Consider the following 281,671-nt stretch of genomic DNA (forward strand, 5'->3'; position numbering starts at 1 on the left):
ATTCAGTCATTCTCTTTGGGTTTAGACGATTTCTGTAGATCTATGTTGAGGTGAGGTATCTAGCGTGCACCTCTGAAGAAGATCCATGTTAATCCACACAGAAGAAAACACTTTAAAACTTGTATTAATAACATTTACAAACATTTTAAATTGTATACAAATGTCTTAAATTGGAATTAAACTTTGATAAATTTAACTGTTGTTATATAGGGTAATAAAATCTCTAATGAAGTGTCAGACATAAAAAAAAAATCCTGGTCACATTTGACCATGATGTGGTGGTATGATGGTATGTATTTTATATATTTCAATTTCAACTGTTAACGTTACTCTTGATATAAAATCTAATATTAAATATAAAAGTACATAATGCACAAGATATCAAAAAACAAACACTGTCAGGGTAAATTTTAAATCCTCAACTGTCACAGTATATGATTTCTAAGATCATTAATAGATTTATGTGTGTTAATAATGTTTTAACAACTGATTTTCAACAACATTCAGTTCTGAGACGGTGTCTGCAAAGCTACTAATTAAAACACCTGACTACTGTAGATATACTGTAAAATATTGTGAAAATGAAATATAATAAAATATCATGAAACTTTAAACTTAGATAACTCACACCATGGTTAATTTCAGACTTTCCATAAGGGTAGGGTTTATTTTGAATTACTGTATAATTAATTTCATGACAGTGTATTTTCTATTATCTCATATTCAAGGAAGTGAAGAAATCTTTTCCTCAGTGGGAACTTCTAAAGCAAGACCAAATAAATATTCTGCTCAACCTGCCTGTGGACCAAGTGCAGCTGTAAGTTTACTAAAAAATAGTTTCTTTACAATTTGTTCATCACATGCATTGCAGTTATTTTGAGCAACAACAGTATCATTAGTTGTCAGCTACTCTCATTATTAAATAATTCACATCTTGTTTGTATCTAATTTACATATATTATATTTTACATGTGACTTTTATGATATATTGTATGTCTTGCATTTTAAGACAGTTTGAGGATATACTGAATATCGAAAACCACCAAACATGTGTGAAAGAAGCTGCACTGTTGGAGTATTTTGTCAATGGATTTTGGTGGGCCAAAGAGATGAACTTCAATTCTCAGCAAATCTCATTTATCATGGACCTTTTACAGCAACTACTTGACAACATAAAAAGTAAGTGGTGTTCTCTGAAATCAAGTTTTGTTTAGTTGGAAAGTTTACCATGGTTGCTACTTTAGGTCTAGTGTGTTTTAGAAATCCATTTAACCTCACACTAATTGAGAATCTGGTATGAATTCACAAAGCATAGTACAGTTCCCTATCTGTCGTCACTTCGAGTTATGTCAAATGGCATATGAGGTCTCACTTGCGAGTCCAATCATCTCTGAGTTTAAGAGAAAACGGCAATGAAAATTGGCTAGTTGATTTTTCATTCTGAGCCACTTCCCATGCCTACGGGTATATAAGGGGACAGCGTGCATCCACTCATTCAGATTTGTGCTTCGGAGCCTAGTATCATAGATAGAGTATATATTCGCTACAAAGCCATTCATCTTTGTGTTCGTGAAGAGCTGTTCCTGGTTGGTGTGACAGCACAGTACAGTGTCCCTGCAGCATTGATTCCCCTGGGCACTTCAGCTGAAAGAGCAGTTTTTTCTAAAAGAGCAAATCACGGACGATTCTCGTCTTTTTCAAGATGCAGTTTCGTCCATGTCCTTCGGGCTCTCCCTGTCCCCCCCTGTCTTCACGAAGGGCACGGAGGGCACCTTGACCCAAGTGGGCATCAGGATCTTGATGACTGGCTCTTCTTGGCCCGGTCACAAGAGGAGTTGGGTGATCACAGGGACTTCGACAGAGAATGTCTTATCTAGGTATGGAGTTAGACTCGGTGTGTATGATGGCACGTCTCACCAGGGAAGTGTGCTCAGTCAGTTCTGAACTGAGTTCCTTCAGAGGCAGGACAGTGGTACCCCTAAAAATTTTCAGAAGCTCCTGGGGCATATGGCATCCGCTGCCGCAGTCACGCCACTCGGAGTGTTTCATATGAGACCACTTCAGCACTGGTTACACTCCAAAGTCCCGAGATGGGCATGGCGCCTTGGTAAACTTCGTGTCATCATCACACCGATGTGTCACCGCCTATTCAGCCCCTGGTAAGACCTTGCTTTTCTATGGGCCGGGGTGGCCTTAGAACAAGTGTCCCGGCATGTTGTTGACAGAAGCCTCCAAAATGGGCTGAGGGGTGTCATGCAATGGGCAGGTAGCTTTGGGGTCCTGGACAGGACCTCGACTGCTTTGGCACATCAACTGTATGGAGTTGCTGGCAGTGCATTTAGCTTTGCTGCGGTTTCGGCAGGCTGCTGCTGCCGCATGGACAACACTGTGTTTTTTTTCGTACTTCAACAGACGGTCTACGATCATATCACATGTCTCAATTCACCCGCCATCTCCTCCTCTGGAGTCAGACGCAGCTCAAGTCGCTGCGCGATCTCAACAATCCGGGGGAGTTCAATAGTGCAGCTGACGCGCTCTCACAACAGCTAATTTTCCCCGGGAAATGGGGACTCCATCCACAGATGGTCCAGCTGATCTGGAGTTGATTCGGGGAAGCCCAGGTGGACCTGTTTGCTTCCCACGAGTCCTCCCAGTGCCAGCTGTACTATTCCCTGACCCCCTGGGCACGGATGCACTGGCACACAGCTGGCCTCGGGCTTTACACAAGTATGAGTTTCCCCCAGTGAGCCTGATCCCACAGACACTGTGTAAGGTCAGGGAGGACGAGGAACAGGTCCTGTTGGTTGCACCTTACTGGCCAACCCGGACCTGGTTTTCAGATCTCAGGTGCTCCTCGTGACAGCCAACCTCCTCTCTCAGTCTGGGCATCATATGGCACCCACGTCCAGATCTTTGGAACCTCCACGTGTGGCTTCTGGACAGGACATGGCAAACCAATGTTATTTGCCACCAGCGGTGGTAGACACTATCACTCAGGTTAGAGCTCCCTCTATGAGGCAGGCCTATGCTTTGAAGTGGAGTCTGTTCACAAATTGGTGTTCTTCTCACCGAGAAGACCCCCGGAGATGCTTGGTCAGAGTTGTGCTTTATTTTCTGTAAGAAAGGTTGGAGCGTAGGCTGTCAACCTCCACCTTTAAAGAGTATGCAGTGGATGGCCGGTCCCTGGGAATGCATGACTTGATCGTTAAGATCCTGAGGGGTGCCAGGAGGTTAAATCCTCCTAGGACACCCCGATACCCTCCTGGGACCTCTCTATTGTCCTAGTTAGACTTCAGAGGAGACCCTTTGAGATGCTTGATTCAGTTGACCTGAAGTTCCAGTCTCTCAAGACAGTGCTCCTGATCTCGCTCACTTCCATCAAGAGGGTCAGGGACCTCCAAGCATTTTTCGGTAAGTGAAGAGTGCCTTGTGTTCAGGCTGGCCTACTCTCAGATTGTCCTGAGACCCGGCCTGGATACACGCCCAAGGTTCCCACCACTCCCTTCCGAGACCAGGTGGTGAACCTGCAAGCACTGCCCCAGGAGGAGGCAGATCCAGCCTTGTAGTTGCTGTGTCCCGTAAGAGTGTTTTGCATATACGTGGACCGTACCCAGAGCTTCAGAAGCTCTGAGCAGCTCCTGGTTTACTTTGGAGGTCAGCAGAAAGGGAAGGCTGTCTGGCCCACTGGATATTGGATGCCATCGCTTGGCATACCATACCCAAGGCAAGCCGTGCCCCATAGGGGTGAGGGGTCACTCTGCACAGAGTGTTGCCTCCTCCTATGCGCTGCCGCACGGCGCCTCTCTGGCAGACATCTGTCGAGCTGCGAGGTGGGTGACACCTAACAACTTTGCAAGGTTTTACAACCATCATGTAGAGCCTGTTTCTTCCCGTGTGTTGGGTAATTGGCGGGAAGAACTAGCATCCTCCAGCACGCTCGGTAGTCAGACTTGGCATAGCAGTCTGACGCCAGGCCCAGTGTTAGCATGCCCAGAGTCCTGGTCAGCCCCAGTACTGGGCTAGGTGTCCATATGGCTTGATTCCCTACAGGTAATCCCATAGGTAGGATTATGCGCTGGGGCTTTAGGAAGGTTACGACCTTAGCATAGCTTTTGTGACACACCACGGTTTGTCGACAATTGCAGTGCCACAGGGTTGTGATGGGGTTCAGGTTGGGGCATTTTCCATGGACCTCATATGTCTTTCGACACATCTTGTAGTGACCTACAGATAGGGAACGTCTCGGTTACGTACGTAATTTAGTTCCCTGATGGAGGGAATGGAGATGTTATGTCCCCATGCCACAGCCTTAAACTATTGGCTGTTGCCGGGACAGGATCTCTGCACCTCAGCAAAAACCTTGAAGGAGTAGATGCACGCTGTCGCCTTATATACCCGTAGGCACGGTTAGTGGCTCAGCATGCAAAATCCACTAGCCAATTTTCATTGGTCTTTTCTCTTAAACTCAGAGATGATTGGCCTCCCAAGTGAGACCCCATATGTCATTCGACATAATGTCTCTGTTACTTCCATCACGGAACGAGGGTTACGTATATAACCGAGATGATCCTTTGCCTGATTTACATAATTGTTTACAATACCTGTTGCATTTTATTTCAGACAAACAGTCATCATTTGCTGATAATTTCAAGACATTTATCCAAACAGTACTAGCCAGTAAAGCCAGTTTTTTATTCACCACCACCGATCAAATCAAAGCCATCACAAATTACTTCAAGACCAGGTATGTCTCACGATGTCACACCCGACCTTTAATTACATTCCTCCTAAATACATATGATTTTGCTCAAGTGCAGTGTTTAATTGTTGAACATGGATAAGGTCATTTTAAACCCGTCGCACAATAATAATTGATGCAAGATGCTGCTTTGCTATTAGACAGCCGGCAACAAGCAAACTAGAATTATTTTATGGCCTTCATAATTAATGTTATGCATAATTCATACAGCAACGGATTGTGAAGCATGCAGACTACAATGGCGCATAATAAGCTGCATGGAAATCATCAATTTTTAAAAAAGCAAAACGAAAAAACACTGATGCACAGTGTTGAAAAATGACACACAGTATGGGTATCATAGCTGAGCATGATTGATTTCTCTGCTTACCTAAAAAGCCTCAGTAATGCACCCTTCATCAGACCAGTTGTCAGGGACATTAAACGTCATTAAAACAAATAATTCATTGACTCATTAGTCTGCTAACTCAAACTTGAAAGGACTTTTTTTTTAATAAAAACTAAAAGTTTGGAAGCTTAATGGTGACATGTAATTTGTGTAATTGTGTAACATGTGTAATTTGTTCATAGCCTAAGAAAAATAAAAAATTCTAAATTGTCAACAACTGTGACAGTATTACAGGTTCTCATGTATTCTTCATGTGTATAAACAGTCTTTTCCAGCACTACGGACTATATGAATTACTGTTCAAACATAGAAGAGAGGAGCAACTCCTGAATATAGAGGTAAGATTCAGATTTATCTTTTTTTCAGAAGAAAGAAAATTATACATGTTTGAAACAATATAAGTATAAATAAATGTATGTAAATATATATATACACACACACACACACACACACACTCACTGGCCACTTTATTAGGTACACCTTGCTAGTACTGGGTTGGACCCCCTTTTGCCTTCAGAACTGCCTTAATTCTTTGTGTTGTAAACATTCCTCTGAGATTTTGGTCCATATTGACATGATAGCATCACACAGTTGCTGCAGATTTGTCAGGTGTGCTTCCGTGATGCTAATCTCCCGTTCCACCATATCCCAAAGCTGGTGTATTAGATTGAGATCTGGTGACTGTGGAGGCCTTTTAGAGTAAAGTGAGCTAATTTTCATGTTCAGGAAACCAGTCTGAGATGATTTGAGCTTTGTGACATGGTGCATTATCCTGCTGGAAGTAGCCATCAGAAGATAGGTACACTGTAGTCATAAAGGGATGGACATGGTCAGCAACAATACTCAAGCAGGCTGTGGCATTTAAACGATGCTCAGTTGGTATTAAAGGTCCCAAAGTGTGCCAAGAAAATATCCTCCACACCATTACACCACCACCACCAGCCTGAACCATTGAGACAAGGCAGGATGGATCCATGCTTTATGTTCTTTACGCCAAATTCTGACCCTGCCATCTGAATGTTCGAGACTCATCAGACCAGGTAACGTCTTTCCAATCTTTTATTGCCCAATTTTGGTGAGTCTGTGCGAATTGTAGCCTCCGTTTCCTGTTCTTAGCTGACAGGAGAGGCACCCGATGTGGTCTTCTGCTGCTGTAGCCCATCTGCTTCAGGGTTCGATGTGTTGTGTGTATTCAGAGATGGCATTCTGCATAGCTTGGTTGTAACGAGTGGTTATTAGAGTTACTGTTGCCTTTCTATCATCTCTAACCAGTCTGCCCATTCTCTTCTGACCTCTGACATCAACAAGGCATTTCCGTCCACACAACCGCCGCTCACTGGATATTTTCTATTTTTGGGACCATTCTCTGTAAAACCTAGAGATGGTTGAGCATGAAAATCCAGGTAGATCAGCAGTTTTTGAAATACTCAGACCAGCCCGTCAGGCACCAACAACCATTCCACGTTCAAAGTCACTTAAATCCCCTTTCTTCCCCATTCTGATGCTCGATCTTCGCCACATCTAGATGCCTAATTGCATTGACTTGCTGCCATGTGATTGGCTGATTATCAGATTTTGTTACCCAGCCACTGAACAGGTGTACCTAATAAAGTGGCTGGTGGCAGTGTATGTGTGATATATATATATATATACACACACACACACACACACACACACATACATGCATGCATGCATGCATATATTCATCTGTTTTATTTATTTATTTATTTTCTCACTTTTGGGTGAAATATTATTGCTCATTGCCTAAAAGTTACATTAAGACAATGGTGATGTGAAATCAGCATATCTGAGTGCGTTGTTTAGTTTAAATCACAAGTTCAGTCATGTTATCCAGAGCTTGGCAGACTGTTTTTACATTCCACAGTATAAATGTTGCATTCATTATCGGTCACCTGTGCACTTTTCTTCAACTCCAAAACAAAAAAATTGTGTTTTAAGATGAGATAAATAAATGAGATTAAAAAAAACTGAATTAGTTTAAATACTGTACTTATTTTTCAATCTGATTCTGAATTGTTAAATGACTTTCAGTTTTATGACAGTGAATCATTGTTCTCAAATTACATAAATGAAGAATAACCTACATGAAAAACAAAACAAAAAAAGTACTCTGATTTCTGTTCTTCGACTTAAAGTCCATTCAACCAAAACTCCAAAGGCATTGTAAAAGTCATTCATGTGGCTTCAAAGGTTTCATTCCAATGTTACGAAATGATGAATGCTTTGTGTTTTTCTTGTGTTTTTCTATATGATACTTCAATTTCCCCATGATTTCCTCACAGCACTGTTCATGTCCATTCATGTCGCCTACATACTGTTATCCTCCATTGCGGGAAACATTTATTATTCACGTTCTTTCTGAATTTCAGCTTGAGTGGAAAATCTGCCTCCCATCAGATTTGCTCATCCATAATTAACATGTAATGATTGTGATCTGAGTTGAAATGTCAAACCAGAGGAATATAACCAATCACTTCATTCCACTTACATCAATATTTCTGCATACAGGGTACATCTGTACATCTAAGATCTGTAAAATTGGAAGTCTTGATTACATCAAATATCAAGGCACAGATTTGGCATCTGAATGGTGCTTTATACTGTAGCATACAAATAATGAGAGCTTCATTTGAGCATCTTACAGTGAACAGAGATCAAAAACAAAATCTAGGTCACTGATACAATGGCACCTCACACCATGTAACAGAACAATTTTGAATTTGTTTTGAAAGAGACTTCAAAGCACATTTTGAATATAAATGTACTTGTTTTTTGCTCATAAATTGGAACCAGTTTATTGATTCAAGATGTTTTATGAATTACACAAAAGCAAAACAGCACAATGAATGAATTGAATTGCAGCAGACGTTCTATTTTTACTCCTATTAAAATGATACTTTTGACATTAATTTGTTTATTGCTTGAGATGGAACAAGCACAAATCATGTCATTGGGAATAATGGGAAACAATGTAGTAATGAAAGAGCATTGTTCTACTCCCCGCTTCAATTTGGCATTGTAATTATGTTTGGTATACCAACCACAAGACTCTTTGTTTTTGTTAGTGCACTAGTTTTGGGTTCTGGGTGAAGGGCCTCCTGCCAAATGAAGAGTAAAATGTTCCAGCCAGAGAAAATTTAACTCAACTGTTTATGCATAGGGTGACCATATGAGCCATTTTCCCAGGACGCGTCCTTGCCAGGATTTCTATATTGCCTAAATCATCCAAAGTAGTTTGAACAATAACATGCAGGTATGGTACATAATCAACCAATCGTGGCATGTGAGAAGGTGAGATCTACAGAGAACGATCAAAGCATTGCAAATACACGTACAGTCGTAGCCAAAAGTTTTGAGAATTACATAAATATTAGTTTTCAAAAAGTTTGCTGCTAAACTGCTTTTAGATCTTTGTTTCAGTTGTTTCTGTGATGTACTGAAATATAATTACAAGCACTTCATACGTTTCAAAGGCTTTTAACGACAATTACATGATATTTATGCAAAGAGTCAGTATTTTCAGTGTTGGCCCTTCTTTTTCAGGACCTCTGCAATTCGACTGGGCATGCTCTCAATCAACTTCTGGGCCAAATCCTGACTGATAGCAACCCATTCTTTCATTATCAGTTCTTGGAGTTTGTCAGAATTAGTTGGTTTTTGTTTGTCCACCCGCCTCTTGAGGATTGACCACAAGTTCTCAATGGGATTAAGATCTGGGGAGTTTCCAGGCCATGGACCCAAAATTTCAACATTCTGGTCCCCGAGCCATTTAGTTATCACTTTTGCCTTATGGCACGGTGCTCCATCGTGCTGGAAAATGCATTGTTCTTCACCAAACTGTTGTTGGATTGTTAGAAGAAGTTGCTGTTGGAGGGTGTTTTGGTACCATTCTTTATTCATGGCTGTGTTTTTGGGCAGAATTGTGAGTGAGCCCACTCCCTTGGATGAGAAGCAACCCCACACATGAATGGTGTCAGGATGCTTTACTGTTAGCATGACACAGGACTGATGGTAGCGCTCACCTTTTCTTCTCCGGACAAGCCTTTTTCCAGATGCCCGAAACAATCGGAAAGGGGCTTCATCAGAGAATATGACTTTGCCCCAGTCCTCAGCAGTCCATTCACTGTACTTTCTGCAGAAGATCAATCTGTCCCTGATGTTTTTTTTGGAGAGAAGTGGCTTCTTTGCTGCCCTTCTTGACACCAGGCCATCTTCCAAAAGTCTTTGCCTCACTGTGCGTGCAGATGCGCTCACACCTGCCTGCTGCCATTCCTGAGCAAGCTCTGCACTGGTGGCACTCCGATCCCGCAGCTGAATCCTCTTTAGGAGACCATCCTGGCGCTTGCTGGACTTTCTTGGACGCCCCAAAGCCTTCTTTACAAGAATTGAACCTCTTTCCTTGAAGTTCTTGATGATCCTATAAATTGTTGATTTAGGTGCAATCTTAGTAGCCACAATATCCTTGCCTGTGAAGCCATTTTTATGCAACGCAATGATGGCTGCACGCGTTTCTTTGCAGGTCACCATGGTTAACAATGGAAGAACAATGATTTCAAGCATCACCCTCTTTTTAACATGTCAAGTCTGCCATTCTAACCCAATCAGCCTGACATAATGATCTCCAGCCTTGTGCTCGTCAACATTCTCACCTGAGTTAACAAGACGATTACTGAAATGATCTCAGCAGGTCCTTTAATGACAGCAATGAAATGCAGTGGAAAGGTTTTTTTGGGATTAAGTTAATTTTCATGGCAAAGAAGGACTATGCAATTCATCTGATCACTCTTCATAACATTCTGGAGTATATGCAAATTGCTATTATAAAAACTTAAGCTGCAACTTTTCCAATTTCCAATATTTATGTAATTCTCAAAACTTTTGGCCACGACTTTACATATTAGGTGTTTGTTCGTTCATTCAACTTGAAGCGTCGCTGCGCACAGATCAATGTATGACACCAAAGTACCAAGAGAGTGATTTTAATGCATTAGAAGCCGTCTGCTCTGCTCTCTATAGCTCTTATGAATATCACACAATGATCGATCTGCACAGCACAAACAGCCAAAATCTGAATATTTTAGGCAATATAAAAATCATGTCATGGGAAAATGGCTCATATGGTCACCCTATTAATGCAGGCCTAAAAATGTTTAGATAGACTTCACAAAATTAAGACAAAAATTGCATTTTTTACAGAATAACCACCAAACTGTACACTATGCAACCATTACAAGACTCATCACCAAATAAATGAATAAGTAAAATATTGATTAAAGTTTTTTACATTTTACCTAGATATTACATTGGCTCTAAAAATAGTTTTAATATTTATTTTGTATAGTCGACCAATCATCTTAAAATAAGCTGCAACAAGAACACCCTGCTTTAGGGCTGCAACCCTAATGCATTACCAAGTAATTAATTACTGTAATTTAATTTATTGTAAAAGTAAACTATGAGAATACTTTTTATTTTTTCTGTAACTTAATTGAAGAAACTTTTGATGTAATTGCATTAAATACTGTACAGACCTTATAATTAAAAATGCATGTTTTTAAATGTAAACTTCTCCCTTTAAATACGACCATCAGAAGAATAGTTAATACAATTTTATATTATTTTTATTTTATTTTTTTAATTAAAAGAGCAGTTTCATGTCTATCATTGTATTGTTCAACTGCTTGAGTTTGACATGGGATATAGAAATGAATTAGTAACAAGTAATGCAATACTTTTTGGAGAAGATACAGTACAGTAATCTAATTAATTAATTAGTAACTAGCTGCATCTAACAGTTATTTTTTATAATAAGTTAATCTGATGGTTAATTATTCAAGAAAAAACTTAATTAGGAAAAAAACTGAAATCCCTGAAAAAACTAATTAATAAGAAATTATCGTTTTGGTTAAAAATGTATTAATTATAACTTGCTAAATTGTTATTCTACATCCTGCCCAGTGTTGTCTCACAAACAATGTGCAGTTTGATGTCAATGCAAACAAACATTGTGAATGTATCTGTGCAAATAATCAATATGTGCAAAAAGGGGTTGAAATTTAAACTGATTGCTTACCATTATAAAGTTAAATGCACTAATTTAGAAAAATGATAATAAGGAAAAAAACTCAGATTAAATGTTAACTGGTATGAGGTAGGAACACATTCCCTCATGTGAACATATTACATTTATACTATATTACGTTAGTCTCTTAACTGTTACTGCTTTTCTAAAAATCAAATTACTTGTGTTACACAGAGAATTTTAAACTTACATTTAATTCTGTTGGGCTTCATCTGTTTGATATAAATAATTCTTTTAAAAATTGCTTAGGACAACTTTGGTGATGAACTACTATAACCACTCACTATAAAGAAGTGATGTGACAGATGAATATTTCTGATATTGTGATTATCATGATTAATTGATAATCAAATTCTTTATTCACATTATAGATTTTAGCATTATAGTTGTCTGCTTATTGTCAGGCCCCTGTTGGCTTTATTTTGAAATAATGAGCCGTCAACATCCTACTGTACTTAATGTTGCAGGAAATAATCTTCAGTGAGATTTTTAATGAATTTTAAAGGGTTGGTTCTTTTGTTTCAGAAATGCATTGAGGTGATCAACCCTGCTGAGTTTGCTGCCCCGCTAGAAGAAGGCATGCCCACTGATCTGTACTTCCATTACATGGCTCCCCCATGTGTCCAAACGCCTGAGCAGGTAAAAGGTTTCCTTTCCCGTCCAGCCCAGTCCTTGCTGTAATAATGGTTGAACTATCCAAAAGCATTCTAAAGTGTTTGGCTTGCAGTAAACTGTTGTATTCATTTTGTGGTTTAGACTTTGCTTGGAATTACCCCATTCAGAGAAGATGCGTTTCACATGTTTCTCATTTTCAGAGGAAACACAAATCTGCTTCCAAGTATGACTAACACTTTTCCTTAACAGACAGCTGGAGAACATAGGCTGTACAGAGCAGAGGGAATCGTATATTATAACAGAAGGATTACATCACAGCACAATTACTATCTTTATGGGGGGGGGTTTCAGTCCCTTAGAGAATTTTCTTTTTCAAGTATTTCTGTATTAATGGATTCTTAATAATTTAATGAGTACAGAAAAAAAAATGTACGTAGTATAGATACTGTATATAAAAATGTCCACACACTTCACCTTTAAGGAGATGTATCTATTCAAATTTCCCACACATTTACCCAAATCTGGGAACTGGGAAAAAAACAATTATGTCAAAATACATTTATCTGGTTTCGCAGCATTAAGGTCAAAATATCATCAAAAACCCTGTTGTGCACAGTTCATTAGTGCATATTATTGCAAAGGAAAAAAAAAACATCCCCCAAACATGCCCATTATTAATGATTCAGTCAATTCCTGATTTTAAAATCATGTTCCATCCAACGTGTTATCTTGTTAAATATCCAGTTTTAATTGGACATATGACAGATTGCTGCAGTTAATCGGTTTCAAATTCTGTATTGCATATTTTAGAATATTTTAAGCTAGACTTACTTTTTTCATGTGCAATCTATATAAAATGATTTTTTTAAGCCATAACCTTGGAAAATAAATGAAGATGCATTGGTCAAAAGGCGTGGGAACCCTGTCTGCTGCAGAATCTCATTAGAATGCACAGGGTGCCGTATCCAGGAAGTGCGTGCTGTTCTGAAAAAGGCCACATGTAGGCGCTGTGCCACTGCTTATGATTTTATGAATGACACAAGATACTCAGTGTTTGTTTGTGAAGTGTATGTTTTCTCACACGAGATACTCAGTTCTGCCTTCCCACACGAATGCTCAGGAAATTTCCCCATTAGTTCTCTGATGCAATGTTACATTAAAAGAAAAATTAATCACATCAGAGCAAATCTTGCTTTCAATGTGAATAACTAATAGGTGTTTTATTTAATCATGGTTTAATGTTTTAAAAATAAGGCCAAAACCTATACTCCAAAAAAAAGGTTTTACATATTTTGATTTTGCATTACACATTAATTTCGCCTTTTCATTCAGAAATTCCCATTTGACAAATAATTGCTAAGAAATGGCAAGCAACAGATTGAACTAAATGTGATTTTTTTTAAGTAGATATATAAATATATATATATTTTCCCCCAGTTTTTCTAAATATATATATATATATATATATTTATTATTATTTATTAATTATTATATTTATTTATTATTTATTATTTACACAAACAACCAAAACTAAAAAGTAATTACATTTTTCTTTACCCTCAAAAGGAAAATATTAAGATTCTGTATATGGCTCTTTTCCATACAATTATGCCACTATGAAAAAAAAATAAAATAAATAAAACTGTGTATATTATTTTTTTTCTGTTATAAGAAGGTAAATAAATACTGACAGAATTTGTACTTTTTTCTGACCTTTTTCTGTTAATTGACCCTAGACCATTCAGGAATCTCACGAGGAAAATGTGGAAGAACCTGGAAAAGCTGAACTGGAAGAAAGTGCTGGGAATCAAGTCGGCTTCAGTGTGGAAGATGTTCGAGAGGCGCTGGGGGAAATGACCCAGGAGATGTTAGCAAAACTACAGGTATACACCCTTGAGCAAATAACAAGCCTTCTCAGTTGCCTTATATAACCACGGCCTGTTTATAAGAAACAACATGCTGATCACTACCAACAGAGAGAACCAAAGAGAAAAAAAACCTTTTTATTAGCTTGAGCCAGTTTCCATGAGAATAACATTCAAGGCTCTGGGGCAGGAATATCGCAGATAGCATTAATAAATCATCTTAAAAAACAAAGAAATGATTAACAGACTATTTATCAGAACAGTGTTTCTGAAAATATCACAGTTCCGCTCATAGTCTCCCACAAACCTCCACCCACGGTGTGATTATAGCAAGAAAAAAAATCCAATATTAAAACCTGAATAATGCTCTCCTGCTTAATGTCGCGGGTATTCTCTACATAACGTAAAATACATTAGACAGCTGCCTGCAGATATCCTGATTAATTTTACGCTAGACTTAAGAAGGAATTGAATTACAGTGACTGCCACGATTGCACAAAACAACCAGGCGGATTGCTAAATTGTCACAAGTTTTTACACGCCAAATGTTTTGGAGGTTTCAGACGGCAAAGGTTGCTGTAGGCTGTGCCGACAAGACCTGAATAGAGGAGGCTAGAAAGACATAAGTCATTTTTCACTTTGATGGGATTAATGATTATGGGGGTCATTCAATTCTCCTGCCATGTTCCATGAAGACCTTCGTTTCAAGCCATGATTGAGCCTTTATTTTAAATGACAGATGTTCTGTAATATGAGAGCCATGTGTGTGCATCTTATATGTGAGTGATACGCTGAAGAGCTGCTATTTCCATCAATTCTCCTGGGCTTTTCCTTTCTTTCATTGTCAGAGGAAGGTCAGTTACATATATCACTTTGCTAAATATAACCTCATGCAAAATGTTTGGTAGAACTCTTGCTGGTTCTATTGAGTTGTTGTTGTTTTTCTATGCTAATTGTAACCCTGTCTGGCTGATGGGAGCGTATGAAGTCACTGTGAAGCATGTTTAATATCACAGTCATCCATGTTCAGTTTGAAGTGTTTGCTACATTCATATTTATTCTTTTCTGTTGCCTTTTTTCATTGAATACTATCCTAGTTTCACAAAGTTCCCAGGAATGCCATAACTCTGTGGATCTCATCATACCTAATATGGTAGAAACAGTGAAAATTACAAATGCTGGAATTACCGAGAATGACTTCCTTACCAATAACATTACCATTCCAGATGTGGACCAGAGGCATTCAGTATGCCTTTGTGCTGTGCAGGGAACTTCTCTGCACACAATGGGTTGTGTATTTTCATGTAAACCTGGAACATTGTGTACAAATCAAAGATTCAGGACAAAATCAACAAGGGAAAATAAGTGGACTTTGGCATAAAGACAATCAACTTTATTTAAAAAAAAATTTTCAAAAGAGAATTTTTCATTTTTATTTTTAAACATTGTGACACTATGTATTTTAATTTTTCGTTAACATTTTTGGTCATTTTATTCATAAGGGTTTATTTATTTATATTGTAATTCCCATTATTCTCAAAAGTGAATCTCATTACCGTAATACAATATAAATCTTTATTTATATAATAATACTATAAAACAGTCTTAATACTTTTGTGTAATCAGTATAGCCTTTTTGTAGGATAATTATGCCTTTTTAGTAAAAAATTGTTTTATATATACTTTTTTTTTTTTTTTGTATTCTCATTTCCGAAATGTTTTCTGTGAGTTTTATTCACAAAGGTTTGTTTGTTTGTTTGTTTATTTATTTAGTAATTCCCATTATTCTCAAAGGTGAATCTCAGTACTGTAATGCAATAATTTATATTTATACAATACTATAACACTAGTAATGTATCCGTGTGTGTGTGTGTGTGTGTGTGTGTGTGTGTGTGTGTGTGTGTGTGTGTGTGTGTGTGTGAAATCAGTAGACTATTTTTAGGACAATCATAGAGTTTATTATTATTACTATTATTATTATTTACATTTTTACATTGGAACACTATATATTGTCATTTCTGTAATGTTTTTTGGGCATTTTTTTACATGAGGACTCATGGGTTTATTTAGTAATTCATTCCCAAGGTGAATCTCATTATTGTTAAACAGTATAAATCTGTATTTATACAATACTATAACAATAAAATTCTATGTAGACTCTAGAGTCTCTATACTAGAGTGAAACTAGTATCAATTAAAGGCAAAAAAAATGAAATACTAACAATCCAGCCCGAGATTCACTCATCTAACTGCAATTTCCACCCTGGTTCGGTTTGATATTTTTATGAATGTACAAATTCTTGTGTGTTCAACAGGCCGACTTCACAGAGAAACTGCGAGTTCATGAGGAGACCTACATCTCGAGGTTAGAACGACTTCAAAAAGGCTCTTCCAAATAGCACTGATGAGATGCCAGGAGGATTTCCCACCAGTATTTACTAATTCAATCAGAACAAGTCTGAAAATAACACCGAATATGGCACTGGTGGTTTAAACAGCCAAATACTCTTAATTTACTGTACATTTCATTCACCTCGGTTGTACTTATGTCAAGCAAAACTGCTTCATCAGTTTGTTCGATACTGATAATAGATGAAATAAATGACTTTCTGGCATGCTTGATTTATTGAGCAGGATAAAATGATGCAGATGAAATTCGGGATCATATTCATGGACGTCAAGGAGGGAACAGAATATCTAATTAAGTTGTTTGTATAAGGTTTTTGTGGCATCTTTCCCACAAGTCATTAGCTGTCTGAAAGTAGCCCAGCGCTATGGCAACACTGTGTTACTCAGCCTAAATAGCTGAGTTGCCATATAAAGAGATGTATTATTAAAGCTGAATAGTGACTTTTTCCTCTGCATTTGAGAAAGCCCACATAAAACTATAAATATCCCCTGCAGTACATATGAGAGAATGCTGATCATCTCAGCTCTTATTTTCCATTTTCGCAGCGCAATTATTTCACAGCACAAGGCACACTCTGCATACGGAAGATTATTGTTGTTATTATAAAGATGAATTATTAATTCATCTCATGTCAGTCCTATTATTTAAGGACTCAAACTCTCAGTTCAGATTTAATATTTAACCAGTTTAGGATTGATGGGTAAAACGGGTCCATTTAATCAGTGCGATATCAAATTACAGCAATATTCCTCTATGCCTTTTTTTTTTTTTACAGCCTGTTGATTTAGCTCTTCATTAGCCTCTCCATCCTTGTGTTGACAGAGAAGTTAGAACATGTTCAAACATTCTTTTTGTTCTCGGACAAATTGATAGAGTGATTCCCGAGCCAAGAGCTGGATGACCTTTCAGCTCATACACAACAACAGTCCCGCTACTGGCCAATAGAGTTTATTAAAGAATGACTTCTTACTGGAGTGCTGTGGCTAGGTTTTAAAGAGCCCACGGTGGCTTTTAGATCATGTTTATAAAATCATCTGTATGCTAGTGTACACCTAAAGGTAAAAAGTAATTTGTCATTATAATACACATTTGTCTCCAATCAAATGCTCTTTTGAATGAGATTGTCCTGCTGAGATGATTAGAAATTCATAGTAGCAGATCAAGGTTATGATGTAAACTAAACATGACTGTCTGAATTTAAAACAAAAATCAATCATTCCTTGATTATATTCTATATTATAAACAAGAACATTCCCGCAGATTCACATGGAGGCTTGTTTCTGCCATAGGATAAAAAAGAAAAAAAGAAAGAAATGTAATTTTGACTTTTTATCTCACACTTCTGCCTTTTTGTGCAATTACATGAAGTTATTTTAATTACATGTGCAATTACAAAAGTTGGAACTGTGGGATACATTTCATTTCATTTTATTTTCATCCTGTGCCAGGAACTTGTTTCTATCGTTTAAAGAGGTCTTTAACAAATAAATTGCTTTAGAAACTTGATTTACTCTGATTATTTACTCATTTACTGTAATATTTTATTAGTATATTACATTTTTGGGAATTGTGAGTTACCTTTTTTATTTTTTATTTCAGAATTGCAACAGAATTGCGAGATATAAACTCATAATTATGAAATGTAAACTTGGAAAAACAAAGTCAGAAGTTTAAGAGTTTATAACGCGCAATTCTAAAGTCTGTAAGATATAAACTAAAATTTGCAAGAATAAAAAGTCATAATTACCCTTGTATTTTTTTTAAATCTGTGTTAGAACCATAATTTTACACTAATAATTGGCTTTAAAAACATTATTTACCAGTTTACTATATTTAATTATTTTTTTACATTAATTTAGAATTTATTATCTAATTAGTAATAAATATGAATATAATAAATTATTATATGTTATTTACTGATGACTTAAAAAATAATGTTAATTATTGTTACACTTTTACAGTCATTAATAAAGCATTTCAGAACTTTCCTAATGAGACATGCATGGCTGCACTCATTGGTCCACTTAATATTGGGGATGATGTCACTTTAAATAAGAATAAATAATGAATATGTCTGTGTTACAAGATTTTTTACTCTTTTAAATGTAGCATTTTTTCTTCAGCGGATGCCGGCAACAATCATGTTTTCATTTGCAATCTTCGCAAGATCGAAATAGATTAAAACCTTTCTTTGTACAAAATCAAGCTAATTAGAAGTGAGGATACAGTTGCTGCCAAACGATTGTGTATCTTTGCTGAGTGATTAAAAACATTTTTGAACATTTGATGATGTGATAATTTATAGCTTTAATCATCCCCATAATAGCTGGAAGGAGTCTGATTTGCTGGCAGCAGATTTTTTTCCATGGTACTTATTTCATAACAACCCCACTTTGAGAATAAGAAAGCTTTACTGTTGACACATCGTAACACAGCCCATGATGCTTTGCTTTTTATTAAGTTAAGCAGAACATAAATGGAGGACAATAACAAGAGCAGATGGGATCATCTTGTTTTGTCTCACTATTGAATTTGTTGTGCTGTAGCAGAACCAAAATCACTTTTCCTACATCTGCCGAAATCCAGATTTCCCCCTCTCTTTTGAGAGTGCTATTAATTGAAATCAAATGCTTTTCCGAACACTCTTTGCACATGGTTGCATAACTGTGGTGCCCTGTGAAACCTAATCGGCCGGTTCCTCAAGCGCTCAGACCTGACGCAGTCAGAATGACAGGCTCAGGTTTGCCTACAGAATGAGGCGTCGTAAAGAAATGGCCGTATCTTGTGCCACATGTTAAAGCCCAGCACTGATACTATCTTCTGAGAAAGAGAATTTAATAAAGTGTAAAGGATAAGAGGCACTTAGAGTGGAAATGAATGAGGACAGTTTTGTAAGAAAGCAGAATGTTAGGCTTATCATTTTATAAAAGCGCTAACAGTCAACATTAACCTTCTTTTAATTGAGTCATCAAGGTTTTAAGCATTACATTGTCATGGCAACAACATTTCAAAATTCACTTACATTGTAACCCAGAGTTTTTACTAAATTAATTAGTTGGTAATTATGCCACAAGTACTAGGAATAGTTCATGCATCAAACATTTTCTCACCATCAGGCCATCCAAGTGTGTTTATTAATCAGAACAGATTTGGAGAAATTAGCATTACATCACTTGCTCACCAGTGAATCTTTTGCAGTGAATGGGTGCCATCAGAATAAGAGTATCTAAACAGCTGATAAAAACATCACAAGTAATCGACACAACTCCAGTCTATCACTTAATATCTTGTGAAGTGAAAAAAAGCATGCATGTTTGTAATACAAATCCATCAAGATGTTTTTTTTACTTGCTTCCCCCTTATGGGGGAAGTCGTGGCCTAATGGTTAGAGAGTTTGCCTCCTAATACTAAGGTTGTGGGTTTGAGTCTCGTGCTGGCAATACCACGATGGTCCCCTTGAGCAAGGCACCGAACCCCCAACTGCTCCCCGGGCGCCGCAGCATAAATGGCTGCCCACTGCTCCTGGGTGTGTGTTCACAGTGTGTGTGTGTGTGTGTTCACTGCTGTGTGTGTGCACTTTGGATGAGTTAAATGCAGAGCACAAATTCTGAGTATGGGTCACCATACTTGGCTGTATGTCACTTTTCACTTTCCAGATAAAATACCTCTATTCATAATATTCCTTTCTCCAGTAAAAAAAGTCATCTTGTCTGAATCAGGAGAGAAATATGCACAGATCAAGCACTGTTTACAAGCAAAAACAGTACAAAAACAATTTTAAATAAATGTGTCTGTGGATTTTGATGCGAGAGGACAAAAGGCTTTTTCACTGTGGAAAGCATCATTATGGATTATGGACTAACATTTTGGTCAGAAGCCATTAGTTGCCATTAGTAGCCATTAGTCAACTAAGACATTAGTTGATCGGCTGGATTGGTTGGGATTGTTTGTGGATTATTGTGATGTTTTTATCAGCTGTTTGGACTCTCATTCTGATGGCACCCATTCACTGCAGAGGATCCACTGCTAAGCAAATGATGTAATGGTAAATTACAATATCTTGGATGGCCTGAGGGTGACTAAATTACATTTTTTGGGTGATCAATTCTTTTAAAGAAATGAAAATGAATGTAAGCATGTTTCAAACCAAAATTTTTAAGAATCTTCTTGCACCACTTTTCCATATAGCAGTTTATAATTCATCAAAGCACTATATAAATACCATTTAAGTAGTCGATATGACTTGAGCTCTATATTCAAAGTCATATGACAGTTTAAAGTCACTTTTCTGTCTGTTCAGTCAGGTTTGGTTACGTCACATTGATGCCATGACATTGTTGAAAGTGATGGGAAAAAAATCTGATTACAGGTGTGACATGATAGTGAGTAAATAGGGACAATTCTGGGTAAACATTTCCTTTCACAGAAAGGAAGTATCTTAAAAGAGGTGGAGATATAGTTTTTTAGATGAGTTCAATTATCTGTCAACTTCAATATAATACAGCCCTGAGAAAACTAAATTGAATTTTTTCCCTTTCCTTTGCCACAGAAATTATATGAGATGTGAAGAAAGCGAAGCTGTGTGTTGAAGGCAGCTGTCATTATCCTTTTTTGCTCTGCTGTCAGGGCTGGCTAGTTTTGGCATAAAACTCTTCAGGCGATGTAATATACGTAGCAATTTTGCTGCATTACAGAGAAAAGAGACAAAGTAAACCATTTTTACAAGTTAAAAGGATAAATTAGGATGGAAATGATTTAAGAGCCAGCATTTGTCTTAGTCCTGGGACCAGATGTTAGATTTTCCTGCATTGGAAGAAAGTTATGGGGGTTATCCAGAATTCTTGACTGGTAGCCTCTTGGCTTTCCACACATTCCTAAATTGCCATGTAATTTAAGACCTTGTTTTCATTGCAAAATAGCGCGGCATGTTCAATTCGGTGCGGTTACAGTCGTGTTACAGAACACAAAAATAATGTTTGCATTGTTCGAGGAAACCAGGAGCAATTGCTGTTCTGCACTGGTAATAAATGTGGCGGACTGTGCAGTAAAACTCTTTTCAAGTGAACAGGCTAGATTGACTAGATTGTTTTGCCAGCTCTATACCCATGCAAATGTTTAAGAGCGCCCGGCCTTGTTTGCATTAAACTCATGACATTTCAACCGCTTTTCCCCATATCATTTACATAAGAATAGTTCCACTTAAGAAACCTGAGACTTAAACATGAACAATATGGTTCCTCTCTGTTTCAACAGAACTCAATAATAACAGCCCATTATCTTCAAGAGTAGTTTATATTCATTTGGAGTCCTGGTGGGCACCATTAATGTTGCTTACATAATGAAATACATCGAATCTTTTGGGCTCATTGTATAAATCATTAATTTCCCACTGCAGTGCAAGAAAAAGTAAATCAACCCCACCCTGTTGTTTCATTTTGAAAAGAATCATTTTGTTGCTTTAGATTCATCTTATCTGGAGCGATACTGTGTGTTTGCCTGCACTAGTTTCAAGTGAAATAAGAAAAAGAAAGAGAATAGTTGCAAAGGTCAGGTTTTATTGACAGAACTATCACAGGAATGCACCGTGTCAGACACGGTGCGAAATGCACCGGTGGTGCACATATAAAATGTCATATCCCGTAGTTCCTGGCTGTTGTTCTGAAATTTCTGCTGTGTGAATTGTTTGATTTGATTGAACTTATTCTGTGCATATCAAATGGAAGGTCAGGATCTTGCGAGCAGCACTTAGTCTCACAGATAAGATAAACTAAGCCCATTGTGTTTGAATCTGTCCAATAGATGTGATACATTATCTTCATCTTAGGCCAGCTTGTACACTTAACACTTTATGTTTGCTGTCAATAAAGCCAAGACCTATAAAAAAAGGTCGCTGTACCACAATTCTGGTGCTTTATGAGAGCAGCGTCACGGCCACAGTGCTGTGTAACACATCATTCGTATTATGACTGCAAACAAGTACAGCCATGCATGCTGCTATCGATGTCAGACAGACAGTTTATATACAAAAGACAAACCATATAAATGACGAGGAAAGCTGTCAGAGTGAAAAGCCTTGTTGTCAAAAAGTAAACAATACAATTATGAAACAGAAATTCAAATACATGCACACATATAAAATAGTATATGGTAGTAATAATAATAATGTTTGAAATGTTCAAAAATGAAAATTTTTTGATAATTATTACAGGAATAGTATTTAATAATAATACATTTCTATTATTATTATAAAATAAAAATAATCTATATAATATTAATTTATTATAATAATTATTATTATTATAAAATAAAAAGAATTAACATATGATATACATAATATTATGTTAATTACATAATACAATAATTATAAGAAATAAGAAAATGCAAATAAAATAATTATTATTGCAGTAATTGTATTATGTTAATTACATTATGCAATTACTACAAAATAAGAAAATGCTAATAAAATAATTATAATTGCAGTAATTATAAATGTCATTATATAATAGTTTGTATTACTCTTATTAAGATTATATGTATATGTAATTATATGTTTGTGTGTATGACAAAAACTAAAACCATTTTTTAAAAACTCAGTATTTTCATGTTTTAAATAAAATAATCCATAACAAAAAAAAAAATTATATATATATATACATATATATATATATAAACATTTAAAAAATTATAATATATATATATATATATATATATATATATATATATATATATATATATATATATATATATATATATATATATATATATATATATATATATATATATGAAAGTCATGACATTTGCCAAGTATGGTAACCCATACTCGGAATTGGTGCTCTGCATTTAACCCATCCAAGTGCACACAGCAGTGAGGAGTGAACACACCATGACACACACCTGGAGCAGTGGGCAGCTATAGATCCAGCAACTGGGGGTTCAGTGCCTTGCTTAAGGGCACTTCAGTCATGGATATTGAGGGGTGGAAGATTTTTTTCATTCACTCCCTCCACCTACAACTCCTGCCAGCAACGAGACTCGAACCGGTGTCACAGGCCACAGCTGCCCCATATATATAAAATAATCTTTGAAACCAGCATGCAAAATCACAGCTAGAGAATAAAACATATTTGTGAAATTAGACTTTTGATTCAAAACCTGATAGCTGTAGAGATACAGGCCATAAGCCAACTAGCCCTGGCCTGTATTCATGTGTTGCAAATGTACTTCTCATGTTCTAATCAGCATTATGAACAGTCCCAGAATGACACCGTCGGCTTTCTGCAGTCTTTTCATGTGTGTTGCAACCATTGACTATGCATGTGAGTGGGTGTTTGTTCATGTCACAACCAGCGACGGTAATGAGAAATATTTGCCTTTTTCCAAAGTGGTGCAGTATTAGCAGCACCTCAAACGGACAAGGATAGACTGACATGAAACACGATAAGTACGTGCAGTATTATTGAATGTGAAATTTTATACCGCCTTCTATAGCAAGTCCCAGCACTGCTGGTTCCTCTGCCGTTTCAAGGCTCCAACATTTTGTTTAATCCATTCTGGGTGTGATAATGTTAAGGTTCATATAATGCAAAGCAGCGTTTTGCCTCAGTGACAGATGAAACGTGTTGTATAACAGGCTGAATAATGTATTTTTAATATCACTCCTTAAAGCATAGGAGCCCCATTGTAAGGAGTGTGAATTATGCAGAACCTTCAGTATTATTTGAACTGTATGGTAATGGCTGTATCCAGTGGCTTCGACATTAGCGTATTCACCTCGTGCTCAGAACATGATAGTGCTCGATCATTCGCAGCCATATCTTAAAAAATAAAACAACGTCTCCAATTAGTTGCCTTTCAAAGCCTGGGCCTTTTTGCAGTAATGCAGTAAAAGCCATTATGTGGCTGGATGATAGAAAGCAAGTGCTACTAGTGGAACAGACATGGATATTGATCTAATATTATCAGCCCAGTGTCATATTCCCCAATGCACAAATTGATGCTTGCCAGCAAACAGATTTTTTTTTTCAGACTCGTTCTGTAAACTGTGTTGAATTAAGTGGGCAAGTATTTTAGAATTATTTCTTTTTTGCTCGATTGCTCTTAAAGAAACAGTTCACCCAAAATAAAGGTCATGCTCTCATGTCAAACCAAACCTTTATGACGGATTCATACAGGATGTCATTATATCTCTCAAATCTCATGAAGTCTCAAGAAACTTCACACTGATTTTGACAACATTGGTTCTTACACGTCTTGCGACTGATCGTGAATTGGTGATGTTTTGAATTGAACGTAAGCCTGCATAAATTTGAGAGCTCTTTAGGTATACAAGGAGTGAATGTGTGCATATTTTAAAATAAAATATTATTTCCAAATAGTTCTAATTGATTACCGTAAAATGGTAACATCTAAAAAAATACAGTCCAAAATATCCTTTAACATCACTCAATCAGTCTAAAGGTCTAATAAACCTTCTGCAAAAACAATGGTCCCTGTTTGTGTGAGGAAATATTCTCACTCATTCTTACGGATTTTGCCAGTGAAAATTTGCTGAACAAAGGTAGTTCTTTTTTATTTTGTAAGTAAGTAAGTAAACATTTATTTATATTGCGCCTTTCAAAACAAAGTTACAAAGTGCTTTACAATTAAAAGATCAGTACAGTAACGAAATGCAAAAAATACCATAAAAATTCTGAAAAAGGGATACTACGCCCCAAAAAGAAAATTTTGTCATTAATCACTTACCCCCATGTTATTCCAAACCCCTAAAAGCTATGTTCGTCTTCGGAACACAATTTAAAAACTTTTGGAAGGAAGAAAGTTACACTGTCAAAGTCCAGAAAAGTATGAATTCTCAGAATATTCCATCTGCCATCAGTGGTTCAACCGTAAAATTATGAAGCTACGAGAATACTTTTTGTACGTGAATAAAACAAAAATAATGACTTCATTCAACAATTTTTTTCCTCTGTGTCTCTCTACATAAGCGTAGCGCCATTTTGGAGAATATGGGCTGGCCGAAGGCAGCTTATGCTCTTCTGTGTCAGCCGCACCACAAGGATGCGCTGTTTCCCTTTCAAATCACAGCGTAAATACACATAGAAAACGTATCCTTGTGGAGCGGCTTTTCTGGACCTTGACAGTGTAACTTACTTGGCAGTAGTGGTGGGCGATACTGGAAAATTTGGTAGGGATCCGATACCAAATACATATAGGGTCAGTATTGCCGATACTGATACCAATACGATACTTTTTACTTAAAAAAAAAACTTTTGTGTAGGGGAGTGCAGTAGCTCTATGTCATTATTTCTGAGGTGAATGAATGATCAATTATTTAGGCAATATTTTTTATTAATGTATTGAAGTCCACAAAATTATTAGTTATTAGGCACTGTAGAATTAATTCTTTACAGCCTTTTAAAATAAAATAAAAAATAAAAATAAAAAAAATAGAATAAAAAAAAATTTAATAAAAAAAATCTCTCCCTTTTTTCTGGTTTTAAAAGCAAATGAAATAAAGTGCACACAATTATTACTGAAGAACAAACAAAGAACAAATATACCTGTGCAATTACATTCCCTGAGCCCCACTTCTGAATGTGCTATCAGCTTCGCTGTGACGTGACGACACAACAACGAATCACAGCAGCAGCAGGAGCAGGAGGGCAAGAAGTAGCAAAGTGGGCCAAGATGTGAAAGCAACGTTTGTTCAGGATTGTAGAGGTAGAAGACACGAGCAAAGTATAATGAACGTAGATGAGAGATATTTAAATTAAAATATCGATTCAATAACAATTGTATCGATCCAATACCAATACCAGTGTTGGCATCGATACTATCGATATTTAGATCGATCCGCCCACCCCTACTTGGCAGTATATGGGACAGTCACAAGCCTCCCGGTTTTCTTCCAAAATATGTTAAATTGTGTTCCGAAGATTACAAAGCTTTTACGGGTTTGGAACAATATCGTGATTAAAGACAAAATTTTCATTTTGGGGTGGAGTATCCCTTTAAGAAGAGACTTAAAAGAGGATACAGTAGGAGTCTGCCTAATATCTCCAGGCAGGGAGTTCCATAGCTTAGGTGCATGGATAGCAAAAGCGCGGTTACATTTGGTAAAAAGTCGAGATTTATAGGGTCTTATTGGAGGATCTCAAGCAGCGATTAAGCGCATAAAATCATATTAATGTGGTCACTTTTTTTAGTACATGTGTAAAGGCCTAGAAGCAGCATTTTGAATCGGCTGCAATCTTTGGAGATTTATCTTGCTAATACCAGAATAAAGTGCATTACAGTAATCAAGTATGGAAGAAATAAAAGCATAAATAAGCTTTACCAAATATGCCAAAGAAAGGAATGACTTTAATATTCATTAGTTGCCACAATTGTGCAAAACAAGACTGCACCATTTTAGTACAGGCCATAAGTCACCTAAACATCAAAAGACATTTCTGAGTCAAAAACTACACCTAAGTTGCGAGCCTCTTTTCAAACATTATTAGATAAGGCACCCAGACCAGAGGAGAGATTATTAATACTAGCACTACTGGGGATGGTCATTATAAGCACTTATGACTTGGAGACATTCAACTGCAGAAAATGTTTCAACATTTTTGATTTCGATTAAGTATGATATTAATATGGGATGTATCAATAATACCAGGCTTTACTGGGACATACAATTGCGTATCATCTGCATAGCAGTGGAACTCAATGTCATACAACTGTGCATAATTTGACCCATGGGTAACATGTAGATAGTAAACAGAAGGGGACCCAACATAGATCCCTATGGGACCCCACAAAATAAAAGGAGCATGAGAAGAGGAGGCATCTCAAAGCACTATGGAAAAAGACCTATTTGACAAATAAGAAATAAACCAATCCAGAGCTACATCTCTGATAACTACATAAGTACATAAGCACAAACATTCTTCGAAATCTCTCCTTTTGTGCTCAACACAAAATTAAAATAAAATAAAAAATTAACAAGTCATATACAGGTTTGTAACATCATGGGGATAACTAAATTATATTTATTTTTGGTTCCAAATAAACTCTTTAAATTTATTTGGTTCCAAATAAACTCAAGTAATTACCCCTCATTGTTTCCCAAATAATTATAGCTTGCTAATATTGGTGCAATTAAACAACAGTGCATTGCATTGCAATATTTCCAAGCAAGACCTGGAAGGTGAATCCTCAAGAGCATATCTATGTGTTGTCGTGATTGTGATTGGTTGCCCCCATGCCTTTATGCTGCTCTTGCGCAATTCCCATTTTCCCACTTCAATGATTAAATGACTCATATAGTCACTGTTTTAATTTGTCGTCATGGTGAAATTCTCTTTAGACCACTACATACAATACCAAAGGCATCATACGAAAGTGGAAAAGGATTTGGCAATGTCACCATTCAAATAACAGACATAAACATCTAAGAAATGAAAAGCCCACAGAGTTTTTCTGAGAATCCCCCTTGTTGTTCTGCAAATTAAAGCCATTCATTCTCATGTTAATGATATCCCTCTGTCAAGCTGAGCTGATGACTATTAGTTTCCACAGCCTTTGCGCCATTAACAAGAAGATATTTATGTATATTTGGATTTGCCAGTTGGGTTCACACATTGCTCTCCAACAAAGGTGCTCTTCACAAGCACGAGTAACCAGCGATGGTTTCTGAGAAACATGCAAATCAAATTATTTTTGAGCGCAGAAAGAATCAGTGTTTGTGACATCCTATGGGAGATATTGCTTTGTTTTTCTGACAAAAGAAACAGTGTAAAGGGGGCATGTGTTTTCTATTTTTACTGTATAAAGCTATAGTGTGTTTTCTTCTAGCGAAGCATGATACACAATCCATCAAAAGCTCATCTTGTGATGTATCATGTGAATTTAGGCAAGGGTTTCATGTGCTGAAACAATGCAGTTTTACTTAAAGGTGAAGAGTAAGGTTTTTTTTCTGGTAAAATACCTCTGAAGAGACAGATATAAGTTGAGCTCCACAGCAACCATCAGATTGGTTCAACCATTGGCATAACTTTGGGGTGGGGCTTTTTCTTTGTTTCTCCAATGGCAGAGTGTTGGGAAACCTGTCTGAAAACACTAATTTTTGTATTTGCGTTAAGTGACTTAAGTGGTACTAAATGACACATTCTACCTTTAACAAGTAATACATGGATTTAAAAAACATAATTAAAGGAATAGTTCAACCCAAAATGAATAAAAGTTACCCTCAGGCCATCCAATATATAGATGAGTTTGTTTCTACATCAGAACAGATTTGTAGAAATTTAAAATTTACATCACATATCAATGGATCCTCTGCAGTGAATAGTTCAGATGATATGACTTTTTCACTGGAAAAAGCAATAATAGGGATTGTGGCCAGAAGTGACGGTTTAAAATTAAAATTCCTTGATGATGGATTTGTTTAAATAGTTGCGAGATGTGTTGGAAGAATGCAGCAGTATTTGCTATTTTTAGGTGGGAACTAATATGTTGCTTTGTCTGGCTGGTGTCATCATCTCTGCCAGTTTCATATATCATTATATTTACTGCTCTGTGTCTATGCATCTGAACAAGAGAGAGCTGATGGACATGTAAAAATGATTGATAAACATTCCCTTTACCTGAAAATTGGTGCAATGAGATATTAAAGATATTCAGAATAAATATACAGCATGTATTTAGGTAATCTATCATGGCAAAAGATGTTTGTAAATGTCTTTCTTTTATTTATTTTATTACATTTTAACATGAAAAGATTTGCTGCATTGCATTATTTGGAAATAACATAAAAGTAGACAATGTAGAAAAACTCTTGCACTTTTAAAATGTCACCTTTATTACCATTAATTAATTGTGAAATGTAGTAAAGGAAGATTGGACAAGAAACCCTCCACCATTATTTTCTGTATAACTGTAGATGGCACTTCATCTTACCTCAACATATTTATTGAATTGCTTTGCTCATCTAAATTTTGATATTTCATCTGACCCATTAACATGTATGATTATTATATTTATATATATAAATACTATATACTATGTGTTTTATTTTATTTTCATTATAAAAATATTTTATTATAAAACTACTGTGTGTATATATATATGGGTAAAAATGATAAATTTTTCTTTTATGCCAAAAATCATTAGGATATTAAGTAAAGATGGACTAAACATGCTATATTGTCAATCCTTACCCACCTATTTGTATTTTTTTGTATTTTTTATTCCTTATTGTGTTTTTTGTTTTGTCGCTGTTATGTTGCACTGCGGAGCTCTGTCACGAAAACAAATTCCTCGTATGTGTGAACATACCTGGCAATAAAGCTCATTCTGATTCTGAAGATCGTGTTCCATGAAAATATTTTGTAAATTTCCTACCGTAAATATATGAAAACTTAATTTTTGATTAGTAATATGCATTGCTAAGAACTTCATTTGGACAACTTCATTTGGACAACTTCAAAGGCAATTTTCTCATTTTGTTGCTTTTTTTTTTTTTGCACCCTCAGATTCCAGATTTTCAAATAATTGTTTCTCTGCCAAATATTGTCCGATCCTAATAAACCATACCATAAACCATGGAAAGCTTATTTATTCATATACTTATTTATTAATAATAATAATTTTTATTATAATTTTGTATCTACATATACACACACACACATATATATAATGTACAATTTTATTTACATTTAATATATAGTACATATGATTAATATTTAACGTAATGTACTGTAATTTTTACATTATGTTTCAATTGTTAATTATTAATTGTTTATAGTTTGTATTTTATTTTCAATTTAGTAATACTATATATATATATATATATATATATATATATATATATATATATATATATATATGATTCATTTTTATTTAAAATGTTATGCTATCTAGACTGTATATAGTATACTGCATATGATTAGGGTTTTACATTTTTAATTCTAAATAATTTCAGATTACAGACATTAGTCTGTGAAAATCAGATGACATCTGGCATTTCAAATGATGCATCATAATTCTGTACATGCTAAACTATATACTTGTTATATTTTATTCAGTAAATGCACAATATCTCTATTTATTTATTTATGAGATAAGCTCAATGTGTGTCTGCTCTGCTCTTTTCGGGAAGCGATTGCAATGTAGTCTTGAGTTTGTAGCAATTTGTCATTCATTTTTTAAGTTATCTCTAAAGGGTGAGAAAAAAGTGCTGATGCTGTTTTTGCTGCCCACACTGCAAATTACTGACAGTAAGGTGAACAGCATTTCAATGCCTTAGAGCGGTCCTCGGAAATCACTCAGCTTAATTCAAAACAGGTTCTGAAACCAAAGAGGATAATATATAATTATAGGCAATTTACTCAGAAGAACACTGGTGCATTCCGGATTGAGTGAATGGCAAGGTATCTAACTTGTCAGTTGTACTCAAATGTACCTCAGAAGAACTGAAAATGAAGTACATTTTGTGTCGTATTGCTCTGAAAACAAATATGGGGATTAATGGAGTGCTGAAGAGCAAAAATCCATTGACAGGCAAAGCAGCACATTGAGTCTCCCGGTGAGAAAGAGAGAGAGAGAGAGAAAGAGAGAGAGAGAGAGAGAGAGAGAGAGAGAGAGAGAGAGAGAGAGAGAGAGAGAGAGAGAGAGAGAGAGAGAGAATTCAATTCTTCCACAAGCTTTCAAACTGAAAATGTTCCTTACTGCTCCGAGAGAAAGATTAGGCTATCAATCTGCTCTAGTCATACTGTCAGCAAGCACGAGAAATCTATGCTGCAAAGCAGATACTGAAACACACACTGCAAGGCAAATTATTCTTAACATTGTCATCATCATTTATTACTGCTGGAGCAATCAAGAAAGAGAACAGTATTTTAAAATAGCTTATATAGATGAAAAGTGAAATTACTATCCAAGATGGTAAACAGCCAAGAAAAGCAGAGACTGGACTAAAATAACAAATAGGACAAGGACACATACAGGCAATATATATACACACACACACACACACACACACACACACACACACACACACACACACACACACACACACACATATATATATATATATATATATATATATATATATATATATATATATATATATATATATGTATATATTAATCCATCTAAAAAAAATCCTGTATTAAGAATGTTGCCTGTTATGGCTCTTATACATGTTCATTTATCTGATTGGAATCTGTGTTTGTACAGAGGCTGACTTTGCCTCTCATGTCAATGTGTGTCACAGTGCAGTGGGATGATTGATAATGTGCTTGAATGCACTTGCTATTACCGCTCACTGTCTCAAATAAAGGAGTTTAATCATAGGCTGACATGAGGTTTACAGCTCCGCCCTCCTCCAATCACAAGGACAGTCACATACTATCACACTGCTGCAATAAAATCTGCAGAAAGGAATGACTTAAATGCTGGCTGACGACCATATCTTACTCATCCTAATCTACAAAATGTAAGATGTTGATAACATTTAAAATAACCTTAATTACGAAAATGCACAAATATATAATGATTAACAGATCACGGAGTAATTGTCACAAAATTTTGATTCATGCTTAAGATTACAATAAGATTACTATAACATATACGCATTAATATTCAGCAACCAAATATAATTAAATTACATAATGTTTAACAGATCAAATTTGAATGTATAATATTGCAGATGCAGATGTATTTATTATCCACTTATTATATAAGCTTTATAATAATTTTCATGAATAAAATTTCATTACACAATACCTAATAGATCATTATTTCAAGTTTATATAACACATTTACATATACATTTATGATATTTGCATTATAATATCTATATCTATCTATTTAAATTATTAGAAAGCTTATATAATGTGCAAGAAAATAAGACATATATATATATATGTGTGTGTGTGTGTGTGTGTGTGTGTGTGTGTAAATATTGTTGGTTTTATGCACACACACATACAGTACATGCATGCAATGTGTTAATGAATTATTAATGTTTATTTATTTACAATTAATTATTAATTGTTATTATTATTAATGTATTTTAATATTAGTTATTGCTATTAATAATAATCATTATTATTATTTAGATTTCATTAGCATACAAAAATTATCAGCTATCTGTGTTGCCATACATACATACCTACCTATATATATATGTGTGTGTGTGTATATATATATATATATATATATATATATATGTATGTATGTATGTATGTGTGTGTGTGTGTGTATATACATATATATATATATATATATATATATATATATATATATATATATATATATATATATATATATATATATATATATATTCTTGGCACCTATATATTCTATTAATAGTTTTCACCAAGTTCTTCTGTCTTATGATTCAAATGTACCAAATCACTTTAAAGTATGCTCACTTCATTTGGGTTAAGCTGTTATATGAAGCATCACATCCATAATCACCAGCTGCCCCTCGTGACTGGAGATAAAACATTGCATAAGACATAAAAATAGCTGACGTAAATGTAACATCCTGTAATTTAGGCCATATGCTACAACTTTAAGGGCACAGCCATACATTACGAAATACGGCAAATAACTATATGAGCAAAACCTCACTGGCATCGATAAATGCGTAAAATACACAGCACACAAATTAATGTTTATAAATATTTATCAGGTTATTTGTGTGACAGATCTAGTTTACATTCGTATTCACTGTGTGAAAGCTCGATAGCAATATTAAATCGTTCCTTAAAATCGGCCCCGCGACTTTAATTTTAATAACATTAGCGCGGACTAAGCTCTCCATCAAGAGTCTGATCGCTTTGTAAGACGTTTGATTTCTCTCAGCAAACAAACGCATTTCTTACCATGACAGTTATTCGCCTAAAGCACACGACAGGGGCGTCTTATTGTTTTTTAGCACTACCAAGGACCGTGATCAAATCACAGCGGCCATAATGGCAACAATTCAAAGGACGATATTACAATGTTTCCATTAGTCGCGTTTACACGCGCTTGATACATTTCAACAGCGTTTGCGATCATAAAGACGCTTCTGGGTTGTAACAATCCCGATCACATCCCGCCATATCCAGCCTCCTTCACGCGCGTTAATATGACTGCATTAGTATAACGATTATATTAAATGATTATACTGTAAATGCATTCAAGAAATAAAAGGAAGAATCTCTGCAGGAAATGTTTCGGTACGCTCATACAAACCTCCTTTACACGGGTCCTGACAGACACATGTAAACATAAATACGCATATTTTCAAATACAGCCGTTTGTTTTATGTCTAAAAATCGGCTAATATATAATCCATGTTTACAGTTTGAGCTTTTTCATTATCATTATCGGGTTTTGTCGAAAGAGGAGGTGGGATTTTGTAAAACGACTTCGAGGGGCTGACAGACCGCATTTGAGCGAGGCTCGATTCGCGAATGCGAATTTAATATGAATATGCAGTGGTCTAAAATGTAGCAAAATGAGCGTAAATGAAATATTATAGGTTGAAAAAATATTAGACATCAATCGCGGACATTTTAAGTGAGTTGATTTCGCACCGCGTCGGTTTCATATTGGAGGTCGTCGCGTTGACGAGCGCGTTGATATTTTGCTCTTCCAGGACCTGCGGTGATCCATTCAAGCCAACAAGTTTGGAGAGAATGTTTGAGTTTAATCAATTCAGAGCGACGAGATGGAGCCCAACTCACTCCTGGTAATATCAGCCACTCCGCTTTCATTTCTGCCTCTAATGAATTTATCGCGCGCGGGCATCTAGTCATATGATACCATAAGACATCAACGGAAGAAACTTTACTGCAAAAGTTAATATTTTATTATTCATATTTTTATCTAATGTGATTTATCATGTGATCAGCTGGAACGCGTTGGTCGCGTCTGTTATATAAAATGTGTCTGTGTGCTGCTGAATATAAATATGGCATGTTTATTTGTGTTTCCGCAGTGGGTAGGCTCACCTTGTGGTTTGCACGGACCTTACATTTTCTACAAGGCGTTTAGATTTCACCTTGAAGGCAAAGCGAGGATTCTGTCCCTGGGTGATTTTTTCTTGGTCAGATGTAAAGAAGGGGAACCCGTCTGCATAGCAGAGCTACAGCTCTTATGGGAGGAAAGGACAACCAAGCAACTTCTATCCAGCTCCAAACTTTATTTTCTCCCAGAAGATACCCCCCAGGGCAGAAGTGTCACTCACGGAGAGGTAATTTCTCGTTTTCCTGCTTTCCATGTCACTCCGCGATGTGTTTATTGTGGTATGGATGAAATATGAGCCGCGCGTGGCTTTGCATCGCATCTATTCCGCGCGCTGTCTGATCACAAGACATCTAATGCATCGCGTTTAATTATAGAAATGCAGTCATAGTGGACCCTTGTGTTAATTTCACCTCGGCTCATTTGCATACGAGCGTTTAGCGCTTGCAGTTCAAACAGCGTACGACGATGAGAATGATGCCATTGTGTGAAGTTGTCACATCAGTGTTTTGCTTGTTTCATCTGATACACAATAGTGCGGAAACCGAGAACGACTGAAGCGCCTCGTTGCGGCGTCGCGATCTGCTGATTGCTGATAAAATAGTGTTGCTTCTGATGAGCTGTTGCTGAGCGGCGCTAATGATATATGGCTTATGTTGGCGAATATGGAGGGCAGACGTTTGAAGAGCGCGATGCGAACTAATATCAATGGGAATTGATTAATAACAAATAACGGCGCGCTGATCAAGCAGCTGCTGTGCCTTAAAGGGAGCGATTGACATTTATGAAGGTTATCATGTCAAAGTGCTGCAGCCTCATTTCACATTCCACATAAGCTGAGATGTGTTTGCCCGACAGAAAAACAAATGTTGTTTCTGGGGATTTAACCCTTTGATGTACTGACACATTGTTCCTTTACAGTGTTTGTTTATGCTGCTGTGCATTGTGTAAGTAAGGTTTAAAGGATATTAATAACACCTATATCGTGTAAAGTTGTTGTAGAACTGATTATTTTGCAATTAATTATTATATTAAAAGTGATATATTATTAAAATAGTATATAATAGTATTTACCTTATCCGAGCATTAAAGTCATAAATATTGCAGATTAATTTTTGCTAATTTTTTATATGATAACTAAACCATTATTATGCTACATCTCTAAAATGTTTTTAATGTAATAATTATAACCAATAATTTCTCATTATTATACATATATAGACACATATATCAAGCAAACTATAAATGTCATGCATTGGAAATGTCATGCAAATAATTTATACAAACAACACAATAAAATATTCAAATGAACATAGTTCATGACCAGTCGTTTTCTGTTAAATACAGAGCGTTTTTAGTTTTTCAGCTGCTGTCTTACATGGGTAATGTAACAAGGTCTGTACCTGTTTTATCTTGCACTGCTCATGTAATTACCGATCCCAAATATAAAAAGACAATCTGTTGTGTGTGAACCTCCACTGTTCTACTGTCCTTCCCCCGTGGAGTGGAGGATCAAATAGCCTTTTCAAAATAATCAACAGGTTCTGTTTGAAGCCCTGCTGAAATGCCAAGGTTACTTTGCTGAATTATTATCAATATTTGGTGGAAACATACACGGTTGCCAGCATCAACCTTGAAAACATGGTGTTTACACAATGTAACGAGATGTTATTGAGGAAAAGCATTTGTTTTAATGCACTGTTTGTTCAGTTGATCAGAGCCATGTCCTCTTTCCAACTTGCCACCGGCCTCCCTCCCTTCCCCCACTCAGCAGCAATGCCAATTATTTGCTTTTCAAATTTATTACGCATTCATGACTGCTGATCTTGAAACGGCCTGGGAGATAGGATAACTATCCAAGAAAAATGCTCCGCTCTTAGGTACACTTTACAGTTTTGAGAATATGGGGCATTTTGTTAGCTATTAGTCATTTTTGGGAGTAATAACATATAACATACTAACAGTACTAATCAGGGACAGTTGATCCAAAACTGAAAACTCTATTGAATACTATGGAAGTCAATGGCTACCGTCAACTGTCTGGTTATCAACATTCTTTAAAATATTAAATTTTGTGTTCAACAGAAGAAAGAATCTCATGCAGGTTTGCAAAATAAGATATTTTGAAGGATGCTTGTAACCAAATAATTGATGGGTAGCTATTGACTTCCACAGTGTGGAAAAAATACTATGGAAGTCAATGGCTACCTTCAGCTTTTTGGTTGTAGCATTCTTCAAAATATCTTAATCTGTGTTCAGCAGAAGAATAAAACTCATACAGGTTTGTAAAATAAGATATTTTGAAGAATGTTGGTAACTCACATTTCTGGCAGCCATTGACATCCATAGTATGGAGGGAAAAAAATGACTGTGGTATTCAGTGGCTGCCAGTAGCTGTTTGGTTACAAACATTCTTTAAAACAGAAGAAGAAGGAGATGAATAAATCTTTTAATTTGAGGATGCATGCGTGAAGACAAAATTTTCATTTTTTTCAGAACTATCCCTTTAAACTGTCTTATTGGCTGACTAACAGAAGCATGTTAGTTCCAAAATAAATCCAGCTTTGTTAGAGAATAGGGTTGCAAAATGAGTTAATGTTGTGTAAAAGTGTTCATTTAAACACTATGCAGTAATATTGAGTATGGAGTGTACTTGTTTTACACATGTCCTTACAAATATTGTGCAAAAAGTGAAGAATGTTTGCCATCCTTTTGTGCATTCCCAGTGTAGTTGCTAAACGAGACATGGTGAATTTAAATAACAATGTGATTAAGTGTCAGCCAAAGCACCTGCAGTAATGTGAGCTTCACGACTTCGCAGCCTCAGATGCACTCAGCAGATTGTCCAATTAAATTACATTTGCATTTGCAGTGAATAACCCCAGTGACCACTGATAAAGGTAATCAACTATCAAAGAAATTGCCAAACATTTGTAGAGGTTGCACTTTGCTTTGTTAATGGTACAATAGTAGACATGTTTTCTATTTACGAGAAGAGTCGACATCAGTGGTCCTCAGTTGATGGGTCATGACCCAGAAATGGTTCACAGTTCTGTTCACAAAGTGTGTAAAAACGTTATAAATGCAAATAATAAAATGTAACGTAGCATTTCATTGAGTGAAATTAGTGTAGAAAATTAAATCAGATGATCAACTTTTAAAATGTCAGAGAAAATGCTTCACATATTATTTTTTTTCATGCAAATTCTGTCACCTATGAAGCAAGCCAAATTAGACAGATGCCAAGGTTGCATCTGGGAAAGCTACAAAAAGAAAATACGATCCGGACTACACTGGTGTGCGCTGTTATTATTGGTTTGTTTGATGTTCAAGTATTAATATGTAAATATTTTATATTGTTTATTTTTTTAAATTGTAAATATTTTATATTGTTAAATTTAGAAAACACACACAGTAAATAAAATAAAAATAATTTATGTACAAATATTTTGGTTGTTTAATTTGTATATTTATAAACAATAAAAAGACTTGCCTCTGACTACATTGGTGTGTGCAGTTATTATTGGTTAGTTTTTACCGAATTGTATACTATTAATTAAAATTATTTAATTCTAAATTAAGAATATGAAAAATTATATTTATCTAATTTATATTTTTCATTTTTGTTATATACTATATAATAGTATAATAAAAATATATACAAATAATTATTTATGCATATTTATTATTATTTTATTATTAATAATTAAACTTTTATTATATTCATAAATAAATACTTCAGTCTGACATTGTTTATGCTAAACGGTTTTGGTCTTGTTGTGCTGCCGCGTGATGTTTATTTTTAAATCTCGAAGCAAAACCATTGGAGATCCACTGATCTGACAAGTCTTGAATCTAAACCGTTTGAACTTTAGATCAACATTCAGTCTTATTTGAATGCTCAACAAAGACTTTTACATAACACGACTGGCAATGTGCTAATGTTTAGCGAGCGTGTGTATGCAAACAGGAAGGTATGCGAGTATTCTTGTGTGATAAAACAGGGCCACTCTGCAGTTGCCTTTTTGTTTCTACACCCAGGTGATGTAATTTCCCCTCTGGCTGAGGTTAGTCATTCATTAGAAGGATAGCAGTGGCTGAAACAGCAACAGGCCTGCAGTGATCTCTTTCTGGCAGCCAGCCCATAGAATTTAACACTTAGAGTTTGTGCCTAGAGAGGGCAACATAACACTCCTGTGAAAGCATGCAATTTTTGCTTTTTTGAATCGACTTTTTTTTGCCCTTCTGGGCCAACAAATTCTTGGACGTACAGTCTTACTGTATCCTGTAGCACTGTCGTTCGGCTCGGCTTCACGTGGATCTGTTTTTTCCTAATTATATTTCCTCTTGTCTTTTATCTCATTTAATCTGTCCTAGAGCAGAAAAGGTTTTTTTTCCCTTCCCAGAAATAAAGATACAGAATACTCCCTACCATAGCCAATATTTCATTTGTGATTGTATTTCACAGAAAATATGTGTCATTTTTTTAGGGAGGAATTCTTTTGGCAAGAGCTCAGCACAGTTCTCACAGTTTTTCAGTCTTTAATTGGACCCAGTTGCTCTAGAGTCCCTTAGCTCGTAATATCATTGTTGTAGTGTGTGTGTGTGAGAGAGAGTGAGGTTTTAATGCTGTATGAATACTCTTGAATAGCATTTATGTGACATAAGAGCAGAACTAAATGGGTTGGTGCTTTATAAATAGATTGCATATCAGATTCCAGCAAGCACTATACACTTTGTCTAACAGTTTGCATATCCATACGAAGTACTGTGCATTCATTAACCATGCAAGTAAAGATAATAGCAGTGTGTGCAAATGTTCTTGCAAATGTCCTTTTTTTTGAGTGCCAGGAGCTTGAAAGGATCCAGGGAAGGATGCTAATGTCTTATTAGTTGCTTCTTTCAGCTGTTATTTGAATTACAAACCTGAAGATTCAGAGTTGCGCAGGAAGCGTGTGGCAGCGATCCAGACACATCTCTGCTGCCTGGCATCAGTCCATGTTTGTGTTTGAATCCCTAAGACATATTCATAGTTCAAATTAAATCAGCACTCCTCTTGTAGGTAACATACCGGAACATGTTGTTTAGCCATCACAGGAATAAAGTTAAAAAAATGTTAATAATATTTTAATAAGTATTTTAATTGAATTTTTGATCAAAAAAATGCAGCCTTGATTAGCATAAGTGTTTCAGAATCTTTTAAAACCATCGTAATTATCACTAACTTTTGGCCAGTAATGCAAAAGGAGATATTTAGCAGAATGTTTAGAAGAAAAAAAAAAGCCAGTCACATTTTACGTTGTTCTGCAGATTTCAACAGGAATCTATACAATCTGCACGAGAGGATGAAAGATTTTCCCATATGGATTTCGCAACTGGTTTAAATTGGAAATGCCGATTCGCTGTGTTTACCAATAGAAAGCTGGTTAGTTTAAAAGTGACTTGTGTCTGAGCTGTGCTTCATATATGCGCTACTTACAATAGACTGTTTTATTTTAACTGGCAAAACTTTGCCGAAGTTTCACTGGCCGCACCTTACAGTGAAAGTGGATCTTCACCTTAAACCTTTTATCGCTCTAAAGCAGGGGTGTCACACACAATTCCTGGAGCGCTTGAGCCCTGTAGAGTTTAGATTCAACTCGAATTAAACACACCTGATGCAACTAATAAAGTCCTTCAGGCTTATTTGAAAGCTACATGGTATGTGTGTTGGAGCAGCGTTGGAACTAAACTCTGCAGGGCCCTGTCCCTCCAGGAATTGAGTTTGACACACCTGCTCTAAACTAGCACACACACAAAAAAAACTTTGGGTTATGCAGCTTATTCTGCATAACCCAAACATTAACTGCTCACAGTGGGTTATTTTCAATGGTCTTGAAATATATTGTACGGTGCAGGGCCGTAGCTAGGGTTTGCGAGGCCCCGGTGAAGGTTGTACCAATGGGCCCTGTTTGAAATTGTTTAATTTGTATGTTCATTCATTTTTTTTATTTGTGCTATTTAAACAATGTTTACGTTTTTTTTTTCAAGTTTGGTCAAGTAGGTGTCCAGGTACGGAAACCGAATAATTAAATGTAAAATAGCACTGGATAGTCTTCAATGTAAAATGAAATATACAATCAAACCAAATTTTATTCAGACACCTTCAACATTTCTCAAATTATCACAGTTTTATTTGCTATTGCTTCTAAAATGGTTATAAAAATATGACAAGAACTGTGTCAGACTGTGTCAGAATTTGTCTTGATAATGTCATAACTTTGATAGGAATGTATTTAATGCATTACAATCAGCCAAAACTACAGACAACTGTTTTTATGACAATATTTACACAACTATCAATATACTTTGTTGACCAATTAACAAGCAATGCTTCATTTTGTTCAGACTGTGGTGTGAGGTTGCATTAGCAATTCAGAAAAAAATACACATAAGCAATACATGGTGCTTTATAAGGTGCTGTTTTTAAGGTATAATTTTTGGTCCCAATTTTATATATATATATATAACATTTTTATCAATTTCATTAGTAGTAACTATATGAAGATTCTTTGGGTATAATGTGTCACAGTTCGCTTAATTTTGCTATAGTCTACTCGCTTACATAAATGTATTATAGTGTCCTGTACCTACTAGTAATATATATATATATATATATAAATTATATCTGGTGTCTGAATAATTTTTGGTTTGACTGTGCATAAATTCTTCTTAAAACTACAAAGTAATTCAGTCAAGAGCAGTGATTGATTTTCTTTCATTTTATTGGATTAACATCCAACATACAGCAGCTATTAGCTAAATTAGGCGCGGTCACTTTAAGAGACGATGAACGCATCCAAAAAAATTTTTTTCCTCAACTGTTTACTTTCACTTAAGAAATAACTGACAGTTTTTTCGAGCATACTTTCCAAGTCGGGAATTTTGACATTTTGTATATATTTGTTGGCACAAGAGCAAAAAGAAGCAAATTAGGTGTTCAAGCGCTTTGAGACGTCTTTCTCTGTGTGAGCCCTGAACACCAGAACACCGCGAGTACTGAATTGGGCTCTTTCACATCTTTTTGTTTGTTCAAACTGTGATTTTTGTATTTGTTCGTTCAGGTGCAGGAGGGACTTCGAGGAGAACTTCGCAGAAGAGAGCTCGGTTCAGTGTCGCTGTCCGTGAGACGCGGCTCTCTCTCTCGTGCGCACCGAACACAGCGCGCGAGTAACCAGCTTCTCTGTTCAGCTTTTCCGCGTCTTGTGTTTGGATGCTTTAATGTTTAAATCGACAAGCGGTAAGGGTTAAAAACACATGAAAACATAAGCTTTCGTGACGATGTGCAGCAGTGGCCCATCAATTGTCCTGAGAATCTTTTTAGGCTGGCCCCAGCCAGGCGGTAGAGATCTTTGGGGGCCCCCCTCAGCCGTGGGCCCCTATAATCGTCACCACCTTTCACCCCACTAGCGACGGCCCTGGTACGGTGGATTTGTATACAAGAATAATTTTGTCAGTTATGGAAACTGATGGTGAATTTACGGACACAACTTCTTGGAGACTTCACCGTGATGGCCGTATAACGCCGTGATAAAGCACAACATAGTTCACAACGCCTCTTTTCATCTCTAAATAAATCCTTTTCAAAGAACTGCTGCCAAAAATATTAAATCGGACAAAATTCCAGCTAAAATAGTCATCCTTGGTTTGTTAAAACATGATTATTAGAAATTTTTAACCCCATTGTGTGGTTGACATTGATATTTCATGTTTTTCTTTAACCTTCATCTGAGCATAACGAACAGACATTTGTATTGTCTCTCAAAGCTCTCGCGTTTCATGACAAATGGGTTTAATTTTGCAAAGCGGTGTCATATTTCAGAGCGGCCCATCCTGAAGCAGTGCTGCACTTCCACGTCCAATCGGAGCGCCGCTCGACTCACTCAAACAAACGGCTGGTGTTGGCTTGTTGTAAAAGGAACTGAATTAGATTCAGGAGAGATTTCAGTTACACATCTGCAAGTTATTTCTGAATCAGTTCATGCATCTTTGACAGCGACTGCTAATTGCAGCAGGATGCAGCCACAGGGCTCGTCTTCAATGTGAATCTCCAAATCAGACGTTTAATGCAACACTGGAGTTTTGAGATGAGAAAATAAACGGTGACAATTTATGTTTAAACTGGGGAACTTGTGACATCAATGACGTTAAGGTCAAGCTTAACTTCTGTTAAAGTTTACCTAAAGAGAGCAATCAAATGAATTCAAGTGATCTTTTGTACTAGCTGGCTGATGCTAATGCTAGTACAGTCTAGTTTATTCATTCTAAAAATAAACAAAATAATCAATTGATATAAAGTTTTTATTTCACTAGATTATCTAATAAAATTTTTAGTGTTTAATTTATAAATAATTTGTATTGATTTTACAGAGAAATTGGCTTTATTGTGATTATATTCTATTACCATGATATAACAAAATTAATTAATAATTAATAAAGGCTGTAAGATTGCGTTCGTACCATTACCATCGTACCACGTATTTTTCACAATGATTCTGATGTTGATAATTTATTTGATTATTATTATGTTTTCTAAAGAGTGTGCCATTAGTTTGTGAGTATGAAAGAATATAGACAAGGATATTTCAATATCTCCCATTTTAGAACAGAATTTTAGTTGTTTAAGGTTTGATTAATTTCAATCTTAAATTTCAAACTTAACACATTGACCGATTTGCCTCATGCCATTTTTCTTGTATTAAAATGTTGTGCCAAAAATACGTAAGTAAATATTGATGTTTATACTGTGTATTAATACCCATATAAATATAAATAATTCAGAATTCAACATTTTTTATAAGTTGTATCACCCAGTCCTAGTTTCTAGTTTGAGCTCAGAGTGAGTCAGTTATTCAAGCTGAGTTCTTGATTTAACTTATAACTAGACTTCATAAGAATCTGCAAGTCCCTTTATTCACATTAGTTGGTCAATAATTAAATCGACATGCAAGCAGGTGTACAAATCTGCGGTGACCTGGGGAATTCTTGAGCTGACCCCTGAATCATCGGAGTGAGACGAGCTCAGCATGACTTCGCTGTCTGCAACCCTTCATTCTGCTTCTGAAAGACCTTTAAAGTGTAATAAAAAGAAGGCGAGTGCAAATCCAAACTTTAATGCAAGGAAATCTGTAAAAGCCTTTGATTGATCTTTCTCATAACATCACCTAATAATAGAAGAGAAATGCAGTCTGTTCAGTTTTTTTTTTTTTTTCATTTGTTTCCTCCTAAATGAATTTACACAATGAAGCAATATTTCAGTCAAAGCAGTGAGGCGCAGTCAGAGCTTCAAAACGGTGGAGCAGGGCACATGATTTCATAGTAAAGTTTGCGGTGTCGCCATCAGGTTTAACAGTGATTGACCCACTTAGTTTTATGTGTGAAAACAGATGCCTCTGTGCTCAGATGGTCATTATGGAGAGGCTAGATTCATTTTTCTGCTGAAAACATTTTGAGGCGTGCAGCCGTTTTCTATTTAAACCCGTTGTGGATGAAAAAAGGTCATTTAAATTAGTGGTTCTCAAATAGATCTGCTTCAGGAACCAGTTTTTAAATTATAGTTGACATTTAAAACTAAAATTGAAATGTCAAAAGTACCAAATTAAAAGTAAACAAAAGTCAGATGGAGTGTTTAATTAGAATTTATTTTATTTACATATTTAATTTTTTTTATTGTATTATTTTTAATTCCATTTTATTGTAATTGAATTTGTTTTTTATTCTATTTTTATTTTTTATAATTATATTATTGTATTTATATTGTTGTATTTTTTGTCTTTTTGAACTGGTGTTTTTTATCTATTTTTATTTTTTACATTTATTTTAAATTTTTCATTTTATTTTATTTATATCTTTCTTTTTAAACACATTTATTTATTTGTTTATTATTTCATTTATTTAAATTTTTATTTGAATTAAATGTATTTTTTTTGAGTGTGTGTGTTATTTAATTTAATTTTGCTAACCCAACTATGCACTGTAGTTAAATCAGCTATATCATGGTGCATAGTTAGGATAGCAGAATAACATAAAATATTATTGTTTGCATTTTTTTTTTAACTTTCTTTTTATGCTTCTTGCTCTTCCATTTGTAGGCCGTGACCCACCAGTTGAGTTTCCACTGGTTTCACTTGCAGTATTCTACATTGCAGTGGAATGCTATGCAAACATAGAGGAATGCATACATGCCCCGTTGCAAGGAAATCATAGATAATGCGTTCATATCCTTTCATTTGTGGCTTTTATTAAGGCCAAAGCCCCTTGACTTTGTACCTCTTGGTAATTTCATAAACCTTTTCATATGGTGCAGTTAAGTACACTGAAGTAAAGTTCCATTTTTGTCCCCTTACTCTGTCTGTGCGAGACATAAATTGTTTGCTTGACAGTGTGACAATGGGACCTATTCTATGGAACCAGGAAAAAAAATCTGAAACCTAAAAAGAAACAGCCCTACTTAAAGAGGACGTAATTAGACATGGCCTGTTCAGCAGAAAGTTGGTGCTGCCTGTAGATCTGGCAGAATGTAGCACTGAACAGAGAAGAAACAAAGAAATGAACTATATTCTAGTGTTGCAGGTATTCCCTCTGATCTGTGCTTGCTGTTATTGGGTCAAACTTGGGAAACTTAGCCAAATAATGTGGAGGAAGCATTCAGTGAATTTTCTCAGCATGCTGAACGGTGCAGTGGAGTTTGTCAAAAGTGCCTGATCCAGTGCTTTGCCAAATATGAACGCATCTGTTCCCCAGATTCCCTGTATAACTGGACCGTTGTGTTATTGTGTGCCAGGTGACAAGAAAAGCTCTTTCTTAACTTTTTTAAATATATAAAGCAAGCAAGACTGCTTGGCGAAGTCATTGTAATGCCTTAGTGCCTTGATGCATTCAAATGGAATTGCACTCCAAATTACAACATTTTGAATTACAACCTGTATAAAATATATGTTCGAAAGAAGAAATGCCTCTCTGGTTGGGGCTGTGCTTTTTGTCTTTTGCCTTGAACCCAATACTGGTTTGTTTTTCAAATCCGATCTTTATGGTTTGTTTGTGTGGATTAAAATATTTTATAATGGGTCATTACGTTAAAGAAAAAGGATTTTTTTTATGAACCTAGTTTAAAACTCATGTGACAAGAAATGTGCACTTTGTATTCATGATGGTTAAGAAAAAAAAATAGTAAATTTTTCAAGAAAAGTTCTAGTTTAATAACCCTAAAGATTTTGTGTGGTGTAACCATCAAGCAAAAAGTAATAGCATTTTAGTAACACTTTACAACAAGTTTCCAGTAGTTAATGTTAGTTAACGTATGAACATTAAACAACACATTTATTAGAATATTTATTAATCTTTGTTAATGTTAATTAATGAAAATACGGTTGTTCATTGTTAGTTCATGTTAATTCACAGTGCATTAACTAAGATTGATAAATGTTGCAGACATATTGTTCATTCTTAATTAATGTTAACAAAAGTATGTTAGCTAAAGAACCTTATTGTAATGTGTTACCAACATTTTTCTCTTAATCATTATTTTCCTAATTAAGTTTTAAAATATGCAATAATGGTCAAAAGTTAGAAAAAAATAATAATGTTTTTAAAATAAGGCTGCATTTATTTCATATCATGAAGTATTACAATTTAAAATGTAATTTATTCCTGTGATGCAAAGCTGAATTTTCAGCATCATTACTCCAGTCTTCAGTGTCACATGATCCTTCAGAAATAATTTTAATATGCTGATTATACAAATATATATATATAAATTACATATATATAATTTTATACATAAATTATATATATAAATTGACAAATATACAAATATATATATATATATAAATTATTATTAGGGCACAATTATTAATTGTTCTTATTATCAGAGTTGAAAACCGTTTTTGCTGCTTAATATTGTGGTGAAAAACAAAATAACAGCATTTATTTTTGAATGTTTGAAGTTTGAAGTAGAAATCATTTGTAACATTATAAATCTCTTCACTGTTAATTTTAATGCATCCTTGAATAAAAAAAAATGTAAAATCTTATTTACCCCAAACTTTCGGATTGTATAAGAGACGTTTTTTCAAAAACAAAAAAATTAAAACAAAAAAAACACCTTGAAGGGTTAGCTCACCCAAAAATGAAAAATCTGTCATTAATTACTCACCCTCATGTCGTTCCAAATTTGTAAGACCTTTGTTCATCTTCGGAACACAAATTAAGATATTTTTGTTGGAATCTGAGAGCTCTCTGACCCTCCATAGACAACAATGATATTACCACGATCAATGCACAGAAACGTAACAAGGGCTACGTTCACACTGCAGGCTGAAATGACCCAATTCCGATTTTTTTTGCCCCTATGCGACCTGTATCTGATCTTTTCATGACAGTCTGAACGACACAGATCCGATCTTTTCAAATGCGACCCAGGCCACTTGGGTATGTGGTCCTAAATCCGATACGTATCCGATCTTTTGAAATGCGACTTCCGTCTGAACCGCCAGGTCACATGTATCCGACCCGTACGTCATTGATACGCTACAAACGTCATAATTCTGCGTTGAAGTAGGCGGGAATGAGAAGATAAACAACAACCATGGCGGACGATGCTGCTTAAATAACTTTAATATTGCTAAACGAGCTCCGCTGTTGACTACACTGTTGTTATGACATCCATGTTTAGCTACTTCCGCAAACAACGAGTGACGTCGTTGGCCGTTGAGTACTCTTCTGCGCATGCGGATCACTTCTGGGTCATTTCACGTTCACACAGGAGATCACAAAAGGTCGCATTTAATTGGAAATGTGAACGGCCTTGCAAAAAAATCAAATTTAAAAAAAAAATCAGAATTGAGCATTAAGCCCTGCAGTGTGAACGTAGCCAAGGACATTGGTAAAACAGTCTGTGTGACATCAGCGGTTCAACCATAATTTTCAGAAGCTACGAGAATACTTTTTGTGTGCAAAGAAAACAATAGTAACGTTATTTAGTCAGCAATTCTTCTCCCCAAGTAACCGTCTTCCGCCATTTTGGAGAGTACCACAGAACGTAATCAACGTTATGAGCATTATTCATGTTTAGCATGCACGTGTTTTCGTTGAACGTAATCAGCGTTGTTTATGTTCCGTAGACTGCATGCTGAATATAAACAACACTCATTACACTGGGTACTCTCCAAAATGATTGAGAAGAACTGCTGAATAAATTATTATTATTATTATTCTTTGCGCTAAAAAAAGCATTCTCGCAGCTTCAGAAAATTATGGTTAAACCCCTGATGTCAAATGGACTATTTTGCTGATGTCCTTACTATGTTTCTGTGCGTTTATCGTGGTAATATCATTGCTGTCTATGGAGGGTCAGTGTGCCCTCAGATTGCATCAGTTGGCGTTCCAAAGATGAACGAAGGTCTTATGAGTTATGAACGATATGAGTAATTAATGACAGAATTTTCATTTTTGGGTGAACTATCCCTTTAATTGTGTATTTTATAAGCTAAAACCATATCATAAATATCGCAAATATCATAAATTACTGATTAATAAACATCATTACCATTTTTGGGAGACGACAAGTTCAAATTATCTGATATTTTAAGAGCCTTATTGCCCTTATTAAACATTTGTTTGGAGCACACAGAGAGGGCTGAGAAATATGGTCAATGTTTTCATTAAATTAGGAATGTAAGAGTATTCTGCCTGGTTTTGCCACTATACCTCTACCCTTCCTCACTTTGCATATCTCTCTGGACAGGATGAAGTTATCGCCGTCTCTGAGAAAGTCATAGTGAAGTTGGAGGATCTGGTGAAATGGATGGTGGCGGATGTGTCGAGTTGGAACAAGGGTCTGCAGGCCACACCCCTGAAACCCACCGTGCTGAAGGAGCTCGGCAAGAACGGCCAGACAGAAGCGCTCCACAAATACAGAGAGTCCACGCTCAACAGCGGCCTCAACTTCAAGGACGTCCTCAAAGAGAAGGCTGAACTCGGTATACAGCGTGATTTCTCATTCCTCACAGTACCTGTTTGGCACATGACACCGTTTACATGATCCGTAAGACTAAGTAATGATTTGATTATGGCAGTATCCTTTATTGCAGTTATTTCCTCTGTAAAGAACATGAGGGAAAACACTCGGCATATATTGAAAGCATGTAATTGCACAAATCACATTAAGGCACTTCACGTATGTGTTCAAGTGACATTCGAGAAAATAACATAACTAACTGCCTGCAGTCCTTGATAATAACAAAGCTCGAATGTTTTTCTTTATGAGCGTCAAACTTATATTTTTCGGTAAGTAGAAACTTAAGTGATTGTACAAGACACAACAAGAGAGTATTTGAGTTTGACACTTGTTTAAACAGGCAGGGTGTCGCCCCTGCATTCATCTCCCTCTGCACTTTTTCCTTCTTTGGTTGTTTGTGTCTCTCATTAACTGGGAACAATATGGTGTGTAAATGCTCATTAATGTGCAGACGGATCACAACCAGTGTGATCGCTCAGTAAGGATCTGATTTATCAAAGCATTGCATGTTTAGTTTTTAGCTTGGGCGAAACATTTGCTCATACTTAGTATATTTTGTGTATTCTAAACAGAAATACCTATGTGCTGGATAACTAAACGAAAAGGGGTCTAGCTCTATTTCGTGTTTTCAAGGAGATAAATAGCATATGTTTCTTTTATTAGCCGTTAACACATCTTAAGAGTGATATCACTTGAGTTGTTATATTGGCAACCTTTGTAATCCAAGAGTTCTTTACCAGTGTGTGAGTATATAGAGCACTGAGTGCATTTACAACCTTATAAATGTGTCATTTTGGCTGCGTTCCTGTTTTGCAAATATCTGCCGGCTTGGACTGGGTCATAACGAACATACTCACAATCATTTTGCTGGTGGTTTAAGATTAAGCACAACTGTGAATATTGCAGATTTTAATATGCTTTTTATGAAGTGTATTTAGGCTAATTTAGCTTTCTTTCTTATTGCTTGAGGTACACAGGGTTTTTTTATGTTGTTTTTTCATGGTGAAACAGGAAATTTGGGCAGGACATATTTAAGGACTTGGTCAATTTTTAAATAGCCAATAGGCTTTAGTTGATCAAATCAAGTTGTAAACATGATGTTACTTGGTAATGCTTTTTAGTCACAGGATGAATCATCAATATTTCGGTCTGTTTTCCCAGAAGAGAGAAATCATAAATGCCTATGAAATCATAGAATGTTTTCATAAGTTTCAAAATTTAAAAAAGCCATTGAAGGGCTAAATATACATATCACCCCATTCAATTTGGTGAATATAATAATTATGCAGCACTAGTGGATAGATCTGTTTGCTATGCCAGTTACTGGAATTTGCATACTGCTTTGTCTAGAAGTGTTGAGGTGAACATGCTCTCAAGTGGCCTGATGTATGAGGTTCCAATGAGATAGAAGAATCAATAATGGAATGCTTTGTCACTGTATCTTATGTACAGGCTACAGCTGCGAATGACAATCAATAGCTGAACAAAAAGATCTGTGATTTATTTGCTGTCAGTCCTGCAACCTTATTATTTTTTTTTGTATTGTGATAATATAATAATATTCTGGCACAGAACCATTCTGTCTATTTGGATTATACAGAAGGGCAGTTATTCGAATATCAGACTTAGTTTGTTCATTAAAAATATAGCATTAAGGGGGGGAGGGGGGACTATATTTTCATAATTTACTCACTCTAATATTATTCCAAACCCATATGACTTTCTTTCCTCCATGAAGTACAAAATGAAAAATTTTGAAGACTGTATAAGCCACTCTTTTCCATGAAGTCACAATGAATAGGACAATGGGCAAGCTTAAAAAGGACACAAAAGCACCTTAAAATTAGTCCATGCAATGTGTACGCAATATGTCTCTTAAATGGATTCCAAAAAATGCACCCTCATGTTGTTCCAAAGCTGTAAGAGATTCTTTCTTCTGTTGAGCACAAAAAGTTGATGGTAGCCATTGACTTCCTTAGTATTTTCTTTCCATACTATGGAAGTCAGTAGCTACCATCAACTTTTTGGTTACCAACATAGTTCCTAAGGAAACTCATACAAGTTTGGAACAACATGAGGGTGAGTAAATGATGACAGAATTTTCCATTTTGGGTGAACTACAGCTTTAAATCATATGATAGCTTTGTTTGCCGAGCAGGCCAAAAATGAAGTCATTATTCACTGATAATAACGGCTGTGACTGAATTATTGAGTTTAACTCAATAACTGAATCAGTCCAATGTTACAAAGCTTTATTCATTTCAATTTAATGGAAAAGTGCAAATAGTAGATTCTTGGAAATTTCACCTTTTGTGTTCTAGAACATACAATACAGGTTTGGAATGAACTAGTAAACTATCTCTTTAACTGAAACCTTTTTTGAATTGACCACTTAGTGTTCACATCTGACCTTTGTACGTCAGTTTATTATAATTAATACATTATCATAAATTACTGGGTCACAGAGTAAACTTGTGACGAGGTGGTTATGAATTTGGGCTGAAGAGAATGATTCACTAACATGTTTTGTTTTTAATTTTTGACCTGGAGCATTTTAACGCACCCTTTCTCGGGTTACCCTTACCAAAAATTTGTATACTTATATGTATACAAGTTTATTTCTTAAGTAAAGTTCAAGTATATTTTAAGTATACTTTACGTAGTATGCAAATATCAGTGTACTAACAGTATACTTGTAAGTGTACTATTTCAGTACTCATTGGGACTAAATTGGCCCACTTTCTAGTATATAAAGGTATACTTTTAAGTATAACAGTAGTAAACTTTGAGAACACTATCTATGTTTTTAGTTTGTACTGCTGTATTAACTAACTATACTAAAAGTGAACTTGTAAGTATACAGATAGTTTACTAATTAAATACTTGTAGCATTTTAGTACACTTGGAAGTATAGTCTTCGTAAACTACTAGTTTAGTAGTTTTATACTGCAAGTATACTTGTAAGTTTTCTTTAAGTGAACTTTACATCATACTTTAAAGGGGTCATATGATGCAATTTAATATTTTCCTTTCTCTTTGGAGTGTTCTTGGTGAATAAAGAAGATCTGTGAAGTTGCAACGACTAAAGTCTTAAATCCAAAGAGATATTCTTTATGAAAGTTAACACTTATCCACGCCCCCCTGAAACGGCTCATTCTAACACAGCACCACATATCTACATAATATTTCCTCCACATGCTTGAGGCATTCGGCCAATCACAATGCACTGGATAGCTGGCCAATCACAACACACCTCGCTTTTCAGAGAGATTAGCTTTGTGAAAATTGTCGCGTTTCAAAAGGCGGGGCATAGAGGAAAATAATGTTTTGTTTTTTTTACCTTAAACCGCATAAACACATTTCATTACACCAAATACACAAAAAAATATATACATTTTAGCAACATCATATGACCCCTTTATGTATACTACTATGTCCCTATTTAGGTATTAATTTGTATATATTTTGTTATATGACTATCTGGACATACAAACATACAATTTTATTCCAGCTTTAAGCATTCTTTTTTATAAACACTTGAATGTGGGTAAGTTTTATAAATAAAAAAAAAAAAAAAATAAGCAACATTTTGAACAAAAAGACTATTAATTGGATTCAGAATGATAATCAAAACGTCGATGAAGTCAGTCAACACCCTGGAGCTTGACAGTCTTTATTTCCTCTTCATTGGTCGACATTTAATTCCATAACGTTACACCGTTTTGATGCTGTTTCATGTCTGATGATCATGTTAGAATACATGTGGAAGCATCTGTTGTTTCGGTTTCTTCTTCACTTGTGTTTATTTTGAAAATTCTGTACAGAAGATGTGTAATAGCACCCCCTACAGTATAACAATGAAAACACGGATTCTCAGAGCATAAACATAGCTCAAATATATTTACACTTAAAGCCCATGTCACACTTGAATAAACTTTTTTCATAAGGGTAAGAAGGAAGGCTGTCTGCCGGTGAAATGAAAATGAAGTCGTTTTTGAAACAGTACTGTGCTCGCGTTGATGTAAAATAAAAAGGCATTTGGCAAAAATTGATGCTGAATAAAAACTGATTGCTCACCTGCACAAATAGGGAGTGCATTAATAATTAAAACTGTTTTTTCACCGTCTGGATGACAGCCAGCGAAGAACTGCCAAGAAAATTGTGAGGGAATGTAAAAAATACAGTTTGTAATCAGTTGAAACATTGTTTATCACCTCTATTGCAATATATTTTGCCATCAGGGAAGAGCTTAGTGTCTACAAATCTGACATAAACTTTATACTCTGATTTGTGAAGTCTGCAATAATTAGATTTTAAAAGCTCCTGCTTTTGATAGAGGGACTGCAATAATTTTAGCCATTTCTCAAGGGAAACAAGATGATGGTTATAAAGATTCTGCCGTATTCGGCTCCTGTCAGAGCGCTCTGGGAAGCTGCATAATAATAATGCAGATCTTTGGACTGCCCTTGAAAGTGCTGTAGATTTAATGATGTTCCGTTTCGGTTCCACCCTCTCCAGCTAAATGCACAATCAAAAATATAACATTCACTGCAGTTACACATTTCAAGAGTATGCAAGGATCACGGCACTATTGTAGTTAAAAGGGAATCATTTTTTTGGAATATGTTTGCAGATACACCCAATATCAGCACCTAATATATCAGTCTTGTAGCAAGTGTAAGTTGCTAAACAAGTGTTGAGTGACAGCAATTAGATTTTAAGTCACATTCCATTTCACCAGTAACACACTAAAGCTAATTTTTTTTCTCATATTCAGCTGCCAAGTCAGTGTCTTAGATGAAGGAAAAAAGCTTTAATGGCTCTCACTGAAGCTTAACCGAGAAAAAAAAATAAAAGGTAAAGAAAAACCACTTGAAATCGACTTGATGCATTCTTAATCTCGTAATTAACATATATCCCCTCTGGCATTGTTACACAGTTTGATGAAGTTTGGGATATATTGCTCAAATTAATTATTGTGATGGTAGCGATACGTAAACATCTAATTTCTGCTTTGGCTGCCGACATCAAAACCATTCAGGTCACAGGAAGCATGGTTCTGTCTATCTGTCTGTTTACTTGTCTGTAAGCCTGCACTTTTGTTACTGGGTTCAGTTTAGGTTCTCCAACTAATATGATATATATGATACATAAGAAGACCGCTGAAGAGCTGTTGTCTTTGAACAATGGCTGGGTGTTATCAGATTCACCGTGTGATCAGAACCCCACCCTGCTGTGCTATCTGTGTATGATATGGAGCATAATGAGCATACAGTAATTTAACGCCGGATGGCGACTCTTTAAGATGATCAGGTGTTGATTTGCACGGAGCGTGAGAAGTGGAAATGTCTCGTGTTGTCAGTGCCGTTTGAGAGATCGTTTGCGCTGCACCTGGAGGGTAGTGATATAATCACAAGTGGCTTCTCTTTCATGGCGGATGTGATATACCTGCTCAATTATAGCCGCTGTAAAATGAATAATAGAGCCTAACAACACTCCTGACGGAAAGTATTCACTATGAAACAGATTTGTTTATCTCTATCTGTCTGTCTGTCTGTATGTATGTCTGTCTGTCTATCCGTCCGTCTGTCCGTCATTTAATTTTATTCTGTTCTGTCTGTCTGTCTGTCTGTCTATTTATCTATCTTAGTTTTACTATCTGTCTATCTGTCTTTCTGTCATTACATTTGATTATCTATTGTCTGTCAGTCTAATGTATCTGAATCTGTCTAAATATTTTATTATATTTATTTGACTATGAATAAATGTTATAAATCTTTGTGACTATCCAGCTATTCCCATATCTCTCTATTCGATTCCTTCCTACTATCATGGAGTAGTAAAAGTGGGATTTTTTATTGTCTGTTGAGACTGTATATGTATGTGGAGCCTCTTTCTGGGTTCTTTGTTTGAGACAGATTTTGGCTCATTGCATTCTGGGGATATTGGCTAGAGTCTGTCTGCTAGATGACATGTCAAAAAAATTAATGCTGCAATTTGTGACCTGAATCTATGTGAATTTCAGTTTCATGTCCTGATAAAGGCAATCCACGTTGTGCTGACACTGGCAGGGAGAGCAAGGCTAATGCAAAGGAGAGTAAAACAGATGACATGTTATCTTTAACAGTCATGGTAATATATTCTTGGCTAAATACTTTGATATTGCTAGCATGGAGATTCTGGGCAAGAATTGAGGCGCAAATAACAAAATGCATTATTATGTATAGAGTGTATGCACATTGTTGTAACATTTTAGATGGAGTGCTGAAAAAAACATGCTTATTTCAGCATTTGCTTTACATTTTGCAGAATTTATAAAAAGACATCACCATCCTGCCGAAGTAAATGAAAAGGCGTATTGATATTTGAATAATCCATGCTACAGAAACAAATGTTCACTCTCTTTATACTGATTTAGATTGCTCTGTTTGTTCTGCTCTCAATCCAGCCGATTATTTAATGTTTTCTAACAATCATGTTTTTCTTATTGGCAAGCCTGCTGGAAGTTTACAAGGCTTATTGTCTATTAGAGCTCTCTGATCTTCTTATATCGCTGCTCTCTGACTGAATCCAGACACCAAAGCCAGCGTTTCCAAAACTGTGGAGTGGGAATTGAAATGGAAAAAGCCTGTTGGTTCACTAATAATGGCAAAGTCATTTTTTAAACACAAAACATGGAAAGAAGCCGTAATCATCTGCCAAACTTATTTTTTGCTACTTTTTTCCTCATATCCACAAGGCAAGACTCCCTGAGCTGAAGTATGTGAGGTGAGATAGCATCCGTGCCAGCAGACAGTCCAACAATGTGCACGTTTTCCAGGCATGACCTTTGAAGAAATTAATAGTTTTATTGTCTGTCCATTACAGAGCATGAGACAACAGTCAAGTAGTTAATGTTACTTCTCCTATAAATGCAACCCCCCCCCCCCCCCCAACCCAACCCAATAACCTGAAGCTGAACGGAAAGAGGAAAACCATAGCAAGAGTTACCAACAACAGATGGAAAATAAGTGTTCATTTGTCTTTTAAGAGCATTGCATTATATGTTCTCAGACAGCTGCATTTGTCCCTGCAAAGGAAATTCAAATAAATCTTTTCTGAAGTTCGTCACCCCCTCCGGGCAGCTATTGTGGAATCTTATATTTTAAAGCGAGGGGACTGGCTGTGTTTGTCAGGAAGCACAATGTGGCTTATTGTGGTATCTGGTGCCAAGCCCCAGTCACTCACGATGACTAATCTGTTATTATCGTCAGCCGATCATTTCATGTCTAATAAGCTTTCGGGGAGTTGCGAAATTCAAAAAGGCCTTCTTTTAAATATTAAACGTCTCAGACTTTGTGCCGTTTACATTTCTTAGGCAAATGAATGCCCTATTTGCTTGCACTGTCCTCTTGCTAATTCATTTTGCTTAGTCATATGGCTCTGAATATTGTGTGCATGAGGGGTTTATTTATTTGCTAATCAAATTTATTCCACTCAAGAGTTTTATCTTAACAAAGCCTACTGTCATATTTGACATACATATTTAAGGCCTCTAAATTATCAACATGATCAAAACTTTGCTGAAAAACCTAAATCTAAATGTGCCTTGTGTTGTCTGCTTGATAGATTATACTTTTTTTTACGATTTATACTTTATACTAATAAAATATTATATATATATATTATTTTTTGTAAAAGGCCTTTCAGTGTAGCTAATGCTCGTGGCTCACATGTCATTTTGCTCTGAACTTTTTACCGATTTTTATAAAGTAAGGGTAAAAATAGCTTTTATATTGTTAGTAATACAAACCCAAATTCCAAAAAAGTTGTGACTGTACAAATTGCGAGTAAAAAAGGAATGGAATTATTTTTCAAATCTCAAACTTATATTTTATTCACAATAGAATATAGATGACATATCAAATGTTGAAAGTGAGACATTTTGAAATTTCATGCCAAATATTGGCTCATGTTGAATTTTATGAGCGCTACACATTCCAAAAAAGTTGGGACAGGTAGCAATAAGAGGCTGGAGAAGTTAAATGTACATATAAGGAACAATTGAAGGACCAATTTGTAACTTATTAGGTCAATTGGCAACATGATTGAATATAAAAAGAGCCTCTCAGAGTGGCAGTGTCTCTCAGAAGTCAAGATGGGCAGAGGATCACCAATTCCCCCAATGCTGCGGCGAAAAATATTGGAGCAATATCAGAAAGGAGTTTCTCAGAGAAAAATTGGAACATCTCTGGAACAATCTCTGTGCGTAATGGTCAAGGCCGGAAAACCATACTGGATGCCCGTGATCTTCGGTCCCGTAGACGGCACTGCATCACATACAGGAATGCTACTGTAATGGAAATCACAACATGGACTCAGGAATACTTTCAGAAAACATTTTCGGTGAACACAATCCACCGTTCCATTCGCCGTTGCTGGCTAAAACTCTATAGGTCAAAAAAGAAGCCATATCTAAACATAATTCAGAAGCGCAGGCGTTTTCTCTGGGCCAAGGCTCATTTAAAATGGACTGTGGCAAAGTGGAAAATTGTTCTGTGGTCAGACGAATCAAAATTTGAAGTTCTTTTTGTTAAACTGGGACGCCATGTCATCCGGACTAAAGATGACAAGGACAACCCAAGTTGTTACCAGCGCTCAGTTCAGAAGCCTGCATCTCTGATGGTATGGGGTTGCATGAGAGCGTGTGGCATGGGCAGCTTACACACCTGGAAAGGCACCATCAATGCTGAATATATCCAAGTTCTAGAACAACATATGCTCCCATCCAGATGTTGTCTCTTTCAGGGAAGACCTTGCATTTTCCAACATGACAATTACCCGACCACATACTGCATCAATTACAACATCATGGCTGTGTAGAAGAAGGATCCGGGTACTGAAATGGCTAGCCTGCAGTCCAGATCTTTCACCCATAGAAAACATTTGGCACGTCATAAAGGGGAAGATGTGACAAAGAAGACCTAAGACAGTTGAGCAACTAGAAGCCTGTATTAGACAAGAATGGGACAACATTCCTATTCCTAAACTTGAGCAATTTGTCTCCTCAGTCCCCAGACGTTTGCAGACTGTTATAAAAAGAAGAGGGGATACCACACATTGGTAAACATGGCCTTGTCCCAACTTTTTTGATGTGTTGATGTCATGAAATTTAAAATCAACTTATTTTTCCCTTAAAAGGGTAAAATGTTCTCAGTTTAAACATTTGATATGTCATCTATGTTGTATTCTGAATTAAATTTTGAAATTTGAAACTTCCACATCATTGCATTCTATTTTTATTCACAATTTATACAGTGTCCCAGCTTTTTTGGAATCGGGTTTGTATTTTAAGATTGAATACTTACTGGACTGAAGAAACTTAGGTTTACTTCGGTTTCATCTCTCAATCATCATTGTATTGCAATTCTGTGATTATAAAATTTATATACATATCTTAATAAGATATATTGGGATATATAAAGTTACAACTGATTTTTATATGCATTTTATGTAAGTATTACTGACTGTTATACTGTCATTGTCATCCCATTGATTTAAATTACAATTTTTCAGAATTACATCTTACCTTTTGGCCATAAAAATAGCATATTTTGCACCAAATTGCATATTTTCGTTCAGTTAAAGCAAAATGTAGGTCTTTCTTTCTTTCTTTATGCACTCCATACTCTTATCATATTACTGTATATGAGCCAGAAAAACCTCATACTCAACAAAAGCCATATGCAAATTATTTATACACATTTTGTCTACAGGTACATTTTGTACTGTATGTCAGGCTTTATAGGGTTAATATCCAAAAAATTGTCCAGGTTTCATTATATACTCGACTACATTTAAAATAGTAGTTTTACAAAAAAAACCATGTCATTAATTATCCCCCCTTCATGTTCTTGTTTTTCTTCTGTGGAACACAAAAGGAGAACTTAAATTTGTCTCTGTTCCTCACACAAAGCTGTCAGATGACCTCAGAACACTTGAAATATATGTACACATCAAATAGGCTTCTTTTATGGTGCTTTTGTCATTTTTGCAACTTGACAGATATGATTATATATACGTTTGTGTTCCATGAAAAAAAAAATGTATGCATCTGACACTATGGTTTGAGTACATGATGACAGAGTTTTGGGTAAACTATTCTTTTAAGTTGGTTTCTTTCTTTGCATTGTTAAATTTAACCTCATTGATGTTTTTTTCTTTTTTTTTTTTTTTTAGAGGATGTGGTATTGCTCTCGGGGGGGCTGATCTGAAACCCCCAGGTGATTTGCACAAGTTTGCAGAAAAGGAAGACAGCTGCATGCCTTCAAAGCGGAGAGAAACTTTGTTACTGTCAGCATATATTTCAGTGGCTGGAAAACTCTCTTGGACTGATTTATCAAGTTAGCTGTTAGCCCTTTGAGACAGTAAAACAAAGATAAGGGCATAACTAAATAAATGAATAAAATGGCAGTTAGATGTATTTTTCCTAGTTGTTCTTCCTGTTTTTGATTAAATAAATTCTTTACAGTTTCATGGTGGGTAAAACATAAAATATAAAATAAAAAGAGAGAAAAAAAAAAATCGAAATTAAATGTGCACAACTAGCATCACCAAAGAGAAATATATAAAAAAAGATTGTATGTGTACTTATTTATTTATTTTTACTAATTTGCCCCAGTCCCTACCCCAATCTGTCATTGGTCAGATGAAAGAATAGCCCCTCCCCAAACTTATTCCATTGGTTGAGCAATTGCTGCTGTATTCTGCTAGTTAAGATGTTCAAATGTTCAAAAAAAAAAGTTCAGATAATAATTGATTGTGCCTCTGAGGGGCCATTTACACAAACGTTCAGCCAAAAACTGAAAACTTTTTATGCGTTTTACCTGTTCGTTTACACGACAATGACGTTTTGGGGACTCAAAGTGCATGTTCTTGAAAATGGCACCATTATCGTTTCCGTGTAAACACCCAATACGGGAATCTTTGAAAACGGTTATGTCATGCGCATGCGTAGTACATGTTAGGTATGTCAACATGTGCAGTACATGTCGATTTTAAAGGCAAGTGCGAACAAACATACACAGCAATGGCGGAGTACATGGTACTGTTGTTGCTGTTTAAGAGTTTGCCAATGCTTCTTCAGCAAAGTGTGGATTTACTTCACCAATATTACAACCAACAGCCAAGACGCATCATATACAACATATAATCATCACTTCCCTACAGGTGCTGTTTACTAACAAGGTGACATCAACTACTGGCCTGGCATACGTAATACAGCATTTGTGGCTGTTTTCGCAGATATGTGTAATCGTGAACCGTTTTGAAAACATTGTTGTGTATACGTTAAACTTTTTAAAAACACAAGGGAAAAAACGTTTCAGTTTTTGATTACACTGTTGTCGTGTAAACGTAACCTTGAATTTTTTTTTTATATAAAAAACTAGAAATAAATGAGAGCTACTGCATGATTAAATGCTAAAATATGGTTGTGTTTTTTTCTTCCATAGCGCAGAACCCCACGGTTCAAGATGGACAGTGATCCTTTAATAAGCACGCTCTTTGTGGCAGCTCTTAGAATTATGAATGATTAATTCTTTGGACTGCAGATGAAGAAATTAGCACAATAGTGCATTGATAGTATACTATCATCTTATCCTCTGTCATCTAATCCCTCCTTTTGTGTCACACTCAAAATGCTTTTAAATTAGTTTCATTGGGTAATGCGCTTCTTTCCCTCTGTCTGTGGCTATTGTCATCATGTTGAGTCACATGAGTGTCGCCATTGTCTCCAGGCTTCCCAGAATGCACTTGCCATTTCCTGTGAACATCGCAAGTTAATCGCTTTGACATACATGTCTTTTGTCGCCAGTGTTTGACTGCTGTATATTGAAATTTGTTGTTAAAATAAATAAACGACAAATATGTTGTGTTGAGGATGTTATGGTAGTTACATGCATTCGCTGTTTAAATTTGTGTTTTAATCAGAAAGAGAAGCATAAGCGTGTCAATTATTTAATGACTTTAGGTTTATGTAACAAAATAACACATGGAATTAAATACTTTTACTTTTTACTTTTTCATTAAAATTTGAAATGCTCAGCTGTTTTTCTGGTTGCATCAAAGCCTGGCAATGTGTTAATCTGTCCCTGTCATTCTTATAGATTTCAGAGATGAAAGCTCCTTTATTTTCATTGTTTCGGACTCGACTGGAGATAAATTCTGGGGTGCTGCTCAAAGGGCCAGATCTGATCTTTTGTAATACGTACGAGAGATGTTCCATGATATCAGGTCTTGAGCGGTTCATGAGAATTTTGCAGTACACATTAAATTCCCACGACTCAAGCTCCCAACTCTGTGAACCGCTCACTCTGTCATTCTGCTGTATGTTGCGCACAAATATGCTTATGTTGCATGAAATATTTATTTCTAGAAAGCAAATTACTGAAAGCAAATATGTTCGATGCACACTAGAAAGATTTAGCTGTGATTTTGTTTTTGTTTTTGTGTGTAATAATATCATAAGTTTGTAATCTTGGTAACTAAACCGCTGCAGAAATAAACTGTTTCATCAGCTTACATCAGCCAGTGTATTAGCACTTACAAAGGGAGCCATTTATTTTGAGCCATATAATGCTGCTATGTTAATGATTTTGGTATACACTTATTAAACATATAATTAGTCTGTAATATTTATATCATATATTTATATATTACAAAATTATACAAAACAAAACAATTTTTTTTAAAACCGTTACAATGTGAAATATTATATTTAAACAAAATATATTTTCAAAATTTTTGGGAATCAGCCAGTGTATTAGCACAATTGTTCAGTATCCATCACTCCAGTCTTCAGTGTCACATGATTCTTCATAAATCGTTAATTATTATAATTTGTAATAATTATGATTATATATATATATATGTATGTATGTGTGTGTGTGTGTGTTGCTTAATTTGATAATGCTTGCAAAGTAATCACAGATATATGGGGAATATTCTTTTATATTGTTAGAAATCTATATTTCCTTTTCTTGAGCACATAATGAGAAGTGATCTTTCTTTCCCTGAAAAAATATCTGTATCTTTGTATGTGGCTGCACCTTGTTATTCAGGTTTCTATATAGAGGCATCATTAGAATAATAGGCTCAACATGTCTCTCTTCTTGTCTCTTCAGAAAGTAGAACATTTTGACATAACCAAATTAGTTTTACCCCGTCATGTTTTACAAAAGCCATTAAATGCAAAGTTTGCTGTGTTGTAATCAATAATACAGACAGTTATATTTGGAACTGGTCCCTCTGTAGGAATATTAGTGCTTTGGCTTGTTGCTAGGGAGCAACACGAATTGTGGAGGAACTATAGCGGACGAATGCCCACTGCTGTTAAATATCGACAGGTGCCATAAATCATCAACAAATGGTTTGGACATCAGAGGATATACTGGAAAAATGAGCCCAGGGTAATTTAAGCTCAGACAAGCTGGAATCAAAGAAAAAGAAATATTAGAGTATTATGGGTAGAGTTGTGCCACGTTGTGCCGTCCACTTCTGTATCACAATATACTGGGTTTATTTATCAAGTGATTCCTGTGGCACGCAAACAGCAATCATACATCCTCGCCAAAGAAACCGTTTCAGTAACTGAGTGCAGGAACGCTGTGTTTTTCCAAAGCGCCCACTCGCTCAATTCAGTGTTTCCTCTCAGTTTGGTGAAAATATCACACCGTGTCCATCATGGAGTCAATGAATGGTTTGTTTGAAGGGTAATAGTTGAATGCTTCTCGGGCTTTTAAGACACACAAGTCCTTGGAGAAGAAGTACAGGAACTGGTGGAGGACGTATTAGGGACATCTGAATATGAAAAGCTTTAAATATTTATGTGAAATTGTGGCAGGTGATCGGTTATCTGGGGAATCGGTTTATATTATCTCGTTGACGACCCTGTACCATGAGGAGAAAGAAAAATAGCTTGAATTACTAAAGTACTGCTGTTTACGGTGCTGTTTTGCTGTCTAACAGAGAACAAAGTAATTGAAAATATCAACCTAGAAGGTTCTTGAAATTGTCTTTTAAATGCTAAATTGTTTACAGTTTCAATACCATCAAATATATGTATATATTTATAAAAATTGAAACTAATCAGCTAAATGTAAAAAGGTAGTGCTGTCAAACGATTAATCACGATTAATCGCATGCAAAATAAAAGTTTTTGTTTACATACTGTTATATATGTGTGTGTGTACTGTGTATTTATGTATATATAAATACAAACACATGACCGTATATATTTAAGAAAAATATTGTATGTTTATATGTAAAATATATTTATCTATAATATAATAATATAAATGTATATACATATAAATATTTTCTAAATATATACTGTATGTGTGTGTATTATGTAAACAAAATTTTTTATTTTGGACACGATTAATCGTTTGACAGCACTAGACTTAAACTTAAATTCAGTTTAATATAAGTAATAAAATAATATAATATATAACAATAATATAATATTAGAATAATGTAATTTATAATATATCTAATATATATATATATATATATATATATATATATATATATATATATATATATATAATATAATTTATTAGAATAAAGTTTGAGTTTTCAAAAACAAAAAATAAACTGAATGAACAGTGGATTGAGTTTAAGTGGACTAAAAAGAGATTTGAATTCACTTCTAAATGAATGTTTAACTATGTTGATATTAATTAATTGAATAATAATAATGATATGTTTTATTTATATAGCGCCTTTCAAGAACCCAAGGTCCCTTTACAAAAAGTTGATAGATAACATGAACAACAGATATGCAGTCAAATAATCCAAGACATTAGATGTAGCTTCATTATATAATGAGAGAATCTCACCAGGACAAGAGAGATTAACAGAGAGAGACAAAGCATTAGAGAATTATTCATTGCTTACATTTTTCATGTTTCGGAAGGATGTTGTAGATTTAATTTTAGATTTCGCAAGAGGAAGATAAAAACTAAAGTTAGTGGGTTTATGGTCAGATGTGTCAACTTCGAGACCCTTGACACAAACACTGTCAATGCCAGCAGAGCAGATTAAGTCAAGGGTATAAGAATGAAAGTGTGTAGGAAAATCAATATGCTGAGATAAACCAAAGTAATCCAGTATAGCCAGCATTAGCAGAAATACAGTCTGAATCAACATGAATGTTAAAATCACCAAGCATTATAATATTGTTATATAGAGCAGATGCAATAGTGAGTGAAAAACACTCTCTGTCGTAACCAAGTGTCAAAGTGAAGCGAGTGACCCAGGAATGCCATGAGAAAATACCAGTCCAGACATCCTAAAGACTAAAATTTAGAAAGACTAAAATTTAGAAAGAGCTTGCAAGCAATTAGCAGATAAACAACAAAACGACGAAAATGGTAATGAGCAGTGTTGGGGAGTAACTAGTTACATGTAACGGCGTTACGTAATTTAATTACAAAATTATTGTAACTGTAATTAGTTACAGTTACTAAGAAAAAATGAGTAATTAAATTACAGTTACTTATGAAAATTTTTACGATTACAAAGGGGATTACATTTGAATATTTACACACATCCACATACAGATTTAACTGATTTCTTTCCCAAATTGCACTGACTTTTCTGAGACATACCGCGCTAATAATTTCCGGGATGCGGAAATACAGTCTAGTTCGTAGAATCCAGTCATAAAAACGGAATGCCTAACGCGGACGGAATATGCCACATTTTGGATGACTAAATCAAAAGTAGGTCAGTACACTTGAATCAAAACATGACATGGACTAGTGTCTGTGAATATAAAGCCCCAAAAATGCAATATATGACTTGCACATTCTGCGTGTCTGTGGAAATCAGGCGCGGACTTGACACCGGGAGAACCAGGACAATTCCCGCGGTGGCCTGGCAGCCGATTTTGCCCCACTATTTAATATCATTATTGTATAATTGCCTGCCGAGTGTACTAAAGCGATCATTTGCGAATCCGTCATTTGATAATTAAATCTCTAATAAGTCATGAAGTGTTAGTTGTGACTCGCGCGCTCTCCGCGCCTCCGCCAAACGGTTTGGATCAGAGGTAGCCCCTAATCAATGCGAGAGAGAGAGAGAGAGAGAGAGAGAGAGAGAGAGAGAGAGAGAGAGAGAATAAAGTGGACTGCTGGAGCAGAGAAGCAGAACTCCTGTTCAGGGTTTCAGGTCAGTTTCATCTGTAAAGATGTTTTTTTGTCTTTGTTTTTTTATTTATTTAATCAAGCAGCAGCACGTTGCTCATCAGTCATCACTCAAAATACTATATAAAGGACATCATTATTATCTGTTGTAATGTTACAGTAGTAATTCAGCTGAAAAAAAATCAAATTTTTTTTTATAGGTTTAGGGGGAGCTACGACAGTCAACAACACAACCCTTACGAAAATTAACATTTTAATATTTAACTATAAATCCAGAGAAAATGGTTACTATTGTTTAAATGTGATAACCAAAAATGTAAAATTATTTTACAAATGTATTTATTTAAAAATAAATACAAATCCATTTGCAAAAAAACAAAAACAAAACAAGGTTATTTTACTTTTATATAGGCTAATAAAAGCATGGTAATTTTTTGTAAGGGAAAAACATGACTCGTGTACAGTATTAGGATTTTTCTATAAAGATATTGTAGTATTGTAGAGTATTGTATTGTAAAGTATAGTTTTGTTCAATCTTGAGTATTAAAGTCATGAGAGAGATGGATAACAGGGCAAAATAAAGAGACTGAAGAGAAAAATGGAAGTGAAGGTGCAGTTCAGGAGAGAACTTATAATTATTTTGCATGTCCCCAAATTAAAGATTTAAACCTTTTTTATGTCAGGTCCATACAAAAAATAGTTTTGTCCATGAATTTGTTTGTATGAGTTTGAATTTTCCAGTCTGAATTTTTTTCCCAGTCCGCCCCTCCTGTAAATTAATGGCAAAGACATGGTTTCATTTACTACACATAGGCCTACTGAAGCTCGCAGTGTTTTCAACCTCTGCCGCCTCAATATAGGAGTACACGAGCACATAAACATAATTTCTAGAACTGCTCTGTGTCACTTCATGTGCATTTTACTTATTTTGAGAAAACTATCATCATATACAGAGACAGCAGTTCAAAAAATACCAATGTTTCAGGAGTTTATTACACAGAATACGTCACATGCTTATTAGATAACTGTATTTAAGTTGATGTATATGCTTTTATTTATTATTCTTTAATTTTCACAAATTTAGAAAAGTAATCAAAAAGTACTCAAAAGTAATTAGTTACATTACTTTAATAAAGTAATTGAAAAAGTTACACTACTATTACTTTTTAAACAGGGTAACTTGTAATCTGTAACCTATTACATTTCCAAAGTAACCTTCCCAACACTGGTAATGAGTAGATGCAAACAACTTACAAATGAGAAATACAACAAGTAATTCATAATAAAGAGGAAATTAAAACCTATAATACAAGTGTCTGTAATACAAGTGTTTCACACATTGTTTATTATTTCTGTAAAAAGTATTTGTGCTTAAATGTACTTCTGTGTTCTTACGGCCTTACATGTCTGATTTTAAAATCATTTTTCTTAATGGCTTATTTTTATGAAAATGTTATTATGTGTCAGTGTTGTTATTATGAACTATAAAACTAAAAATGAAACTTTTTTTTATTATTGAAAATTAAGCTGAAATAAAATAAAACATTAGTGAAAAAACTTCAAATTAGATGTGTTGCATTGGCAGGTAATGTGATGTATTAAAATCACTAAACCTAAAACAGAAATAAAATATATATTAAAAGCTAAACTGAAATGTTTAAAAAAAAATAACAAATGCACATACAAAAAAAAAACTTCATTAATCAATACTATAATAACATAAATAATACTAAAATAACACTGCAATTTGAATGCAGTGAGAGCTGGATTCTTTTCCCATTTGAGTTTACTAATACTAATAGTTTACTGAGTTTGATTCCTTAAAAAGAATAACTTAAGTGTGAAAACTTAAAAAGTGATGCATTTTATTTTGAGTGTGAAAATGTTCATATATTGATTTTCCAGAAAATTATAAAAATTCAAATCTTTGCTCATGTGTTTGTTTTAGCATAATATCAACACAACAAGATTGCTTCAGCCAATAGCATTATTGTTTGTTGACCAATGGCAGGTGAGGAAAGTGATTGGGGGGGATTAATTAAAAATTATTATTTTTCATTGTCACTTTTTTTTTTGCAGTTCTATTTGTTGATACTAGTGAATTACAAACGCCACCTTTAAAAAATCTTTCTATTGGCAGGAAGACATTATTTAATATATAACCCTCTTTTACAGTGACTTTTATTCTTTTGAGTATCTAAACCGCAGCAATATGAGCTGTTAAATCAGATTGATTTTCAAATCAAACTAATCACAATATGATTGTTCTGTCCCTTCTTCTGTTCAGATAGTTCTGTAAATTGTTATTCTGTATTTACAACATGACGATCGATATTATTCGGGTAGTGTATGTTGTAATCTGTTGTGGCACTCACATCAGGCATATTGAAGTATCAGAACCAATTTAATGACCCAACAGGGGCACAGAATCTCAGCAGCCCGCAACATTAATAGATAGATGTTGTTTGACTCATTAGAGGTCATGGCTGTGAATAATAATTAGGGCAAGACTGATTATGCTGAACTCAACTCTAATAAGAAATGCATTTAAAATTTCTCTACAATCTCTGGAAGGACGCATGCGCTCATCACTTCAACGTGAAGCACACACACACACACACACAGGAAATTGATTTGAGGGTTTATGACTGAAGTACAATTTTGTTAACTATTATTGATGGGGAGTCTTGCAAATAAAACAGTTGCCTTGGCGTTGATGACACATTTTCCTTTCATTATTGTGTTCTGAGGCGTAGAGAGCACTAATAATAACTCACACCAATGACTTTAGCATCAACACACGCTTATTTTAATACAGAAACCAGGACAACTAACAAGAAGCTGCTGTCAGGATTCCAGGAATCTTTTTTTTTTTTCTTTTTTTCTTCTGTCTTCATCCACACGCTCGAATTGATATTTTAACCTTCATATTTTAAAGAGACAGGTAGCTATTACTGCGTGTTTGTTGAAGCTGACTCATTGACAGGGAGAACATGTTGGGTAAGGGTTGTTTTGGAGGGTGGAGATGTACAGGAATGTATCTCAAGGCCTGTGTTTGACTTTCTGGGAATTCACCGGCCCATCTGGCGAAACTTTTGAAGTTGATGTGTAATGTGTATTAGCAGCAGTTGTTTTTATTGAGACTAAGTCAGTGTACCTTGGTGTCTGCAGTGTTGTTTTAATATCTTTGAGGTTCTATTATAGCATTTTTAGTAATATTTTGAATAGTTTTTATTTCTATTTTTTCCATTTTAATTTTAGTTACAGTTTAAGAATTGTTTTGATTTTGTCGTTTGTAGTATGTTTAGTAAGGAGCATGTTTAGTTTTTTGTTGTTGTTGTTGTTATATATGTCTATATAGTTTATCCATTTTTATTTCAGTTTTAGTTGTTTTAGTACAAGTTCAAATTAAAACTAGGGTTGTAGCTGAAACATTTTTTTATATTTTATTTCAGTTACTGTTTATGTTATTTCAATGTATAGTCTGTATAACCTTGTATTTAAATGTTTTAATTTTCAGTTTTACTTTTAGTTAACAATAATAATCCTCCTGCACTGTAAAAAAGTCAATAAATAAATAACTGTATTGGTTGTTTTCTGCTAGGACATTATTCATTCATTTCACAGACATTTCCATTAACCCTGAAACAATGCAATGCAGTGCAAAAATTCATAATACAGGAAAAACACCTGTAAAAATCAATATGGAAGATTTCTTTATATTAATATAGTACATTGTGCCCTACTTTTTATGGATTTTTTTTTGTCTGCAGTAGTATTATTTTTTTATATCATTAATATGATATTATAGTTTTTGTAAATATTTTGAATAAGACTATTTTTGTATTCGCTGTTTTAATTTAGAAAAATTGGTAATTTTGTTGTTTTGTAATTTGTATTAGTGTTTTATGTTTATAGTTTTAGTTAAGTTCTTTAAAAAAAAGAGAGAAATATTGACTTGTCAGCTAACTGGTTTATATATATATTTATCTATAGCTAAGAAATACTTTTTTATGTCAAGGTTTTGTTTTATTTCAAGAAACAACCAAACAAACTTGTTTTTGTGGTTAAGCTTTAGTTAACAGTAATAACCGTGGTCTGCAGGAGATGTTTGACTGATAATAAACAATGTTAGGCTATACTGAGAGCTCAGGTGTTTTTTATTACAATCAAAGGGGCTTTTATATGTCATAATCTTGGGTTATGGCCTTATTTGTAATTGTTGATTGGCAAAGAAGCTCACAGAAGACCTGCTGACAAGTAATTTGGATAAATTGCCCTGTAAACTCCCATCACAAGCTCAGGCACGTTCAAGAGTGAACTTTAAACAAACATTATGAGATGTTTATCTCAATTTTTTTGTCAAGTTACATGTCATAATTGCAATATAAAGTACACTGCCATTTGTATTTTGGACTGTATGGTGTTTTTTTTTATATACTGTTCTCTCTCTATCTGTCTCCTTGAGCTTTTTGTTCTGTCTTGTAACTTGTCATTCTGTCCTTTTTTGAAATAATGAAAAAGTCAAGCCAGAATTTCATTTCATCTAATCAAAATAAAAGGTTTTGTTAAAAAATAGCTTCATTCGTTCTGTTTGATGTCACAGATCCTCAAACCAAGTTTTATAGAACAAAAATATCGTGAATTGTTAAAACTCAAGGACGTTTTACCACATACGCCTGTGTTTTATGTTTAATTGGTCCTCTTTGGCACCGGCAAGCGGTGGAGAGGTGTTATGTAAATATATTCCAAAAGAGGCCCATTTGACATTTGTGGAGCATTTGAGCAGTATACGGCAAGCAAACTGACATAGGTAAAAGGTCCATTCGTCCTGATCTGATGAGACATGTTAGGATTACTCATGCAGATTTCAGTCTGTTGATTTCGGTGCCCCTTCCTCATCACAAAGGCTTTTTGTCAAAGTGTTTTACTGGAAAATTGCATAATGTGATTTTCAGTGCTGTCTAATCATAGTGTAGTGCTAGCCAATTACATTGCTAAACATAAGAAATCCTTTCTTTAGAAAAGGTTAGGTGTTATTATCAGTGTGGCTGTCGAGCTCTTTCTGACCTCTTCTGCAGCCCAAAGCCAAATCTAATCAAGAAACTGTACACTGGTTCTCTGTGTGATTAGCATGGGCCTGTTAAAGACAGATATTTTGAGACCAACTTCTGTAGTGTTGCTAATGGCAAGTAAAAGAGGAGAATACTGTGGGTCTTAAATGGGTCTTGAAACTGTTAACAAATTAAGTCCAGTTGTTTTTCTTTTCAACATACTGTTAATGAGGTGCTTATCCTTCCCACTCAGGAGGTCAGACTAAATATTACATTTATTTTTTTAATAAAATAGGGTTTTAAAAAAGGCTGTTACAAAAACTGGGATGTCTAAATAGAGGTTAAAACCCTGATTTGTGAAATTTGTGAAATGAAAATTAGTGTATAACTTTAAAAAGTAAATACTTTTAAAAAGATTACAAACATTATATATATTTAAAAAAAAACACAACAATGCATATGAAAACAAATATAAACAATTTCGTTTGAATGTTGATAGTACCTTTTAAAAATAAATCAGTACTTTTATTTAGTTAAGACGCATTAAATTAAAAGTGACAGTAAAATATTTATAATATATCTATTCATCAAATAATCAAAAACGTCAAAAATATAAAGCAGCACAACAGTTTTCAACATCGATAGTAATATCGATAGTAGAATGATTTATGCAGGATCATGATATGAATGATATTTTAATCATTTGATCTGAGTGTGTTACCAATGGCAGATGGGGCAATGTTTGGGAAACCTGTCTGATATCAGTCAATATGCTCTGTTTGTTCTGTTTGGCGATTACTAGTGGTGCAGAAATTAAATGTTAAAAAATTGTTATGGCTCTCAGCAGCAGAATGTTTGCGGTCGTTGTGTGTGAATAAAGCTAGTTCTCTCCAAGGACGCCATCATTTTGAGGTTTGCGTCTCGCATGTCATACTTCGAGAGCTTATATTCCAAATTGTCAGGTTTTTGAGGTCGAGAGATGCGATGATACTTTGATTCAGTTGTGAGGTTTTTTTTTTGTTGAGTTCTGATGGGAAGACTAACAGGCGAATGCTATTGCTCAGATCTCTGATCTCCAAGAACTGAATGACGTGGCTTCCTGCCCGGAATCTTTTATATTGCCAATCCTAACAGAGAGCTGTCATGTTTAACCAGCAGCTCAGGCTGTAGTAAAACATAATAGCCCACAAATCTATATCCGAACCCCTGGGAGCCGCTCTCCTCCATGATACTCCGTTATAGAATAAGATTAGCTATATGAAGTCACAGCGCTTCGATTTGGATTGAATTATTATAACTGCGAAGCTAATTTTAGAGATAGTAGAATTCATCAATGGTCTATTTGTAATGCACACCATTGTGTAGCATTCTGACTCATCAAATGATGTCAAACATTGTCAATTAATTATTACATTTATTACATTCATACAATGAAATAAACTAGTTGGATTGTGTTGATGTCATGAAATGATGGTGTGAGAGAACCATAACCATAACCACCGTTTTAATATTATGGAATCAATGGTGTAAATAATACTATACACCTGTTAAACACATTGAAATGCTAAAGTAGAAAGACTTTTTTTTTTCTCGAAGATGTAAATATATTATTGGAGTATGTTTTACAAGAAAATACTATTTCAGTCTTTATATTTCAGAATTTTATGTTTAATTCAGTGTTGCTTTCAGGCCCGCAACCACCTTAGACAATAAGGGGGACAAATACCAACCAATTATTAGAAATGGCTAAATTGTTAGGTTTCTCAAATTTTTACAAGTTAATTTTAGGTCGGTCTGCCTCAGTGGTCTAACAGGACCTTTCAATGACAAAATGATTGAGATGGCCAATCAAAATCATAGTAGGCGGGGTTTACTGTTTACTGTTCACTGAAGCAGTGTGAAGCATCGGTTTTAACACTGAAAGAGCACAATGGTACTAGAAAAATATTTATTATTTGAAAATGTTGTTTTACAGTAGAAATGTCAATTGACCAACAAACCACTCAACTTTTTCCCAAATATGGCCATATGGAATTTTAAACGTGTTATGATTTCTGATTCAAGTAATTCCTTACTGAATGTGAGGAGACAAGAGGCATACAAGTAAAAGGGCATGTGTGCGGATTTCAAAATATTATTTGTAAATAGTTGAAAATGATTATTTTCCAACTAGAATTAGACTTTTAATTTCCTTCACTGTTGTATTTCTTTATTCTTTATAAAAAAATAAAAAAATAAATTGGTCCCCCACAATGGTTACAGCCTTGGTTATTTGTGAAATGAGTGAAAATTGCTTCACAGTTGCTTCCATTTTTATTGTGTGTGTGTGTGTGTGGCAAAAGCTAATAAAACCTTATTTTGAGTTCCTTTTTGTGTGACTGAAATGTCAATGTTCACTTAAAAAAAATAATAATTCTACTTTCTTGTGTTTAGGTGAAGATGTGGAGGAGAAGAAGGTTCTGGTACTGAGTTACCCCCAGTACTGCCGGTACCGTTCCATCATTGCACGGCTTCGTGAGCGGCCCACTTCCTTCCTGACAGACCATGTGGTGCTGGCCCTGGGGGGAATCGCCTCCCTCACCAACAACACCCAGATCCTGTACTGCAGGGACACCTTCGAGCACCCCACGCTGGTGGAGAATGAGAGTGTATGTGATGAGTTCGGTAAGTAGATTTGATATAAACTGTGTGGTCTTGGGTCTGAAACAAACTCTACGCAAGATTATCAACGCAAGCACTTCATGTCATTTTGTTCTTTCATGTAAGAATAATATATAGAAATTAATACTTGTATTGATTATTTGAATGTTTACAGTAATTGTCTGATAACCAACATGCAGAAGTAATTTTTACTACAACAACTACAACAAAAAACATAATATAAAAAAGAATTATTATATGATTACTGTTGTGATTTTATCGGTATATTTATGCAAAGTTGTCTTGTGATCTAAATGGTAGATTTGTTTCCATTTTTGTTTTAGACTGACAGATTTTAAGTTGAAAAGTGTGGAAATCTTTACAAATATTGTGTAAATGAATTAGTTTAAAGGTAACTTTGAAGTTTGTTACTACATATTTGCAATGCATTGCCCAAACATTTGCATTTGCGTTTGCATTCTTGAGCAAAGTATGTTTCTGACCTTACTGTTTAGAGGCTGATTGCTGCTTATTAGTTCATATAAAGATTCATTGCATGGGTATAATTGGGTGAAGAAAGAATGAATGAATGGAGGACTGACGGCACATGATCAAATCAGCAAAACAAGAGCCTTATCTTCATTACCTGACCGACGATGGGCTGCTGTATGAGCGCAGACAGCTTTATCACTGTTGGTGTACAAACAGGAATGAGTTACTTGAGCTGGTGATTGAAACAGACACTTGTGGCTTTTAGCCTGTCGAGTTGAGAGCTTGTTGTATGAGAGTAGAACTCTCAGATAACCTGAAAGCATGTTTTTACACTGAGGTCCGTCACAGTCTGTTAGCTTGTGTCGGTAACTTATTTTTTCAAATGGACTGCTTTGATATCAAAAACAGCGGTTCATCACACTTTTGGCTAATGGTTAGAAAACCTCAACTGTGCATATAATTACTGGCTGTAAATGGCGGTCTTTCTCCGATCTGTGCATGATTATGGCTTGTGTTTGCAGTGTACAGTGATGGTATTTCTATGTAACTAACAGTTTTTGTTTTTGTGTTCTGTGTTGTATTGTGTTTAGACTTGTGTCTTAAAATAGGGATGTGCATGACTTCACATTTTCAAAATTGACTAGGTTTTAAGGAAGCACTGTGTATATATGCTGATTTTGCATCATGTTTGTCAGATCACAATCAGAAATGTTTCTTAAGGGGCCGTTTACAGAATAACTAATTCCTGTAAAAACAGCTAGAAGGAGTGGTTTTGAGACAATTTTTTTTGTTATTTTTAGAATTTGAGAATAATTAAACTATTTTACACGCTGTTCTAAAAATATGATGCACATAGCGCAAGATGGCAAAAAAAAAAAAAAAAAAAACCTGTTGTGTGTTTGTGTGTGTATAGACCAACTAGTAAAAAAAAATATTTAAAATATTGAAAAGGAAATTGACAGATCATAGTAACAACTCATTAATTGGTTATTCATTTATGGTAATAGAACGCGTCGTCTTAAAGAGACTGTTCACCCAAAAGTGACAATTCTGTCATTATTTATTCACCCTCATGTCATTTCAAATCTGTATCGGAGTTTCTTTCTTCTGTTGCGCAAAAAAGAAGAGATTTTGAAGGTGTTGGTAACCAAACAGTTGCTGGTAGCTATTGACTTGAATAGTTGTTTATTCCATACTATGTAGAGCCAATGGCTACCATCAACCATTTGGTTACCAGAATTGTTCAAAAAATCCTCTTGTGTGTGTGCAACAGAACAAAGAAACTCATACAGATTTGGGACAATGTGAGGGTGAGTAAATGATGACAGAATTTTCACTTGTGGGTGAACAATCCCTTTAAAGCAGGTCCAAACAAAATGTAAATTTTCTGTATGAAAATGCAATTTTCTGTATTTTCTGCACTGGTTTTTGTGATAAATCAGTGAGATTGGATTTAAATATATTAAAATATGTTGAATGGAGCTGCACTGAGAATATGGTATTTGTTCCGGTAACTGAAACAAGAAATCAAATTATCCATAATGTATAGTAAACAAACACACACACAGACATGCAGTTTGTAAGCCTTAAGGCTCTTGTACAATGTCTTTAGTTTCTATAGAACTATGACTTCAGTGCCATTACTGTATGTGAAATGAAACTCAATAGTATTCTATTCACGAACATACCAAGACCTTAACTTCAGTGCTTTTATTACAGTACATGCTTGACAAAACAACAACACAGTGGGTTTGTGTGCAGTTTGCTTTTCCATAGATGCTGCCAGTGAAAAAGAGAGGCGCCAGTTTACATGCTCGAATTCCTTTTTTGGAAAAATGCTGGGTTATTGAATGCTACTTTGTAAAAGACGGTAGAGCTGTTTAGATAGTAGCATTTGACAAGATGGGCGAACAAACTGACAGTGAGTAATACAATTGAGTAAATGGCTCCCTTTGACTTTAATGGATGTCCTTGAGTTTCTTTGATTGCTTGAAAACAGTTTTCTGCTCAAAAACCACATTGTTGTCTTTGAAAGTTTAACATAAGGGGTTCTGCTTGAATCGGATGGCCTGCAGGGATTTGAATACCCTGATTAAAATGTCTTTGTTCTCACCAGGGCTTTAAACACAACCACGGCACGCTGTATTGAATCCCAAAGAAGTCATTCTGTTAAACTTTGTAGGGTGTGTTATTTATTAAGGCTTTAGTTCAACATATGAAGTCATTGTTCATTTAAAGGCACCCATACACTGGGTTTGTTTCAGAGGGGGAGATCTGATGTTGGCCGAGAAAATCTGAGAGTGAGTGAGGGAAAAGGACTTCTAGTGCTTTTTATGCTCGAAGTGACGGCCACTTGGCGGAAAATCTTCTGCGTTTAGCCTTGTCATTAACTTTTTGAAGCGAATAACAGTGCTTCCAAGGGCTTGGCGTTCTACTGAGAGAGTTCCAGTGCTTTATAGAAGAAAGATGAAAATGGAAAGCAGTGCTATTTAAGGGAAATACAGCTGGAATGGTGCAGATGTGATATTTAAGATTTTTAGTGATTTGTTCCTCTGCTAATGGAAATAACTGCAGGGTTTGGCTCGCTCGCTTGCCTCTTTGGTCACATATTAGGAGACAACAGGATGTTAAATTGACTCAAGTCTTATCCTCACTTGAATGGACTTTTAAGAGGGTGGTCGGGTATATTGAGAATATGGAATACAATAAGTGATAGTGGGGATTTTTGTTTAGGCATCAGCTGCTTTGGACCCCTGCTTGTCACATGGTTATGATAACATTCTCTCTAACATTGGATTTCAGCACAATGCTGTTAACATTTCTGCTTTCTTTCCTGTCGTCTTGTAACTGGACATTTTGATATGAGGAGAGGCATTTGCATTGATTGGACAAACATTTTTTATTACTTTTGTATTTTTGCTTTTATTATATATAATGTTTCTTTTATTATTATTTTATTATTAGGCTAAAGGATGGTAGAGAGTTTTACAGAAACACTGTTATTTTCAAATACTATAGTTTTTTTTCTAATAGTTTTCAATTGAAAGTTTTAGTAATTAGTCGTGTTGTGTTTCTTTGTTTTTTAAATATATCTATATAGTTTTTAGTTTTAATACTTAAAATTAAACTAAATGGAAAAGGGTAATATTGCCTTCATCTATTGATTTTTTTTATGTTTTCTTTTATTTCAGTGAATGTTTATTTAGTAGTAAATTATATATTTTTATGGTTTTAGTTTTAGTTTGACAAAAATTTATTTTAAAACTAATCATAATATTAGTCTTCATGTTCATTTTTTTGTGAGAATTTTATTTCACCCTCTATTCTTGATTCTTGATTCTATTCTAGTCTTCACCACATTGTACTCGTACCACTAGTTCTTCAGCTGTTTAGGAACAAAAGTATCTGTCCTACTTCCTCCTTATAACCTTAACACCAAATTATTGTGGTTGGTTAGTAAGTGTGTGAGGTCATGTTTACATTTCCACCTAACAACAGGAAGTTCAGAGTTCTCTTACGAGAGCTCTCTCGTACTGCGTCTTACTACTCGCAGGTGTACGAGTTCCACTGTGGCCGAGCTCTCACCCAAGCGCGCCGCTGTTTCAGTTCCAGGAATTGTGACTGTCTCAGCGTTTTCTGCAATGCGCAAGCCTGCACAGTTGCCCGCTTGCCTGCACACAAAAGCCGTTATCACAACAGCTTCAGCAACGCAGCTCGAGACCCCCGTTCTCGCTCTACCGGCCGTCGCCCCGTGCCGCGGGGACCGCGGCAGAGAATTACGGTGAGGCCGGGAGCCCCGAAGCCATCCTAGGAAAGCCATCTATGCATGCTGCATGACGCTGCGTCGGCACTACACACGATGGCTGCTTCATCGAAGCGCCGGTGTACGAGTTCCGCTGTGGCCGGGCTCTCACCTAAGCGCGCCGCTGTTTCAGTTCCAGAGATTGTGACTGTTTCAGCGTTTTTTGCAATGCGCAAGCCTGTACGGTTGCCCGCTTGCCTGCACACAAAAACCGTTATCACGGCTACCCAGATATTTCCCGAAAAAGGTGTAATTTCTGGTGTCCCGGCCACAGCCCATGGTGCTATAAATGTAGTGACGATGCCCACTGCTCAGTGCCCATCTCCACATATAAGCACAGCCCTTCACACAGGGCTCGCGCCCATAAAAGCGACTCAAGTCGATCACGCGCACTACATAGTAGACGTGCCCACTCCTCAGTGCCCACAATCACTATGTCACACGCGTCATGTGGTTTCTGTAAAAACAAAACCCGTGCACGCTCGTCCGGCCACGGCCGATGGTGCTACAAATGCAGTGACGATGCCCACTCCTCAGTGCCCATCTCCACATGTAAGCACAGCCCTGCACACAGGGCTCGCGCACATAAGATCGACACAGATCGGTCGAGCGTGCCGCATAGTAAACGTGCCCACTCCCCAGTGCCCACATACACTATGTCACATACGGCGCGTGGCTTCTGTAAAAACGAGGCCCGTGCACGTACGAGTTGAAAGACAGCGAGTTGAAAGTGGTAAATGTGCACATATGCAGCCCACAGTTACTCGCAGACATATCGAGTCCCACGGGACCTGCTCAGCCTTCCCCCAGTCGGTTAAGCGCCGGGACGGGGTCGAGGAGGAGCAATCTGCCCGCTGTGATCAGCGCGCTCCCCGCCTCAAATGCGCAGCACACCCGAGCGCCGCCGTTGCCAGGTCAACAGAGCGCGCTTCGCATCCAGCCCTTAGCCATTCATGCAGATGCATGGTCAGCGCTTCCAGGGGTTTCGGATTGGGTGCTAGGCATTATAAAGAGAGGCTACTCGCTACAGTTTTTTCGACGCCCTCCGCTTTTCAGCGCGCGTCGAAACTACGGTCAAAACAGAAGTAGCACACATGCTTCGGGCCGAAATATCAAAACTGTTGAGCAAAGGGGCTGTAGAGCCTGTGTCTCAAGCTCAAAGCGAGGGGGGGCTGTACAGCAGATACTTTCTGGTGCCCAAGAGAGACGGGGGTCTCAGGCCCATACTGGATCTAAGACAGCTGAACAAGGCATTGATGAAACGCAGTTTCAAAATGCTTACGACCAGAAAAACTCAGAGGGGACTGGTTCATGTCAATAGATCTGAGGGACGCGTATTTTCGAATACAGATAGCGTCAAACCACAGGCGATATTTGAGATTCACCTTCGAGGGCCAGGCATACCAGTTTACAGTCCTCCGTGGCTCCTCGTACGTTTACAAGGTGCATGGATGCAGCGCTCGCTCCTCTCAGACTCAGAGACATGCGAGTGCTGGATTATTTGGACGACTGGCTGGTTCTGGCCCGATCACGAGCGGAGCTCGTGGACCACAGGGCCGTTTTACTCGATCACCTCGAGAAGCTCGGCCTCAGTGTCAATTGGGCGAAGAGTTCGCTGAACCCCAGTCAGACGATTCTGTTTCTGGGTATAGTTCTGAACTCGTGTTCCATGACGGCGCGGCTGTCACCACAGCGCGTGATGGGCATTCAGCGCGCAGCGAGTTCTTTCCGCTGCGGCGCGACCGTGTCGCTCAAACACTGTCAGAAGATGCTGGGCCTCATGGCCTCAGCATCTCCGGCTCTGCAGCTGGGCCTGCTCCGCATGCGCCCCCTGCAGTTCTGGCTGAAGACGCGGGTGCCGCGCAGCGCGTGGGCATCTGGCCGGCTGCATCTCAAGGTCAATCAGAGCTGTGTCACAGCTCTGGCACCTTGGACAGCGAACGGTTAGTACCGATCAGGTTTAAGCCTGGGGACTTCCCCGAATGTGAAGATGGTGTCGACGGACGCCTCCACTTCGGGATGGGGAGCGCTGCTCGAGGGCAGACCGTCCTCCAGGAAAAGCTCCATCATATCAACTGTCTGGAAATGCTGGCAGTGGAGAACGCGCTGATGCGCTTTTGTCCCCAAATCAAGGATCACCACGTCTTAGTCCGTTCGGGCAACATGTCTGTGGTATCCTACATAAATTGCCAGGGCGGTCTCGGGTCCTGAAACCTGTACAGCCTAGCGGAACGCCTCCTGGTTTGGGCTCAGCGCGACATGCGTTCGCTGAGGGCAGTGCATGTGCCTGGGCTACAGAATCTGGGTCCAGACAGGCTGTCCAGAGGCAATGTTCCTACAGGCGAATGGTCTCTACACCCGCAAACAGTCCGGCTGTTGTGGGAGAGATTTGGCAGGGCGGAGGTGGACCTCTTCGCATCCCACGAAAACGCTCACTGCCCTGCGTTCTTTTCCAAGAACGAAAGTGCGCTGTCACGGGAATGGCCGTGCTGCCCGCTTTATGCTTTCCCTCCCGTCTCCCTCCTTCCGCAGGTGATAGAACGGGTGAGAGAAACGAGATGTTCAATACTGCTTGTAGCACCTCTTTTGAGGAACCAACCATGGTTCCCAGATTTGATGCAGTTAGCAGATGTCGCCCCGTGACCAGTACCGTTGAGGAGGGACCTCCTCTCGCAGGCCAGGGGCTCGATTTGGCACCCTCAACCGGAGTTGTGGTCCCTCCATGTGTGGGCGCTCAACGGTTACCCGCTGATCTCGCAGTGGGAGTGCTGAATACCATCACTCAGGCTAGAGCTCCGTCGACATGACGTCTGTATGCCTCGAAGTGGTCAGTGTTCTCCAGCTGGTGCACAGCTCGAGGATATTCACCCCTTTGTTGTGAGGTGACTGAGGTTCTCTCCTTCCTACAGGAGCTGTTGGATAAGGGCAGAGCCCCATCCACGCTCAAAGTTTATGTGGCGGCCATCGCAGCGTTTTCTGAAACAGCGCTCGGTCAGTCAATAGGAAGGAATGATTTGGTCATCCGGTTCCTCAGAGGAGCTAGGAGGCTGAATCCTCCCAGACCTCCGTCAGTCCCTATGTGGTACCTCGCGGCGGTTTTGGAGGCCATGAAGGGTCCCCCTTTTTGAGCCTATCCAATCGGTTAGCCTTAAGCATCTGTCGTTCAAGACAGTATTCTTGTTGGCTCTCGCTTCGGTGAAGCGTGTGGGTGATTTGCACGCGCTCTCGGTGAGCCAGTTGTGCTTGGAGTTTGGGCCTAATGACTCAAGGGTCATACTCAAACCTAGGCACGGTTATGTGCCGAAATCCCTCAACACGCCGTTTCGGGCTCAGGTTATTGCCGTCAGCCCTGCCGGTGTCAGGAGAGGATAGAGACTCGAGTCTTCTTTGCCCTGTCAGGGTTTTAAGAGCTTATGTGTCTCGCTCTGCTGCCTTTCGGCAGACGGAGCAGCTGTTTGTCTCGTTCGGTGGACGTTCCAAGGGAATGGCTGTTTCGAGACAGACTCTATCCAGATGGATAGTTGATGCCATAGCGTTAGCTTATGCTTCCAGGGGCCATCAGTGCCCGTTGGGCGTCAGAGCACACTCCACAAGAGGCGTCGCCTCGTCGTGGGCGTGGTCTACTGGGATCTCCTTGCAGGATATATGTATGGCGGCAGGTTGGGCCTCGCCATCTACATTTATCAGGTTCTATAACCTGGAGGTTCCCGCCTTGCAAGCAAGGCTGCTGTCGGTATAGTCGAATCAGGGCCCTGAGGGGAATTCTGAGTTCATGAGCGCTATGCGCTGCCGACTGTTATATGGGCAGTATTGCGTAAGACCCGCATTGCCACATTGGTCAGGCTTGCCTCGGCTGTGTGATGTCATATTGCCGCATCTACGGATGCTGCTAGATATGGGACGGAGGGCTTTGCCCCTTTTCTGTCCTGGACTCTCTGTGAGTCCCTCAGGTGACTGTGCACTGTAAATCCTGGGCTTTAATTCAGGTTTATTGGTGTGTGATCCCTGCGCGCTCGGCGTTTTGCATTGGGTTCCCGTAGCGTCTTAGCTAAGACGCAGTACGAGAGAGCTCTCGTAAGAGAACGTACTCGGTTACTAAACGTAACCTCGGTTCTCTCTAGAAGAGCGAACGAGTACTGCGTTCTCTGCCGTGCGCACGATTCACTCTGGTTCGCTTCGGCGATGAAATAAATCAGGTGAGTCAGCCTTTTCGAGCTCCTTTTATAGGTTGGGCCACACCCGTTTCGGCGGGAAGTGGCAAGAAGGGCGCGAATCGCCCTTATATGTCTGATGTTGCATCAGCCCGCGCTCGATAGGCTGTGCAGTTGCCGCAGAACAAGCCAATGAGCGAACGAGCCGTCTCGCCTATGGCTGTGTACTGCTGCAAATGCGCTTTACAAAAATACAAAATTAAGGATAATTTTTTGCTTCAGTATTTCGTGAAAAGAGACTTTTCCCGTAGCGTCTTAGCTAAGATGCAGTACTCGTTCGCTCTTCTAGAGAGAACCGAGGTTACGTTTAGTAACCGAGTACGTTTCAGAACAAGACATTTTTTGCAGTTCAGTTTCAGTAGATGCTCTTTTTTGGGCTAGAGGTGTTTTGAGTTCTGAAAGTTACTGTATGTTTTTATAGTCTAATTAACTTTATCTCAACAGATCAAGCAAAACTAAATTACGCATGATATGACCTTTTATTAGCAAGACACTGTCAAACCCTCCCATTCAAAACAAGGGAGAAGAAATGCCAGAGCGAAAAAAAGCGGGAAATAGTTTTATCTGGATGTAAAGGGGTTTGGAGAGGGTGACAGATTGGAAGATGCAGGGAATGTTTAGACGGACGTTGTTAATGTCACAGTGGGGGGTGAAGGGGAGTTGTACTGGTGAATTAATGAAGAGAGTTTGTAGGTTGATGCCAAGCAATGGCCACACTATTATTCCTCTCTCGATTCATTTCCTGCCTCTCTTGAGGTTATTTTTAGGAGCTCAGTGTTAATATGTGAGCATATACTTATGAATTTACTTTATAATAGTTGCATGATGGAATGTGTTACACTCATTTTCTGTGGTGCTTCAGTGAAACTTCAGCTAATGTTCTCATGTTGCTCTCATCATTGTGACATGCTCTGTGGCAAGTGATCTCATCTCTTTGTTCCTCACAGGGGTTTATTGCTCCTCCATGCAGCATCGGGATTAGTGATGGGAATCGACAGGAAAGTAATTATTTGTTTCTGATTCCACTTAATGATTTCATTAACTGGTTTTAGTACTTTTGTGGAAATATCTTTTATATATATATATATATATATATATATATATATATATATATATATATATATATATATATATATATATTCACAGCAGTGAATACACACAGCAGTGAACACACACACTCAGTGAACAACCATTTATGCTGCGGCATCCGGGGAGCAGTTGGGGGTTCGGTGCCTTGCTCAGGGGGCACCTCAGTCGTGGTATTGCCAGCCCGAGACTCGAACCCACAACCTTAGGGTTAGGAGTCAAACTCTCTAACCATTAGGCCATGACTTATAGTAAACACTTTAGATTAAGTTTTTATTATTTAAATAATATTTATTATAATTTATGCATTTAGAAGACGCTTTTATCCAAAGTGACTTACAGTGCAGTCAGACTATATATTTTTATTACCAGTACATGTGTTCCCTGGGAATTGAACCCACAACCTTTTGCGCTGCTAACACAATCCGTCTTGTAATAATAATTTTAAAAAGTTGTAATTCCGACCTTTTATCTCAAAGTCAGAATTGTGAGATATTGTGAAAAAAAAAAAATTTGACTGTTTTTCTCAATATTCCATGTTTACATATTGTAATTCTGAGTTCATTTCTCGCAATTGTGACTTTTTTTCTCAGAATTTCTAGTTAAGAGTTTTTAAGGGCCCGCTGCGATTTCAGGCTGTGATTTCATTGAATAAATACGAGCTGTACGTTTCAAAGTCAAAACACGGGGCAGCTATTTTTATATGAATGTATCTCTGAAGGGAAAATTCAGAGAATTTTTGATTCATTTCATCTTTCCAATAATACATGATAAAACAGCGTTTATAAGCACAATGCTACTTTGTGTACAGCCGTTACCGGGGAAACCGTATTCCTGCAGTTTCAAAACGCCTACCTAGAGGCAGAAAAAGAATTTGCATCACTGATCATACAGATCAAAAGTTTGCATTTTTAATAAGCCTGTCTGTTGTTTGTTTTTTCAGACCAAAGCGAAAATCGACCCATATTTCTACACCGCAAACCTGCCGAGTTGTAAATGTGAAAGAAGCTAATGTGCCTTCTCAAATCTAAACTATTAAGACACTAAGAAATATATATACACAGTACAGACCAAAGGTTTGGACACACCTTCTCATTCAAAGAGTTTTCTTTATTTTCATGACTATGAAAATTGTAGATTCACACTGAAGGCATCAAAACTATGAATTAACACATGTGGAATTATATATGGAATTATATACATAACAAAAAAGTGTGAAACAACTGAAAATATGTCATATTCTAGGTTCTTCAAAGTAGCCATCTTTTGCTTTGATTACTGCTTTGCACACTCTTGGCATTCTCTTGATGAGCTTCAAGAGGTAGTCACCTGAAATGGTCTTCCAACAGTCTTGAAGGAGTTCCCAGAGATGCTTAGCACTTGTTGGCCCTTTTGCCTTCTGTCTGCGGTCCCGCTCACCCCTAAACCATCTCGATTGGGTTCAGGTCCGGTGACTGTGGAGGCCAGGTCATCTGGCGCAGCACCCCATCACTCTCCTTCTTGGTCAAATAGCCCTTGATGCCTTCAGTGTGACTCTACAATTTTCATAGTCATGAAAATAAAGAAAACTCTTTGAATGAGAAGGTGTGTCCAATCTTTTGGTCTGTACTGTATAATTTTTTTTTTAATTTATATAATAATGTATACATTTGGCTCATCTCTTTTCTTAATGGTTTAAAGTCTGAATTGTGGGCTGCCAAAATCTGAAGAGTGCCTGCCCAAAGGGCTGCCTGAGATTTAGAATTTTTGCAAGCCCTGTGTATTATTTTGCGGCAACAGGTTAATCCAGAATATAAGAATAAGAACCGGTTCCCAGTTCCCACGTAGGACAGATTCCCTCATCTGTTTAAGGATATGCAAAAACATAGTTTAAGAACAGCCCACTTCTGTATTAGCCTGGCATGGCTTTGATGGGCAGACAAAGTGGATGCTGGGCAATCCAACAGGGGCTGAGCTATGTGATGGGAATGCTGTTTGTATGATTACAGAGTGATTGATGCCCACTGCTGGGGGATTATTAATGATAGCATGTTGTTTAACGAGAAGATGGACCCATTTATATTTCTCATCAAGACGCCAGTCAGTTTCAACTATTCAATCGATAGTAATAATTTGCTCCTAAAATGGATTACATGCAGTGATGTTTTTTTCTCCTTTATTGTGGTTTTGAATTGCAGAGGGCATTTGGTAAAATGAGTCCCGTTTTTGTCTGCTCCATCATTTAGATGCCATGTTTACCACATACACTGCAATAAAAATGGGTCATTTATTTTTTTTCTTTCCCTGCAGATCTCAGCAGTGCTATCGATGCGGCCTGCTGCGGCACTAGGAGAAATCTTAAACAGGCCGACAGAAATGCAAGACCTCTTTATAAACTTTTGAAGTATTTTATGAGGATTGTGGAGTAGTGTTGGGGGATTTATGAAGGGTTGAGTTAATATTAGTATTTTGCAGTCAGTGGGAAGAGTGTGTTCCTGAACAGGAGGTTCTTGATCAGTGTTTTTTTAACTTGTGGGTTATGACCCAAAAACAAGTCACAGGTCTGTTCTGAAATGTTCACAGACAGCAGGGAAAACATTTCTAAATAGAAATGGCATTGCCCAAAATATAAAACCATCAAAATTTAGCGGACACTTAGTTGTTTGTATTTGGGTCAATGATATGAAATTTATTTATTTATTTGTCTAATAGTCATTTATTTAAAACTACATCAGACATTTAAGTCACACATATATTGACCTCTATTATGAGCTTGTTTATGAGTTATTTCTGTATTATTATATGTCTTAATATTGTATTATTTTACATTTTATTGAGGGTGCTATAACTGTCCCGATATTATAATGAAGAAAAAGTCCTCATTAAAGTAACCCTTGGAAATAAAGCACTTAAATAGTTTGGCATAATCTTTTATTATTATTTCAATTAAATAAATAAATAAATATTTGAAAAACTTTTGTCCAGCAATTCTAAATCATGTAGCACAACCAACATGCTGAAAAAAAGGAAAATATATCATAGAAAAAAAAACCTGCAGACTCTCATGACTGTGTGTTGAGGTCCATAAATCCCTTAAAAGGTCAGATAAAATGACCTTTTTATGACAAGGCAAGGTTAGCTCAGGGTGTAAAATGTCAAATGGAGCCAAGTTGTATTTACAACACTGTTCCACAACAATTCAACCCAAATATTCAGATGTGTACAGCCCATTTTACGGAGGGCTGTTTCCTGAGAGTAGCCTACAATGCTTCTGTGCACAAAGGCTGTTTCTACAAAGTGGAGCAATTTCTAATTTTGCAAGGACAGTCTGGCTCTTCTGACGTCTGTAAGTACGTTTACACATTTAAAGAATTTGCCACTGACGATTCATACATTTTGATTTAGTGTAGAGTAGCGTTTGTTGTTTATCATTTCTCCGATAACAAATGCAGACATGGTTATATGTTTTCGTGGTGTAATGCGAAAAGCAACACGTAAAAAAAAACAATATAAGTCATAATTATGTTATATAAGTTATAATCCATAATTATATCCCCACTGAATGCAACAGATTCCTTGTTTGTAATAGGTTTTATTGGTTTTGTTTGGTTGCACCAGGACACAAAGCATCATAGTATGGCAAGGAGCGTAACATTTCCATCACACGCTTCAGGTATTCAGCCAATCACAACTCACTGGATAGCTTGCCAATCAGAGCACACCTCATTTTCAGACCAATGAGCTTTGAAAAAATCGACATGTTTAGAAAGGCAGGGCATAGAGGAGCAACAATAATGTACAGTATGGGGAAAATGTGTTTTTTTTTTTTACTTAAACAGCATAAACACGTTGCATTACACTAAATACACAAAATAATGTTCCTTTTAGCAAAGTCATATGACCCCTTTAAACTACTTCAATAAATTTAAACTTTTCATGAAAATGGTATAACCATTTTTACAAAACTACATGAAACCACAAATACAAATGCTCTTTTCTTTTTCATTGACAACATTAATACATTTTAATGCTTCCTGTCCAATTTTAAACCTGGATCCTCAAGCAGAAGCTCTCTGGGAGGGAACGGGCGATGGTTTTTGGTTAGTACATGTGGCTTTTGGAAGCTTTGAATTATTGGATGCTGGGAAAGGATTCATCATTGTGTGAGCACGGAAGTGACTTTTTCGTAAATCGAGAAACATCAGGCACTCCCTTTTTCTCACCCATAAGGAAGAAAAAACATGGTACTGGAGGCAGAATTACCTATTACCCCGTTCATGTTGCAATCATAGCCTGTCCTCAGGCATACTACTTGAGTAAACAAAGCTGCCTCCAAATTGATCCAGCATTTAAAGACTTTCCTGTGAATTCACTGCACTTCTCTTGTATGTATGGCCACCATTTCTTGTTTAACAAGTTAGGATATAAGCCGCTCTGAACATTACAACTGGATATTTGTTGCTTTGTGTTCTTGACAGCATGTGTTTTGTGTTCACCAAAGCATAAACCTTCGCTAATATGAGAACATATCTCACATTCTTTTCTCATATCTACCCGCACTAGATTTAATGCTAGTTACAGTATTAATACGGTCCAGATGTAGTTTTAGCACTGGAGTGTAAGGATTGACAGGCCAGGACAAGATTTTTCTGCCGTGATCAGTTTATACAGTAAAAGAAGTTTAAGTCAACAAAATGTTTATGATGACTGATTTACATTATTCACATAATAATTAACCCCCCCCCCCAACACACACACTAAAAAAGCTACTCTCTTTTGTGGAGCAGAAAAGGTGACATTTTGAGGAATGTTGTGGCTGCTCTTTTTCAAATAGCGAAAGTGAATGGAAACGGGGCTGTCAAGCTAGTCATTATTTACTGTACATTAAACAAAGGCTTTTTTCTTCTAAAAATTGTGCAACAGATACAGTTGTTTTGATATGTATGAGATCATACTGTAAATTCTGAAAAAAAAATTTCCCCTTGGTTTTATTTTAATTCCATTTATTTATTTATTTCCACTTTGTTTCACAATCTGGTTTGGATTGCTAAAGGTCATGCATTTTTAAAAGCCCATATGCCTCATCCATGTCTCTTATTAAGAATTCAAGGAGAAACCAAAGGGCTGATTCCTTTTTTTTTCTTCTTCCACATTTTCAATTTAGAGTCATGTTTCCATATACCATTCTAATTCTTACTCCCCTGGCAAAAAACAACCTCTTAAAATCATAAAGTGTTTTACCCTTGAGTAGAATTTACATAATTGTCTGGTGAGGTATGATACTCCCCCCATTTCATAATGAACAGCATACACACTGTCTAGATGCAGATTTAAGCCTTAAGAAATATCATTTATTGGGTAATTATTGCTGGCTGTGTGGGAGTGGACACATGTCATTTGCAGCTTACGTCGCTGTGACTGCAGGGTCACTATTAGGGCTGCACGATTATGAAAAAAATATTAATTGTCGATTATTCCTTTGAAATTGTAACTACGATTATTAATTATGATTATCACAATTTACACTGAATGATGTTTATACCATTTTTAGATGCAACTGCATGCCGTATTTTTATATGAAAATAAAAAAGCTGAAAGCACTAACTGAAAAACATTTAGTGCTTTTCTATAGTATTAAGCCTCAAATGTCAAATATACATCAGAGGGCGATATATCGAACGATATGATCATGCGCATCTAGTCAGTAAATCTGATTCTGTGATTACATCACCATCACCTGCTTTCAAATGGACCGCCATTTAATAAACAGAGCCGTAGATCACTGACAAGCTACGCAATATTGTGTTCATTATCGCAGATGAATTGCCTTCGATAATGAACGCGATATTGTGTAGCTTGTCAGTGAACTACAGCTCTATTAAATGCCGCTCCATCTAAAAGCAGGTAATGGCGATTTACCGCTAATTTAGTGAACCGGCTTTACTGACGAAATGCATGCGATATATCACCCAGCCCTATATCAAATTGTTTTCTTTAAATTATATATATATAAAAAAAGGTATTATAATGTTATACTAAAACTAAAACAATGGAAAAAAAACCTTAAGATAACATGTAGAAAGAAAAAAACATATCTTAAAGGTGCAGATTAACATAAGTGGACTTTGAATTATTAATTATCGCTGTAAACGATTATGTAATTGTAGTATCCATAATTGTAATCGTGATTAGAAATTTGATTAATTGTGCAGCCCTAGCTCAAATGAATTCTACAAGAGCTTGCTTAGATTTCCCACATGCTAGATCAGTGAAGGATATTTGGATGTACCTCCAGAAAACCACAGTTGCCAATGGAGATGTTTTGTGAAGTTTCTTGTTGCTTCTTGTTGGACATTTTGAGGACATTCCACCCCTGCTGCAATGAGCATTAGACCAGAATCATACTCAAATTGCAATGCATGACCAATGCAAAGCAAAAGTGGAGTGCTGTTGTACACACAGTTTATTGCACCAAACATTTAAAAATTGTAATCACCAAAAATGTAAAAATATGCACTATAATATTTCTTTTAAGAAAATTATTTTATTCAATAAGGATGCATTAAACTGAATACAAAAAACTGTCAATACATTTATAATGTTACAAAAGATTGATATTTCAAATAAATGCTGTTCTTTTGAGCTTTTTATTTATTAAAAAATCCTGAAAAAAATTATCTATAGTTTTTGCAGAAATATTAAGCAGCAAAAGTGTTTTCAACATTGATAATATTAAGAATACGTATATTAAAACCTGCATATTAGAATGATTTCTGAAGGATCATGTTACACTGAAGACTGGAGTAATGACTGCTTTGCCATTTTAGGAATAAATAGCATTTTGAAATGTGTTAAAATTTAAAAAAAAAGAAAGAAAGAAAGAAAGAAAGAAAGCTGTAATAATATTTCACAATAATACTGTTTATTTGTTTATTTTTATTAAATAAATGCAGCTCTGGTCAGTGTAATGGAAACAGGTCAATTTAGCTCAAAGGGAATCATTTAAGATTTTAAAGGGAATTTGAACAGAATCACTGTTTCACGGCTGATCACTGAGACGCCCTGCGATTCACTGAACGAGCCGTTTAACATCAAATCTGCGCTGGATATTAATATCCAAAGTATAGTGAAAACACTATCAATTAGCACAGTAACAAGATCGGCAGTTTAAGACATTAACTTATAAGCACAAAACACAAGATACTTCTCCTTTCAATATGAATAAGGCTTTATTAGATAAATCTAAGACATATAAACTAATCTAACACATAAACGCACGCACGCACACATTCACACAAGTTGCAGGAAGATAGAAATTTAGGGAAGAATGAGTTTAAGAGAATGGAAATGTGGAATCCCAAGTTTACAGCAATACGTGAAATTGCATAGACATGAACAACCATCAATCACTTAATTAACCCTCGCATTGACTTCCTCAATGAGGTTAAAATTATATTAGATACACCAGTAAAGGTCACAGTCTGGAGGTACATTGCCTGTGTAAAGTTGTCGTTGAAAGGGGGTTTCCCGATGTCGCTGATTGGCTGGAAGTTCAGTAGTCGTTGAAGTTGAACAGGCACTCGAGGTCAGACACAGCGTTACAAAACTTAACTCAGAACACGAAACTCTCAAAGGGAAAAGAAAAGAAGTAAAGTTTGACGAGACTAGGTGGTGTTTCTTCTCATCGTGGCTAAGTAGCAGCAGGCGTGCAGGCCGAAGCACGCTGGAACCATGCTCAAAGAACAGTGATGAATAACAGCATGGCTAAAAGCTAAAGCTAAGAAGCAAAGCTAAAAGCAGGCATGACTAATAGCAGAAGCTAAACGCAAGCTAAAACTAAAAGCAGAATTTTATGGTGTCCTGAGTATTTAAACTGGCCTGTTGGCCACACCTCAAATGTTGTCTTGACCAATCAGATATTGTCTTGGCTCGGGGTATCATAAATCATATGTTATCTTATCAAGCACATGGTCCGAATTTTCCCGCTCTTGCAGGGTATAATTTTGGACATGATTCCTATAACAAGAATATGAATATGATTTCAAGCAAGCAGATTCAAGCACATACATATGAAACATGAATATGTATCCTTAAGCTATCCAATAGTTATTAAAAGACATACACAATAAGTGATTATAACATGATAGTCAAATGTGTGGGTTACATATAAATGAAAATGGAGTGAAGCGATGGACTGATATTCATTTATAAGTCTTTTTGAGTTCATTTTCGTCCATATATATATATATATATATATGTAGAAAAGACAGTTTTCTGTGCCATTATCTGACAAAGATTTCTGTGGAGACCAGAAGTTAAAAGGCCCCATTAGGAATTTCAGTCTGGTTCTGCTGGGTGGGGGAAGTCAAAGGATCTTGTGTAGTACTCTCATTGGTTTACACGTGATTTCCGGCGTTGCCTATCAATTACGAACAACAAATTTGACAATCTCTTCTCCGAATTGAAATTGTCAATAATTGTTCTAGTGGTGTTAATGTTGAAAGCTGTTCTGTGAAAGAGTTGGTTGGTTGGTTGGTTATCTTGCTTGGGACTTGTGGCACAGAATGTTTTATGACTTCCTGTTGCCTTTCTGAGGAATTCGGCTCGTGTTTCAACCACAGTCCTAATCGACTCTTTAATTTGTTTGATTCGAGTCAGATCCGCTACATCAGCATAAGAGTTCTTCAGTTTAAAAAAAATCAAGCTTTTGAACGAGAGTGTTAACACATTATATCCTCAAATTAATGTAATATCAACATACAGAAAGTACTGTAACATCATTTCATTAATCATTTAATATGTAAAAAAGACGAGAAAGAGTGACATGAAGGGTGATGATTAGAATGAGGGAATAATGCTATAAAAAAGAATATGTGTTGGTGGGAATGAGTGCTGCATTAATAGTCTTTTTTTTCAGTGTTAAGCAGTCCACACTAATCATAGAAATTAAAGCAAGAAAAAAAACTTTTAACAGGGATCAGTGTTGGCTCATTCATCAAAGTCTCTCAGGTGTCAACGTCATGTTTGGACCACCGTGCCAGTCCACTTTGGCTTTTTCATGAAAGGGTTTTCAAATGAGTACCTTAGTTCATGCATTTTCCTGGGTTTGAGAACAGCAGATGTCCTGTGTTCTTTTATGCATCATAAAATGTGTCTGGACAGTATCCCTGAGCAATGAGAACTTCTCAAAGAGGAAAAGAGAGCGAGAGAGAGGTTCATAGTCTCCCACATGATTTTCCAGAAAGTGTTTTGTAACGCATCGCATCAAATTAAAACCAAATTGCCACTATTTCCACCTAATGTTCCCACGGGGCGTTGGAGGTTTGTCATTTTGACAGCTGAGAGCACAACAGACTACTTCATTTAAGTGCTGAGCGCCTACACCTTGCCACCATATTCACATCCCACTATAAGACTGCATGATATATCGAAATAAAATTAATATTGCAATATTGCTTAGTTCTTTTGTCAAATCATGCAGACTGCAATTTAATGTATTGTTTACTAGTGTTAAGCGTGTCATTTACTCAAGTGTAGAACAGGTTTGTTCATTTGCTGTGAATCAAGCTGTTTGGAGGCACTGATATCATGGGCTTCATGCATATAAATGAAAACACAGAGCCGAGATTCATTCTCAAACCAACAGAGGAAGAAATGTTGGCATGATTATTAGTATCATATTGTATTTTTACAATATTATTATAATATATTTCTTATTTTGTTTCATTATTTGTTTTCATAACTTCACAATAATCTTAATATTGTAATAAATAATCATTTATTATTTTTAATTATTTTATTGTCATTGAATTGGCAGTATTATTAGCTATTTCTTATTTTGTTTATTTTTTTATATCACAATAATCTCAATATTACAATCACAATAAAATCGTGACAATTAGTAACATAAGTATTATTGTATTATAAAACAGTATTATTACAGTATATTTCTTGTTTTATTTACAATTTTTTCATAATATCACAATAATCCCCTTATTATAATCGGTAGTCACAATAAAAATACTTACATTTTGTTGCTCTTTTGTTAGTTTTGATTGCTTCTATTGTCCTCATTTGTAAGTCCCTTTGGATAAAAGCGTCCGCTAAATGATTAAATGTTAATGTAAAAATTATCAAAATGTTTCTTATTTTATAGTCATATTGGATTGCCAGTGTTATTACAATATATTTCTCATTTTTCATATTATTTTTCGCAATGTCACAATCTCAATATTATAATCAATAATCACAATAAAATCATAAGTTATTATTTTATTGTAATATTGAATTGTCAGTATTATTACAAAATATTTCTTAGTCTGTTTACTATTTTTATTTCAAAATATCACAATATTATAATTAATAACCACAGTAAAATCCTAAAAAATATTATTTTATAGTCATTAAATTTTCAAAAAATTTTGTTTTATACATTTCTTATTTTGTTTAATATTTTTTTCCGTAATATCACAGTAATCTCAGTATTATGATGAATAATCACAATGATGTCATGAAATTGTTTATTTTATGGTTGTAATGGATTGGCAGTATTATTACAATATTATTTCACTCTCAAAAAATATGTTCAGATTAAAAGGTCATTTTTCAAAGTATTTTTTTAATTATTATTATTTGTATTTTCTATGGGGATGCACTCCCCAACAAAATCAACCCATGCATTCACTCTAGAATGCTCCGTTCTTTCTAAATATGACTACTGTATTTTCCGGACTATAAGTCGCACTTTTTTTCATAGGTTGGCTGGTCCTGTGACTTATAGTCAGGTGCGACTTATTTATCAAAATTAATTTGACATGAACCGAGAGGGCGCTCTCTTGGTTCTTGGTTCTAAACAAATGCGACTTATAGTCCAGTGCGACTTATATATGTTTTTTCCCTCGTCATGACGTATTTTTGGACTGATGCGACTTATACTCAGGTGCGACTTATAGTCCGAAAAATACGGTAATCAAGTCATCTGGTGAAAATTCCTGTAAAAGCCAAATATCGCAATGTCATTTTTTTTCCCAGTATCGTGCAGCCATATGTCTCACCCATCCTACAATCCTTCCTTTGTGTGATTAAACTCACAATTAAAATGATGTAATCAGCATAACCCAACAATTGTTTGTCATAGACCCATCAGAGCATCACATAGCCCCCTAAAAGCCAGCGGGATTAATTGATTCGGACGTAAATGGTTAAATCCCTTATGCAGATTATTTTTTCCCCACCCCTATTCTTTGAGGACACTTTGAACATTGTGTCACTAAATTATTTTTTTCCAGCAAATCCTAGAAGACTAATCCAGGTTTTGGTCATAGGACTGTCAGAGTTAACATTTGAGGTTGCGTACATATTTTTAGTGTCTTCTGCTCTGATTTGGACTAATTGCTCCGCTGACTCCCTTTAATTTTAAAAGCTCATTCTCTGCAATAAATTCTCAGGAGAAGCGTTGACGTTTCTTGCTCAAATGAATCAACCCACCCCACCACCCCTTCTGCGTTCTGGAAAAGTAGTCTGCGTGTCAACACTTGAATAGCTCATGGTGTGTTGTAAAGTAACTGGAGAAACACAGCCATGACGTGCATTGATTCGGAATGCTGTGCTGAGGAAGTAAATATTGAGCTTGATTTTTAGTTGCGTGTATCCCCACTAGACTACTTACAGGCAAGTTTAATAATTCATGCCAAAAAATGGAGCTCAACCTTTTGGGGACCAAGAATGATTTTTACTTGCATGCTGGCAGGAAATCTGCTTTTTAGACAGGTGAATTTTCACTCGAAGGCAGATTCTGGGTTTAATTCACATTTTTCACATTGTGGCCTGGTTTTCCGAACAGTGTTTAGATGGAGCTTTTTACGCATGCTATGATTTATTGCCATGCTGACATACTCGCAGCATTTCCCCTATAAACATTTAATGAGACTGAATACATGGACGTGAAAGAAATGCGCATGAAATCTGTCTGAAAATAGCTTAAAGTAAATAATGCTCAAGGAATATGTTGCAAGAGCATCAGGAAAAATTACATCCTAGTTTGTGTTTTATGTATCTCTCCCTCTCTAGCTATTATTTGAGAGGCATATAATGGATGTAATTTATAATACAATAACATAAGGTTTTTCAAGGCCCCTTGACTATGCTTTATCTATCTTGAATAAATAGTTTTCTTGTGGAATGCTCAGTTTTTTCTTCTTTCAGTATTTTTTTCTGTTGCATTTTTGCAGTAAGTAATCCAAGTGACGTGACATTCAGCCAAGTATGGTGACCCATACTCAGAATTCATGCTCTGCATTTAACCCATCCGAAGTGCACACACTCAGAGCAGTGAACACACACACACTGTGAACACACAGCAGAGCAGTGGGCAGCCATGCTGCGGCACCCGGGGAGCATTTGGGGGTTCGATGCCTTGCTCAAGGGCACCTAAGTCGTGGTATTGAGGGTGGAGAGAGCACTGTACATGCACTCCCCTCACCCACAATTCCTGCCGGCCCGAGACTCGAACTCACAACCCTTTGATTGCGAGTCCGACTCTCTAACCATTAGGCCACGACTTCCCCGTGATGTCCCTCCTATAATTTTTAGCTTGGCAATTAAAGGCCACAGCTGTTAAATAATTCTTGCTGTGGATGTGGATGTGGATGAAAGCAACAGCAAATGCTGTTTCTCTGATATGGGCATTTGACAATGTTTAAAGCAGGTTTTTCTGTTTATATTCCCTTTATGGAATAGCAAAATGGAAGGCACGCTTTGTAAACTAGTACTTGTTAATCACTGTAAACTAGATTTCAGCTGCTAACTTTAATAGTAAATTACAGCAAAGCTCTTTTTTTGTTTGTCCACTTTAATTTTCTGTAAAATACATTATGAACGCTTGAAATATTTTTTATTGCAGGTTATGTAATGTTCCTAAATGCCAGACAGAGCTTTCTATTTGAAGCGCTTGAGCTTTTTACATCAAATTAATCCATAAAAGGCTTTTCCCCCTGTCTAAACAATGACCAATAAACACGGCAACCACGGCTAAGCAGCTCAGAGAGGAACTTAAATAACATGCTCATTACTCAGATGGATATTTATAGTCACATACTGCTCTGTTCTCTTTCAGCCAGTGGTCTCGATTTCTTGCCTGAATGTTATTATCACAGGAAGTAGGGCACTAACTGTTCTTCACATATTAAACTTTAATCAGATCCTAGTTTTTAGCATAGCCGTTAGCAGTTGACATATTATAGATTCAGACTTGTCCTTTGCCATCTGTGCTCTTTTTCTGATTTGCGCTAATCAGAATCTGGGATGAGCAACAGACATGCTGTAGAACTGATCCATTCACACACCAGGCTTAATAAGCAGCATAAGCTTTAAGTGTGAATGGGAAAAACATATTCTGTAAGTCACCCAGGGTGATTGGTTTAGGGAATGATGGGACCATGAGGTGGTATTAGAGGTGTGGGTTCAAATTAAATCTCTGATAATGGCCTCTCGGAATATAATGTCCTGTAATGAACAGTGAGGAAATTGATTTCTCAGTTCCTCACACACTAACACATTGAGTTGTACCTGCTGATTTTGTTGCCTCTACTGGTCCACGCCTGTTTAGTTATATGTTTAAAAAGTATTAACTTTTATCAAATAGGTAATTAACTGGAACTGCCAATCATCCAGCTCCTCTGCCTGGAGCAGGAAGATTGCTACCTTGAGCACCACACAAGTGACTTTATCTATCTGGCTAATCTGACCACCTTCTCGGACTTCTCGCTTTGTATTTTTAACAATGCGAGCAGTTCCGTGTAAGCCTGCCCATGGATAGTCCTTGTGTGAGTTTCGCTGCATTTGTGGATTGGGTGCTGGAGAAAAATTTATCCGTCTGCCAAGCGGATGACATCTCCAACCCCACACTGATCCACACCATCACCATTTCGCTTTATGGAGCATTTGCCTGAGCCCACCACAGATGGAGAGCCAGAGCCCGCCGAGATCAACGAACCAAAACAAACACAAGTGACCAAGCAGATCCTTGCCCCGGAGCCAGAGCCTCACAACATGTCTGACCAGGTGCATGAGCCGGTGGAGATCAAGGGAATGGATTGTGACCCAGCCCACACTCCCACGGCTGATGGTAAACTGCAACTGGCCTCTAGAAATTAATATGAGGAACTTGAAGACATTTTTAATGTGGATTTAATAGACTAGTTTGGGGAGAATATACCCCATTGTCCTGAGGCTCCGTTGGTTCTACCTAGCCCTGAATCTCCTGCTTCTTCATTGGTTCTGTCCAGCCCTGAATCTCCTGTGTCTCCGCTGGTTCTACCTAGCTCCTGTTCTCCTGTGTTCTCTCCAAGCCTCCCTCTGCCACCTCCTCTTCTAAATCCAGCCAGTTCTTCAGCCCTGTCTCCACTGGTTCCTGTCAGTCCCTCAGCTCACCCTCAGTCAGCGCCATCCAGTTTGTTTGATTCACCTAGAGTCTGTCAGTCTCTAGCTCTGCCATGGTGTAAGTATCCCCAGCCTTCAAGTTCTGGACTTCATCTCGACCCTTCAAACCTTCGTCTCTGCCTTGACACTTAGCTCCCTCATCTCCTCCATGGCCCATCATCCCACTGGCTCCACTGGACTTCCTCGTACCTTCAGCTTTGCCTCATCCCTCTGGCTCCATAAGATTTAGGTTCCCCCCTTCCTCTGGCTCCACTGTGGTCCTCTATTGCTTTGTCTCCACCATGGTTTTCTGGATCCTCGCCTCCTTCACATGAGCTGTCTGTTCCACCTTGGCCATCGGGACCTTGGTGTCACCCTGGATTTGCCTCTCTCAGTCTCCACCTTGGGCTCATTTTTCTCATCTCCATCACCCCCTGGTATCACCAGCCCTACCTACACTATGGCTCCTCCCTCTGGTGACTCCACCATGGGCCGCTGTCCACTGTCTGGATCTGGCACCTTCTACTCCTAGCCCCTCCCACCGTCTATTCCACCCTGGCTCTATGGACTGTGTCCTTTCCCTTTTGCCTGCCCCTCGTCCCCCTCCTTACTCCCCACCCTCCCTCCCTCCTCGGTAGGACTAATCATTGGCGTGAGGCAGTATTGAGGACTTGAGACTTGGACTCGGTCTTGAACTCGGTCTCGAGACCATATTTTAATGGTCTTGGTCTTGTCATGGACTTGTGTGCATTTTGCCTGGGTATTGACTCAGACTCTTAACATATTAGGAATCGGACTTATTCCCGAGTCTACTCGAGTCCCAATCAAAATATTTCATGATTATTACTGTATGTTAATATTTCATTAAATTGATGTATGATTGACATGTTCAATGATTGGTGATTTTCTTGTGACGTGAGATGTTAGCGTAACGTTAGTGCAGAGGCAGCAGGACTCAGGTCAGGATGTTTCATAAACTTAACATTCACTTTTTAAAATGTCTGTTACATCATCTATTATTCAGTTTGCATATAAGAGCCACAAAGAATTTGTGTGCAGTAAGACTCTAAAAAAGAAACATTCTGTAATATGTGGCCTTTTTACCCTTAACTGATAATATTTTTTAAACCTATATCAAGTAAATAAAATACAGTGTACATGCCATGTTATACTGTATTTGATCTACTGTTTGAGTATGGTGCCAATTTTATTGTTTCCACCAAACATTTTACATACTCTTGAAGATTTATTTAGGTCTTGTCTCAGACCCAATCTCTCTGGTCACGGTCTTGACTCAGACTCAACCCTTTCTGAACTCGATCTTGACTCTGACTCAAATGAGCTGGTCTCGACTACAACACTGGCATGAGGATGCACCTCACTGGAGGGGGAGTAATGTCATGTGTAGATTTGTTTTGTTTCCTTTGTCATAGTTTTCCCTCCACTAGTTTGTTTCCTTATATATCAGTTGCTCCACGCCTGTTTCAGTTCTTCTTGGTTACCTTACTCATGTATTTAAACCCTGTGTCTTCCTCAGTTCAGGGTCTGTTATTGTTTTGGGCCCATGTGGTATTCTCCATGTGGATTTATTACAATTACTTTCATGGACTCTCCTCTTTCATTGTGCGCTTTATACTGGATAGGCTGTGACAGTGTATAAATATTCATAAAGTTACAATATTATTAATGTGAATAATACAATTTTATGAATCATAATATTACAGTATTACTATTTTTATTATTATTTATAGATTAGATTAGATTAGATTCAACTTTGTCACTGCACAAGGTACAAGGCAACGAAATGCAGTTAGCATCTAACCAGAAGTGCAATAAGCAGTAAGTACAGAATATACAAGGTCTATAATATGTACAATAACTACACAGATAAGTATTATGGACATAATTTACAGATTTTAAATACTATAAGCATGATATACAGGTAGGTGTGCTATGAACATACTATACAGATGGATTATGTAAAGTGTATGTACACTATAGGCAGAACTATGAACATATGAACATAATTTACACTAGTGCAATGGACAGTACAGTGCATAGAAAATATTTCAGTGTGCAACTGGATTACTCAGTGTTTCTGGATGAACAGACAGTAGTACAAGTAATAACAAGTTTACTGTTTTTTGCTTGTTGTAAATAAATAAATAAAACAGTCAGATGCAGTGGTGAAGTGGGGGAGGAGTCTGTGTGTGTGGTGTGGGGTGGTGTCAGAGGGCAGAGTTCAGCAAGGAGACAGCTGTGGGGAAAAAGCTGTTCCTGAATCTGCTGGTCCTTGTCCAGAGGCTCCTGAAGCGTCTCCCGGAGGGCAGGAGGTTAAACAGTCTATGGTCAGGTTGAGAGGAGTCCTTAAGAATGCTGCGAGCTCGACGTAGACAGCGTTTTCTGTGGATGTCCTCAATAGCAGGAAGTGGTGTCCCTGTGATGCGCTGGGCAGTTTTCACCACCCTCTGCATTGCTTTTCGGTCAGCCACTGAGCAGTTCTATAGGCTATATGCAGTACATTGTAAAATCAATCCAGTAAAGTTTTCTTGTATATTACATTACATTTATTGCTTACATTGTGGGTCAGGACTATTGTACTGCATTACAGTGACTTATAACCAGATCCTGCAAACATACAGCATGTGATTGATTATGTCTCTGAGAGGCTGACATGAAGTTTTGTAGGACTCTGGATTTTCCTTTATGACCTCTTGTGGACAAATGGATAGGGCTGTGTATTGCCAAGAATCTGGCGATACGATACGTATCACAATACAGGGGTTGAAATACAATTTATTACGATACACTGCGATACTGTAAGCAAGGCGATATATTGGGATATTTGTTATTTTAGGAATAGTATGTATTGTAAGGAAAGCTGTCATTAAAAACACCAACATATGCAAACCTTAGCATTAATAAATAAAAAAATGTTTAACCATATATAATCAGTCCCTCTAACATTCAATGTTATTGAACCACTTTTTGTTCAGTATGAGTAAAGGGGGATAAATTAAAGTGCTTGCAGGATACTTTAATAAAATAAAACAATATAAAGACTATAAAAGCATAATCTGAAAAACCAAGCCTTGTGCATTATAAAGAATAATATTCTGAATATAATACAGTTGGTTTAGTTTGGATACCTTTATCTCAAACGGTGTCAGTTTAATTAATTTAAGTGGGTACAGTATATAAAACAGTTGAAAAATATGGATTCACTACCGTATATAAAAACAATAAAGGCATAATCTGAAAAACTATATCTTGTGCATTATACTGAATAATATTCTGTATATTTTACAGTTGGTTTGATACCTTTAGATTAAATGGTGTTGTCTTTTAATGGATCTATATTATTGCATACATTAAAAGTTGTAAAATTATTATAAAACACAAAACGGTAATCGAAAAAAATTTAATTTTGTGCAATAACAGATGTTTTTCTGAACATTTTACTACTGGTTTTATATTATAATGTCACGTAGTTAAATCCCCCCCCCCCCCCAGAAATTAAACCTTGTGCAATGTAAAGGGCATAGATTTATGACTGAGTTAGTTTGGGCTCAAAACATAACAGCCACAAAGAGTTTAATTAGCAAAAAAAAACTAAAAACTTGACCGCCGTTGAAAACCGCGACGTGAGCACTGCACCAACTGCATAAAACGCCCCTAAAATGAGAGAAACTGCAGCCTTGGTTCTGCCGCTTACTGCGACCCATGTGAAGAGGCCCGCACGGGGCTCAGCCATAGGCGAGAGGGGACTGCCCTGCGTGAGCCTCTTCATACGGGTCGCGGGAAGCGGTGGAACATGCGGAACCGAGGCGGCGCCAGCGCAACAGTCCCACAGTGGATGTTACCACAAAAGCCTAAATGACGGCTTTGTACACCGAAACATGAACTGGGACAAATCTTTCACCCTCCATTACTAGCAGCTAACTATATTAACGCTAACATTTGTGGTGTGCTCTAATAGTAATACTAGTATTTCCTGTCACTCAGGATTTGTACAGAAATAAAGACTGCCATCTAGCGGTCGGGAAATAAACTCGAAACGAAACAACTGCCATGAATAAAAAAAAATTGTTTGAAATATCGATATTACATTTTTGAGAATCGATACAGTATTGCCAAACAAAATATCACGATATTCACATGTATCAATATTTTCTTACACCCCTACAAATGAAGTTAATTGATATCACTGAGTGACTGATGATGCATGAGCACTCAAGAGCGTGATCTGACTGGCTGAAGATGATCACGTCACCCGTCTGTTCCTTATTCAGCTGACCTGAGCTGATTTGTATCAGATACAGTATATTTGACTGACTTGGCATTCGGTGCTCTTCAGATGCATTCAGAAAAGCATAAAACCATTAGTTTTTAATCTAATGGCTGCTTCTCGACAGTTGTGCATGAATAATACCCTGCTTGCTTATGCATAGACAAATACACGTTTAATTGCATTACATTTTTCAATTGCATGTCCTGCATGGCCCCGGCCATGCTGAAAGTGAATCCCCTGCTGTGAACAGTTCCAAGTAAAGAGCCAGATTCCCTGCAGGTGTTCTCTGAGCACATATCCATCCATATTAATTTCTGCTACATGCAGAGGACGTCTCTGTTTCCATACTTTTTATCTTTCATTTGACTTTTTCAATTTAATTAGATGTAAGAGCTCCAAACATCAATGAAATCTCAGATGAGAGGCTACCCATCAATTCATATCTCTGTGAGGGGCACATTTGGCCACATCATAACTATTTTGAGTAATGCATGATCTTTGTTCATACTTAGCTATAAATAAACTGTCAGATAAAGACAGATTTAACAGTAATGGTAATATTTTTCTATAATTTTTTTCTTTAAGTTTTTGTGTGTATCTAATTATTGTATGAAATTAAATGCTTGTGAAATACTAAAATGCTTGACTGCTCCACTCATTCACACGAATGTCAAATTTTTCTATTTAGTCTTTTTTAAGGTTTAATATTCACAAACACTAGTTCACATTGTGAATTAAGTGTGCATCCCTACTTTTGATTTATTATTCCAGATTCCACATTATACAGTAAATTCAATTTTTATCACAGGATTCCATCTGTGTTTGCCACATTGCAGAAATCATAGGGCCCTACAAATAGCAAATTAATTTCACAGTATGCAATTTAATTAGAATTTTAATTAAATTATACAACTGTAAAAATAACTATATAATTTGACAGCTAATAGGCTGAAATATACTGGAAATTCTTTTCAGTGCAAAAAATCTTTGGGTCTCCCTGAGGTGATTTGTTTTTGAATTCCATGTGGCAGCAATGGAAGCAAATAAACACATTTGCGCATAAGCAATGATACCTTTTTGTCACGCCTGTACGCACATCAGCTACAATTCTCAAGTTATGTGAGGAAACAATAACCCAGCCATGAGGTGTCTCAGCTGCTTTTAAACTTTGAAGCAAAGATATGCTTGTCAGAGTTCTATGTCTCTGTTCCCCCTGGGGCTTCAGGACACAAATGCGCTTTGCTTTGCATACCACACTGACATATCAATTACCCAAGGGACAAATTTGCCCCGCATTGTATTTCACTGTAATTAACTGTCATTATATTGAAAAAAAAAAATATTATAAATGTGTGTGTGGGGGGGGGGGGGGGGGGTTGTTACGAATAAACAAGATTATAACCGCTGTGTTTGTTCTCAAAGTGTTTTCTGTTTATTTAATCATATACAGAGAGTATTATATACAGAGAGGAGCATTAACATTGACAGAGCGAATGGCTAGGGCCCCAGTTGGGTTTGCATAGCGCAGTAGCATTCATGCAGAAATAATGGAGTACCATTGTGAAGAGCTTCTTTAATAGCCCTCCGCTATGCTTAAACAATTAGTTAGCGCATTGCGCCTCCCCTGCCATTTAGAGCACAGAATCACTAGGCAAATCATACATAATTTCTAGGATTTAAACGTGAAGGGTGAACATGCTGTTTCAACAAGGTCATTGGGAAGCATATGAGGAATAATTACAACACAAAAAAGCTCTTGTGAAAGAAAAAAAAAAAGAAAGAAAAACAGCCCGTGGCCTAAATTGGATGGTGTTGATATGAGGGTCGTTGTTTTTGTTTGATCTGCATCCTTTCCTCATTTTTTTAGTTTTATTACATTTTCTTTTTTTTTCTTTTTTAAATATGTGTGTACAGTACAGACCAAAAGTTTGGACACACCTTCTCATTCAAAGAGTTTTCTTTATTTTCATGACTGAAAATTGTAGATTCACACTGAAGGCATCAAAACTATGAATTAACACATGTGGAAATATATGTGGAATTATATGCATAACAAAAAGGTGTGAAACAACTGAAAATATGTCATATTCTAGGTTCTTCAAAGTAGCCACCTTTTGCTTTGATTACTGCTTTGCACACTCTTGGCATTCTCTTGATGAGCTTCAAGAGGTAGTCACCTGAAATGGTCTTCCAACAGTCGTGAAGGAGTTCCCCGAGAAATGCTTAGCACTTGTTGGCCCTTTTGCCTTCTGTCTGCGGTCCAGCTCAGCCCTAAACCATCTCGATTGGGTTCAGGTCCGGTGACTGTGGAGGCCAGGTCATCTGGCGCAGCACCCCATCACTCTCCTTCTTGCTCAAATAGCACTTGATGCCTTCAGTGTGAATCTACAATTTTCATAGTCATGAAAATAAAGAAAACTCTTTGAATGAGAAGGTGTGTCCAAACTTTTGGTCTGTACTTTATATTAATGCTTATTAGAATGTGTTTTAATTATATCAATATTACTGTGTTTGTTTTTATAGAGTGCTGCAGTATTGATTATTTTTTGTAGGCCAACCCGGAAGTTAGCATCACCCTGGTTCCAAATAGGATTTGTCCGTTGGCCTTTGGAGTATTGTAGAAAATAAGTCCCAAGGTGAACAAAAATATGTTTCTTACATGTTTGTTCACCTTCATAATCTTCACAAATGAACACAACTTTTATGAAATTTGAAGCCTAAATACAATTACCAGAAGTTACCAGAGTTAGAATAGGTCGCAAGAGTAGAAAACGTGAACTAGTGAATAAATGAAGTTGCTCATTGTGATGATGTTTAATGTCCCAGACAATCTCTGTAGTCCCATTTAGCCGCTTGATAGCAACTGCCTTTTACAAGACAAGTAAAAGCTTTAAAAATCACAAGGTGGTATTACTGATGCATTTTAGGTTGCAGAATAAAATGTCAAAATATCACAGATATAAATACCACAGACCTTTATTCAGGCATTTAACCAAAAACCCATTCAAAAAACCCATATACTTAAGTATGATGGAACCAGAAGTGGTAAAATGCTTCTGCATTTTAAGTCGCTTCTGTATTTTGGCCTACAAAAATACATCACCCCTGCAGCACTGTATTAGAATATCAGTGTTCTCTCAACAGCTGATTTGCGAGGTGTGGTATTTATGAAGTTCTGCCTCTCTAAAGTGTTCCAAATCAGTCACTTATGAGATTCAGTTTAATTCAGGACTCTGCTATAGAAGGTAGCTGCTTTTGTAGACAACTGAATCTTGGTATAAAGCTGTTCTGTATTATAGCGGAATTGTGGGACAAAACACAGAGGACTATTGTTAAAACATTTAGCTCTTCATGATGGCACTGACAACTCAACCACTAACAACAACAAGATGAAGATGAGTGTAAAAATGAATGTGTTTACAAGTGCCTGCCTGTTTTTATTTGCTGTAACAGAGGGAAAGTCCATATGCTCTTCCATTTTTCACCTAAGGATAATTTCATTTAGCAGCACTAGCGCTTCATTATTCAGCTGGGTAGCAATACACCACAATAGTGAATTGGCACTTCTTCAGCAGTCTTGCTTCAGTAATCAAACCAACCAGCTTTAGTATGACACATTACAACTTTTAGGCAGAAAGTCAGAAAAAGATAATGATACTACTTATTTTGTGCAGCATTACAAGTTACCAACAAAGCTGAAAATTTTGGTAAAATATATTAGTGTTGATTAATGACAGGAAAAAAGTTTACTGCAAAATATTCAAATATGTAGTTTTAGAGTTTAGGGAAATCAACACAAATATGTAATTTGCACTGCTTCACTGGTGTGGCCACTGAAATTGAGCGACTTCTCTGATTGGTGGATAATATGTCTGCAGGATTATGGGTAGTGTAGTTCTTCAGTGGGAAATTGAATATAGAGTGCAGAAGTCAGGTTCTGGAAGTAAAAATCCCTTTTTTTTCTCCAAGGACAAATTGATTTTGAATAAACTTATAAACCTTCAAAGACAGGCCTACTGTGAGCTACAGTGTTATTGATCAATGGTATATGTTTCTGTGGAGGATATCAAACTGCATTATTTTAACATTATAAAAAAAAAAAACAGTATTCAGCAGTGGAATTCCTGATGAAAAACGTCATTATCCAGAAATCACCACCAGTCAGAGAACAGCATGAATTGAACAACATAGTTTTCTTTTGTTTATATATATATATATAAAATAAATATAATATCTTGTACCTAGTCTTGTGCTTCTCATCAGAGTTTGTAATGTTGTGATTCACCTTGTAGCTAGTTGGTATGGTAATAAAAATCTCTATGGAAAAAATACATCCAGAATCAAGGCTGCACTAATGCACTCAATAAATCCGTAATAATAATAAAAAACAAAAGGAACTCAAATCAACTTGCAACAGAAACATATTGCTAATAATTTCAGAGCTCGTGGAAGATCTGTCTTAAAATCAGTTTCTCTATGGAAAATATGAATGAGATTTTTATTTCCCTGCCCAAGTTGCACTAGCAGCTTTGCCTTAATGACCTCACCAATCTTCAGTGTCAAGACTTGTAACTTACTGTTATTCACATCAGTTCATAAAGGTTCAGCTGGAGCACATTTTACAGAGATTTAATGGCATGGAATTATATTAAAACTACATTATGGGCATGTTATGAATGCCAATGGTCTCTCTCACTCATCCTACTGTCATTAAATGCTTTAACCATTTAGAATTTCCTTTCCATTTCTGCTGAGATCCGGAGCACAGTTTGTGTATTGTGAGCACTGTAGACCATGAAGTCTTGCTGAGTGAAACGTCCTGCTAGTTTACAATGAAGCATTGTTATAGATTGTTTTGCCAAGAGTTCGTGACCCTCAGATTGTATATGAAGACTTCATTTGATGAACCATACTGGAGGTTACTGAAGGTCTATTGACACTATTAGATTAATGATAAGTGTAGATTAGAAAGTATGCATTCTGATGAATTGCTTTTATATCGTAAAGGTTGCTACCCACTGTGCAGCTTGTTTTGTTGCGAGTACATTTTCTTCTCTGGAGTCATTGAGCGGACAGCAAACAATAGTTTTTTGAGTTGTTTAATTACTACTTCCTGGAACTTTTACCCTCATTGTTAAGATTAATTAAAGATACAGCCTTACCAATTCTGCATAAGAACTTCTTTTATTTCTCTTCTTAAAGGTATGGTTCAGACAAAAATTAACATAATTTACTCACCTTCCTAATCTCTATTTTGAGTGTTTATTATTTTCTTTCTTATGACCATTTTAGCCATTTATGGCCAGGAGTCATTTCTTTGTCCTGCTGTATTCATTTATTCAAAAATACATTAAATGCTATTCATACATACAGTGACCCTGCTATAATGAGCCTGTTTTTCATTTTTGAATATAAAAGTAATTTTGATATTTTAAAGCTAAAATCTCAAGGTGATAATGTCTGGTTAGCATAATGAAGAAAATGTAGAAAAAATAATTGTGAAGGAAACTTTGTGTTTTTATTTCTTGTAAAAGCAGTTTCATTAAAATATTTTCTTTGTATATGTATCTATTTAACATAATTTGATGTTACCAACGTGCAGAAGGAAAAAAAAACAGGAAATATTTATGGATGACTAATTCATAATATTCGTAAAATAATATCTTGAAAAATATATCAACCTATATTTTACCATTAAAATATTTTTAAAATGTTTTTCACGTGTGAAACAATGTGCAGAGTCGTATATTTAGGTATAAAAAAAATAATAGGAAATATTTATGAATAAGTTATTCATGATCTGTAAAATAATATCTTGAAAAATATATAAATGTATATTTTACCTTTAAAAATAATTTTAAATTTTTTTTTATTGTAGGCACTCTTTTTTGCCATTGACCCATGTGACAGGACTGGATGGAGATTTTATTTTTGGGTGAACTGTTCCTTTAAATGTTCACTATTTATAATTCCTCTTCACTGAGTATAATTAATTTCCCTTTAAACAAAGTAATATCTTAAAGGGAAAGTCAAGCATAGACCCGACGTCCTGCTTATTATTCTCTGAGTCACATTAGAAATGTATTATTTATATAAATATGGAAATGAATACAAAATTATGCAAATACCACCATTGTCCAATGGAGCGGATCCATTCCTGGGCAAAGGTTTGCCTAGAAGACAAACAGCAGTTGTCGGGTGGAGCGGCTTTGGGCTCTGGTCCCACAGGGCCCGCCCAGCCTACAGGGCCATAGCAAGTTAACTTGGTAGACCCGTCCTACCAAGAGCAAGGAACTTGCTGATTCAAGAGTTTGACAGTAATATGCAAATAGTATAATTGTGAACGCTGGCAGAGAGAGGGAGGGGCTATGGACCTGAGCATTGTTCAGCAGATGAGGAGCTTGGAGCTGCTCTCTCGCTATCAGATTCCCTGCAGAGCAGATCTGGCATGTCATGTATGGGCATGTGTCCATCTGTGCCATTGGCGAGCCGGGCTGGATCCCCCTAGTGAAAGCAGTGGGACAGCCTGGATGCCGCGGGGCCCTGAATTTGCCTAACACAGTGCTCCGGTTTTATGGCAGGCCTTAATCAAAAGGCATTCACTGAAAATTAATTTTGTTTGTTTTGATGACATATTGGGTGATACTTTGCGGTTTTGGTGGAACAGCAACTCTGCATGGCATTTTCCACAAATAGTATGCACTTTGATGTCTCAATTTATAGTATACCACGCAGTTTGTCATCATACAACAGGGTACCTCAATAGGCGGCATTAAGTGACATTAACTTACATCTAGGGCTGTGATGGTGGCAGATTTTTACCATCGCGGTGTTTGGTGGACCAACAACTGGTGCAGTATTGATATAAATATATAGGCCTATATATAATTTATTATATATAAGTGGAGTCAAAATTAGCACGGTAGCGAAGGCGATACATTTTTTCTGTTTAATGCTTAAAAATATTTAAAGCAATTAACACAGGGGCTGGGCTGGTCCCCTATGTTATTGTTAACATCGTTTATATTTATGCCAGTTTGGAAAAAGTCTCACCTAACCTGACCATCCAGGTGTTTGCGATCAACTTGTACAAACGCGGATGGGTGACATGAATGGAGATGTCTCCAGATCGGCAATGTAGTCTTACCCAACAAAGTCCATTGCCCAAAATAAAATTAATTTGCTGAATGCATAAGCTGTATTTTCCTGCACTCAGACCTGCCAATCTAAAGGAAACTCTGTGTGTGGAATTTGAGGTAATTTGTGAAGAAAATGTGTATATCTATCATGTGAGCATCTCTTTATTATTTTATCTAAAGCAATATATATATGAACCTTAAACTTAAATAAATAAATAAAAATAATAAAATAAATCTGTATTCTTTTTTTTTTATCTAAATGGTTGTGTTGACTGCATTTTTTTAAAATATCTTCCATTTTCATTTTATTTACAGTTTTATTTTATTTTTTTTATTATTTTTTTTTATTCTTATTTCAGTTTTAGTTTTAGTTATTTTAGTACATCAAGTGAAATTGAGAAATGTTGCTTTGCCAACTTGTTTAAATTAAATATGAAAATTGCAACCCATTTTGTAACATGCAGCATTAATTTTTTTTTTCAAATCAGTGCTACATGGTTGCAAATACAGAAAACCTTACATAAATATAAAAGTTCCAGAACCTATTTTAACTCTATTCATGGATTTTCCAGAGCAGCAACAGCGCTCAACATTTGGTATGCAGGATGTGTTCTCGTGCTCAAATACTGTTCTTGCAGCTCATACGGTACAACTTGGTGCTAGAAAACCAAATATTCATCAAGCTGTCAAAATAAACATCTCTGTTAATAAGCCACAATGTTTCAGGGCAAATGTTGATGGGTCAGAAATATGTAACTGATGATGTACAGGTGTGAGAAACCTGAAAAAGTGAACCTACTGCTGTCTTTGAAAAACATATCAGTTGGATAAAAAAAGAAACACTTTAAAGAGAAATGGATTGAAAAGGATTTCTTTTGAGAACACGGTGAACCTTGAACGAGAACAGATGCCCGTAAGTTATCTCTTAATTTTAAAAAAAAGATCATCTCAAAGCAGCTGCAGACTTGCACTGCTAATTCCGAAATGAGGCTGTAATATTCCATGTGTCAGAACTGAATCGATTCCATCAAGCCAATTCAAACGGCTCATCTGGAGCAGGGGTGCTGACTTCAAAGTTGCCTTAAGTTTCTGGCAAATATACATGCTCTGTCTGTATCGCGGTTGTCATGGTGAGGTTATGGTACAGGGTCTGCGGTCGGATCTATAATGATGATTAGCGGTTGGCTTTGGGCCAGAGTTGTTCAATCATACACACAGATAACAACATCTCCTTCCCATGAAAGGTCACCCTCCATCTTCAGCATTTCGCCTTTGAAGTTCTTAATAAGTTTAGAGTTAAGGATTAATCTGTGCGTTTTATGCGAACAGGGCTGTTTATTTTAAAATAAAGGTTCATGGCTTAACATCACGTGCACATTTCAGACCGAGTGAAAGCATTTCATAGACGTTTACCCTTGCTTATGTGCTAATGAAAATCATTAGTGCTGGAAACACAATGAGAGCTTAGGAAATAACCTGCTTTTGTGTTGACTAACAAAAAGCACACACTGTGCTGTTTAATTATATTCAGTGGGAATCAAAGTTTCTGAGGCAGGCAGAAGATCTTTTATATGACGTCTGTCTCCCTGGAAATCACAGCCACTGTGGAATTCACATTATATCAGCAGAAATGAACAAACAGCTACAGTTACACCATCTGTCTTTATATCTGTCTGTCTATCTGTTAACCTATCTCTCTGTCTGTCTGTCTGTCTGTCTGTCTTTACACTACACTACACTTCTTTATTCGTAGTAGCAGTATTTTTACATTGTGATGTTACAGTATATTTAGATTAATGTAAAAGATGTTGTCACTGCTTTATTATTATTATTATTATTATTTGATATTGTATAATATTTAGAATAATGTAAAATATTCTCACAACTATATTATTGATATTATCATTATTAGTAGTATTTTATTCATTATTTTTATATTTGCATTGTGACATTTTATAATATTTATAATATTATAAAATATTGTCACTACTGTATTATTATTATTATTATTTATTAACTTTTTATAATGTTGGAATTAATGTAAAAATCTATCTGTCTGTCTTTATACTGTACAACACTATGCTACTTTATTATTATTATTTACATTGTGATATTTTAGATTCAGATTAATGTAAAAAAAAAAAGATTGACACTAGATCATTATTATTTATTATTATTATTATTATTATTATTATTATTATTATTATTTGTTGACCGTTTATAATATTTAGATTAATGTAAAATATTCTCATTACTATGTTATTATTAGTAGTAGTAGCATATTGCTATTATTATTGTTTTACAGTATATTTGCATTGTGACATTTTAGATTTAGATTGTAAAAGAAATATTATTTTTTATCAAAAATATGCTTGTCAGTACTGTTACTATTATTATTATTATTATTATTAGTGGATTGACATTTTATAATATTTAATTGAAATGTCTACCATCTGTCTGTTTTTTTTAATAATTTTAATTGCTCTTTATTATATAGTCTGTCACAACAATGTTAAATTGTAAAGATTTTTTTAAGAAGGTCCTACTAGTAATTAGTGACATTAGAAGAAAAATAAAAACGTTTTTTTCTTTTTTTTGCTTTTATTATCAAATCAAAAACACATTGACCAGATTAAAATAATTCCTTTTGAAAACCCTTTTTTGCCCCATTATCCCCAATAATTATTTGACAATTATATTAATATATTTAATCTCTCATCGCTAACAAACCTATCCATCCATGGCAAGATGCTGCTAATCTTATAAAGAGCAGTGAATATTTAGTATCTGGCAGACGATGTATCATAGTGCTCATGCGTCTGGACTGCAGTGCAGAAGAACTGATATTACAACATATGAAGAGCCATCTGGAACCTGCTGCATCCCCCCGCCTCAGGACCACCTTAACTAACCCACAGTTAACACACAGGCGAGATGGAGAGCTAACAGGGATGCCCAGGTCCTTCATGCTTACATAAGTGGACAGATCTGTCCATCTCTTTGTCTATCTCTCAGACACACAAACACACATGCTTCCAGCTTAAGAGGACTGTCTGAGAAACATGCTGGCCTTTTATTTTGTCCCCCAGGATGCATCTGTCAGTCGGGGCCGCACTTGCGCTGTGCTGGCGGTAATGCGGTTGCATCAGCAATTCTGATGCAAATTTGCACTGTGCTCTCTGCTCTCCCCATGGATATCATGCAATTTAGTTTGATGAATTTGCCACAGGATGGTGCGCTTTCTGTCATATTTTCTCACATGGATCATTGCATTGTTGTAGCTCAAAATCTAGCTGTGAAAAATAATGTTTACCTTCTTTCAAGCTTATGCCATAAATTACTATACAATACATATGTATTTTTGATATATTTTCTGATAGCCAAAAAGATATTGGGAAAAGATATTGCTAATACTTAGTGGAAATATTGCTATAAATACATGTATTTAGCATTATAATTTGGTTGCTATATATATATATATATATATATATATATATATATATATATATATATATATATATATATATATATATATATATATATATATATATATATATATAAATTAAATAAATTAAATTAAATTAAATTAAATTTATGCATTTAGCAGATGCTTTTATCCAAAGCGACTTACAGTGCATTCAGCTTATCAATTTTGTGTTCCTGGGTAATCGAACCCCCAATGCTCCACCAATTGAGCTACAGGAACACTATAAATACATTTTCATATTTTAATTTTTTTCTACACAGGCACATACATATATACACTTATACACACACACTAAATAACAATTTCATATACATACATTTATATAAATATCCCTTTGAAATCAAACCCATAACAGTTGATTTTAATAATAAAAATATTTATATTTCAACAATTTTATGCATTTTAAAAATGTGAAATTTTAGCAAAATGTATTTTGTTTCAAATATGTTTTTGCCACATATGATTTATACATATATAAAATATACAGTTCTATGCAGATGAGCAGCAGTTCTTTTAATAGCAATTTCTAGACCGCACAAATCTATTCTTGAGCTCATTGCTCACCCCGCTTGAATTTATTCACAGACCGCATTAATCCACTGCAAATGCCAAATATCCAATACATTAAACGTCAACATAGATGGCCAGTTCTTGGTCAAACCACAGGGCATATTAGCGTCTTCAGCGGGGGGTGGGGAGCAGCGCAGAGCGACAGAGTTAGGAAAATAAATGAGATTTATGAGAAATTGGCATGATGGTTATTACACATTCCTGCGCCAGTGTGTGTGTGGATCCAGTCTCAGTCATAACCTCCTCCCGTAATACTCGTCATACTGTGGCATGTCTAAATGAGGATGAAATCCAGTACAGGGAAGTAAATGTTGAGGGGCAGGATCGGTTGACGACACATCTGTTGTTCACCAGCGACTGTTAATGTGGATGTCTATAAATCCCTCTCGTAGTGTCCCGTTCCACAATCGCTTGTGCCAAGGCTGACAACACACCCCAACATGACTTTCAGGAGCATGTGTTACAAAAGCTTTTATGTTAAACTGTGAATTAGGCAGTAATGAGTTAAAGTATATTATTATTATTATTATTATTATTATTATTATTATTATTATTTATATAATATTTAAATTGCTGGTACTTGCACAAATAATTAAATGCATGACCATTATGGTTGGTTGGGTATTTATTTATTTATTTGCAACATAAAAAAGAGATAAGTGTAAAAATATTGTCACTACTTTAGTAGAATTAATAATTATAATTTTATTATTAATAGTAATAATATATAATTATTTATACATTATTGAATATTTATCCATACAGATATTACATTATCTAATATGATGTCATGACAGGAAGGGGTTAAAGTGATTCTGCTGGTCTAGCTGTATTGACTGGTTTTATTTTGCTGTGTGTGTGTGTCACTATTGTCCTGGTGTGAGTAATACCTCACAGTAACACTAGAGGGCAACTGGCTGTCGATGAGATGACTCCTGTAACATGACGTACAGTATATAAATAATTTAGCACAACTCTCCAGTGCTGGCGATTACTCTTACATCTGAGCTTTTTTAATAACACAGTCTGAGCTCACAAGAGCTTTATTTTTTAATCATGTGACTTCAGGTGGATTTGACCTAAAAAAAAAAAAATACAGCAGAGTCTGACAGAGAGGATTGAAAGGAATGTGTGAAGAAAATGAAAGGGAGAGAGAGAGAGAGAGAGAGAGAGAGACAAAATGACATTGGATTATTTTTAGGTGGAGATCAAATTGCAGTTAGTCAGAAGTTCATAACAGAAGCTGAGGCAGAATATTAGCATATTGAGAGCAGAAGAGTAGAAGAGCAGATTGCTGCTGCTAAAAACTTACTGGGCAGAAGCAGAGCAAAAGGGTTGGATCAAGTTAGATTAGTCTTATTTATTTTTATCATTTTGGTTACATTGTTTTGTGACTAAAATATCTTGTGGCACTAAATGGTTTTGAACAAATCAGACTTGTTTTATTTTTATTTAATAATGGTGTTAAAACTGTACCAAAACAAAACGTTATTAAAAAACGGTTGCACAATATATCAATACCATATTCATTATTGGGTAATATTAAAGATTTGTATTATTGTTAACAGGAAATAATAAACACACGTTGTTTATTTATTCATTTATATTTTACACTTATTTGCTATGGACACATTTCTCATGTTCATATATTGTTGTAGTACAAATATATATATATATATATATATATATATATATATATATATATATATATATATATATATATATATATATATATATATATACATACACATACACATACACAGACACACACAAACACACACACAATAATAATATACCATCACCTAACACTCACCATCGAACACCTAATCATTTAATAACTTTACATATAGTTTAATATTTTGAAATGTAGTCTTTAGCTAATCTCAAAATGAATATTCATTAGTTATGTTTAGTTATTAGTTATTGTAAGTTATTTATAGTTATTGCCCATAACATGAAAATTAATGTCAGCTATAATTTTAATGTAAAAAAAAACAGAAATAACTTATTACTGTTAAATATAATTAGTGGTCGGCCGATATATTGGCAAGGCCGATATATCTGCCGATTTTCGCCATTTTTCAAACAACGGCATCAGCCAGTAAGTTTTTTATATATCTGTTGAACAATATTTTGGTTGATATTTGGAATTTTTAAGCTCACTTCTAACAGTTATTTATTTAATTATTCATTTGTTTGTTTATTGGTTATTTATTTTCTGGCAAAATATAAATAATTCAGTATTGGCCATTTATTAGTTATTGGCCATAACATGAAAATAATTGTCAGCTTTAACTTTAATTTGTAACCTTTCCCACACCTTTTGTTGTTCGGACATAAATATTACAGTACCTCAAATCATGTGACTTTCTGCTTTTCTTTCTTTTTTTCTTCAAAATAACATCAATTCAAACAAACAAAACAGCAAAGGGGAAGCAACAGACTGCTTTTCTAACTAATCAAAGTTTATTCTCACCTGCAGAACAATAAAATGCATGGAAGATCTTTCTTAATCATTTATAGAATGACCCAAGGCATATATAAAGGGAATGTTATAGAATATCATAGGATGTGGACTCTTTTGACTTTGACCAATAAGCAACTTCCCAGAACCACCTAGCAACACCCAGTCAAAGTGACAGTGACTTCTGACTAGGCAAGCACCATTCACGTTTTCTTCCTGAAATATAAAGAAGTTCTTAGGTCTGTGAGAAGACGTCATATGGCACAGGCCGGCTGGAGCGTGTGAGGAGGGATCAAGCTGATGCAGCTTTCTCCCACAATCGCACATGACATAACACCGCACACTTCAGCACAACATCCGGATGAATAAATAACAAACACGCCGTATCTAGCACCAATGCCTTCCTCCAGCATATGTGTGTGTGTGTGTGTTCGTGCACCACAGATTTAAGAGATGTGCTGTGACTCTACCACTTGCTCCCTCTTGAAGTAGCATCTGACCTTGGTGTGTGCATCATCTACAAGCTCACACCGCATTTCCCCCATGAGGGGACGTGCAGTAACATTGACTCATTGTTTGGTCCAATCTGCACTGTAAAAAAATTAAATAAAACAAGCCTTGCAGAAGTTGCGCTGATTCAGAGACTTCTGCTCAACACTCTGAGCGATTAAAAGATAGAAGTGTTGCTGTTTCAGTGGGGGATTTGGGAGAGCGCAGCATTAATAACCAGGGCGATATTATTTATTCATCGTGTATGTTTTGCACCTCCTGCACCTCACAGTGCCATCTGCTGTATAGTGCTGTATTAAATCACACAGAGCGAGGAATTACATCAGGCCACGAGAGAGGGAGAATAAAGGGTGTTCAGCAGTTTGCAGCGACAAAACGATCACAAGTCATTCATTTTTAGATGAAACTGAGAAACATTTAAAGCCAAAGTGCCTAATATCTTAGTACCACCATAAGGAAATCACAAAAATTATGATTGTCAGACAGGTTTCCAAATCACAGCCCATCTGCTGTTCACATTAGGCACAATATTTTCTTCCAGTAAAAAATTTGGAATAATTAAATTTTTTACATGTTTTTGAAAGCCAAAAACCAAAGCTTCATTTATCTACAAACAGTAATATTGTGAAATATTATTACAGTTTAAAATAACTATTTTCTTTTTGAATATATTTTTAAAAAGCTTGATTATTCCAAACCTTTGACCGGTAGTGTATAAATACAATATCTCTTATTTACCATTATAAGCCCATAGTTTTTTTGTTTGTTTTTTTTCATCGTTAATGATTCTCATTATTGGTATGGAATATATATCAGTATATTTAATTGTCCTTTTTTACATTTAGATTGCCTTTGCTTTTTATTGCATTTAATTGGTTTCTTTTTGTTTTTGTTTTATTTTAGTGTTGTACTAGCTGATGACCTACAAATTACCAATATATTGGCAGATTGTTGGATTTTTTAAAATTATCTGCGTTGGTCAATAAGTGTTGGAAGCTGTTGTTGTGACAGCCTTGGGACTTTTATTTTGGCAGTGCAAGAATGCCATGTTTTAAACTATTAAATGCTATTTTAGGAAAATTCACGTTTTTTTTTTCATATTGATTCAATTTACAAGTTAAATATATATATTTTTAATATGTAAAAAAAAAAAATCTAAATTTCATTGCAGCAATTCGTGTACATTTGATACATGTTACTGAAATTAAATTGTGCAGTATATGTATCAGCTTTGTATCTGCATCGCCCATCAAAAAATCTGTAATGGTGGACCACTAAATAGTATGTTTAATTTTGGCCATTTTTCCATTATCAGACATAACATGACCAACAGAAAAGTGACTGTAAAGCTGTAAACCCCCTGTATGTGTGAACAGGCCATGTGAGAGAGCTAAGGAGACAGTTCCTGTTTAACAGATTTCTTACTCTGATCTGTGGATTATTGCTATGAATGTGTCTGTTATTTAAGTGCTCATATAATCCAGTTACCTCACTGACGTGTGCCGGGGTGTTATGAATGGAAGTGCAGCTGGATGGTGATGAAAACATGGGCGGGACTAGCCTGGCAGAAGTTGGCGTGCAGCTACTCTGTCTTCCTGCAGAATGAAAGCAACAGAGTTCATCAGTTGGACGTGTGCCAGAACACACAGGTCATGTGATGAGCGTGACCTTTCAGCACAGTCTGCTCTTCCACAGCAATCCGATATGTCAAACTCAGTGAACACCACTGTTAGTTTAATCATTGAACTCATTGCCAGACTGGCATACTATTGTAGTTTATATTAATATATACTGTATGTTCAGTTCTAAGTAATATTGTCATTTTATCAATTTGTGTGTGTAATATCTATGTCTATATAGTTTTTAATTAATTGATATTTGTACAAGCTACGGCCAAATGAAAATGAGAAATGTTGCCTTGGCAAATAGCTGGAGAAATAAAAAAAATCACTAACAAAGAAAACAAACGAAAAAGAACAAAGACAACAATGTTTTCTGTTTTTTTTGGACATTTGCTCGGAATTTGAATTTTCTCAATTCATATTATGTTTATTTAGCTATAAAATGACTTTTCTGATGATGTATCCATAACCATGTGAGCAGGAAAATATAATAATAACCATAACCAATAATATCATAGCCTAACATTTTACCATCAATCAAATGCTTCCAAATATTAAGTAAAAAATGCCTGAAAATATCAAGTCATATTGAATCATGATATTAAAAATTTTGTGTAAACTGTACAGTTTTATTTATTATATTAAGTTGAAATTGTTTAAGTTTATAGTTTTTGTAAACAGAAAGTACAATGATTTAATCCATGAAATGTGAGGGCGAATATTTTTCCCATGCTGTGCCGAGTGTGTGTGTGTGTGTGTGTTTTGGGCGGACGGGTGTGGGCTGACTTTGAATGAGACTCTCAGATACAGTTCATTTAATTTGGCTTCCTCTGAAACTTCCATCCACCGCAAATGTTTCAGGCCAAAACTCTAGAGAATCCGCAGATATGCTTCAAACATATTTGCTCAAAGGAAAAAGCAAGACCACAGGAATGCACAAGCAGATATTTGATCTGCTAGAGACCCCATAGTGCTCTGTAATGACTTTGGAAGAAGGTAGAGAAGCCCTGCTTGGCTTCAAAGCTTTGGCCACCCATCAGCCCTCAGCACCGTGGTAAATGACCTGTTAAAATCCACAGAGGGAAAGCGCAGAGATTACTGGAAACAAAAGCAACTGAGTTGCGGTAATGATCTTTTGATGTTTGTGACAATGGGAGCCGTCAGTTTAGGGGGAAACTAGTTTTGCGTAGCCAGACCTTCAGGCTGAAGGTCTGGAATTCATGGCAGCTTTCATTGGCCAAGGCCCACCCATGAGACCGTTTGACTGACATGTCAAACAACCAATCACAGTCCGTTTCATTCATTGTCCAGTTTCGAGGCATGGAAATGTCACTACAGTAATAGACCAGTCTGTAAAACTCTCGGATGTATTTTAAAGATTACATGCCGCGAACTTTAAATATTTCACATACTTTTGAAAATCCAGCATTTAGTTGATCCTGATAATCGCTCGTCGTCACAGTTGTAAACATGACGTCTTCTTTCGTGAGGGGGTTTGGTGCCATGGTATCTATGTTTCCAGGCGGAATGTTAAAGAACATGACACACACGTCTCGCGGAAATCCTGTAGAATTCAATAAATCCTATGATGACTTTGACACTCCTGAAGCGTTTTCCACTTTTTTTCCCCAAACGCATCAGATGTTTAGCCAGTGGTCCGTGGTCGTGACGTCTGAGGCTGAGACTAAGGGGAAACTAGAAAAGAAGACATATAAAGAAAGGGTCGGCTGTTACTTAGGATAATTGGCGTTTCATTTTTACAATACAGTAACACAACTGTATGATCACCAATAGCACTAAAGCATTATGGGTGTATTTAAAGCATGTACACATGTTAACACACTCAGTGTGTATTACTCATTGACATGGGGGTTTGGATATATATACATTTTAACTAAAAGTTTTAACATTATTCTTCTGCCTAAGTAGGAACACTTAATAGCCAGTTATCTCACAATGGCTGATTATCTCACAATCACCCAAATATTGGCAGATTCTTCAGCCTGGCTGATATATCGTCCAATCTAGTCCCCATATTGTGTGCAAGAATAAGGGAGAGAGAGAGAGAGAGACAGATATCACAGTTGTTATGTGTCATCAGCAGGCTTAGATGGAAACCTGATTTAGGGGGATATTACTTTGAATTATGTGCAATGGATTAAAAAAAATATTACTATTTGAAGTATAAAAAATAATAATACAATTTATTAAAACATTATATTTAAGGAATATCACAACTTCCATCCATGTTTTAATTTAAACAGTAAACTTGGCCAAAAAATTCAAACAACTATTGCATGTTCATTTGTTTTGGTTTAATTTTAAAAGAGCAACTAAATTAATTTTTGGAAATTAATTTGATATTAAATGTATATTTCAGATTATGAAGGTTCTATATGTAGGTTAAAAAGATCCTAAATGGACCTGAGATTATTTATTACACATTTTACATTTATTAGGTGATACTATATATATATATATATACATATATATATATATATATATTTTTTTATTATTATTTTTTTTATAACTTAATCAAAATAGAAACGTTTTTAAATGTGAACTAATATTAGTTTTTTAATATTAGTTTGCATTTTTGCTTTTGCTAATGCACAGTAACTGCCGAAATGTTTTTTCCATGTCCGTAAGCCTGCCATTACTGTTTGTATTTTTAAATGCAAGATTTGCAATTGCGTTTGGATTATATCTCAATTTATGCATATGAAAATACAATTTGCAAATTCCTTTTAAAAAATGGTCCGGAATATCATTCCATATTAGTGAGCATCCCCAAACTTTTAAACGGCAGTGTGCATATTAAACTAACTTATTATTTGTTATTTATAATATGGAAGTCTTAAAAAATGTGGAATGGCTTGTCCGTATTGGAGAGCTCAATGCAGGATAACAAGCGTGAAGCTAAGAAGCGAATGTACTCCGGCAATCATGAGTAATAAATTACTCACAGGACTAGAATTCAAATGATTTTGATGTGGGGTGGAAGCTAAAAGAGGAAGAATCGGTGAATGTGAATCCCGTTTGAGTGGATTAGTCTAAGGAACAAAGGAAAAGTGACACTTAAGAAAGAAGCACCCTCATTTCCTCAATAAACGTAAGCCTTTCCTCTGCGAGCCCACGGATGCCTGCGCAAATGTGTTTGTCATGGCCACAGCAGCCAAGTAAACAACCTGCCTGTTGCCAAGGTGACAAAAAGGCTTCTTACATAAATGTTTATTTATGAACAAATGGACTCATTTGATGCCGTTTCTCTGAACCCACTTATGCATGCGCCAGATTTGATGAAAAAGGTGGTTCCTTGAGAAAAGAATCCAAAAATAAAAAAAGCTTTTCTTCAGCTGATTAGTTGATGCTGTCTTTTCTTTTCCAAGGGCAGATCATGTTGCCAGCCTGATTGTGGCTGCAGCCTTGGGCACTGCGTAACCTTGGCGATGATTTAATTATCAGCGCACATGGAATGTAGTGGCGGCTGACCTCAGTGAACCTGTGCTCGAGAGCACCTGTCCTGATGTCAAAAGCTCCGCCTGCCTTTCGCTGCGCCGAGTTTCAGCTTGTTGTATTCCAGCTTGATGCTAGAGATGCTTTGATGGCATTCATCAGGTGCACAATGAAAGCTTTTAGAAACTAGAAATGTGAAACATTTGATTTTTCCTTAGACCCCAAAAGACTGTTCACTCAGCAGTGTGGGTATCAGCGGTGGCGGATATATAAGCAGTCTTGATAAACGGGTAATTTAGTACAAGTCACAAAAGAATCTTAATACAGCCATTGCATACTGTCTGACAGATGGTTTTCTGTGCACACTCATAAATGCACTTAAATGGTCCAATACATTCAAATGTCAAAATTACTGACTTTATGCAAGTATTCATATAAACACAGTTAGCTGTGTTTGATTTGCATCAACACTAGGGCTGCACAATTATGACATCGTTGATTATGCGATTATTAATTATGATTATCGCAATTTACATTGAATGATGTTTATTCCATCGTTTGATGCAACTGTACGCCAGATTCGTGAGAGTTGGCCACCCTGCGTTTAAAATGATAATTCCTTACATTTATATGTTTAAATATCAAAACGAGGCACGGGTGTTTTTATATCACTATTTCTGAAGGAAGACTTGCATGTTATATGCCTGATAATGCAGCGTTTGTAAGCATAGCTCTGCTTTGTTTACAAAAAAGCGCACATGTGCAGTAACGTTTGTTTATGTTGTTGCCGTTGAAACCGTACTGTATATACATTGGATTGATTGGTTTCTTCTTTTAATTATAAAAAAGTAAAAATATGAAAGGTATTATAATGTTATACTAAAACTAAAATTAAAACAATGGAAAACCCCATTAAGATAACATGTATAAAGAAAAAATGCATCTTAAGCATGCAGAATAACAAGTGGACTTTGAACGATTAATTGATTAATTGTGAAGCCCCTAATTTACACAATATACAGGATCCCTGCATTAGGTCTTAGAGTGTTTTTAATGTTAATCAAACCACAAAAGTGAAAGTGAAAATTACTCACTGCTCTTGACTGAATCACTTTTGTAGCTTTAATAGGAATTGTTATATTTTTCATTAATACAGTGAAGACTGTACAGTGTTTTATTTTATATTTGATTAATTTATTCAATTTCTATTGTATTTCTTACATATATTAGTGAGGTAGATGTACTTCAGAAACCTAAAGCACTCTATTTTTTATTTTGTATATTTGTTCTATTGTATTAAATTGTCCTTATTGATTAAAGGGATAGTTCACCAAAAAATGTAAATTACCCCATGATTTACTCACCTTCAAGCCATCCTAGGTGTATATGACTTCCTTCTTTCAGACAAATACAATCAGAGTTATATAAAAAAAATGCCCTGGCTCTTCCAAGCTTTATAATGGCAGTGAATTGGGGTCGAGATTTTTGCAGTCCAATAAAGTGCGTTCATTTATCATAAAAAGTGCTCCAGGGGGTTAATAAAGGCCTTCTGTAGCAATGCGTTTGTGTAAGAAAAAATTCGGAAACTTTATAAACCATGATCTCTAGCTTCTGCTGACGTACGTAAAGCAATGTAAAGCAAATTCACTTGTTAAATGTCTTTGCAGACAAGATGTATGAAATATGAAGCCAAATACTGACACTCAGTTTTAGAGGTGAACTCAAAAAGATAAGGCAATACATTCAATATGCGATGAAATCAGTAAGAAAAGTATTGCTTTTGCAATCATTTTTGGTTCCCGTAGGAACCTTTCAGTGAATTGTTCTTAAAATAACCTTTTGTGAAGAAAATTTTAATAATTTGAAAAATCTGTTTTCCACAATAAAGAACCTTTTCTGCAATGGAAAGGGTTTGCCAATGAAGAAACTTTATTTTTAAGAAGGTAGAATTTACAACTATAGAAATATGACCTTCAAAAAGAAGTGCTGAAGTGCCACATGCCTCATATGGTTAGGCTATGCCATGTCAAGTGGAAAGTTAGATTATTGGGCAATATCTAACAAATGTGCGAGCGAATAACGGCACAATTTTTATTTTTGGAAGAACGAATCTTTTAAGGCTGACCCAGCAGCACCTACCTCACTTTCCGCTGTTATTTTGAGCCATGATGATATGTTTTTTTTTTTAGCCATTTACCCTTCGGGTTCTTTTTGTTTTCCAGTTGTTGACACATCCTTTCATTCTGTGAATTGTGAATTACAATGTGTATTATCTAACATTTTTGCTCGGAGGGCAATGTAATAGGAAAATGATGTGGAACTGATGATCAAGAATGCCTGTAACAGTGACAGACAGCATTTTGACCTTGTCTCAGGATAATTAAGCCCTGAGTGCCAGAATGAAGCAGGGTGATATATAATTTAAAGCAATGTAAGTCACTGGTATGGCTCCAGGGATCACTTGTTAAGCAACCAGTTGGTGGAACAATGCCGGCTGAAGTGTATGTGTGTCTACCGCAGACGTGGCTTATATGTTGTCATGTTTCCTTATTTGTGCTATAGAGCAGTGAGCAGATGTCAGTGGTCTTTATGTGCTGTGGGTACACATGGCTGTCAGTAACCGCTCTAATTGCTCTTTTGCTGTCCACAGCACCCAACCTGAAGGGCCGGCCCCGGAAGAAGAAGCTCTCCATCTCCCAGCGGCGAGACTCGCAGGGGCAGGGCTGTACTGCCAAAGAGAGCAATGGTGTGGAGGGCAAGTCTCTAGTCAAGGTATGGCTGTAGAAATACACAGATGCTGAAATTCTGGTCAATACAAATTTCAAGATAATTCTTTTCACATTAAGAAATAATTCTAGCCACCACCGCCACCCCCCCCCCCCCCACCCCCCCCCCCCCCCCACCCCAGAGCCAAACTTTTGACTATCAGCATAAGGTCTGGTCCACATATAGAAGTAGTAAGACAAGAGAAGACTGTCTGACCATCATGCACAGCAGTTTCCAGGAATGTTTATGTAGAAAACACCGTAGAAATCAGTAGTGACTGCCATGGCTAATGTTATAAATAATTACTATTGTGTACTAAATATGAATCAAAATAAATAAATATGAAAGCACACTAAAACCTGAGTTTTAAATTTTTAATTATACAGTAATAAAATATTTAAATTGATCATAAATTGATATTATACAATACTTACCAAATACAAAATTCAAATTAATTAATTTTACTGCTGTAAAAGCCGGATAATGTAAAACAAAACTGAAATAATAAAATAATACTAAAGGTAAAAAAATATATATAGTTTGAAAACTGGTATGAAAGAACAGTATACAGTACTTGTTACATTTAAAATAAATTAATAAATAAATAAGCCTATTATCGGCTTCCAATATCATTCAGTGCAGACAATTTCAAAACCTCATTATTGTCCAGTACAGACAAGGTCACAGATATATAGGTCATCCTTTATTTTCTGCATTTTCTAGTGCATTTTTTATTTTTTTTTTATGTTCGTTATGAGTAGATTAGTCTCAGTTTTAATACATCAATCTGAAGCACTTTCCCCCTCCACCTCCTGTCTGGCATTTAGTGTTACTGTTTCTTCAGTTTCCCATGTTTGACTAATGGGCTTCAGTTGTTTTTCTTTTTGTTATTTTATCAACCTTTGCCCTTACATGTCATTTCCTGTCCAATCTCCTGCCAGCATGAGGGCAGTGTTTTATGACCTTCCTTGTCTGGATGAATATTTGTCCGGCAAAACAGCAGCTAATTCACCCCAGCTTTGTTGAGAACCTTGAAAACATTCTGTGATCTAAACCGGCCCTGACTCTGATGTGATCTAATCTGGTTCATGGTCTTTCGGGACCCCATCAGCTGCTTGACTTGGGATGGGAATCTTTACCTCACAATTCGATTTTAATTTAGGGAGTCCTGATCTTCTGTGGAACACCACTGGAGTGTAAATCTTTGCTGTGCAACAAAAATAACTATATTTCAAGAAGAGTAATTTGGCTTCAGTGATAATAAAAAACAGAATTGTAACTAAAAACAAAGGGTTTTTGTTTTGCAGTTGCTCTTATATGATACAGAACACGCATACATACACTTCAAAAAGCATGTTATACTGCTTCCAGGGATTGTTTAGTTCATGTCAACGTAACCTAATGCCTCAGTGTTTCTTTCTTTGACTTTTTTTTTTTGTATATGTTCACATATTCCACTGGCCTTGATAACTCCTTTTGGAAAATAAATGCTCTCGATTATCGGGAACAGATGGCTAAACAGACGTGTGTGGGCCAGTGATGACTGCAGCATGTGACAGCATGGTGGGGCCTGAAACTGTAAAACTGACTCCAGAACAGTTCTCAAACACTCACTCCGGGGTCAGAACAGCTATTTTAAGTGTGTGAGAGCTTGCAGTGGTATTGAGGAAATCCACAGCATCTATTTTTACGCTACATTTGTTTTTTTCCAGACCTGAAAACAATCAGTATATAAACTAGTGGTTCTTAGCTGGAGGTATGCATGTTTTGATTTTCAAACAAACAAACAACAACATCACTTTGATCTGTATTTTCAACCTGTTTTCAGTGCTGTTCAAAAATGAGGGGTTAATTAAAAAAAAGATTCGCGTAAATTAGTATTATTCAGCAAGGGTGCATTCATTTTATCAAATATGACATTCATGATGTTACAAAAATGCTGTTCTTTTGAATTGTCTTTTCATCAAAGAATTCTACAAAAAAAAAAACATTATGATTTCCACAAAAACATTAAGCAGCCCAACTGTTTTCAACATTGAAAATCACAAGGAATATTTCTTAAGCAGCTAAACAGCATATTATTAGTATGATTTCTGAAGGATCATGTGACACTGAAGGCTGGAGTACAGACTGCTAAAAAGTCCTCACAGGAATAAATTACATTTTGAAAAATTCAGATAGAAAACAATTATTTGAAATTATTAATATATTCATAATTGTACTGTAAATGCAGCTTTAGTGAGAATAAGGGGTTTTAAAAAAAGGGTTACATAACCCAAATATTATTGCAAAATAAATTAAATAAATTATAATTGAATAAAGTAAGTCTTCAATTTAGTTTTAACAATTTTTCGGACTCCAGTGGCAAATTTTTTTAGCATATAGCTAGGGGAAATTAGTAGTGAACACAATACAGTGATGATTATTCTATTTTAAGGATGTTTTGACAATGTTACTGGAGAACAAGACAATAGTACTGATTAAGAAAATTAAAAAAGATTAATTTAAAACCAATGATTCAATCATAAATGAAAACACCACTTGTTGAGAACCACTGATGTAAAAGATGCATTATCTTATTTATATTTATATAATATTTGTATTTTTTTTTTAAGTAGTTTGTGATGTTATCCACCTACGGCAGACCAAGCGTGCTTTTCAATATTCTTAAATATGTCTCATTGTTTAGATGAAGGGGGACTCAAAATCAGGAGTGTCCAAGCCCAAGCCCAATTGTAAAAAAGTGACGCCTGAGGATAACCCGAAGGTGGAGATGGGTGAGGAGTGCCACACAGACGAGCAGGCCTTCCTGGTGGAGCTGTATAAGTACATGAAAGAGAGGAAAACTCCCATTGAGAGGATACCGTACTTGGGCTTCAAACAGAGTAAGTACAGATTCTTCACCTTGATGGCATTTGAAAAGTCTGTCCAAATCTGTTCATCTGTGAAACGTAAAAGTATTATCTTATGCAGAATGTCAGAAATGTTGTTTTCCATACAAGATGAGCTGTATATTGAAGATCTCAGATCACATTTGCGGTCACATGACATTGCGAGAACCAATGGCCTTTGCCGTTGATGATGCAAACATTAAAATTTGTGTGCCACAGAAGAAAAAAACAACAACATTGGTTTGGAAAAAGGAGCAGTTTTTCAGTTTTGACATCAAGTGTTCATCTAGTTGGGACTAAACACTCCGCAGTGTTCACAGTGACCCAAAACAACAAAAAAATTCGTCATTTATATTTAAAAGTTGCAGAGTAGTTCAACATAATTTACAGAGTTTAAATACAATTATTTCCATGCGGCTCTCCAGCTCTGACTTGCAGTACACAGTGTGAATAAACAAGTAGCTTAACTCAGTAGCTTAACTCATAAACAAAGTATACAAGCTATCCATCTAAGGAAGCAGATATTTTATTATCTATAATATGTCCCATTGATTTTCAACACTGTTGTCGGTGGTAAAAACATTGAATTGCTGCATAGAAATCTGTATAAGCCACATTTAGCACATTGCACATAAATGTAACTAGGCTGCAAAATTATGCTGGTTTCTAAAATACCTCAGCAGCTGTTTATGTAACCAGGAAAGTGCCTCATTAAGTTATGGAATAGATCTGTTTACTGACTGTGAAGCCTATTATTTGTGTTTTATATGGAAGGATCATTTACATTTATCGTGATTAAATAGAAACATATTTGACCTACATCAAGATGCACACACGAGTGTAGGAGTCTCTGCGTGAGCCCAGAGAGCAGATGAGATGTACTCTGCCATGTTCTTATTCACACTAGAGACGCTCGTCACTATAAACCTTTTTTATCCTTGTATAGTGTGACACACAGTTCTTGTAGAAGATGATTCATACTTCTGTGAAAGCAGTAAGGAAGTGAATCAGGCATCAATCTTCTGGTTTAAAATTGTTAAGCAATAAAATTAGATTTTAAACTTCTCTATATCCAACAAGTGATGTTTGATGGAGTCTTAATAAATTCCACTGTGCCAGCCCAAGCTAAATTAAAGGGATAAAGGGTTCATTCAAAAATGAAAATTGTTAATTTATTCACAAAAACATTGATCAATGTACATTAAATATGGTAAACAGAAGCTCAACTGAACAAACCTCATTGGTTCTCAAGCATCAGGCAGTGTGTTTGAGCATCTGTTTACAATATTCAATGTGCACTATCTTTGTGCGTTGATCAGTGTTTATCAGGTGAATAAAAAGCTAAATTAAAACTGTTCATCATCTGAAGAGACACAATCACTTTATTAACTTTATTAAACCCATTGATTCACGTGTTTTAATATTATGTCAACTAAAATCAACAAATATGTAAAGAGACATATTGAAGACAGAAAAAAATGCATGAAGAAAGGAATACCAGCGGTAACAGACCAACAAAAAAAAAATTCCAAGAATGTAGAATAAAAAGCCTCTACAGTGTTTATATGCAGCTTTTTGAGGTAGATAAGTTACAAAGTTGTCCTTTTAAGGGTACTGTCCCAGTGACAAGCTGTTTTACCCCTAAAGATACAAATTTTTTCAGTAGTATTTGTACTTTACTGATGTTTCAGTGTCAGATAAAGAGAAAAAGCTCTCTGTTGTAATCTATAATGCCATTCAGCCGACTTTAAAACTACTCACCATGTAACCCAGCAGTCAATCAGAAGTAGCTATTGGGAGGAAGCAAAAATCAATATGGCAAGATATGAGGCCAGACAAACAGCGCTCTGACAAATGCAGTGGATTTGTGTGTGTGGCGATTGAATCTTGATTGATTAGTCTCCCAGCAGCAAAGTCCCTCATTCATTTCTGCTGTGACTTATTCATAAATGTGGCACAGCTCTGCTTCATTAAACAGACACAAATTTATTTAGTTTCATCTTTTTTTCCCGTTCTCACTCTCTTTCTAAGAGGCCCCTGCTTAGCATTAGCATTCAAGTGGTGAAAATTAAATAGTGGGGAATGGATTATTGACAAGCGTTTCAAGTCATGTTTCAGTTTTAATTTGATGTTCAGTTGATTGGAAGAATGTGTTAGTATGGCTGTGTGCGGAATAGAATGCTAGCATACTATATGCTGCACAGTATACACTACTACAAAATAAAGGTTCCAAAAGGAGGTTTTCACAGTGATGTCATGGAATAATCATTTTGGGTTTCCCAAAGAACCTTTCAGTAAACAGTACTTAAAAGAACATTCTGGAACTTGATGGAACTTTTAAAATCCATGGAACCTTTTAATTCCACAAAAAGTTCTTCACAGCGGAAAAAACATTGTTTATGTTATTAAAATCCATTTCACAGTAAGAAAATAATGGTTCTTTTAAAAAGGTTCTTTTTTTCCCTGCTATAAAGAACACTTTCTGCCATGCAAAGGTTCCATGGATGCTAAAGTTTCTTCACGGAACCAAATATTCAAACAAAGAAGCTTTTTCTGTAAGAGTATACTGCCTATATTCTTTAAAAAGTAGGAAGTGAAAACTAGGCATTACTATAAATACTGTATACTGTAGCAAATCTCAACTGCTTGATTGTATATGTCATCTCATGATGTAAGGTATTATCACCCAGCTCTAATCTGATCAAATGTGACATTAAGGCATGAATATGTCAAGATAATATAAGCATCATAATTTTCTGTAAAGCTGCTTTGAGTTGATGTGTATTGTGAAAAATGCTATATATACAAATAATGCCCTGGAAAATTCTCATAACATATACTTAATAATAGGAAGTATGCTATCCCGAACATGGCCGATGTGAACGTTTCCCATTGCTCTCCTGTGGAACTAATCGTCATCCTTGTTATCCATCTTACAGTAAACCTTTGGACTATGTTTCAAGCGGCTCAGAAACTGGGAGGATACGAGGTGGTGAGTGTTTACAAAATTTGTTTGAAATCCAGTGCTGTTGGCAGCACGCTTTTTCCTTTGGCTCTGAAAGATTCCTGAAAAACAAGAGTTTCGTTTTTGTTCCCCCGCCTGTCTTGTAATGTGTGTTTACTAGACTCTGGCCTGAATGCGGAACTCTCTCAGATCCAAATTTGACCAGAACGCTTGCAGTTGTTATAAAATGTACAAGTGGAAAACACGTGTAACCCTTTTGCGGTGGAGGAAATTGGTTGAGGCCTGTTCACTACCCATGTTGAGGCTCTTAAGGGACCATTATTGTGCAACAAGTAAACTGCGCAATAAAGGGAATTCATTTGGCAGCTTAACTGACATCTGCGCTGTGAAAGTGTGGTGAAAACATTGAAGTCCCTTCTATGCGACCAGCTATTTGATATTTTTGGTATTCATTCATCAGCGCTGAAGCTGTTTAGATTGAGCAAACAGGAAGCCACTTTTTTGCTCTTCTCATCCGGTGTATTGATACCGTTGCCTGCCTTTCTCATCGTCTTTATGTCCCCTGGCTGCTCAAGTTGTCTTTGCCACAGAAAGCTTGGCTTTAAATGCAGCTGACATCTGTAATGAAAATCATCATGCAGGAGGAGCCATGATGTCATTTGGAAACAATAACGTTGCGCAAGAAGATCAGATTAAACTCCTCTCCTGAGGTTGAACTGTACTTGACTGTGTTTTAATACCGCAACTGTAGTCCGGACCACAAAAACCTGCCTCGTACACAATGGCGATGTTTACTCAAACAGCAGTCAAGGGCTATTATGAGTTTAGAGCAAATGCAAACGCTTCATTAAATGCCATAGGAGACATCAGATGCCCTACTCAGTGAGTCAAGCTACCAAAGGAAATTAGAGCACAGCTGAAGTGTTTCTGCAATCAAAGGGATTGCAGTGATTAGGTCTCCGTGGACATTGGGTACATACTGTTTCCCAGAGCACTGTGAAAATGTTGTACTTAATTGTGTTGTAACTAGTCTGTGGTGAACACACTGGCCTGGTGACTAAATCACACATGCATTAATTTCCCAGAATTGATGCATGTGCTTTTCCACAGAATGCATTTTATTGAGAGAGGCAGCCATTAGCTACGGGAAACGGCCATTAAAAATCTTTTAACCCTCATATGCTGAATGCACTGAAGGTCTCTCATGAATATTAGTCGCTGTGTATGTGAATTATGTTAATCGAGTATGTGTTTTCTTTTTTCCTATTCAGTTAAGAGTCTGATCAATCTTATAACTCAATCTTATGACCTTTCGTGGGACATAATGCGCTCGGTGTCATTTCATAAGTAAAATTTAATAAGTAAAGCTTACGGGATCTGTTTAAAATGCATCAAGTGATCCTTTTATTTTTAGAATTCGACAATAAAGAAAGGACATGAATGTTGAATGCATGAATAGTGGAATTCTAATATCAGTGTTCATTTCATTTCTGCTTCATGCACACATCCATTACGTGAACGCCCTTGTCGCTTATAATAAACTTCCCATTCTCGTTTCAGATCACAGCGCGCCGACAGTGGAAAAATGTATATGATGAACTGGGCGGCAATCCGGGAAGCACCAGCGCCGCCACGTGCACACGAAGACACTACGAGAGGTTTGTGTCCTCATTTCCTCATTAGCCAGGATTGATTTTAGAGAACATCTGCAGATTTCTGTGGAATCTATTTGAATGTGTTAAAGGAACCTGAGTATTAAACTTGTGTTGGTAGCTGAATAAATATTTAGTCAAAACGTTTAATAAAAAAACAGGCGGGAGGCAGGGGATATGTCGAAATTCTGAGTAAATCTGCAGATCGTTCCGTGAAAGTCTGTGAGGTTTAAAAAGTCTGTGAGACTTAAAAAACGAATGTTTTTTAAGTCTCATTAAAAAACATTCGCTGATCCTGCTGGTGATTTTTTACACCCCATATTATTAGAAGCCCCACGTGAAAGCTGCGCCTGCACAGCTCAAAGAAAGCTCAGCAGATTTCTGTAGATTCAGAACATCCAATTATTGTTTTTAGAATATTCAAAGCATGCTTTCATGACACATTTATGCAAACAAACATTAAATAGGATATCACTAACACTATATATATATATATATATATATATATATATATATATATATATATATATATATCACTATATATATATATATATAAGCAATTTATATTTTTTTATAAATATCTTTAGTGGGATAATTATTAATTAAATAAAATTATTTTATTTTAAATAAATTATTATTACTGTAATAAATGAATAAAATGACTCATATTTTAATGCTGTATAGAAGTGCTATATGAAACTGTGTTTGTGAAATACTGTTTGAAATTATGCTAGTAGGGCAAGTTTTGCCATGGGTTAGTGCTTATTTTTAAAGGTTTGGAGGCAGGGGAGACAGTGTTATTGTATTTGCTCTTAAAGCTTTTCAGTTTGAACTTTAAGGTCTGTGTGACATGTCTCTCTCTTCCGGCTGGCTCATCGAGGGGTTTATTGGGGGCCCGGGGCAGGTGGAGTTGGCAGGGATTGTGTTCTTGGCAGCTCTCCACTGTCAGACTTAGTGCTGAGTCAGCAGCCACCAATAATGTATCTGTCCAATGAATAATAGGCTGCCAAAATCCTATGTTATAACCTTGATGAAACAGACAGGGATGTGTTGATGTGTCCACTTGTGCAGCTGTTACCAAGAGTAATTAATTGAATTAATTTGGCCAGCAAATGAAGCCATTCTGTACATCGTTTGCACGTGAAAGGCTGTTTCTGCTGCGATGACGCACAGCATTATGCCCCGGCTCGTCTTCAGTTTCCTGCCTCGGGACGAGCTACCTATTGTTTGGCTACGAGCGCTGCTTTTTGGAGCCCAACTCAAGTGGCTTTTCTTGGGAGTCCAAGTGCAACCCGGTCACAGATGGGATGTCTGAGTTTTATGAGTGACCTCACTTCTGCAAAGCAAGCCGAATATGCCTTGATCTTGTGTGTGTGTGTATGTGTGTTTATTCTTTTTCTCCCTCCCAACTCAGGGAAAAACCAAGTTCTTAAAGATTTCTGTTAAGTACTTCCCAAACCTTTGAAGGGCAGCCGACTGAACTGACTTTGTGTGGAATTACTCATCTTAGAAAGCAGGCACTCTATCGGTTGAAGAAAGCTTGCAAAGTCATGAAGATGAACAGATATACATACATTCTGATCACGAGGTGCATTGCTTTAACTGCTGCCATGCTCTTTTTATTAAAGGAAAACTATGCTATAATAAATGAATAAATGTTTACTCACCTGTCTCATTCAGAACATGTATGACTTTCTTCCTTTTGTGGTGCACAATAGGAGAAATTTCGAAGAATGTACTGGCTGTTCTTTTCCATGTAATAAAACTGAATGGGAATTGGATGGCCATGCTAAAAAAAAAAAAAAACTCACAATATATATATTTTTTTATAAAATCATGTGATGGCTTGAATGACGACTACAAAATAAAATAAATTAATGATTGACAAAAAAAAAAAAAAATCTTTTGCAAAAATTGCCATTAAGGTTGATGAAGCTTCAGCCAAGCAGAAAATTGCAAAGTCATTTTTGCCCATTCCACAAAAGGCTTGAAATTTAGAGCTTGAGTTGTATGGACCAGTGTTATTGTAGTGTTATTTATATGCTATTATAGTTTTTATTAATATTTTACTTAGGTTTTATTTACTTTCACTTTTATTTTATTTTTTAACTTTTAGTAATTTTGTTATGCGTTTTATGGCCCTCTATTTTAAGGTCCAATTTTCACTATTAACTACTGTAGCTGCTTATTAGCATGCATATTACTGGCATACTGGCCGTTTATTAATAAAGCACATATTAATGCCTTATTCTGCATGACCATATTTTAGATCTCTTAACCATTCCCCACACCTAAACTTAACAACTACTTTACTAACTATTAATAAGCAATACAATTAGGAGTTTATTGAGGGGGAAACTCTTAATTAATAGTAGATATATGTTCCCTATTTTAAAGTGTTTTTATGTCAATTTTAGTTTTTATTTATTTCCAGTCAATATTTGTAGTGTTTCATCTTAAATGTATTTCAGTTAGTTTCCAAGGTGACATTTCTTTGTTGAAAGTTTTTCATCTGATATTTATATTCTATTTTATTTTATTTCAGCTTCATTTTAGTAACCAAAATTTTATATTTTTATTTAATATATTTTAGTTAACGATAATAGTCCTGGTATGGACTACCTTTATTTCTAATTTAATTATTCACTTTCATTATAAGGAAAAGAGCACCTGAGATATTTTTCTAAAATTCATCTTTTTGTTCCACAGCAGAAATAAATTTGTAACCATGTTTGTTACACCCGCACAAGGGTGCATGAATACACAGAATTTTCATTTCTGGGTGTTCTCCAACTGCTCCTAATGATATTTGCTGTATTATCTGATTAGCTTTTGGCTACTATATATGTTGTGGAGGAAGAGAAACAAATGTAGATTACAAATTAGGTCATAAATTATGACATCAATAACCTTGAGAGAGGCTGCGGGAATCCAGCCAGTACTCCCCCCACCCCACCCCACCTCTGCTTTTTAATGATATAGGTCAGTGGCACTGATCACTATTTATTTAATCCTCCTCTTCCCAGAGAGAGATCTTTGTTCCAAAAACTTTCTGCTCGTGAATACTTTTGCAGATAACAGCATTCCATGAACCTTGTCGAGCAACTTTAGACCCTTGCTGCAGAGGTTATTTTATTGCTGTGTGAATTTCTACTGTCCCTTAAAAAAAAGAGAGGAAAAAAATCCACAGACAGTTCTTCACTGCGCTCGCTGCTGCAGAACTAACAAATTCAGGATGCATGCAGATTTGCATAATGTTTGAATAATATTTGCTGTACCATGTACAAATATTATCTTGCAATATAAAAAACCTCTGATGGGTGCATTTATTGGCTTGGAATGGCAACTTTCTAGTTACTGAATACCACACATTAAATACTGCATACTGCCTCCGATTTGAATGCATTATGCAATGAAAAACAAAAAGCAGTATCATCTTGCATATTTAATATAGCAAAAGGCACCCAATTTTTAATGTTATTATTTTTATAATTTTTGTCATTTTTATTATAATCATGCATTTTTAAATGGTAAAATTTATTGTAAATACAAATTTGGCATACTTGATACATGCATGCTGAAAATGTATTTTGCAATAGTAAGAATAGGATGTTAGTATGCTATTCCAAACATAGCCGTTGCATTGTGGGATTTCTAGCACAGTACTTGATTATCGATTTTTAGATCCCCCTCTAGAATTACTGTTTGCTCTAAATTCAAACAAGTCACGCTTCACAGAACTCATCCTTGAACCTCTAGCCAGTATGACAGATTTTAATGCAAGCCCTGTAATTGAAGTTTAATGATCTGGCTTTGAAGGAAGGCTTTTTCCCAGGGAGCATTGCATCAGCTGTTTTTGTCCCCTGAGAGATCGGAGCTTCATTAGAGACTGCAGCTGTAGTAAACAATAGAATTATGCATTTATTATCCCTGGAATCATTAGCATGAGCACCTCATAATCTAACAATATCACAGCTGCACATTCTCTTGAATGTCAGATGATAACAATTTGGGTTTTTAGAAATGCCAATCATTGATCCACGTCTATTTATAAATAGCTGTTTATCAGTATTTACACCATTTGGCTGTATTTACATAGTTCAAAGGAGCTGTGGTATGACATTGTGGTTGTGAAAGTTGACAAAACCTAATCAAAGCCCTGATTGATCTAATTAGTTTATCATCTCAATTTGTATGTCGATTTAGAGGCTCATTTGCCCTACTAAGATTCCATTGTGTACTTTCTTTAATGAGACAAACGCGGCAGTTTCAACCAGCATATTATCAGCAAAAATGTTTCTCAGTGAAGATAATGCTCTGAGGTACTTACAAAAATGGCATATAAAAAAAAATCAAACCGTATCACTCATTCTATCGATTTGATACCAGAGGCTGTCTGACTAGCTAATGGCTGCTATTGTGCATACAGTATATTCAGGGCTCGAATTGAGGGGGGATACGGGTGGATGGCATCCCACTAGTTGAAAAAATGACAAAAGCATCCCCTTGGTAAAACCACCATCCCCCCTTACCATCCCCTTTAGATGAATAATGTATTATGTAAAACTTATCATGCAAATGAAATGTTGAAATTCTCTACTTATGATAATTCACAAACTAAATAACAGCGATTGGCCAATTAGAAATCTGTACTGTAACAAGCAGCTCACAAGCAGAAGTAAGTAATTTTTCAAGGGGAAAATGATTTAAGCGCAACTTCTTTAAAAAGTTCTTTAAAAAGAAGACAACAGAAAAGGTATGATTGTTCCTTGATTATAATTTAAAGACATTCCCGACATTGTTATTGTGCTGTATGTGTGACTGTGAAGGATTGAGAGACGATAGTAGAGCTGACATTATCAAATCACTGACTCTGCAAAAACTCTTTAGAGTCCAAAAGCATTGACTGCGTGATGAAGCCTGCTAGAATACAATTATAATGCCCTTATATTTCAAGCAATAAAATATTTTTTTTTACGTTTTTATATTCATTGCACTAGCAATGTACTTTTTTTGAATATCAGCACGTGCGCATGCACAAATGTGATATTACTTTTATTAATTAACAGTGCATAGCAACACAGTGTTTCGTTCCTTGAATAAACCCGATTTTGAACGAATCGAGTGAGCCAGTGATTTAATACTCCATTAAGATTAAGACTCGTTTAATTTGAATCAGTCGTTTTGAACGAATTGTTTGATTTCAATAATTCAATAAATAATTTATTAAAACATGGATTTGCTGCCACCTTCTGGTGGTTTTATTGTCATCATTATTTATCCATGACAGGCCTAAACCAGGCAAGGTGTCAGCACTACCAGCACAAAAACAAAATTCCTCCATTTTAGGCCCCACAAGGGAAAAATAGCTTGTAAATTTAATTAATAAGGCTAATTTTTCATTAAATAAAAAACTTTTTAAAAATTACACAAATTTTGTAATCATTATGTAAAGTTAGCTACAGGAACACGAAGTAAGAATTAGACATTAAAATTAAATTATTAATATGAATATGAATTTTTTTTTCAAATGTGTTCAGTAGTAGCAAAATTGGTATTATCAACTGTAAAAATAATATAAAATTAAAAACAATCAAAAGATATTTGACATTTAATGTTTAGTTATGAGGAGCAGGACTTTGCAGAAATATATAAACAAAGTGATCACAGCCACTGACGACAAAGCTAATTAAGTCAAGAAACAAGAAGGCACTAAACATGTTACTTACTGACTTGTATTAGACATTTCTGAAGGTTAGGCTCATGATGCACAATGCAACTACCGTATTTTCCGGACTATAAGTGACACTTTTTTTCATAGTTTGGCTGGTCCTGCGACTTATAGTCAGGTGCGACTTATTTATCAAAATTAATTTGACATGAACCGAGAGAAATGAACTAAGAGAAATGAACCAAGAGAAAACATGACCGTCTCCAGCCGCGAGAGGGCGCTCTATGCTGCTCAGTGCTCCTGTAGTCTACACTGAAGACATAGAGCGCCCTCTCGTGGCTGTAGACGGTAATGTTTTCTCTTGGTTATTGGTTCTAAATAAATGCGATTTATAGTCCAGTGCGACTTATATGTTTTTTTCCTCATCATGACGTATTTTTGGACTGATGCCACTTATAGACGGTTTCATCGAGCGCACGCACCTGGACCTAAGTTAACTTCCGGTCTGTGTTGTGTATATCAGTCTGGCTGCGGTGCCTTCTACAAACGCAGTTAAAGTTAAGGGGATGAGTAGACTGAAGTTGGGCTCAGGTGGTTGTCATGTGGGATGTTTTCCATACATTTATTTATTTATTTGTGGAGACTCGCCACGATTTTAAAACTGATCGATTTTCCAAAAAGTTTGTTGAATAAACATGAGCTCGTACTGCACATTTAATAATAATTCCTTACATTTATATGTTTAAATATCAAAACGAGGCACAGGTGTTTTTATATCACTATTTCTGAAGGAAGACTTGCATGTTATATGTCTGATAAAGCAGCGTGTGAGCGCAGCTCCGTTTTTTTTACAGCTGTTACTGGGGAAACCTCTATTTCTCGCGTTTTATGTCTATGCTTTAAAACATCACCTGCTGGCAAAGAATGAATTTGCATTTACTTTAAGTCTGCCTGATCCACGGAGCACACATTTTTTCTTTGTTATCAAAAAATATCTACTCTAGAGGGACTTGGCTGTGGTTATTGATTCTATTTGGAAGTCTACCGGAAGTTAAGTTAGGTCCACAAAAGTGCGCATGCGCAGTAACGTTTGTTTATGTTGTTGCCGTTAAAACCGTCTATACTCAGGTACGACTTATAGTCCGAAAAATACGGTATATGAACAATGTAGACATCCACGGGCAACCAGGTGAGACACAGATCTTAAGTATCCAAATAGAAATTTGTTAGCCATTCTCAATGGGAAAATCCCCAAGCAACATTGCTCAAAAAAGTTGCCCCATGTATCATCAGCCTTAGTCTGCTTGTCCAGTACTTCTGCACGTTCAGTTTCCGTTAAGAGTATTTGTAATGTGGAGTTTAAAAGCTTTTTCTAAAGCTTTGTTTTGGAACAACCACCATGTTGATGTAGTTTCTTTTTCCACACATGGCTTATTTATGCTTTATCACTTCACATTGTGCTGAGAGAATAAGTGCTGTGTTTATGTTGGGCTAAAGATCGAGCAGCGTTTGAGCTCAGGCCTCTAATTTAAAGTCTGTAAATCACTACCCAGGAATGTGGCTTTCATTTCAGCCGCATCACAGAACCAATTCCAGCAATAAAATATTTTGCTGGGAGGATGTGTCTGTACAAACGACATACACTACAAAAACACGGCTCTCGTTGCTTATTATTTAGAGCATTTAATAATTAAAGCTGGCTTTTGAACGTTAATGGGCTTTAGACTGAAGGGAGTTAGAGAGGTAATTTCAGGTCTAAAGGCCAGGAATGACAAAAGGCCTGCTTTGGCGTTCCTTCCCGTCTCTGTTCAACTGTGTGAATCTGGATTAGTTCAAGGGTCGACTTCTCAACAAAACCTTTCAGACGTCCTGTGAAGCTTAGGGAACAATGTCTGTTTTTTTCTCTCCCACACACACACGCAGCCTTAAATTCTCTCTCCCAGCCCGTCTCTGTGATTAATCCACTGTTTACTTTGCCCTGTGGAGGAAAGCAGAAAAAGTACTTCAAATTATTTCCCCTTTTTAAAGGGCTAGGTTTGATCCCAGCTTGTACAGATGTGATTATGAACGTGTTGGTTTGAGTTTCTTCTCCGTAACCTCTATTATATCTAATAACAGGCCTCTGGTTGTTTAACATTCATTTGGCATGGAAACCTGCTGATCTGCCATCTAGCCGTGTGTGTCGTTTACTGCGGCTGTGGTCAGAATTTACGGTTCATGACATTTTGGCAAGCACTCATTAGGGCCACTTCAGTGGAAGTAAACTCAAGGCTCCATCAGAAGGCTTGTTTAATAAGCAGTAATGTTGGATCCCGGGCACACCTCCCCAACACTAAAGTGGTGGAATGAGATGAATGAGAAAATGTAATTGTTGATGTCAATAACCATTTATCTTCGTTATTTCGGTATGTGGCCTGAGGGGTGCAGAGCGAGATGAGAATGGCTCTCTTTGAGCGAGAGCACTCAAAGACAAACATGCTAAAAATAGAGCTGAAACAGTTGAGATTGTGATTCTTAGTGTAATGTTTTACTTCCTGTTTTGTGGGCCTCTCACAGCTGGGTATTACGCCATCTTGTGACCAAAAAGTGGAAGTGCAGCTTGAAGAAAAACTGTTTAAATAAATCTCTGGAAAAGATGAAAAGAAAAGGCTAAAAATGAACAAGACTGACTTAAAAATTAGATTTTTTTCTTATTTGTTTTACTTTTTGTTTTGTTTTGTTTTACTCCATTATTCTAAATGGTTATTCTCATACTAATTTGTAATTATTTTTTATTATTATTTGTATAAATGTATTAAAAATATGATATAAAATATTTTAACATAATATAAAAATCTGTATGTAATAAAAATGAAAAAGAGAAATAATAAAATAAAAATAACAAATGCTCAATTATAAAGAAAAAAATCTTTTTTCCTATAGCATTAATAAATTGTTTGGAAAATGAAAAAAAGAAGGGTCCCAAAATAAGCTCTCTTTTTCTTTGTTCACAGCTAAATAGAATTATGACCGAGACATTCTACACATTTTGGACAGGTTTCATGCGATTCACCCTACTACTGGCGGTGTCATATTTATTTTTGTGCTGTGAGAATTTATGCACTGGAATTTCCTGGAATCAAATCATATCGTGTTAAATATTAGTCATTTACTCTACGAGTTCGAAAGAAAAGGGAAAAATATCTCCCAGCGTGAATGACTCACTCTTCAGAGAACATCTTTACATGTACCGGTAATAAATGTGGAAGAAATTAAATTTGACTTTCAGTTCTCTCATAGTAACTCAGTAGAATCTCTTTAATATCTTTTTCTAGAGTGCACTTTGAGACCAAAGGCTCGAACTGTTCTGAGATTGGCCATTTACCAATGTCTGCAATCAAAAATCTGCGATTTTAATATGAACTCTCCCAGTTTTAAAAATGAAATTATTTCAACCCAGGCTCATTGGAAAAATATGCGTTTGGTGATATTTTTTGCTAAAAGATATTATATTGTTTCTTGCTTTTTTCATGACACTTTTAAAGTGAAATATCCAGTGAGTGGCATTAAAAGTGAGTTCAGTTTTGTCCAAAACAGATTAACATGGATCTGGCTATATTTTATGAAGTTGGTTGTTATGTATAATTTGGAAATAAAATGTCCGGTGAAATAACATGTCACATTTAAAAATAACTTGTGTTAACTATAGCAAACACAAGATAAACACATTAGCTGAAGCAACCATGTCATTTTAACTTACTTCTACAAGTCTTTGAGCTCTTTTACCATGAGTCGTGTCTCATGGGACACTTAGAGAGCACAAATACTTCGCTCTACCAGGTGAGCTACAGAGCAAGTTTACAGCATTGAAAGAACCATGCATATAGAGCTGGTTATGTGATGAAAATGTTTACAAGTTTACAAATTTTCAAATGGTCAAAGTGTTCTAAGGTCATAACATGTGAAAATAAGTGTAATCATAATTTGTGTCAAAAGTAATAAAAGTTGTTGTGTTTTACTGCCACTAGTGTTCATTTCAGCTGGAAACTGAATTATTTGAAATAATTGTTAAATTGAATTTAAAAAAATGAACTAATCTGAGCTATTTTATTCTTGTTTATTGTATAGCTCTATCCACTTACTGTATGTCAACAAATTATACATTTATTTTTCCAAAGGACTTCTAGACACAAAGTAGATACTTAAATTAAACTATGAGCTGCATTAAGTCTCAAGAGCAATTTTCATTCTTGATAGTTTCATTTCACACCACAGCTACAGCCATTATATTTAGATCAATTCTGCTGGAGGTTGTAATGAGGTCTGTTTTACTAATTTCTAAAAGTGTCTTTTTAATACCATCAATCTGTGCAACTGCATACAGCTGTGTACAACGTCAATACTACTGATCAGGCGCACACTGGCAGGGTTTTCAGTTCCACCCTGGTCATGTGGTTGCGGTTAAGGGCTGCAGCAAATGAAGATGTAAGGCTGGCAAGAGCGAGGCCCTCACGGTTTCCCCTATTACATGCAGAAATGCCAGTTCTCCATGCAGGAAAACCCCACTGACCTCAGCACAGCTTCTTCCTGCATAATCCCACCAGCCACTGCTGCACAGGAAACTGCTAAACACAAACTGTAGATTACCAATTTCAACTGTGTCTTCTACACCTGTCACGGTTCATGAATGCACCGTTTCCTGCTCGTCTCATGTTACGTCATGTTGATTGTTTCATGTGGCTGCAGCTCATTCCACCAGCCTACTTAATGCCCTGTCTTTCGTCTCTTGTTTGTCAGATCGTTGTTTGAGATCCTCCGTGATTCTTGTCTGTGTTCCATCTGCTCAGCTACGTTTGTGTCTTGTTCCTGTTCATTCGCTATTTGGAATTACCAGTCATCATACGGATCCCTCACCATCACCCACCTGCGCACTCAATCACCTCCTCACCAGTCTGTGCTGCCATCGAGGTCCCTGCATCACCCACCATCAACCCAGCCTGGCAATACTTCTCTAACAAACATCATTTACTTGCAACTGCTTCCTGGGCAGCAAATAACCCATCATCGGCGTTGGAAGAGTTCCTCAGCACCAGTGCTCGAAGGATGGACTCCCAGGAACGGAATCTTAACAACACTGGTCGCGCTGTTCAGATTTTGGTGGCGCAGGTGTCCGAGCTCACCCAGCAATTACAGCTTCTGCGTGCCCCCACTGCGCCGCTCACACCGCCCGTTCCTCCCACACCATCGGAGACCCCCTCCCAGCTGGAACCATGCCTTCCTATTCCGGAAACCTACTCGGGTGAGCCGAATTTCTGTAGAGCTTTCTTAACACGATGCAATATGCACTTCTCTCTTCAACCCAGGACCTTCTCCAACGAACAAGCCAAGGTGGCGTTCGTATTGACACTGCTCACTGGAAGGGGCGGCATAATGGGGAACGGCGGTGTGATCCATGCTGTGCCTCGTTCCAGACACTCTCTCTGCTGAGATGAAGCGGGTCTTTGATCGAGCCGTCGCCGGGAGAGAGGCGGCTAGGAAGCTAGCCGAATTACGTCAAGGAGAGAGATCAGTTTCAGACTTTTCTATCAAATTCCGCACCCTGGCGGTGGAGTGTCAATGGAACAAGGAGTCGCAGTGGGACATGTTCCTGCATGGGCTGGCTGACCTCGTCCAGAGGGAGATCTACGCCCTGGACCTTCCGACCTCACTCAATGGGCTCATTGAGCTGGCACTGAGGGTAGATGCACGACTAACACGAGTAGAACAACGTAACCTACCCAGTCCCACACCGAGAGCCCATACGGATGTTCGAGTCAGCGGCGGGGACACGGCCAGCCCCTCCTACAATCACGAGCTCATGCAGATAGGGCGAGCTCGGCTTTCCCGGGAGGAGAAGGAGAGGCGGAGGTCCCTGGGTCTGTGCCTCTACTGCGGGGGGACCGGTCATCACGCCTACATCTGTCCGGTAAATGGCCAAGCCCGGTAGTAAGTATGAGGCTACTATCGGGTGGGATCTCAGCCAAGAAGACCTTATCATCATCTACGCTCCTCCCGGTAAGAGTAAGATGTTCTGCACGACTTCACGACTGTCAATCACTTCTGGACTATGCACTCGCACGCAGACTTCAAATTCTCCTCAGACCTCTCACTCACCAGATCACGGTTCACGCCCTCAATGGACAGAGACTGCAAGTCATCTCACACATCACTGAAAACATTACCCTCATCACATCAGGCAACCACTCAGAAATCATCTCATTGACTCTCCCCTTGCACCCATAGTACTTGGTCATCCCTGGCTCCTCCGTCACAACCCCAAAATAGACTGGCAATGGCATTCCATCCTGGCCTGGAGTAACAAGTGGCATGAGTCTTGTCTAGTGTCTGCTTGTCCGTCTGTTTCTATGTCTGTGTTTCAGGAGGAAGCAGTGGATTTGTCTAACGTGCCCGCGGAGTACCTCCACCTGAAGGAAGTGTTCAGTAAGTCTCGTGCTGCTTCTCTCCCTCCGCATCGTCCCTATGACTGTGCCATAGATTTAATGTCAGGTAAGTCTCCGCCTAAAGGCAAATTATATTCACTTTCTGTCCCAGAAAGGGAGGCTATGGAGAAATATATTTCTGATTCTCTAGCTTCGAAGTTCATCCGCCCTTCCTCTTCTCCAGCGGGGGTGGGGTTCTTTTTTGTGGGGAAGAAAGACGGATCACTGCGACCTTGTATTGATTACCGGGGACTGAACAACATCACGGTAAAGAATACTTACCCTTTGCCGTTGATGTCTTCAGCCTTCGTGAGGTTGCAGGGAGTGTCGATCTTCACGAAATTGGACTTACATAATGCTTATCATTTGGTCCGTATCAGGGATGGGGATGAATGGAAGACCGCTTTTAACACCCCCTGGGGGCACTTTGAATACTTGGTCATGCCCTTTGGGCTTTGTCAAGGCGGAGAAATGCGCTTTTCATGCACAGTCTGTTCCGTTTCTTGGGTATATCGTGTCGACTGAGGGTATACGCATGGATCCCTGAGAAGGTTAAGGCTGTGGTAGAGTGGCCAAGTCCAGATTCCCGTAAGGCCCTACAGAGGTTTCTGGGGTCCGCCAACTTCTACCTGCGTTTTATTCGCAACTTCAGTCAACTAGCCGCACCTCTGACCGCCTTGACCTCCCCCAAAACTACGTTCAGGTGGTCAGACACAGCCGAGGCTGTGTTTGCCAAACTGAAGAGTTGCTTCGTTTCAGCCCCTATCCTAATCACCCCGATCCATCACGTCAGTTTGTGGTGGAGGTCGACGTGTCGGAGGTGGGGGTAGGTGCGGTGTTATCCCAACGTTCTCCCTCAGACGACAAGATGCACCCGTGCGCGTTTTTTTTCATATCGATTATCCCCTGCCGAACGCAATTATGATTTTGGTAACCGAGAATTGTTGGCAGTCAAGATGGCATTGGAGGAATGGCGCCACTGGTTAGAAGGCTCGGGGGTTCCTTTTATAGTATGGACCAACCACCAGAATTTAGAATACATTAGTACTGCCAAAAGGTTGAACTCCAGGCAGGCTCGGTGGGCACTTTTTTTCGGACGTTTTGATTTTACTCTCTCGTACCCCCTGGGTTCCAAGAACATCAAACCCGATTCTAGGTTGCGCATTTTTGACCGTTCCGAACGCCCGTCTACTCCCGAGTGTATTTTACCTGAGACATTAGTGGTCTCCACACTCACATGGTAGGTCAAATCGAAGGTCAAGATGGCCTTAGAAGGGGTAACGCCTCCGCCCAGGTGCCCACCAAATCGATTATTTGTGCCGGAGGGATTACGGTCCAATGTCATTCAGTGGGGGCATTGCTCTAATGTGGCTTGTCATCCAGGAGTTAACCGTACTAAATTTTTGGTCAAGCAACGATTCTGGTGGCAACTTAGGGCTCGCGACATTCACAGTTTTGTTTTGGCTTGCTCAGTTTGCGCCACTGGTAAAACTTCCAATCGACCCCCTGATGGGTTACTTCAACCGCTGCCGGTCCCTTCGAGACCCTGGTCCCATATCACACTAGATTTTAATACCGCCCTCCCAGGGCAACACCGTAGTTTTGACCGTGGTGGACCGGTTCTCGAAGGCGGCCCACTTTATTCCCTTGCCCAAATTACCCTCAGCCAAGGAGACAGCATTGACCGTCGTAGATCACGTCTTTCATTTACATGGCCTCCCAATAGACGTGGACCCCAATTTGTGTCCAAATTTTGTAGATTACTGGGAGCGACTGTAAGCCTGTCATCAGGGTTTCATCCCCAGAGCAATGGTCAAACTGAGAGAGCCAACCAAGATTTGGAAAGGGTGTTGCGATGTTTGGTCTCCAAGAATCCTTCCTCATGGAGCCATCAACTGTCAATGGTGGAGTACGCCCACAATACATTACCAATATCAGCTACGGGCCTATCTCCGTTTGAGTGTAGTGTAGGATACCAACCACCAATTTTTCCCAGTCTGGAATCCGAAGTCGCGGTCCCCTCCGTTCACGCCTTTGTCCAGAGGTGTCACCGTACTTGGACTAGAGCCCGCGAGACTCTACTCCAAGTGGGGGCGCGCACCAAGGCTAAAGCCGACCGCCACCGGTCTAGGCCTCCCGTATACGTCGAGGGTCAAAAAGTGTGGCTTTCTACCAAGAACATTCCTCTCAGTTCCGTCTCTAATAAACTGGCTCCCAAATTTATTGGCCCGTTCACTGTCACCAAGATCATTAGTCCGGTGGCAGTCCGCCTTAAACTTCCTCCAGCGTACAGGAGAATTCATCCCGCCTTTCATCTATCTAAAATAAAGCCTGTATTTCATTCTCCGATTAATCCACCTGCCCCGGTGCCATACCCGCCCAGTTGGGTGCCTGCTAGAGACATCCTGAATCACTCTCTTATCGATGATTACAATCGACAGGTAAGGGAGTCTGGGGACGCCAGGAGGCGTCTTTAGGAGGAGGGGTACTGTCACGGTTCATGAATGCATCGTTTCCTGCTCGTCTCATGTTACGTCATGTTGATTGTTTCATGTTGATTCGTCGTGTTGATTGTTTCATGTGGCAGCTGCAGCTCATCCCACCAGCCTACTTAACCTCTCTTGTTTGTCAGATCGTTGTTTGAGGTCCTCCGTGATTCTTGTCTGTGTTCCATCTGCTCAGCTACATTTGTGTCTTGTTCCTGTTCGGTCGCTATTTGGAATTACCAGTCACCATACGGATCCCTCACCATCACCCACCTGCGCACTCAATCACCTCCTCACCAGTCTGTGCTGCCATCGAGGTCCCTGCGTCACCCACCATCAACCCAGCCTGGCTATACTTCTCTAATAAACGTAATTTACTTGCAACTGCTTCCTGTCCTTAATTCGAACGTGACAACACCCTGCTAGGAAATAATACACCGTTAGTTTTCATCAACTTCCAGTAAGAGTTATATAAGCTGGGCCTCCGGTACTATGGTCACATCTGCATTTACTCTTAACCCCACTAGATTTTTATAAACACCACTTTCCAGTGGCCCACGTCTCTTATGTGTAACACATTCCTGGGCAAGGGTGGCAGGAAAAACGGCACCACAGTGGAGCATAAATGGTGGTCTTTGTATAATTGTTGCGTTCTTTAAGTATGAATAATTTTAACGGTCCGCTTATTATTGTAAACTAGTGTTATATAAGGATGGACGGAGGTGGGGGGGTAGGAGAGATGCTGAAACACAATCTTATTACCCACTCAGCAGTCTTCCCAACAGAGAGGAGAGCGTGCAGACAAGAGCGTACGAGCGCACTGTTGTGGTTTTCAGCAAGCTGTTATCTCTGTGATGATGCCCTTATCTGCCCACATTATACAGGAAGCTTTATTCTCCTCACGATCCGTGAAGCAATTATGCATCTGAATCAATGACAAGAAGGCAGTTTGCACAGCAAAGTCACTTTGTGACATTTTTGTGGACAAATGAAAGTGTTCAAATTAAGTGCACCACTTTTAAAGGCTATAAAAAAAAGTACTTGTCTCTAAAAATGATGTTTTCGATGGCTTGGTGGTCTGTAAGATTCTTTTGAACAGGCTCAAGGTGACACATAACACAGGTCTGGATTTCTAAAATAAATGATTAATTTGCTGAGGCAGTTTTTAAGTTGAACTTTAAAGTGCTATCTGGGGTAAGTACTTGGGGTCAAGGACAGATTTTCTCTAACAGCTATATTTTTCGCAAAAATGGAGCAGGATCTTTAACAAACATACTGCACATCACAGTTGTAAATCAAAGTTGTAAATAAAAGACTGATTTTTGGAGTTCGTTTTACAGGAAAATGCTATTTCAGTTATTCTACTATAAATAAATCATTTAACTTTTTATAATTTTGCTTGCCGTTTCCTTGTAATTGTGAAATTTATTAGCAATTTCTAAGTGAATTTACTTTTTCGAATTTTTTTAGTGTACTGACAATCTTTCCTTATGATTCCTCTTCTTACTTTAAGGACATTTTTTTCCAAACTCATTTCAGTCAATGTCTTTATGCTTATTTAACAGATAAAATTCACACTTCAGTTCACATGCAAGATATTCATGAATAAAATCATTTATTTTAGGCAGATTGAGAAAATATGTAGCTGCAGCACATGTGAACTGTATATTAATATTCCAGCCCTCATCTTCTTTCTCTGATGGAGCTGTAAAAGAAAGCCTGTAATAGGGCCTCAGTTTAAGAGTGCTGGGTTTTGAATGGCATATGAATGTGACTATATGCAAAACTTAATCTGCAGGTGGTGATGAGTGAATGCACAGCCTTCAAGTTCATATAAATAAGCAGCCGCTTCCAGCTCCATCACAGAGCGGGCAGCTGAGACAGAGGCTTTGAGAACACCTGAGCCCAGCCAAAGTCTGCAAAACATGTTGATCTGGCCTAAAAATGAACCGTTGCAGTTAGTGCACTGAATAGAGGAACTAAAATAACTTCAGCAGAGCTTGTGATTACAGACAGCTCTTGAACTGTGGCCTGATTCATTTTCATGACTTTGCAGCTGCTCTAAAAGGGGATGCAAATGTTTTTTATGGATGTTAAACCTATCTACCTGCATTTCAAATTCATTAAGTATTTATTGAGCCAAAATATATTTACATTTTACAAAAAATCCATGGAGAAAAATCATGGTTCTGAGAGGAGTCCCATGTGAAGCTTGGACAGTTGTAGACAGTTGTAACGGACTGACAAGTAAAGTCTGATGGGGAGAAAAACTCAGCATGACTCTTGTACATTACTGGCAGCAGTTCTGTTCTGTTAAACGCAGGTCTTTGTAGAGATGTTTGGAATGGGGACAGAAAGGGGGATGAGCCTCATTTCCAGCCACATGAGGGGAAATAGTCCTGTAAATGAATCTCTCTTGTGGCACATCAGGTTATTCTTTGTAGTCCCATAGTGAGCACATGTTCAGACCATCAAGGAGGATTTTGGATCATTGCCCAGCGAAATGTATCCCACCACACCATTTGTGATAAAAATGGTGCATTTGCTTTTTTCCATTTGTTTATTTTTATTTTGGAGGCCGGCCCAGTCAGTGGTCTTGCTCTTTTCTTGCAAAACCTACTTCCTGTACTTGATGTGTTTTCTGTCTTGCAGCTTTTTGGGACTGCGTGTAATATTACTACTGGATGTAATATAAATATGGTGTATCATGTTTTCATTCACTGTCAAATGATATTTTGTTCTTCACTACACCCAAAGTTACAGGCAATAATGCAGGACAAACGTCAAAGGAAACAGCAAAAAGCAGCCGTGAGAATTTGTATATAAAAAAGGTTAATATATTTAAAAGGATTTTATGAAAATAATGAAATATATTAAATAATTTAATAAAATATTAAATATTTTGTTCTTTTATATTGTATGAATAAATTAATTTAAAAAACTACTGAATTTGGATTTGTATATTCAAAACGTGAGTTTCAGCAAGATTATCAGCAAAAAGCAGCAGTAAGAATCCGAATTTACCAAAAAGTAAAGTATTTCCAATTATTTAATGAAATTAAATTGCAGGTATACCCATGTTAGATATTTTGTCCTTTAACATATATATTAAAATAAATGCACTAAATTTGGATTTTTCTAAGCAAAACATTTTCACATTTCACTTTTCATGTTATGTTATGTACTTTAGTGGTAAATGTTAAAGGTAGAACCAGAAATGTTGCACTCTTTCCATGGGGGGTATGTGTTTATCAAATCTCAAAATGTATGAAATACAAACGTGTCATCCAAATTACCTGCAGAACCTTTTTTGTTTGCCTTAAAAAGAACTGATTGTGCATTAACAGTGCAAAAGACTGATCACATATTATTGACATTTAACGGTCCCTGTTTTATTTCATCAGTCACCTTAGGCTCTTATCATTTTAGTATCAAAGTCAACAGTACCCTAAAGACTGGCAAGAAAAACCTTGAATACATAAGGATATCAAAATTACTACTAATGTCTGTGTACATGTATATCTGTATCCCTACCAATGTTGAAACTAAATCTCTGTGTTTGCTTAGCTCTATCTCTCTCTCTCATAAAGGGACATTTAATTGCATATTTCCTGTTCTTGGCATCGTGCCCTTTACCGGCTGTATGAAATGGAGTTATGCATCTGTCTATCTGCCAGCTGCTGAGCTCAATGAAAATAACAAAAAAATTAATCTCACAGACGCCCTCAACCTCTTAAAAACATTTTACTTCTGAAGAAAAACTACACAGCCTAACTTGCAAGGAAAGATTTTCTAGTTTTTTTTTTCCTATGTGAACTGAAATGGGAAGGGAATGGTGACTTGTTATTCCCATAAATGGTCATGTGGTGAGAACGAGTGAGGATATTTGTCATGATTTATTCCCTGACATCTCACCTTGTGGCGGGGGGGCTATTTCCATTCTTATCTCAACTCTCACTCATATAAAAAAAAGCACTTAGACATACTGTAAATATAGGCAAATTAAAAGAGTAACATCTGATACCAATTTTCCCTCCAGCTATTCGAAAGAGAATATTAGGTAAATATAAGGTCTCCCTTTGCACGCGGTCTAAAACTGGGTCGTCATAAGAACAGCTTAAAGCTCACTAAGGAGTCTGTGGGGGTTTAAAAAAAAGTCCTTTAGTTCCAGACGAGGGAGATTTCTGAGGATTAGCTGTGAACAAGATAAGTCATTGTGTGCATTATTATACCTCCACTATGTAAACATGAATTGAAACATTACAGTGGGAATCAGGTATTTGGCAGCTGCCTGCTATTTTGATTTGACTGCACGGACCGAGACGTTTTCCACTTTTAGCAGCTGTAACATGTTTAAACTCTTTTGGTAATGGGATCTGAAGATGAATGTTCCCTCTGGGCTTCTGCTTAGATTTGCCACTGGCCAGCCGCCAAACCTCAGTCGGCATAGTTTTCCCGCACAGCCCCTGTCTGAGCGTGCTCAGTGCGTCCCGCCTCTGAGAGCCCCAAACATCCCGGCATTGAGTAAACAAACGGCTACAAACTAAAAGAGATGAATCCCGCTTGAGATACCACCAGATCTTATTAAACAAGAATGAAGGGAGTGATAAAAAGGTACATTTTAGACACAAAAGAAAATCAACAAAAAAAAATCACAAACATTTGTAATGGAGCATTCTGTCGCTTTTAGCGGTCTCCATCATATTTATGTTTGACTTCGCCTACCGCTTCTTCATCGTGATGCACGAGATGTGAAATGTATTTGGATTAGGGCTGGTGTGGGATATATTTATGATTCCGCATGCCTCCAAGAGTTCCCAGCCAGACTCATTAATCACATCGGACACATTATAAAAACTTCAAGCTACAAGAGTAGAGAGGCAGATCATGTTGCTGTCTACCTCCATTCCCATTGCAATAACATTCTGAAGTAAATCATAATTTCATATCTACTGTCATCTTGGCTTTGATTTTCATTAGTCTTCACTCTTAGTTTTCTGGATGGTACTGATCTAATGGAATGTGGAGCATTATAGAAAAGGTACATTTTCATTAGGATTATCCACAATTTGTCCCCTATTTACCTCATTGTGTGTATTCACTCATGCAAGAGTTCATAGCTGGCCATTCCTTCAGCTACATGCATTTTTATGTCCAAGATGCCGATTGTCTACTAACAATAACAGATTTTTACTTTAAACTGTCTTGGAAAATGTAATATTTATATATATATTTATAACTCATTCAAAGAGTTTTCTTTATTTTCATGACTATGAAAATTGTAGATTCACACTGAAGGCATCAAAACTATGAATTAACACATGTGGAATTATATATGGAATTATATACATAAGAAAAAAGTGTGAAACAACTGAAAATATGTCATATTCTAGGTTCTTCAAAGTAGCCACCTTTTGCTTTGATTACTGCTTTGCACACTCTTGGCATTCTCTTGATGAGCTTCAAGAGGTAGTCACCTGAAATGGTCTTCCAACAGTCTTGAAGGAGTTCCCAGAGATGCTTAGCACTTGTTGGCCCTTTTGCCTTCACTCTGCGGTCCAGCTCACCCCTAAACCATCTCGATTGGGTTCAGGTCCGGTGACTGTGGAGGCCAGGTCATCTGGCGCAGCACCCCATCACTCTCCTTCTTGGTCAAATAGCCCTTGATGCCTTCAGTGTGACTCTACAATTTTCATAGTCATGAAAATAAAGAAAACTCTTTGAATGAGAAGGTGTGTCCAAACTTTTCGTCTGGACTGTATATATATATAAATTTATAATAAAAATGCATGAATTAAATAATGTAAACTAACGAAGCCCTAATGTAAAGTGTGAATGAACAATAAAGAATCAAAACACTTTCAAACAATATCTAGGGCATGTTGTAGTCCAGATTAAAATGTAAAAAAAGTCTATTAAGTCTAAATCTTTAAGGAACACCATAGCAAATCCACAAATATGAATGGCTAATTAAATCTATTTAAATAAATTTTAGAAATTAGAGCAGTTGCTTTATTTATGGGGTTTCCAGGGTAACGGTTGCATTTTCTGCAGTTTAGCGCCATCTGCTGTCAGAGAGTGAATGTGCTTTCATACAGCGAGTCTCTCAAGTGTTCCCCCATGTGCTTCTGATGCGTGCTTGTTCACATGCGAGCGGACACGCGTCTTTCAAGCAGCATACAGCAGTGTTGTGCATTTTGACCACTTGATGGGAAAAGTATTCTTTAAACGCATCCTAAATTATGAATAATTTTTAATGTATAATTATTCACGGTATTTAGAAGTGCCCACGATAACAATATTGTGCATATTCATTACCGTGATATATCGCATTACAGAATACCAGCACGTCTACCATCACCTATATCTCAAAAGGACCATTGACACAACATTCTACGATCTCAACTGGTAGTGTCAATGGTCCATTTGAGACCATTTGATGCATTTATTGTATGTTTTAGCAGTGATTCCCATCCACTTATATTATAAGAGTGATAGCATGCTACGGTTTGAGTTAAAAATCTTGGTTTGTGTTCTCCTGGAGAAACAAAGTCACCTACATCTAGGATGCCCTGGGGTTAAGCAGATAAACATCAGATTTTCAATTTAATAGAGAGTATATTTCGTACAAACCCATAGGGTTAAAAGTGTCTGTATGAAGAAACAGTCATCTATTGTGAACAAAACCACATCTTCTGTAGCAGTGAAGTGCACAGGAAGGAAACTTTTTTTTTTTGTTTCATGATGTCATGCATGAGTCAATTTCAGTTTGTCTAGGATAACAGATAAAGCCTGCAGGAAACAATGCTATTATTATTATTATTATTAACAGTTTGAAAGGACAGGATTTTGAGTAGAAGTGCAATGATGAATCAGTCTAATTCTACTAACCTGTATCACTTCCTCCTTCCCTCAGACTCATCCTACCCTATGAGAGGTTTACTAAAGGTGAGGAGGACAAACCCCTTCCGCCCGTCAAACCCCGCAAACAGGAAGCCAATGCCCAGGAGGGTGTTGTAAAAACAAAAATGACGACCATGAAGCGGTCAAAGGAGGAACAAAAACCTCAGAGTGAAAAGGACACTTCAGCTAAAATCCCAGAGCCGGTCAGTCTTTCATTGTGTCCTTGTAGCCTTTTTTGAAGCAACACACAAACTTACAGAAAAAGTGACTAGCCCCAAAATTGGCCTTGCATACATTACCCATTTGGAATAAAATAAAATAAAATCTATAGAATCTCTTATGCTCATCAAGACTGTATTTCTTTGCAAAAATATTATACAATTCAAAATAACTGTTTTCTATGTCTGTTTTCTATTTATATTAAAAATATTTATATATCCCTATGATGGCTAATCTGAATGTTCAGCATAATTACATCATTACACTATTGGCACTCAATTATGTATATATATATATATATATATATATATATATATATATATATATATATATATATATATATATATAAAGCATTTTAAAATATATATTAAAATAGAAAACAGTATTTTGTTGATGAAATAAATAAATGCAGTCTTGGTAAGCATAAGAGAGCAAATTTTTCACCAGTAGTGTATATTCCTGTCCAGTGTGCATGGTTTCTTTAGGCTGTCATAGAGCTCGGTGCAGAATAATAATACAGATACAATTCATGCCTGGTCCCTAAAAAGCTGTCTGGAAGAACAACCATGACAGACCACTTCAGACTGGCTGCCTTTCCTCTCCTCAACAAATAAGCTGTCACAGACGTGTGAGAATAGCGCTGTCAGGAGCAGCTGGTTTTAACATAATTTTTTGGGCTGATTTAGAAGCTCTGTCCGCTGCACTACAGCATGGAAATCAAATGCTATTTGTCTGCCTTACTGACTGCAGGCGATTTATACACTGTGCCCGTTTCTGTTATTTTCTGTGAATCTCTGGACTGCAGAGCACAAGGTTTTCCCCCAGTTCCATTTTCCATAAGCTCCCTTTGAGTTTTGTTCACAAATCAATTTGAAAGAGATTAAAGGGAAGTCGTGGCCTAATGGTTAGAGAGTCGGACTCCCAATCAAAAAAGGTTGTGAGTTCGAGTCCCGGGCCGGCAGGAATTGTGGGTGGGGGGAGTGCATGTACAGTTCTCTCTCCACCTTCAATACCACGACTTAGGTGCCCTTGAGCAAGGCATCGAACCCCCAACTGCTCCCCGGGCGCCGCAGCATAAATGTCTGCCCACTGCTCCGGGTGTGTGCTCACAGTGTGTGTGTGTGTGTTCACTGCTCTGTGTGTGTGCATTTCGGATGGGTTAAATGCAGAGCACAAATTCTGAGTATGGGTCACCATACTTGGCTGAATGTCACTTTCACTTCACTCACTTTCACTACACTTAATTGTGGGGGAAATCTTAACAGTGCTAAAATTTTTTAAACGCCAAGACATTTTGTGCAAAGAGCAGCTGCGGTGGAAATGTTTTCCTATAACGTCTTAGAGACCAATGTGCACTGGGCCAATGCATGCCACAGTTTTGTTCTTATAGAAACCGTGTGCTTATTTTTATCCCTAAAAGCCAATAAATCCATGGGGATTTGCAAATGTCACTCCAGTTAAGCGTAAATATGAAAAAAGGAGAGCACGACCGTGGAAGGGAATGAATATTGACTTATTATTTTCACATGAATAAGCAAATGATTACAGAGAAGATGAAAGGGCTGTTTGAAAATTTATCTCGAATTGTCAAATTTAGACACATTTCAAAGCCGTTACGTGATCCGTATTCATTTCTACTGCACATGAAATGACTAAGTTATGGTGTGGAAACAAAAAGGGCTTTTTGTAGGTTCTTTTCCAGCTGCATGCCTAGCTCATCTGTCTGGTATGTTGTTCAATTTGAAAGTCCTCTCCAGATAATTGATTGTACATTGTACAAGGCAGAAAATGAAAATGGAATTCTCTGTTTGAAGTAGAGCCGATATGACAAGACTGGAGCGCCGAAAAGAGGAAAAAACACTTAAAATAGAGTTATAGATCTCAGAGAGGAAATTAGGAGAGAGAGATGCTGGGAGTTGTCTCGGGGGCCAGCGTGTCATGGAGTATAATCAGGACATGTACAAATATAGGCGCGTTGCTCTGCTAAGAATCAGAGCATTGTAAGTGCTGTTAAATCAGTCCGTCTTCAGGCACCAAATACAATCAAGGCTATTGAATAATGTGTGCTGAGCCAACGGGCGGTCATGCCGTGTTACAGCTGGGTCATTTTTGCCTGCTAGTCACTGGCTGCTTGAGGCCCCAAAGCAATTTCTGTTAAAGGGTTAGTTCACCCAGATAGCAAAATGATGTAATTAATAACTTACCCTCATGTTGTTCCAAACCCGTAAGACCTCTGTTTATCTTTGGAACACAGTTTAAGATATTTTAGATTTAGTCCGAGAGCTCTCAGTCCCTCCATTGAAGCTGTGTGTACGGTATATTGTCCATGTCCAGAAAGGTAAGAAAAACATCATCAAAGTAGTCCATGTGACATCAAAGGGTCAGTTAGAATTTTTTGAAGCATCAAAAATACATTTTGGTCCAAAAAAATTGTCTTCTCTTCCGTGTCTGTTGTGTGAGAGAGTTCAAGTTCAAGCTGTTAACTTGTTTAATGTGGCTGACACTCCCTCTGAGTTCAAACAAACCAATATCCCGGAGTAATTCATTTACTCAAACAGTACACTGACTGAACTGCTGTGAAGAGAGAACTGAAGATGAACACCGAGCCGAGAAAATACTTTGAAATAAGTAATAAAATATAAAATAAAGCTATATGTATGTATATTATGGGTCTTCAATTGTACAGTATTATAAGCAGTGTTTGGAATAACGGCGTTTAAAAGAACGGCGTTAGGTAACGACGTTATTTTTTCAGTAACGGGGTAATCTAACTAATTACTTTTCCCGCCGTTACAATGCCATTAACGTTACTTTACGTTAAATGCGGTGCGTTACTATGCATTGATTTAATATGCAATCCGAACGCACCCCTGGCTCACACAGCGAGTGAGCAGGTGGGTTAATAACGAGATAAGAGATTATGATTGGCTAAGGCAGACTCATGTGTTTCATGGTTGCCAATCAGAGCCAGTGTTTTTACACACACGCACCAAACACCAACAGTCACACACACGCAATAGCTACACAGAGATTCGCAGCAGCAGCAGAAATGGCGTGTCAGGAGCAATCCGATGAAACGTTGGCATTTTCAAGGTGGAGATATAAGCACTACTTCAAATTCATTGTAGTCAAAGGCAATAACGTGCATGTAATGAGTGACACACGCATCTACAAAGCAGATGTGGCCAAAAACACTTTTCTTACAAAGAGTGCAGGATAAAACTCTTGCTGTCTGTTGACGTGCAATAAATCTCGAAAGTTATGTACGAACACCTGTCTGTTCTACTTATTTCAACTGACTTGTGAAAACTGCTAAAAAAAATAAAATAAATTCTTTGACATATAGCAATTTTTTTTTTTTTTTTTACAGTAACGCAAATAGTTACTTTCCCTGGTAACGAGTTTTACTTTCCCTGGTAACGAGTTACTTTTATTATAGAGTAATTCAGTTACTAACTCAGTTACTTTTTGTAACAAGTAGTGAGTAACTATAACTAATTACTTTTTTAAAGTAACGTTCCCAACAGTGATTATAAGACATGAATACTGACTTTACACTGCCAGAGTTTGACACATTATTCAGCGGCAGGTCTATTAGGCTCCATTTCTGCTGCAATACCTAATGCACAGTACTGGATTCAGTATTTTGTCTGTATACGTAGTCTGTATATGTACATTCACTTAAACAGCCAACTCTGTATACATTAAAACCTAACCAAGCATTAAGGACAAGAAGAGCATTTTACTAATCATGTGTGCAGCTGCTCTTCATATAATGCTTTTATTTTACTGTCAACTTGGTACAAAAGTACAATTAACATACACATTTAGGGCCCACACAGTATAAATTACCATAAAATGGTGTCAGATAGTAGATCAAGGCAATCATGCTACTTTCAAGCCTACAAAAACAAGCTGGGACAAGCTATTTGTCTCTGTGCAGTGTAATGTGATGTATGAACGTGCGATTATTCACGTGTAGTTGCACATTCATCTGGGTTGAGTGAGGAAATAGAGTGAAAGAGATGAGCCAGCCTTTTATTTGACACCAGCTGATGTCAAACATCTGTGCATCTCTTCCTCCAACACTGATAATGAATGGATGGGCGGTGCACAGCTCTCCTCTGCACTATACTGTCACCACTCTGAAGTTCCGGAAAGCATCTGCTGATTAGAGACGTGAAGTTTTTCCAAAGTGCTAAACTTGCATAATGCTCTGGATCATAGTGGATGGCAGCAGGTGTCGGCTGTCTCTTTTATGCAATCATGCTGACTCAGTTTTCTACTCTCATTTAAGCAGACTGCATTTAAAGGATTTTGGCATTGATTTGTTCTGCTATGAAATGATGCAAATCTTACACAGCCTCATCTTTCATCTCATTTGTACAGAGAGAAGAGTTATTTGCATTGAGGTATCAGCTTCAAGCCTACAGCTCAGCTCCTGGTGCGCATAAGCGCAAGGTCATCTGTTGATGCACACAACATATGCGCGTCTTGAGAAAGACTTTGATGTTGGCCATTTGTATGTAGATGCTGATCTCACAGCATTCTTCAGCAAGTCTGTGTGTAAGGTTTCTGCTGCAGTTATAAAGCTTTCTCAAACTCTTCAGAACATTAGAACATCTAGAACCAACATAAGTACCACCTAGCCACAATTTTCCCAGCATTAGGCAGACTGACATTTCTTTGCATGCAAAATTAAAGGGCAAATATGTCATTTCTGCACTACTAGTGTCACCAATTGCAAAAATAAAGCATATTTCAAGCAACCTTTGCCCACAACCCTACACTCATTACACCCTTAGGATTATTCTTTACCATATTTACCCTGTAAATAATTAAGTAAATTAGCATGATAATATTGTGTATTGGTTAGGATGATAAGATTAAGGCGTAACATATCGCCCAACACATATATATCATATTTATACCTAAATATCTTCTATAAAAGCTTTAGCCTGCTACAGTAGCCATGCCCCAAACTTTCACCAGGTTGAGCTGGAAAGAGACTGATGGATCTGAAAAAACTGATCAACGTGTTCTGATGGTGCCTAGGATGCTCACTCAGTGTTTAAAATTTTTGAGAAGATATACCCATGGATGGCATACTGAAAGGTTACAATCCGAGATAACAAATTTTAAAGTCCAATTCAAACACATGAATAATAAATACATTTTAAAATTTGATCTCAAAATCTATCCCATCTGTCTAAAAACAGTTCCTCGGTCTGACTGGTTATAATATAAATACCATCCTCGAAAGGGAATGCTGAATCATGTCTAAAGCAGACTACTAAACATTCATGAAATCAAGGACCTTGAAACTTACTTTGAGGTAAAAACAGAATAATTTCATGCCTTTTTGTCAGTCATCTCAGTTTTCACCCTTCTCTTTTTACCTATTCACATTCTGGACTGCAGAAGTGTAGGCTATGCATTAGAGCTATATTAGCTTGATATATCTAAACTAAAACTATTCAATTTTATTACACACTGTTGTTTATTGTTCATTGAACAAGCATTAAAAATAGTTTAAACCCTTTCCAATAATAATCTGTTAAACTAATTGGGATTTTTAGAAAAGTATCATTAAAATACAATAACCTGAAAAATGGATGTGTCATTTTTTCATGAGTTTCAAAAATAAATAATATACCAATGAAAAATCTTAATCTTTAAAAGTTGTATCACCTATCACCTCGGTCACCACATATGACTTAACTAATGTGTGGGTGTAATTGTGCTAGCATGAGAAGCAATGTTAGCTTGTACATTTTCTTTGTGTAATTCTGCCATTAAGTACATTTTTATGTGTCTGTAGGGGATGGAAGACACTGAACAGCTCCAGGAGAAGCTGTTAGAGAAGCAGGATAGCCAGCAGTACCAGATTCTAACACAGAAGGACAGAGAAACAAAGAGTCCTATTTCTGAAGATGAAGGCGTACAATTAGTGATCCAGGATGAAGATCAACCTGTGCTCCATAACACATACGAGCATGCAAATGGGAATGTGTTACCCTCACTTTCTCAAGATTGTGCACCACTCAAATCAGAGGATTGTGATGGATTTCCTGTTGCTGCCATGCCACTGCACCATGGTCAACCTCGCCCCAACTCTCACACACCGGAGCAGTGGCAGCATGGGATGCTGGAATACAAAGTGCCTCCAAGTGCCCTTTCAAACATTGAACAGTCTAGGCCAAAAGAGGGCCAAAACCAGGTGGGTATGGTGCTACCCACCCTAAAGCAGAAACCCCTCACATCTCCAGAAATCCCACCTGAAAGGGCTGAGACCCCTAAAAAAGAAGAAATAGGCTTCAGTTTTAATCCCCTCCTCTACCCTAGGGGTAATCCTGGCATCATGTCCCCATTAGCTAAGAAGAAGATGCTGTCCCAAGTCAGTGGAACAGGAGGACTGCGTAATAATTACCCATACGGACCACCACCTCCATTAGTCAGTAGGAGGCTGTCCAGCAGTAGTACAGAAGGGTCATCTTCTGGACAGCAGAACTCCCAGGCTCCTTCCACTACAGAGACCAACATGGTGATCAAACGGCCATCAGTTATCCAGCATGCTCAAAGTTTCAAGTCCAGAGGTTGTGAGGACAGGAGGTCCTCAACAGAGAGCTCTCAGAAAGAGGGGTGTAGTGAAGGAGATCCAATTCCTCAGCCACAGCCTACCCTGATAAGAGAGCCATACCTCATGAGGGCTGACCTCCATTCCAGCATAGAAAAATCTGCTGAGATGCCTCGTCCTGGCCAGGCTCCAAGCTTCCTGAGTGACTTTTATTCCTCACCTCACCTACACAATCTCAGCCGACAAACCGAGCACCACCTCAGCAAGGAGCAGATAAGCAAGTATCTTAGTGTAGACGTTTACCCTCGGGACTGTGAGACCACCCAGGGCTTTCCCCCAAGTCAGCATCCCGACAATGTGGGTTTGAATTACAGTGCTAGGCTTAATCAAAACGAACAGGGACCTCCTGCAGAAAGGGTAACAGAGGAGCAACCAACTGATTTGAGTCTCCCAAAATCCTCTCCGCACAAACTGCCTCTTTCCACATCCTCTCTCTGTGGCATCCCACACCCCACAATACAACAGGACATTAAAAACTCTTCTCTCTTTCAAGCAGGCAACAGTCAGAGCTCAAGCACAGATTACCATCCCAGGGCCTGTCGTGTTCCTCCTATGACTGTGCCCATGTCTAAAAAGGTCCTCGAATCTCACTCAAAGATTCTGGAGAAAGCACGTAACGGCAGAGGAGAAGAGTCCTTGGGATACAAGATCGATGATATGGCTCGGCCCATTCTGAGCACCAAAAGCAGCCCACAGAATATCTGCACTGCACGGCCACTGAAAAGGACCCTTGAGGATTTGGAGAACGGACCTTCGGAGAAGAAGATCTGGGCTGTGACGCCCTTGCACTGCTCAACACAAAGAGACGGCCCAGGGAAACCTAGGACACCAGAAGCTGTGAGTGAGTCCATGAAGCCTGCAGAACCTGCTCACACAACGCACATCAACAGTTACACATCAGAGGGCCACAAGATCCCCTTGCACCCTCACCTGTTCCAAGGGCTGTATCCAGGGACATTTGTATCTCAGGTCCAGGACATGTGTGAAAGCTTGGGCTCCCACGCTACCCCAAGCTACTCCCATCCACTGCAGTACTTGAAGAATCAGGCTGTTCTGTCACCACTCATGCCCCCCTTCGCTATTCATTCCTTAATGATGCAAAGACAGTTCCTGGCTGCCAATCCCACCCACATTTACAGACACCAAGTGGGCACCTCATACGGGGACATTCTGCACCCTGGCCTCTACCCCATATCAGCCCTTCACCCCCAGCCAGCTTTCAGTCCCCCTCAACTCTCTTCAGTGCACCCCAGCACTAAACTTTCCTAGGTGACTCAGTCTGATATTCCCTGGCCGGACCCACCCAGCCCATGCTTAACTCAGACTTGATGCTCCCCAGAATTTACCTTTATTTACCTTCTTGCCACTCAAGTTTATGATTTGCACATTTCTTTGAACAGGGGCCAACTGGGTTAATATTGGCTTGTTCTCAACACACTGTTTGAAAGTGTAAGTTGGCTTGTTCAAAGACATGTTGCCTTGGCACATGTGTCCAAGTCGAGATGGGCAAGATGTCCATGGAGGCATCCAAAGGAAAGTCAAGTGGCAAATCAGTGCAATGCAACAGTGCTATTTCAGTCTATTTTGAGAGCTCTTTTATCTGAAACACTATGATACGATAATGCAAGAGCTGCCTGGGTAAATGTTGGACCTTTTCACATTACTCTTTGACTGTAAGTTTTTTTGTTTTGTTGTTGTTGTTATTTAAAAAAAATGTAACGTTATGGTAGTTTTATATGTTTATTTTTCAATCCTACAAGGGTTAAGCAATGAAATATCACATTTGATAAAGTCGCAAAAAAAGAGACCCGAGTATTGCAGTTTGGCGTGTTACACGGTTACATGTAAATAAAACAAACTATTCTTTCCTTGAAGGAATCTTAAATGTCAGTGATACAATGTGAGGTAGGCTTCACAAGCTTCTTTGACCACTGTCTGCTGGCCTCCTTTTCAGCTACTCACACCCAGCCAAACTCGCTTCTGATCACCAGAGCAATGTGGAATGTGTTTGTCAAATGTAGGACTGAGGTGCTTGTACATAACCTTCACAAACTGAACACATTTTGTATCATTTTCACTCGCTACTGTAATTTCTGACTGCTCTGAACTGTGGAGCTAAAGGGCGATTTTGGATGGTGAGAGGATAATGCAGGACTACTTAAGTGTCAGAAATTGAGTTTTGTATTTGCTGGTGTAAACTTGCTTACTCAGAGGACTTTTTATCAGGAGATAAAACTACATTTGTGGAAAACACATTTTAGGAGCACTTAGAAAAGCCCACACAGGCTTTTCCATCCATTTCTGTTTAAGGTTTGCTAACAGTTAAACTTTTAGATATTGTTTGAACTTTAGGTCTGTAAGTGCTGGCAGCATTCAAATTTGCGTCTGTATTAAATGAAGTGTGACACTTGCCAGAAAAGAGTTTTTAATTATAAAAGCATGATTTCTTTGCACAAAAGATTTTGGGAAAGTACCAAGAACATCTGAAAAGCAACTCAGTACTCCAAGGGGTAATCAATGATATTTTTCTTAGTCCTTTTTTTTTTTTTTTTTTTTTTTTTGATATATTAGTAGTAGAAACTAAACTTCAAGAAATGTATTTACTCCAACAACATTTGGAGTAACACTCAAGGTTGCTATGTAACATTTTGTAATGAGTAATAAACAGTTTTATAACTTAATAGAACAGTTCAGCCACGTATGTTTTCATAATATTTTCCAAGATACCCTATATCTAATAGAAATACTAGCTACCTTAAAGGGATACTTCACCCAAAAATGAAGATGTTGTCATCATTTACTCAACTTCATGGTTTTCCAACCTTTGTTTTACATATAATGAAAGTCAATAGGGTCCAATGTTTCATTGTACTGACAAAAACAGCTGTATTTTACAATTAGTGTTTCACAGAAGATAAGATGTCATACAATTTGTTATAATACAAAGTAAATGATGACAGAATTAAAATTTTGGGGTGAACTGTCCCTTTAAACTTTCATTGTATAGGATCTATCTAATTTTGTGTTTCACAGAATGTTTTTACACATTATTCACCTTGGGGCTTAAATGGTGATTAAAAATTAAATTTTAGGGTGAACTACTCCTTTAAATGAACACAATCACTAAGTCTATTTCTCTGCCCTACTTTGCATACTTTATGCCGTAACCACTGTCAAGAGGAATAAAGTGAAGCATACTGCATATTAATATAGGTTATAATGAGTTTAAAGAGATAGTTCACTTTCAAATTAAATTTTGGTATGTTTTAGCTTACCTCAAGGGCATCCAAGATGTAGGTGTCTTTGTTTCCACAGTAGCTTCCATTTTGATATTTTTAGGTCAAACCGTTCTTGTCTTGACTCATATAATGCAGGTCTATGGTCAGCACCTCAAAGAGCATGCACAAAGAAGTCCAAATTAAACAATTCCCCATCGTAAGTACACATTGATGACCTAAGACATGAAACGAGTGGTTTGTGTGAGAAAACCAACAGTATTTATACCGTTTTTACCTCTTATACACAACCACGTCCAAGTGATCTGAGGGCGCACATGCTTCCTGGTGTGTGACGTGTGCACGCGTTCTTGCTTAGTCTGCGCAAGCGCGGAAAGCACTGGAAGTGATCTCTCGCGCGTGTACGTCACTCATTGTTTACTGTTTACCACACGATATGCCACCAATCTGCACTGTCTTAAATATAATGCAGTAATTGTAATTAATTAATTGGTTTATAATGCACCCTATAATCATTGCGATAATAATAAAAATACAACACATTACTCACTATATTGACAGCGTGCCATTTGGGTCCATCTGGCATTGGACGTCGCCTCCAGTTTATACGTGTCAAACTAAACACAACGTGCAAAACGCTGCGTCTCAACAGCGGAGAAAACTCAGGATCTTCTGTCAGGCAGGTGTGTGTGATGCGATACTGTCAATGTCCTCGTCGTCTTGTTGTTGTGGCATTGCTATGTTCCGTTCGTGACAACATATGCTCTCCACTTCTGTTGGCATCTCACAACACTTGCTACAAGAACACCACCAATTTTGAAGAGATCTCTGTCTCTCTGAGGCCTGAAGACGTGCACAGTTCTTGATCTGTGTATTCTGGTTCAAATAAATATGGTTGTGAAAAAAATTCAACGTTGTCTGTTGATATATTGAAATCGTCTTGCATTGCGATGTCCTGTATGTCTAAATATGTTTAGATCTTCACAGTGAAAGGTGACACTTCTGAAATCTCTGTGTAAACCATAGACAGTAAGTGTAAACAATGAGTGACGTACATGCGCGAGAGATCATTTCCGGCGCTTGCGCAGACTAAGCCAGAGCGCACGCAAACGTCACATCAGGAAGCACTCGCGCCCTCAGATCACTTGGACGTGGTTGTGAACAAGAATTAAAAAACCAATATAAATACGGTTCGTTTTCTTACACAAACCGCTTGTTTCGTGTCTTAGGTCATCAATGTGTACTTACGATGGGGAATTGTTTAATTTAGACTTCTCTGTGCATGCTCTTTGAGGTGCTGACCATAGACCTGCATTATATCACATAATGTCACAGACAAGAGTCACAGACAAGAGCGGTTTGACCTAAAAATATAAAAATGGAAACTACTGCAGAAACAAAGACACCTACATCTTGGATGCCCTTGAGGTAAGCTAAAACGTAACAAAATTTAATTCGAAAGTGAACTATCTCTTTAAGAAACATCAATTGTTATACAGTACATGTATTGACAAAAAAAAATTAACTAATGTTTATCTATAATACCACAGCCATGTAGAGAATTTCACACTGCCTTACAGTATTCTAGCACTAATGAATAGGCACTGTACTAGGACACATCTGCTCTAGTTTACCCTATTCATTATAATTGTAATGAGCACTGGGAATTTTGTGGCCCCATAATTAGACTGTTTGTCAAGTGCACTTAGAAAGTGTCTCTTTCAGTGTAAAGATTGTCACAGTTAGATGTACATCGGAGGTTAGAGTTCAAACTTGACTGTTCAGAAATCTGGCCTAAATCTTTTAGCTGCTACAGGAATGCAGTGTTGCCACAGTGCTGCAAGGTTAAACACTGGTCCATTTAAAGCCATTGCCACTGTGTTTTGCCACAAGATATGTATATATGTACATGCTATGGTTAAAATGGCAGCAGTTGACCAAAGTATCCACTGTATAGTTAACAACTTTATAATTCATTAAGTGTTTTAATAGGTGGCATTATAATAGTTTACTTGTCCCACAACTGGACTCCGCTTACAAAAGAGTCATACAATTAAATACCGCCAAGTTGATCGTGGCACAGCAAAACTTTCTGTACCACTTAAAACACTTACTAATAATTTTTTTTTTTTTTTTTCAATATGTTTATTGTCATTTTCTCATTTTATAACCACACATATACATCTTCAATTAACACTTCTTAAAGGTAAAGAAAATAATAATAATATAAAAATAATAATAATAAAAATAATAATAATAATAATAAAAAATTAATAAAAATAAATTATAATAAAACAAAAAAATATTTATATATATATATGAATTTGCTACAGACAATGTTTACAAAGTGTTTTTCTGTAAGGTCTACATTCCCGGTTTACATGATATTTATGTATGGCTCCCACAGCCGATCAAAGTCTTTCCTCTTGCATTTAGCAATATAAGTTAGCCTTTCCAGTCCGATACAGTTTGATATCTCCTTAATCCACATTTTCATGGATGGAGCATCCATACTCTTCCAGCATAGTGCAATAGCTCTTCTGGCTTGAAGCAGACCAAAGTCTATAAGTTTAATCTGTTTTGATGTTTGTATGATGTCCATTGGATATATTCCAAGAATGCAAAGTTTTACATTCATAGGAATTTTAATGCCAAACATATTTGACATACATTTTAAAACCTCCTTCCAGAAGTTTTGTATTTTTGGACATTCCCAGAGGCAATGGTATAATGTACCTTTGTTATCCAAGCATTTAGAACACACATCTGGAATATTACAGGACATTCGATGAAGCTTGACAGGTGTTATATAGGTTCTCATTAACCATTTATATTGAAGTAATTTAAACCTTGTATTTATTGTCTGTGTTTGTGCTTTAAGACATGCATATTTCCATTCTACTTCATCTATATCTTCTTTTATATCCATTTTCCAGGCATTTAATTTGTCCAATGTTGATTCAGTGCTGTGTTTGACCATTAGATTATAGTACACAGATAAATGACCTTTGCCTTCTAAATTTCCAAGAGTTATTTCTTCTAATTTTGATAAAGATGGCATACAGAGTATCTGTTCTTCTTTTGATAGCATGTAACTTTTCAACTGCAAATACTTAAAAAAATGTTTTTTAGGGATTGTATATTTCTGGCACAGCTGATCAAATGAAAGTAAAACCCCATCTTCATATAAATCTTTCATTTTCTGAATACCTCTTATATTCCATAACTTAAATCCACCATCTTTATTACCAGGTAGAAATTGTTCATTACCCCAAATAGGAGTAAACTGGGATAATCTCAGCATATCCCCAATATGCTTATGTGCAGCGTGCCAGATAGAAACAGTATTTTTAAGGAAAGGATTTTTAGTTTTCTTCTTTAATGACTTTATATCTGAGGAGTATAGATACATCTTTAATGGCATATCTGGGATGGACTCTTGTTCAATGTCTACCCAAGCTGGAGGTGTTGTTGTGCAGAAATAATTTAATGCTGAAGTCAGCTGGGCTGCCATATAGTACCATCTAAAATTCGGAAGTTGAAGCCCTCCCCTTTCATAGGGCAGGTGTAATAGTTTAAGGCGAAGTCTAGCTTTTCTGTCATTCCAAATAAAAAGAGCAATTAGTTTGTTAAGTTTATTAAAAAACAGGTTTGGTAATGGCAATGGGAGTGTTTGAAAAAAGTATAAGAATTTGGGTAAAATAGACATTTTAATTATGTTAATTCGTCCGATCATGGATATTGGTAAATTTGACCATTTTTTCAATGCTTCAGTGGTTCTTTCCACCAGGGGATCGTAATTTATTGAGAGGATTTCACTAAGGTCGGGAGTAATTTTGACACCTAAATACCTAAAGCCTTCTGTAGTTGTCATAAAGGGGGTATTTATTATGGGTCTATGTCTTTCTTCCTTATTAAGAAATAATAATACTGATTTATAGTTGTTAATTTTATATCCAGAAAACACTCCAAAGGTTTCGATTAAGCTCATCAAATTGGAAATACTACTTTTCACATTAGTGAGAAAAAATATAATATCATCAGCAAATAAAGAGATACGATGATCCTTTTCCCCAATTATAATGCCTGATATTCCTGTATGTGCTCTCACTGCCATAGCTAGGGGTTCGACTGCCAACACGAACAACAGCGGGGACAGAGGACACCCCTACTAATAAATATTTTTAAGGCGAGCAAGCTCACATGAAACAACTGCACTTCATAAAGATATAAAATCCACTCCAAATGTTTTCCAAGCTTATAATACCCCCTCTAATGGTTAAATTAAATATATGGTGAAAAAGGCAACAATATAATTACAAACTGCTGTGTGGAAATTTGGCTTTGTGGAGCCCAGAAAACTTCTCAACATCCTTTTAAATCTAAATTATTATTTGTGAGTACATCATGCTGGTGACATGTGTAAAGTTTTTGTTAAGTGACGCTGTGACCAACTTCCGTTTTGGAAATGTAGTTTAAAATTTGGTCGTGAGGAGGGAAAAAGAAAGCATGATTATAAGAATCGCACTGGTCCCCACAGCCCCAAACCTCCACGTGAGGCAAAGTGCCATTAAGTGTTTCTCAGACTCAGGCAAGGTCGCCCATTGACTCAGAAGGAAAGGGCATCTGACGCCATCTCTGTTTCCTGCCTTTGAATGTTTCTGTGATTAAAATACACATTTGGTGCAAAATTTGGAAAGCCTTGACTGTACCGCAAATTGTTTCCACACTGGAACATTTACATTTATATACATGTCCTGTTGAACTGCAAATAACTCAATACATTTATTTTTGATTGTCTGTTTGTACCCAACCTTAAAAAAGAAAGAAATAGCTGACAGCTGACTTTTAACCATTTTCATTTGTTTTACATTACAGTTTGAAGTTAATGTTACAACAAATAATTGTTCTTATTTTTTACTCCAGAGGCTTTATCAAATTGAAAATCTTTTTGAAATGCTTCACTTAAGCTAATCAGAGAGAGTTCACAATCTGAAATGTGCTGGTTTCCCATCCTCAAGTGCTAACTCAAGAAGCTTCAGTCTACACAACTGAACCATTACACTCCTTCAAACCATTAAAACCCAAATAAATCATTTAAAATAAAACCTTTGCACATAAACCAATGTACACATAAATTACACATGAAGTCAAATGACTTGTGCATGGTCAGACTTAACAGTAAAAAATTAAAAGCAAGTGCACAGAGGGAGAGAATGTGTACAGTAGAATTTAAAATAAGAATTCAATAATCAAAGAATCATCAGTTATATTTTGTAAAGCACCACTTAGCTTGAGCAGAGCGCCCCCTGCCTGCCAAATGAGAAACATTGTCTTAAGCATTTAAGGCATTAACCTAAAGCCACAACGGCTATAAGTTAAAGAATATTATTTTTGCAGTATGTTTTGCATTGCTTAAATTAAAAGTAAAAATAAGCACAGTGCGCCTGTTAAAAATATATATTATACAGAGCAGTGGTTCCCAACTTATTTAGCCTCATCAAGTGAAAACCTGTTATACAAAACCTGATCCAATCACTGCCTCTGTTATACCTCTGCAATTGAGGGTATGAGTTCATTTGTCACAACTGACTGTGAATGTATTGACACAGGACTAAAATTTGTGCCTCATCAGTATTTAAACAACCCAATGGACAATAACTACAGTGCTTTGCAGAGTGGAGGCAGTTCATTGTTTGACTGTCATGATGGCACAGCTGTTTGTGTGAGCTCTACCCACAGCAACTGTGCTCTGGTAATCTGCTTGCCTGTGCACAATACAGCCAACTATTCATCTGTTCTGCCCACTAAAAATGCACTGCTTCACTTTGCGGATGTCTTGTTTTTTGTTTTTTTTTATATATAATATATTCATAATGTATGGTTTTGTTAAACTTTATTTAGTCGCATATAACTACTGTAATATGGATGAGTGTAACTATATTTTTAGATTAGATTTTGGAGTTTACATAATTTGGAGTTATACTATACTGTTGACAGATTCAGTCAATTAACTATTAATTAAGTTATTGACTGCCCAATATCTAACCTTCTCAAAGCAACCCAAAATAAACTTCTAAGGGTATTTAACCATCATATTTCAATGGAAGACACCATGTGCAGTAAGTGTTATAGTCAAACAGTGAAATATTGTGTTTATGGGAAATAGAACGCTATGGAAAGTGTATATTAGGAAAATTAATAAAGGGCCTAGAACAGAACCTTGGGTAACCTCATATAGGTAATTGAGGCCTAGGCAAAAGTGTTAACAGGCAATATTCTAGTTTTAAGATTGGTCATAATATGAATTAATTTCTTTATTGAGTCCATAACAATAGCATGAGTATGTAAAAAGCAGCACTGCGACTTAGCAAAACTACAAAGGTAGAACTAATAATCATGTTATCACAGTAACACTTTAAAATAAGGTTCTATTTGTTAACATGAGGTGATATGAACTAACAATGAACAGTAGTATTTTTATCAGCTAATGATAACAAAGATTAATAAATGCTATATTTGCTCATTGTTAATCTTAGTTATTAACTTTTTGTAAAGTGTTACCCAAATTACAATAACAATATATCAATGGACTTTTTTTTATGGAACACTAGATATATCCGGTATCTTTCTCTATGGCCTCATATTATTAAGATAATTTTTTGTCTACACTGAACATGCTCTCCAAACATTATTAAATCATATTACCAACCTATGTTGGGGCTGCTTTTGAAATACTCCATTCTGAAATACTCCATTCTCAATCCATTGGTTTGGCTTATGAAAGAAACTACTTATGAATCTGTTCATAAGAGTTCTCCAAATATTGACTCAGATCAACCACAGGAAAACCACCAGTCAAAAAGTCACCAAAGGAAAAATAACCTCTTTGTAAATGCTCATGTGTTTTGCACAAAATGCTGAAAATCAGATTAATTCTTTAATGGAGTACTAGAAGATAACTGAAAAACAGATTTTTTATTTTCCTTTTTATAACCCCTTAATTGTCACTCACATTTTTGAGCGTAGACATGAAAGCACACTATCCAAACTTATATTTTTAGAATTCATGAATGTAAACATTTTGTAACATGATTTTGATGTACCATTTCCATGTTAATGCAATGTCTGATTTTAAAATGGTTTTCAAAGGATGAATTTTGAGATTTTAAGTTTTCATTTTATCTATAATTTCTGATGATAAAGTGTGATAGAGAAAAAAACCTCGAAAAATACTTTTTTTGACATAGGTCATAAGTCCTGTTATGATGTAGATTTTTGAAGTATACTCTCGTCATAAATTAGTCTATTACTTTTCCTACATAATTTTTAACAAAAAAAACTGTGGTAAAATATCTATTTAGGAGTCTTAATCTTTTTATTTACATATACTTATTCCCGTCGTGATTTGTTTTGAAATATGAATCATAATGTTGAGTTCATCAGATTAATCAAGGCCATTAAGGCCTATTTTAATATGAGCTCATAATACCCTGTACAGTCATTCCCAACCATCCTTGCTCTTTTGTTCTGCAAGGGATTGTTTTGACATATTTTGATTATAATCTGATTAGATTATTAGATTAGTGATACATTATTGCTCTCAATTTCCCTTATTTCTTAAGGACGTGTAATGTTAATGCAACAGTAGTTAATCATCTACAATAATGCTGATATTCTCCCAAAAGTCAGTCTCAGCAGTGAAAATGGATTAGCCTTCTGGCAAAACCACTAAAATTCATATTTTAAAACATCTTTCAATAAAAAAAGAAAATAAAAAATATCATGAAGGCAAAATAAAGCAGTGTGTTTAATTTTAACACAGTCTTGAATCAAACAAAAGCTGCATGATTGATGCTGGTAAAGTATTTATCCATAAAAGAAACAATTCTGCACAGCTGGGCATGTACTGTAGTGAGCCAGCAGTTTCAACCTTGGTTCAAAGTCAAAGCATTAAATGCTCTATACCCAACTGCTGAAATGTGGCTCTGCTGGAAGATGTATGTGTGTACAAAGTCTCACTTTATACTGCTAATTTCTGAAAAGCAGAATCTTTATAAGCCAGTGACCATGCCAGATCTACCAAAACACTTCTTACTTTGACAGAAGACACAACTTAAATCGACAATGCTATAAACATCTAAGCTGAGCCAATATTCAAGGGCCCATTTCTCAACAACAATGTAGCTCACTGATTAATTACCATACTATGATGCATAGTTGGAGAAACTAACCAATTAGTCATGATTGTTTCCCAAAACCGTAGTAACATGGTTGCACCTCCATCATTTGAACCACATTGGTTCAACAACATAGGACATTAATAACCTCACATGCAGGTGGTGGATTAATAACCCAATAACTAATTCAAGATCTCCAAGATGCCACTGTAAAGAACATGACACCTAAAGACTACTACACTGTTTTTGTTACATGTTATTTTGCTCGTCGGGTTCAGGTTTCCTCTTAGGCCATATACTCCAGGGTTCCATTACACATTTATGCACAGGCACACTCTTCAAAAGAGTTGACACTAAAATATATAGTTTGAAACAGATTCACATTCAAATGGAATGCATTGCATGTTAGCTTGCTTGATAGATTGAATCCACATGTCATACTAAAAGAGCACTATGCTTCTTACCACAAATCGAGAGCTGTAGTTCCAACCGCGTAAGGTCGCAATGCTTTTAGCAAATGTTCGTTTAAACAGTGGTTTTGGGAAACAATGAATCGTTGAACTTTTTCCGTGTTTCCACTTCAAACTTTCACATTTAATTCAGTGTATAACTTGCTGTTTCTTTGTAAATAATTAATTGTGAAATTTGCTGGCAATTTCTGTCTCAAAATTGTTTCTACACCAAATTTTCCCCAGCATTTTAAAACGATTTATGAAGGATCATGTGGCATTGCAGATTGTAGTAATGGCTGCTGAAAATGTAGCTTTGCAATCACAGAGATAAATTACATTTTAAAATATATTGAAATAGAAAAAAGTTCATTTAAATGATAATAGTATTTCACAGTATTGCTGCATTTTTGATCAAATAAATGCAGCCTCAGTGAGCATGAGACACTTCTTTCAAAAACATAAACATTATTTTTAAATAGTAATGGGTTCTGACTTTGCAGCCTTCTAGAACGGGGCTTGAGGAGCCTAGAGGAGGACGAACTGAAGAGGCCAGAGGGAGACGATCAGAGGCAGAGCTAGATTAATGGCACTGACTCGGAGGAGGCTCAGGTACAGTGAGGAGTAATTAAACAAGCTTTAGGAGATGCATTCACCAGTCTGTGTCTTAGCTGCTGATTCACGATCCATCGTCAGTCTATACCTGATAAGAGAAATGACACCAGGAGCCATGACTTCCTGCAAACCTGCCTGCGTGAGGGGAAAGAAGATTGATGTATATAATCACCAAATAAATACAGTGAGATCTGCCAAATGAAACATCACCCTCTAATCTCATCTAAAAAAAGAAATTAGGTAATAGAGGCATTTTGGGGGTTAACCCAAAGGTTACATTCTTTCTAATATATAATAATAACGAAATACAACTTGAAAAGATTTATGCACATTTAAACAAGTGCTGGGGATGTTATTTTGAAACTGTATCAACAGTTTTAACCCATAAAGCTTCTTAGGAAGCAATATATTTCAAATTATAATACCATGTGATTTACATATTTTATAGATATATTTTATCAGAAGTGTTTTTCATTGCAAGAAAAGGGAATCCCAATTTGATGTTAATACTTTAACTGAAAGCAGCGTTCAGGCAATTTTTATTGTGTGAATCATAAGTCAATGTAAATGTTTAATTTGTCATTTAGTAACAGCCTCTATCAAAATAATAATAATAATACAAAACATGATTTAATTCAAACAGCAAACCTCCAATGTGCAGCACTGCTTTCCAATCAATCCATGCATTTTGGATTGAATTTAACTGATTTAATATTTTTATGGTTAATTAAATTAAAACATTAAAACTGATTCCAGAAAATTCTGAATTTGTGTGGGGGGCAGATAAAGCAGATTTCATAGGGGCCTAACTAGTAGTGTTCTTCTTTATTTAAGAAGGCTCAGTACATGCACAGATCAAAAGCCTATTGAATATTGTCTGACTTCCTTTCCTGACAGTGCCATTGATTTTTAAACAGTGCTGTACTGTCAAACAGAACAGAAGACATGAACTTTGGTTTTGATCATGATTCCCTTGACATCCGTTAACCCTGCTCCCTTACATCCTGTCTTTCTCTTTCTTAAATAGCCCCACTTTCTCCCACTGTATTTTAAAATACAGTAATTATTCTTCAAAGTGCTACTACACACATTGCATTTCAAAATGCTCACTCATTATTATTAAATAAATTTGGGGTTATATTTAGGCAATTTTCCTACTTTGTACCATGCTTGTAAAGTATTAAGTCAAGTAAATATTATTTCTATAGTACTTTATATTTATTTACTTGTGGTACAGATCTAATTAAACCTCAAATAATTTATTATTCACATGAATAAATCATAATCGGGACTCCAGCTGTTGATGTTTATTGGGGTTTCCAGGGCATTCTAGATCTGCACTCTGGTAGAATTTAATCTATAGCCAATGAAATCCCCCCTCCCCAATGTTTTGAAACCCAATTGATCGCCTTCATCTTTCAGTAAAATTTCATACAAGTCAATTGTTGTACAAAATGCCATACTTTTTAAGTAATCCGGTATTCAGTTGTTTCTATATGTAGCCACTAGTGATGCGCGGTTCAGCTTTTTTTCCAACCCGCGGATCCCGCTTTTCTGAAATGATTTGGCCCGCCCCAGCCCGCCCCGCAAATAAAGTAAAATTTCTTTACCCACCCCGACCCGCCCCGCGCATCGGGGACATCGCGGAAGTTACGTTGCTACTTAGACATTCGTATTGTAACCTTATCAAAGAACCCAATGAAATATGAAAATATTCCAAATATTTAATATAGCCTAGGCTATAGGGAATTACACTAGTGATGGTTAGTGATATCACTAGTGATATTTTAGGGGAATGAATCGTTCTCGTTCAGGTAATCCACTGACTATATTTCTCATTCCCTGAAGTTCCTCCCTCCACAGCAGCGTGCAAGCTCGGCGTTATTAGCAGCGCATGCGCAGCTCGTGAACAGATCTGTGAACTGTTTCATCCTGTCAAAGAATCAGAATCAGAATCAGAATCAGAAAGAGCTTTATTGCCAAGTATGCTTGCGCATACAAGGAATTTGTTTTAGTGACATAAGCTTCCAGTAAACAGACACACAACAACACACAGAAGAAAAAAAAAAAAAAAAAAAAAAAAAAAAAAAAAAAAATTACGGGAGAATTACAAATTGGCAAATAAATAAGTGTATAAACAATTGTGCTATAAATGATAATGGAATAGGATCGAGTGAGATGCAGGAATGTTCTAGGATGGAGGGGTAACAAATAAATATAAGGATATTGCACATTTTTGCATAAGCATAAGTTTAAGTGGGAAACATTTAACTGTTCATGAGGTAGATTGCCTGGGGGAAGAAACTATTCTTGTGCCTTGCTGTTCTTGTATTTGCGGCTCTGAGGCGCCGGCCAGATGGCAAAAGTTCAAAGATGGGGTGACTTGGATGTGAGGGATCCAGAGTGATTTTCTGAGTCCTTTTCCTCACTCTGGATGTGTACAGTTCTTGGAGGGTGGGCAGGGGAGCACCAATAATCCTTTCAGCAGTCCGAACAGTTCTCTGTAGTCTTCTGATATCTGATTTTGTAGCTGAACCAAACCAGACAGTAATTGAAGTACACAGGACTGACTCAATGACGGCTGAGTAGAACTGTTTCAGCAGCTCCTGTGGCAGGTTAAACTTCCTCAGCTGGCGAAGGAAGTACAACCTTTGTTGGGCTTTTTTCACAATGGAGCCAATGTGATTGTCCCACTTCAGGTCCTGAGAGATGGTGGTTCCCAGGAATCTGAATGACTCCACTGCAGCCACAGTGCTGTTCATGATGGTGAGTGGGGAAAGTGCAGGGGGGTTTCTCCTAAAGTCCACAGTCATCTCCACTGTTTTGAGCGTGTTCAGCTCCAGGTTGTTAAGACTGCACCAGACAGCCAGCTGCTCAACCTCCTGTCTGTAAGCAGACTCGTCACCGTCCTGGATGAGGCCGATGACTGTAGTGTCGTCTGCAAACTTCAGGAGCTTGACAGAGGGGTCTTTAGAGGTGCAGTCGTTGGTGTACAGGGAGAAGAGCAGAGGGGAGAGAACACATCCCTGAGGGGCACCAGTGTTGGTGGAGCAGCTGTTTGACATGAATTTCCCCAGTCTCACTAACTGTTGCCTATCTGTCAGAAAGCTGGTGATCCACTGACAGATAGAGCTAGGAACAGAGAGCTGGGTCAGTTTGGTCTGGAGGGTTGTTGGGATGATGGTGTTGAAAGCCGAACTAAAGTCCACAAACAGGATCCTCACATAAGTCCCTGTTTTGTCCAGATGTTGCAGGATGAAGTGCAATGCCATGTTGATTGCATCATCCACGGACCTGTTTGCTCGGTACGCAAACTGCAGGGGGTCCAGTAAGGGTCCAGTGATGTCCTTCAGATAAGCCAGAACCAGTTTTTCAAACGACTTCATGACGACAGACGTTAGAGCCACAGGTCTGTAGTCGTTAAGTCCTGTTATCTTGGGTTTCTTTGGAATGGGGATTATGGTGGAGCGTTTGAAGCAGGAAGGCACTTCACACAACTCCAGAGATCTGTTGAAGATCTGTGAAAAGATGGGGGCCAGCTGGTCAGCACAGATTTTCAGACAGGCTGGTGTAACGCCATCTGGGCCTGGTGCTTTTCTTCTTTTGTTTTTCTTGAAGACCTGGCGCACATCATCTTCACAGATTTGAAGAGCAGGAGGTATGGAGAGGGGGATTGCAGGAGGTGTTAATGGTTGTGCAGGGAGATGGTCAGAGTGGGTGTTGGGGGTTTCAAATCTACAATAAAACTCATTCAGGTCGTTAGCAAGTCGTTGATTAGCCTCAGTGCAAGGGGATGGTGTCTTGTAGTTTGTGATGGCTCTCAGTCCTCTCCAAACTGAAGTAGAGTCGTTGGAAGTAAACTGGTCTTCCAACTTTTTAGCATAGGTCTTTTTAGCCGCTCTAATCTCTTTGTTCAGTGTGTTCCTGGCCTGATTGTACAAGACCCTGTCCCCATTTCTGTAGGCATCCTCTTTGGCCTGACGAAGGTGTCTGAGTTTTACTGTAAACCATGGCTTATCATTGTTGAATGTTAAATAAGTCCTGGTAGGAATGCATATATCCTCACAGAAACTAATATAGGATGTTACAGTCTCTGTGAGTTCGAATTACTCAAGATGTGACGGAGCATGTGTGATTTGTTGAATGTAGTGAACAAATACGATATTCCCGTTTGTGAACGAGTTGAATGAACTGATACATAGCTCGTTTGTGAATGAAATGAATGAGAGTATACCGGTTCAGTGAGCCATGCATGTAAATCTCGATCAGCAATCAGCAAATACAAACCGCAGTTCCCTTTCGAGAGTACTCTCGTACTGCGTAAGCTAGCTTACGCTATGGGAAAAGGTCCCCTTTTCTCGAGAATATGAAGCCAAAAATTATCCTTAATTTTTAAATAATGTAAAACGCAGTGCTGCAGCACAGCAGACCCAAGCGAAGCGGCTCGCGCGCTTATTGGCTGTGCTGCGGCAACTGCAGCAACCTATGGTGAGGCGGCGGAGAGGAACGAACCAATGGGGGCGCTTCGCGCCCATTGGACGTCAGAGCGCGCCAAAATAGGCGTGGCTGGAACTATATAAGCCACCGCTTCACCATAGGGATCAGATTTCATCTCCTTCAGCGATCTCGCCTGCACTTCGCTGTCTTCTCCGGAGAAGCCTCTACACGCCGTCGAAAAGCCTCTCAGCGGGATAGCACTGCAACGCAGATCTGAGGACGCCGGCTCGTGCTTCATCTCGACGCCGCCTTCAGCACTCGCTTCCTGCTGCGCCATCCGGCGTGACTATATCCTTTACAAAGCTAATGTGTTTGCCGCTGCATCACACTTTTTTCTCCAGAATTCGAGGCGTTGTTTCAAATGCCTCGGGCCTGCGCTTCCTGCTGAGGCCCTCTGCCCAGCGAGGACCGCCACATCATCTGTGTCTCCGGCCGGGGCGCGAGCATGCTGAGAGCGCACTCTCCAAGGGCGGCTGCCCTGAGTGCGACAACATGGCTATATCGACCCTGCGGGCTCGATTAGCTCAAACCAGCCACGATGCTCCACCCGCTCCGCCTCTTCTCTCTCAAGTGCCGCGTAAGAAACGCAGCGATCAGAGAATGCCTGGGCACACTGCTACACGCGAGCTCACGCCGGAACACTCCCCGCGTGCCTCGCCCGCTCTCTCTCCTTCGCCTGTCCTCTTCGTGGACGAGCAGCGCCAGTCCCTGCTCACCAGCGCCCCCTTCTCCTTCGGAGTGCCTGAGGCGGAGGAGGACAGACACGACAGCCTTTCTCTCGCCGCGTCCAGTAGTGAGGAATGGTCGGGCTCCATTGCGGACCCCCCCCCCCTCTACAGCACCCAGCTGCACCGGACAACGCGCTGATATCGACGCGGAGCTTACTCGCGTGCTTACAAGGGCTGTCAGCGACCTTCAGCTCGACTGGTCTCCTCCAGACGAGCCCGCTAAAAGCAGGCTGGACGAATGTTTCTTGCAGGGGCGCCCTTCGGCCCCTCCGCAAAGAAACGCCCCCTTCTTCCCGGAAGTTCACGATGAACTCACGAAGTCGTGGAAAGCCCCATTCTCCGCACGCTTGAAGACTTCTGTCTCGTCAGCGCTCTCCTCTGTCGACGGCGCCCGAGACCACGGTTATGAGAGCCTCCCCCCTCTCGAGGAGGCTATTGCTGCACACCTCTGCCCGCCCTCAGCCGCAGGATGGCGGTCGAAGCCTGTGCATCCATCCAAGCCGTGCCGCACCACCTCAGCTCTCGCTGGCCGAGCTTACACCTCCACTGGTCAAGCTGCTTCGGCTCTACACACCATGGCTGTGCTGCAGGTTTTTCAGGCCAGACTTCTCCGTAACCTGGACGAGTCTGCCCCAGATACCTATGACTTTAAAGATCTCCGCAGCGCTACTGATCTAGCCCTGCGTGCGACAAAGACCACAGCACAAGCGATCGGCCGAAGCATGGCAAGCCTCGCTGTTTTAGAGCGACACCTCTGGCTCACGCTCACGGAGATGAAAGACGCCGACAAATCCGCCTTTCTTGACTCTCCTATCTCGCCTTCCGGCCTCTTTGGCCAGTCGGTTAAGGGTTTTGCTGAACGCTTCACTGAGGCTCAGAAAACGTCACAGGCAATGAGACACTTCCTGCCGAAACGCTCTAGCTCTGCTGCGGGACGCCGTAGAAATGCGCCGCCCCCTCAGACCTCGAAGCCATCGCAGCCAGACTTACAGTCTCGCCCAGCGACCAAAACCCAGCACCGCTCTCGCTCTACGAGCCGCAAACCGCCAGAGAGACGGGGACCTCGGCCCAGGATTGTGCTGAACCCCGAGCCTCCGAAGCCCTCCTGACCTTCGGGCTGAAAAGACCGTGGTTAAGTCCCGCTGCGGCCGGACCACCACACAAGAAACCTCACATGCTTCCTCCAATCCCCTCACTAAAGGCGGTTGGAGATGTCTATACTGCAGTAAACGAGCCTGTTACAATGCACGCACGCCTGCACACAAACGCCGTTTTCACGGCGACCTCAATAAAGCACAAAAAGAGCTTTTTCTATGTAGGCAGTGTGCCCACTACACAGTACGCACCCCTACATGTATACACACTCCCCCAAGTGTCACAAAGACACACTCGGGTCTCCTTTCATGCCCACCTTCCCGCTCGCGCCGGAGGTGCTCTAAATGTAGCACGCGTGCCCACTTCTCAGTGCGCAACCCTACAAATAAGCGCTGTCACCACAGTGTCACAAGCACAGCATACTCGAGCTACTGGTCCCCTCATAACAGGCGGCCAATGCCCAAAGCACATTCAACCCATAGCCGCACGAGCCGCTGCATGGCAGGCCATCCCCGGCATATCAAATTGGGTTTTGAATATAATAAAACGAGGTTACTCGCTCCAGTTCGCTCGCAGACCGCCGCGCTTTCGCGCCGTGGTCGAAACGAAAGTGAAAAGCGAAATGACACACGTCCTTCGCGCCGAACTGATAAACCTTCTTGCAAAAGGGGCGATAGAAACTGTCCCCCCTGCGCAGCGCGAGTCAGGCTTTTACAGCCGCTACTTCCTCGTAACAAAAAAGGATGGCGGTCTCAGACCCATCCTAGATCTCAGACGTTTGAACAAAGCGCTTATGAAGCGATCGTTCAAAATGTTAACTACCAAACAAATACTCGCGCAAATTCGCCCGAGGGATTGGTTTTTCTCAGTGGATCTGAAAGACGCTTACTTTCACATTCAAATAGCACCCCAAATCAGGCCATTCTTGAGATTCGCCTTCGAGGGGCAGACTTATCAGTACATGGTTCTTCCATTCGGCCTCTCCGTAGCGCCCCGTACGTTTACACGGTGCATGGATGCCGCTTTCGCACCCCTGAGAATGCGGGGAGTGCGAGTATTGAACTACCTCGACGACTGGCTAGTTTTAGCCCATTCCGAGGAACTACTGACGACACACAGATCCTGGATCCTCAGCCATTTAGAATGCCTGGGTCTCACGATCAACACTGTCAAGAGCGCTCTGTCTCCCAGCCAGAGGATTTCCTTTTTGGGGATAGACATAGACTCTGTGACATGTACAGCGCGTCTGACGTCACAGCGCGCTCTCACTATTCAGCATCTAGCCGTGTCGTTCAAAGCCGGGTCTCTTTACCCGCTCAAACGATTTCAGGAAATGCTAGGTCTGATGGCATCAGCCTCTGCGGTTCTCAAACTGGGCCTGCTGCGCATGCGCCCACTACAGCGCTGGCTGAGAGACCGTGTTCCAGCGCGCGCCTGGATTTCCGGCCGCGCGCGCATCAGGGTGACCCATGGCTGCATCACAGCTCTGGCCCCTTGGAAAATAGCCAACTGGTATCAGTTAGGCGTAAGCACGGGCGCTGTCTCGAAATGGAAAGTAGTCTCGACAGATGCATCCAACCTCGGTTGGGGCGCCCTGTAGGAGGGCAGGTCTGCCTCCGGCCTCTGGTCGAGCCCGGAGCGACTGTTACACATAAACTGTCTGGAGATGATAGCGGTCGAACTATCCCTGAAAGCTTTCCTCCCATTTTTAAAGGGCCACCACGTTCTGGTCAGATCAGACAGCATGTCAGTGGTGGCCTACATAAATCGCCAGGGTGGTGTCAGTTGAGAAAACCTTGCACACCCTGACCGAACGTCTTCTGACATGGGCACATTACAATCTGCGCTCGCTAAAGGCAGCGCATGTACCTGGCATCCTGAACCGGGGCCCGGACATGCTTTCCAGGGCGAATGTTCCCCCTGGGGAGTGGTCTCTTCACCCACAAACGGTTCAGTTGATGTGGAGCATCTTCGGCAGGGCAGAGGTCGACCTCTTCGCCTCAAAAGACAACGCTCATTGCCCAATATATTTTTCAAAGAGCAGGGACGCGCTGGCCCTCGATTGGCCCAGACGCCCGCTTTATGCCTTCCCACTGGTCGCGATGCTACCGCAGGTCATCGATCGGGTCAGGAAGAGCAGATGTGCTATGCTGCTAGTAGCCCCACTCTGGACGACCCAACCTTGGTTCTCCGAGCTGATGCAGCTGTCCAGTACAGCCCCATGGCCAATACCGCTGCGGAAAGATCTCCTCACGCAGCTGAAGGGCGCGCTCTGGCATCCCCACCCCGAACTTTGGGCCCTTCATGTATGGCCCCTCAACGGGTACCCGGGAACCTCCCTGAGGGAGTGTTAAAGACCATTACGGAAGCCAGAGCGCCCTCAACCAGGCGCCTGTACGCGCAGAAATGGTCAGTGTTCTCCACCTGGTGCGGGACACGGAACCTAGACCCTCACTTATGTGACGTGACGGAGATACTCTCCTTCCTACAGGAGCGTTTAGATGCGGGCAGATCCCCGTCTACGCTCAAAGTGTATGTGGCAGCCATTGCAGCTTCTCATGCTCCGGTGGCCGGCCTATCACTGGGAAAAGACGAACTGGTCATTCGTTTCCTTAAGGGAGCTCGTCGGATGAACCCTCCCCGACCCCCTTCAATCCCTTCCTGGGACCTGTCTACGGTCCTAGAGGCCTTAAAGGGCCCCCCTTTTGAACCGCTTCAGTCTGTCGATATGAAGCTTCTTTCGTTCAAAACCGCTTTTCTACTGGCTCTGGCCTCAGTCAAGCGAGTGGGGGATTTACATGCGCTATCTGTAAGCGCTGACTGTCTCGAGTTTGGGCCTAATGACTCCAGAGTCATTCTCAGACCAAGACACGGCTATGTCCCCAAGGTGCTCTCAACACCGTTCAGAGCGCAGGTCATCTCGCTGTCAGCCCTTTCCTCGCAAAGCGACGAAAGCAACGCGAGCTTCATCTGCCCCGTCAGGGCTCTCAAAACCTATATTGCGCGCTCCGCCTTATTCAGGAGGTCGGACCAGCTCTTCATATGCTTTGGTGGGCGCACCCGAGGTCTTGCCACCACGAAGCAAAGCCTATTGCGATGGATAGTAGACACTATCTCGCTGGCTTACAAATCTAAAGGCCTTCACTGCCCGTTCGGCATCAGAGCCCATCCCACCCGAGGTATGGCCTCGTCATGGGCGTGGTCCTGCGGGATACCACTGGATGATATCTGTGCGGCGGCAGGCTGGGCCTCTCCGTCCACATTTATTAGATTCTATAATCTGCAAGTCCCTGCCCTGCAGGCCAGGGTACTTTCTATATAGACGTGCTAAGCCTTATCACGTCCCCCTTTTTTCGTTCCCTATATAAAGCTCACTAAGGTTGGCTGTTGGGACTGGGATTTCTCCTGCTATAAAGCCCCGGGCTCTCGCCTTGGGCTGTGACAGGTCGAAGTTCCCGAGCACACACGGCGTTTTACATTGTGTTCCCATAGCGTAAGCTAGCTTACGCAGTACGAGAGTACTCTCGAAAGGGAATGTACTCGGTTACTAGCGTAACCTCGGTTCCCTGAGATGAGGGAACGAGTACTGCGTAACCTGCCGTGCTATGTGCTCGGACCGGGTGATCGCTTCAGTCGATTTAAAACCTGATCCCTATGGTGAAGCGGTGGCTTATATAGTTCCAGCCACGCCTATTTTGGCGCGCTCTGACGTCCAATGGGCGCGAAGCGCCCCCATTGGTTCGTTCCTCTCCGCCGCCTCACCATAGGTTGCTGCAGTTGCCGCAGCACAGCCAATAAGCGCGCGAGCCGCTTCGCTTGGGTCTGCTGTGCTGCAGCACTGCGTTTTACATTATTTAAAAATTAAGGATAATTTTTGGCTTCATATTCTCGAGAAAAGGGGACCTTTTCCCATAGCGTAAGCTAGCTTACGCAGTACTCGTTCCCTCATCTCAGGGAACCGAGGTTACGCTAGTAACCGAGTACGTTATAGGTGCACATACGCTTGTTTTCATATTTAGCATACAGAACATAACTCCACGTTTAATCCACGATTTATTAATGTGAATATGAACAGTCTGACCAAACAATTAAAAAGTTTAATTATGCAAGAAAACCTTGCGCTTTGTTCATCTGAACAACTTATTTAGACTATTTATTTAATGCGAACATGCACACACTTTAATAAAGCCAAATCAGTGTTTGTCACAATTAAATACGTTCGTTGACTTAAGCCATAACACATAAGACACTCTTTTTCGCCACCTCCTGTGGCGTATTTGTGTATAATATGAAGAAATGGTCACTGAACAAATCAGTGAACGAATCTGAACGAATCATTTTGGTGAACGAACTGAAAATCAACGAATCTCTTGAAATAATAAAAATTTCCACCACTAAATTCAACGCACCATAAATTGAATTTTACAATTATTGTTCCCTTTCGAGAGTACTCTCGTACTGCGTAAGCTAGCTTACGCTATGGGAAAGGTCCCCTTTTCTCGAGAATATGAAGCCAAAAATTATCCTTAATTTTTAAATAATGTAAAACGCAGTGCTGCAGCACAGCAGACCCAAGCGAAGCGGCTCGCGCGCTTATTGGCTGTGCTGCGGCAACTGCAGCAACCTATGGTGAGGCGGCGGAGAGGAACGAACCAATGGGGGCGCTTCGCGCCGATTGGACGTCAGAGCGCGCCAAAATAGGCGTGGCTGGAACTATATAAGCCACCGCTTCACCATAGGGATCAGATTTCATCTCCTTCAGCGATCTCACCTGCACTTCGCTGTCTTCTCCGGAGAAGCCTCTACACGCCGTCGAAAAGCCTCTCAGCGGGATAGCACTGCAACGCAGATCTGAGGACGCCGGCTCGTGCTTCATCTCGACGCCGCCTTCAGCACTCGCTTCCTGCTGCGCCATCCGGCGTGACTATATCCTTTACAAAGCTAGTGTGTTTGCCGCTGCATCACACTTTTTTCTCCAGAATTCGAGGCGTTGTTTCAAATGCCTCGAGCCTGCGCTTCCTGCCGAGGCCCTCTGCCCAGCGAGGACCGCCACATCATCTGTGTCTCCTGCCTGGGCCGCGAGCATGCTGAGAGCGCACTCTCCAAGGGCGGCTGTCCTGAGTGCGACAACATGGCTATATCGACCCTGCGGGCTCGATTAGCTCAAACCAGCCACGATGCTCCACCCGCTCCGCCTTTTCTCTCTCAAGTGCCGCGTAAGAAACGCCGCGATCAGAGAATGCCTGAGCACACTGCTACACGCGAGCTCACGCCGGAACACTCCGCCTCAGAAGACAACGCTCATTGCCCAATATATTTTTCAAAGAGCAGGGACGCGCTGGCCCTCGATTGGCCCAGACGCCCGCTTTATGCCTTCCCACCGGTCGCGATGCTACCGCAGGTCATCGATCGGGTCAGGAAGAGCAGATGTGCTATGCTGCTAGTAGCCCCACTCTGGACGACCCAACCTTGGTTCTCCGAGCTGATGCAGCTGTCCAGTACAGCCCCATGGCCAATACCGCTGCGGAAAGATCTCCTCACGCAGCTGAAGGGCGCGCTCTGGCATCCCCACCCCGAACTTTGGGCCCTTCATGTATGGCCCCTCAACGGGTACCCGGGAACCTCCCTGAGGGAGTGTTAAAGACCATTACGGAAGCCAGAGCGCCCTCAACCAGGCGCCTGTAAGCGCAGAAATGGTCAGTGTTCTCCACCTGGTGCGGGACACGGAACCTAGACCCTCACTTATGTGACGTGACGGAGATACTCTCCTTCCTACAGGAGCGTTTGGATGCGGGCAGATCCCCGTCTACGCTCAAAGTGTATGTGGCAGCCATTGCAGCTTCTCATGCTCCGGTGGCCGGCCTATCACTGGGAAAAAACGAACTGGTCATTCGTTTCCTTAAGGGAGCTCGTCGGATGAACCCTCCCCGACCCCCTTCAATCCCTTCCTGGGACCTGTCTACGGTCCTAGAGGCCTTAAAGGGCCCCCCTTTTGAACCGCTTCAGTCTGTCGATATGAAGCTTCTTTCGTTCAAAACCGCTTTTCTACTGGCTCTGGCCTCAGTCAAGCGAGTGGGGGATTTACATGCGCTATCTGTAAGCGCTGACTGTCTCGAGTTTGGGCCTAATGACTCCAGAGTCATTCTCAGACCAAGACACGGCTATGTCCCCAAGGTGCTCTCAACACCGTTCAGAGCGCAGGTCATCTCGCTGTCAGCCCTTTCCTCGCAAAGCGACGAAAGCAACGCGAGCTTCATCTGCCCCGTCAGGGCTCTCAAAACCTATATTGCGCGCTCCGCCTTATTCAGGAGGTCGGACCAGCTCTTCATATGCTTTGGTGGGCGCACCCGAGGTCTCGCCACCACGAAGCAAAGCCTATCGCGATGGATAGTAGACACTATCTCGCTGGCTTACAAATCTAAAGGCCTTCACTGCCCGTTCGGCATCAGAGCCCATTCCACCCGAGGTATGGCCTCGTCATGGGCGTGGTCCTGCGGGATACCACTGGATGATATCTGTGCGGCGGCAGGCTGGGCCTCTCCGTCCACATTTATTAGATTCTATAATCTGCAAGTCCCTGCCCTGCAGGCCAGGGTACTTTCTATATAGACGTGCTAAGCCTTATCACGTCCCCCTTTTTTCGTTCCCTATATAAAGCTCACTAAGGTTGGCTGTTGGGACTGGGATTTCTCCTGCTATAAAGCCCCGGGCTCTCGCCTTGGGCTGTGACAGGTCAAAGTTCCCGAGGACGCACGGCGTTTTACATTATTAAAAAATTAAGGATAATTTTTGGCTTCATATTCTCGAGAAAAGGGGACCTTTTCCCATAGCGTAAGCTAGCTTACGCAGTACTCGTTCCCTCATCTCAGGGAACCGAGGTTACGCTAGTAACCGAGTACGTTTTTAGTGACCCGCCCTGCAATAAAGTGCCAATTTCTTAACCCGCCCCAACCCGACCCGCGCATCACTAGTAGCCACTATCACAAGTGACCCACTCCTTAATCTTAATCCAGTGAGTCTGTATTAAAACTGTCTTTCCTGTTTTGTTTTGCTGAGTTGATATTCCTAAAAGAGACTGGTATGGACTGGATGGTACAGATGTCCTAACAGGGAAAGCCAGGGTGATATAAATGCTATTTTAAGTAAAAGGTCAAGTGACAGTTCCGTAAACAGTAAGTTAATATTGAGTAACTTACATTTTAGACACAATATTGCCCTTTACTTTTTTCTCCTCTGACGGAAATACTGCCAAAAAAGCGACGACAGAACCATTGCAACACAATAGTGTTTGATTCCTGAATGATTCAGTGTTTTGATGAATCGGTTGAGTGAATGATTCATATGGTTCACTAACCTTGAGTGAAAAATGAACGTTTTCCCTACAAATCATGATTCATCAATACATTAATTTGTTAGTTGTATTATAATCCTAATCAGTCAAAATTCTTAAATCTGTATTAAAATTTGATTCAGCATTTTACATTTAATTTTTAAAAATTCAATTAAGATATGTCTATGATTTAATACTTTAGTAATATTCATATCACATTTTGAATTTCCCCACATGTTATAAATTTAAACCTAGTCTGTTTAAATAGGTAACTGCAAAAAAAAAAAAAAAAAAAAAAATTAATAGTTGATGCCCATTCAAAAGTGTCAGTGAATTCTGATGATATACATACATATATTTCAAAAGTATATACATTTTAACAATTACCTCAATCCTCCCGAGGTGTAATAGACCATGCGCACAATGAATTTTGTTAAAAAAGGATCATGTGAAAAAAAAACAACAACCACAAATAAAAATCGAAAATCTAAATAATATTATCATTTTATTAATAAATTAAGACATTTTTAAAAAGTATAAATGCATGCAAGTTGTATAAAAAAACGTTTTAGATTGCATAGGGAGAGATTAACTGGACAGTTGGGCTATGTTTACTGATAGCTGAACTCAAAAAGCACAGCTGAACAAAAAACACACACAAAAAAAATACCATTGATTTAGTAGCTATTGCATAAAAATTTTAATGCACAAAATTATGAAATATTGGAGGTTGTTTTGCATTTCTATCTCCTGACCAAGACATAATGGACATATAATTCAATCAGTGGTTATAAACTTTATTATACTATTACTTTATCATTCTAGCATTCTTTTTCCTCTCCGCCGCCTCACCATAGGTTGCTGCAGTTGCCGCAGCACAGCCAATAAGCGCGCGAGCCGCTTCGCTTGGGTCTGCTGTGCTGCAGCACTGCGTTTTACATTATTTAAAAATTAAGGATAATTTTTGGCTTCATATTCTCGAGAAAAGGGGACCTTTTCCCATAGCGTAAGCTAGCTTACGCAGTACTCGTTCCCTCATCTCAGGGAACCGAGGTTACGCTAGTAACCGAGTACGTTATAGGTGCACATACGCTTGTTTTCATATTTAGCATACAGAACATAACTCCACGTTTAATCCACGATTTATTAATGTAAATATGAACAGTCTGACCAAACAATTAAAAAGTTTAATTATGCAAGAAAACCTTGCGCTTTGTTCATCTGAACAACTTATTTAGACTATTTATTTAATGCGAACATGCACACACTTTAATAAAGCCAAATCAGTGTTTGTCACAATTAAATACGTTCGTTGACTTAAGCCATAACACATAAGACACTCTTTTTCGCCACCTCCTGTGGCGTATTTGTGTATAATATGAAGAAATGGTCACTGAACAAATCAGTGAACGAATCTGAACGAATCATTTTGGTGAACGAACTGAAAATCAACGAATCTCTTGAAATAATAAAAATTTCCACCACTAAATTCAACGCACCATAAATTGAATTTTACAATTATTGTTCCCTTTCGAGAGTACTCTCGTACTGCGTAAGCTAGCTTACACTATGGGAAAAGGTCCCCTTTTCTCGAGAATATGAAGCCAAAAATTATCCTTAATTTTTAAATAATGTAAAACGCAGTGCTGCAGCACAGCAGACCCAAGCGAAGCGGCTCGCGCGCTTATTGGCTGTGCTGCGGCAACTGCAGCAACCTATGGTGAGGCGGCGGAGAGGAACGAACCAATGGGGGCGCTTCGCGCCCATTGGACGTCAGAGCACGCCAAAATAGGCGTGGCTGGAACTATATAAGCCACCGCTTCACCATAGGGATCAGATTTCATCTCCTTCAGCGATCTCACCTGCACTTCGCTGTCTTCTCCGGAGAAGCCTCTACACGCCGTCGAAAAGCCTCTCAGCGGGATAGCACTGCAACGCAGATCTGAGGACGCCGGCTCGTGCTTCATCTCGACGCCGCCTTCAGCACTCGCTTCCTGCTGCGCCATCCGGCGTGACTATATCCTTTACAAAGCTAGTGTGTTTGCCGCTGCATCACACTTTTTTCTCCAGAATTCGAGGCGTTGTTTCAAATGCCTCGAGCCTGCGCTTCCTGCCGAGGCCCTCTGCCCAGCGAGGACCGCCACATCATCTGTGTCTCCTGCCTGGGCCGCGAGCATGCTGAGAGCGCACTCTCCAAGGGCGGCTGTCCTGAGTGCGACAACATGGCTATATCGACCCTGCGGGCTCGATTAGCTCAAACCAGCCACGATGCTCCACCCGCTCCGCCTTTTCTCTCTCAAGTGCCGCGTAAGAAACGCCGCGATCAGAGAATGCCTGAGCACACTGCTACACGCGAGCTCACGCCGGAACACTCCGCCTCAGAAGACAACGCTCATTGCCCAATATATTTTTCAAAGAGCAGGGACGCGCTGGCCCTCGATTGGCCCAGACGCCCGCTTTATGCCTTCCCACCGGTCGCGATGCTACCGCAGGTCATCGATCGGGTCAGGAAGAGCAGATGTGCTATGCTGCTAGTAGCCCCACTCTGGACGACCCAACCTTGGTTCTCCGAGCTGATGCAGCTGTCCAGTACAGCCCCATGGCCAATACCGCTGCGGAAAGATCTCCTCACGCAGCTGAAGGGCGCGCTCTGGCATCCCCACCCCGAACTTTGGGCCCTTCATGTATGGCCCCTCAACGGGTACCCGGGAACCTCCCTGAGGGAGTGTTAAAGACCATTACGGAAGCCAGAGCGCCCTCAACCAGGCGCCTGTAAGCGCAGAAATGGTCAGTGTTCTCCACCTGGTGCGGGACACGGAACCTAGACCCTCACTTATGTGACGTGACGGAGATACTCTCCTTCCTACAGGAGCGTTTGGATGCGGGCAGATCCCCGTCTACGCTCAAAGTGTATGTGGCAGCCATTGCAGCTTCTCATGCTCCGGTGGCCGGCCTATCACTGGGAAAAAAACGAACTGGTCATTCGTTTCCTTAAGGGAGCTCGTCGGATGAACCCTCCCCGACCCCCTTCAATCCCTTCCTGGGACCTGTCTACGGTCCTAGAGGCCTTAAAGGGCCCCCCTTTTGAACCGCTTCAGTCTGTCGATATGAAGCTTCTTTCGTTCAAAACCGCTTTTCTACTGGCTCTGGCCTCAGTCAAGCGAGTGGGGGATTTACATGCGCTATCTGTAAGCGCTGACTGTCTCGAGTTTGGGCCTAATGACTCCAGAGTCATTCTCAGACCAAGACACGGCTATGTCCCCAAGGTGCTCTCAACACCGTTCAGAGCGCAGGTCATCTCGCTGTCAGCCCTTTCCTCGCAAAGCGACGAAAGCAACACGACCTTCATCTGCCCCGTCAGGGCTCTCAAAACCTATATTGCGCGCTCCGCCTTATTCAGGAGGTCGGACCAGCTCTTCATATGCTTTGGTGGGCGCACCCGAGGTCTCGCCACCACGAATCAAAGCCTATCGCGATGGATAGTAGACACTATCTCGCTGGCTTACAAATCTAAAGGCCTTCACTGCCCGTTCGGCATCAGAGCCCATTCCACCCGAGGTATGTCCTCGTCATGGGCGTGGTCCTGCGGGATACCACTGGATGATATCTGTGCGGCGGCAGGCTGGGCCTCTCCGTCCACATTTATTAGATTCTATAATCTGCAAGTCCCTGCCCTGCAGGCCAGGGTACTTTCTATATAGACGTGCTAAGCCTTATCACGTCCCCCTTTTTTCGTTCCCTATATAAAGCTCACTAAGGTTGGCTGTTGGGACTGGGATTTCTCCTGCTATAAAGCCCCGGGCTCTCGCCTTGGGCTGTGACAGGTCAAAGTTCCCGAGGACGCATGGCGTTTTACATTATTTAAAAATTAAGGATAATTTTTGGCTTCATATTCTCGAGAAAAGGGGACCTTTTCCCATAGCGTAAGCTAGCTTACGCAGTACTCGTTCCCTCATCTCAGGGAACCGAGGTTACGCTAGTAACCGAGTACGTTTTTAGTGACCCGCCCTGCAATAAAGTGCCAATTTCTTAACCCGCCCCAACCCGACCCGCGCATCACTAGTAGCCACTATCACAAGTGACCCACTCCTTAATCTTAATCCAGTGAGTCTGTATTAAAACTGTCTTTCCTGTTTTGTTTTGCTGAGTTGATATTCCTAAAAGAGACTGGTATGGACTGGATGGTACAGATGTCCTAACAGGGAAAGCCAGGGTGATATAAATGCTATTTTAAGTAAAAGGTCAAGTGACAGTTCCGTAAACAGTAAGTTAATATTGAGTAACTTACATTTTAGACACAATATTGCCCTTTACTTTTTTCTCCTCTGACGGAAATACTGCCAAACAAAGCGACGACAGAACCATTGCAACACAATAGTGTTTGATTCCTGAATGATTCAGTGTTTTGATGAATCGGTTGAGTGAATGATTCATATGGTTCACTAACCTTGAGTGAAAAATGAACGTTTTCCCTACAAATCATGATTCATCAATACATTAATTTGTTAGTTGTATTATAATCCTAATCAGTCAAAATTCTTAAATCTGTATTAAAATTTGATTCAGCATTTTACATTTAATTTTTAAAAATTCAATTAAGATATGTCTATGATTTAATACTTTAGTAATATTCATATCACATTTTGAATTTCCCCACATGTTATAAATTTAAACCTAGTCTGTTTAAATAGGTAACTGCAAAAAAAAAAAAAAAAAAAAATTAATAGTTGATGCCCATTCAAAAGTGTCAGTGAATTCTGATGATATACATACATATATTTCAAAAGTATATACATTTTAACAATTACCTCAATCCTCCCGAGGTGTAATAGACCATGCGCACAATGAATTTTGTTAAAAAAGGATCATGTGAAAAAAAAACAACAACCACAAATAAAAATCGACAATCTAAATAATATTATCATTTTATTAATAAATTAAGACATTTTTAAAAAGTATAAATGCATGCAAGTTGTATAAAAAAACGTTTTAGATTGTATAGGGAGAGATTAACTGGACAGTTGGGCTATGTTTACTGATAGCTGAACTCAAAAAGCACAGCTGAACAAAAAACACACACAAAAAAAATACCATTGATTTAGTAGCTATTGCATAAAAATTTTAATGCACAAAATTATGAAATATTGGAGGTTGTTTTGCATTTCTATCACCTGACCAAGACATAATGGACATATAATTCAATCAGTGGTTATAAACTTTATTATACTATTACTTTATCATTCTAGCATTCTTTTTCCTCTCCGCCGCCTCACCATAGGTTGCTGCAGTTGCCGCAGCACAGCCAATAAGCGCGCGAGCCGCTTCGCTTGGGTCTGCTGTGCTGCAGCACTGCGTTTTACATTATTTAAAAATTAAGGATAATTTTTGGCTTCATATTCTCGAGAAAAGGGGACCTTTTCCCATAGCGTAAGCTAGCTTACGCAGTACTCGTTCCCTCATCTCAGGGAACCGAGGTTACGCTAGTAACCGAGTACGTTATAGGTGCACATACGCTTGTTTTCATATTTAGCATACAGAACATAACTCCACGTTTAATCCACGATTTATTAATGTGAATATGAACAGTCTGACCAAACAATTAAAAAGTTTAATTATACAAGAAAACCTTGCGCTTTGTTCATCTGAACAACTTATTTAGACTATTTATTTAATGCGAACATGCACACACTTTAATAAAGCCAAATCAGTGTTTCTCACAATTAAATACGTTCGTTGACTTAAGCCATAACACATAAGACACTCTTTTTCGCCACCTCCTGTGGCGTATTTGTGTATAATATGAAGAAATGGTCACTGAACAAATCAGTGAACGAATCTGAACGAATCATTTTGGTGAACGAACTGAAAATCAACGAATCTCTTGAAATAATAAAAATTTCCACCACTAAATTCAACGCACCATAAATTGAATTTTACAATTATTGTTCCCTTTCGAGAGTACTCTCGTACTGCGTAAGCTAGCTTACGCTATGGGAAAAGGTCCCCTTTTCTCGAGAATATGAAGCCAAAAATTATCCTTAATTTTTAAATAATGTAAAACGCAGTGCTGCAGCACAGCAGACCCAAGCGATTTGGCTGTGCTGTGCTGCGGCAACTGCAGCACAGCTGCATTGGCTGTGCTGCGGCAACTGCAGCAACCTATGGTGAGGCGGCGGAGAGGAACGAACCAATGGGGGCGCTTCGCGCCCATTGGACGTCAGAGCGCGCCAAAATAGGCGTGGCTGGAACTATATAAGCCACCGCTTCACCATAGGGATCAGATTTCATCTCCTTCAGCGATCTCACCTGCACTTCGCTGTCTTCTCCGGAGAAGCCTCTACACGCCGTCGAAAAGCCTCTCAGCGGGATAGCACTGCAACGCAGATCTGAGGACGCCGGCTCGTGCTTCATCTCGACGCCGCCTTCAGCACTCGCTTCCTGCTGCGCCATCCGGCGTGACTATATCCTTTACAAATCTAGTGTGTTTGCCGCTGCATCACACCTTTTTCTCCAGAATTCGAGGCGTTGTTTCAAATGCCTCGAGCCTGCGCTTCCTGCCGAGGCCCTCTGCCCAGCGAGGACCGCCACATCATCTGTGTCTCCTGCCTGGGCCGCGAGCATGCTGAGAGCGCACTCTCCAAGGGCGGCTGTCCTGAGTGCGACAACATGGCTATATCGACCCTGCGGGCTCGATTAGCTCAAACCAGCCACGATGCTCCACCCGCTCCGCCTTTTCTCTCTCAAGTGCCGCGTAAGAAACGCCGCGATCAGAGAATGCCTGAGCACACTGCTACACGCGAGCTCACGCCGGAACACTCCGCCTCAGAAGACAACGCTCATTGCCCAATATATTTTTCAAAGAGCAGGGACGCGCTGGCCCTCGATTGGCCCAGACGCCCGCTTTATGCCTTCCCACCGGTCGCGATGCTACCGCAGGTCATCGATCGGGTCAGGAAGAGCAGATGTGCTATGCTGCTAGTAGCCCCACTCTGGACGACCCAACCTTGGTTCTCCGAGCTGATGCAGCTGTCCAGTACAGCCCCATGGCCAATACCGCTGCGGAAAGATCTCCTCACGCAGCTGAAGGGCGCGCTCTGGCATCCCCACCCCGAACTTTGGGCCCTTCATGTATGGCCCCTCAACGGGTACCCGGGAACCTCCCTGAGGGAGTGTTAAAGACCATTACGGAAGCCAGAGCGCCCTCAACCAGGCGCCTGTACGCGCAGAAATGGTCAGTGTTCTCCACCTGGTGCGGGACACGGAACCTAGACCCTCACTTATGTGACGTGACGGAGATACTCTCCTTCCTACAGGAGCGTTTGGATGCGGGCAGATCCCCGTCTACGCTCAAAGTGTATGTGGCAGCCATTGCAGCTTCTCATGCTCCGGTGGCCGGCCTATCACTGGGAAAAAACGAACTGGTCATTCGTTTCCTTAAGGGAGCTCGTCGGATGAACCCTCCCCGACCCCCTTCAATCCCTTCCTGGGACCTGTCTACGGTCCTAGAGGCCTTAAAGGGCCCCCCTTTTGAACCGCTTCAGTCTGTCGATATGAAGCTTCTTTCGTTCAAAACCGCTTTTCTACTGGCTCTGGCCTCAGTCAAGCGAGTGGGGGATTTACATGCGCTATCTGTAAGCGCTGACTGTCTCAAGTTTGGGCCTAATGACTCCAGAGTCATTCTCAGACCAAGACACGGCTATGTCCCCAAGGTGCTCTCAACACCGTTCAGAGCGCAGGTCATCTCGCTGTCAGCCCTTTCCTCGCAAAGCGACGAAAGCAACGCGAGCTTCATCTGCCCCGTCAGGGCTCTCAAAACCTATATTGCGCGCTCCGCCTTATTCAGGAGGTCGGACCAGCTCTTCATATGCTTTGGTGGGCGCACCCGAGGTCTCGCCACCACGAAGCAAAGCCTATCGCGATGGATAGTAGACACTATCTCGCTGGCTTACAAATCTAAAGGCCTTCACTGCCCGTTCGGCATCAGAGCCCATTCCACCCGAGGTATGGCCTCGTCATGGGCGGGGTCCTGCGGGATACCACTGGATGATATCTGTGCGGCGGCAGGCTGGGCCTCTCCGTCCACATTTATTAGATTCTATAATCTGCAAGTCCCTGCCCTGCAGGCCAGGGTACTTTCTATATAGACGTGCTAAGCCTTATCACGTCCCCCTTTTTTCGTTCCCTATATAAAGCTCACTAAGGTTGGCTGTTGGGACTGGGATTTCTCCTGCTATAAAGCCCCGGGCTCTCGCCTTGGGCTGTGACAGGTCAAAGTTCCCGAGCACGCACGGCGTTTTACATTATTTAAAAATTAAGGATAATTTTTGGCTTCATATTCTCGAGAAAAGGGGACCTTTTCCCATAGCGTAAGCTAGCTTACGCAGTACTCGTTCCCTCATCTCAGGGAACCGAGGTTACGCTAGTAACCGAGTACGTTTTTAGTGACCCGCCCTGCAATAAAGTGCCAATTTCTTAACCCGCCCCAACCCGACCCGCGCATCACTAGTAGCCACTATCACAAGTGACCCACTCCTTAATCTTAATCCAGTGAGTCTGTATTAAAACTGTCTTTCCTGTTTTGTTTTGCTGAGTTGATATTCCTAAAAGAGACTGGTATGGACTGGATGGTACAGATGTCCTAACAGGGAAAGCCAGGGTGATATAAATGCTATTTTAAGTAAAAGGTCAAGTGACAGTTCCGTAAACAATTAATATTGAGTAACTTACATTTTAGACACAATATTGCCCTTTACTTTTTTCTCCTCTGACGGAAATACTGCCAAACAAAGCGACGACAGAACCATTGCAACACAATAGTGTTTGATTCCTGAATGATTCAGTGTTTTGATGAATCGGTTGAGTGAATGATTCATATGGTTCACTAACCTTGAGTGAAAAATGAACGTTTTCCCTACAAATCATGATTCATCAATACATTAATTTGTTAGTTGTATTATAATCCTAATCAGTCAAAATTCTTAAATCTGTATTAAAATTTGATTCAGCATTTTACATTTAATTTTTAAAAATTCAATTAAGATATGTCTATGATTTAATACTTTAGTAATATTCATATCACATTTTGAATTTCCCCACATGTTATAAATTTAAACCTAGTCTGTTTAAATAGGTAACTGCAAAAAAAAAAAAAAAAAAAAAAAAAAAAATTAATAGTTGATGCCCATTCACAAGTGTCAGTGAATTCTGATGATATACATACATATATTTCAAAAGTATATACATTTTAACAATTACCTCAATCCTCCCGAGGTGTAATAGACCATGCGCACAATGAATTTTGTTAAAAAAGGATCATGTGAAAAAAAAACAACAACCACAAATAAAAATCGAAAATCTAAATAATATTATCATTTTATTAATAAATTAAGACATTTTTAAAAAGTATAAATGCATGCAAGTTGTATAAAAAAACGTTTTAGATTGTATAGGGAGAGATTAACTGGACAGTTGGGCTATGTTTACTGATAGCTGAACTCAAAAAGCACAGCTGAACAAAAAACACACACAAAAAAAATACCATTGATTTAGTAGCTATTGCATAAAAATTTCAATGCACAAAATTATGAAATATTGGAGGTTGTTTTGCATTTCTATCTCCTGACCAAGACATAATGGACATATAATTCAATCAGTGGTTATAAACTTTATTATACTATTACTTTATCATTCTAGCATTCTTTTTCATCCAGTCTCTACCATGAGCAAGTTATTTATGTAAGTATACACATGGTTTTACAAGCTTTTAACACAACAAGCTAAAAACAAATAAAAAAGAACTGTTTGTATCTGTATGTGTATGTGCGTTCAGAGATACTTCCAGTGACATGTGGGATAATCATGGCAAGTCTTTTGCCTGCCTAACTGATAAAACCATTTCAATAGCTAAATCATCTGTTGTGTCTACCCAAAATCTCTTGTAAATCAAACACTGAATTGAATTTAGTCAGTGCAAACATTCTCCCCGAAGCACACACACACTCACTTACAGGAAATACCAAACCATTCTAGAACGGATGTATACATTGTCTGACTTACTCAGAAAAACTCATGACTGACCTACTCAAATTCATTATAAAATGCAAAAACACAACAAATCGCAAATTAACAATTTTAAATCATATTGTAAGTACTTATGCTGCTTCTACTTCATATATATATATATATATATATATATATATATATATATGGAAAGTGTAAGACATTTTGAAGTCAAACCCTCAACTGTGCCCTTTCAAATACTGTTTTCACACAACATATCACACCAGTCATATCTGAGAAAGTAATGCTTCTCTTACATGCCACACTATATCAATATCTGGTGATCTATACAGGAAAAATGTTCTGGTATTGTAATTTTTTTCCATAAGTATAATGCTGCATGCTCACAGAGGGGTAACGTGGGAAGACATATGGATCCAATTAGGAGAGAGGTCTCTTGGGGGTCCAAACAAGTTCAGGACAGCTGCAACAAAGGCACTGTTTCTCATGGAATGTAGGATATCCAAGACTGTGAAATGTAGGAATGGATCATGCTTCTCTCCAGGCATAAATAATGTCATGCCCCACCCTTCTTTAAAATAGAAATATTACCCACAATCCTCAAATGAAGGTTTTCATCATTTGGGTTAAGCCCATTGGAGAGCTGGTTTGGGAGCTGATTATAGTCTGTCTGGTTAGTTGTTTTCAATCCAGCTAAATTACATTTTTTAATAATGAAGAACATGACATTTTCAAGAACATGCCAAGAACATGACACTTTAAAAAAAATAACAACAGATTTTTCTGATAAATAGACTTGTATAAAGTTTTCAACCACTGGACATGTGTTGCACCACTAGGTGGTGTTAGTTACCTATTTAAAACAGTCCTGTTGGGATTTTAAATTTCATCAAGAAAACTCATTTCATGCACATTTTGTAACACTTTTCAAAGGTCCCTTTTATTGTTAAAATGGTTTATTTAAATGTAACTAAAACATTACAACTGAATAAAAACATAAAACACAGAATTTTGAGAAAAAAATGAATTGATTAAATGAAAATTTTAAAATGAGAATATGTTAAATAATAGCCATAATTACAGTGTAATTACAGTTATTTTGTAATTCCCCTCAAGAGTTTGAGATTTGGAGTTTTGTATCTAACACAGGTGTTTTAGAGAACCATCGTTGTTCAATGCATTGGACTTTGGAAAATATGACACAGACAAAAACAAAACACATTTACACCTCATTATTACTCTCCCTTTGCCTCTTTCTGGGCATAAACTAGGTGTTTGATAATACAAACAGACAGATTTAAAAAAATTTATTTGAATCCTTTTTAATTTAGTTAGTTTTTGATGTTTTTATTGGATCTTTTGGATCATCTCAAATTCAATGATAATCTCACATTCCTTCCCGAAAATGACAAATGTTTGCAATATATTTCTTGATGCTGATGCTGCCGTTCTCTGAATGGATGGGTGTGCATGAGCCAAGAAGGTGTCCGTGTGTTTTCAGGTGGGCTCAGATGTGTGAACAGGCCTGTGTGAAGCACTGGCACCCAAGCGGAAGGAACTTTTACTCACCACATGGCTCTTTTACAAGGCTTCTCACTTCAGGACAGGACATGAAATAATTTCCCACACTGTACACCACAATGTCACCCTTCATAGTGCCTTACTTTGATTGGAGATGAGAAGGTACACTAAATTTCACAGATGGTAAGGTACATTGCTGTCTGTCCCTAAAGGTTGTGTTCCTCTCACACAGGGTCACTCAAAGATTCAGATTTCCAAATGTTGGCAACAAAGAAGCCATAACTGTGCCTCAGCAGAACTAGGGAATAAATGGAGAAGTCTTAACAGAAATGCCATTGAGTAAGACTCCCTGGAAATGTCACAATGTAATGAGAGTGTTTGTTATTTGTGGTCTTTCATACAGGCTTGGCAGCACATCTGAGGGAACCTTGGAAAATATCTAGATCTGAGCCTCTTGCAGTGCGGTGTCTGCCTCTTTATACCCCCTCTTTATAAGACTCCAACATTGTTCATTGTTTTCTCAGAAGTTAGTTGTATCTGTATGGCACGGTCTGGAATTTCATAATGTATGCTTACGCTATTACACTTCTAAGGAGTTGAAGGAAACGTCCATAAATTTAACGGAAAGGGCACTGGTAATTTTATGGAATTCGGGAAACTGTCAATTTTTCTACTGATTTTTTATTATTATTATTTTTCTCACAGTGCATGTTCTTATTTAGAAAGCCTATATTCTAAGTGTTAAACTATTGCAGTCTGAATATATGTGATTCACTTACCACAATAACACCCATACTTTTGGGTTTGTGGATGGCGGTGCAATTTTTTTGCATAGGATTTGCCTCATAAACATGTTTTCTGTGGCTCCTTATGGAATCGATCTGCTTCTCATTGAGGGTAAATTAACCACTAAGCAGCAATAGACCTGAAGCTAAAGGCATAAGTAGATTTTTATATGACAGCCACAGGAATGTCACTTCACTGCGTTAACACAGTTCACATGCAGAACTATCCAATGGGTTGTTTTAAGAGTGGAAGTACTGTATATACCATGGATATTTATTATAAATATAACCCACCTTAAATGAGACTTGCTGCGTAGAGGTGTTGTATTATTTTCTAAGCAATATTTTGAAAATAATACAATAGTTTGCGTAACTATCAGGAATAGTTTCTGCAAACATTTAACCCCTTAACTGTCACTCACATTTTTGAACATAGACTTTGTAGTGCACAATCCAAACTTACATTTTTTTTATTTAAAATGGGTTTTCAAGGATGAATTTAGAAATTTTAAGTTTTCAGTGGATATATAATTTCTAATGATTTCTATAATGTGATAGAGAAAAAGTCAACAAAGAAGTCTTTTTTTTAAACAAAGGTCAAAACTCCTGTTATGATGTAGATTTTTGAGGGTGCACTCTTGTCATAAATGAATCGATTACTTTTCCTACATAATTTTTAACAAAATACATTGGTAAAATATATATTTGGGAGTCTTAGACCTTTCCAACGATATATAGTTTGTCAAGATTAGATTTAATTGTAATATAGTGAAGTAAATGTAGGCGTCCCACAGAGGGGACGGGTGACCGTTAACAGGTTTTAAATGTGCTTAAAAATTTTTTATTTGTTTCTTCATCTGAACAGATTTAGCATTGCTCGTGTATACCAATGGATCAACTTTACTGAATGGGTGCCATCAAAATGAGAGTCCAAACAAGCTGCTTAAACATCACAATAATCCACATGACTCCACTCCATCAGTCAATGTCTTGTGAAGTGAAAAGCTGTATGTTTGTTAGTAACAAATCCATCATTAAGGTGTTTTAATAATAATAAAAAATATATATGTTCTGGTAAAAAGAAAAAAAAAACTGAATCCCCTGAAAAAAAACCTTTTCCTCTAGTGAAAAAGTCCATCCCCTTTTGTCATCTCACATCAAAATATCAAAACATATTTGTTTTCACTTGTAAAACAGTGCTTAATCTGTGCATATTTCTAACTTTTTCACTGTAGAATGAAATCAAATGGTTAGACAACTTGTATTTTAGCTCGTATTTTTACTAGTATGTTATTTTTTAAACAACAAAAAAAACAACATCATGATGGATTTTTTCTTTCAAACATGCAGCTTTCCGCTTTACAAGACGTTAACTGATGGAGTCACGTGGATTACTCGAGGATTATTGTGTTGTTTTTATCAGATGTTTTAAGTTTCTCCAAATCAGATCCATCTGTTACATTTTAAAAGGTTAAAAAAATCCCATAGATTTGCACTGAGGGAGGCACATGAATCATATCTAGAGACAAGAATATCATAGAGACTTGAAGTGAACTAGTAAACAATCACCTAGCAACCACTTCACCACTCATGACAGCAACTATATATATATATATATATATATATATATATATATATATATATATATAATGTGACGGGGTGAAGAAGCAAACGACACGAGGATCAAGGTGAGTTCCCCAAAGCGTGACACGTGTCACAATATATATATATATATATATATATATATATATATATATATATATATATATATAGTATCAATAAAGTCATTATCACCTTCTCTCTCAGTATATGCTATGCCTCAGCGCTCAAGACTATTTGCATCAGTATTTGCATGATATAAATTTGCCTGTGCGACATTCAAATTTAGTTTTGTTTTGTACCTCTAAAAACTTTTATTTTTTATACTCCAGGTATTGAATGAAGTGTGATGTAGGTCCTTTGATTTTCGAAGCACAAATTTGTCATTAAATTCAACAGTACCCTTAAACATATTTCAAAGAGAACAGAAATAATAATAGTTTGCATGATAAGACTAGGTATTGTGATCCCAATATTCAGCACCATTTAGCCGTTCCATAGAACATTTATCAATAATCACAATAACAATTACTGAACAATAATCAGTTGTGAATTTACAATTGTTTTAATGCGTGACTGGGGAACAATAAGAAAAAGGATAGATAAGGACGGTACAATTCTTCACTGCAGTCATCAGGTTGGAATCCTTGACGTTTTGATGATATGTTATGCTGTACATGATGTGTACTTATCTTTCATGGATTATCTTTCATATACGATGTCCATCAGATCCCATTTTCTGTGCTTTAGCCTGGGTGAAGGATGCTTTTTGTTGAGGTGATGTTGCCCCCCAAAATATGGGGGAAAACTGTGTCATGAAAGTTATTTTGTAATAGTCCTAAAAATAGGTTGTATTCTTTTGAATTTATGGTGTGATATGACTTAAGAGTCACCCAGTGGTGTGAAACCACAGTGTGAATAATCATCAAAATCTAGGCTGTTATAACAAGATGACCTCAGTGACCACAAACAGAACAAGCAAATCATGGCATCATTTCTGATAAACATGAAATCCACACAACATATTCATGCACATTTGCCATGCTTTTGGGAAACTTCAAAAATCTGCTCTAATTTCATAAACAGCCCACTAGATGGCATCCTAAAGACACAGATTCTGTGAGCGACTTCAAAATGTTTTCTATGAGGCTGAAGGTTTCGTCCACTCCAAGCACATTTTGTCTGTCCACCCACAGTTCCTTGTTGGAAGACCCATTCTGATCATATATTTTCTGTATTTATCCATGACGAGGCTGAAAATTATTTTTGTCTATGGTGATGCGTGGGCTCTTTTCATGCTCACACACTATAATTCATTATTTTTTTAACTAAATGATCATTGTGGTAGTTCATGATACATTTTACCCTGTAAAGGTGAAAATGAAACTAAATCCTTCTGTAAATTCTGCATTTTAATCCAAAAGACCTCATGAAATTGCTGGGCAAATGTAGTTTTTATTTTAGTCAGATACAGATGGCAGCCTAATAAAAGAGAATTTTAGTGGACAAAAACTTGTAAGCGGTTATAAATATTGGCCAGGAGTCCACTTTATATTTGGTTTATTTTTACTAGATGAGAAAACTGTACATTTTTATTTGTGAATACCTGCTAGAAGACCTTTTATTAGTACATTAGAATATGTTAGCCTCAATGCAAACAGACTTAAACTAAACATCACAAAAGTGAACTTAATTAGTTAATGCCAAATCAGGCTGCTCTTACATTATGAGCCATTTCCTCTTTCATTATAGGTTTAATTCTTTATACAAAAGGTGAGGTAGGAATTTCAAACAGAGTAATTTGTTTCTCATAAAGCAGGCCTACTTTTCCTCATCTCCCCTTCATAAAAGTGGGAAACACACATGTCCTGTCTATATAGTGTCACTCTGAGAGTGGGTAGCATGAGACGAGAGTCTTTTCACCCAGCTGAAGTCATCAACGGGTTGGCAATTATTATGCAATAACATTAATGATCAAGAAAGGAAGAAGGAACAAAACGAATGATTGTTCTGTAAATCATGTAAAGTTTACCATGTGTTCTATGTTCTGTGTGTTATACTGGTGTCATTTGAAAAGGCTTTTATTCACATACAGTACAGACCAAAAGTTTGGACACACCTTCTCAATCAAAGAGTTTTCTTTATTTTCATGACTGTGAAAATTGTAGAGTCACACTGAAGGCATCAAGGGCTATTTGAGCAAGAAGGAGAGTGATGGGGTGCTGCGCCAGATGGCCTGGCCTCCACAGTCACCGGACCTGAACCCAATCGAGATGGTTTAGGGGTGAGCTGGACCGCAGACAGAAGGCAAAAGGGCCAACAAGTGCTAAGCATCTCTCGGGGAACTCCTTCAAGACTGTTGGAAGACCATTTCAGGTGACTACCTCTTGAAGCTCATCAAGAGAATGCCAAGAGTGTGCAAAGCAGTAATCAAAGCAAAAGGTGGACACTTTGAAGAACCTAGAATATGACATATTTTCAGTTGTTTCACACTTTTTTGTTATGTATATAATTCCATATGTGTTAATTCATAGTTTTGATGCCTTCAGTGTGAATCTACAATTTTCATAGTCATGAAAATAAAGCAAACTCTTTGAATGAGAAGGTGTGTCCAAACTTTTGGTCTGTACTGTACATTATTAGCTTCTTTTCTTTTTTCCTTCTCTTTTTTTGTCACATTACAAATAACCTTCAACCAAACATCCCATCATATCATGTCCATAATATGTTATTTAAACACGAAACACAACAGAGATGTCTTGTGTCATATTAAAAATCCATATAAATTATGTACATGAGCACGAAATCACACACTATACCAAGTGCATAAATAATTTTTGACCTGAATAAAATATGCTATAGCATTTCTGTCCTGGCATAAAGTGTGCATGTTCTCTTTTTCTGTTCTTTCAGTGACAAAGCCATGGAACATTTCCTATGTGAATCAACAGAAAATATTCACCAGTTTGAATGTGAAATGTCTCTCCAAGCTTTTTAATGACTGTGTGATTATACTTTATATCTCAGATGCATGATCCTACTGAGGACTGTTCTACACATGTTAAAGGGTCATTTTGAAATACAACATTTGTCCACAGGGTGTCTCTAATGATCAGTCTTAAGGTGTTAGACCTGAGCCTTTCAACAATGCCAGTTTTTTTTTTTTTATTATCATAATTTTATTTATTTTTTTAGTTTGTAATTAATGACTATTTTAACTTTGAAGGTAAAGCCACTTCACGAATATGGTCTGACTTAAAAGATATGCAATGCGACAAAACCATTCTTTTGTACATGTGTCTGATGCAATAACAGCTAATAATTTTCTTCAAAATGTTCTCATTTGTGTGTGAGGTGCATTGCGAGCCAACGATTAGGTGCATACATTTACAAGTGTCCTCCTAACTTTTGGCACCATTCTCACAACAATATGTTTAGGGCCCCATGCCAAGTGGACACATCAACTGTGTCCCATGCTAAGAAGTTTTCACCAGGTTGCAGAGAGCCCATCTCATCTCTGAAGAGGATCTTGGGTAATTATCATCAGTGTGCTTAATTGGGGGTGAACTAGTGCAAAAAAAGGCCAACGTTCGTCATATATCTGCTGCCAGTGTCCTAAGTACCCACTGAAGTCAGTGAGATAAGTATCCTCTGGCAGTGTTTCCATATGACTGTTTTAATGACACATACTTGATGAGCATGTGAACCACCAACTAATGATACGGTCTTATTTGATGCAAGTTTAACAGCAGAAACCTCCTTCTTAGATGCTGTAGTGTTTAAACAAGCCTCAGTATTTCAGCTTGTATATCATGCAAAGGCAGGTTTTGTGAACTCCTTAACTGTCCTCTCAAATAAAGAAAAAAATCCAGAATTATTATGTTTTTATATACACAAATGTTTATACAGTTATATAATAATATCAATAATAATAATAATAATTCCTATATATATAATATATAATTGTATATAAACACACACATACACATAAAGCACTGCAATTCCAAAAACGAAACAAACAAATAAATAAAAATACATTTGAAGAGGGCAATATTCAAGAGTCATTGGACTATATGTATTACATCCATTTATTTGATCCAGTTATTAGACTCGACTTTTTTATTTGAAAACATCCACTTTCTGCTTTTTATTTACATAGTTGCTTTTTTTTTTAGCAATGAGAGCCTGGCAGGTTACTTGACCTGAACAGTTGTACATTTATTTTTTGTAAATCATTTAGCGAAACAGACTGGATATATTGTGGCTGTTTTACAACCTATGATATGTGGCGCCTGTTCTTGACATTTTTAATGTTACTAAAACTGTGAACGTTTCCAAAAAAGTTCCCAAAAATGACTTTCTATCAGTCTCGGTGTGATAAGCATCTTTGTTTCTGCTTCACATACATGCACTTTTCTCCACCATACTGGCAGCATTTCAAATAAGCACACTGTCATCGTGTAATATTCAGTGCTTTATTTGAGCAGCAGTTTTCCTCTGTTTTCCCTTAGCTAATTCACAATAAACAGGCGTCTAAACAGACAAGCATAACAGAGGATGGCTCTCAGAGCAGCGACTTACACAAAGGCACTGTGCCAGGGAAAATAAATGGCTTGAGATGTGGCGTGCTTTCTGTCAGAAGGGTCAAATCTGCCCCTCGCCCTTAGAGACACACAGCACGAATGTCCAGAGAAGATGACCATTAGACATGCACACTTATGAAATGTGTAATGAGTTAGTCTTTTATTAAATGGTTGAATAAGCTGATGTACCTTTTGCCATTACATGCTCTCACAGTGAATAATGTCGGTATTCAGCCATACTGTATGAGCTGTTGTCTTCACATGTACTGTTGTAGATTTTGAGTCCTAGACTCAGTCATTTAGTCTTAAAATGTTCCCTCGTGGTTAAATGCAAGGCTCACTGGGAAAAAGCATCTTTATACATTTTTTTTTTTTTGCAAAACTGACATGAACACTACACTGTAAAGTAAAAAAATTACGGTAAAATAGCGGCAGCTTGCCGGAATTTTACTGTAAAAAATATGGTAGCAACATTTTACATTTTGTTCTTAAATTTACAGTTAAATATACAGTTAATTTCATTAACTGATCAAATTTTAATATACCACCTACTGAAGTACTGAAATCTGTTTTGTACCATTTTAATACACTGATAACCACCAAATGGAGGTGGTGATGAGAAAGTCACATGATGAACCAAAGCCCATCACAAGCAGTTTTAAAAAAATAACATATGTAGAAGGTACACAGTGTCAATCACACAAACACTTAACACCATCATGGTAACACACATGAAATTGAAATAATACAATAAACGTTCATCAAACGTTCAGGTGAAACACACAAACCTAATATACAAAACTGATAAGAAAAAACTAAGAAGCAACAACATAAAAATCCCATTTGAAATGTAACGCATGGAATTCTGGGTAAGTCAATTTATGGTTATATATTTTTCACTTACAAAAATGGTATATTACTTTAAAATTGTAATATAATGTCCAATACAGTTTTCCACCTTATATAGTAGAGGAATTTACCTTTAACCATTTAACAGGTTATTTTTTTAACACAGTAAACTTGCTCAGTTGCTCTCCCGGTAGAGTAATGAACTTGAAATGTGGAGTGCTGTGAAACATGAGTCACAACACTCGATAAAAGATTTCAAAGACTTGTAGAATCAAGCTAAAATGCCATGGTTGCTTCAGAAAATAATATTTTATCACAAGTTTGCTTTTGTTAACACTGTCAGTTAGGTTTAGGGTAAGGGTGTAACGTAAGTGACATGTGTCACTCACCAGATATTTCATTCCGGAACTGCTGTGACATGTACAACAATTCACATAATAAAACATTGGCAGATTTACATTCTTCTGTTTTGAATAAAACTGAATAGGTTTTTAGCACCACTCACTGGACATTTCACTTGCATCAATGTTGCCACGGGTACATTTTTATCCAGTGAGTCCAGGGGCGGACTGGGACCAAAAAGTGGCCCTGGACTTTCTGGCCCACAGCAGCCCACCACATCAAAACGCAAACGCCCCTGTTTTGATGTAATTTATTTATTTGATATTTAAGTATACTGTTTGGGGATTTTAACCAATAGGGCAACTGATCCTCCATTGAAAAAAAAAAAAAGATAACCTGCGTGCTGCAGCTGTTCATTTAGCGACTCCTAGTGAGCGATACATGTTCATCACGAGACAAACATTCTCCTAGAACTCACACTTTGCATTCAATAACAGATGCATGAATATGCGGTAATATAAGTTCATGATCCGATTCGTGAACAGATTATTCTCTTGAGTAAATCTTTTAAAATAATCATTTATTTTGTTTAACGAAAACATTGTGGAAACCAGTGGTTCACAAACTGGATAGATCTGAGGTGCAGGGCTCGCAAAATCGCTAGCCCGACGTCCAGGGGCTATTGTGTTTTGCAGTCGGGCTCCAAAATGTATCACTGCTCTTCCCGACGGGCTATCGTGAATAGTGATTTAAAATTCGCGTTGTTCACTCGCTTGGAGGGGTGAAATGTATCGTAGTTGATCGTTTTCACTTGTTTCTAAATCTTGCTGATTCAACTTTTTTAAACAATTTGCGCGCGTTCGAAGCTTGCGCGCACTCGTTCAAAGCACGCGCTGTGAGCAGCATTTCAGACAATGCGCGTACAAAGAATTAATTCATCTTTTGGGTATCCTAACTTCTGAATGAACAAATACACACACAATTATTTCAAAATAATTGTCTCTGCAAGTATTCTCGTAAACACAGTCGGTTATGTTTTAAGTGAACGTATACAGTGGCCTGCTGCTCAGAGAAATTCGCTGTACCAGATGAATCTGTCTCTCTCTAAATTAGACGAAAACGCGCTTGTTGGCTGCGCGATCGACTCACTCATCCATTTGCGTAGAAAAGAGATGTAATATTATGATTTTCGTCAATAAAAAAAAAAAATATATATATATATATATATATTTGTGTACCGGGCGGGCCGGCCCGCCGGGAAAAGTCCCGGTGCTCCAGATGGCCAGTCCGCCCCTGAGTGAGTCTGGATTGAATTAGTTACTAAACAGTCTTTAAACACAGTAGGAAGAAAAAAAGGCTTCCCTTTTGTTGTTGACATGAAAGGCTGTGCATCCAGGTAAATTCATGAAGTATTGAAATTCATCTGTCACTTGTTGATTTGCTAGTAAGTTTGTGTTCCTGGGGCTCAAGTGGTAGAGCATTGTGTTAACAGCGCAAGGTTGTGGGTTCGATTCCCAGGGAACACATGTTAGTCAAAAAATATTAGCCTGAATGCACTATAAGTCGCTTTGGATAAAAACGTCTGCTAAAAGCATAAATGTATTTATTTATTAATAGCTTACAGTAGTTGATTTGTTCCATTTGTTAGCCTGCTGAATCATACTTTAGTTGGTTACTTTTGAATGATAGACACATTTACTAGTGTGTTGGTTTTGGGTCTTAAAACAACAGGCAGCACAGACCTGCTCTTGATACATGTTTAGTGGAGACTCCACTGACCCTGTGCCTAAGCTAACACCTAGTCATAATGTTAAGCATGTAACATCATACTTTTGATAAGTTCTGTCCCTCATATACTATATGTAAATTTCCTTCTTTCTCACAGATAAAAAAATCATTTTAAACGTTTCATAATGTGCCAGATATGCCATTACATACCATTAGCATTGCAGCTCTATCGTAATTCAAGAGATCTGATGCGATTTCCAAGACAATTTAGAAAGAATGCCGCCTATGCTTGTCTTCTACTAAACCAAAGTAAAAATGTGCAAGACAAATTATACAGTTTGAGAAAGAAACATACGAAGAACTCTGCGGAAAGAAATCACCTCGGGGACAACTGTAGTCAGCCGATAAGAAACAGCCCCGTTTCCTGCATATACCCAGAGGACTAAGATATTCCCTCACACTATTGCTTAACACAGCTATCATGCTAAAGCATTGGACATATAGCTTTACTGACTCTCTGGGTTAATTTATGGTTTACATATTTTCATGACTTGTCCCATCATAGGCCAACAAGGCCCTTTTCACACTGCATGATTAGCGGTGCTTTAGGTGAAGCACCACTATCACTATTGCTCATACAAAGTATTAAACTTGTAACTGCCCTTATGAAAAAAGAATATATTACCACAAATATGAAAAATAATAATTATATATTATAAACGAATACACTTAAGTGTGAACTTGATGTAATGTTTTCAGACACTCTATTGTGTTATTTACATTTGAATGAAAATGTATTAAAGATTTAAATACAGTTAGTTTAACTTATAAGAGTGTTTTTGGGCCACTTAAACAAAACATAAGTAAATCTTTATATATCATTTTTATAATAACTCTTCTGTCTTTGCAAAAGTGTACTGCTGAATGTACTGACAAGCATGTCAGTGGCAAACTAAAATATATTGTAATATAATTTATCTTGAAATGTGTATGTCATGTATTTAAATATATTTGTAGTTACAAAATAATAATAATAAGTAGCAGTAGAAGTAGCAGTAGAAGTAGCAGTAGAAGTAGTAGTAGTTAGTAGTTAATTTGATTTTATAATTATTTTTTGTTTATTTTGATTTTTTTCCCCAAAAGAGTACTTTGTAAAGAAAAGAGCACAAAGAGTGTGTTAAGAAACAGTCTAGAAAGTATACTATCTGCTTATTTCATTTCATTGTAATACTATTATATTATCTGCAAGTACAGTTTTTTATTATATACTTTGAATACACTTAAGCACAAATCTTTTTCAGAAGTAAATAAATATTTTTAAAGTAATTATTTCGTCTTTCTTTGCAATTTCTCCACCATCTGTGCACATCACTGTTTGAAATATTTCTAAATAATTCTACACTGAACATCATAAATGTTGTGCTTGAAAGGTTTTAGGTGGAAATTAAGGGGGTTTTATGCTGGTAATTTTTCTCTAGTAATATAAAGCAAACAGTTTATTGGAATTACTGTGTATAGTAAGTATGTCTTCTATAGACTAATGTTTCAAGCATGTCAGTTGCATCCTGTTTAAAAAATTAATTAAGAGTTGTTTTTGTTGTTTGTTTGTTTTTGGATTTTTTTGGGGGGGGGGTTGTTGTTTTTTTGCCCCAGGGTAACACAACATTGTGATATAGTATCCCCAATGTCAGAGCAAATAGGCTTACAAATATTAGAAGACTTGAGAAAACAACAGTCATATATCAAACCATTTTGTCATGGGGGAAAAAAGTAATCCTGCCTCCAGAGCCCTGCGCGCCCACCTCCACATTGACGAAACCATGGCCTGATGAATGGGGCTACTTTCACTACTGCAGTGGTCTAAGATGGAACGAACACTCATCTTAGTACTATGACCAAACCCCAACAGAAACATAGAAAGTCACTTTGCCTGAGATAGATGCGACAGTTAGTCTTGCTACAAGCAGTTTCCAGCTCACTGACCTAGTGCTCAAGCCTGATGACTGTGAAGACAGATCAAACTTCAGCTGTTTACAAGGTGGTGTGGAGAGCATTTTCTCAAGCTTACTTTTGTGTGAACTGAATGTAGGAAGTAGATTGCAGAACTACAATTCAAAGGAAATATAATTAAACTGAAATTCAAAGAACAGATAAAGAACATGATGGAATGATAGATAGGCTTTTTAAATGTAATAAATAAAAACACCTGTGTTGAAATTCTTTGAATTGCAGCTCCATAAATTCCAAAAATCCAACTGAACTTCCTGTGGGGTGAAAGACTGATCTCAAATCCTGTGGTATTTTTAAGAGAGAAAATCAGACTTATATGACATTCCTTATTTGAGATGGCAAGTGATGTCCCTCTACTTAAAAAACAATAAATCATATGCATAAACAATAAATATTTGCATATTTATGTTCATTTTCATGTGTAACAACATTTGCATATTCCTGCTATACATCAAGAGACATGCTGGGATGTAATTGCAACAACATTTTTAAATGAAGTGGTTATATTGTGAATATAGATTTTATTTAACATGTAGGACTGCAATTTAAGTGAACTGTTTGAAAAGCATGTTATTATATTTTAAGAACTTATTGTGACCCCCAGCTTCATGTCTATGCTGTTTCCACAATGGATGTTGGCCCTCTGAGAAAAGAGTGAAGTGTAAATGTCATTGCTGGTCATGGTTGATCTGAGGGGTGCACGGTGAGTACAAATTTGACATACTTAAATCTACATTTTGATAAATGTAATCTTATTAATATTTCCAAAATGTCTAATGATCTTTAAATTATCACAGTGCCAGTCCCAAATTTAGAAAAGTCTGCATTTAGGCTAATTTTGTCTGTGGTGTCACTTTATCTCTTGGCAGAAATAGTGGTAACACCGCAGACATGAGAAGTCAGCACTAATATTTGGAAGTCGGGAAGTCCTAGTGGTTAGAGAGTTTGACTCCTAACCCTAGGGTTGTGGGTTTGAATCTCGGCCAGCAATACGACTTAGGTGCCCTCTAGCAAGGCACTGAACCCCCAATTGCTCCCTGGGCACCCACTGCTCCGGGTGTGTGTTCACAGTGTGTGTGTGTGTGTGTTCACTGCTCTGTCTGTGTGCACTTTGGATGGGTTAAATGCAGAGCACGAATTCTGAGTATGTATGGGTCACTATACCTGGCTGAATTTCACGTCACTTATTTGACTAAAATATTTTTTTTATCAAAATGCCCTTAAAGGAATACTTTGCCTAAAAATTAAAATTGGCTAAAAATGTACTCAATCTTATTTAAGATGTAGATAAGTTTATGTCTTCATCAGAACGAATTTGGAGAAATATACACTTTCATAACTTGCTCACCAGTGGATCCTCTGCAGTGAATGGGTGCCGTCAGAATGAGAGTCCAAACAGCTGCTAAAAACATCACAATAATCCACAAGTTAACCACTTCACTCCAGTTGATCAGTAAAGTTTTGTGAAGTGAAAAGCTTCAAGTTTGTAAAAAAACAAATCCATCATTAAGGTTTTTAATGAAAAAAAAACTATTCAAATCTGTTCCGATGAAAAAAACTAACTTTTTTTTCCTAACTTCTTTGGGGGGTGAGCTATTACTATAAACTTCAATTTAACATAACATAGCATATTAAGCTCATTTTAAATACAAGTCAATACATTTTAATATAAATTACAACTTCTCTCTCTCAAGTCTCTCTGGATGAACTCTATGAACCGCCAAGAACAACCAATAATAACTGAACAACCTCAACTATACTGAACACCTTAGCATTAATAAGCACACACAAACACCACTCATATCTTCAGTGATCTTAACAATGTAGTTGAGTGCATAGTTCCCCGTTGGAGGTTAACCAGTTACTTCTGCTCTTAAAGTTCAACTCTATTTGTTCCAATGTATAATATTAATCCTTCTTTGTTTGATTTCCTTTGAATCCTTTTCTATACCATTAGTCACTCTTCACCTTTCATATAAAACAACCCGTTAGGTTTAGGTAAATATATTAATAAATAATTAAAATTAAAGGGCAAATTTTGACCTTTCATAGAAAGGATTTTGGCAGAAACGTTTCATATCCTTATTTTGAGGTCTGTGGATTCCCCTAACAGTCCTGAGCCTTTGTACTGAGATCTTCACCCCTGCACTAACCTATAGAGTGAGATTGGCTCTATCTATCTCACTTTCTCTCTTTTCATTTGAGTCTTGCGGGGGGGAAGAATATATCTGTTCCACAATACTATTTTTACACATCAAGGACTGCATTGTGAGACATCACCTGAAAGAAGTGAAATCTCAGCACAAAGTTGTGAAACATACAGTCTAGCTTCACAACCTTAAAGTGGTCATATAATGCGATTACAATTTTTCCTTTCTCTGAAGTGTTAAAAGCTCTTGATGGATAAAGAAGATCTGTAAAGTTGCAATGACTAAAGACTCAAATCCAAAGAGATATTCTTTATTAATGTTAAGTCTCTGCCACACTCCCCTAAAACGGCTCGTTTAAACACGCCCCCACATGTCTACATCACTATGTGGGAAAATTAGCAAAATGCTGCCCAAATGGTCATGCAAAGAAATAAGGCATACATTTTATTCTCACTGTTGCCGCCATTTCATGGAGAAGCTTTTGTGTTTCATTGTGAAAGTGAAACTTCTTTGTTTGTCTTTCCAAAAGAGCACAATATCCACTTAATCATTCCTAGAGCTGATCCGTGCTGGTCACTGAGGAAATACATCAACTTCACGCTGTGGATCGCCGGATCGGCTGTCACCATGGAAGAAGTGGAGTCCAGCCCGGGGTCATCACATGTTGTTGCTGCAGCTCCCAGCTTTTTCGAATTCCGCCGGCCGTTCCTCGTTATGGTGAGCGTGATTTCAACGAGTACATCCTTGTTGATCCTGGAACATCATTCTAATCAACCAATCAGAATTGAGAGATAACTTTTCATGAAATGTCAGTTTTAGGCTTACAATCAGGATTAGGTGCTTCTACACCTTTTTTAATCAGCTATCATTTCCCTTTGATTTTAGGAATAAATTATGGATAATATGTTGATCCAAGAACGTGTCTTATTTGGTAAGATCACGCTGACCCCTCGTTATAGCCAATGGCTGCTGCTCACTTAAGCCATTCCTCATTCTTTGCGAGGACAGTCTGGCGCTTCTGACTCAGGTTATGTTAGTAGGTTTACATATGTAAAGGATTTGCCACTGATGATTCAAACAAGAGTTTTGAGCAGTGTAGAGTAGCACTTGTTGTTTGTCATTTCTCTGATCACAAATGCAGACATGGTTTTATGTTTGCATGGCACGATATGCAACACAACGCGTAAAAAGACAGTATAGGTCATTATAATCACTAATTATGTTCCCACTGTATGCAACAACTGCCTCGTTTGGGTAATGGGTTTAATTATTTTTGTCCTTTCATGCTGGTGTTCTGACCGGGACACTCCATAACAGTATATGTTGAGGGGCGTAACATTTCTGTCAGGCGCTTGAAACATTTGGCCAATCACAACACACTTGATTGCTGGCCAATTAGTGCACACCTTGCTTTTCAGAGAGATGAGCTTTGTAAAAATCGATGCGTTTCAGAAAGGCGGGGCATAGAGAAACAGTAATGTACATTATGTGGAAAATAGTGTGTTTTTTGAACCTTAAACCATATAAACACATTTCATTACACCAAATACACAAAATAATGTTCTTTTTAGCAACATCATATGACCCCATTAAATTGTGTGTCTACTGGATAGAACACACAATGACAGTTGACATAAAGAGATGAAATGTTGTGACTTTAAATGGCTAATTCTTATTGTCTCCTAAGACATAGATGCCTCATGACAGAATGGAACTGCACAGAAATTTAAATCTAATTATTTTATATGAATATTTCATCTAAGATTTTAATATTATTAATATAAATCAATATTTTGTCAATTAATTTATTTTGTTTTTTAAGAAGCAGCACAATGAGAAGGATCCTGTCAGTCATACACTATAAAAAGTTATATATAAAAATGAGAGTTTAATATTAAAAATGAAAATTACGATTTTCTTAAACATTTCTTGAAAGAAGTCCAGGTCCAAATCCAAAGTTGTTGTTTTTTTCTACATTTATTAAAATACAGAAAAACACTAATATTTTGAAATGTTATTACAATTTAAAAGAATTGATTTCGATTTTCGATGTGTTTTTTTCCAATCATGGCAAAGCTGTATTTTCAGCATCATTACTTCAGTCTTCAATGTCACATGATCCTCCTGAAATTATTCTAATATGCTGACTTTCAATAACATTAAACATTCCTCTTTTATGACCAGGAGTGAATTTAACTTTCAATAATATTAGACAGCCTGTACATTATGTCTTACAAAAAGCTATTATCATGAAACAAAATGATGAAAACCAACAAAACGTACAGTAAATAGTTTTCTTTTCAAAATTTCTAATATAATATAATGTATGATAGCAACATTTACAGAAACACAATAATTAGACAACATAAATTATATGAGTATAGTAATTATGCAATATGGACATGCATTATTGTGAATATGCAGTGATGCATGTTGACATATATAATATATAGCAATCATCATCCGATGTAGAGAGATTGACAGATGGATGTTGCATTATAAACTAACTGCTCAAATGTTCAAAGGATTTCAAATCAGCTGCATGGGGAAACCTGCTTTTGAATTTCATTCCAGTGAAAGTTCAACTGCAAGTTCTTGTTTTTAGGATGGTATTAATGTATATTTTTAGCAAAGACAGGAAATTATTAATCACTTTAACCTTTTCTTCATAAGGTATTTGTGCCATTATTATTAATATCTTGTGCATAATAAAACCTCAGCATTTTTATTAGAGTCACAAAGCGCAGACTATTTCATTGTCAGCTCCCTGGTATACATCCATTATTCCTTTCCACAAACTCACACACACTCACAGGATCGACAGCTTTTGTCAGAAGGAGGAAGTAAAATCTCACAAGCTGACATGTCACTGTACATCCTCCATTCCATCTCGAGAGTTTCCCCAACCTGGGATATGAATACAATGCAGGGAAATGCAAGGAATGCCTCTCAATGTCATGAAGGAATCAGCGGCTCTGAGTGGCTGTCACCTCCAGGAGCTCTGGATGGAAGGCCACTGGCGAGGGCAGCGTGCCCAGCAGACGTGATCCGCCAACTGGAAGAGGTACCTCATACGAAGGGCCCGCTTCAATCTTGATCCTCAACAATAACAGGGGGACAGGACAAGGCCATCAGTCTCCATTATGGAGACACTGTTTTCTCTCAAATTACCCTCTCTGTCGTGTTCTCCGCAGCATCTATAGGAGCGGCTGTCTCGTGCATCATTTTGCTCACAAAGCTTGAAAGCCCCCTGGAGGGGAGAGAGAGCTCCTTCCTGCCCCACCGGCCCTTCCTTGAATGTCCGTCCACCTTGACAGGGACAGTCTCTGCCGACAAGGGTGGAAATTAGCATATCAATGGACACCCTCTCAGGGCTGAAAGGGGCGGACATTGTAAGTGACTTTGCAGCCGCCCACCCCCCTGCCTCATCCCTACCCCGGCAGCAACTGAGACCCTCTTAACAAGTCCCAGATGAAAGCAGGACTGCCGACTCACCTTAAAAACCTACCTATGGGTCAAGCTGACACAAAAAAATACAGGTGACCGCCTGCATGCAGTGTTTGGAGACTATGCATTTCCACATGTTGCTCACTAAAAACAAACACAGAGCAGAGCGAATCAGCAGCGTCAGTTTGACGTAACAACACAGACAGATCAACACGTAGTCGAAAACATCCAATAGATGTACTGACGCAGGTGCTTGGATTCAGTGTGTTTATATTTTGTCTGGTTCAGAGAGTCTCAATAGCTGCACTTTTCACTCATCCAAACAAGAACAGCACTTCAGTGCATTTATAATAAGGAGATAATATTATCATCTCCAGATAAATGATCTCTTATGAATAATATCATGTTATTATATGCATTAATATCACAAAGCAATATACTTGAAATTGCCAACGTGATTTTCCACTGATATAAGTACAAAATGCGTTTGTTTTGGATTTATGATGTCATTCTCTTTAAATGAATCATTATCATTACCTTTGAATAAAGCTTTGTTCAACAAATATGGCATTTGGGACTGACAATTATGTGAGTTAAAAATTTAAATCATTTCCAGACTTACAAAGACAAGTACATATTCATTAAAAAACATACATAAAACTGGAAACCAATTCCAGTGCAAACTATACAAAACCATTTGGTGCAAAAATGATACATACATACATACATGCTTACAAAAGGTTGCATTTAATTGACAAAAATACAGTTAAAACAATAATTATCAAGTATTATTACAATTTAACATAACTGTTTTTTTATACACATAATTAAAAATCTAATTTATTCATTTGATCCAGAGCTGTATTTTCAGCATCATAACTCCAGTCTTCAGTGTCACATGATCCTCCAGAAATCATTCTAATCTGATGATTTACTGCTTTTATTATTATCAATATTAAAAACAATCGTGCTGCTTAAAATTTGTTTGTGGAAACCTGTTCTTTTTTCAAGATTATGAATAGAAAGTTAAAAAAGCAGAATTTATTTAAAAACAGAAATCTGTACAATATATAAATGTCTTTACTGTCACTTTTGATCAATTTAATGATTTTCTTGCTAAATAAAGGTGTTTGTTTATATCTTGTCTAGCAGAGCCTTCATCAGACCTCATCTTTCTACTTCAGAGTGTATTTGAGAACTGTTTCAATTGACAGACCAAGCGTAAAAGACAGCAAACGACTTAAGTGATATATTGTGTCACTATAATTGTCAGGACCTGTTGCCCAAAACCCACAGCTTCTGTAAACCGTTCCATTTTGAGACAATGACAGCATAAGTTGGAGTTGATGTCCGTTTTTCTTTTTGAGTCTTGTGTGTGCATGCTTGTTCACAAAAAAATTTTTATATTTGTTTTTTCCACTGTTGTTAAGTATGTAAGTTTGCATAGTGGAATACTGGATGGAAACTAGAAGAATTTAGTCTTTGGAAGAATCCCAGGACACAAATGGGGTTTAGTAAAACAAAAAACATTCAATTGTTTAATTTTTTCAGTTTAATAGTCAAACTGTTTTACTTATTATAAGTCAAGTCACCCTTGATCATCAGACAGCAGTGAAAATAGTTACTGAACCAAGTCATTGTTTTTTTATTTTTATTTATTTTTTTTGCCATTGAGATATAAAACAAAAGAAACATTTTTTTAGCAGACAAATGTCCCAGATATGCAAATTACACATGCAAAATTACATTAAAGAAGTATGATATGTTGAAGTTTCCCAGTCAACATTAAAAAATATATATATATTATAAGAACATTTTGCTAACATTCCCACTGCCATGAAAGATCCCGTTAAGTTTCTGAAATATGTAGCATAATGTTATATTATAACATTAAAAAAACGAAAGAAATAATGGACATTTTGTCAAGTTACTTTTATTAATATAGTGCTTTATACAATACAGATTGTGTCAAAGCAGCTTTACGGTGTTAAACAGTAAAATAATGTTTCAATAATGCAATCAAAATTATATTCTGCTGTAAAGCAGCTCTAAAAAGAAGACAATAGTAAACAATTTTTCCAGTTTATTGTTGATTCGTTGATGTCATCCTCCGACTCATTTCAATTCTAATCCAACAAAGTCTGCACATAACTGTATTTCTACATTTAAGAGAACCTTGCCAGAATTTTAGCCAGAGTTCGGAGAACGTTCCCTGGTGGCTGGGTTATTGGTTTGATGGTTTCATGAAGAAACATCCATGGAAACTTTCCATTGCACAAAAAGTTATTTTGGATTTTTTAAATGTTCTTTTATGGTTCTTTTAATAAATAATATACTTGAAATAATACTGAGGACAGAATTAAATGAACAAATGTTTTTCTACTACCATTTGCTACAATAAAAAATAAACGCATGGCAAACGATTTCAACATTTGATTCCATGTTGCATTGGGGGCTGGTGTAAAATGTGACACACATGTGAAAACATGTTCTGCTTTTGATCTTGTGAATCAGCTGTGTGTCTGGAATCTTATTTAATAAAGCAATGACGAAGAATGCTTACGCATGTACTGCCTGCATGACAGCCCCATTCACAGAATGCACACATAATCAAAGCAATGCATGAAACAGGAGTGGTCTTTCTTCATGTAAAGAACAACAACATTTTTATTGACCTTTGTCTCTTAATCATGCAGATATTTTCCAAACAGCCAAAACATGAATTTTTATGATCTGAGGAAATAGCTGGCATATCTAAAAACAGTAACTGCTTCAGTATCCTCAAGAAATCAATGGAGTCTCATTTGTGAAGGCATAAAAGACTCACCACTGACAAAGGCATGCATGTACCACCAATCATAACAGAACAGATGGCAGATTGAGCACAACAATGGGGACGTTCACCACAAGATGTCGGAGCAATTAGAAAGTCTCATTGTCCTCTGCTCTGCTCATTCAGGATTCTTGGCTAGAATTACCAGAGATGCATGAACTCCATTCTATCTGACCTCTATGAAATGTTAGTCATGCACATTTTAAGCATCGGCGAATAATGTTGCCTTTATCTGCCCTGGTCTTTAGCTGTTGAGAATGATTGCATCTTGCTTGTAAAAACTTGCTTACTCTGAGCGAACATACACATACAAGTTGGCTGAATTATTTATAACAGTAAAGCAATTGAGGGACAACTATGTTAGCCTTCTACCATGAGAGAGGTTTCTCTACAGAGTTTAAGAGCCAAATTCATATCTGAAGGCTTTGTTGATTAATTCGACTTGGAGTGAGTTACAGTTTTGAAATGGACTCAGATATTTTGACCTTTTGCCCCAAACCACATAATCATTAACTAAATATTTATATTGTTAAATAAAACAAGTCATCAGTAACAAAAATCAGACAGAGAGAAATCTATGTAAAGTATAGGACCACAATAACTCATTTAACAATTCTTTGGTCTGAAAGAAATAATGGTCACTTTTGGTCACATTTTGCGCTGAAATCACAGATTACTTCTCATCTGTATTAAAAAAAAAAAACAGAAATATGCAAATCAGGCAAATGATGATAGAGCAAAATGAAATAACTAAATGTAATTAGTACTCTACTGCATCAGAAATCATTCAACAAACACGGTGAGTCATGGCTTCTTCTGTTATTGTCACTACTGCTTGCCATATGTATAGTGTAGCCTTCTCTGTCAGTGGCAAGGGATTCACATGTGGTAAATGTAGGGAAATAGTTAGGCAGACAGAGAAGATTTCAGAACTAGCAACACACGGATCCAGGGATGAATAAGGTCCTCATGTAGCGAATCCGTGTCTTTTGTAAGAAAAATGTCCATATTTCAAAAGTAATAAACCCTTTTCTATCACTTCAGCCAACTCTCATACGCAGAATCCATTCCAGCAGATGACGTAGTACGTCGGCATTGTGTGATTAGTGACAAACACGGAACAAAACAACACTCCTGTCATGAATTAGAAGTAAAACTGAGGATTTGCAAAGAAAAAAGTCAGAAGATTTCGATATAAACCAAGAGGAGACTAAAGTAAGGAGATTTTGCTTCCTTTGCCCCTATAAACAAACTCGCGACACTAGCATTTCTCAGAGGCATGCGCGCTGCGCATACATCATTCGCTGGAACGGCTTCCACATATGACAGATAACGGAAGTGAGAGAAAAGTGTCTATTACATTTGAAATATGGATATTTTTCTTACAGAAACACATGCATTCACTACAGGAGGCCTTTATAGGAGGGTGAGTAAAACATAGTCTAATTTTCATTTTTGGGTGAACTAACCCTTTAAGGAAAACAGTCCGACATTGTGGTATAACCAGCACACTCGCGCCTTAAAGAGAGCCACCTGGAAAATGTAGCTGGCAGAAAACAAAACAGGGATTTTAAATTGCATGGAGGGAATGTACAAAGGCATTCATTGTCTTTTATAGGAATAAACTTGTCAAATCATCAAAACCAACAAAATAAATGTTAAACCCTATTCCATCTAAGCTACTAAAAGAAGTGCTTCCAGAAGTCATAGATCCTTTTTTGAATATTATTAATTCGTCAATGTCATTAGGATATGTCCCAATATAATTTCAACTGGCTGTTATTAAGCCTCTCATTAATAAAACACAACTTGATCCTAGAGAGTTAGTTAATTACAGACCAACCTCAAATCTCCCTTTTCTCTCAAAGATAAAAGAAAAGGCAGTATCCTCTCAGCTATGTTCCATCTTAGAGAGAAATGGTATCTTTTAGGACCAGTCAGGATTTAGATTGTTTCATCGTACTGAGACTGCTCATACCATAGTTTGACACTATCGACCACAACATTATTTTGAGTAGATTACAAAATTATGTTGGCATTAATGGAATTGCATTGGCATGGTTCAAATCCTACTTATCTGACCGTCATTACCTCATAGCAGTGAATGTAGGGGTATCATATTGCTCACAAGTACAGTATGGAGTACCACAAGACTCAGTACTTGGACCACTGCTTTTCACACTTTACATGTTACCTTGGGAGATATCATAAGGAAACATGGTGTTAGCTTTTACTGTTATGCTAATGATACTCAGCTCTGTTTCTTTGTGGCCCAATGATACATACCAATTCGCAAAACTAATGGAATGCATTGATATTTTCATGTTTGACACTGTAATGCTGCTTTGACACAATCTGTATTGTATAATGTCCTATATAAATAAAAGTGATATGACTTGACTTGACTGTGTTGCATTTCATACTGAGCTTGTGCTAAAGAATGTCAAATTTTAATTTATTAATGAATTTGGAAGGTTTGAAAGACAAATAGCTCCGATTTCAGGAAAGGAAGTGTGTTATGTGTCTCCCACCCATATTGTTGATTGTTTTTGGTTTTATAAGTGAATCACTGACTATGGCCAGCTTATTGTTTCAATATTAAATAGTACTATTAGAGAAAATGTGTTTGTTTTAGTTTGTTAAAAGGTCTATGGTGCTAAAATAAATAAGAAATGCTTAAGTAAAAGAAGTGCACTTAATTTGTATTGAAGGTGCAGTTGTAGTGTACATAAAATACACTTAAAAATGTACTTAAAAATATAGCACTGAAATAAAAGGCCATTTAAGTTTATTTAGAGGAATTGAACTACTGGTTTCGTCTGGTCAGAGGAGAACTGGCCCCCCAACTGAGCCTGGTTTCTCCCAAGGTTTTTTTCTCCATTCTGTCACCGATGGAGTTTCGGTTCCTTGCCGCTGTCGCCTCTGGCTTGCTTAGTTGGGGTCACTTCATCTACAGCGATATCGTTGACTTGATTGCAAATAAATGCACAGACACTATTTAACTGAACAGAGATGACATCACTGAATTCAATGATGAACTGCCTTTAACTATCATTTTGCATTATTGACACACTTTTTTCCTAATGAATGTTGTTCAGTTGCTTTGACGCAATGTATTTTGTTTAAAGCGCTATATAAATAAAGGTGACTTGACTTGACTTGACTAGAGATAGTACACCTTCATGACTAAGTATCTTAACACAAAAATTTTTATATTAATATATATGTGCTAAATTGCAAAAGCTAAACCATAAGCGCGAATGTCAGTACATTCAGCTTTACACTACAGACAAATTTCAAAGATAATAAAAGTAATTATGAAATTACATATAAAGATATATTGAAGTCCTACTTAATTTCATCAAAGACCTTGCCTTAAAGACAGTGATGATGGAACGATCTCGCTTATGTGTCTGATCTTCACATCCGGGCTGTTGAGAGAGGATCTAATTGAATTACCCAAATGGAAGTGGTATTTGGATGTGCTTGCTCTCTGAGTAAAAGAGCGGGCCTCATTATTTCTCAAGAGGATGGTCTTTGTGGTGCTCATGCTTAAAGGTACATGTCCTGAGTATGCACTTCACTGACTCAAAGCTGCATTCTGCAGCAGAGTGATGTCCATGCACACTTCCGGTCCTCTCGCTATCAACACTAATCTGGAAAAAGATAATGAATTACTGGCCTGAATTACTGAGGTGTAAAGGTTTGAAATAAACTGAATGTACTCTGGGAATAATAGTCATAGACTATAGGCATGACTATCCAAATGACAAAAAATGCATAGCTTTTGTTTTAATAAGAGGAAAACTGGCCCCCTGACTGAGCCTGGTTTCTCTCAAGGTTTTTTTTTTCTCCTTTTCTGTCACTGATGGAGCTTTGGTTCCTTGCCACTGTCGCCTTTAGCTTGCTTAGTTAAGAAAACAATTTCTGGCAACATTGCTGACTTGACTGCACAGACACTATTTGAAGAGAACTGAACTGAGCTGGATGATGACGTCACTGAATCAACATTGAACTGACTTTAACTGAGAAACTGTTTTCAATTGTCCTCTTGCATTATCAGCACACATTTTTTCCTGTTTAACACTGTAAAGCTGCTTTGACAGTCTGTGTTGAATAAAGTACTGTATAAATAAAGGTATGCACATTGCTTAATAAATAATATTCATTATTGATGTTGACGTGATGTGTTGTGTCCGTTATTTATTTACTTTTGTTTATTTAGCCAATGTTTTATTTGTAATATTTCTTTTAAAAATATTAAAAACTACTACTTGCAGTTTTGATTTAAAAAAAAAATCAGCTTGCCTATATCTCTTTCACAAAGAACTGACTCCAGAGATCAAGCCTGTGTGGATAATAAATGACATGCGATAATGATGTTGGTAAGGTGGTGATGTGTTGTTGTGGACCAGGGTGGTTGTGGGGGAAGGGACAGAGTTGAATGGCCCAATGGGCCTCCCACCTCTTGTCCTTACTAGAGAGGGGAAAAGAGTGTGGGCGTTGCTGGGTGTTGTAGTTCTATTGCTAAACTAAAGTGTGCATTTATTAAAACTGGCCCCCGGTTTACAAAAAAAAGAAACATATTTACTTGTATGTCAGAGTATATTGACAGAGCTTGTCTTAATCTTTTCGCATACTTATAGGTGATAACAAGAATTCATTTTCCATCTAAAAGCGAAAAAGAACTACAAGTTCCAAATGCGTCCTATATGTCTGCGCATGCGCAGTAGGCACGGACGTGTGGCTCTGATAGCCATGAATGGGGTGGTGGAGACGCGGGTTTGTGGATTTTACCCAAGTGCTAAAATTAATGTTTGCACCTTAATGGAGTTATTTTTATCGTAGCTTTCAACACAGATACACTCGACTGTTTTAAATGCTTCACGCGAGACAATCTCGTTCGGCGTAACGGTTATTTTGTTGTCATCGTTGCTCGAAGCAAATCACGGCTCCGTTTGTTTCCTCCTGTTAAAAATGCCGAGGAACAACAAGACCTCGCTGATCCAGAAGATAGCGAGCCAGGCTTCTGCGACCTTCACAAACTGCTCTACCTCTGCCGTTGGAGATAATAAGACATTTTTAGAGCAGCAGGCAGAGTTGGTCACCCTGCTGGCCAATATCAGGGCTGCGGATCTGAAGATTGCGCCACCGGAGAAAGTCTCCATATCCTCCCTCCAGTCCTCAGCAGTCCCTCCAGTCACATACATGCACATCTGTGAGACTGATGTCCTCAGCATGGGAGTGTTTCTGCTGAAGTCCGGGGCTTCCATCCCTCTGCATGACCATCACGGGATGAATGGCATGCTGAAGGTCCTGTATGGCAAGGTCCATATAAGGTGTTATGACAAATTGGATAAAGCTGTTGGTGCTGAGAGTGACACTGAGAGGCAGTTTGATCCACCGCTGATGCCTTTCCAGGGAGATGATGTGAGGAGAGCTGTGCTCAGGTCCTCTGGACATTTTTCTGATCAGAGTGCCCCCTGCATTTTGACCCCTGTCAAAGACAACCTTCATGAGATTGATGCAGTGGACGGGCCAGCTGCGTTTCTTGATATACTGGCACCACCGTATGACCCTGACAATGGGAGAGATTGTCACTACTACAGAGTTTTACAAACTGCTGGCAAAAAGTCAGAGCAGAGCAGTGGAGATGAAACCTGGCTTTTAGAGATCCCCCAGCCTGACGATTTCTGGTGTGGGGGCGAGCCGTACCCCGGTCCTGAAGTTTCGGTGTAGAGAGATGCACACTGGAATTGCCCACAATCCGTCCATATTCTAATACCCATGTATAATAATTAGTTTTGTTTTTGTTTGTTTTTCTTGGGACTTGAAATGTCCATTCCAAACTTATGTGCATAAATTTGTGGCCTTGCTTATGAATAATGAATGTATACATGCTTGAAAGGCATTTACTCTTGTATAAGTTCACACTATAAATCTATATTAAATACATGTTTAATTTATTTAAAGAGAAACCTATACAAACACTAATTCCTATGTTCTGTTTATATTTTTACATTTAAATTACAATTAAAATATTTATAAATAATTTTTCAATTTGACTTTGTCTTGTACTTAAATTTTTTTTTTTTAGATTTTTGTGCATCATGTGCAAGATTATTCAGTTATTCACTTAAAGGGTTAGTTCATCGAAAAATCAAAATTATGTCATTAATAACTCACCCTCATGTCGTTCCAAACCTGTGAGACCTCCATTTATCTTCGGAACACAGTTTAAGATATTTTAGATTTAGTCCGAGAGCTCTCAGTCCCTCCATTGAAACTGTGTGCACGGTCTACTGTCCATGTCCAGAAAGGTAAGAAAAACATCATCAAAGTAGTCCATGTGACATCAGAGGGTCAGTTAGAATTTTTTGAAGCATGAAAATACATTTTGGTCCAAAAATAGCAAAAACTACAACTTTATTCATCATTGTCTTCTCTTCCGTGTCTGTTGTGAGAGAGTTCAAAACACAGCAGTTTAGTGATATCCGGTTAGAACACTTAGCTGAGCTAGATAATGACTCGTTCACGAGTCAAGAACCATTTCTTTCAGACGTGTCCGATTCAAGAACCGAGGAGCTGATGATACTGCGCATGTGTGATTCAGCGTGAAGCAGACCGACACACAGAGCGCTTGAACCGAAATGATTCTTTTGGTGATTGATTCTGAACTGATTCTGTGCTAATGTTATGAGCGCGGGTAAACCAAAGGCTTGAATGAAGGGCAATGACGCCATTACGTCAAGCGCAAAAGAACCGATGAACCGTTTTCTTCAACCGGTTTATTGAATCGAACTGTCCGAAAGAAGTACTGGTGATCCGAAAACCGATGAGTCAATCTTTCGTTCATTATCTGGCTCGGCTCGGTGTTCATCTTCAGTTCTCTCTTCACAGCAGTTCAGTCAGTGTACTGTTTGAGTAAATGAATTACTCCGGGATATTGGTTTGTTTGAACTCAGAGGAAGTGTCAGCCACATTAAAAAAGTTAACAGCTTAACAGAGGGACAGCTTAATGCGTATTGGAGACGCGAACCGTTTAAAACGATTCAGTTCGATTTGGTGAACTGGTTCAAAAAGATCCGGTTACATCTAATGATTCGTTCGCGAACCGGATATCACTAAACTGCTGTGTTTTGAACTCTCTCACAACAGAAACGGAAGAGAAGACAATGATGAATAAAGTTGTAGTTTTCGCTATTTTTGGACCAAAATGTATTTTCGATGCTTCAAAAAATTCTAACTGACCCTCTGATGTCACATGGACTACTTTGATGATGTTTTTCTTACCTTTCTGGACATGGACAGTAGACTGTACACACAGTTTCAATGGAGGGACTGAGAGCTCTCGGACTAAATCTAAAATATCTTAAACTGTGTTCCGAAGATAAACGGAGGTCTCACGGGTTTGGAACAACATGAGGGTGAGTTATTAATGACATAATTTAGATTTTTCGATGAACTAACCCTTTAATGTGTTTTTGTTGTTTTATTTTTTGGGGCTCATAGATCAGTTTAGTTTGTATTTATTTATTCCAGCTTCTAGAAGTATAAGATATATATATGTGTGTGTATGTATGTATATATATATATATATATATATACAGGTCCTTCTCAAAAAAATTAGCATATTGTGATAAAGTTCATTATTTTCAATAATGTAATGATAAAAATTAAACTTTCATATATTTTAGATTCATTGCTCACCAACTGAAATATTTTAGGTCTTTTATTGTTTTACTACTAATGATTTTGGCACACAGCTCATGAAAACCCAAAATGCCTGTCTCAAAAAATTAGCATATTTCATCCGACCAATAAAAGAAAAGTGTTTTTAATACAAAAAAAGTCAACCTTCAAATAATTATGTTCAGTTATGCACTCAATACTTGGTCGGGAATCCTTTTGCAGAAATGACTGCTTTAATGCGGCGTGGCATGGAGGCAATCAGCCTGTGGCACTGCTGAGGTGTTATGGAGGCCCAGGATGCTTCGATAGCGGCCTTAAGCTCATCCAGAGTGTTGGGTCTTGCGTCTCTCAACTTTCTCTTCACAATATCCCACAGATTCTCTATGGGGTTCAGGTCAGGAGAGTTGGCAGACCAATTGAGCACAGTAATACCATGGTCAGTAAACCATTTACCAGTGGTTTTGGCACTGTGAGCAGGTGCCAGGTCGTGCTGAAAAATGAAATCTTCATCTCCATAAAGCTTTTCAGCAGATGGAAGCATGAAGTGCTCCAAAATCTCCTGATAGCTAGCTGCATTGACCCTGCCCTTGATAAAACACAGTGGACCAACACCAGCAGCTGACATGGCACCCCAGACCATCACTGACTGTGGGTACTTGACACTGGACTTCAGGTATTTTGGCATTTCCTTCTCCCCAGTCTTCCTCCAGACTCTGGCACCTTGATATCCGAATGACATGCAAAATTTGTCCAAAAGTCCAGTGCTGCTTCTCTGTAGCCCAGGTCAGGCGCTTCTGCCGCTGTTTCTGGTTCAAAAGTGGCTTGACCTGGGGAATGTGGCACCTGTAGCCCATTTCCTGCACACGCCTGTGCACGGTGGCTCTGGATGTTTCTACTCCAGACTCAGTCCACTGCTTCCGCAGGTACCTCAAGGTCTGGAATCGGTCCTTCTCCACAATCTTCCTCAGGGTCCGGTCACCTCTTCTCGTTGTGCAGCGTTTTTTGCCACACTTTTTCCTTCCCACAGACTTCCCACTGAGGTGCCTTGATACAGCACTCTGGGAACAGCCTGTTCGTTCAGAAATTTCTTTCTGTGTCTTACCCTCTTGCTTGAGGGTGTCAATGATGGCCTTCTGGTCAGCAGTCTTACCCATTATTGCGGTTTTGAGTAATGAACCAGGCTGGGAGTTTTTAAAAGCCTCAGGAATCTTTTGCAGGTGTTTAGAGTTAATTAGTTGATTCAGATGATTAGGTTAATAGCTTGTTTAGAGAACCTTTTCATGATATGCTAATTGAGATAGGAATAGATAAGCTAATTTTTGAGATAGGAATTTTGGGTTTTCATGAGCTGTATGCCAAAATCATCAGTATTAAAACAATAAAAGACCTGAAATATTTCAGTTGGTGTGCAATGAATCTAAAATATATGAAAGTTTAATTTTTATCATTACATTATGGAAAATAATGAACTTTATCACAATATGCTAATTTTTTGAGAAGGACCTGTGTATATATATATATATATATATATATATATATATATCATAACTTAAAGTATACATTTTATAATAATATATTTAATTTGAATATAAATATGTTAGAATAGAAGTTTATAAATCTATAAAAACATTTTTATGTACTAATATTAGATAAATGTAAGGTATTTTTTATTTTTGTAGCTTTTATATGTTTTTAACACTTTTTGCTACAGATTATTATTATTATTTATTTATTTATTTATTTTTTGCTTGATTTAATGATTTACCCTTCATAGCAGTTGTGATCTGCTGCATATGAGAAAAATTAAGTTAGTCGAAGAAATTGGAGAGCTTAAAACTCTTATCTTCTAGTCTTTAATGTGTGGATATTTTGCGTCGCTTAGTTTTGTTATCACTAACAATAATGATTCTGTTGATTTTGAATAGGTTGTGTCGCATGCTGGAGTGATATCTGTTGAAAAGTCAGACTTTCACTGTGAATGTTTACAGACATATTAAGGTCTAATGTGGCGTCATGTTTCCCACACATTGGTAAATATATGTCTGTAACATTAACGTAGGAGGCAGCCTAAAAGTAATAACAAGATTTAATAAAATGAATTCTTAGATCATTTCTTGCTCCGTTCAGGTTAGATGCAGTCTTTTCCTGTTATCCCTCCAGGGTTTTTGTTTATAGACCTGGATGTGAGCTGAACAAAAATTACGTAGGTCCTCTGTTAAACTGAGTAAAACTGAGTTTATTTTTCAGTCCTGATTTTTTTATGTAAAGTTTAATTTATAAAATCTATATATCCGTTAGCGTACATTTAGATAAGCAGTCTGAAAGAGTACATAAACAATAGATAATTCTAGTTTATCTTATTGAAGAAACATCCGTCTCCCAATATGTGAATAGAGAGCATATGTGCTGATTTTAGATTTAGCCATGAATAAAATATTGGTAAAGTAGTAACATTTTCAGTGATTTCATTACTTTGCTTTCATTAATTCTTTGTTATTCCTTGTTTATTTAGTTTTTTTTTAGCCTCTTATCAAATTACACTTTTAATTGCAATTCAAAATTGTAAATATTGGCAACATTTCCAAGCTAAATTTATGTATTGCCTAAATATGGGGTTGTCCCTGCACTGAATGCGGGGGTTGGTATACCTTCAACCACACAAAACCACAAAGATTCATACAGTGTTAACAATTATTTGACATTTTTCAGTGCTGTTTCTCAGTTTTCACTCCATAGACACTGTAAAGAGCGGTCATAACAGTGTTTTTGTATCAAATCCATGAATTTATAATCACAAAGCGAGTCACCTGGAAGTTTTAAGAATTGTTCCATTTACACTAACCCTTCTTTGATTATTCATGATATTTCCCCTCAAGCATTTTGCCCTATATTGAACATCACAGACTGTGAATATTCACACCTATGTGCATTTGTAAACAACACACTGTGTGGGAGCTGACCCTTATGAGACCATGAGTCAGAGATCAGTGATGCCCAAACGGGAATGTCCCTATAAGTCTACTTCACTTTTTCCTTGTACACCTTCCTTTTTATAAAGAAAATCAGTTGCAGCCAGTTAAACAAACAGCAGTTCACAATCCATGTGTTGTTTATTATTTTCATGATGACAAAGTAGGGCATTAATGACCGGAGTAAGTCACATCATAACAAATACATTTATATCAGAACAACCACAGAACAAACGTCAAGTCGCTATGAGTTCATCTATATTTATATATACGGTCGGTGTTTTAAGCACAAATGCAACACTATTGACACGAAACGGTTTGTACAAAAATATATCTTCAAAAACTTTCATATTAAAGAATAATGTACAATTTAATTCAAGCCTCCGGGTGTATGTACAACATGAACGGACGAAAGGCACGACAATGGGAGAAAATAGTGATGTTAAACACCTCCTTGACACATGACACAAGTTTGGTCAGTTTAAAAGAACTTTGAAAAACTTAGTCACTCTGCTTTCCACTTGTTATCTGACACAATTCTCCCACGTGCTATCTTATGTTATCTTTTTAATTAAATTAATTGGCCTAAATATTCAAACAAAGTGCGTCTGGTCAGTCAGCATGCGACTGAGGCAACAAGAAAACGAATATCGCACCACCTTCAAAAGTGCGCGCCATAAATGTGTCCATGTCATTTGGCACTGTGGTTTGATTTCACTTTCATCAGTCCACCCAGTTTTATTATATTACGAATGGTGCACTATTATTGTAATCATATTGCCTACATATAGTGTTGGATATTGCACAGTCCAGTTGAAAGTTTACTGGCTGGAACTGGAAGAGCAGATGCTCGTGGCGACGCCGCGCTCCGAGCTGGACACTCCAGTGGAGGACGAGGATGTTTTCCTCTCCTTCTGTCGCAGGTGGATTTTGGTGTGTCTCTTTCTTTCGTCGCTCCGCGCGAACTTTCTCCCGCAAAAGTCGCAGGCGAACGGTTTCTCGCCGGTGTGCGTGCGGATGTGGGTCGTCAGGTGGTCGCTTCGACTAAAGTTCCTCATGCAAATCCGGCACTGGAAGGGTTTGTGGCCGGTGTGGATGCGGATGTGTCTGGTGAGCTCGTCGGACCGGGAGAAGCGCCTGTCGCATCCCTCCGCCGGACAGGGGTAGGGCCGCTCGTGCACGGGGGTCTTGCTGGGTCTGTTGGGGTATTTCCTCGGGCGCAGGATGGGCCTGAGGGGTAAATTCTGCGGACTGTAGGCTGTGGGTAGCCGGGGTCCGTCAGATACCGGTCCCCCCAGTGTGAAGTTCCTGATAGTGTTCAGGGGGGTCAAAGGAGGCGGGACTCTGAAAGAGTCCAGCGGGCATGAGAACGGTTTGCGGTCGGGCATCGACTGCATGTCCCTCTGGCACGGCGGCTGGAAAAAGCCGGCGTAGTCCGGGATGATGGGAAACAGCCCAGAGTCCGTGTTTGGCTTTGGGGATGAGTAGGAAGGCGGGGGATAGGAGATCGGACAGGTGGAGGTGGAGAAGAACGCAGATGGGTCTTGATACACCTCCCCGCATCCAGAGTAGGGCGGTGGAGGAGAGTAGATGTGCTCCATGTCCGCCTGGTTCTGCGCCATGGTGCAGCTGAGGGTGCTGGAGAAATGGCTGGGGGAGACTGAGGATGCAGGTGACGAGGATGCTGAGGATGGCTGGGTCATGCCCAGGATCCCCGCGCTCACGATGTTGATCACGCCCTCTGGGTTCCAGTTTCCTGGGTACTGGGAGTCGATGGAAAACTTTCCCATGTAGGTGAAAGTTTGGTTGCGAGGGCCAGCTGGTTGCGCGAAGCTGCTGGAATAGGACAAGTCGAGGGAGCGCTTATCCGTGCTCATATCCCCGCTAATCAAGCCATCTGCAAATAAATACATATAAAAACAAGGTTTAGATACACATGAAAGAAGGCTGTCTTATGGATCATGCGACTATTGGATGCAGCTTTTAAGCAAGCTGTCCACTGTAAAATCATCGGAAGTCATGACATCAACAGTAGTCAGTAGTAGTCAAAGTAGTCAAAGAACTTTGGTTTCACTTTAAATATACAAGCAAACAAACGTTTACAGTTTTAGCAAGTTTGGTTTTTCTGCAAAGTAGCCACATATGCTCGTTCCACTGAATACTCTTAGATGCGAAAGATGCACGTGAGGCGAGATGCGCGCGTCATTCTTACCTCCCGGGTTTATCTGCTCGTAATGTCCTCCTAAATCACCGTTAGGAAATATAGTCACAGAGGCTGGCAGTGATGTGGCAATCTCGTCCACTGAGTAGATACTCTCGGAAAGCGGGTGCACAAAGCCGCCAAGGGTTACAGGGCATTTCTCCAAAGTTTTAGCTGTCATCGTTAAGTCCTAAGAAGCTCTCGTTCAGATGTTCACAAAATGTTTTGTGCCAGTGCGAATGCTCGTTCAAAACGTAACATGTGGAAAGCTGTCAGTAAACTCTGAGTTTAGCGTTCACTGTGATGCCATCTGACGGCTCTGTGTTATTGAATGACAGATCCTGGTGGAGCGCTAGTTGTAGTATGTATTTATGGTGAGTCTATCAATGTACCGTTACGTCACTGACCATTTAAGGACTGGACGGCAAAAGAAAAATAGCGCTGCGCGATGTGATTGGTTGTAGACCTTGTGACGCGTTGAGGTAACACTTGTCAATGGAGAATCCTTTCTGAAAACCAATGTGCTGGTAGGAAAAAAAGAGGCAAGTAGATTGCCTGTTGTTTTAAAATATTTTAAGATAACGATAGAATAAAACAAAGGCATATTTTGGTTGAAATATAATGAATCATAAGTGGAAAAAAATCTTCCGTTTTGGTACAACGCACCATTCTCAATCAGGAATTCCGGTTCATTATCACGCCATACATGGTTTTATCCGGTAAACAGCTACACCCTTTCGTCCATTTATGGAGCGTATTCCGGAAACTGAGCATCGGAAACTCTCGAGTGTTGCCGAGCAAAGAGATGCGGCTCAAACCACAATCAAATGAGAGAGACACAATCACGGAATTTCTACCTTTGCTTCAGTGGCACTGTCGGAAAGTGCGCTACATCTATTTGAATAGACCCCATGTTTTTGGAAAGAGGGAAACGTTTTTAGTAACTGCGTTCTATAATTAGAATGCTGCTGGAAAGTAGATTTATTTATGATTCTAAACCAAAAGTAATTTGTTTTACATTTTATTTTTTATTTTGCTATAATCCGGTGGTTTGTAAGCGTTAATATAATTTAATGTAGGATAAAACAGCATGTGAATTTCTAGCTCAGTAAATTTTGTTGACCGCTATTATTTAAGTTTTTATGTTATAGCCTAGACCTAAACAATTTAATATAGGCTACTTGAATTAATTCAACTCTCCTCTTGCTAAAAAACTTGAGAGAGCAAGAAACTAAAACTTTCCAAATGTAAATGCCTGTATACGTAAATAGAAATGCTTTCCGCCGTGAGGTTTACAGAATCGACTAAATAAAAAAAGATGATAGAAGTGAATTCCCCCCGTGGGTTTTAGAAACTGATCTAGTAAGACATACGGGGGAGGAGGGAGCTGAGGTCGGAATTTGAGCCAATGGCTCTTTTACTTTATTACAAAATCATTTCATATTTAATACATGTCCAAAATGTCCAGGTTATATTTGAATGTTTGTTTCCTGTATGATGCTGTATACTTTAGCTGATGGATAAATGATCTGTATTGCATTTATTTACAAGCCTTACATCTAAAATAACCTTTAGAAGACTATGACATATCTGGGATAGGTGCGTCAAACGGCCAAATTGTGACATAATAGCCTATCACCCAATTACAATTAATTTGATAATTTTCCAAGTTTATCTTTGCACGTCTTGCTTCTGCCTTGAGGAAATCTACATACCATCGAAGCAAAAAAAAAAAAAAAATTAAGAAATCACTCATTACACATTTTGTCAAAGTTCAGTAGAAACTGTTCTCGCGCGCGCTTGGTGGCTTGAAGTCCTTGCGCGGAGTCCGTGTCTGTGTCTTTATCACACGCGCCAGTGGTTAATAGCCAGTAGCCTAGTCAAGTCACTACTCGACTTCTATCTGAGTTATGACTGTTGGAGTGATCTCTCTAGTGTATTGTGTGTTTTCAGGGCATATATGTTAATCTCTGGAAAAACTCTTCCATTGAGCTTCCGACATCCCACACATGTTGCAGACGGCCCTGACTGCGCGCATGGACTCATGTCTAGAAGAATTGAACACACGAATTCGGTGTTATCTGAAGCAAGCCGCAAGTCTCCAAAATAAACAGGATTTCAGAAGCAAATATGAACTCATCCGTTTAGATTTCCTCACGTGCTTAATCCTGGTTGCGTTTTAATAAATAAAATGCCTGGTAAGATTACAAATGAATATAGCCTAACGATGAAAATGTGCACTGCTGTTTGTCGGAAGAGATTTGAATAGGCCTATAGCCTACGTAAATTAGTGAGGGTGTTTTATTGTATAGCCTAATTAAGTAGGCCTACTTAAATAATAGTCTATTTAAATGTAAGTACTATAAATCAATTTAATATAGGCCTATTGCTAAAATATTCTATATTATAGGCTACTTGTAACTGTAAATATAAATATAGATATACAGTTTTACGCGATCTACGTGGTTTATGTCATGTCATATGGACAGGGGGCAGTATATGTCCCTTTACTGGTGCAAACTGACACTTCAAACCACTTTGAGCTGTTATAGAAGAAAACTGCTTTATAAATTGTTGCTCTGCTAGATGAATAACTGATATGTACTCCAAATAATTTCATTAGCATTTAGTTATCTCTTCAAGTACAGTAAAACACACACACACACACACACTAATTATAAAATCATAATGGACTCTGCAGGAGTCTATAACCTGCCCAACTCATATTGTAACTGATGGGAAAAAAATCAGTTATCGTTTTTGTAACAGCAAACAAGTTATATAGATATAGATTGCATAGAAATAAATAAAAATATTCAGTTCAGCAAATTATTTCATTGTGAACTATAGCCATCACTCCTTTCCATACATGAATGGTAGTTTATATAATATCTTCACATTTGCAATTGTACCATTTCTTTTTTTTTTGCAACTTTCTCTGTTGTGTAATCAGATTAGCTTTTTCTATTATAAGAAAGAAAACTGTATTATTATGCTATGGCTCACACCAGAGAGGGTTTAACGTCATAATTGTAACATTTAAAAACAAAGGTCGGAGGCTTGTCCTCATTTTTGAAAATCAGATTATTAGCAATTCAAATAATTATTTTTACATTTTTTGGATCTTCAAGCTTGACAGACGCTTGAATGGGAGTCTAAATCGGCCTGCACACAGGAAACCTCAGCACACACCCCCAGTTTTGACAGTAAAATGAAAATCCCCAAAGCTTCCTGTTGTCCATCAATCACATATATTTTTATCACCACCCATGCAAGCTGGGGTTATTTTTGAGAAGGTGTTGCTGTCATCACAAGCATGGCTTGGGAACAGTTTGTGATCTCAGAAGTGTCATAATTACTGAATGAATTACAAGTGGAGCCATCTGTTGCCACTGCATACACTTATCACTGACTCTATGGTGGATGGATACTATTGCTGAGATGCTATAGTGCACAAACCAGAGCACCAGAAAACTTAAAAATAGAGGTTCTAGATTGGCATCAATGGTTCCATTTAGGGCCTTTAAAATTCATGAAACTTTTCAAATGGGAGAAAAAGGTTATTTAGCAGTTAAAAGTATCTTCACACTATGAAATAGAATAGTGTGAATAGTTCTTCTATGGAATTGTGGGGGAAAACTTTATTTTTAAGAGTAAAGCCTTTTTAAATTACTACTGTTGAACACTGAGAACTATGTAGAAAGCCAAAAGACTTATTAGTCCTTTATATATATATATATATATATATATACAACTCCCACGCCTGTCACGGGCCTTAACTGAGCAGACATTTTCAGGGCTGTTAATCGGCTTTGTGGGTAATGATTTAATAAGGGCCCCATGCATCCGTAACTTGTCTTAGATCCCCTCTAGTCCACATGGTCCGCTCTGAATCTTTTATCGCTGCTGTCGCTCAAGCGGGCAATTAGTAAAGAGGTCGTGTCGTCATAATGACATCTCAGATATTGACTGGAGTGCATCCCTGCAAATCACCCTGAACGCTCAATAGTAACCAGGGCCAGCAACACGCCACATTTACATTATCACTCACAGACGTTTAGTGCCGAACAGCTTTGCGTGTTTGTCAAGCACACCGGTGATTTTCTTGCCCCGTGAATAAAGACTACAGCGAGTAATGTGACAGACCACAGCCAGACTGATTACAGGGACGTGTCAGTCACTGTTAATGGGGGAAGCCCTTTAAATATTGTCTCGGTTCAGAGCCTGAACATCCATAATGAGGAGGTAATGAGCCTGGTCTTGTTTCTGCTGGCTGTATTAATTGCAAAGGGCTGAACACCTTCAACTGCTCTGCAAGGAAATAAGAATTTGTTTTGAGATCGAGCTCTTGTAGATCAGTGGTGGATATGCATGTGCTTAACCAGTCCCTTTATTTAGTTTTACCTCACGATGTTATCGACCTTTTGTATTTACAACCGCACCAACAAGACCGACCATCAGCAACTGCTGTAATATAAACACCACTGTGAGTGGATAATCGTGGCTATATGTCAGCTCAATAAAGAGTCTCTGCTTGAAACAAGTCTGCACAGAAGAGCGACAATCTTTACCGCTGACTGTCGCATCTGAATGCTTCACATTTTCAGGGATTCTTGTGTCCTCCCCCACAAATGAAAGAAGGAAACTTCTTCAGATGCATGTGTCTTTTGTTGTACGCCTACAGATACAAAAATGTTTGCACACTGTGCAGAAGTGGCCCGCTTTGGCAGAGCGTGCCAGGCCCACCGAATGCCCATTGGCAGCTGGGATCTGGCTGTCCCTGCTGAGAATGATGGTCTCAATGTAATGGACACCCACACATGGCAGCCTCTGAATTCAAGAGCTTTCTTTCTTGCATGTGCTCGGGGTCTCCCGGGGTCAAACGACTCCTGCACATTGAGGATACATAGAATGACATCCTTCTGCATCAGCCTTTACATTGTATTCCAGGTCTGTTGTATTGTTCTCTATTACTCATCAAATTGTCAGCACACACAACAAAAGGCTTTATGATATAACTGTACTCACAAATTGAGTAAATAGTCCAGTTCACTACTTCACTAGTATTGCTGTTTACTTTCTAGGCATACCAATGATAATTGAAAACGTCTGTGAAATTATGTTTCTTGCACAATTTCATCTATCATCTATCTATCTATCTATTTGCTCTAAATATCATTTTGTAATAAAATGTTATTTTTTATATCAGGAGCATTGCTGTAACTTTTATGTATTTGAAAAGGAAAAACAAATTTACAATTTACAAATCCACTCTAGGAACAGAATGTCTCTCCAAACTGGTCAGGCATATGACAATACACCATAAAGCAAGCTGTCAAGTTACACCCACAGAATTCAGATGAGGTTTGTCGAAGAGGGGTGAATGGACACAAACCTGCTCTAGAGCCAGCTGAGATCTAAAGACTAGCCGTGGGAGACTCCGCACAACATCAATTGTTCTTTTTACCGAGTAGGAGGCCGTTTTCTTAGTGAATTTGTGTAGGTGTTACTTTTCTATAGATGCTCACCTTCAAAGGACTTTTTCGTTGTGTAGTGGTATTGGCAAGCTAACAATTGTTCTTCTGTTTTTTATTTTGGTAATAATAATCTCTTTAATTTTTCTATTTATGTACAAGAGCCTGACTGAGGATTAATGACATGATGGCTTTAAAAAAAAAGTTGTTGTCTCTGTATCAGCAATATGCTTGAAAGATGTAAATGTCTTAAAAAATTTTTTTGGATAAAACATCACTTTTTTTTCCTACTTCCAATTTTTTTTCTTTTTTCTTTATTTCAACAAAAATCATCTGAAATATTCCATGAAAAATGTGTTTTTCACTAATTAATATTCAAAACAGTTAGTCTAAAAATAAAAGCTTTAAATGTGATTTTTCATCTGTCTATTCATCTAATTAAATGCATTTCATTCTTATTTGACTTTTTGTTTTTATGTGAAGGACAACATAACATCAAGTCAATTTGAAACACTCAGATGATATAAATGCTCACAGAAACAGTCGAGAGCAATAATAATTATTATTATTAAATAATACCTTTCCGGAAAAAAAAGTTTCACCTCTGTATTTGATGTATTCTAATATCCCATTATCCACATTATCTAAATTAAGGTCTTTGCTCACAGAGACAAGTACTGTACACCCACAGGTTCAACATCATGCAGCATTACAGTGGATTAAAGTGCATACACACACACACACACACACACATGCTCAAACACATAAGGAAACATTGGTGATGGTGAACGCTATACTCACATTATCAGTGCCGTATGGAGAGTGGCTCTTTGTGACTTCCCATCATATGAGTGGGCTCCTCCAAGAGCTTCACACCGCTCCAATAGCAGCACAGCGCTCCACACACACTCACACACTCCTGGGATAGCTGGTGCTCCTCATGCAAACTGATCTGGTTTCAAACTGATAGTCTATATTCTATCATGTGGCTATATGAGGTGCTGTCTTACTCTCTCGCACTGTTTCATGGGGGTGTAACAAAGTGGAAGAAGGAAACTCAAGACAATGGTTGGACTTCATGTGTATCCTACATCTCTGACATTGAAATTGTCATGGTAATGTTAAGTCAGAGGAGCAAGAGCAGACAAAGTCGTGGGTTCTGGTGTCATTCAGACATCTTGATTAGAGGGTGGACAACGCAGCCATGCATGCAATGTGCACGTGTGCACAATCTGTCCTAATGCAGTGAATCAGATGATTGTCTTCCTTATATTTACTTACAAAACAGTGGATCATTATCTAATATACTTTTGTTAAGCCTGAAAGATTTGAACACACCCCTACTTTGATGCAGAAGTCATTGTGCACTATTTGAGGACATATTGAAAAAGGAACTCAAAATCTTTTTTTACAGTGTAACCATCAATGCTGTGTAAGCAGTACGTACAAAAACGTATGAATGAGATTGTATGAATTAGCCACCATTTCAGCAAAATGTAAATTGTCACCAGACTGTGTTGGAATATGACATAAAGAAAAACTCTTTTGATTTGGGTATCAAAGCAAGGCAACTTCAATGTAAGTGCAATGTAAAGATTAAATAAAACGAGTTTAAAAACTGAACTAAAATTAGTCTTGTCTTGTTATACCGCAAAGCACTAATCATAGTCAAACTGCTGTATGCGACTGCACTCTGTGTCTCATACTGACACTGGTTCTGTTCTGATCCGTTCTCAGAGCACCGTCCTACTGGGGCAGCAGGTCACGTCCCAACGCAAGCTTCATTATTACTAATTACACCGTGTCCATCGTTGACTTTTGCCTTCCCTATTAGCAACATCAGCCATTAACACTAATGTATTGTTTAACACTGAAGACACAAGACTTTTTCCTGCTCTCTGGGACTGACTGTAGCGTAATGGGTGAGCCTCAAATTCAGGCATTAAAGATATCCCTGGCATCCCATTAATTTCAAAAGTTTATGAAAAGCTTTATAAGCTTTATACTGAAAATGACTCGAAAATGAAGGTTTTTGGCATCACATAAAGCCTGGCTCAAAATTTGAATATTGTGAATATTTGATATTTTTTTATTACACTGAAGAGTGTTATCCGTGAATACAGGATACATATTATGGCAGATCATGATATGGAAAACATCTCTGTGAAGATTCTTCCAGAATAATAATAAAAAAACAAAATAGGTGTGAAACTTTGGGTTTGGAAAAAAAAAATAGTTTGAAGCTTTAGGGACAGAAAACATAAGCAAAGGAATATCAGTCAGAATAAACAGATTTATAAAAATATCTTTAAATATTTTGTACCTTCTTATTTTCTTCTCAGACTATTAAATTTGATACAAAAAAACACTGCATAAAATATCATAAAAGAATTGTAACTAAGCATGCAGTTGAAACTTAAAATGTGAGGCAACACAAAGCCACGCTAGATTTTAGGTGTGTGCGGGGAGCAGCGTGAACATACACAGCAGAGAAAATTAAGCAAATGGCATAATTATAAGCGTTTATCTTGGCTTGCGAGGGGTGCGGGAGATGATGGGGTGTCTGTGTCTTCAGCGGTCTCAACAGACAGAGCTGCATGTCAGACGCTGGTAACAAATGGTTCTGCTAAATCAATCTTTAATTTGATGGCAGCCTTTTGCTAATGGAGAGTCTTGTTAGAGTCTTAGCCTTTTGTCGGCTCAGTCAAAGTTTACCTATTATGCATCAGATCCATCATTTCTAGATGTGGTCAGTAATGAATTGTGTGCATCAGTATCATTAGAGGTTTATGAACCAAAAGCTTCCACCTATTAAATGGAGCTATTAAAAACCCTCTTAATGTTCACCCTGTTTAATGGTGAGAAATAGACTAAAGCAGTCACGGGAGAAAAATTAGTTGATTTTGATTCATTAGGTGCACGCTCATTTATGTGATCCTGAGTGATTGCTTTCTAATACACTGTTTCCCACCAAAACAACAAAATGATGTAATGTCTTCATCATGAAAACTGTCTTATTTAAAAACTTGTTTGTGAGATTTCACAACGGATCAACAGCTCCGCACAAGTGCAAAATAAAATAATGTTTGACACTGATGAATCCTGGGTCCTGAATATGCCTGGTTCAAAGACGCAATTCATTTGGTCTGAGTGTGTGTGAGGGTTCATGTCTCTGATACACACACCAATACACACATGCGTGTTTTTGTATCATTTCTTTGAATTAATCCTATTCCTAAACTTGACATTTTTTAGATTTAACTATGTCTTAATAGCATTAATCCATTAGCTGTCATTGCATTCACTATCCTGTTCATAAATGTTGATAATAATGTGTTTGTGTGCTATTGTATTTATTCTAATTTGGCTACGTCGTTGATTTCTGTTGTTTTTATATATTATTGTTATTTGATACATTCTGTTGTTTTATGCATTATGCATTGTAAGTATCATTATTACATACTTAGGTTTTTAAATATTCAACCTTCTAGAGACCATAATATCATATAGACTTGAAAGTCATCTCTTTTGATTTGGGCCAGTGAGGAAGCACCTAGTAACGTCCAAGGAATCACTCTGAACACTTTAGTGACAGCTTAGCAACACCCTAGAAACCACTCAGAACATTTCTGGCTTCCGCAAATACTGGGAAGTTTTCAGGCCGCCTCCAACATCTTGGCGGAGAGTTTTGCACGTGCAAGCACCAGTCACGTTGTCTAAAGAAAATGTAAAAATCCCAAATCCTTCACCAGAAACTCTTTGGCCTTTTACATAAGCCATTATTTAGGCCAAATTCATAAGCTATTATGTTTTTACTGTTCTGTTCTTTAATGATGCTAATAATTTGGAAATTAGCAGTGATTGACAAAAAAAGAGATATCTCAGTGATTTGTATTATTTTTGTAATAAGATAATACCCTAACTCTACTCCTAACACTTGTGAAAAAAGTACATTTGAATTGTTTTAATAGAGTGACTATTAGAGGAATAACATTCCTGTAATATATTAAACTTAAGAAAGTGTAAACTGAATGTAATGTTTTTGATTTGCAGGCTTTCTGCAATCAAATGCAAATGTATTTTAGATCAAATTCATTTTAAATGCAATTAGTTACTTAAAAGTATATTTGGACCCACTTAAGTACATTTTTAAATGTAAATTCATAATTAGGCTACTTCTTTTATGTTGACAAGCATTTATGGTTAACTAAAATGTATGTTAATTAATGTTGTTTCTGTTTATGTAATATTGAATAACACCTTCCATAAATAAAATAGAAGTAAGTTTACTTTAGTATATCAGTCATCACATCAAAATGAATGCACTTTTTTAAAGCACAACAAAATATATTAAAACAAAGATTTATTTTGTATTTTAAAGTGAAACTCTTAGTTTGGCATTATTGCAAAATGCACTTTTTAAAAGTGTACATAAATGGATAGTTCACCCAAAAATTAAAATTCTGTCATTATTTACTCACCCTCATGCCGTTCCAAAGTTGTTGGTCCCCATTGACTTGTACGGTAGGGAAATATTATGGGGACCAGTAACTATTTGGTTACCAAAATTCTTCAAAATATCCTCTTTTTGAGTTCATAAAATCATACAGGTTTGGAACGACATGAAGGTGAGTAAATGATGACAGAATTTTTATGTTCACTCTAGTGGCCTTTTATTTCATTAATATTATGTCATCTGCAAGTAGTCTTTAAAAAATATACTTTTACGATTTGAAGTACACTACGAGTGCACATTCAGTACACTTAAATACACTTTTTTTCACAATGGAACACATTTTTGGGAATTTTTTGATTTTAAGCAAGACAACATTTAGCAGCATTACAAAGCCATTTTCATGGTGGGACCTTGGTAATTTCAGGTTTCACTTACTTTACAGCTCTCACTTGTAGTCTAATTTGAGTCAGTGTTTGGGAATTTTGAGAATATTTCTGGACTTGGCATGAAACTCAATAACTATCATCCTATGATCCAGTACCTTCCCACTGTCCCAATGCAAGTCTCTCTCTGCGTTTTGAGAGTAAGGTAAAGTCAGGGTAGCAGCGCTGTTGTCCAGGGGAGAAGAAACAAAGGCCCAGTGGCATGTCTATTCTTCCCCAAAGCCGATACCACCTGCAGGGGCCGGCCTCTCTCCTGAGCATCCCAGCACTGCTCTCCAAATGATGATTAATCACAGGGGGCCGAGGGGGGGCTCGGACCCTGACACGGCCATAATGCTGGTCACCAGTGTCTGGATTGGCCAGCAGCGATCAGTGGGTGGATGTCCACAGAAGATGGATGACCTCGGCGAGGGCTCAGACTCCTGTCATTAACAAGAGAAGAAGAAAAAAAACAGACAACAAAAAGAAACTCTGCTCGGTGTGAGGGAGACTCAGTTTGTGTGGGAATTAATGAGAGTTTTGACATTAACAAACGTTTAAGACACCCAACTTTCCCAACGCAAAGTAGTCTGAGCCCTGACACTACATGACAGCCGTGAACTTCTGGAAGTTTGAGATCGTTTGCTCTCATCAGCGGAAAGAAGAGCCGCGGCGAGCCGAGATTTTCTCTGACAGTTACAAATGAAGCTGCGATTCATTATTTTCCAGGGAATTCGGTCTTCTGCAGACGAAGATGGAGATGCAGCCGTGGCGTCACTGCCCATTTGGATGGAGATGAATCAAGGCACTTTATCCCAGACGCAGCGCTGACAATCACATCAGCGAGGCTATCGGACTCCCCTCTACTCCTCGTGGACGGATCCGGTGTGGAGCGGAGCGGGTAATAAAGGCTCCTACTGAAACCCCATTAAGCCCAGTCTCCAAAGACCAGCTCATTAGCATAGCGGAATATTCCCCCCGTTTGTGTAATTCTATAAACTCTTATTGCTTCCACTATCCTATTCTTAAATGACACTAATAATGCGGAAAGTTTAGCTGTATAAATGAGAGTGTTCTCGTGCTTTTGCAGCTTGTGTTCATTTTAATCCGGGATCTGGTTACCTCATTCACAATCCCCCTAATGACCCATCTTTGTTAATTAAGCAGATGAGGATGGGGGTGAGGGTGAGGGAGGGAGGGAGCTGCAGATGCAAGAAAAGCCTTTGTTGTCAAACTGACACGAGTGTCTGCTGTCTGTCAGGAATTAAGGACAGATTAGGTCATAACCACCCTATATGGTGTTTATTACATGATTATACATGTTAAATGGCACATTATTAACACATTAATGATCTTTTGACATTTAAATGAAAAAAAAAAAAATCATTATAGGTGGATTGTTATTGCTGAACAATTCATGAACCATCAAGGCCAGATGACACTGTTGTTCCCTCTGCATTTGAATATTCATATACATTCAGTGATGTGAAAATGTATGTATTATATAATGGTCTTTAATAAAAACAAAGAACTTGTACTTTACTGTGTTTTTGTTCATTAAGAGTCACATATTGATTCTGATTGGATATCTGATGACATTTATTCAGCAAATATACAAAAATACTGATATAGGGCAAATATGTGCATCATATAAGAAGAACTTCACAGATTCTGTCTGTTATTCATATATTGAATTATGTTTTCAACTACCAATTTACACAAAAAAAAAATGTCAGATTTAAAAAAAAAGAGAATGGCAGATTTAGCTCCCAAATCTGTTAAAAAAATGCTGCATTCCTTTGAAATGTGTGATTTTTGTAGCTGCATTTTTTGGGCATGGGTCAAAATATGCTAACAGGAGACCATGTAAAAACTGAAGCTATTGGTGGAACAGATACAGCCATAAGAGGTGCATTTTACACTTTGCATATAGTAGTAGTTATTAACATTAGTGGGTAGAGGGAACAAAAGAGCAAACTGGTTACCTGCAGGCCTGCAGTCTATTTTAGATACTCAGCATGAGCTCTTCCAGCATAGGATTTCAATAAGTGTGGATCAAAGATCTGGATGAGAACAAATCTAGTTTAAAGTGCATGTACAATCTTTGTATTCATGTTGCGCTCACAAATTATTGAGAAATGTTTATCGAATGAATAGTTCTGGTCCTTATTGTTTGATACATTATCACATTTCATGATAAAGTGACAGCTTTGACTTGTGCAACATATAGTAGAAGAATAACACTTAATAGACTTGCTAAATAAAATAGCTTTTAATGAAAATCTGTGCCCTTATTATTTTTACTAGGTGGTAACAATTTTATTAAAATAATAAGCCATTAAGTTCAAGCAAATGAAGGCCCTCTGGCTGATATAATTTCCATTTTCCTTTTATGGTATGACTTCCTGTTGACTCTTGGTTCTCCAAATGCAAATAATATTTGTTTATAACATTTGCAAATAATATTAGGTGTCTTAGACCATACACAGAAAGAAAAAAATATTTATTGTGTTCATGTACTGTTTTGTAAAACACTTTTGCCTCTATAGAGGTGGGATACGGTTAAAGTTAGGGACTGGTTTGTGCTAAGGTTAGGGTTAGTGGTGGGTTATGGGATGAGGAAGGGTCCACAAAGTAATTATAGATGTAATTACAGAAATGAACTACAAATTTAATTATGTACAATTATTTTAAAAATATGAGAACAATTAAAATACTGTATGAACACAATCAGTTCATCAAATGATTGTATCAAATGATTAATTTAAATGTAAAAACAAAGTATTAAATACACTTAATATGAAGTGGGTCCTAATAATTTATTGAATATATATATATATATATATATATATATGACATTAAATATAATATTAAATATGTTTTTTTTCAACATTTCATTCAATCAACAATTACACCAGTTAGAAATTTTTAACTCAACCTCTACTAACTAACTAAATACATAAATAAATAACACTTTTTTTATGTGACAGCTACGTTACATAATAGTAAATTAATTACACGCAGCTAACCCAAAACCAAACCTTACTCTAACTATACACCATTATTAAAATATAGGAAGTATGTTTAGGTAATTAATATTACTTGATACTTATTTGTGTAATTCCACTGTAATGATGTCACCTTGAAATAAAGTGTAGCAAACAAACAATGAATAATTAATTAATAAATTCCCATACTGAAAAGAAGAGTTGCATTTGAGTAATTGTCTGTATAAATTGCATTTTTTATGTACATTTGCATACCTTTTATAAAAGATTGCGATTGACCCACACCTAATGGCAAAGGTTCCCAGCACTTTCATTTGGTAATTTCTTAAGGTGTCAGCAAGACAGTGTATGTTCTTGCACTGTAGATTTTTCTTTTATCACACAACATCCTGGCTCTTCCTGTGACGCCCTCAGATTCTCAGTGCATGAATGTCCCTAATACAGTAAAAGTACAGACAGGGCAATTTTCTCTGACATGCGCTGCCATCTTGTTTTGCTCAGGCAGACAAAGAGGGGCTGACTGATGGCTTTGTTTGGCCAGACAAGCTCTTGACAGAAGAGCTCCATATTCAAAGCATCTTCTTCCTGTTCCTCTGCATGGCTCAGGATATAGCTCTGCAGCCCTGCTTTAGCTCGTAGGTTAATGTTCAACCAGGTACAGGAACTGACGTTGTGCTTACATAGTGGAAGTGTGTCCCCCCCGCGCTCACGATCATCAGTCTCTCCTGACAGCTAGCTCCACTTAGCTTGTTCTCAGCTTGTAACGCGCCATGTCCAATTAGCTCTCAGGGTGCTTCGTCTTCATCCCTAAAGACTGGAGAAAGACACATCGACCATGATGGAGAAGGCCTTGATTGGACGACAAGATGTCCTGCAGCCACAGTCCAGACTGAGTCAGCTAATCATCAACTTTGTGTCCACCGGAAGAAGTGAAAGTCTGTGGCCTGGACAGGAAGTCTCAAACTGGGCCCTCAGCGCCAGGCCGTGGAGGTGAGAGGCGCTGCTTTTGTCTCTAATGCCCTGTCAGGGAATTTGTGCTGATGAAGACACTGACTGTGTTTCAGCAGGAAATGGAGATGTTGAGCTGTCAATGAAAAGTGAGAGATCTTCTTCAGGAGTCCCGAGCACACAACATTTTGCTCAAATTAGGCCTGTCATTTCTGAGGTGTCTTTTCTACAGTGATTTGCTTCGATAAAGTAAAATGAAGTAAAAAATTAAATAAATAAAAAATAAATAATAATAATATATGAATTTAGGATTTAAGAATCAGAATCAGAATGAGCTTTATTGCCAGGTATGCTTACACATACGAGGAATTTGTTTTCGTGACAGAAGCTCCGCTGTGCAACAGAATGATGGCACTATGTTATGTTAGCTATGAAATTAGCATTAGCAAGACAAAGGAGATGACTGTGACTTTAAGAGTCTATTGTTGTTTGTATAGAGTTTATGAGCTTATTTTCTAATAGGTCACAAAAGAGTCCATAGCTGAAAACACCCAAATCAGGCATTAGCATTTTACAAACCTTCATGTCAGGATGTCAACTTACCAAGATGTCAATGTCAACTTATATGACTTGAAACCTGGAGACATTTGAAGGCAGTTTTAACAAACATCATGTTTTCATTTTCATATGAAACCTCCCCACATGCCTTTTCACATGGCTTTCAGTATGACTAGCAAATGTCAAAGAACAAAATCAGTCATGTTTTTAAAATTGTGAAATTTTTTCTTTTTCAAAATAAAAGACATTTTTTATGAAATATCTTCTTAGGTTACACAGGGCTAGAATAAATGTTATTAATGGTTCTTTTGCTTTGAAAATCTTGAGTTCAAGTGCTGTTTTCTGTTTACTCGAAAAATATACCCTGGTGAAGTTACTCCCAACCCACCCTGAACCTACAATCACAACCAGCTTATAAAGGTTAAAAAAAAAACCATGAGAATGAATCTGACATCAGCGGTGTGGAAATCAAATACGTTTACCACAACTGAGCTATTAGAGAAAAAAAATAAAAAATATTGCAGGATAGATTAACGTTCAGAAGTGATTATTGGATTGAGTCGAAATAGAATTACTGCTTTTGTCAGTATTGCAACATCTATAAAGATGTCAGTGATTTGGAAAGATCATTACAACCTTAAATTGTCTGCCAGGGATATGAGAATAGGCACTGGCTCATATATTACCCACAGTCCTCCTGTGGCGTGATTGAGCTGTGTCTGCTTTGCTAGTGAGAAAACATTAATCCTGCTCTAGACGAGGGTAAATTCTTTACGTTTGCTAAATGGATGGAAGCATTAAGATCAGGGTCTGTAATGAAAACCAAAGGTGACGTGCATGAAGAAGCCCGGGATGAGACTGTTTTGTTCTCTGTTTGTTTAATATGCACTATTGTGCCTTCTTTCTTACCTTTGAGACTTTCACCATCTTTCGTACCTCTAGTTAAGGTGAGCTTCTGTCGAAGAAGAACATGCCAAAACCCGTGAATTCTCCTTCTCTCAAGTACAACGAGGCAATAAGAGAGGTAATAAAATCAGTAATGCCCTGATGTGGAAACATAGCCTGTAATGATGTTTTTGTATCTCAATCTTCCATTTCTCACCAATTAAAACAGTTCAAATGAGCTCACCCAGCTGCATCATATTTCTCCATGCAAATGATGGGAATTTGGTTTGTTCTCCAGTGACAGTAAATCTAATAAATACCACAATTTTCTCTCTTTTTTCTTAAATGATGAAATGCAGGTGCGGAGTAATTGGTGTATTTATCCTTGAGGAAGTGATATGTCTGAAGAGAGCGAGCAAGAGAGAGACAGCGTGAAGGAAATAAGGCTGACGAAACTTGGTGATCAAAGACGGCCTGATATGTGAGATCGCTGGAAAGAGTCCATGTGAAATTTTGGGTGCGGAGATATCTAGTTTATCTAATTTTGTGAAATAATTTCCGTCTTTGATGTGCATTCAGCAGATTGGACAAAATAATGACTAATATCCTTTAAAGGTGTTTTAAATGCAGAACTATGTGCATATGAATGAAGCACAAGCACAAGGTTTATTTTATTCTTTATTTATTTAGTGTTTTACCTTTTCTATGCCAGAAACTGTTTGGTGAACTGTTAATATTTATATATTTTTAAATGCTTGATTCTTTGTAATGCTGGAAGGAAAAAAATAAACTTTTAGTTGGACGATTGTGACATAACTTGAGTATTGGCTGGTTTGACGTTAAATTGATACCGTATTTTTTAAGCATGTTATTTTGTATATTCAAGATATTTAAATCATTATTCCCATTTAAAATAACTGTTTTCTATTTCAGTAGATAAAATAAATTTAATTAATTAAAAAATTGCTAAATTATTATTTGTTTTTTTTTCCTGTGACAAAATTTTCAGTAGTCTTTACTCTATTATCACGTGATTTGCCTCTGAAGAAACATTTCTTATTAATAGCAATGTTGAAAACAGATTATGTGATGAAGAGCAAGATTAAAACAACAGCATTTATTTCAAGTAGAAATCTTTTGAAAAATAAAAAAAAATGTCGTTAATGCAGCCTTGATGAATAAATATATTGTTGTTGTTTCTTTTTAAGAAAAATAAATGAATAAATCTTACACACACACACACACACACACACACAAACACACACACACACACACACACACACACACACACACAAACACACACACACACACACACACACACAAACACACACACACACACAAACACACACACACACACACACACACACACACACACACACACACACACACAAACACACACACACACACACACACAAACATACACACACACACACACACACACACACAAACACACACACACACACGTTTTGGCCTGTCTGGTCACAGAAAACAACCAGTAAGGAGACTGATATTACTGATTTGTTTTCAATCTCACAAGACTATTCAAAGTTACGGAAGTATCTGACCGTTATCGTTACTCAATAAACTGCGACGACATACACACCTCTCTGCTGAGCGGGGCTTGTTTTTAACCAAAACAACTGATCGCCATTCAATTGAACCGATATTAGCAGCCAGGGACCAGAGTTGACTAATTTACTCCTACTCTGATGTACAAACATTAGCAGCTCTTCTCTTTTTTTAGATTGGACCTGGTAATGTCTTCGCCTCCCACTCGTGTACAGCTAAATGAAAGGCTTCTGTGGCTAAATTTCCCCCTAGTTCCTCCCACTCAAGTCTAACATCATTAGATGTACTTTAGGGCAGATATTGTTTCCTATCAATTCTATTCAAACGAAACGCGAGCTCACAAGCATCGTTATGAGGCAGCTAATAAAATCATACAAGGTGTTTATGCATGCAGGATTCTCAGGAAAGGGTAATCGTGCAGCTTATTAAAAGTGAACTTGCCTACAGCATTTCAAAGCAGGAGCGACATTGTAGCACCGGTGAATCAGATGACAGCAGTCGAGCAGCCGAGTCAAAGGTCACGGCTTTGCGTGCATGTTTGTGGAAATGGCATGCTAATGCTCTTGCAAGGCAAACATGCCAATGAACATAAATTGAAGCTTTTTTTTTTTACTTTATAGCCATGGTGTTTTAAATGTAATATGCACATGGAATATTTGAAAGGAATGCTGTGATAAAGGAATCATGAGCCTTGTTATTAGTGTTTGCCAAAGCCAGCATCACTATTACTCTTGATCAAACTGATCTCTTTACCCTAAGTATTCAACTTTGGCATGTTATGTATTTCACACATTTGTGCTCCAGATATGAATGGGCTTCTGACTTGTTGAGCAGAGGTGTGCTATTGCTCTTCTGATCAGACTTAAAAGGGATTTTTTTTATCAGGCAACAATCAAATGAAAAAACAAAAAGAGGGTATCTGAGTTTTATCTAGATGGAAAATATCATAGAGGCTTGACGTGGGCCAGTAAGCTAACAACTGTTAAATTCTAATTTACAAATAATATTTACATGCAAACATTTTGTTAACACTTGATACTACAGTGTTCATTCTACACATATGACATATAAGCATATTTACAGGCAGCTCTATCAAAGAATTTTATATCAAAAGTTTTTTTTTTATGTTTTTGATAGAAGTCTCTTCTGCTCACCAAGGATGCATGCATTTGTTCGATTAAAAATACAGCAAACTATCAGAATCAGAAAGAGCTTTATTGCCATTGTGCATACAAGAAATTTGTTTTAGTGACATAAGCTTCCAGTACACAGAGACAACAATTTTGCAAATTTTAATAATAAAAATTGCAAATAAATAAGTGTATAAACAATTGTGCTATAAATGATAATGGAATAGGATTGAGTAAGATGCAGGGATGTACTAGGATGGAGGGGTAAAAAATAAATATAAGGATATTGCACGTTTTTATTGCATAAGTGGGGAACATTTAACTGTTCATGAGGTAGATTGCCTGGGGCAAGAAACTGTTCTTGTGCCTGACTGTCCTGGTATTTGCGGCTCTGAGGCGCCGGCCAGATGGCAAAAGCTCAAAGATGGGGTAACTTGGATGTGAGGGATCCAGAGTGATTTTCTGAGCCCTCTTCCTCACTCTGGATTTATACATCTATTATTACAAACTATTATTACAATATTTAATAATTGTAATTATTTTATATAATATATCTATTTTAATATACTTTACAATTTCATTTATTTCTGTGATGACGAAGCATCATCAATCCAGTCTTCGGTGTCACGTGATCCTTAAGTTTAAAATTCCAAACTTAAGTAAAATCTGTCAGGAAAATGTGAAAGAATTTTTTTTGTAGTATGCATGACAAAAAAAAACATAAACAATGTTCTGCCATGCAGATGTGATTCAGTAATCTACTGCAGCATCAGGAAAATCCCATCAGTTGTGTTTGCTGAGGTCCATTGGCAGACTTCTCAGCAGTGACCGTGGGAGGCCGGCTAGTGCGGGGATTTCCTCCTGTCTCCCACTCGACCAGCAACTGTGTCTGTCTTTCTCTCTCCCTCTGTCTGTCTCCTTATCTGGCCTGCTTCTCCTCATCCTGCTCAGTGTGAACCACAACAAGGTTTCTAACGCCTGTTCTTTCATCTTATTGCAACTGTACTGCTATCACGGATGTAGAAATGGACGCGTTTCTTGAAATCAGGTCAACTGTGTCAGGAAACTGATCTCTGATACTCGCCTGCATCTGTTATTAGAGACGTTCCACAGTTTCTTGAATGTTCACTACATGTAGAGCCACAATATGTCAAATTAATATATATATTTATAAAAATAAATCCAGCTTAAGCTGAGAATTAATTTGACTTGTATTGTAAATGTCCACAACGTACAAATATTGTCGATGCTAAAGTGGGAACACACACTGTGCTTTCAAGGCTACGTGCAATGCACTATAAAGCACTGAATATCCTCAATCCGAGAGTAAAAGTGATGATTTACTTCACTCTTCTGAATGCTTTGACACAGCTTAAACGAAACACATCCATCTATTCAGTCAATGAGGAAAATTTTCATATTCATATTTCTAATATTTCATTATCACTGCTACAGTCAGTAGAGTTATGACTGCAATAATACCAATAGCTCTGTGAATGAATCTTTTTCAAGTGCAATATGAAAAAGCTGTTTATGGAGTCATTAACCTTATAAGTGATATTAAGTAGAGGAAGATTTTTCCCCAGACAAAAAGGAAGAATGATAACTTCGACTGACAGGCTTTAAATATAATGATATTATTAATTTGCTAGGTTGAGATTTGTGAAAATCACAATTTGTCAAATTTCAGACCCAGAGGAGAACTAAATGATTCATCTTGGTTGATTATCTCATATTGCCAAATAACTCACAAGTCAGTTAGGTTGGCCAATGACAAACACTAGATGTTTCCATTGTTTCAGTTTTGTAGATTTGATGCCCTTTTTGGGAAAGAAAATATAGTTTTGTGGAAACAAAAGGCACTTACATAGACATTCAGCTCTAGATCAGAATAGACGTTCAGTGACCAGTTTGTAAACATCGAAATTTAGAGGAGATCTTGATGATTGTTTTTTCATGAATTTGATGGTAAAATTATAATGAATAAGGATGATTGTATAAATGTGTTTAATAAAATAATGTTATGATGAAAATTTGGGTCTTTAATAGCTTGAGGTCAACACTTGATGTCATGCTGTATTGTGGTTCGTGCCTTACAACGGTTGTGTTAGCAATACAGCACATACTTTATTCATTAATTATTCCTGTTATTAAAATAAATGGCTCAATGGAGTTGTATCAGGTCATTCATAACTGTCTGTCTGTCAGACCCTATTAACATCACCCCAGTGACCTCTGACATAGTCACCTTCACATAGCTGTCTTGTTTTAGTATAAAAATAGATTCATTCTGAGGACAGACTTCGTTTATTGTTTTTGACCCCAACCCAATAATTAGAATTATGAACAATGAATGTCTGAAAAACTTTTTTCCTGAATGATCAATTTTCAGATATGTGCTTCTATGAAATCTCTTCTTTCAGACTAGTGGAAAGAAAACACCCAAAATGCACAATCTCTTCTGCCTGTAGATTAAAATTACGATACAGGTCTTTAAAGAAGTAGTTCACCCAAAAATGAAAACATCCAAGATGTAGATGAGTTTGTTTCTTCATTGGTACGGCTTTGGGAAACTTTAGCATTACATAACGTGGATGCTTTCACCAGCTGTTTGGACTCTCAATTTGACGGCACCCATTCACTACAGAGGATCCATTGGTGAGCAAGTGATGTATGCTAAATTTCTCCAAATCTCGTCTGATGAAAAAACTAAATCATGTGTATTTCGATTGGCCTGTGGAGGGTGGAGAACATTTTCATTTTCAATTTTCAGACTTCACAGTTTTATTTCTAACTACATTCTGAGGGATTTTGCTGAGGGGTTTGTTGTTCATATTGTTGTTATTTGCCTGTTTTACATTACATTTTATTCCTAAAAACACAGAGAACATTTTTTCTTGATGTTGACAGTATTTTCGAACATCCAAAATCCCTTCTGTTCAAAAACCTTCAACTTTAACATGTCAGCAAAATGAAACAAGAATGGTTTTTAACCAATGTTTTGATTTCTCTTCTGTGAATGTATGCAGATAGATGTATATTTAATTATACAGAGCTTAATTTTCATATTTAAACAAAACATTTCAGAAAACATATGATACAGACCAATTGTCTTAATGTAGTGTAATTTATCAGATGAGAGCGTATGGTGATATCTTTTACCCTTCACCTGTGGTGTTTTGCCTTATTGCTGGTGTTTTTCAGGACTTGATTCTCATCCGCTGTATATACAATTCTAATCACTTGAGAAAGCTGAACACCTGACAGCGGTGAGAGCTGTCTGCTAGTTTAACATGTGTAAGAATATTTGTCAGGCACATTAGCTCACTGTGGGGTTCCCATTGTGTGTAAGGGGGCGGCCTTCAAAACCCCCATCACATTCCCTTTCTGTCTTTTAGGGCGCTCTGTGTAGGAGGCTATGTGGGATTCCCCATACAACAGTTCAAAAAGCACATAGGAATGAACCTGCCTCTGCTCGTCGACAGAATACCCGCTCTAAGCAGAATGCTTCGTGTCAGGACAAAGAGAGCAGCCGAGGAGTGGCAGTCAGTCTGTCAGACTCGGGAAGAGAGTGGGCTGCAGCATTCTGCCTCCTGAGTAGCCGGGGGTCTTCTATAGCTTGGCTAGCTCATCATTACTTTTCAGGCCAGACTTCAGCCAGGTGAAAGAGGTGACAGGCCGTCCTCCTACACGCAGATTCCAGTGGACGCTGGGCACGCTCTCTCACAGTTGTGCTGACAGAAGAAGAGCGGCAGGAAGTGCAGGGACTGCCACACACATAATAAAGCTTACTAGAATACTGAATACCACACACTATGCACCGTATACAGCCTATGGTAACACTTCATTCTGATAGTCCACTTGAGACACCGTGCAAACTACTGTAATTTTGCAATTATGTGTCAACTACCAGTCATATTATTAGTAGGCTGTCTTCTTAATATCTGCTAACAATTTATTTTGACAGTCCCAAACAAACATTCTATGTAGGTACTGTAAGTAACTTTGTAAGTACATGTCAGCTAACCCAAACGCTCACCTAAGAGTAATTTCAAAGCTACTTAGTTAGTAGACTGCCTAAAGTAGACTATCGAAATAAAGTGTAGCCGCACCGACAAAGGTTTTAACGTTTACAGTAGGCTTTATTTCACAAGCAGTAGTATTTGACAATATAGTCACATGACCTCACTACTTTAATACAGTAAATTATAATAAGCATCTTAACAAAAAAAAAATATTTTGTCCTTTTTAAATCCAATTTTGCATTAAAGAATTTAGATTTTTAAGATTTTAAGATACTTTTTTTAATGTTTTTTAAAGAAGTCTCTTATGCTCATCAAGGCGAAAATTGCGAAATAAATCGTTTTTTTTAATTAATTTATTTCTGTGAATTGCATTCAGGAAAGGTGTTCAGAATACACATATTATACACGAATATGTTATGAAGAATGAATGCTCATCTGAACATAAAACATCACATAGCTAATATCCCGCTCAGAAGACATCATTCATGTACTAAATAAAGGATCGGTCACACAAATGTCAAGTTAGCAGCATGTGAAACAGGTTCACAATGAATCCCACACATACACGGCAGTTAGGAGCGCTTTGAAGGAGAAAAGCAGGCTAACTTTGCACCTCAGAGGTCAGAACAAAGGAAAATCTGTTCCAGTGGCCTGCTGTACATGAACGGACAGACTTTTTTCAATGAGTTATGACTCGATTCACATTTGTCCGTTGTCTCAAAGGACACCCACAGTGTTCCAGCGACTGCCTTCTAAAACAGTACACAAAACACAGAGAGCTATTCAGTGTCCCTGCTAAATATGGATCATTTACAACAAGTCAGGAATCACATACTGTACATTATATTTGAAAAATACAGTTTTGCTGAAGAACTCCATTTTTAAATGTCTGGTGAGCTCTTTAATATGTCGATTGATTCTCTTGGACAGCAATGAGATTTAATGGAGAGCAAATGATTTTTGTCTCCAATTAGTAACCTCACATCTCTTCTGTTGAGTTTCGGGGAGACCTCAACAGCATCTCAAACCTTGCTCAGATCTGGCGAGACACCGAGATATTTCAATATAATATGAACAAATATTTTGATCAAATTCTTGCCAGACCAATGATTTGACCTATGCTACTCATTTGTGTCTTTTTCTATTTCTCCTGAGGAATTTTTTGAGAGCCAGGCGAGACAATGAAACAACACTGAACTAAACTGAACTGAATAATGACGCTTTTGTCTTCTGTAGAGCTGCTTTACAACTAAAAGTGAAGCTGTTTAATAACAGTAACAATTTGTTTTTCCTATTTATTACAGTGAAAGGGAGGACTTTAGGCTGAGGTTGTATCTGATCCAGTTCTGTTCTCTATTAGTAGTTACTGAAGTACATTCGGATAAAGCAAGTGGCACTTGACAACAAAAACAAAGTACTTGAGCTGATGACGTCGTCGGTTAATAAGTGCACTCTTTGAATGGCCTAAACATTATGCTGTGCAAGGAATCTCCAACCGCTGGACAGAAAAACCCAGAGCTTGTAACACTGCCTGTGTCTCTGATGTATGCATACGATCTAGATTCAGTGCTTTTCACATTACTCTGAGTGACACATAACACACATCCAGGGATATCAAATAGCCCTTAAATGTTATATTGGGACCCATTTTATATTAAATGTCTTACTACTATGTACTAACATTTAAATGAATACTTTACAATGCATTTAATGTTTACCTACTCGTTTTTACATTATAGTGACATTTTAAAAATGACCAAGTAATTACATCTATACACTGTAAAATGAGCAAAAAAATAAAAAATACATATATTAAATTAAATTAAACTAAATTTATGCATTTAGCAGACGCTTTTATCCAAAGCAACTTACAGTGCATTCAGGCTATCAATTTTTACCTATCATGTGTTCCCGGGGATTATATTATATATTAGTATATTTTAGAAGAAAATACAGTTTCAGTTTTGCTACTTCAAAATTTCATTTTTAATTCAGTGTGTTACTTGCTGTTTCTTTGTAATAATTAGTGAAATTTGCTATTAATGTATTTTCTTTCTTATGTTGGTCTTTTTTATTGAAATAACAAACATTTACAAACGAAAAGAAATGGGGACAGCATAAGATAATCAAATAAAAAGGCATTGAAGGAGAGATGCCATTAATGCATTTGTATATTAAAATAAATATATTTTTATACGCTATAGTAATTTTTACTGTATGTTTATATTGTCTGTATATATGTATTAAAATATATTTATATTTATACCAAAATAACAATGTGTTATAGTTAACAGGGACAAAAATATATGCAAAGAACAGGGGGGGTGGGGGGTGGGGGGGGTTTACTAATATCTGTGTTGCTTTGCTGTTATGCTGCTATTTTAAAGGACACTTTCACATCATGCACATAACATTGTAAAAACATTTGAAAGGAATACTGTTACGCTTAGTTTATATAACATATATGATACTCCAAGGCACTCCATTTTATTGGTACAGGTCAACAAACAAAACAAACAAACAAACAAAAAAACCTTTGCACTCTTGCAAAGTCCAAACCATAGACTGTCTAAACACGATAATCTTAATTTGTTAGTAGTGATTGAAATTGTAGGATGAAAGCGCCCTCTAGTGGTGAGGAAACACCACAGCATCCCAGAACAGATTTTGAACATTGTTTTATGTAATAAGACACTTTTAATAATAAATAATGCCACTATTTATGAATGGGGTATGATTTCGCGTGATTTACTAAATAGAAATGACGAAAAGTAAAGCGTTGTCACGTCACGCACGTCGCTGTGGTGTGACGCGGCGGTGACGTCGTGCCGGGGGAAGTTGTTTTTGCTCGACTCTTGTAAGAGTTGATCAGTTACCGGTGAACCCAGAGTCCCTGGTCCCGGAATAAAGACAATAATGTGCCGATGAGTCTCTCTTGTAGCTGAGGCTGTGGTTGATGAAGGAATGGAGGTGCTGGACAGTCCTCTCAATCTCGTAAGTGTCTGTTTACAAGTCACATTAGCATGCTAGCTGCTGTTAGCTTAGCCGCATTTCTTCTCTGAAAAAAAATTAAAATAAAGCTGTGAAAAGAATTACCCGGGGCTTTAATTCACTTAACCGTGACGTGAAGACTCTGTATAATCCGTGTGCTATTTTAATGTAGTCTGTTTTAGTTAGCCTCCATATGTGTGTTAGTTTACAGCTGACAGCTGATCACCTTTCAACACACACACACACACACACACACACACACACACTAATGACAATGTCATTTTGTTTTGTGATGATGATGATGTCATTAAGTGCATTTAAAATACATTAATTTGAAATGTAATATCAAATCACACACTACAGCACAAACAACCCACATATGCTCTACTGTGTTACTTAGCACATCAAAATAAGTGTACTGTAGCGTATGACTTCTTTGTAGGATGACAAATGATGATGAATATTTTACAAATATTTTATAATGCAGTTTTCTACAGTTTTTTTTTTTTAATGTACTTTTATGATTTTAAGAGACAAGTACGCATGCAATTCAATGCACTTCTTTTTCACAAGGATCAATGGAAGCAAGAACACCTGACCATCTGTACAAAGAGTTCACATGATCCACGGACTGTCAGATGTTCAGTGTGGTCTCAGATGCCTCTGTAAACACTGAATGCTGACTGTGTGTCATTGAGTCTCTGCTCTGTGTTAACAAACTCATAATGAAATAATGTCATCTCTTTCAGGCCCATCAACAGTGCAGGAAAGCAGAGCGCTTGCTGGCTGCTGGGAAATTTGAAGATGCCATCTCCTGCCACAGAAAAGCGGCAGGTTGTTTCAGTTTTAAGCTCTATTTAGACACTAATGGTTTCTCACGGGGACATCTGTGAGGTGTCATGTAAATTGACTTTCAGTGATAAACGTGTGCATTCGGATGGTGATTTATTTAGTTCTGTGATCCAGTGAGCTTGAGAATGTGATTGTCACATGATTGTCAGGTGTAAACAAAATGTGTTATTGCCTGGACAGAAAATTAATTCATATTTATTTGAATAATAATAAAACAATAGCCTATTTGTTTATGTAAATATTCTAGTTAAATACATGCACTATATTTTAAATCGTTTTCTGTCTTGTATTTTATCTCTTAATGTCATTTAATGGATGTCATTTAAATTAGCAGAAATGTGTGTGCTTTCATAACTTAACATAACGCAATGTCTCCACAGAACTTCTCAAGGAGGCCATGAAGCTCACCGAGTGTGAACAGGTATGCCTATACGGTCCTCATTGTCCTGCATTTTATTTATATTATTATTTACTGTGGATAAAATTGACTAGGAGATGTTTCTTTCCTGCGTAGGCTCGCCTGTCACTGGAGCTTCAGAGGGACAGTCACATCAAGCAGCAGAGGCTGATCGAGGAGCAATGGAAGCGAGCGAAGCGAGAGGACAAGCCCAGAACACTCCAGCAGGTCCAAGCCTCAGACCAAACGCCACGCCGCCACCTACAGCCGGGCGGAACCGCCATGGACGTCTCCCAACCCTCTGAACGCGAGTACGACACCTGGTTGTACCTCCTGAAAAACAAAGGCACTGTTCCAGAGCCCTGCGCAGGCAGTAAAGCCCAGAAAGATGACAAAACCCGTCTGGAAGAGCAGCAGACCACCATCATCGACCTACGCAACCTAGTGGACCGACTGGTGTCCGAAAATGAGCAGCTGAAACGGGAGAACGAGCAGCTACGGATGGAGAACGCACGGCTGAAGAAGGAACCCTATGCTGATGCCGACTTCGTGGAGCGGTCGGAGCTGTGGGTGCTTCCGCAGACGCCTGAGGAGCGCAAGGCCAAGGACATTCCCATCCCACAGCTCCCTCCGCTGGAGATGCCCACTCAGGAGATCCCTCTGGAAGACCTGCCCGGCCTGGAGCTTCCTGAGGACATCCAGCAGGAACTGCAGGAGCTTTTGGACGGGGAGAAGCTGTGACCACTCTCACTCAAAACACACACCAAAGGGAGACTCTGATCGCCATCGTGTGTTAGCGAACACACACAGAGGAAGCACATTCACAGTGAAGCAGCCCAGCGGCGGAAATGACGGTTCACGTGACCATCCTACTCAACTTCTTAGTGGCGCCCTGTAGCGATTGGATATACAAAGAAAGAAAACAATGCTTTTTGAAGTACGTGTGCCTTTTTGAACATTTGTAACGTGTTTTTTTTTTTGTTATGAAGTACGTGTGAAAAGGGACACCGGAGATTCTGTTGAACACTTATCAGCAGGTGAATCGAAAACTATTTCCTACATAGACACTGTGAACTACATTTATAATGTGTGAGTGTGTGAGGGTTTTGTGCAGTATCTGTTGATGTTGTGATTATACAGTTTTAAGTTGTCCATCAACAGTGTAGATTTAGGGCATTGAGGAAGCCAAGAGGCATCAATGCAATATAGGTCTGCGTTCTGTTTCCATAAACTGATAACCAGCTTGCAGCACTTGTTTTGCCTTATTGCAATTAGTACGAAGCCCAGTCATGAAGTCATCTCTGGACGATTTGTAGCAACCTGTAAAATGAAAACAGCTTTGGTTTATTTCTACAGGATAAGGGATTTTGAACATGAGTGTGAGACTACTGCATTCGGAACGATAAGCAATAATCATGTCAAGTGCTACAAAATCACTCATTCATTTAGTTGTTTCTCATCACCGCTCACTTCTCCGCTGTGTCATACTTCAGACACAATGCCAACAGAATAGGAATAGACATGTCCTAAAAGCTTGGCTCTTTGGACCTGTGTGAATGAACTGAGGATGTTGTTCGTTGTTTTGAAGCTTTGTTTGTACTCATCAATCAAGAATTGTGTGGATCACGGTGTTAATATTTTCAGGTAACTGATTGCACAATCATACCTTGCTCTAACAATAAACCAGGTCCTCACACTAATCAAAAGCATACCAACATGTGCCAGACGAGCCTGGGAAGAGATATGGCTTATATCTGTGTCATGAAGAGGGAACCAAACTCACATTTTGCTTCTTTTATTATTATTATTTTGTTTTAGTTCAATGTTTAATTACTGGTTTACCACAGTAATCAGGGTGCATCAAATTATTATTTGTTTTATTTTTACATTTTGGTTTGTGATGTAATAATCAATGGAAATCATATGATTAAATTGTTTTGATGCATGAATGGCTGTTCTACGGTAGCTGTACGTATATATGATTAAGATATTGAAAACAAGATTTATGTATTATTCTTTTGTGAGTTTACTTGTTCTGACAAGCATTAAAGATTTTAACAAGTGGCAGCATAAATCTGTTTCGAGTTGTTGTACAGTTGTTCAACTGCTTGTACGCTATTTCTAATACAGTATATTGAAAGTACAGTGCAATAGTACAAATATTCCATGCAGTTTATTGAACGAGCTTATAAGAGCTACATTCCTAATTATAAAAAAATGTTTGAATTTGTTTTCAATGGAATATAGCATTTTGTGTATACATAAACCTCCCATAGTTCATGTTAACTGCCCACTAATGCAAACATTATTCACCCGAGAAGGAAAGTAGTTTCAGAGGTAAAGCACATTTTGATTACAAGAATATATATATATATATATATATATATATGGCCAAACATGGAACATATGTCCTATGGATCTGAACCTTTCATCTTGTCAAAAAGGCAAAAGGCAGGCAGATATTTAATAAATCCATTTTAATGGAAAATGTAAAACCCCTTTGAACTTCAATGTACAAAGCATGTAACACTTGCGCTTTAAAATCTGAAATTGAAGCGAGCCATGTTTAAAAAAATACATCAGTGAATGTATATATGTATATATTTACACAGCATAGTACAATTTGCTTTTTCCATTGAACTTCAAAAGTTCGCCATAGTAAATCTGAACATAAAAAGGAAGAAACAAGACAAACTTTTCTTGAATAAATTACAACTTTTTTTTGTAAATGTCTCCATTTTACAGTGAATACTTTTTAATAAAATGCTGAAGTGTTATTCATTAAGTCTTTCTTTACATAATAGAGCTTTACAATGTTTACAATTGTTTGGCAGTTCTTTTTCTCAAAAGATATGGCATGAGGACACGAGAGCGGATCTCACAGTAAGTCTCCAAAGTAGTGAGCGCCATCAGAAATCCAGTAGCACACTGTACAAGTTACATTTACATTTGATCGAGAACAGAGCGTAGAACTCCTAAAAATAAATACGATTCTCCACTGAGACTATACAGTATGTAAGAACAAAAGGGGAACGAAACCGAACAGACAAACACTCTAAATTCTCTTTCGATTTGTGGCGTGTCAATCACAGTCATCCTGATGCGCTATACTGCTATGGTGTCAGTAACAAATAAATACAGTTTACTGGTGGGGGTTTTTCTGCTTGGCACTAGAGGTTTGCGGCTTGAGCGTTAGTGTGCATATTTGGGGGAACGTGTTAACGAGTGTCATAAGTTGGTCTCCTCCTCTTCCTCTGCGCAGCACCTCTTTAATGTCCCCACAGCATCCTTCACGCAGTGGTAAAAGATGTTCTTGACCTGAGAGAAACAGCAGGCTGTTAGAATCACATGCCGAGAGAGAGAGAGAGAGAGAGATCTGAAATGGCATGGCAACTGATGAATGTCCATCAGAAACATTCATCACATCCACATCAGAAAACTGAGAAGCATAAACACTAAACTAAGAGTGCAAAGATCCCCAAAACTGAACTGCCACCCAAACATATTTGGGGTTGTGGTGGGAATTTTCTATTTCAATATAGGTATGAGACTAAAGTCTTTTGAAGATTTATTTTCTTGCAACAGTCATACAGATGGCTGCAGAGTGTGACAAAGAACTCAACATTTATACCTTCATCAAATCCTGATGCTTGGATCTCATCCAATCATAATGCATATTCAACTTATATGTCCATTTAAGGTGTCTAACTATGTCCTCCAGATGTGTTTCTAAGAAGCCAGGACATCTAAAAAGCTGACATAACATTTTCCAGTCTCACACTTAGATTACTTAAGCACCTTAATGAGGCGATTAGAGAAGAAAACACTCTTTAGTAGAGTAAAGCAAATAAAATTACTAATAATATAAATATAGAATAACATTTCCTCCACACAGGGTGTCTGCAGAGATTTTAAAATATAATTTTAAGACATATAAAAATTTGTTAAAAGAAATACCCCATATCCATGCAAAACAAAATGTATCTAAAATTATTTTACCGGTGCTTGGATTCACTCGCAAAATATTGAAATATTCAAGTCATGTTTCACATATTTATTGAAACTGAATTAGGAACTAATATATCAATACATAAATTAGACATTGATTGCTATTGGATTTAGCAAATAAAATGTATTTAAAAAATCAATGACATTACTGTGGCAATACAAGTAAAGTCTTTAGTCTGAATGTGTTAAATATAATGCTGACAAATGAATCAATTAATTAATCAAATGTACTGCAAATGAATCAATTTAATGAATGTTTCTATGCAAAAAAAAAAAGAAAAAAAAAAGAATTGACACTTAATTGTAAGGCCAAAACTCACTGGGACTTTTATTTTGAAATCTATTTGATTCACTACTTCCAGCTGCTCATTCAGAAAGATGAGGGAGATAAAATGTGCACTCTTGCAACCACCTACAAAATATTACAGTATAGAGATCATAAAGGAAACTGTAATAAATCATCAGTAGTGGATCATAAGAAATCTATTGTCATACAGTAACTGCTCTGAAACCATGTGCCTGTAGCAAGTGAAACAGCACTGCATCTTCAAACATCCAGCGCTCAAACAAACAGACTCCATGTTTGTGTAACACCCTACATGTGATGAGACACGTGATCCAGCTTAGGCCTTTATACTCCAATAAATGTTGACATTGTGAACTCTACCTGTAGCTTATCTTCATAGTTGATTTCCTCTTTGGAGGATCTGAGTTCCTGGGTTAAGTGGAATGAATGCACCACATGTTCCGGAGAGACAAAGTCATTGATCACCTGGACGCAGCTATGCAGGTTCTGCACCTGTACAAATGAGAGACACACAAATCTGAGTGCACAGTGATGTGACAAATATCAGAAAGATGATAGTGCTCTGGAACTTCAGCTAGTTCAGAAAGAGGAAGTTTGCCTGTGATTGTGATTTTGCTAAAAATCTGTATTACACAATCTACTACATGCCTTCAGTCACCTGATTGACGCGTTTTAAAGGGGTCATATGATGCGATTTCAAGTTTTCCTTTCTCTTTGGAGTGTTATAAGCCCTTGGTGCATAAAGAAGATCTGTAAAGTTGCAAAGACTCAAGCCCAAAGAGATATTCTTTATAAAAGTTAAGATCACTGATCTATAATATAGAACTGGATTGCTCATGACGTCATTAAAGTGAAGTAAAGTAATCCCTAGTGTGCGTAACCGTTCCATTGAATTAATAGGAATTTGTATGATTTTAATGAGAAAACATCACCTAACAAGTCAGCGTTTATAAATATGAAGTATCTCTGTACATTATTACAATGCAAACACCCTAGGCATGTAAACGGTTATCTTTCAAATGTCGGGAATTTCCCCTACTTATTAAAAAGCTACGTTCATTTCAGTAGTGAGCATCATAAACATGATAAACATCAGACGGACACGACCTCAACACATATAACAAACGACAAAGTGTTCGTTCTGAAATCTGAATTTATTCAGAGAAATAACTGACTATATACAGTACAGATTTAAAGACATAAAGCTTTACTTCCCAGATAGAAACTTAAGATTTTCATTTCATTATAGAGCAATATTAACAACATAATAGTATTATTCATTGTAATATATTTAAATCCATTTCTGATACTAATACGTTCATGTTTAATCATTTCTGTATAATTATGTTCATAAAGAAATAAGGTATATTTTTTGTTGGATCAGTTACCTGTCTCATCAGTGTGCAGCAGACACACCCACCTAAACGATTTAAATATATCGCTTATCCTGCCCCAAAAGACCATAAACACTGCAGGTAACATCTGAAGTAAACATTCATTTATTACACATAACATAAAAAACGAGTCCCATTTGCTTTAAATTGAGTTATTTTAGGACAGCGGTTTGAATGTAACTCAATGGGGCTCTCTGCTGGTAGGGATTAGTAAAATGGCGGATCGAACACTTCTGGTGGCTTCATTGCCTGTTGGCAGTTTAGAAAGCGATGAGCGATCCAGTCATATACACAGATCAATGGTTATCCACGCCCTCCTTAAACACTTCATTTAAACACACCCCACATGTCTATGTCATGATGTGGGAAGACTTGCATAACGCCACCCAAATGTTCACGCAAAGAAGGCATAACTTTTAAATAAAACATTGTATATGTCATTATAATCCGTAACTATGTCCCCACTGGATGCAACTAATGCCTCGTTTGTAATGGGTTTTATTGTTTTTGTCTTGTTGCGCCGGTGTTCTGACTGGGACACAGCATCACAGTACAGTAAGGGGCGTAACATTTCTGTCACACTTGAGGCATTCGGCCAATCACAATGCACTGGAAAGCCAGCCAATCTGCATACACCTCACTTTTCAGAATGATGAGCTTTGTAAAAAACAAAGCATTTCAAAAAGTGGGGCATAGAGGAGAAACAATAATATACAGTATATGGAAAATAATGTGTTTTAAACTTAAGTTTATGTGATCATCCATTAATTCTTTTTTAGAAAAATCATGTTAAAATCAAAATGATATATACAGGGTTCTAAGGAACTTTTTTTTGTTCATCTCTCAATCATGATCTCTAGCTAAGAAATATCAGATTACTAAGACATTACCGGGAGATTTAGAGTGACAACCTATATTTATATGCATTTTATATGTTATATTGTTAAAAAGATCTCAATGATTTACATTACAAACTGTAAGAATTTCATTGTACTTTTTGTCCAAATAACTGCACCGATACTATCTTTTTCTCAGTGTCGGCCTCTGAATTAATGTTGGTGTATCAAAACTGGTGTACCAAATATGACACTCTACACATATGAAACCCTTTCTTCTTATTATTATTATTATTTTGTCTAATGATTCAATAAACCATTTAATCAGATTTTTCTATTTCTGACTATTATTTCATATGTCTGGCTTTAAAGTTAAGTTAAAAGCATTAGCATTAGCATTTTTTGGGGGGGGTGATTATATAATTCAATGATATTCAGACAAAGTTTGGCTTAAGTGTTTTAACGATGTTTAGCAGCAGTGCAAACTAAATATGTCTATAATGTGGTTGTTTTTGGTCTGAATAATCAATAACAGTGATAACAATAACAAATATCAGTGGTTTCAGCAACTGCAGAAGAGGAAGGAGTGTAATGAGACCTGGTGCAGAGCTCCAGCAGGGATCAGGACTGAATCACCCAGAAACTGCACCACAGTCCAGCCCTGAACAGCGTATTCTTCCAGCAGTCGCTGACGCAGCTTACGGCTCAAGTACCATCTGGGCTCCCGGATTGGGTCGGGATCCACTAGGATCTCCACGCCCTGCTCTTTCGCCAACTGCAATGTCCAAACACACACAAACACTGAGTTAAAAAACAGCACATGCCCAAAAGATCTGTACACTCCAGAAAAAACATAAGAAATGAATCCTTTAAAACCTCCTTGCAAAAAGGTTTTATGAGGACACCCACTCAGAGAGAGTGTGCGTGCGTGCATGCGAGAGAGAGAGCGAGCGTCGCTGCTGTGATCAGTGGAGAAATCAAATCAAAATAACCTTGTGCAGGAACTCTTTAATCTTCTCGCCGTCTTTGCTCGTGTAAATGTGCCACAAAGCTCCGGGAGTCTCGCTTGAGTCCTTTAATCTTTTCTTCACGTTGTCATCCAAATCTTCCTCCTCCAGCCTCTTCAGCACTCCTGTGTGTTTGGCACAAACACATTCATGTGGTTACACAGCAAACGCGTCACACAGTCATCTTCATTTATTATAAAGGCAGGGAGCGCCATCCTCTTTTGAAGACAGAATGGTGTTTAAAAATTAATGCAGAGGAGTGTGCGTGGGAGTCTGGCTTTTATACATTCTTTTATATATTATGTCTGCCCATGAGACACTGTATAAAAATAGAAAGGCCATTACAGTAGGGAGGAGCAGCTTTTGGCATGAGACATGGCACAAAATTATATGAAAATATGCATGAGAATAGATGCAAAAAAGCATTGTTCAGAAATTGTCATGGTTGTGATTTTGCAACCATCAGCACTTAGACACATTTCGGAAAGGTCGGAAGGGACCACGAGCAATGATTCAAACTCGGGTGTCCCCTATATTTCTTATTTTTAAGTCATCCCCTCAACAACTTTATTTTTCTTTTCTTTTTTTAAAGAACAAAGTTTCCCACTGTCTTGGAAAACTTGTATTTATGAGGAAGCCTAATTTGAAAAGTGTGATTTCTATTCCTGGAAAAATCATGTAAATCCATAAAGTCTTAAAAAGCCATGGGCATATTAATAATGAATATACATTCTTCTAGTTTGGCCAAGCTCTAAGATGTTTTACTGGGTAAAAATGTATTACAAAAAATGTATCCTTCATTCTTTTCCAGTAAATCATAAACAAAGGGAAAAAAAGGTCATTGGACTTTCGAACATTGTTGAGGACAACTGGAATAAAAAAAGGTAAATAACCAAACACCTGTGTAACTTTAGATGTAACATCACACCCACATTGTTATCTATTGTAGCAGACATCCATTAGAGGATTGTAGATGATCAGAGAGAGCACAGTGATCATGTAAAACTACAAATGATTTTTAGTTAATATCATAATAATTTATCATAGTGGAGAATAAAGCTCTTTTAGTGCTGCTATGGCCAGGTATTGGCAGGGAAAACTCCTTCCAGATGCATCTTTTACATTTCATTGTTTCCAGGGTGGAAACCATGTTCTGTTTTTTGTCCTCTGAGCTCAAAGGTTTATGGAACATTTCTCTAGCAGAAGACTTTCCCCTCCGTCTCTTTCTCTATCACGGCTAACCAAGTAAACAGACAGGCTGTAGACAGCTGTGTGGTGAGTGGGCCTCAGGGCTTACCCGTTTTGGAGAGGACACCATTCCCTTTGGCCACTCCTACATAAACCAGCACGCTGATGATGTCCGACACCTCCATATGCAGATTAGCTGTGCCGAAGTCCTGCTCCTGAGATGACGCCACACCTGAAAAATAATAAAAATAATAAAAGGTACATTATTATTTGTTTTCATGTGTGGTGAAATATGAATGGTTTCATGAGATCCCTCCAGTAATTGAATATAATTTTTGATAAAATGATGAAATTTTCTACAGTAAAACCATGGATATCAGAGCAATACAAACACCATGAATACAACTTAAAATAGGTGTGTGAGAGAGTAGTACCGTAAGCGCAGCAGAGGCGCGGTCCCAGGTCTGGCCGCACAAAGAAGGAGGGTAGATGGGAGGCCAGGTTGAGGTTCCCTTCAGGGTCTGAATACTCAGGCATTGGGAGGTTCTTCATGAGATCATCATACCTACACAATAAGATGAAGCACATGCTAAAACAGAGCTATGCTTGATCAGAACATACAAATGAAATATTGAAAGTCAACATGAAACAGCATTCGCAATCCCTAAAACAGTGTCTAAATGGCTACTTAGCATGTCTGCATGTTGTGTTCTTGTGTTTATGTGGTACCTGGAGGGCATCAAAGCCATAAACTCTTCCCCTGAAGGCCAGTCTTTCAGTCGATACACCACAGTTTCTCCATCTTTTGACTTGGGCCGCTCTGCAGAGAAATCATGATCAGCATAAACAGAAACAGGCCGATTAATAAAATAATAGCTAATTTGCTTAATTCTAGTGACACTCACTCGTGAAATCTTCAAAGCCGTCCCAGAATTCTTTGACGCCCGAATTGGACATTACTCCATCCTTGCAGTTCAAGAGGTCTCCCTGGTGGTCGGCAAACTCCTGGTTGAAGGATTCTGCTTTCCACAAGCTGGCGTTGAGCTTCTTGTGCACCCCAGAGACCAGCACCGGCTGCAAAAACACCACAAAGGAAATGGCCTTTTAATGACAGCTGAGATCACAACCACTACTAAGACTTGCTTTATAACAAGTGGAAAAATATGAAGCATGGTTAAAAAAGAAATTGCAAGATGGATTACTCTAAAAACTAAACGCAAAAATTTCATTAGTTGAAAAGCCTAAATCTGTGAGTATATTATAATCTAAGTGCCAAATTAGCTTCTGCAAAAGTGCAGAGCTCTCTAGTGCTCAATACAGCTATTTTACGTGGTATCTGAAACCATATGGAACACTGAGTGCACTTATTCAATCCCATAATGTATGGCAATAATGAGTGTAAAGCCAATGCACATGCAAAAGCCATCTCTCAGCTGCATTGTTAGGGTTACGGTGAATCTAGGGGACCATATTAGTGGAGTAAAGTGTACAGGGGTCTATTTCTGATACACCCAGAGGCTCTCCTCTGCTTCTGAATAAATAAATGCAATGACTAGAGAAAAAGGATGTATGCTTGAGGATTTCAATCTCGCACCTCTTCTGTATCCTCCTGTCCATTTGTGAAAATCTGATTTCATTGTAAAGGATCTATATGCTCACTTGAAATGTCCTGCATTAGAGCGCACACATGAAGAGGTGCTATCTATGAAAGAATCAAAGCACTTAAAGCCTATAAAGGCCTATGTGAAGTACACACTGAACAAATGGACTAATGTATGGCGCCTTTCTCTCTGAACACCCAATGTACATGTAATGCAGAATGATGTTACAGATGAATCAGACAACAGCTGTCTGCTGAGGTGGACAGAAGACACTATCCAGCAGAGACAGAGGCATTGTTTACCAAATGTTACATAAACACCGATATAATAATTTATTATGTGTTTATAATATTACAAGCATTTGAACAGTGAAGAGGAAAAAATGAAAACCTGTACATAGTATTATAGACATAATATCATATAGGTGCCACAGTGCCATTTTACTTAGTGCCATTTGAAAATGTAACATTTTGCAGTTTGAGTAAGTGTCATGAAACCCCCGTTTAGCACTAGTCATTCACACCTCAGATTTGAAAAAGACTCAAGAAATGGCCATGTAAAGCTGTAGAAAACTGGGAGTGAAGAGGGAAGAAACCAGAAGAAACTGTGATCTAGCACTCCAATCTGTTGTTTTTGAAATCATGCTGAATGTTTGTTGCGATGTTATTTGTGACGGAATTTTCTTCGTCTTCAAACACGAGCACTTCAATATATCATTAAAACATGTCGGAGAATAACTATTCATTCCCATTAAATCACAAGACAAAATACACACAAATGTGTCCCTGCTTTAATAAAGGGGAAACAAAACCACACATGACGAAAATTCTACCACTAGACTGTTTTAGGAATACAAATGTTTATTGTGTATCTATGTGTTTATTCGCTAACTTGAAGAATCTCAGGACTAATAATAATTTTTTTTAATAGTACATTTAAGAATGAAACTATAATGTTAAAAATTAGTTTTATTAGAGTTCTATAAGAGTTCGTTCTTATGAATAATACTGAGAAAAGTTCAGAAACCCGATGACGTAGATCCATACTCTTCTTCCACAGCAGCCAATCACCACACTGAATTCACACATACACGTAACTTTTCATTATGGTGTTTCAACTTTGCTTGACCGAAATTGCTTAAAAAAATGAAAAATAACCACTTTTCCCTAAAAACATGAGTTGTTTTAATTGATGTACAATCTGTACATATCTGTTAAAATCTAAAAAAAAAAAACTATTTTTTTGAGGGATGAAGTACAGTACATGGATTGTCCTTCTCAAATTGGAAAACATGAAAATCTGCAAATATGTAAAAATCACATCCCTGTATATAATCAGAGAAATGAGAACAACTGTAGCCGGATAATGATTATTTGTAGCACAACCTGTAATCAGTACACAGGATTATTAGGATTATCCTGACTGCAAGTATATCAGTGGCAATTCTGGACAGTGCTCCAGGAGTAGTGACTCAAAACGCTACATGAGAATTAGGGTTTTTGCCAATTTTATAGAGTGGTATATTAAAGAAGCAAGAGGAAATATGGGTAAAAGGAACAACATAATCAAGGAAATGTTCTGAGCTGAACTATTATTGGCTTCGATAGAACCATAGCTCTAGCAGAACAAAAAGTAATGTAAGATTTAGAATTTAGTGGGCCTTTTTTCACAGACCTGTCCTTGTCTCCAGCATTCCCTAAAGAGTTTCCAGTTGTTGCTATTGTTGTGGTCTTTGAGCCAGAGCAGCCTGCACTCGTAAAGCCAGCAATGTGGGATGTCTGCATATAGTTTGGGTGGTTCTTCCACTGCTTTCTTTCTCTCAGCTTTGGGCTCCTCCAGAGGCTCATGCTTCAGATTCAGCTTGGTGCCACGGCCCGCAGGGATCTTGTTTTCCACTACAGAGGCGATGATATCATCAAGGATGTTGGGCATGCTGCGGCCACTCTTGACAATCTGTGGTAGGAAGACCAAAAAAGAAGCCATAAGCTATTTTAGGACAATAAAAAAAAAAATTCTTCATAGTAATACAGGCTATATGTCACAGGGGTCCCCAAATAGGAGACTGCGGTCCGTTTCTGGACCCAAGCTTGGTTCCAATCAGACCACGATACATGACAATGGTTGCACAATTTTATGGGTAGTTTATGGTAGAGATTTATTCGGTGCTATATCCTCTAATATATTTTACCTATCTCCATGTGAGTTGTAACAAAATATAAAATAGTTTTAAATTGACAGAAAACCCCAAACCCTCATACAGTGCCTTTTCTGTCACTTGCCTTCTATCCAACTATTCTTGAAACGAAAATTCAAAACAAACTTTAGTTTAGAAGCTTTTTTAAGTAAAGTATGAGCACTTCTCAACTTTTGATTGGTCGTGTATATATGTTGCCATCTCTGTATGCTGGCAGAGGGATTGGTTTTCTGACCTGCGAGGCAGTGGAGTACACTGGAGCGAATGCGATGCCAGCATCAGTAGAGCCCAGACGCAGCTTGCCTGCGGTGGTGGTGAGGAGGTCTCGTAGGGTTGATCCCTGCTCCAGGGACGATGCTTTACTGTGCAGAGACTCCAAAGCATCTGACTGATCCTTCTCCTCCTTTATTTTCCCAACACCTGACTCCTTATTTTCTGCAGTAGAGAAGTACAGGCTGTTCAAAACCTCAGGTGTCAATCCCTTTCACATCATATGAAATTCAAAAGTAAAAGAAATAGTGGAACTTTTGGTTTACTTCCATTATATGATACATTCCCATAATATTTAGTGGGAAATGATGTAGTGGGACTTTTTATCAGAATAAAAGTCATGATAAAACCGAAGTAGCAACAGATCTATTCTTACATATTGTTATATAAATTTGAGTGTAACAGATTATTGAAAAAGAAACAATTCTAGGATTTGGTTCTATGCACTGCTTGCTGACTGGATTTTAAGATGTGGAAATGGCACTCAAAACTGACTCAGAGTTTGCAGGTGTTATGAGATTTTGAATAAAAATTACAATAAATGTACAAAAATAAAAAACAAAACAAAAAGGACATATATGGATAAAAAGTTAACAGTAAGGTTTCTAACATGCTTTTTAGAAAGTAGCAGAGTTTAAACTCAACAAACTGAAGACCTTGATCAGCTTGCTTAGGTGTCTCTGATTTGGATTGGAGCAAAACTCTTCAGGGCAATAGATTTGAGAAATCCTGCACACTGTTATATTTTTCAGATGTAGAATTTTCATTTGGGAGAAGAATAAAAAGGGGGTAAAAATCCCACTGACTTGCACAAGGAAGGAATGTGAGACATTTCTGGAGAACAAAAAATCGCAGAGACTTGAAATTGGGATTTTTGCAAGGTCCTAAAACACCGTAGCAACTACCAATCAACTGCAAAGTAATAAAAAAACTGCTCATTCTGCTAGCAGAATGTAACAATGTTCCATGGCATGAACTATATACTCTATTATTATTATTATTATTAAATGCAGACTTATCAAAAAGTGCAATTTAAGCACCGCTGCTAAATTAAGAAACTTCTGAATGCTACAACAAACAGGGCTGATGGTCTTTGAAGAACTGTTCATTTGGAGAGAGCTTGTGAGAGGAGATGAAGAACTGGATGAACGTTGTTAGGTGAACTCTTTAGAATGTGGGAGCTCACAACTGAGGAGGCCTGTAATGTGCACCACTGAATGTGAGGATTGAGGAATGCTGGCGGCCTGTCAAGCGCGCACACGCTACCAATAACTTCAACTGTACCCACCCTTCTTTTCTTCGCGGGACTTCTGCTCAGCCAGATCGGCCAGGAAGTGCAGAGGCGATTGGGACTCTGGTGGGGTGAACTTGCTCTCTGTGCTGGTGTCACTGGCAGGACTGCTTCCTCCATTGGCCTCTACCTTCAGAGAGGAGTTCTGCTGGCCACCCTCAGGCTTACACAGGGAGATCTTGTTACTGTGATTTAGCACATTTTGTAACACCTGTGAAAAGTAAGAGTGTGTCAGAGAAAGCTCAGCAGATTGAGGAGAGTGAAAGGAAAATATTGTGTACTTTTAGTGGTTGAGAGATGAAAAAGGACTGTATTCAACATTCCAGTGCAGAACAGAATGTGAAAATCTGTGTGTGATTGAGAGAGTGTGTGAGTTAAAGCTAATGCCCTATTTAATTTCATGTAAATGGAAATGTGACAGAGGGATAGATGCACAGTTTGTTCAATGGGATTTATTGTCTCAAGGCCTTAAATCAGGTCTGTTTTTTAATGATTTGGCAGCTGAACAATCAACTTTACAAGCTTTTGAACAGAATTTGGTTGTTGCGAACAAACAGTTTTATCACATGGAATATATTACTTTTTTCACGCTGGTCACTCTGAACCATGTGATTACTGGATCTGATTAATTTTACAGAAATTATCTGCCAAGGCAGATTTCCATTTTTATGTCCGATATCGATCCTTGAAATTAATAGATTTAAATGATTATACTTTTATACTAGTAATTTTATTTCATATATTCATATTGTTTCCCAGAACAAGTATCTAAACATTTTTAAATGAAGAAACATTTGCTTGAGATACATAATGACAAACAGTCTTGTTTTTGAAAATTTTTATCTAATCAAGTGTTTATACGGACATGACACATGGACAAAATTATATTTATTGTGGCCATGAATTAAGAATTTCTTCCCACAATTTTCTGTCCATTCCCTTGTTTTAGTTAAATCATTTACATGAAGAAGAATTCATTTCCAAAACTTATACCTTGTTGTGATTTAATTAAAACAAGGGAAAAAAGTCTTAATTTGTGGAGACAATTTAACTAAAACAAGGGAACAAATTCTTAATTATAATATTGAAAATCTTATTCTTAATATATATTTTTTTTCCATGTCATGTGTAGAGTTCAGTAAAACCCCTTTGACACTACGATTCCGGAAAATACACGGTTAAAGTGTTCCGGCAATTGTTCCCGGGTCGCTAGATTTTGCACTTTCACACTATCAGTGATTACTCGGAATATGTGTGCGCGTTCACACACAACCCGTAAAGATCCCGTAACAACACGTGACATCAAGGCATGACGTGTAATGTACGAGAGCTAAAAGAGTCGTGCGATAATATGCGTCATCACTACGACACACCCTTTACTGTATTAGATCTGGCTTTTGTTCACACAGCGCTCGTCCCAGGATTGAACCAGGCAATGTTACTAGGTCCCCGACCCGGGACCAATCCTGGAATCAATCCCGGGACGTACTTGCCTTCACATAGAAGGTGGCCTGGCAATGTTCTGCCAATTTTCCGGGTCCAACGTGCAGTGTGAAAGGGGCTTAAGTTTATGCTTAAAACAAGAAAAAATGGAGTCAAAAACTAAACTTGTTTTGAGTATATCTTAATTTAAGAATCTTTAGTTTAATCTAATTTTTGCAGTGCACTGACATCAAACACTTAACATACAGTACCACAACCATACTCTCCTCACAGCTTGTTCAATTTGTGTAAAATAAAAAAAAAATGTCATCTACCCTGAGGTCTGCCCAATGACACACTCAAATACCTGGGAGACGCCATTAGTGGAGGGTAGCTTGTTGTAGAGGGTGTTCTGCTTCCAAGCACATGAGCAGTGTGATTTAATGCTGTACTTCTCCCTGAACATGTGCATAGTGTTCACCAAGTCCATTAAAACTAAAACACACAATACAAAATTCAAAAGATATCGTTATCTCTTTCTCTACCGCCATCTAATGGTGAAACTACAAGCAATCTGGGATCATTCCAGAGTGAAAATGTCTCTTTCCGTACCAGTTCCTGGAATGATCTGTGTTGGCATCAGGTGCTTGTGATCATGAGGCTGTCCCTTGACACACTTCAACCAGGCATAACGCTCTTTATCTGCAAAATAAGAAAAGGTGGATTATACACAGAGGCTGAGAGTGACAACAAACACAGGGAAGGGCGCTGTCACTGGCCCGTTTTCCTGTAGAGAAGTCGTGGTGTTTATGCTTCAAAATAAATAACAAGCTCTGAGCATTGTAGGAAAGGATGTGATTCAGCAGAAATGACACCTCAAGAGCTGGAGTTTTTTTTTTAATGCCCTGTGGCAGAATTCAATCCTAAGAAGACAGGACGAGCTGCTGCAGGAGGGGGATACTTAAATGAGGAGAACACAGAAGAGGAAGACAGAGACAGAGGCAAATCTCAAACCCCTGGGACAGCTGAGCTAGACAGTCCTAGAACAACTGCTACATCCTACAGCACACACACACACACACACACACGCACACACGCACACACACACGCACACACGCACGCACACACACACACACACACACACACACACACACACACACACACACACACACACACACACACACCCATTCAAACTAAACCACTTTTCACTTCCAGGGTATTAATAAATCTTTAAGTAAAATTACAATAAACCGAAAATACAAAAATAAAAACTTGCTCAAAATATAAAAAACTATATTAGTCTCCATAATACTAGAAATAACACATACTCCTGCATGGCAGCCAGAAATTAACTTTATCAAGAAGATATCTAGTATATATATTTTTTCTTTTTATGATAATTTGATTACTTTTTACTTGTATTTTACTTCTGTTCATTTAAATAAAAATACACAGTGTGTTTTTTGTCAAATAATACTAACAATTTTAATAATTCCTATAAAATAATCTAATACAATTAGAGCAATAATTTAAATAAATTAACATTTAGTATTAAGTAGCTGTAAATAATGTACAATATATCACAACAACTACAGAAAACTAAATTGTGCTGATTGTAGGTCTGGTCCGAATACCATTTTTTTTAGCTTTGAAGCTTCCATAGTAATCAACAGCAAATTTTCTATGTTTCGGAGGGAGGGGCTGAACATATTTTTCTCTCTAATAAAGGCATGAATCTCTGTGTGTCTGTCTGTCTGTTTGCATTTATATTATGTCAAGAACCATTCATCCAATTCACTTCACGTGTGGTGGTTGTGTTGCTGCGGACCCAAGAGAGTGCAGTGTTGCATTTTTGTGAAGTATGGACACGCAAAACATTCAGAATTAAATCAACTTTTAAAAAACTACAGAACAGTGCGAGCCAGAAGCGACGCACCTCACACGGGCAGGGTTTATATGCTGTGAGAGAGCAATTCTTTTAATACAGACAAATTATTATTAATAATCAAATATTCTGGTCCGGCCCTAGCTGTTTGTTGTTGTTTTTTTCCTTGGTGAGTGTTTTTCATTGTTTTTTTGTTTTTTTTAGAATTGCTTAACATTCCACAACACTCACTTCTGAGACAAGGAACAGCAAAATCTAACATCCCTGGGTCACTACTGTTAAAAATGTAAATTACATAAATAAACCAAAAGAACTGACTACAGATTTTCCCCCTCTCACATTTTAAATATCTGGGGCATTTTTCCAGTTCTGTTAGGGTTTTTAAGTCTACCCATATCAACAGAAAGAGTGTACAAGCACACTAAGTGTTCAAAGTTGAATATGAAATGATGACTGACCTTTGGAGCTCTTCCTCTCCTTGGCCTTGTAACAGTCCAAACACACCACAAATCCGCATTTTTGGCAGACCCAATGAATGTTAAACAATGTGGCTTCACATGCGTCGCAGCTCTCTCTCACCCCATGCACCGCTCTCTTCCAGGCGATCTTGGCTGAAGAGCAAAGCAAACAGGAGAAGTATGAAACAGACATTCACAGAGCTCACTCACGTTTTTCATTTTCCTTTCTCGCTCTCTTTTCAGACTGACGGGCTGCTGTACATTTAATGGTACACTGGTAACAATGTTTTAGCACAAAACATTTGGTTTTCCATGGATTCTATTGAGCAGTGTAGCTCACCATCTTTCTTTATCCATGTAGTTGCTGTATTCTCAGTCATAACCAGTTGACAGAATTTGTCTCCAATGTAGCTGAGGATGTATTTGGAAGTCTCCAGGTCCAGGCTGTTTTCTTCATAACCTTCTGGGGCCCAAAGACTGAGTGCTTCTTCATCATATTGATCAGGAGAGGAGAAGCCATCAATCCGGATCACTCCATTCTTACTGTACGAGAGGCTGGAGATAAGGAAGAAAGATAATGTGCAATTAAGAGTTTATTTCCTTCCCTAAGAACAATCCTGTAACAACATAATGAGAGAGAGGAGAAAACTGTACACACAGACAAGGCAGAAAAAGTACTTAATACTTGAACATGCCATGAGACAATGTCAGAGTAATCAAGATGCATCTGATGATGGCCAACTTTAAATGGAAAGAAAAAATTAAAGATAACCAGCAAGGTGCCTGGCAACTATTTTTACCCATGGCAAAAATGGTTAGGAATGCATGTCTCAAGCCTGACCACTGGAAACATCACTCTACATTCACTTTGTGTTCACAGACGGGACTCCAACTGATCTTTTAAATACAATCACTTGTAGGTTGGCTACAGGTTAACAAGGCTAATTTTAAAAAAAGACAGCTCAAGGAAATGTTGTTTGCTTACTGTGAAACAAATAGGGATTCAATTATTTAACCATGACCATCTAATAAACATTTTGCAACAAGAAATTTTATAATTTCTTAAACCTAGAAACCACCATCTGTTTTTCTTGGAATGTTCTATATTTTTTATTATTTGTATATTGTTCACTGTACTATAGTGTTTGACTATTTCTGTTGCAGTAACAACCCTCATTATTTACTACATCACACAAATAATCAGTATTACCGTGTAGCCTGATGAGTGCAATGCAAACGTGTTCTTTGCTTTATACTCACCGGCGGAAGTGGTAGAAGCGGCAGAAGACAGGTGAATGGGCAGGCTCCTCTCCTTTCTTGGTGCGGATGGAGCGGCACTCCCTGCACTTCTGTAAGTTGGGCCCAATTTCAGAGCATGAGTCGTCCTGCAGAAAGGACTCACCCGTCTGCTTTAGCTTCTTTACCTTCCTCCAGTCCTTCAGTACTGACCGGGGAATGCCATCTATAAACACAGATAACATAGCACAGATTCATTTACTTCATCCATTAGGAAACATATTGCATAAAAACTCCACATTTATTAAACATTAACTGGATATAAAAGACAGGAATAACTATTAGACTGACCCAGATATATCGGTCTATCAATAGGTGGGGATTTTTGAGAGAGTTGTGCAGGGTTTGAAGAGTTAATGTTTATGTTGTTACCACAACCAATCATAATATTTATGAAGCCTGAATATTGTGACCTACTGTACTGTTACAGTGACCTACAGCTTTAGAAGCTATGCAATTACAAAGAGGCACCAGAAAGTGCTAATAAAAGCCCAAGTGCTCTTGGTGATGTTTTCCACATAAATGTGAGCATTCTAGTAGAAGCCATTTGCACAGCTGTCGACCAGATGTTCACCAAATACACCTCGCGTCTTTCTCACAGACTGCAAACCTTAAAATAACCCTTAAATTCAGGTCAACATGAAACAGCCATTCACAGCCCATTTTACTCGTGAAATGTTTACTTTGTTTAATCTGAGTGAAACAAAGTATTCAATAAGAACTTGATTTTTTCAAATCAGGAATTAAAAAAATTGGTTAAAAAAATGGATTGCAGTGGATTGTGGAGGTCTACTGCCTACATCAGGGATAGGCAACTCCGGTCCTGGAGGGCCACTATCCTGCAGAGTTCAGCTCCAACCCTAATTAAACACATCTGAAAAAGGCAATCAGTGTTCTTGGGATTACTAGATAGATACAGGCAGGTGAGTTTTTATGAGGGCTGAAGCTAAACTCTGCAGGATAGTGGCCCTCCAGGACCGGAGGTGCCTATCCCTGGCCTACATGAAGCACCACTGGCTCTCAACTTTGAGGAGCCTTTTTTAATCAAGACATGGAGACTGTTTAAAAACTATTGTTTGCTATTATTTCATAAACATAAATCAGCACTGAATTGCTACTTACTATTAAAGGGATCATTTGACGATGCTTAAAAGAACATTATTTTGTGTATTTGGTGAAATGAAATGTGTTTATGCAGTTAAAGGTTCAAAAAACACATTATTTTCCATGTATTGTACATTACTGTTGCACCTCTATGCCCCACCTTTCTGAAACATGTTGATTTTTACAAAGCTCATCATTCTGAAAAGCAAGGTGCATGCTGATTGGCCAGATATACAATGCCTTGTGATTGGCCGAAATCCTCAAGCATGTAAGACAATTTTTTATACCTGTTACCATACTGTGATGTTGTTTTCCGGCACCACAAGACAAAAATCAATAAAACCCATTACAAACGAGGCATTTGATGCATCCAGTTGGGACATAATTGCTGATTATAATGACCTATACTGTCTTTTTATGAATTGCATTGCTTATCGCACTGCGTAAACATAAAACCAATGTCTGCATTTGTGATCTGAGAAACAACTAACAACAAGCGCTACATTACACTGCTCAAAACTCGGGATTGAATCGTCAGTGGCAAATTCTTTAAATACGTAAACGTACTTAAAGACTGTGAGTCAGAAGAGCCAGACTGTCCTTGCAAAGTTAGAATTGTCCCACTTTATAGAAACAGATACTGGCATTGTAGGCTACTCTTCCAGGAAACAGTCCTCACTGTCGATGTACTGCGCTGCACACATCTGAATATCTGGATTGAACTGTTCTGGAGCCGTGTTACAACTTACCACTTAACCATTGATTTCTAGTTGTGTCCACTGTCTTTTTTTGGAAGGCTAAACAAAGTAGTTTCACTTTCACAATGAAACACACAGCATCTCCAACAACATTGTGGCGGCGGCAGAAATAGCGAGAATAAAAGTTACGCCTTCTTTCTTTGCATGAACATTTGGGTGGTTTTATGCAAATCTTCCTACATCGTGAGGTAGAGATGTGGGGGCATGTTAGAATGAGCCTTATAAGTTAGGCCTGGTTGACAATAAAATTTTATTAAAAATGTCTCTTTGGATTTGAGACTTTAGTCTTTCCAACTTTACAGATCTTCTTTATGCACCAAGAGCTTGTAATACTCCAAAGAGAAAGGAAAATTTTTAATCGGCTATCATCAGAATAAAAGATGAATTACCCACAGTACAACAACATATAAAAATGTAACAGTTAAACAGCCATTCAGCTATTGGATAACATTATTTCAAGACAAATTAACATCAGCCAAGTAGTTGCTTCAGTCGAGGACAACGTTTTTCTTTTTTCGTTTTCTTTCGGGGAAATAACATAGACCCATAAAGACCTGGAATATGTACTAACATATTCATTTTATTTTATATCACATGTGCCAAAGAAAGTTAAAAATTCATTAAAAAAAGACCTTTTTTGATGTAGACTGTAATGCACTTACTGGTGCTGGCCAGCTTGAGTTTGGTTTTTTCCTTGGCACTACGGAAAATACCATTTGGCTTCACCTCGTCCTCCTCCTTCTCACTGTCTCCCTTCCTTTTCTGCATGTCGTTCTGCTTCTTTTTATAAGTGGGCTTGGATTGCCTTTTAGTCCTTTGTTCCATCTTGCTCTCACTAGAGTCTGAGTCATCGCCACTCTCTGAACCCGATTCGTATGGACGCTTGGGTGTACGACGTGTCTTTCTGTCCTCCTGGGACAGCTTGTCCTCTTGTCCTTTGCTGTCCTTGACCACATCCACATCACTAGATGCTGGGGCAATCAAGTTGACGGAGCATGGTTTAATTAGCTCACAAATTGCATTCCCACCTTTTTCAGATTTGTTTGTGTTTTTGTCCTCCTCCGAGTGTCGCGTGAGCCAGGCTTTCTTGAGCTTGTGATAGTTAGACTGGCACACCTGCGCTGGCTGTCCATTAGGCACAAGGCTGGCTTTGCTAGCAGGATTGCTGGGTGTGGAATTATCCTGGGCGATGGTGGGCGAGTCCTGAGAGGATCTGACACTACCGCTTTCACTCTCAGAAGCACTACTGGAGCCACGAGACTGCGCTGCAGCCAGAGCTGCTTTGGCCTTCTTCAGGTGAACAAAGTTCCTTGAGTAGGCCTGTGTGGGGCCAGTGGAGCCAGCCTGAGGCAGCGCACTAGGAGATGTGGTTCTCGAGCCTCCCTCCTGCGACTCAACAACAGTGGGAGGGTGGCTTTTGGAAGCAGAGCTTTCCAGTCTGCTACTACAACTAGTGCCAGAGAATGACAGATCTACTCCATTGTGGCTCTGCGTGCTAAACGTGCTGTTGGCAGCAGCAATGGCTTCATTAGTCCTAGAGTTGCACACAGAATTGGTCACAACTGCCATTGAGCTGGCAATGACACCCAGTGACGCTCTAATCAGGTTTTTGTTGTACTGGTCACTGGGAACCTCCAAATTCGTGTTTGGTAGAATGACTCTCCCAGATTCCCTACTCTCGGCCACTTTTAGGCAGTCTGCCTGAGTGTGGCCAGCAAACAATCTGCCACCAAGTTGCTCTTTGGGCACCATCTTGGGACCTGGTGAGCCATCAAATTTAATGCAAGTAGAAGGGCGGACAATAACAGATGCCATGGCTGCCTGTGGCTTCCCTTGACTATTATTTGAATGCCAGGCCACTTTCTCATGGCTCTTTGCTTCCCCGCCAGGCCGGCAGGATTCGGCTGAGCCCAGCTCAGCTCCGCTTTTCTCGTCCCTGAGCTCTGGGAACAGGGTCGGCGGCTTCTGCTGTTCTGACACCTTCCCTGCTGAGTTGACAGGTTGGATGGGGGTAAGTGTAGGTGGGGAAAGGCGACCGTAGGCACCCTCCTTCCGGTCAAGAGCCTGCTGGGTGGGCGGGTGAAAGACTGGTGCTCTTCGCAAGGATGGCATGCCCTTGGGCTGACTAGCGGGAGAGATAGCCGGGCTACAGCGTTCACTGATAGTCACCACTGAGGTACTGAGTGAGTGTATTGGTGCATGTTGACTAAGCTGTTCAGTAATTTTGCCCACCAGTCCCTCTCCCTCTGGCTGGTGCTTAATGAGAGGGGGAGGCTTGGACAAAGATTTGGTGTGACTAGAGTTGTATGAGCCCAAGGACAAGGGGCTAGAGGATGTGGGTGCCTTGTCAAAGTAAGGATTGAGATCTTTGGATTGGAAAAGTCGTGGTGGGTCATTTACAACACTATTTGACAAAGTGGTGAAGTAGTTGGTTAGAGGGAGGGACTGAGATACAGAGTGTTTGTACTTGTACAGATCAGCCACAGAGTGATCCACCTCTTTCTCGTGGCTTTTGGGATGGGATGAAATCCGGGAGTAGGACTCTCCGGCACGGATCTTGGCAGTGAAGGGGGCCATTTCAATGCTCTCTAGAAGGATGCGGCGGTTTTCTTCCTTATATTTGCTGGTACGGTCTGGCCCCTCCTGAGGCATGCATGATGGTAGTTGCTGCTTGCTATGGGGGGACTCCATGTAGAGACGGTGATGCTCCTTGTTGGTAGGCGTCCGGCTACGGTCCAACTCTTGCTTCAGGTGGGCGTTGGCCATGCTACGCATAGGGTCCACAAACACATTCTTCTCCTGATCTCTGAAGGAACAATACAAAAAAATCAATCAGCATCACAAAAAAAATCACAAAAAATCTGTCACCATGATTGATTCTAGTCATATAATTTAATCTTAATAGGTGATTGTAAACTGGTAATCTACAAATGTTTAGATATTACTGCATATCTGAAAATATCAAACTCATTGACTATTTTGAGTTTTTTGTTCAATAGTTACAGTAACGCTGGACCAATATTAATTCTAGGTTTAGTTCTACAATGTGTTCCTTCTCAGATATTAGGTAACTGCACTGGAGGTGGTTCACATGAGTACAGACAGAAAGCGGGCTATAATAGAATAGTTTAATTATGCGCACAGTCAATGAATGAGCGTACAGTGCTTCTATCACATGGCATTTGTTCCACCTCAGGTCACAAGGTATTTAACTACTAGCCACATTTCCAGGCACTGCAGGACTGTGGGAATGGATTAAACATATGTTTTAATGACAGATAGAGAGACACAAAAGTGTGTGCATGCTCACTCTTTGTGGAGTTCTCCAGCAGTTTTGGAAAGCGGCGAGCTGGAGTGTGAACTTATTTTGATGGGTCGATGAGGCTCTGCACTGGCTGGTCTGCCCGGGACATGGCTCAAAATCCCCATGCTGTCTGCTGAGGTTACAGGGGTGGAATGGTGCAGCCAGGGGCTGGAAGTGTTCTGCATCGAGCACACACAAACAGAGAAAGTCATAATGCACTCATGGCAAACCACACTTCTCTCTTGACAAGTCAGAACACACAAATTGCGCAAAAGAATGACTTTTCCTAGATTTAGTGAATTACCATGAACATAAAAAGCTTGGAGATGTGTCCAGACATGATACAGCACATACAAGCATGTGCTCACACACATTATGATTTATTACTGTAGGGTAGGTTGTTTCAGGCTGAGTTCAAAACAAAAAATCCCTTACATAACCAAGAGAGAGGCCTCCTCTAACAACCTCAGTTGAACATTGTGCATTTCAATTAACTACTAACATTGCTGCAAATTATAGTCTATATAAATTATAACAATAATGGCTAGTAAACAGACAGACATGCACACACACACATACCCTCCGAAGGCTGGAGTCTGAATTTACAGCATTTTCTGGATGTACCCATTTGTACCCAGGTTGGTAGGAGTGGGTACCATTTGGGTATTGCCAGAGGATGGGGTAGAGGCCAAGCTGGTTATACGAGGCACCGCCATGTGTCTGGGCCAGCAGTTGTGGGGGTGGCTGCTGCTGGAGGAACTGCTGCTGCTGGTGGGAATGGTGGTGGGCCAAAGTCAAGTGCCCGAGTCCAGGGGAGTCCAGCCGGGGATGGCTGCTCAGAAGTGAGGCTGGTGAAATTGTGGGCAGTACGGTGGGCAGCAGGTGTGGGTGGTGCACAGAGTGGCTCATGGAAGAAGAAGGGAGGAGGTGGGACGGGTGGTGTGAGCTGGGTGTGAGACACGTGGCATGAGAAGAACCATGTAGTGGATGCAGGTGTGGGTGCAGGTAAGCCACGTGGTTGTTATCTGATTCAGGACGCACCAATGCAGGGTCCCGGTACACCGTAAAATGCTCATTTTTGTCGACTACAAGCAGGCTTTTCGTTGACTCAGATGGTGTCCCACGGGCTGGCACAGGCTTAAAACTGGAGCGGGTTATGTCTGGCTCGGGTTTAAGTACCAAGCGGCCTGTTGTGGGTGGATTTTCAGGGTGGCGTGGTTTATGTTTGGACACCTCAGGAGATGTATTTGGTTTGGGCTTGGAGGATTCATGAATGCTGTGGGTTTTTGACTTTATGATGTCAGGTGAAGGATTGCACTTGGGCCTGAGAATGTCGGGGGATGAGTTGGACTTAGGTTTGGGCAAGTCAGGGGAAGGACTAAGTTTGTGGGTCTTTCTGATGTCCTCGGTTAGTGAAGGAATTTTAATAACCATAGATGTGTACTGCTGCTGAAGCTTCCCTCTCTCGCCCAGGGCTGCTGACTCACTCACTGATGTCACCGGCCTTATGACTT

General features: G+C 37.9%; 6 protein-coding genes across 7 annotated transcripts in view; 4 read left to right on the forward strand and 2 right to left on the reverse strand.

Moving 5' to 3' along the window:
- The first annotated feature begins 631 nt into the window (after nt 1-631).
- On the forward strand, nt 632-17,191 carry LOC132120941 (ciliary-associated calcium-binding coiled-coil protein 1-like). The gene is made up of 8 exons (XM_059530157.1): nt 632-658; nt 729-817; nt 1,010-1,179; nt 4,621-4,744; nt 5,413-5,485; nt 11,776-11,889; nt 13,602-13,748; nt 16,046-17,191. Exons 1-8 carry the CDS (start codon nt 632-634, stop codon nt 16,127-16,129), a joined length of 828 nt encoding a protein of 275 aa, XP_059386140.1. The 3' UTR covers nt 16,130-17,191.
- Nucleotides 17,192-33,791: 16,600 nt separating this feature from the next.
- On the forward strand, nt 33,792-159,599 carry LOC132121275 (AT-rich interactive domain-containing protein 5B-like). Its single transcript, XM_059530524.1, has 10 exons — nt 33,792-33,874; nt 34,124-34,378; nt 47,933-48,167; nt 71,880-72,110; nt 122,264-122,385; nt 125,069-125,264; nt 128,210-128,262; nt 129,796-129,893; nt 151,419-151,608; nt 157,446-159,599. The coding sequence occupies exons 1-10, from the start codon at nt 33,854-33,856 to the stop codon at nt 159,528-159,530; spliced, it is 3,486 nt and encodes a 1,161-aa protein (XP_059386507.1). The 5' UTR covers nt 33,792-33,853; the 3' UTR covers nt 159,531-159,599.
- A 61,381-nt stretch (nt 159,600-220,980) lies between these two features.
- Nucleotides 220,981-222,314, forward strand: LOC132121276 (2-aminoethanethiol dioxygenase-like). Its single transcript, XM_059530525.1, has one exon. The coding sequence runs from the start codon at nt 221,236-221,238 to the stop codon at nt 221,995-221,997; it is 762 nt and encodes a 253-aa protein (XP_059386508.1). The 5' UTR covers nt 220,981-221,235; the 3' UTR covers nt 221,998-222,314.
- A 4,727-nt stretch (nt 222,315-227,041) lies between these two features.
- On the reverse strand, nt 227,042-235,551 carry LOC132121277 (early growth response protein 2b). 2 transcript variants are annotated; one of them, XM_059530528.1, is made up of 2 exons: nt 235,395-235,551; nt 227,042-228,816 (listed from the first exon to the last, which is right to left on the reverse strand). In XM_059530528.1, the coding sequence occupies exon 2, from the start codon at nt 228,794-228,796 to the stop codon at nt 227,741-227,743; it is 1,056 nt and encodes a 351-aa protein (XP_059386511.1). In that variant the 5' UTR covers nt 228,797-228,816; nt 235,395-235,551; the 3' UTR covers nt 227,042-227,740. The 2 variants fall into 2 exon arrangements, with proteins under 2 accessions (XP_059386511.1, XP_059386510.1); XM_059530527.1 differs by lacking the exon at nt 235,395-235,551 and adding an exon at nt 229,132-229,480.
- Nucleotides 235,552-254,392: 18,841 nt separating this feature from the next.
- LOC132121278 (nuclear receptor-binding factor 2-like) lies at nt 254,393-256,871 on the forward strand. Its single transcript, XM_059530529.1, has 4 exons — nt 254,393-254,588; nt 255,335-255,419; nt 255,818-255,858; nt 255,952-256,871. The coding sequence occupies exons 1-4, from the start codon at nt 254,559-254,561 to the stop codon at nt 256,573-256,575; spliced, it is 780 nt and encodes a 259-aa protein (XP_059386512.1). The 5' UTR covers nt 254,393-254,558; the 3' UTR covers nt 256,576-256,871.
- Nucleotides 256,872-258,292: 1,421 nt separating this feature from the next.
- The window catches only part of LOC132120942 (probable JmjC domain-containing histone demethylation protein 2C), a 181,517-nt gene continuing 158,138 nt past the window's right edge, over nt 258,293-281,671 (reverse strand). Inside the window, exons 9-27 of the mRNA XM_059530158.1 lie at nt 280,737-281,668; nt 280,164-280,336; nt 277,516-279,659; nt 274,956-275,157; nt 274,036-274,250; nt 273,696-273,848; nt 271,965-272,054; nt 271,720-271,847; nt 269,928-270,141; nt 268,605-268,804; nt 267,850-268,128; nt 265,480-265,648; nt 265,304-265,394; nt 265,009-265,139; nt 264,684-264,806; nt 263,372-263,511; nt 262,978-263,154; nt 260,510-260,641; nt 258,293-259,152 (exon numbers count right to left, since the gene is read on the reverse strand). Of these exons, the coding sequence (XP_059386141.1) occupies nt 259,063-259,152; nt 260,510-260,641; nt 262,978-263,154; nt 263,372-263,511; nt 264,684-264,806; nt 265,009-265,139; nt 265,304-265,394; nt 265,480-265,648; nt 267,850-268,128; nt 268,605-268,804; nt 269,928-270,141; nt 271,720-271,847; nt 271,965-272,054; nt 273,696-273,848; nt 274,036-274,250; nt 274,956-275,157; nt 277,516-279,659; nt 280,164-280,336; nt 280,737-281,668 (5,783 nt within the window). The 3' untranslated portion in view covers nt 258,293-259,062. The remainder of the gene's footprint in view (nt 259,153-260,509; nt 260,642-262,977; nt 263,155-263,371; nt 263,512-264,683; nt 264,807-265,008; nt 265,140-265,303; nt 265,395-265,479; nt 265,649-267,849; nt 268,129-268,604; nt 268,805-269,927; nt 270,142-271,719; nt 271,848-271,964; nt 272,055-273,695; nt 273,849-274,035; nt 274,251-274,955; nt 275,158-277,515; nt 279,660-280,163; nt 280,337-280,736; nt 281,669-281,671) is intronic.

Source organism: Carassius carassius, chromosome 39, assembly GCF_963082965.1.
Source record: "Carassius carassius chromosome 39, fCarCar2.1, whole genome shotgun sequence".
NCBI lineage: Eukaryota > Metazoa > Chordata > Actinopteri > Cypriniformes > Cyprinidae > Carassius > Carassius carassius.

Bases quoted from the DNA above. Each gene is read 5' to 3' on its own strand.
- LOC132121276 (XM_059530525.1), top strand. From the start codon at position 221,236: ATGCCGAGGAACAACAAGACCTCGCTGATCCAGAAGATAGCGAGCCAG.
- LOC132121277 (XM_059530527.1), bottom strand. From the start codon at position 229,300: ATGACAGCTAAAACTTTGGAGAAATGCCCTGTAACCCTTGGCGGCTTT. The intron at 228,817-229,131 runs GTAAGAATGACG...ATTTATTTGCAG, and splicing joins CGAGCAGATAAACCCGGGAG to ATGGCTTGATTAGCGGGGAT.
- LOC132121275 (XM_059530524.1), top strand. From the start codon at position 33,854: ATGGAGCCCAACTCACTCCTG. The intron at 34,379-47,932 runs GTAATTTCTCGT...CTCTCTGGACAG, and splicing joins GAAGTGTCACTCACGGAGAG to GATGAAGTTATCGCCGTCTC. The intron at 48,168-71,879 runs GTATACAGCGTG...TCTTGTGTTTAG, and splicing joins CAAAGAGAAGGCTGAACTCG to GTGAAGATGTGGAGGAGAAG.
- LOC132120941 (XM_059530157.1), top strand. From the start codon at position 632: ATGGTTAATTTCAGACTTTCCATAAGG. The intron at 1,180-4,620 runs GTAAGTGGTGTT...ATTTTATTTCAG, and splicing joins ACTACTTGACAACATAAAAA to ACAAACAGTCATCATTTGCT. The intron at 13,749-16,045 runs GTATACACCCTT...TGTGTTCAACAG, and splicing joins AGATGTTAGCAAAACTACAG to GCCGACTTCACAGAGAAACT.
- LOC132121278 (XM_059530529.1), top strand. From the start codon at position 254,559: ATGGAGGTGCTGGACAGTCCTCTCAATCTC. The intron at 254,589-255,334 runs GTAAGTGTCTGT...CATCTCTTTCAG, and splicing joins TGGACAGTCCTCTCAATCTC to GCCCATCAACAGTGCAGGAA. The intron at 255,420-255,817 runs GTTGTTTCAGTT...ATGTCTCCACAG, and splicing joins CTGCCACAGAAAAGCGGCAG to AACTTCTCAAGGAGGCCATG.